This window comes from Eleginops maclovinus, chromosome 18 (assembly GCF_036324505.1).
Source record: "Eleginops maclovinus isolate JMC-PN-2008 ecotype Puerto Natales chromosome 18, JC_Emac_rtc_rv5, whole genome shotgun sequence".
Taxonomy (NCBI): domain Eukaryota; kingdom Metazoa; phylum Chordata; class Actinopteri; order Perciformes; family Eleginopidae; genus Eleginops; species Eleginops maclovinus.
This window is the reverse complement of record NC_086366.1, coordinates 8,587,423-8,872,006: the sequence shown is the minus strand read 5'-3', so window position 1 is coordinate 8,872,006 and position 284,584 is coordinate 8,587,423. Positions and strand designations below refer to the sequence as shown.

At 39.5% G+C, this 284,584-nt stretch overlaps 7 protein-coding genes across 7 annotated transcripts; 5 read left to right on the top strand and 2 right to left on the bottom strand.

Moving 5' to 3' along the window:
* The first annotated feature begins 1,565 nt into the window (after positions 1–1,565).
* Positions 1,566–7,413, top strand: LOC134880544 (transmembrane protein 25). The gene is made up of 9 exons (XM_063907510.1): positions 1,566–1,757; positions 2,481–2,592; positions 3,563–3,907; positions 3,987–4,277; positions 4,442–4,573; positions 4,675–4,708; positions 5,256–5,365; positions 6,420–6,521; positions 6,666–7,413. The coding sequence occupies exons 2-9, from the start codon at positions 2,520–2,522 to the stop codon at positions 6,737–6,739; spliced, it is 1,161 nt and encodes a 386-aa protein (XP_063763580.1). The 5' UTR covers positions 1,566–1,757; positions 2,481–2,519; the 3' UTR covers positions 6,740–7,413.
* Positions 7,414–8,818: 1,405 nt separating this feature from the next.
* Positions 8,819–11,490, top strand: LOC134880840 (T-cell surface glycoprotein CD3 delta chain-like). Its single transcript, XM_063907941.1, has 7 exons — positions 8,819–8,970; positions 9,294–9,370; positions 9,495–9,515; positions 9,589–9,753; positions 9,889–10,032; positions 10,942–11,006; positions 11,127–11,490. Exons 2-7 carry the CDS (start codon positions 9,316–9,318, stop codon positions 11,199–11,201), a joined length of 525 nt encoding a protein of 174 aa, XP_063764011.1. The 5' UTR covers positions 8,819–8,970; positions 9,294–9,315; the 3' UTR covers positions 11,202–11,490.
* Positions 11,491–16,403: 4,913 nt separating this feature from the next.
* LOC134880663 (T-cell surface glycoprotein CD3 epsilon chain-like) lies at positions 16,404–19,999 on the bottom strand. Its single transcript, XM_063907674.1, has 5 exons — positions 19,745–19,999; positions 19,094–19,279; positions 18,868–19,011; positions 18,477–18,514; positions 16,404–17,820 (listed from the first exon to the last, which is right to left on the bottom strand). The coding sequence occupies exons 1-5, from the start codon at positions 19,815–19,817 to the stop codon at positions 17,761–17,763; spliced, it is 501 nt and encodes a 166-aa protein (XP_063763744.1). The 5' UTR covers positions 19,818–19,999; the 3' UTR covers positions 16,404–17,760.
* A 1,377-nt stretch (positions 20,000–21,376) lies between these two features.
* Positions 21,377–37,242, top strand: LOC134880531 (myelin protein zero-like protein 2). The gene is made up of 5 exons (XM_063907493.1): positions 21,377–21,636; positions 32,725–32,894; positions 33,138–33,348; positions 34,142–34,313; positions 35,796–37,242. Exons 1-5 carry the CDS (start codon positions 21,582–21,584, stop codon positions 35,950–35,952), a joined length of 765 nt encoding a protein of 254 aa, XP_063763563.1. The 5' UTR covers positions 21,377–21,581; the 3' UTR covers positions 35,953–37,242.
* Positions 37,243–41,353: 4,111 nt separating this feature from the next.
* On the top strand, positions 41,354–54,184 carry mpzl3 (myelin protein zero-like 3). Its single transcript, XM_063907324.1, has 6 exons — positions 41,354–41,622; positions 44,581–44,747; positions 49,457–49,670; positions 51,065–51,221; positions 52,963–53,029; positions 53,251–54,184. Exons 1-6 carry the CDS (start codon positions 41,523–41,525, stop codon positions 53,329–53,331), a joined length of 786 nt encoding a protein of 261 aa, XP_063763394.1. The 5' UTR covers positions 41,354–41,522; the 3' UTR covers positions 53,332–54,184.
* Positions 54,185–59,470: 5,286 nt separating this feature from the next.
* gap43 (growth associated protein 43) lies at positions 59,471–71,932 on the top strand. Its single transcript, XM_063906266.1, has 3 exons — positions 59,471–59,748; positions 66,536–67,184; positions 70,666–71,932. The coding sequence occupies exons 1-3, from the start codon at positions 59,719–59,721 to the stop codon at positions 70,743–70,745; spliced, it is 759 nt and encodes a 252-aa protein (XP_063762336.1). The 5' UTR covers positions 59,471–59,718; the 3' UTR covers positions 70,746–71,932.
* Positions 71,933–74,059: 2,127 nt separating this feature from the next.
* On the bottom strand, positions 74,060–240,466 carry lsamp (limbic system associated membrane protein). The gene is made up of 8 exons (XM_063907389.1): positions 240,078–240,466; positions 131,363–131,507; positions 130,536–130,616; positions 105,082–105,118; positions 89,024–89,155; positions 86,982–87,102; positions 80,205–80,353; positions 74,060–77,703 (listed from the first exon to the last, which is right to left on the bottom strand). The coding sequence occupies exons 1-8, from the start codon at positions 240,230–240,232 to the stop codon at positions 77,606–77,608; spliced, it is 918 nt and encodes a 305-aa protein (XP_063763459.1). The 5' UTR covers positions 240,233–240,466; the 3' UTR covers positions 74,060–77,605.
* Between the last annotated feature and the right edge of the window lie 44,118 nt (positions 240,467–284,584).

Sequence of the window (284,584 nt, the reverse complement as noted above, 5' to 3'; positions counted from 1 at the left end):
ATGCCAACTCCTATTGGGGTCCTACTATTTTCCATCATCGCAGCATGTTTATTATTTACTGAACTGAATGGAAACGGCTAAAATAATAGGTGATGATAATGCAAAAAGAGCCCCTTAAACATGAATGTATATCATGTGTTTTTCTTTGCTGTGACTCTGCTCCTCTGAAGTGTGAGTACATTCTTTGTAGCACATATTTTGAGTTGTATCCTTGGTGTAACTTAAAGGTTGTAAAATGGTTCCTGCTGCATGCAGCAGGAGTAACCTGTTTGTGTTAGGCACCGACCAGACCTGTCAGCATTTTATCTGTATCTGTTAACAGTGTGCGTTTAGTCTCAAATGTGCCGCTGCTTCTTCAATCAATGATTGAAATCATAGAACAATTATATAAACTACTTGCTAGATGCAAAGCCTTTTCTTCCATCCTTACTTTCAAACCACTTAAAGCAATAATTTACTCACAAAATGCTCCTTTATAAATCAGTTACCCCGTTTTCTTGAATTCTTGAGGAAAATCCAGTTTTTGTTGCATGCCTCAAAGGTAGCTAACCTGTGTGAAGTGTGAATCTCTTTATGCAAATTATGGAAATGTTTTATTGAAAATGCATGCGTTTGAAAGTAATGAGTATATGACTGGAAACATAGGACTTGAATTCATCTGCAGAGTAGTGTGACAGTTTACCAACTGATCTTTTGATATACTTTGTTTTTGCTCCCCAATTGCTTCATGTCATCAAGACTTTTTGGATTCTCATTCACTGTGGAGGCATGCAAGAAAAACAATGAAGAATTCAAGGTAACACTGGGTGAGTAATTTAAAACGAATGGTTCTATTGTGGGTTAAGTGTTGCTTTAAGAACAGAGTTTCCTCATCAGTTTTTTGTCGAGGGATTTGGATAACACTAAAATTTGTATTTTCTGAAGAGAAACCTATTCTTAAATGTTGGCATACAGGACAGCTTTTTTCTTTGTCTGGTGTTTGGCTGCAGTGCTCTGCATGCTGCTGCTCATGTCTGTGCAGCTGCACTGCAGAGGGCTTTCAGTCTGAAGTAATGGATCTCAGACACTGTGTCTGTGTTTGGATATCAGGGGTGACTCTTGAACATGCCTGATGACACGGACATATGCTTATCCCTTTAAACTGACAGTTAACTGTCCTCAATCCACCACAATTATGTGTAGACAATCGTTTAAGATTGATGTTTTGGACAGAGCTTCTCCTCTTGTCTTCTAGCTTGTACATCTTCTCCTCTCCTCTCCCACATTGGCTCTTTTCCCCTCACGACTCAGTGCCCACTCTCTTCTTTCTCTCTCTCTCTCTCTCTCTCTCTCTCTCTCTCTCTCTCTCTCTCTCTCTCTCTCTCTCTCTTTCCATCCTCTGCTTTTTTCCCTGTCTTCCTGCCTTCATTCCCTCCCTCCTTCTCTCCATCTCCTAAGTTCCTGCTCCTTCTCTCTCCTCCCCTCCTCCCTTCCCACTTTCTCTTCCTGACTGCTTACGTCAGAAAGCTTCGGCCGGAATGCTGCTACTGGAGCTGTTGTGCCCTGCATAGAGCCGTGTGTGTGTGTGTGTGTGTGTGTGTGTGTGTGTGTGGGTGTAAGTGTAATAGTGTACGCAGATGGGAAAGCAACTGAGTCAGGAAGGACTGCCTCTCATCTCCTCGCTGTTATTACCATCCTTCCCTCTCCCTCCTCTCCTCCTCCGCTGACATGGAGCTCCAGCAGGCTGAATCACAACAGCGTCTGCACAAAGGGCTGAGGTAATACTGTGTGTGTTTGTGTTGTAAAGGGCATTCTTTCTGCATCCAAGTGTACACATCTGCATGAGATGCCTGCATGCAGCCTTACAAGTGCAGTATCTAGAAATCTACTATGCAATGTTTAGCCCCCTGCAGTTATTGTCGGTGCAATCTCAGCTCCCTTAACCTGAGGATAAAGACCTCTATCACCTTGAATAATCATAAAGAATATTCTTGGTAGTCTCCATACGTGAAGGATTATTTGTGTTTTTCTTAATGGCTCAGTTCCTACTTTCGTCTGAGGTGCACATATCACATGACCCAGATTGCAAGCAAGCACATTACTCATTCCCTGCACTTATTGCAATCAATGTCGATCCAAGCAGGTCTGTGGATGTTTTGTTTTGTAGTGATGATGAGGCCAGCCTGCAAAACAGAGCTAACCAGGCAGTAAATTATTGAAAAGTGAGAGGCATATCACAGGTGTTTATGCGAAAGGTCTTGTGTAATGTGTTTTTGTCTTTATTGCATTGCATTAAAAGACATATGACCAACTTATTTGTCTTTGAAGGGTATTCACATGAATCACAAACCACCACCTTTGTCCTCATGTACCTTCAGAGGAACTGCGGAACGTAGATCGTTTTTATGTTTTGAGATATTTGTCTTTGAGTGGTAATTTATAATCAATGGAACCCCATTATGGAAAAGTAATGGCCCACATGTTACTTCTCCCCCTTGCAGGTAGTTGTATATGCGTGTGTGCTGCTCCGTTGGGCCAGTATGGAGTGTGTGAGAAGGTGGGCATCAGGCTCTGCTGTTGTGTTCCTTCACACACTGGCCTTATCATGGACAGGTAAGGCACATCATTTCTGTTACTGACATGATGACATGTTTACTTTATTGGAATTCAACCAACAATGAGTTAAGGATTAGTGCACTGCACATATTTTAGTAGTGATGGTGTTTGGTCAATGTGGTCGATTCTCCCTGTTGCCCATGAATAGCCAAGCATGTAACCCACGAGTGTCCAAGCCTTTTTCACTGAGGGCCACATACAGAAAAATATCCACAGGGCTGGGCCACTTACCCAACGTGATATATGTTAAGGTAAGTTAAGTTATAGGTCAGCAAAATCAATCAATTGTAAGTTATCTATGCTTGAAACTTGAATATGCTTTAAGAAAAAACACAACCTACATCCCTGCTCTCCATGGGGTTTCATTCATTCTGTTACAAAAAGTGCTGCAGCTCTTCCTTCAAAACAGAAGCCTCAGAGGGCTAATTAACACATGTATAATATGTTTACATAGATTTTTAAGAACTACAATATAAGAAAAGCACAACAACTTCAAATCATTTTGGAATTTGCTGAGGGCTAATTCAAAATTGACGGGCCGCATTTGGCCCCCTGGGCTGTAGTTTGGACACCCCTGATGTAACCCCACTGTAAATGCTTTTCTGTTTTATTTTTTGTTTAGATGAAAAGTGAAATAACATGTTATCTAGTTAACTTGAAAGATGCTGGTACAAAGGATTAGGCCATTTAGGCATACCCATGTCAGCTGTTGACCCATACTTCAAGACTTTGAGCTAAGCTAAGCTAACTCTGGTTTTGGCTCAATATTCAACCTTCAGATCTGGGTGTGGTATTAATATGTTCATGTTGCACTTTTCGAGTAAGAGGTAATAACATTTGAACCTGTTCCTTGAACTTGTACTATTTGTCGGAGCAACAACAAAAGTTAAAATGTGTAAATGTGTCATGTTTTTCCCACACAGTCCTATTATATCCATAATTTCCAATGCTTATCCTGTTCTCGCAGGTAAAATTGAGCCTGCCCCCAAAATTGACGGGCAGCACCAGGCGGCTGTGACCCTGCAGGAAAACATGACTCACTGGTTCAACTGCCAATCAGACGGCTGGGATCCCCGAGCCCCTCCTCTGCTCACATGGTACCTGAACGGGGAGCAGCGGAAAGAGCGACCTCCCAACCATAGGCGCCTGGTAATGAAGCTGCAGGAGAATTCTGAGGTCATGAGACCGCGGTCCCATCACAACAGCACCTTCTCTCTGCGGGCCAGGAAGTGGGACAGGGAGCTGGTGTGTGTCGCATCGAACCCCAGGACAGGAGAGACCTACAACGCCACGGTCACACTTAATGTGCAGTGTGAGTCTGTGTGAAATATTTTTGTCAGATATTTTCTGTTGATGCACTGAATAAAGTCTTACTCTCCATCATCACTCAGTCCAGCCAGAGATCCTCAGACTGAACGCCCACTACAGTGAAAACTCAGACCCCGGGCTCTCCCTGGTCCTCTTCGCCTTGGTACGGTCCAACCCGCCTGCCACCATCACCTTCATGGACCAGTCAGGCCAACTGGTGGCCAACACATCCGACTTCCTCATCCTGGACTCAAGAAACTACCCCTGGCTGACCAATCACACAATGAAGATCACACTTGGGAGCCTATCAGGGAATATCTCACTGAACGTCAGCAACAGTGTAGGAACAGTGCAGAGCAACCTCACCCTGGCAGGTCAGTGAGGAAAGGGAAAGGAAACCAATGTCTTATGCTAAGCTAACTGTTTCCTATCTGTAGCTTCATCACACGTATTATTTATATTCTTTGTAAGAGAACAAATAATCCTAGGCCCCAAAATGTCAAAATATTCCATTCCCGCTCCTTCCTTTTTACTCCAGAGTTCCTGCAGTCTCGTGTGGAGGTGCCCATGCTGGGAATAGTGACGGGGGGAGCAATGGCCTTCATGGCCCTCCTCATCCTCAGTCTGATTGTTCTCTGCCTTATGCAAAAAAACAAGAGCAAGTCCTTTGGTAAGACTAGACTTTTTTTTGTTTTTGTAGTGGCTGAAAAATGTGTGACTGTAGCCTTGTCCATCTCATGTGATGATGCGTTTCCTTGTATTGTGTTACAGACGAGCCAGTGGAGATTTTGATGACAAAGAAAAGGTGAATAAAGGAATCAGACGCCTATCATTGGATATGTGTGCAAACAACCTTAAAAGAATAAGAGTGTAGAGCAAAGCAGGAAAACAAATTGGATGGAAAGTAAATAGATATGTTATTGTTGACGGTGTCTCTTTTTGACCACCATTTTAAGTCAACTGAAATTGTAATTTTAACAAAATATGTGGACTGACATTTGGCTTTTCTTCCATAAAGAAAAAGATGAAATAAGTGGCAGGATGTGTCTCTAAAATGATCAATTCAAGGGGGAAGTGCCTTGACTTGGGACCTGCTTTTGATCAATGACTTTGAGTCCCATGTCTAGTGTATGGTCTGAGCGCTAAATATGAAGCTGCAGCCAGTGACAGGTTAGCATAGTTTAGCATAAGTTACACACCTATCCTCCCATCTCATTTTACAATTTCCTTGTCAGCATTATCAGTGTGTTCGGAATGAAAACACTCATGACAGCACATTCGTGTCCTAATAAATATTTGATGTCCAACCCGTAGACCAATATCACGTCTAATCCTTCATATTTCCTGCACAGTGACTCTGCCAATCTGAAGGTAGAGAAAGATGTTAAGGCCTACATCCCCAGAGACAACATGTCCCTGCCTTCCAACATGCAGCTCAACGACCTCAACACTTTGAGAAAAGGTAAACATTTACAGCTTTTGTAAGGGCAACACTTCATCTCACAGGCAGGAGCAATTAGATAAGAAATTTAATCGGATGAAATATTTTTTATCACACATGCACACTGCACACACAGTACAATTTTGACCTCTGCATTTAACCCATCCTAGTACTAGGAGCAGTGGGCAGCTATTGTACAGCGCCCGGGGAGCAATGGGGGGGGGGGGTGTACTATGGCAGGAGGTTAACTGGGACCTTTCCAGGTACCAGTCCACAGTCCACATACTCTCATGAACCGACTACCCTGCGTGATTCCGGGTCCAAGCGCCTAAAGATATTTTAGTATCTGTATATGTAGAAATACAAAATACATTGATATGGATTATGTGACAATACCTATTTAGAACGAATAACATAGTTTAACTGTTCAAATTATAACAATCAGTGAACTCATGAGATGGTATGCTATCTTTTTTGAAAGTCAGGGTCAAAAGTCTGAAAGTTAACTCAATTAAAACACAAGTCAATCAATTGACACTGTCAATCATTGCCTGGGTCTACATTCTTTTACAATGCATGCAAAATATAAAGAAAACGTTCAGAAAAACCCGTTGGTGTGAGTTGCGACCAATGGCTGACACAATTCTTTTTATGAGGTATGTGGCAACATTGATCTTACTTATAGGGGAAATTACTGTCATAGCTCATAGAGTTTTTTAGTAATTGCATCTGACGTGAGCTAAACATGCAAAATCAAAAAGTTCCACAGGGTTATGCTATGCATCTGATTGTGACCTGGAACAACAAATGAGATTTAATGTTCAAAGGATGCAATAAGTGCAAACAACATTGTCTATTCTAAAAATGACCATAAAAGGATTACATGGATGTTGGAAATGACGCTTACTTGCCAAGAGTTAGATTAAGATATCGATGACAATCTCAAGAAGAGAGTAGTACTAAAACTCTTATCAATCCTGCAGCAACAAAAATAAAGTATTTCCCTAAAACTATCCTAACAAACAAAGCCATGCATCTCTTTTGCATTCTGATGTGTCTTCCATCCTACTTGCAGCACTTCTGGAAGCCCGAGAGGCCGCCCAGCAGAACAGTGTGGGAGGGAAGAAGAAAGAGGAAGAGGAGGAGGAAGATCTGTCTTTAGCCTATGCTGCCAGAGGTCAGGGAAATACAGCTCAATACTGCTGTTGCATTTCTCAACATTAATACTCGACATACAGCGTGGAGGGACAGCTGTGAGTGTTTTTATTTTTATTTGGTGTGCACTCTAAATGCTTCCCCCCTTTTTCTCCATGAATTTTAGGTTTTGCCAGATATCCGATGGTGGGCTACATCTATAAGGTGAACAGCACAAGCAGTGAGGAGATCTGGCTCTGACTGTCCTCAAACACACACACACACACACACACACACACACACACACACACACACACACACACACACACACACACACACACACACACACACACACACACACACACACACACACACTTTACATGCATGCATAACTTTGTCTAACAATGCAGCTGTCCAAGAGGAGACCCAAAGCAACTGCCAATCATTCAGCCAACCGTCAAACCCAGAAAACTATCTTCTTGTATCATAAACCGTATCAACACTGTAACTCAAGTTTATCCAGTAACTTCAATGTGTGGTTCACAAAACAAAACTCTGGACGTCGTTTTAATCTCTCTGAATCAATTGCTCTGCTCCATACACTCCTGATGTGTCGTCCCAACATTGCAAAGTTTAGAATCTACATAAAAATGTGCATGTCCTGTATGTTTGGACATGATTTCCTCCTGTAACCACATGCCTATGATGTCCTCCTCTTCCCCTCTGAATGCATTAACTGTTCTATGCTAACACCAGAATGTCCTGAGATAATGTATTGTATGTGAGATTTTACAAACTGACCAATAATCTCTAAATAAGATGGAACATATTTAGAGAATGTATTTGTATATGGACATGTAACATGTCATGTACTGTACTGTATATTTGTATGCATATGTATATGTGTATAAAAGAGGACGTCTAATAAAGATAATATTGTATGAAGTAAATACTTGGCTTGCTGTGGTTTTATTGAGACTCACTAGGGGGCGCACTAAGGTGCTTTATTACAGGAAATCATGGAGGACTTATCATGAGGGTAAATTGTGTTTTTGATATGGTGCTAGAAATGAGTGTGTGTTGTGTGATAATGAAAGCATGGTTGAATTCTGCTAACAAAAGAGTTGACACGATGCCTTTCTTTTTCTTTACAATAGCAGGTGCAAGAGAAAGACTTTGTGTGTGTGTGTGTGTGTGTGTGTGTGTGTGTGTGTGTGTGTGTGTGTGTGTGTGTGTGTGTGTGTGTGTGTGTGTGTGTGTGTGTGTGTGTGTGTGTGTGTGTGTGTGTGTGTGTGTGTGTGTGTGTGTGTGTGTATGTGCGCACACCAGGTGTTGGCTCTAGGTCAGGTTGCTGTGGCTTTTTCTTCTGACAGGAAGTAGGGTTGTGTTGTGGGAGCATCTCTTCGCTCTCTCTGCTGCTTCTTCTATGCTGAACAGGGAATGTAGTCTGTCCCACGCAGCGGTACAAATAGGGATTTCAAATATTAATCTGAACACACATCTTTGTTTTACCAGATCCAGCTGCTCCACACACCTTCAAAAGCCAGTAGCAGGCAGGGTTCAACACTGATCGGTTATTTCAACTTTATTTTCCTTACTCTGGGTTTCTTGTCGAAGCCGCTTTGAAAAAATGCATACATATTTTAATCAATCACACGATTTTATAATTTTGATACCTTTTCATTTCTAAACTTGTATGAAATGAGTATTCAGATACATGTTTTTGGCTGAAAGTTGCTGTAGAAATACTCCATTACAAGTAAAAGTCTAGTACAATTATACTTTTCTAAGTGTTAGCAAAGGACAACACATAAGTAATAAATGTCTCATGTCCCATCACTGTGTATTCAATTATGAGATTCTTTATGCTGTTGCTATATTGTATTGGTAGCACCTTCACTGTTGCAGTTCAATTGGGAGCTTCTTTTAAGCTTGTCATACATTGTTTTTGGAGTAGTTTAATCGATGATATTATTCATTTTATTATGGTAAAAACTCATCACATTTTTTATTGTAAAATTCAAATTTCCCTCTGATTCTGGTGGAGTAGAAGAAATGCGGGGCAATAAATGAAAATACCCACGTAAAGGCACGGTTGAAAACATTTTTTTCCACCTGCTACACAAAATAGATTATACACAGTTTTTAAGCTGGTGAGTGAAGCATTACTTGCTGTCACATGCTCATTTCCAACTCTGGTATAAGTATTTGAGTAAATGTATTTTATATTATTATTTGTACTATAGTTGCATATGCTGGAACTCATAGAGACTCGGAGTCCTACATATAGAAGTCAACAAAGTCTGAAACGGAAAAATAAACCAATCAAACTCACTTCCTACACACACACACACACACACACACACACACACACACACACACACACACACACACACACACACACACACACACACACACACACACACACACACACACACACTTCAACAGACAGAGACTGGATGCTTTGGCAGCAGGGACCTCTTTATTTCAAGGTCTGTACATTTCTTTTTCAAATGTCTTGTATTTGCTTTCTAATATTTGTAATAATTTATATTCAACTCATTTTAGATGATGTTGTGCAGAAGTGATTTTTATCTTATAGAGAACACATTTTATGGACTAAATGGATTTAGGTAATATCAATTTAACCCAAAGTCAACATTTGTATCTTAGATTAGCAGCCTATATGTTATCATCAGTTATTTGTTACAATAAGTTGAATAAAATGGATGACCGAAATCTGAAAATGGCGCAGTTCCTGTTTTCTGTTGCATGCTCTCTCTTACATCTAACTATTTCCTTTTGTCATCAACAGAACTCGGAGGAGTAAACACACAATGAAAAGTAATTTAGTCTTACCTGCATGTTTGCTGGTTCTTTGGACACTGGCAGGTAGGCAACTTTTCTGATTTTGTTTTTTTGATTTCATTAAAAAGTACCATTTTATGATTTTAAATAGTTTGCCAGTTTCATTAAAGTAAATGACTTCATGTTTCTTTCCAAATGTCTCCCACAGCCCATGTCAAATGTAAGGAAGGTAAGAAAAACTGCTTAAATAAGGTTGCATCTCAATGTGTGAATTTATATTAAAATAATTTTTCCCTAAACAGAAACTGCGATAGAAGTCGAAACTGTCTCTAACGGGATTAAGGTGACCTGTGCTTTAAATTTGACAAAGGATGGCATCGTTGTACCTGATAATACTTTGACATACAATGATGAGCACACCGGAGAGTATTTATGTTCTGCGACACACATCTATGTGAAATTTCGGAGTAAGTACTGACGCACCTTTTGTATGTTTTCTGTCCACTTTTCTACTTGCACTTCAGCTGTATTTCTACAGTATGACTTGACAGTAATCACACTTCAAAAATATGTTTTGTTTTTGTTTATGTGTATTTTTCCAGGCTGTGACAACTGTGTGGAGTTCGACACAGCTACAATAGTGGGATTAGCTGTGGGAGATGTGGTGGCTACGATTGTGATAGGAGTGGCAGTCTATGTCGTAGCGTCTCAGACTCAGATTGGTCCAACTACCTCTGTCAAGAAAAGTAAACTGTCTGTCTGTCTGTCTGTCTGTCTGTCTGTCTGTCTGTCTGTCTGTCTGTCTGTCTGTCTGTCTGTCTGTCTGTCTGTCTGTCCGTCCGTCCGTCCGTCCGTCCGTCCGGTTCATGTTAGTTTTAGGCCCTTGTTGTACTCAGATCTTTTACTTGAGTATAAGTTGAAGTACCCGAGTGTAGGAATACTATGTTACAAGTAAAAGTCCTTCATTCAAAATGTTACTAATGTGAAAGTACCAAAGTATTTGCATCAAACTATACTTAAAGTAACAAAAGTGAAAGTATTCATTCTCCAGATATGTTATTATAATTATTGATACATTAAAGTGTTATCAAAGCTAAAAGGGGTAAAGGGGGGGCAGCTAGTTTTAATGACTTTGCATAGTGCAGGGTAGATTGTGAATTTAATGGAGGTGTAACTACAGTCTTATTTAAGTGTTGATAATATTTCACATCTTTAATCCAAATCTGCAAAGTAATTTAAGGTGTTAAAAAGATTTGGTGGGGTAAAAGTACACCATTTACCTCTGAATTATAGTGGAGTAGAAGTACAAAGAAGCATATAATAGAAATACACAAGTAAAGTAAACTTAAGTACTGTACCTGAGTAAATGTACTTCCCATCTCTGCTGAAAAAAACTAATCCTTCTGAACATCTTGAGCCATTAACGCTGGGCACAATAAGTATAGTTCAGCTGTCATCAAACTCATGACTCACTCACTCAAAATATATCATAAATTCAAAAGATTAACTTCATAACGGTATATGAAAAGAATGTCAGTTTTATTGTTAAATTACACAAATACACCTTATAACAAAACTTGGATCTGATTTAGATTACCATCTGTTTGTCACTTGCTCATTTGTTGTATTAATAGTATTGATACATTCATCCTCAGGGTCCAACAGACAGAATCGAGTTCCAAATGCTGTCAGACCGGGGGTAGTCAATGATCCTTACCAGGTAATCTGAAATGTACACGGATGTCAATTAACATGTGATTATCACATTATTGAACAGAATGATAAAAGACACTATCCTCTTCATCCCTTCTCTTTCTTTACTCTGCCGTTTCTTCATCAGCCTTTGAAATTTCGTCAGAGAGATGTCTATGATCAACTGAACAATGGGGCTGTCCACTCCTACCCCCACCATTAAAAGCTTACATCTGCAGAAGGGAAAACTTATGTCCCTAATGTAATTTGCTCTGAATTATGCTGTTAAAACTTTTCACTTATCATTTATTTGGACCACGCCTGTAAGATAATGCTCTTAATAGAACTGAATGACTGTTTGTCATAGTAAGGTGTTTATCAGACTCTCTTGTTCTTATTTTGATAACATTTTAATTGAAATACCTTGTCATTGCTTATGTATCCACTCTGTAAATGCAGCTTGCTTCATTTTAACAAGTAACATTGCAAAATAAAATGGTTTTAAAAGGAAAGTGCTGTCTTGTCATGCTTGCAGTCAAAAGTGTTAGAAAGTAAAGTACATTAAAGAGGCCCTATTATGCTTTTTGAGTTTTTCCTTTTCCTGTACTGTGATATAGGTATGTGTGCATGTAAGGGTCCTCAAAGGCTAAAATCCCTCAAAGTTCTGCCCAGAGGCAATTTCTCTCCCACACACTCCCACACCCCCTGCCTGTAACACTTCGATTGGACTCTGTAGTGGCCAAAATCATAGAATATATAAAAGAAAATTAACTTAAAAGTAAACTGCCACTGAGGCACCAGATAGCGAATCTTACGCAGGTAAGAATGATCCAAGTCAGGCAAGTCACCGTTTGTGCGTTTATTTGTATTATCCAATATCAACAAAGAACACAGTTTCCAATTCCTGTTCTTGAGCCTTTCCTATGGCTCTCCTGCTAGCGGCTTTCCTGGTAGAGGCTCTCCTGCTAGTGGCTCTCCTGGTAGTTTGAATCAATCCAACTGGTAAAAAACTATTGTGCCTTCTGGTGCTCTGCTCCCACCACCACCTGTCTCCAATATATACACCATTACACCAGGTGCCTTAATCACCCAGTGCCCAAAACATGCCTTCAAAATAAAAGCATAAAAACAAATTGAACTCACTTAACATTAATAATAACAATAATAATAATAATAATAATAATAATAATAATAATAATAATAATAATATATTCATTATAAATAAATGATTAACAATTAAATAATATAAGGCACTTTTAGCTCCAACAGACTCCTTTGTTTACTTATGTGACATATAGACATCACTAATTTTAACCAATCAGAGCAGACTGGGTTCTGGTTACAGACAAAGGTTGAAAAGAGGTGCTGCAGCACAGGCAGTATGAGAAAAAACATAGAGCCTTTTGATCATTTAAGCATGGAAACATGTCACAGTAGAGGTGCAAAATACAAAAATGAAACTGAAAATGCATAAAATAGGCCTCCTTTAACTCAGGTAATCTCATGTACCATGATACAGGTACAGACATTAACACTGTGATTTTTAATGCCCTATATTTATTTGTCAAGTGTGACTTGTCGCTTTAGATGAAATTTCACTTTAAAGAAACATTGCCCTCCAGAATTATTGGCACCGTTTAGTAAAAATAAACAAAACAAGATGCAAAATCTAACCTAGTAAGCAGAACTGAACTCTTGTAGCTGATCAAGGCAGAGTCCGTTTACACTATTCTGTACTGTAATACTGTAATAGGTAGTTTGGTGTTGCAGTCTAATATCTTTCAAAAACATTTCTCCAGAACTTTTAATTTGTGAAACGTTGGATGATTAGACATTTTCCAGCTGTGTAGAATATTAAATAAGAAACCGTCCGAGTGGTTTGAGAGGGGAACATTTTTTTTTTTGTGGAGGTGTGAACAGCTCTCTTGACACCAGAAACGTGACAAGGTGTTACAAGTAGAACTTTTTTATAAGAGGCCCACAAACAAAATATGGTGGGAGCCATTGTGTTAAATTTAAAAAGTGTGGAATGGTTTCCAAGCTTGCCATGTACAGTGCCCTCCAGAATGATTGGCACCCCTTTGGTAAAATTGAGCAAAAAAAGTTGAAAAAAATGTCTTTATTGTTTTCCTCATTATATTTAATTCAAATAATATTAACAAAAATCTAACCTTTTTACTGAAGTAAAATTATTAAAATAAAATAAAATGTTGACTTAATAAATATTTCTCTCCAAAACATGTGTGTCACAATTATTGGCACCCCTAGAAAATCATTTGATTAAGATCTAATTGAAGTACATTTCCAGTCATAACTTACATTTTTAGGTTCACCTGCTGATTAGGAACTCGTAAGAGGTCAACCATGACTTCCTGTTTCACTGGGGTATAAATATGAGGTGACACAGGCCAAAATTCCCTTTGTCATTCATCACTATGGGAAAGACCAGAGAACACAGTGATGATCTACGAAAAAAAAGTTGTTGAGCTGCACAAATTAGGAAACGGATATAAGAAAATCTCAAAACAGTTGAAAATGCCCATTTCCAATATCAGGGCAATAATTAAAAAGCATCAAGCAACAGGAGATGTTAAGAATCAGCCTGGAAGAGGACGTGTGTGTACGTTGACACCACACACCATGAGGAGGATGGTTTGACTGGCAAAAGTATCTCCAAGGATCACAACTGGAGAATTGCAGAGGTCAGTTGAGTCTTGGGGTCAGAAAGTCTCCAAAACGACCATCAGACGCCACCTACATCACCACAAGTTGTTTGGGAGGGTTGCCAGGGAGACACCATTGCTTTCAAGTATCAACAAACTAAAGCATCTACAGTTTGCCAAACATAACTGGGACTTTGAATGGGACAGGGTTATGGTCAGATGAGACCAAAATAGAGCTTTTTGACCACAAACGTCAAAGGTGGGTTTGGCGTAGACAGAAAGATAGCCATACAGGAAAGCACCTCGTACCCACTGTGAAGTATGGTGGTGGATCTTTGATGTTGTGGGGCTGTTTTTCTTCCAAATGCCCTGGACATCTTGTTAGGATACATAGTATCATGGACTCTATCAAATACCAGCAGATATTAAATGAAAACACAATAGCCTCTGCTCGGAAGCTTAAGATGGGCCATGGTTGAACCTTCCAGTAGGACAACGATCCAAATCGTACCTCAAAATCTATTCAAAAATGGTTTACTGACCACAGAATAAAGACTTTGCCATGGCCATCACAGTCCCCAGAACACATAAATCCCATTGAAAATGTGTGGGAGGAGTTGAAGAGGAGAGTCCAAAAGCATCAACCTCGGAACTGAAGGATCTGGAGACATTCTGTATGGAAGAATGGTCTCAGATCCCGTGCCATGTGTTCACCAACCTCAACAGGCATTACAGGAGGAGACTCAGAGCTGTAATCCTGGCTAAAGGAGGCTGCACAAAATATTAAATAAAGGGGTGCTAATAATTGTGGCACACATGTTTTGGAGAAAATATTTATTTAAGTCCTTTTTTTTTTTTTACTTGAGTAAAAAGGTTAGATTTTAGATAATTATTTGAATTAAATATAATGAGGAAAACAATAAAGACATTTTTTTCAACTTTTTTGCTCATTTTTACCAAAGAGGTGCCAATTATTCTGGAGGGCACTGTACATGGCAAGCTTGGAAACCATTCCACACTTTTTAAATTTAACACAATGGCTCCCACCATATTTTGTTTGTGGGCCTCTTATAAAAAAGTTCTACTTGTAACACCTTGTCACGTTTCTGGTGTCAAGAGAGCTGTTCACACCTCCACAAAAAAAAATGTTCCCCTCTCAAACCACTCGGACGGTTTCTTATTTAATATTCTACACAGCTCGAATATGCCTAATCATCCAACGTTTCACAAATTAAAAGATCTGGAGAAATGTTTTTGAAAGATACTAGACTGCAACACCAAACTACCTATTACAGTATTACAGTACAGAATAGTGTAAACGGACTCTGCCTTGATCAGCTACAAGAGTTCAGTTCTGCTTACTAGGTTAGATTAATCCATCAAAATGAAATGTAATAAATATTTTCCAAAAATGTTTTGATACTTTAAATAACACTCCTCAAGATTTCCAAGAAGTCTAACCCAGTTTTTGAAACCATTTTTGATTGCTGCTTTTTTAGTGGTGGAGTCCGCCATTTTCCTGCAGTATCACTGTTACCGGCAGTAACCAAAGGTGTCACCAAATCAAAAATCAGATGGATTACTGAGTGATAGCTTCAAGTAAATATTGACGATAATGCTGTACTTTTAAATAAGAATCACCTTTAATTTGTGGCTTTGTTAATTCGAACGTTTGTGTGTTTATTTGGTACTTTTACTTCAAGACAGGAAAACTTCATGCACCACTTGCTATTGATGTTGTGTTTCACCCTGTAAAGGTGAGAGTCTTTAGAGGTCTATTTCTGTCTGTCGTACAAACTATATGAAAAGGACAATATATAGTGTGACATTGAGAGATGGAAAAAATTACATAACAAGAGAGGAGAGGATAAAAAGGTTAAAGAGGAAGAGGAGCAGAGACCATGTGATCAAGAGGAAGCTCCCCTCCATGTCAGATAGTCTTATAGCTTAAACTCTTTGATCGCTGCTCCGAGTATTCTGCCTTGTTCTTGACACTGCTGTAACAAAGCTACATACTGCAGTTTTCTTTTTACCTTAGGAAGAGAAACAAGATCAAACAACGAAGCTTAGACAGATCTGCTCAGAACCCCCCCCCCCCCCACACACACACACACACAACGTCAGACTCAATGCATGTGTACACACTTTCAAATACACGTGCACAATTGTGTATGTTCGTGCATGGCTGTGGAGCAGATGTTGTCTGTGTGTGGGAGCGGTTTGACTTAACTATAGAGAGCACCATTGAGGTTCACAGACAACCCCCACTTCTTTGTTTCTCTCTCACACAAACACACAGCTGATGTTGAATTGATGATAACTGAGCAGTAAGTGTGGGAGTGTTTCCACTAAACACCATACCTCAGAGCTGCATGAATTATAAAAAGCTTACCTAATCATTATTCCTCTGCATTAATAAGAAATGATACTTCATCCGAGTTTCATTTGCTCAGTCAATGCCAGGAAAAACACACACAGAAGGGCAAAACATGACACAACATTTCCATTATGCGCACAAGAGGTGTACAAAAATGTTTTATGCATTCTTTCAGACATTTGTCTGATGTTTCCAAAGACAGTATGGCATGTCACTCACATGAGAGACTCTAGCCTTGAACATATTAGTGGTGATGGTGTGCCTGTGGGTGGGCTACGGATATGAGCTGCGGTTTTTAGATCGCTTCGTGAATCGGATACAGTTATTTCTATAGAAGCATCTGAGAAGTTCTGAAACTTGTACAAAGAAGAACATCAGGACATAGTTGGGTGTGAATTATTTATTAGTGACACATTACAGTGTAATTACAGTAGAAGGGATATCAAAATACAGGAAATTAAATTTTAAAAAAGCAGAAAAGATGAGCAAAATGACATTGTGCACCAACATTTGACATGTATGACAAACATAACTTGCGAATCAGAACCTAGAATTGCATAAACATACATTATATACAAGGACATCGATATTACTATCTCTGTAAAGGAAATGACAACATGATTTTTTTTATTTTACAGTTGTAAATAAGATGTTTTATATTAAGGATAAGTGGGACTACACTATAAAGATATATATTTACTCTTAGGGGCTTCTTCATGACGTACAATCTGATGCAACCCAGTACACAGACTCTGCCATCTATATTGAGCTGATAACATCACAGTTTCTATCATGTGTTTATTTTAGAAATGATGGTTTGGATTTTGTTTGTATTCTTTTGTCCTTCCTGTGAAAAACATGAGGGGTCAGAATATTAGAAACATCTCTGAATACAGAGCAGTCCAGTGCAACTGTACCAACGACCTCAATGCTTAGACCAATCATTTCATTAACATACATACATTCAGAAAAAGCATAAACACTAGGTACATTATGTATATTTAAAAATAAAATCTGTTTACACGCTAACCTCTAAAGCTCGCTAACCAACCAAATAGTTCTGGTTTTATTTTTTCTTTTGATTTCTGCTTCCACACATTAGACGTGATTGGAAATGTTTTTGCTCGGTTTCTTAAAAGATAACATTTATAATTAGAAAATCCAAAACACTTTCTCAAGTGACCCTTAATTGAACTGCTTTCCTTCGATGGCGATATACGTGAAAGCCTTTAAGTAGTATTATGTTTAATTAATGTAGGAGTATCTACACAGAGTACAAGGTTGATGCTTAAGTTTTTTGCCTTTTTTTGTCGTTCAGTAGTCAGTCAAGTCTGCATTCAAACCGTCGTTTAAACCACTTTTATGTTACTTTAAGCTTTTGTTTGGCTTTTTTGCTGTCCAGTTTTTATGCGCTCTCGGTGTCGGTGCATTAGCCCAAGACAGTTGGAAGAGTTCATAGATTATAATGACAATAAATACATGGATGAGTAGCATTACACATTTTTTTTACACTCTTTTTGTGTTTACTTTTCCTATTATTATTTCATCAATTCAATTTTATTTTACAGGTTTCGTTGGTAATTACTTAAATAAGACGAACCTGGATGTATTTTTCTGCTTAACCTTTTACATACTATGAACAAAACAAATTAAACTCTTTTCATCTATCCTTTCATCCGAATGTCTGCCTCCGTCTGTGCAGCAGGTAAACCAGCGACCTGCCGCAGTCGGGTAACTTGTCTCTATCCCATCCGGTTCACCGTAGAGTAAGGATCCTGGGAGCGAGTGTGTTGGTTAAGAGGCTGCAAAACAAAACATAACAAGCGTTAGGTCAATTTCAGAGTCATGATATTCCTGAAAACCCTTTGTTTTAGGATGGTAGGATCACAATGCAGAAAGAAACTGATAGCCATAGTCACACGTGACTTCCAGGGACAATAGTGAACAAAAAATAAATACATTTACAAAAGTGTTCAGTATATTCACTTACGATGTTACGATGGGTTACCTTCTGGACTATTTCTTGGCATGAATTGTGATTTACTGGACTCTTAAAAGGCCACATTGTTTCATTCTAGAATTCCTTTTGTACAGATTAAACAAAGGAAATAACCTTTTAGCTTTGTAGGTGCTGGTATGGCTAGCTGATTTCCTGCTCTGGCTCTTTATGCTAAACTACGCTAACCACCCTCTCAGCCTATCTAACTATTCTATCATATGTTTAAAATGAAAGGATTAACAATAATCCTCTGTTACTATAGCTCTAATTACTGTATTTTGCAATGAAACTGGACAATGTCTGACCTTATATTTGTATCTGTTTAGTTTAGTTTAGTCTAGTTTAGGTGAACCATTGAAGACCTTGGCTATGATAATGTCATGTCCCTCTAGAGAAGACGCAAATGTTGAATGCAAAAGTGAAATTAATCTAAAAATCGAGTGCAAGTACAAAACGTACCTCATAGTCAGGATTTGGGACAGGTGGAGCCGGGACTCCTGTACGGGCAGAAGAGGAGGACAGACATAGGAATGTTTAAAATCACTTGTGCTATCAGACTCAGTTCCTAAAAGGACTTCTTTATAGTTGATTGTGCATGCTTACAGATGAAGTATGCGTTACTTTATGTGTAAGTGAGGGAAACCCAAACCAGATTTTACACTGTGCTTATAATAACTGAAAAAACATTTGCATTGTAGCTGCATGGATAGTCACTAATCCTATTTCTCAAGTGCAGATCTGAAAAATCTGCTTTTATCAACACTAAAAGATACATGATTAAAGTTTAACTCCAAGACCCATCAGCTAGCTATTAACTTAAATACTGAAACATGCTTGAGTGAATTCTTACCTTTAGAAGTTTGAGTGGGTACAGCTGAGCTCTTCTTTTTGGTGCACCTGTAGATAATGATCATCACAATTGCTGTCCCTATCACGTCCACAGCAATGGCCAGCCCAAACAGAGTTGCGTCCACCTCAAAGCAGTTCTCACAGACTTGAGGACAAAACACAGCATTAAGGAAACTAACACAGACGGCACATCATAAGAAATGTTGATTTGTTTTTTATTCACTCACCCTTTCCTTTCACGTAGAAATAATATTTTTTTTCATTGTATTTACAGAAGTATAGGCCTTTAGTTATCTCATTATACGTGACAGTATACGCAGTTTCTTTAAATGTAGTATCTTTTTCTTTGAAGAACCAGCCCCCGTATTCTGGACAGGTCATTGTGAAGTTTTTTCTCCAGAATGTTACTCCTCCTTAAAACACAGATACAGATATTAAGTTGACTTCAGTGCACTTGCTTTATTTGATTTTTTAATTTCATCTGGACCCTTCTCCTTAATTTATTTTTAGGGTGAAAGGATTATGATCAGAGAGATGAGGTGGGTTTGACTCAACTCATATTATATAAATATATTTTTATATAAGGAAAAGGACAAACTAAACTTGTAATCAAAACAAAAACAGGTAACTAGGTAGCATAATACATAACAAAAAAAGTAAATCAAATGATCAGAATGAAAGAAGTATGGAGGATGTAAAACAAAGAAAAGTACACTGTAGCAGTTAAGGAAATACAGGAAATTGTTTTAAGTTGCTCTTAAATGTCATATCTACTGTCATAAAGTCAGTTGTTCCAAATGCAGACCATATATTGAAAATGTATAACTTTAAAATATTAAGTGAAATAAAATAAAATATAATTAACAACTGATATTTACCTTCACCAGCATCAACGGTAGCTATGAACAGGAGGAGGACTGCAAGCGCGGCCCGAACACACATGCTGCTCATTTTCTTCACACAACGTCTGTTTTTTTTGAGTTTGTACTTTACAGGTCAGATTTGTTAATGTATCCGCTACAATATATATGAAACATCAAGATTCTTGTGCAATAAGACAAAAAAAGATTTCAAAGAAAACACTTGGTTGTTCACCTCCGTCTTCTACTTGTTCTGTCTATGCTCTGTTTCTCTCTCTCTCTCTCTCTCTCTCTCTCTCTCTCTCTCTCTCTCTCTCTCTCTCTCTCTCTCTCTCACACACACACACACACACACACACACACACACACACACACACACACACACACACACACACACACACACACACACACTGCCCCCCACAGGAAGTGTTTGTTTTTTTTAAAGATGAATTCATGTTGAGACTTCAAAATGACAAAGTGAAGTCAAACTTGAGCATGTTGTATAACCTATATTTGAGATTTCTGACTGGTTCTTAATTGTAAGATTTACTCAGGAATGTGTAACTGTAAGACTTTTATTTGTATTGCCAACTACTGACTGTTATATAATATACAATACCCTCTGTTTTATCTCTGATCATCATTTTAATTTCATAGCAAACTTCATGACCCTATTTTCTTAGCAAATTATAAAGTTGATATGTTGCAGTTAAAACATGTCAAATATCTGCAGGTCACAATTATGGTATTACAAATGTCAACATTTTTAAATTGACTTTTAAAAACTTGTGGTGTTAGAACTTAACAATAAATATACCTTATTGCAATTTGATGCACTTTTATGCTCCCAGTCACACGCAGTTAAGACCTGAGTACCTGGGTTTTGGTAAAGTCACAGACATCAAGGTGCAGCTCTGCCCCCATGTGGTTAAAACAAGCCAGTTGGTATTACAACTTCTGTCCAACTTCTGGCTAGTTTCCATTAGAGCGAAGAACTTCTGAAATGAAGTTATCACTGTTTGTTTCACAGTGAAGGCAGTCCGATCAATATCTGCTTTCTTGTGTTTTATCTTTTTTTAACTGCTTAAATGGAATCATCTTGTATCTCTGACAAATTCAGTTGATTTAATTACCTGATTTTAAAATAGAATTTGAGGATTGAAGAATCATTTTAATGAATTCAGTGTGATCCTGGAGGTCAGGAGATATGTTAATAACGTCACAATCATCCTACAAATTTAAGTCATAATCCCATCATAAAGAGAAATTAAATGCCTGAAATGTCACACTGACAGCACTTAGATGATTCATTAGATGACATACAATGTCTTTTACGGCTGTGTTAACGCAACAGCTTTGGTATGGAAAGTTCCGTCTGTTACACAGCAGCAGAACAGGTATAGTGGCCGTCAAGAATGTGCGGGTCTTTAGTTTAACACCTGTGTATGTGTGTATGTGTGTGTGTGTGTGTGTGTGTGTGTGTGTGTGTGTGTGTGTGTGTGTGTGTGTGTGTGTGTGTGTGTGTGTGTGTGTGTGTGTGTGAGAGAGAGAGAGAGAGACATAGAGATAGAGAGAGATAAGATGGCAGAGAGGAAAGTGAATGACTGTTACTCCGCCCGAAAATGTGGTGGGAGGGTGCTGAAATGAGATGTATGAGCGCAGCGGCGAGTTGGGACGCGTCTTAAGACAGAAAAGGTGGAGGAGAGGACTCTGCGTAACTTCATGTTTATATCCCTCTCTTAAGGGTATCCACAGACTTATCGGCGGGTTTTCCTGGCAGTGAGTCGGCGGAAGAGTCTCAGTGGGTTAGTTGACTTGCGGTCTCGTGGTTATCGGACAGTCTGCCGTCCCTCCAATGTGCGTAAAAGGGCTTTGTTTGCTCACCGTCCTGTCTGGACTCGCAGCTTCAGGTGAGAACCCGGTTCAGTGTGAGTGTGTTAACCGAGGAGTTATTGTTCAATACTCTAATTGTATTGAACATTCTAGTGTGATTTATCTAAGTAGTTATTTTTTGCAGTTTTTAAATTTAAATTATTATTTTTTTTACCAATAACACATTGTTTCGATGCCTTTTTCCTGCTGGGGTGAATAGGTCTACACAAATATATCAACGGATTAGATGAAACAAAATGTCTTCTATCAAACGAATGTGTCTGCTTGGCTTGTTTTTGGTTTGTTTTTGCATCAGGGTTTTCCAAAAGTTTGCTTGTGTTTTTTTCACATCCCAAGGGTGATGTTTACACGTGACTGGATGGCCGTTTAGAGACTCACTGGACAATCAATTTTCAAAGTAAAAGAGAAAATCCTGATTGTCTGTCCATTAGTGAAAGCTCCGCGGGGACCCTTTACCTCCATCTCTGCGCGCCCGTCGTGCGTCATTGGGAAGTGGAAAGTTTGGCACAGTGGCACCGTGTAGTGGGTCTTTGAAGAATTCCTGTTAAAGATATAAAACAGCAATCAGCAGGGGACTGTTTCTATTTTTTCTAGCGACATAATGACTCTACAGTAGGCATCAAATCCTGGCTGCATTGTGTTTTGGTTTTCTGCAAACTCCTTTCCTGCTTTTTAATGTACATCCGCGTTCACAGAGACTGTGAGGTGGCCCGCTGGCGCAGATAAGTCAACCTGCTTCCCGCACAAGGGGGTACAGGATACGCCATTTAAATCATCATTTACAAGACACACAACCATGGAAACACACACTAAGATGCCCGATTGGTACACAGCTCACATCTAAACGCTCTAATGGCACTGCTAATGGAAACTGTTTTAATATAACCAATGGCTTATCAGTGGCAATTCATTCAGCAGGTCTGGTTGTTTAACCTTGAAGTAATCTGCGTCCATCTAGGTTAAGTGGATTATATTGATTGATCATGTCCATCTACTGCCAAAGCACCATGTAGGGATTTACTATAGTAGCCAGCTGCTTATGTTTACAAGGATCATGTGCCCGCATATCAGTCAAAACAGGCCCAGGCTGACAGACAGAGCAGGAAGATATCTGAATATACTGTGTGAATGAGAGGGATACATAATCCAATACAGCATGTAGGAAAAGCATGTTGAAACTGATTAGAGCTCAGCAGCATCTCACTTCTCAAATCTGTTATGCTGCAATCTCTTCTATTGCTTTTTCGCTTTATTGTATTTGCAAAACGAGACGGCATGATGAACAAGCTAGCAGACATACTCATCTAATTTTCCTGAGAAATCTAAGGTTCCCCTTCAGGTACACAGATCAACATGTTTACACATCGGCATGCCACTGTTTTTACACGATTTGCACTTCAAAGACAGTTTGTGTCCATTTACTTTTTCAATTTCAAGGAGATAATGACCAAACAGAATAATATCTATCTCATCCTGCTGCTTCAAATATACTCACAGCAAGTGTTGCAGTGCACCCTTCATTGCCATAAAAGTTCAACACACAACTCCTTTGTGTATTTTGTGTTTTGGCATGAGTTTAGAAAAATCCTTTTGTCTATAACTTGTGTCAAGTTGCTTTTGGAAACAATGTATTTGCTTCTCACAACACCGGAATCAAATTTCTTTCTAGAGCAGATATGATCATTGCCAGATTTGGACTTTTTATATTTATTAGGTGTGCAAGATGAAATGTAAACTGAGGATCAGTGTAAAGTGTGTGTGTCTTGTGAGTCTCATGGAGGTGGAGGAAATCACAGTCGAACACCCCAATATTTTGAATAGAAACAGGACAGCTAATCCCACTAAAAAGTACTGAAACAGGATTTCCAAGTTGAAAATCTTTAGGTATGGGACCCAAAGAAAACACTGGTTTCTGCTTTGTGTGGTCTCAACTGAGTTGTGCAATGTAGTCTGTGCCGTTTTTTTAACTTCACCTTGACCTGTAAGCAGAAGCCTTCAACAGCCATACTTCCTTTGCAAAATCCCAGGAAAATGCCACTACCAAATGAATCTGTATGTTGTAGTATTTCAGCACTGGCTCTTTTTCATATGTTTAATGCAAAAGCAAGTTCAGTAGCATCTTATATTTGGCTGGCTAATTAGAAAACTTGGCATAAACTCAACATTTTTTCATCCCCATTGTTGATGATAAATCCGTCCTTTTTGTCTCAGTACTTTTATTCAATACCTTTTGTTCTCCTTTAAGATTTCCTCCTTCAACAATAACTCTGAAAAGCTCACTGGCTGACATGTGCAAACCTGTCCTGATTTACAGGTTCAGCAAACACACATGTACACACACATGTACACACACATGTACACACACACACACACACACACACACACACACACACACACACACACACACACACACACACACACACACACACACACACACACACACACACACACACACACACACACACACACACACACACACACACACACACACACACACATTAGTTATTTAGGCTTTGCTTTAGCTCTGTGGGTTTACAGTAGATGAGCAGCCTCTTGTGTCTGTTTAGTGGGATATAACAATTAGATCTCTGCCACAGTGTCTTTAATCTCGACCACCGTTACAGATCAGCTCTACAAAGCATGTTTGAGGTTTTTGACAAGCTGTGCTGTGTTGACACACCTTGGAGGACGTCTGGCCTTTGTGTGGGTAAAGATGGGATTGCCTTGGGGTGTGTAGAGGTGACAATGACACGTTCATAAGCAAACATGTGCAATGCCTGACACAGCAGGCTTAGGGTGCATCTGTGAAGTGTTTGACAGTGAAGGCAAGGCTCTCCCTGTATAATGAATAAACCATTCAACTGTGCTCAGCTTTGAGTGTAAACAGGGATTGAAACAGGGATTGAAACACATTTCTCCATGAATGGCAAGTGTTTGCAGGTTCACCCAAGGTTTTAGTGCGCACATCTTCATCTGAATTTGTGCAAATGCAAAAACTAGGCGCCTAATTGTGAGCACGGCGTTCTGTTTAGTCACATTCTTACAGACTCTGTTGGTTTGGCAACTGCTCTCAAGATTGTTTAAAGCTACCGTAAACAAGGAGATCTTCCAGCTAAAGGAATACCTCCATTAAGTTTACGCAACATGTAATAAATCAACAGTTTCAAGGGAATACCAGCTGTTTTTTCTGAGTTGCACTGCAGAAAGTGAGGGCTTCTCGAAACATTTGCCATCAGTCAATTCATTTTGATTGAATACAGAGATGGCAAGATACAACCTTTTTTTTCAGTCCCAGAGCGTAGTCAATCCACCCTTTGACAGTGGTGGTTGTCGTCTTGATAAAGTCGCACAAGGCACCCTTTAGTATCTGTATGAGATGAACCAGGGTTTTCAAGTTAACTCCTATATGTACATGTAAACACATCAGTGTCATTATTAGATCAAAACAACAGATGTATTAACATATTGAAAGTCTGCTACAGGTAAAGGTGGCTGGATCATGCAAAACCCAAGCTGTTCAATGGGGGGCCGGCGTCTATGTCTAATTTAAAATCAAAAGATAAATAATTATTACCAATGGCGGTGCATCCATAGCTAATTTGAGCCCAAGGCATGATTTTACTTTTCTAAACCTAACCTGGTGACTGGTTAAGGTGTTGTCCTTCAAGATTAATTGTAAAAGACTGGTTTGGCAGAACCCACAAGCTTCATTATAATAACACAGGGGCTTCTGCCAAAGCGGCCAAATGTCACGAGTAGGGATGAGATCATGTTGCATAATGATAGAATTTCCTTACTTTGTTAATACATATCTTGTTTAGAATCTGACTTTCGTACTTACATCAGAGTATCCAGTAAATGTTTTTTATAACCCTGACTATTACATAATGGCTCGTTATTGAAAGGATAGCAGAGGCAGCTACTTATCCGGTTTGCTCACTAATTATCTGACACTGTATTCAGCAATTTAAATGAATGAGAGTGTAGGTCAAGAAGAGACGGGGTGGGGCAAATGGAAAATAGGATGGAAGTGTTTGGTGACATTTGTACTCTTGAATATTCTTTTCACTTATCATACATTTCTATTTAAAGAATGTGAGATGAACGCATACAAGAGTTTTTAATTGGTTTCGGTCAGAGTTCAGGCTTTGCATATTTACAAAAACAGTACAGCATGTCCGGTCAGTTTCTGTCTTTGCCTATACACAGAGTAATATGTGATATGAGAAGGAGACTGACCCTTTTTTGTAAAGTTAATGGTTTGCCCCTTTAAAGCTGAAAGCAAGGAGTAGGCCTGTAAACTCCTCCACAGTGTAGTTTCTGATGTGTATATACTGTATATTATCTTTTGCTAATTTATTCATGTTCTCAGGGGCAGAGATGGAAGTCACAGTGGGACTGGATTTAGTCTGACTCATACCACTGCAGGATACTAAACACATGGCTAGACTAGATTGGTAGTAAATATGTGAAATAAAGTTGTCTTTTGAGGGTTGGACTCGTCCTTCCGTCACGAGCCTGTGGGTGTGTTGAATCGAAAAACGTACACGTCGGACCCCCCCACAGGAGTTTGTAATCCCAGGGAAAAGTTGTTGAGTCAGCTGTAAGGTGGGAGTGGAAGGGGTTTGATGGATTAAACTCTTATCCTCACTCACCCGCTACACATTTCCTCTGAATGCCACCGCCTGATGAATTACAATTGACCTGGAGGCAGCAGGAGGGGGGAAAAGGAAAAGGAAGAAACAGTTTGAAAAGAGATTGATGTTTGGTCTTTGTTTGGACTGACCTTTAGAGTGTATTCAGACAAATTTGTGTAGTTTCCTAAAGTATGGCACAGTTTATAATATATATATGCATGAGCTGTGCACATTTTTGACATTTTCATACAAAGAAATGCCAGTATTTCTGAATTCATGAGCAAAGAGTTATACCCCTTAATGAAAGCTTTTAGATTTGTTGTTATGTCTGATACATCTTTCTGGTAGTGATACTTTTCATACTGCCATGGAAATGGTCACCATCTGTGAAAGAAAGTAGCAGCAGCTGCGGAAAGTCAAACTCCTTCTTCAAAGAAAGTCTGTTCAGACTGATCTGTTGGGTAGAAAAGAAAATTGTGAATTGAAAAACCTGACCTTACAGATTTGGACTGACAAATATTTTTAAAGGAAAGGTCGTACTCGTGCTCTGGAATGTGTAGGTGTTTGCTCTCATCATACATAACAAGATCTGGAATGTAGATGCCTGAATATTACACCTGTATGTGATAATTGCATGTATCAGTCTGAAAAAAACATGGTCATAAATATACTGCTTTGACAACCATTGATGTTGGCCTTGACATGGCTGCCAGTCTGTGGTCATTTTCATCCCAAAGGCATGTGGTTGAGGATCCAGACCAGGCAAGTCAATTTCTTCTAGTGGAAATCATTTCAGTATGAACCTGGCTTTGAGCACTTATACATCGTCATTCTCAAACAGGAAAAGACCCTGCCCTAAACTGTTGACACAAGCACATTATTGTACAAATACGTTTCTATGCTGTAACAAAACCATTTCCTCTAAAACCATGAAAACAGCCCCGGAGCAAAAGCAAAAAAAAGTATACGATAACACCCCGTGCCATACATTGTATTTGCTTGTGTTGGCATAACTGCATGTTTATGATTCAAAAATGTGAAAACCGCCTAGAGAAAATGTACAGTACAGTATGTTACACACAGTGTTTATGTCAGGGGTTCCCTCTTATTACAACACTCAACACTTGCACTCTACCTCGACTTTGTATCGTTATCCTCTGCGAACACACGGTTACCTGAACCCGCTATTCCCAACCCTCAGACTAGCCCTGCATGAAAGACAGGCCTTGTGAATAAACAAAGAAACTAACCTGGGCTTGTGAAACCTCTCACAAAGGAGAGAAGAGGTTCTTTGTAATCCACTGAGATCTCTGTGTGTTTGCTCCTGTCCTAAGTGTTTCCTCCAAAACCGGCGTAACAGAGAATCAGGTTTCCTCCGGTGGTCCCTTTCTTTCTGAGCCATAATGAGGAGAGGAAAGGCACAAACACACACGGTCTAGGAAATAATGTAATGAAACCAATTTCCTGATTCAGAGAGTCGTGCCAACTGCTTAAAGTTTCCAGTCATTCCTACCTTCTCTTAAAGCCCAAGAAGACTCAACATCCTCTGTGCCAATGGAAATACCTGGCCTACAGTGCACAAAGAAAGAAAACAATTCTTAAACAGTAATTGTAACAGTTTGTTATCTCCAAGGTATCTGGAAATCATTATGTAGGCCACTGTTCAATCAGGGATATTTATAAACCGTTGACTAAAAACAGCTTGGTTCCCTTTGCTTTCCCTTTGCTGTTTATAAATCTGTATGCGTATGAGAAAACTGAATCAAGAAGCCCGCAAGATATAAGACAAAAAAGTTGACACAGATTTGGATTGTGCAATAAGGCAACGATGTTTTTTCCAATCTTCAGATTTAAAAAAAAAGATATTCAAAGAACATATTTAGAATACCAGAGAATGTTTGCTGAGCAGTTCAATATCCTGAGCATGACTCTCTGAAGTGTGAAACTCACCCAGACCAAACTGAAAATGCTACATTTCTTGAAAAGCCCCTTATGGCAACAGTTCACAGTTCTGTTTGTCTGTTATCAAGTCAAAAAGCTAAATAAAAAACATGAATGAAACTGTAAAGATTGCTTTAGTGCATTTATCTGGTCTAACATCTGCGGCTAACTGGCTAACTAGCTTACTATAGCATCACTTCTAAGGCCAAACACTGTTTAAAGATCATGAGACACCTGAGATATGGTGAGCCAAAGTATTTTCTTTTAAAATTAGAAGTTTTATTTCCTTTGATTTGCATTTTTCCATATGATGCTGAGGTCCTTCTAAAACAATTGGTCGTTAGCAGTGTAGGATGACGACTGTTTACCTGGGTCCAGTTAGCTTAGCAAAAGCCTTTTTGCATGTTATCATTTATCAGATCCCATGATTAAGATATTTGTTCAGGGATTTGGTTTTAATACATAGAGAAAGTAGCTGACAGTGATGTACTAATCTTTTGGAGCTTACTCTAGCTTAATAACATTTGCTAGTGACAGTGGTCGTTTTAGCAAAGCATGCTTTTGTCTACCTCTACTTTTTAAACAAGATTCAAAGCCACCATTATCTTAATTATAGGCATAGTGACAGAAAAAGCGTTGAAGGTCTTTTTTCACAGTTAATTCTGATTAATATTACATCACTATTCATGCATTTAGTAGAGTCTATCCCACTATAACTAGCACAGTGAGTCTAAAGACACCATAAAGCATGGTAGAGGTTATGCAGTTGTAAACCTGCCTACACTCTTTGACATTGGATGAAATATTATATGGTCAGGTCAAACACTACTTGATATTTCTTTCTTATGAAAGCTTTTTTACAATCTTGGGATGACTGCCAAACCAAGCAAACCTAATCTCACTAAAGTGGGCCTGTTTGATTATATACAGTAGATGAAAGTATTAGCCCTCTTTGGCTTCAGACGTCCACTGGACCCGTGCAGATTGTACCAAGTAGTGTTGACAGGCGGGATCAAGTGCATTAAAGGTTCGGCAAATTCATTTTATTGTGATATATTGGACATATTGACAGATATTATGGACTAATGCCAACACCGGTAAATCTAGTGGAGAATTTTTGTGTGGACTTGTGCCAACAGCAGAGAGATCCATGAGACAAGCCAAACACCAGACATACAAACACACACCTATACACACAATACACACTTGCATAACAATGGAATGTAATATTACGACATGTTCCTTATAATATATTACGACATTTTCCTTATAATTAGGATTACACACCATAATTAGGATACATGTATATATTTGCCTGCACTTTGGCCCTTCCGTCCTACATAGCTCCATCTTAATATGCCGTGAAGGTCCTCTCTCTGTGTCTCTGGATGCTGGGTGTGGTCAGCATTGGCTATGCAGGATGTTCAGATATAAACAAGGGAGCAACTTTGACTTTGCAGAGAAACATGCTGGAATAGAATAATGGACAGACAAACAAGCAACAACAACTGTTATCTTATCTCCTTCTGGCAGACTGCAATTATGTAGAAAATGCATTTTCCATCATGCTGTTATCCTCTTGCTCCGTCCATAAAGCACTTACTCTTTCATCTACTCAATCACTCTGCTCTTGTTCATCACTTAGGCTCACTCTTTCATTTCTGCGTGTTCATTTCTCTTCTATACTTCTCTAAATGAGTAAAAGTGCGCACTTCACTCATGTAAATGCATGCATCTTCCTCGGCAATTAGAGCTCGCTAATGAACAGTTAAACAGCGATCATGTACTTTTGGCCTTGGGGAGAAATTAGTACTGTAATTGAGGCACTGTACATACCCCTAAGTGTTCTGTCATTCTGTTAATATGCATCCTGCCTTTAAAAAAACCTAATTAACCTTAATTCTTAATCAGCTCAGCTCGCATCAAAGGACTTCGTAGTCGAAAGCGTTTTACTCCTTTGTTGTTGAAAGGAGATTAGCAACGCTTATTTAAATTCATGTACTGTAAATAGATTGGTTAAAAGAGGAAATTTGAAAATGAGGTGTTGGCCTGGAGGACCTGCTTCCTCTCCTGATATGTGAAGCATGATGAATCATTTCAGCTTTAATTATTTTATTGCTCAGCTAATCTTCTGTGTGCACTATACCCACTGAAATAGGGTGGTAGAAATAGAGGGATTTGATGGTGGATACCTATTTGACGAATAATAACGTTTTTTTAAAGAGGTTTCCTCCCCTCTACTCTAACCCGCTAGCTTGTGGCTCTTTGATCGGCAAAATGCTCATGTCAACATGTAGTTGTTTTTGTAGGTACATTTACAATGTGCCCTGTCTTAGTTTAGCATGCTAGGAGGCTACTTTTAGCTATTTAACACTAACACAATAAGAGAAGAGGATGATGGAAATTTCATTGGTTTTTGGTCATTAAGTTCAGTATGTCAACCTCGTGGTTCTAAATTAAAAGTCAGAAGATTACCAAAGTCAGTATACTATCTAGAGTTGTAACTGGCTGTACTAATGCAGTCAGCATTGGTGTTATCTGCCTAATGATTATTCTAAACACAGGCATTTTAACCACTCGCTGCAGTATTTCCATACACTCTGCCATGTACAGCTTAGGAAGAAAGAGAAAGGTTCAGAGAAAGCTTGTTCCCTTTAAAGTCTAAACGTCGAAGCATTATGCATTTAAACCTGTTATTAATTGATGTCTGTGCTTTCTTTTATAAATCCTTTCTATATTATTATTTGTCTTTCTATTTCAATAAAAACACAATTCCATGTCTGGTAAACACCACACCACACCGTGTACAAAGACAGACATTCCTTACAGTGTGTACGCTGACTGTATTGTTCACTCCTCCCAGGTTTCATCGAGCTCATTTAAAACACATTAGGCTGTTACAGCGCTGGCCTGGCGATGAGAGAGAAGCCTGTCTGTTATTAATGCTGTGCGGGGGCTGTCTGGTCGCCACACTCTCTCATCCCAGGCATCAGGAAACTCTCTCCAGCCTGATAAGCAACAGAACATGCCTGCTCAATGTGTAAAGCTCCTGCTGACATTTTCCCAGCTTGCTCCATCGTAAACGCTCCTTGTGATTTTAATGCAAGCTACATGTCTCAATTTAGCTTCCTTCTTATTTCTATGCCTTGAGACTTATGGTACCATTCAACAAATGGCAAACCCAGCTAAAATCACATTTTAAGCTTAATCCTGTCTTAAATGTTGAAAATATTTTAAATCCTAAAATGTAACTAAATCAAATACATCACTGTGAAGTGGTGCAGAGTATGCTAGACAGCTACAGGTCACATCTGCCCTATTTTACATCAGACTACATAGTAACCCTGTATGATGTTGCTGATTGCATCTGCAAAAAATGAATTATCTTGCATATAAAACGGAGGTCTGGGATGCTGTTTGCACTGAGATGATACATCGAGCCACAGACAGCTTTTCTGTCAGATTGAAGAGTCTCGGATGGAGTTTGGCTCGTTTTGCAGGGCCCTGGAGTGTGCTAATGACGTTAGGACAGGTCTTGGCTACCCTGTTTTCTGCAGACGGATAGTCTGCTGTGTGCGTGGGCATAGACTTGAATATGGCTAGACATGGATCCTCATATTATTAAGGGTATATGGAGCTCTCTCTATAAATAGACCAGGTGACTTTGGACTAAATAGCCTGCACATATGCTTCCACAGGGACCCATACTCACAGGGTTGCCTTAGAAAAAGGTTATATTTACCTGGAAATAAACAAGACCCTGCAATATCCTTGAGATGGACGCATGAGCGACTGGTTCTTGATGTAACCAGTTCCCAGACAGGAACTCAGCATTAAGTATGTCTCTTTCCTAGACAGTGCATGTGTATACCGGTGCAGTGTATGTGTGTGTCAGCACTAACTCCATCCTACGGAGCTCCATCCATCATTATGTGGAAGAGCCAAATCGTTGCCAATAGGTCTCTCCACTCTTCCAGTCCATTCATTTTCCATCTAATAGGTCCACTGTAAAGATTGATATAGTTCATATCTATATAACTTACAGCAGACCTTCAATTTCAGCCCTGTCTCAGCTGATGTAGTGTAGTTAAAGTGGCTTTATTCATTAAATGTCACAGATTTGGTCTACTGATATGAAATCATTTTGGATTTTCAGGATGCAATGAAGCAGGTGTTTGAAAGGAGATCTCTTACTGAACCACCCCAGGAACTAATTTTGTATTTTCAACATTCGGACCATTCTGTGGGATTTCAGTATACTGTGTCTTCAAATCTATGTACTGATAACTTAGAGTCAGTGATTTTCCTGCAGCAGCACTGCGTAGGCAGAGGTAGGGTCACTGGGTACATTGTATGCAGGAACTTTCTGATGACAGTGAATATATTCTCAGTCTGTTTAGGTTTTTTTTGTATATTTATGTGTTTCTTTCACAAAGCATTTATCCATGTATTGATTTTCCTCTGTGTGCGCTGCATTCTGCTTCTGAAGTTAACTCTGCTGCTGTGCCATATGTGTGTGTGTTGCAGGCGTGCTGCAGGTCAGCGGGATACATATATACACATCCGGGGATGTGGAGGCAGTTAATGGGACGGATGTCCGTCTGAAATGCACATTCCAGAGTAGCACCTCCATCAACCCCAATTTGGTTGTCATCTCCTGGAGTTTCAGACCCCTGAAACCAGGCAGAGAAGAGTCGGTGAGTGTATATGTGCTTGTGTTAATGTGAAAAAGTCAGATCAAACTTTCGTTGTTGTGTCAGGGAACATCCACCCCTCAGCTAACTGAAAGAGGAGTCGGTGAGTCATCGGACTCTCTAGAGAGTCCAAGCCAGCCTGTGTGTGTCTATGTGTGTATATTGAGAAAAGAGAAAAGAGATGCAGCAGGTCTGGGTTTACATCATTCTCCCTCCGTCTCTTTACCCATCCATTTCCATTTTTAGGTGTTCCACTACCAGCAGAAACCATATCCTCCTTTAGAGGGCATTTTCAGGAAGCGTGTTGCCTGGGCCGGTGATGTCATGGGCCGTGACGCCTCCATCATACTTCAACAGGTCAAGTTCACCTACAACGGTACTTACATCTGCCAGGTTAAGAATCCGCCGGATGTCCACGGCACCGTTGGAGAGATTCGACTCCGCGTCGTCACCACAGGTCAGCACTTCGATTTTCAGAAAAAAACGTTTTTACATAAAACCATAAACTCAGCTCTCACTGACATAAACCACATAAGGGACTACTGCATAATACACAAGTCTACGGTCTGCTAATCGCTCTGTGAGGCTGGTCTGATGTGTAGGCAGAATGATGCTGTAAAGTAAATGAAAATACTAAAATTGACCTTGTAACATGCTCAACATGTCAATGCTATCATGCTAATGTTTAGCAGTTACTGTATATCATGTTCAACAATGATCAGAGTTTTAAAATGCTATGTTTCCAAATTAGGGCTAAGGCCAATGTCCAGCTGAGGCCAAAGGGAATGTAATTAGTTCTGCTAATAGTTAGTGATGAAACAAATAATTCAAGGAATGGTCATTTTGACCTGATGATGGCACTACAGGAAAAGATAGAGTGTTGTTGCAAATAATCCTCTAGGGGGACATGACTCTTTTTACCGTCATCGTACAGTTGATGAGTCATTTTAATTCATCATCTCAGTCCTCATATGGTAGGATAGATACTTTGACAAACAATAATATTTAGTAGCAAAATGTAGACCTGTTGCCGGCCCTTAAGGAATTTTAAGGGGATCAACTCATCGCTACGATTCATCTTCTGGGGACCCTCAGTGTTTGTGCCAAATGTATTGGCAACCCCTTTAGTTGTTTTTTATATTTTACCATAATATATCCCATGGTGGCACTAAAGCTGCAGTGTTGTTGTTTCTGCCTTATCAAACAAGAAAGACTCAGTTTGTACTTTTGTTCTTTCTTTTCACCCCCAGCTTCTTTTTCCGAACTTCTCCTTCTGGCGTTAGCCATCGGGGGCGGTATCGCGGCTGTGGTCATCATCCTCATCATCATTTTGTCCTGCAGGCGGTGCAAGAAGAAAACACAGAGGCAGCTGGAAGGGAATGAGGAGGCTCCTCGCAAAGAGAGAAAAGACCCCACTGCGTGGTAAGACCAAGAGAAAGACAGAGGGAGAGGATGAGGGGATAGAGAGAGGAACAGAAGAATCATACACTTCCTCTCTCGCTCTCAATCTAAATCTGGGGATCAGGTTGTGTGGCGCTCCTTCTTGGGGCCTGGGGATCTTTTTCTACTGGACGTTTCACTTCCTTCTTCCTCTGCAACCCCAGTCTTTGGATCCCAAACCTGGACTCGGTTATGAACAGCTTTCAAAAACCGAGATAAATTGAGAATGTGCCTTGTGTAGGAAGCACTAGATACAGAGCTTTAGCCAGACCTGTGTAGCTTTTATGATATCACCTTGTGCCTTTCATTTCTGGAAAGAAACACATTTTTTATCATTTTTTTCTGCTCAGCTAAATGGGCTTCCAAACACATTTCCTGTTTAGAGTAAATGTTTTGATGATGTAGAGGTAGAACAATGGCCTATTCCCGCTGTCTACTTCCCTACTAATACATTCCAAACCCCAACATATTATGCCTTACAAGCTGCACGTTTGATATATTGTTTCAAGAAACAATAGAAACTGTGGAACAATGAATGAGCAGCTTTCTTACCTCAAGTGAAATTTTATTTTTATTACAAGATTTTGAGAAACCTTTTGAAACGCCATACATTTCTGAGATATTTATCAGTTAATCTGATCCGCTTGACTGCGGTTTTCTGAATCAAAAGCAAGATGAAGGTATACATTTGTGTTCGGTTTCACTGTAGTTACATGGGTCTGTTTTCTGTGGTGATTTTGGCCTGATGTTTAGACAGGAATGATCATGGTGCTATCAAATAATCAAAAGCTGATGGAAAGCAATTGTTGGAAACAGACCTTGCCTTTATAACAAATTCTACCAGAACATACTTAAATCCAATATACATTTTAAATGTCGTTGTCAAAGTCAAGTGGCAACTGTTTTTTTATTGGGCATAACCCTCTCTTATGGCCAATTGTCTGTTTTAAACATGAGCTGATTTAAGTCTTTGTGTCAAACTTTTATTTTTTCTGGGCATGTGGGACTTATCTTTCTCTCTTGGGTTTTCAGATCTCTCTGTAATAGCCATCCTAACTGGTCACTATCAAAACTGTGTTACTATTTTGAAACTCACTGGATTCAACCGGACTTTAAATGCCAAGTTCCTCAAAGAAACATTTTCAAACATAGTTTTCTATTGAAAAACTTGGCAAAGGAAGGAAATAGTTTTACCCCAATCAGATGCAGATGGGTAAACAAAAATTTGGATCCAGACTTTTCTCCCAAATGAGAACTAAACCTTGTGTGACACTTAACCCATTGTCGCTGGTGCTGTGTTTGTCCTGTCCCCGTTCTGTGACTTATGCACATGCATTGCCATAAATAATTAATGGATGTGTCATGCATGAATTAATACCCTGCTCTGTGTATGTGTGTGTCTGCTCTGTTGCTCCCCCTGGTGCATGTCTCCCTCTTTCCGCTGTATCTGCGTACGTGCGCCAGCCATCCAGCGAGGGCCATCCACCTCTACCTATCACAGACGTCCATAGAGATTGACAGTTCAGATGGCATGATTTCAGAAGCCAGCACCAAAGACCCCAGCTCCTCAGAGAGCGAAGGCCCAAGCTCAGACGACGAGGAAGATGATGACTCTGACTAAGGATGTGAGGACAAACAGTGCTACAGATACACTTACACTATCCAGGAAGCTCGCTGGAGGGATGCCCAGATGGCACCCATGGATTACGTACCATGGTTCTGCTGATAGGAGAATAGATGGAGAGAGTGCTTCTGCTGAGCCGAAAATGAGCCAATTGTTCAAGAATGGAAGGAAAACGGAAAGAAAGTTCTGTTTGAAAGTTTCTGAATAAAAACAAAGAGACTAGAGCGATAAAGATCAAAGCTTTGAAAGAGGATCAAAATACAGTAGCTTCGCTTTTAACAGAGCCGAGAAATCATGAAGCTGGCTTGGCTACTGTCCTGAAGGGAAAACAAGAAGACTCCCTGTTGTTTCAGACATGGCTCAGGCCAAGTTTGAGAAGTCAGTAGCAAAATAAGCCACAGCATGTAACTGGAAGAAGTAAGAATTACGTTTTTGTGCAACAATGAACCACTTAAGACCTTTTTTGCCATACTTCGCACACCATTTTTTCGGATTGGCTTTTAATTCTCTTAAAACCAGTGTGAACGATTCAGTGCCATCTAGTGGTCAGGTTGTAGATTGCGTCAAACTGATACCCCTTTGCTCACAAATCCTTTTCCAAGCCTTTCAGAAAAACAACGTTCTCGTAAGGTAAAGTAAAAAAGCAAAAGGCCCTCTCCAGAATCAATGTTTGGTTGGATGAAACATGGCGGAGCAACATATGAAACACCCATTCTAATTATACACCATCGAAATCATGTTATAAATACTTAATAAATCACATCCTACACATTGGACCTTTAAAAGGACCATATCATTTAAAATCTTCCAAAGTTACATGGCATAAAAGGTCTTGCATTTTAGTCCGTTATGCACAACCATCCTCATAGCTGCCAGTTACAGAGAACTTGTTAAAAGTAGTTTTATCTGCCAACAGTAGGCTGTTTCGACTACTTGGATAAAAGAGAAAAACTGTGATGTTGCTTTCAGGTTTGAAGGCCAAATACCACATTTAAGCACCTGTTCTTAGTGTTTATGGGAGTGCACAGTCAGATCTGAAAACCCTTTGATTGTAAAGTGTCCTTGAGAGCCTGTTTTTTCTCCTTACATCTGTGAATGCATCACAACTACTAACACATTAAAGTAACACTAGTCTTTCTTTCTTTTTATGACAAAATGTTGTATTGTTATACTGAGCAATGTTTTCTATTTTTTTTAGATATGCCATAAGTATTTTATAACGTTGTTTAAATGTCACTGTATGTTTGTTATAGAGCTTTTATATATAAAAAGATGTTTTAATGAAAATGCCTTTACATCTTTTATTGGGTCAAGTAAAAGGTTTCCACTCATAGGTGATCTGTGCAGACTCTAGCTGGCTCATGGGACAAATGATCGCACATAACGTGGATAGATTTGATATAACTCATCCATTATGTAAGAAATGAATCTTGTTATCCGTCATTTATTATGCATCATTATCTTTGATGCACTGTATTCAGTTGTATGTGTTTTACAGTTGGTCTTTCTGCAGAGCCCTTCTCTTGTTTACCTTTAGGCATTACTGCAGTGAATCATTTAATTTGTTGCAGGTCCAAAATGATTCTGTGACTGCAGTCTGCGTTTGCTTGTTTGTTGATTGAGATTGTTCATGACTATGAATATGTTACCCTATGTCTTTGTGTGAGTGTGATTGTGGGCCTATTTGTGTGCATTGATCAAAGTCTATTCCTGTGGGTGCAGCTTTAGTTACTGACTGACAGACCTAACGTGTGTGTGTGTGTGTGTGTGTGTGTGTGTGTGTGTGTGTGTGTGTGTGTGTGTGTGTGTGTGTGTGTGTGTGTGTGTGTGTGTGTGTGTGTGTGTGTGGTGTGTGTGTGTGAGAGAGAGAGAGAGCGAGAGAGCAGGGGGCAGAGCATGGTTGACTAACGTTTGAAAAAAAGAGGGACAGGGTGGGCGGAAAACCGAGTCTGTTTATCCAAGCTAAATAATTACATTTTGTTGTAGAGAAAGGCCACTAATGCTGAACAGATAAAACAACAGTAGGGTCTCGAGATAATCTTGTCTGTATCAACAAAGTGGCTGTTAATTACTCTAGCAGAGCCTAGATATTGGCCTCAAATTAATGTGGCACCTCAGTAATCAATTTGGGGTGTGGACATTAATATGTGAAAGGCTTATTTTGGGAGGGATTAATAAAGTTTCTTTAGCTTAAAAACATTATATTAGCAATACCTGGAACACCAGGCAGATATTACCTCTCTTGTGCCCAACACATCAAATTCCTTCTGCTTATATTATGGCCTGATTGAATACTTTTCTGGCAGGTTTTGTATCAATATCCATTTATCTAGCTGCTGCATCTACAGAACAATACCAAGCTTTATGAACCATGGTCCTGGGAAAGGTGTTCTCAACCATTCCTTGTGCATGGCTCACTTAATAAGCCATTATCTACAACAAACAAATGTATTACTGTAACTCACATGAGTCACATGTCGTTATTAATAGACTAATATTGGGTTTGTGTTATGCAAGTAAGGCTTGTGAGCAGTCTTTACAAATGAGGAACTTAAGTCAGTCTTTCTGACTCCCTCTGAGACTCGGTTTCTGTCTTGCTTTATCTCTCTTTCTCTCTTTTCCGTCTGCATTCCACACCTTAGGATGGGTTGTACCTGGCACAGGGTTAAGGAGAGGCACTAAATTCCTTTACACATACTAACACACACTCGTTTGCTCACACACAAACACACAGGCTTAGCATGACAGGTCACCAAAAAATGACCTTAGTATAAGTAAAGGAAGGAATGCCCCACACACACACACACACACACACACACACACACACACACACACACACACACACACACACACACACACACACACACACACACACACACACACACACACACACACACACACACACACACACACACACACATGCATAATCCATAACATCTAAAGAGATTTGCTTTAGTGTATTGAATAGAGTAGGGCCCTCCTATAGATAGTGGCTTGAGTGTCAGGCTGTTTTACTTGTGTGTGACAGCCATGAGAACAATATATTTGATGCGAAACCTTTTGAAATACACCATGTGTATTGGAGTATAGCAGATACTACTGGTCCTGCAAAGAGTGCATATAAATGAATGAAGAGACATCAAGAATTTCAAACTGTATTTTTTGGCTGAAGGATAATGGTAACATACACCTTCTGGCTCCAACAATTTAAATCACCTTTATTAGTCCCCCAAAGTGTTGACAACAGAAGAACAGGGCTCTTGTTGACCAGATGAAGTGGGGTGAGCCCCTCATTGTGACTCAGAAGATTTCAGCTGAAACTGATACCTTTCTACTGTAACCAGACAGAGAGACCCTGTATTCACACACAATACATAACACAATGTGTGTGGGCTTGTGAAAGTAGCCAGGTAAGAGGCATTAGATGTTATCTTCCAGTATGGGAAGGAGAGTCTCTATTAAACTCCAGAAGATTATATAGTATAGTTACACACAATACAACACTGCCAAATGCAGAATTATTGAACACTCCCTGTGTAAGGAAAGTCCTTTGACACAGCATCTTTTCAAAAATGGAAGCGGTATCCCTTCGTGAATGTGTGGGAACTGTTACATAATATTGTTAACAGATACATTACAATCCCTGCTGTGATAATGTATGCAGGGAGGAGCAAGTTTGTGCCAGCTCTCTTTAAAGTCACAGCATCTACAGAGATCTGCAATAAATGTTGCCGAACCTCAACACAAAGTACAGCCAGGTAAGAGCATGAAGCAAAAAAAGCTTTGCACATTACTTCACCTGTCTATTTAGAAATTGCTGAATGTCTGTAAGAGGTAGTAAAACGTTGATTTGACCATCATTTCTATCTCTACTATGCCTGTTTCCATCTGTTTGTGCCCTTTCTCCCAGTAATCATGTACATGGTCTGCACTAAATTAGAAGTCAGTTACGCAGTTATTCACATAAAGTTATTAATATCCATTTCATGACAGCCCCATTTTCCCATTCCCTTGTTGGAGAGCCTTTAGGGACATGTTTGTCTTCAAGTTCTGAGACTACTGTATTATTTGCTGACAAAACATTTTTGTTATGTTGCCATGGCGTTGCGTATTCAACTTGCTATTGTTTTAATTCTGTTAAATGCTGAATCAGATTGTGACACATATCTGCTGCACAGTGCATACGAGGGCGCAGAGTAACTGATGATTCTTACCCTATATCCTCTGATGTGCCCTGCAATTAAATTAGGTAATACAAGACAACTACAGCTTCTTTTTTTTTTCTGGATAGAGGAAACGCTCCTGGCAGACCAGATGGAAATAAAGATGATCACATCCAGACCAAAAAAAGGCAAATTAGACTTCAAAAGGACTCTGTATAAACATGAAGTGGAGAGATTAAGGATTACACCAGAGTAAAACTGAACCGGCAAGGGCTAGAAAAACAAATAACTTCTCCCATTAGAGATAATCACAACAGTAAAGACAGGAGACAGGGGACTGGGATAGAGGAGTAACGCTTAAAAATAGCAGGGGAGTCCCACAAGAGCATCAGTGGTTTTATGCAGAAGCTGGCCTGGGAGATAAGGGAAATACTGGGCCTCATCTCACGGGGCTTATAAGAGAGAACTGAGATGTGAACAGAGAAAATGGTTCAGGTTTTAATGTAATTTAAGTTTTGGTTTGACAGTATACATTTAAAATATGTGATTCATCTAGGGTACCATGCTAATGCTCTCATTCTCAAGGTCCTCATTTTGTTAGGCAAACTGACCAACTCACAAATACAGCTGAGGAAAAAATTAAGAGACCACTCCAAGCTTTTCTTAAATCTTTATCTCTACATGTGTAGCAGCCATTCCAGTGTCTGTTGAATTCCAAGACAGAGTAAAAATGTCAGTGGTTTAGAGAATACAATTGGAAAAAATAATAAAAAATAAAATGTTAACTCAAAAGACGTAAGAGAAACTGATAATGCTGAAGTGGTCTCTTAATTTTTCCCGGGGTTATATTATCTTAATATTACTATTATTTGTATTGCATTGAATACCCCCAACCCCAATTGTAATCAAATATAGCCTACAGTTCCTCAAAATTCCAAATACATGAAGTGACTTTAAATAACCTGAAACGCTTAGTTACTACTTTTTGTATTTCTATTTTTTTTAATTATTTACCTCTGGCTCCTTTGGGGTTTAATATTTGTTAAGTGAAAAAGGGTTGAGAGGTTGTTTGTTTTTTTTTCTTCAAAAAGGAAGCGTGTTTTTACACCAGTTTGACCCCATTTATGGCTGTTAACTTTAAGCGTGGTGTATTGTTCAGTCATTTCGAAAATGGTCTTAAGACAGGTTCACTTTTATCCTCCCTTAGTTTAAGCTTTAACTGGCTTGGTGTTGTGTTACTCCCTATGATCCATTTCCTGATACACCTGTTTGTCAGGTAGGCTACATTAGGCTCGCCAGCACGCAGTGAGCAGGCGCAACGGAGACACTGAGTCATGACAAGATAGATAATGGACGGAATTTTTTCGAGGGTTTGACGCAACTTGGCCTTTTTTTTTCATCGTCATGCGAGTGAACCCGTTTTCACATATTAAAATGCATCGACCTCGCCAAGGGAATACCGCTCTGAACGTAGTTTTGCTGCTGTATTTGGTCGGGTTTTTCGGTGAGTAAACAGGCCGGAGCTTCGCTTTCATATCGCTAAGTTTCAACACAAGTTTAACATAGAGAAACTCTTGTCTTTAAGTCTACGTCTGGTTTGATGTTTGTTCCGCTAGTAAGCCGGTATATTAGTCGAAATAAGGCATGTATACTATTTGAATTCCCCGTAACATTAACACACTAAATAGTTAAAGGTTTCATTTGAAGGCCTACACATTAATACAGCTTTACAGCTACGTAAACAATCAAATGACACAAAGCCTGCCAATGCTTAATTTGTGGGTGGTTACAATACAATTGTGCTGCTTGAGTCATGAATACATAAGACACAGTTATTTTAATGCTGAATAATGTTAATTTAAAATCGAAACATAGCCGGTGGACTTACCATGATAGTTAATATTAGCCTATCATGAAGTTGTACTACCTTTTCCTCAAATTACAAGTCATACACGTTTGTCAGTTTTTCTGTGGGAAATAAATCAACAATTGGCCATTTCAATCTTAATTTTAAATGTTAGGATAGCTTCCACTATAAATATAGAAACAGTGCATTGTAAAATTCTGACAACTGGTATACAGTAAGTTAAGAGCACTGTCTGTGTGCCAATTATATTACAAACATGGTTCTAAACTCTGGGTGGTTGTATGCTCACTCTTCATTTATCTCAAATGTTTTTTAAAGAATACAAATGGAAGAAATACTGCAAAAGATTTTGATGTAACCTAATCAGAATACAGGCTACATGAACGTGTTGCAGTTTGGTATGTTATAGTTTGTCTTTATTTGATTACACTTGTATTGTTGGCTACTTTTGTGTCCCAGAGCACAGTGTCTGCCAGCGACAGGAAATACTCATGTGGCCAGTTCTTCCTGCAGGGCCACAACTAGGGATGTATCACAACAGTATCGCTTCCTGTTTTGCGTTTTTTCTCTATTAAATGTCCACACCTATTGCAGAAACTAGGTGCCATTAAGACAAATACTGGTGAGCTACCACCTTTCTATCCCATCACTGATTTCTAGATTAACGCTATCTCGTCTTTGATATCAGAGTGGTTCGGCTTTCAATGATAATCTGCTTGATTTTCACTTTTATGAAGAGATAGCTTTGTTCATGTGGCCCACCCCGAGGTCTTTGTAGATAAAGCGGGCTGAAAACCTGATGTCTTGCAGATTATTTAGTATAAAATGAACTTTGTCCCTATCAAGGCGTTTGCAGTGTCAGATGTAAACAGTGGTGTCAGTCTGAGATCAGATACATCAGCTGATAGATACTCAATCCTGGGAGAAATAGCAATTTGAAACCTTCACATTAAAATGTAGCCCTGTTTTATTATGTCCATCTTGAAACGGTGTATTAAAGTCACAAATGGGGTGCTGTCATGCAAATATAGCCAGGTTTTCCATGATAGGTTCACAATAAACGCCAAAGGGACAGTGATGGTTTATAATGGTTACTTTGTTTTAGCCTCACTATCTAAACAACTACTGGATGGATTGCTGTAAAAATGGCTAATATTGGAAGAGAGAATACATTTGAGTGACTTTTTTGATTCTCCAACTACAACAGCAAGTTGGCTTTCATTGATTCAGTGAAAAACGTATATCTACTAGGTTTGTTGGCACTCTATTTTGTACAGACCTTCCTTGACTTCAGAGGGGAATGGGCATGATGTATAAGTTCTCCCCTGGCTTGGGCTTTAATGGAGCTATATGGGTGGCAACTTTTGGGTTTGAGAAATATTGTGGTTTTGGATGAATTGCAGTGAAATTAAGTACAGATTGGGAAGTTCCCACGAGGATACATGTAATAATAATAATTATCAATAATTGATGATCCCTGATTATTTATAGTGCTAACATGGGTGTAACTTGGGTTAATGGCAAATACCTTGGACTGACACATTCCAATCTTCCCTTTCCTTTGTCATTATCACACATTAGCAAATGTTCTCATGGTGTCATTTGAAGAAAAATGTGAACCTGTCAAACGTTATCTGCTAAAAATTTGCATGTCAGCATTGTCAATGTTATATGTCAATATGCTGACATTTAGCATTTAGCTCGAGCACAGCTGTGCAGACACGGACATATCCGCTTCCAAGTGTTTCCAAATGTTTAACTGGACTAAGTGATCATGGCATAAATAACTAATATGTATTCAACATGTGCACTTCGGCAGTAAATTCTGCAGTTTATGAAGGGGGGGGGGAGGGATTTCATTTCTTTGTCAATTTTTGGGGAATTTGTACTAGACCAGCTAGCCTAGCATGTTCAGATTCAACATCACATTAGAGCTGTAATGCAGTATCAAATTACCCAACACCTAACCATGAAAACAACTTATTAACGCCTCAATATCGCAAAACATTTCAAGGTTGCTCTGAAAAGTATAGCTGTCAGTATTCAGCTTTTGTTCATGGGGAAAGTTGAGAAAGTATAATTTGTTGCAGACATTGCTTTGAGTGCAGTCGACTGCAACTGCTTTTTGTTATTTATTATATTTCTTTGATGTTGGCATTCCAACTCTGGAACTGTTGCATGTCTATTTTCAACCATTGCATGAAGTGATAACAATAAAATATCTACAGACACAGGGATATAGCTTTATTTACACATTGTAGACAGATGTGTAGCAAATCTGACAGATACAACAAGAGAGGCTGGTGAGAATGTGTTTCAGTTGAGTGTCTATCACGAGGAATTTGCTGTGCTGACATTTTTATGCCACCACAATTTCTGTATAGTTGTAGCTGCTGTCAGGTTTTTATTTGCTATTTAGCCTATGGTAAGCGAGTTAAATGTCAAACACTGTTTCCTCTTTCTGGCTTCCAATACCCGTTTCTCACAGTTTTGAACACCTTAACGTAAATCTACTTATATATGACATAGTTCCTTTTTATTTAGAAATGTTTGTCCTCTGTATCACTCTAACATCATGTTTTTCTTCCCCTCCAGCCCCTTCCCTAGTCTCCTCCATCTCAGTGAGTACACCAGCAGAGCTCCATGCATCTAAAGGGGATTCCGTCACATTGTCCTGCACTTTCAAATCCACCAGTAGGCCAACCAGTAAGATGACTGTGGACTGGTCTTATAGGCCCCAGAGTGGAGGGCCGCCACTGACAGTGAGTGTATTTTTATTTTATAAACACTGTATGGCTAACCTGAAAAAGGGCTGAAACATTAATCATTTATTTTTCTTTTAATCATTTCTTAAATATTTTTGGGTCATTTTTAAGCAATAAATAAATAAATAAACTTCTCTTCCAGGCTGTTTATATTGCAAAGCAGAAAAGAAAAGGCAGCAAATTACACTAGATGAATTAAATACATATAGAGAAACTGATCTTTGACCGTTTTTAAGCACCTTAACTTGGGGCACAAAGGAACATTTCATTAAAAATACAACCAAATATACCACTGTCTTCCCCCAAAAAATTGATAAATAGACTTTCTCTTTTTAATAATAATACTTTAATACATTAATACTAATAATATTTATACTTTAGTACTTTTTTAATACTTTCATTGTGTCGCATTTTTGTTTTATCTCTACATTTAATGTTACATTAACCATATTGTTGGTATGGCTAGTTTTAACTTGTAACAGTGAACAACAAATTATATTTACTATATAAAGATTCAATTAATCAAGATAAGAGACACATGGCAGATTGTCCAACAATAAAAACAATCTTTGGGTTCAGCCCTTGACTGATATGTGTTTAGTTTTTCATGCTAGGGTATACTATTCAAACATCACTGACCATGTTCATTGTGCTTGTACGTGTCTTCCAAATGCACACTCTGTACAAGCATGCCTTGTTTGAATATCTGACTGCTTAATTTGCATTGTTGACCAGCTGTGTTTGAGTGACCATTGATTTGCGAACCTTCATGTTCACCTGCATCCTGCAGCAAACTCCGGTAAGTCTCGGTTTCTATGTAAATAAATACAGTGTGTACCGATTTGTTTGATCTATCAACGTCACTGTGGAGGTAATGTCCAAGACTTGCCCATCCAAACATATGCACAGCCTCTTTTTTGAACTGCCTCTCCGTGAAAACACAGCTGGTCAGCTACCATAATACCTTTAACTTCCTATGTGTTGGTCTCGTGGTCTTGTTCGAAATGCTTTCAGATGCATCCATCTCAACCCATAATTGCACTCAGTCCTCTAACCCTGCACACTCCAGGTTCAATTTGAGTGACCAATCCACTAAAAATCCACCACATAATTTAAGCAGTTCCATTGTAACTTGAAGATTGCCATCCAATGTGGTTCTATGTAATTGCATTCAGACCATGGGAATCCATAGTGTGGTAGCTGCAACCCTATATGCCATCATTTCCTATAGGAGCACTCAAGAGTTAAGTGGAGGCTAATGTTTTGTGGCTCCGCTGATATGGAGTGCTGTTGGTTTAGTCATTAGGATGCTGTTGTCTGGTCTAAAAGTGTGTAGGAGGGGAGCTGAAGAAAAAGTACATTTTTGAGAGGTTACTGTAGTGTGTTTGGCACTCAGCACACTGCACAGGTAGTAGTATATAGCTGTGCCAACTAATACAAGCCCATATTTTCTTGGACCCAGCCCAACAAGTTTGTTTTCTTCATCACAGATAAATATTGAGTGGCAGTTTTTTGACATGGCCCATAGATGGAACCAAGTCTGGAAGTTTTTCATTTCTATTCCTTGGCCTTCATTTACTTTCCATCCAATTTCATTAGGCTTTTTGGCTGCTTGATTGGCCTGTGTGTCCGCAGTCGTATATCACACTGGGAAAGACCATGAATAAGCATGCAAAAGGCGCCATCAGAAAATATAATTTTGCTGCTAAAGCTTTAGTGTCAATCTGAAGTGCTGCAGTGCTTCAGTGACTTGCATAATTACCTCAGTCCTGATGAGAATTCATTTTGTAGATTGGAGAGGAGAGGTTGAATGTTCAGTCAAATAATTGTGAGAGCTTATGGTAATTGGAGGAGCTGGCAATTGAATTCTGCTGAATAATGCTAAAAATATATCAATTAAGATGATCTAAAACTTAACGCAGGAAATGTTTCTTAATCTGTCAGGTAAGTGGAACCTTCTCTCTTAATCATCATATAGATTTGTAGGATAATTGGCCCCAGTTAAATCGTCCAATATCCTTGGCTGTGTTGCCACACCTGTCAATGGGTTTAAAAGGATCTTTGTTTCCAGACAGAGCTTACTGTTGTGAAATAGGTGACTTCAATCTGCTTTTGTGTAGACCGAGCGCTGCCAAGTCATCAGATGATCAGCCAGGCTTACGATCAGTCTGCCTGAGAAACGCAGCTCACAAACACACTGTCGTAAAACAATAAAACTATCAGTGATCGTAAACGTGATTCTGTGTTTGCTTTTTTTTTTTTTTGCCTCAGTTTATTAAAAGGCCATACTCAGATATCCATGTTGACATTGTTCCCAGATAGTAGGCAGTAAAATACTCTCTTCAAACTAGACATACTTCATTGTATAATCCTGATTTAGGGCTGCACCATTACATGGTAAATAGTTGTAAAACATTTTAACGCTAAGATCGTTTACACCTGTATTCCTATGTGGAGACCTGATAACGCAGGTTATACAGGATTTCAATACTTCTTTCCATCGTGCTTCCATATTTTATTATACAGATATTTTTTAAATAACCAGTGTATAAGAAACAATCTTAGATGTCTACATTATCTTACATTTAATTGTTTATTTTCTTTGTCTCATTTTGCTCTGCTTTGGTTTTTAGTACACTATGTATAACACATATTTATAGACTAGTATTCCAGCCACCTATACAAGAGGGAACTTTCTGTCAAATTAGGGATTTTTTGAACAGTTTATATGGTTGATCTCATTCTTGATATTTAGAAATACTTGCCAATATTGAGCAGATTTTGCTATTTGATATTGGCTGCGGTTAATAGCACGAGACCTGGAAAGCTTTTTTTATAGGGGGTACAAAAATGTGATTAACTTGGCAATTGCTGAGGAAGAGTCGATCACTCGGAATGTTGTTGACATAGATATTCATCCGGTGAGTGCCATGTAATATTAAATTATGAAATACTAAATAACATCGTGTCCATAGCAAAATGTCCCAGGATTTAAAAAAAAGAGTTGGGCAGAAACAAATGTTTATAATACTTATAATAATATCGCAAAAAGGACTTTATATTCAGATATAAAATAAACATCCTCATGTGGCATATCTTACGTTAATTGATGTGGAAACATGGCACATTTTGCAAAAGCCTGTTGATTCTGTTGGTAGAATGTGAAATTAAGTACAGATCGGGAAGTTCCCATGAGGATACATTTAAAAATAATAATTATTATTATCAATGATTGATGATTTCCTGATTATAGTGCTTCCATGCCAAAAAACGTCGGTTAATGACAAAGTGAATGTGAAGATAGTCGCAGTGTGGCGAACTCAATGGCATTGGCTTTTTCCCTGCTACCCACAATTCAACATCCAGGAACTACCATGTATAGATGTGAATGTTGAAGCAGTTGAGAAAAGGATAAAAGGCCAATCATCTGACCTTCATTGTGCATTTAAAGCATACTTTTTATCTAACAGAAAGATGCCCAATTGAATGTTTTTCTGTGTCTGAAGCCCCTAATATGAACGGAGCTGCATGAAATGACTGGATGCAAAAACGTCTGCAGTGTTTCCACAGGAATTCAATAACTCCCTCTCTGCTGGGCTTTGAGAACACAGATGAAGGCCATGTAGCTCTGATCGTATCCTGCAAATAATCTGAAAGCCTCTTAAAGTCTTCATGTTCTTTATCAGAGTCAACCAGCTCGCTACAGGACAAAGTAGGTAGAGTAATGACTGCCCACTCACATGATACTACTGTCCTTCATCATAATGGAAGAGTGTATTTTCTTGCCATTCATAAAGGTGGGACCTGCTCAGAGTAACTAACGCATCTCGCCAAAGGACACATCAACACGTTCACTGCAACAGCTTGGTTCAAAATGCAAATGATGAATGTATTCCCCATCAACCCCCCTGTCTCCTTGCACCTACACCATTTCAGTTTCCTGTCTGTGCCAATCGTTTTCACTTCGGGATTTTTGTCTGTCCAAGTTTCTGGTTACTGGTGACTAACTTTGTCAGTTAATGTATTGCACACAAGCTATTCTCTCTTAGTTTACTTTGTGACAAACACAAACTGCAGCAACTCCACATGTTCAATCCCCCCTTTCTCCACCCACACACTCAACACGCTCACTCTCCGGATGTCATATTGTGGAGAGGTCTGGGTCAGCTTCATGTGGGAGTAGCAACACGATGGATTTTTCAGTTGAAAACAGAATAGGTGGTAAATGTTAAACCAAAAGCTAAACTCAGTTTTGGAGACGCCACTCAGATTTTCTCTCTCAACGAGACTCATACATTATTTGCTCGGCATGGTGCTTGATGGGATTATTATTTTCATTTTTAAGGCTGATCACTCTGCTATCAACAATATTGCCGGAAGAAAATGTCCCACCACCATCTGTCCCACCACCTGCTGCTGCAGACGCTTTCCCTGAGGAAGTAAAATGATAAGTTAGATTGATGAGTGATGATCCTTATTAGATGTGCTGGAGAAAATAAGTGATCTTTGAGTAACGCTTTATGAGCCATTCAGGTGAGGCTGCATGAGACGAGACTGTGGCTAAAATATGCATGGTACTTATCCAAACACCTTTTTTTCCTCTCTTTATTTTTACCCAGCACAATATAGACTTAGATTTAACTCCATTCCCCCGGCACACTGTATTTGACCACACAATAAAATACTCTTTCTTTGTCCCTCCCTAGTTTTTCCACTTCTCCTCCCGGGCGTTTCTTCCGGTTGATGGTCAGTTTGCCGGTCGTGTCCAGTGGGAGGGAATCCCAGCGCGCGGGGAAGCCTCCATCATTCTGATCAACGCTACGTTAAATGATAATGGGACCTACACATGCTCCGTTAGAAACCCTCCTGATGTCCACGGCTCTCCAACTTCATACACTGTACTCACTGTCACACCGAAAGGTAAGAGTGTGCATATACACAAAAAGACAACAGAACCATTTCTTCACACGATGTCAGAATTCTTTAACTGCATATTAAGCCTTGTACAGTTAGAATTCCTCCAGTTATTATATGCTGGTGTGGTGGGTATTTATTCATCAAATGTGGATAAAGAATCAAACCATTCAGCTGTCTTTGCGGTATTTCATTGATAAAGACGCAGAATAGAGTTTGTGCTGCATATTTACAAACAGAGAGGAGAAATGGGGGGTCGAGCTTGCCGATAATGAAAGGAGCATTCTGGAAGTTTAGGGAGGCAGTATCAGGACGTTCTTGGTTCAAGAGTAGTTGAAGGTCAGACTGTTGTTGCACAAAGTGTATAACAACATCTTAATAAGGATTTTTCCCAAGCTTAGCAAAGACATGAAAGCTAGTTAATAGAGATAAACATTAGAAAGGGAGAATCACACAATGATATTATTAAAGTAAATACTTTTCTTTTACACTGATTAAATCCATATAGCATATCATTAAGAAAATATGGACTCTAACGACTCCGTCATGATGGATTTTCGCACGAGTAATCCATTTTTATCTTCTCAGATATATTATTTTTCCTACCTGTCCTTACTTCACCTCAGGCATCTGGATATGACTTTTCTCACATAAATCATATACTGTGTATATGCAGAGTCCGGGCTGAGAAGAGGATGTTTAATTTTCCACTGCCCAGCACATATTTTTTAGATAGCAGCCTCATCCAAACATCTCTTTGGTGTTTGTGTTAGCTGTCATGATGTTAGCTATATTGGCTCAAGCATGTTAGCCTCTGCTGTCAACAGGCTGGAGGTTGTGAGAGTCAGGGATGTTATAGTAGAGGGACTGTTTCAACAGTTCCTGACTGTTACACACATGTTTTGTAGCTATAGTTATACTCGGAACCATTAAACTAATCTAGGAAACATGACCACAGGGATTGTTTGGAGCAATTGTTTGTTGTTTGTTCAGGATAAAGCCCAGTAATGAATGGGCTTTAGAGGTGCCCTCTGGTTTCAGTGTTTATGCTAAGCTATGCTAATCAGCTGCTGGCTTCAGCTACCATTAACTGACGTGAGAGTGGTATCAATAGTTTCATCAAACTCCCTCCAAAAACGGGAAAACCCATTTGCCCCCAAATGCTGACCTTTTCCTATCAGGAGAATTTTAGAAGAACTGACGATAGTTTTGGTTGGACGCGATTATTTCCAACTTGCAGAGTGACACGTGTAGAACTACTGCATTCTGGGTGTTATCTATGCTGTACATGGGCATGTCTGTACAATACTGCTTGTGTAAGGTGGTTTTGCATGACGTCACGTGTATCATGCAAACAGCTTGTTAATGCGTTTCTAAAGACCTCCCCTCCTCCTCCACAGTGGCCAGCATTCACTTCACCGATGTTGCGGTCCTCCTCGCTTTTGTCCTCCTCCCCTCCACCATCATCACCCTCATTCTGATTGCTCGGATACTGTGTCCCAAGAAGCAGCGCGACCAATCGAAGGCCTACAGATCGCCCATAGAGGTCACAGAGGGGTGAGTGGATTTATTTAACCAATCACTGCAGTGGGTCTCCTGGGGGTAATGATAGTTATTGCAGGCTTGGATGGTTATAAATAAGCTGCTCGATTTTTTTATTTGATGAAGGTTAAATAATAATTAGATTTTGAAGATTTCGGTTGATATTCTGTTTGTAGAAAACTGATTTTATTGTGTGTAGATGTGCTGGTTGCAGTCTGATTGGAGCTGCTATATTCTATTTAAACTGAGGGAAGACAGCAAGATAAATGCCTGTGCTATTCTGTAATACATGTTTCACAGATGATGTAAACTCAGCAACAACTCCACTTTCTTGTTATTGATAATAATAAAAAGACTGTATCATTTATTTTTTTGCCCATCCTGCAGCCCATTCTTAAAATAAATGATTAAGTGTGTATTGATTATGGAGCATGGGAGTGTTCATAGAGACAGAAAAAAAGCCACAATTTACTGAACTCATTTGTGCGCAGGATATATCATTTCTTCCCTCAACTGAATTAAATAATATCTATATTTTTAATTAACATGTGCATCCAAGATAGCAATTTGTGGCTTTGCAATAATTAAATCGTTCCCATGTTTTGTTTAATTTGTGCGCACACCATTCGTGTTAATAAAGAAAGATGGCACAGCACACTCCGACCAATTAGACACAGCAGATAAATTAGATGCAGAGCAAACGGCTTTAGAGTATTGTATAATAACTCCTAAGCTTATAAGAGTGCTGTTTTGATTAATAATTGGAAATGCATATACATGCATAAACCCCTAACTCTTCCTCCTCCATCCTAAATACCGGTTTGTGAGGACACACTCACACTTTGGGAAATCTGTGTACAGTTTTCCTCTGAGATAACCTACTGTTGTCTGGGATTTGGTGCGATCAACCACGTCCTTTTGCTCATTTCAGCCACACATCTACCTGTATTAAAATGCAAAATGTGGAGCTCCAGGGAACATTTTAGCCAGCATTGTTTTAAAAAAAAAATGACTCGCGCACACATCTGTAATCGCAGCTACCTGGTGTTTAAGGTGGAAACGCTCAGTAAAAGAATGGCACGTATAGATGGTCCCGAGGGAGTAGTAGATAGGCCGAGATGTGTTATTGATGTCACGCCTGTTGATGTGCAGAAGCCATAAAGGCATGACGCGTTTGCTGTGATGCAAGCGCGGGGCGATTCTGTAGTTATTTTACATTGGGCAGGTTGCACACTATTTAACCAGCAGATCTGCCATGGGTAATTGCCTTGACAGCGCACTCCTGGTTCACTGCACTTAGAGACTGCAGCAGGGTGAGCTCTCTGCATATACACTCATCTTGTGCAAACAAATGAACCATGGGAATCATTTTTTAATCGATTGAGGATAGTAGTTCAATCAAAGGTGTGCAAATGTGTACATTGTGCCCTCGCTATATGTATTACCAGAATAAGTTTTTCCTTACCACTGTTCTCCTTACTTGGGAGTTCCCAAATGAACAATAAGAGGACCCTCTTTGCAGTGAAGTGTCCTAAAGTGCTGCAGGGACATTTTTATTAGCTGTCCTGTCAAGAGTTAGATGACACAATTCCTTTAATATTTAGATACAACTATTTGAATCATATTTGTTTGTGTTAATCAGTCAAAACGATGAGCAGTATCTGATACGTTTGAGCATATGTACAGTTCAATCTAAAAAGTATGTGATAATTGTAGTGACTAACCCTCTTTGCTGTCCTTTTTTTGCATTCATCAGAGAGGAGTATGGCATCCATCCAATTCCCAAAGAAAAGAAGGCCTCATGCTGTGACCTATATATGATGGTACAGTAGAAAACATTGCACTATACGACACTCTTACAACCCATAAATAACTCAATGAGACATGTCTGCCAGATCCATTTCACGTTTAATTTTACATGCCCTCCATGTCTGTCTACGGGACTTGAGGGTTTATAAAATATTGATCTTTCCAATGGGGTTGTTTTCTGTCTGGCTCTGTGTGAGGCTTCATCTGACTGTCTGGTTGTTTCTGTTTTGTCCAGGACTCGGAGGATGAAGAACACTATTACGAACAAAAAAAGAGGCCTCCTACGGATGAAGGCTATGCTGAGTCTCAGTGCTAGAGACCCCTTGCAGGGTGGAAGATGTTACTGTAACATCTAAACGTTCTGGTGCCTTGCATATGGGAAATACTGAAAAGATGCTGGATTTCTTTTGCCACGGTTAAACCCTTACCCAGTTTGGTGACTTTTTGTGCTGACCCCTTTGGAATAATACTTGTATTTTTGTCTTAATGTTGTGTGTCCAGCATTACATTAAGACTAAAGATGATGCCACTAATTTGATTTACCTGTTTCCTACAGGTTTCTAAATTTACAAGGCCATGCCAGAGGTCTTACTTCCTCATTTTTAGGGCTTGTAGTCTTGATGATATCTTATTTGTTTATTATAGCAATACCGACTGACCCTGTCTATGCAAACACAAACACAAACACACAGGGGATCACTATTTGTATATCTTTAATATTAGTCACTTTCTTATTGTGAAGAAGATAGATGCATTATTTTTGTAATTTATTGTCCGTGTCTGAGCAGCTGCATGAAATCTGTCAATATCTTTGTTGAGCTTTTGTGGAACATTTCTGTCATAGCTTTAATATTCGGACATAAAATAAATCGTTTGATTTGTGTAAACAACCACCTAATAATATTTATGCAGTATATTGTGTATACAGTATATTTTCTATATTGTCAGTTTACATTACTGTCAAATATTATTATTTCAACATCAGCAGTTAATGTGTGTGTCATTGTACTGCTCGGCATATTTTACAGGACGTCCTAGAGTGGATGTGGTCTTTAATGGATGTGGTCACTTCCTGTGATGTAACAGTCTTTGTTTTGGATGCACCGCTTTGCTTCGTTTATTCATTTTTTTGCAACAGTTTTTGCTTAAATAAATATTTCAGGAGCTGGTTCATTTGGCTTTGTGAGTGGATGAACATGACTTAAAGAAATGAAAGGTTTTTTTCAACGAGTCAATAATAATGATAATAATTTGTTTATTCAGTAGCTGCATCGCCGTTTGCCAACATACTTTTTAAGTAAAGCTTAACACATACGGCCATTGTGTTTTTCTCTGCTCTCTTTGTTTTGTCTGTTGCAGTATTCATGAATGTTCTTGAATATTCCTTCAAAAACTCTTAAGGACAGACTGGAGTGTCAGAGCTTCACTCCCAAATTGCGGCAGCATCTGTTTCATCTACAAAGTCGTTGGACTCTAGGGTTATAAAAGGACCTAATAAAAACAAGCCAATGAAAAACACCGAAAACAATAAGTCCTCATTCTGTCTCTTCTTTTTTCTATTTCTCATTCAGCTCCATTCATGCCCTCTAGGTTTCAATAATTCACACACTGCTGTGGCGAAACAATTATCATTCCTGCTTCATCTGAACTACCATGGCAACAGCTTACTCATGTCAGCAAACGGGAAAAAAAAGATTTAAACATTGAAGAAAGAAAATATGAAGCTGACTGCCTGCACTCAAATTTCTAGAGACATGTTTGTGAGGTAGACATTCAGATTTCCTAATCCCCAGGTGGATGGGATAGCCTCAAATCCTCACTGCCAAATAGCATGAGTCACATTTACAGATTTACTATTCCAACTGAAAACTACTTAACATTCTTAGCATTTTATTAGGCCATTGTTTTTGTGAAACATTTCTTTTATCAACCTAAGATACAGTATTTCTGTTTAGCAGAGAGGACGATCAGATGCTCCCATTGGGGAACTGCTGCAGAGTTGCCTTATTTATCCAAATTTATTTCAGCTGTCTGGATTTGTTATGGGGGTGGAAGTCTTTGTTTACAGGAAATGTTGGCGCACTCTCCTCTCAAACTCTATTACACAGCCGCATCCAGAGGAGTCCAGAACCATCAATAATGACTGAACCCTTACCGGCTCCTCCTCTGCCATTGAAGTTGTGCTGATGATGTCAATGTGTGCATAATACCTAAGTTATTATACATTGAGATTAAAGCACATCACGTTTCACAAATTGACGTTTGCTTTTTTTTCTTCAAGGCAACACATCAGTGGTTGCCAGTATGGATCAATGTGTTCTTTATTTCCCAACCTAAGGGATTAGTTCCCCATTAAGGATTAGCAAATTATAAAAAAAAACCCACATATGACCTTTAGTTTATTTTGTGAAATACTCCTTACTACGCCACAATCCTTGAAATAAAACAATTTGAGACTAAAATCATTCATTCTTGGTTGAATTTTTTTTTTTACAGCAATCCTGAGTTGTTTTTTTAAGGGACTCGAGCCAAAAACGATGGGGACCACTGCCTTAACCGAACAAAATCCCTAGGTATAACAACATACACTACTTGAGAATAATGAAATATTAATCACAACACAATCTACCACAATTCTTACCCCTTTATACCATAATGTTCTTTCAAAAAAAGATGTAAGAAGAAAGTTCTTAGTCAGAATACTTTACTCCGAGTCAGTGTATTGCGTCATAGAAGAACACCTGTGTGACACTTTGTGAGTGCAGCTGTGTCAGATCTAGAACTTGCATCCCAGTGCAGGTTCGGACACCTGGTGCACTTTTGTTTCATTGCAGCAGGTGGGAAAACCTTTGATTTTTATCCCATAGGTCATTGTCCACTGCTGTATCAGATCACACAGAGGGGAGAGAGGGAGGATGAATGGTGAGTAACTAAAGGGATTTTTAAAGTTGTTGATGGCTATACAAAATCCTCAAAACTTAGTAGACACATGGAAAAAATAATCGTAATTGTAAGGTTAAACATTTTTGGAAATCTTGTAACATTATGTAATAAATGTTATCACTTCAATGCATTTGCAAAAAAAGAAGAAAAAAAAAACCAGTAGTCGAGGCAGTGAACATTGGGGATCTGACTGTCCGTAAACAATAACAACTTTCTATTGTTTCAAAAGTTTTTTAAGCAGGCATACATGCTTGAATACATTTATGAATATTTTATAAGATGGTTTTGTAGGGAGGCTTTTTAAGGGTGAGATGTTATTGAAATATGCATGCAATGCCACTATGTTTGAGTATGGATATAGACTGAAGTTATTAAACCTTTTCCAGTTCTAAAGCATGTTGTTTTTACCGGCAATCTAATTATCATAAAATGATGATGGCAAATTTTGTAGTTAGCTTTTCCCTTAATATTTCAAGATAATTTGCTGTTTGTAGATTGCATGTTAATCTCTTTGTTTTTCATAGATACAGTGACCTTTCACGGTCCAAATGAGGAGCTTAATCACTGTCATCTAAAAGGACAGGCCTTATGTTGATGTACAATGCAGCTAACAATAGCATGATACAAAGAGTTGCTTATATGCATTAGCACTTAGTTTAACTTTAAATGCATAGAACCAAATGAGCAATGTGAGTGTCATCGATTAATCTTAAAGGCTAGTCTTTTGCCAACTTTGAGGAGGCACAGTTGTGTTGGATATGCAACACCAACAGTATGCTTTTTAAATAATTTACATAAAGTAGGACAATTAACACTTCTCCAAAGGGATGAACACAAAAAATCCTGAGAAACAAAAACCCTGGCCTTACCTGATGACATGACAAAGACTTGTGGATAGAACACCTTTTGAACTGGGTGTCCCGTTCTTGAGAACCCATGTTTATGAATACACTTTAATCACATACACAAATTTGTAACCACAGTATCGCGTTGCCAGAACATACCTCTTGACTGCTTCTTGATAATGGCAAGACAGTGTGACATTATTGATCATTGCGGTCAGTGCTGCAGCAGATTCAGCTGCTTAACACAGCAATCACATAACTGAACATAGATTAGCATATTAAGACGGCGATGAGGAGCAGCTCTTTTAGCCTGGGTCAGGTTGCTGGCCAACCTGCTGCATTTGCAGATGAATTGTTTTCAAAGACCATCCCACGCACTCTCGCTCTGTTTCTTTAGCTACCACCGCCAAGGCTTCAGCTTGATTTTACCCTGGGGGATTTGTGTGTTTGCTTTATTTTTCATTTGGACAACCCCAATCATTTGTTATACACACCTTGTTGTATTTCTCTCTCAAAAGACTTTTTGGCCTCAGTGTGGGGATTTGATTTGAAGTGATTTGTCCCCTGATGTTAATGACAAGAACCTTTTTCATCGATGTGCAGCAAACAGAATTTGTTGAAATTTGAAAAGAATAGGTACAACACAGTACATAATCAACTAAAAATACTGTAGGACACAAACTGTAAAGGAATGTTTTGGGGAAAACATGACTCACAAAAGCAGCTAATGCTCCTCTAGTATGGATGATCCTAATTCTCTATAAGCAGAACAGAAAATAATGAGTCACGCCATACGTCACTTATTTCCTGTTTTGTCTGTTGAGTAAAATTAATGACAACATGAAAAAGAGCAAATATTCAAACTTGAGAAGGAACAAAAAGTAAATTGTTGGCTTCTATTTCGCAAGACAAACAACCATCGGATTATTAAAACGGTTGCCATTATCTCTTATTCTGCTAATCAGCAATTTACTTAATTACAGCTCTTATCTGGTGACTACGCCATACCATATGATTCACAAAATGTTCATACTCATCATTGTGTTGTCCAATAATTTATTCAGCTTTTACCATTAATTCTTCACCTATCTGTAATTTGGAGTTGGGAAAAAGTCAGGTGGTTCTCTTAACCGTGACACTTATCTCTAATAGTGATTCCAGTAAGGGTGATCGGGTGGGGGACAGTGAGCTGGCAGCTGTATGAATGTGCATAGCTGAAGTAAAGCGGGGCAGTGCCGAGAAAGACTATGCATACTCAGCAGAAACCTTTATTATTACAGCCTCTGTGTCATACAGTCTGCTATTGAACATGATGACATATAGTGATGATGTCGCACAGCCGTAATTCTGCTAGATGTTCCTGTGCGGCAGCAGCGACCACCGAGAAGGCTGGGGCTCAGCGGTGCAGGTTAATGATTTCTCCCTCAGTGAACCTGATGTGGAATAATCCTGTAAGAGAGAAGAAAAGCAGAGCACAACCCCTCAGGACGCTGCCCCCATCATTCTCCCCTCCATCCATCCCTCTCTCTGTCTGTGCTCCTGCGCTCCATCCCTCCCTCCATCCTCATTGTGTCTGTATCTCGCCGGTGTCAGAGCGGGGGTGGGGACTTTTCTGTCACCACAATGAGTGTGTGAGTGTGTATTATGAAAGACAAATACAGCGTGTGGGTGTTTGCATGAGCATGCGCCTGCAAGCCTCACTGTAAAGTAATGGTTTTAAATGTTGCTGTGCGGATTATGCATGCCCTCTCATTAAATTACACTCTGTGCAAATGTGGGCATAGAGGGAGAAAAAGAGGAAGAGGGAAACAGAGGCAGTTTGCTTGGCCTGCCACACCCGGCCCTCATGCTTTCTCCTCCTACCTTCATCCCTTCCTCTCCCCTCTATAACTCGCTCCCTCACACACTCCTCTGCTCTTCTAGTCTATCTGCTGGTGTTTCCATGAGAACAGAGCGCGCTGGGTATGAGGGGGGTTGCGGGTGACGTGTCCTAAGAGCACAGAGTGAGTGTTTGTGTATGTGTGTGCATGCATTCGACTTGCAATCATCACTGCTCTCTTTCACACGTATCTCCTGGCTAGTGATGCTGCCGGCTGAGCCAGAAAACATGCTTTTGGCATGTTTGTGGCAATTTGGGCTCAGAGCACACAGACTCATCTCACTGAACTGAGATCCAGAGAATGTATAACACACTAGTCTAGAGAGAGAGCCTCAGCAATAAGAGGATGCGAATTCTTGTTCTTTTTTTTTTGTTTTATGAAAAAGACACCTCTTTATGTATGAGAAAGGGGAGGGGATGAAACAAAGTCATAGTGCTGGGAGAAACAAAAATAAAGCCATTAAAAAAAGGATGCATCATAGCAGAAATTGGAGGTATCCAGTCAGTCATTGAGCGAGAGCCTTTTTAGGGTGGGGCCGCAGCTTTTGCTAGATGCAGGCTGAGAGAGAAGAGGAGGAGGAGGAGGAGGAGGAGGATGAGGAGGGCGAGAAGATGTAGAAGAGAGGAGTGCTGATCTAAAAGAGGTGGGGGGGTTCATCACTGTGCAAGAAGAGGAGGAGGAGGAGAAAAAGGAAGAGGAGGGGGAGAGTGTGAAGGGAAGAGGGGAGGAGAGAGGGATGGAGGGAGAGGGGAAGGGAGGGGTTTAAAGGGTGGGCTTGTAGTCATTGTCAGGCTGCGAGTAAGAGAGAGAGAGAGAGAGAGAAAGAGAGGTGCGCCCAGGCAGACCGACTGAAGAGCGTGTGTGTGCAAACTGGGATGTGTAAATGCACTCGGCGACTTAGCTGTTAATACAGCCAGAAAGAGAGAGAGAGAGTGTGTGTGTGTGCACGAAAGCGAGAGAGAGGGTGAGAGAGAAGAAGTGAAAAAGGAAGAAAGAAGCAGAGAAGAAAAAAGGGAGGATACAACAACTACAACTATGCTGTGCTGCATAAGAAGAACCAAACCGGTAAACTGCTCTGAATTGCTTTTTTCTATATTTTCCATCTGTTTCTTAATGACAAAATGATGAATTTCAACTCTGAACTTTGTGACTGTTGGCTTGTAGTCAGATCACTGTGCTTGAGGAGGGATTAGAGGAAATGTTGGTGTAATTTACTTTGGCCTAGCTTGTCTTCATAGAAGTCTATCCACAGAGCCCAGACACGCCTAGTTAATGTGATTATCCTGCATGAATGGATGTTGCTACAATGCCTTTCAGACCTCACACTGTACTTGAAGAGAGAGGCACAAGACTGTAACTCGATCTTGGGCAGAGCGGCATTCCCTTGTATTGATCATGCACTTGAACAAAAAGTGAAAGATTATTGAAAAGCACTTGATAGATTCTGTATTGTCTCTGAAATGCTCCCTTATATCTTCAGGAGCTGTACAGGAACTCTAACTAATCCACCTTTCTTAGTGATGATTCATATTAATTAGAGCAACCTGTACTCTTAATTGATGCCTTAAATGTGTCTTTTGTACTTCTGTTATTTTGAGCAGAAATGGGTGACACAGGAAAGTACATTTCCATAGAGAGGAAAAAAAGGGTGGGGTACAGATTGAGTGAGCAGCACCATCATGTCAGTGGCCTCAGGGGGATACAATGGGAATAAATGAGTCTAAATGGATTATCAAAGCCCTCCAGCTGTATAAGTGGATGTTGTCAATTGAGGGTACTATGAAGTGGGCTCTCATTTAAAGGGTGTGAAAGGCTGCTGTTTGGGAGTTTATAATAACCCATGGCTCTTCTCAGTGGAAGAGGGGAATATCAAAAAATGAAGGTGTTGCATGAAAGCAGGTGAGTCTGGTAAATGGAGAAGAAGGTGGCACTCTCCTGTGTTTCACTCTGTAATTCAGTAGCAATCATTAATATGGTTTTGTGTGCGTTCAGCGCCGGTTTCCTGACACTATCTCAAACTGATTTAGATTTTTATCGGACTCATATCACATTGTATTCTGATGCCACTTGATTGCTTCTTAAATGTTAGCTGGGATGAGTCATATAAGCTTTGGCACCGAGGAGAGAGAGAGAGAGAGAGAGAGAGAGAGAGAGAGAGAGAGAGAGAGAGAGAGAGAGAGAGAGAGAGAGAAAGGAAGGCTTGCCAGTTAAAAGACATGCAGGAGGAGCGGGATGCAGAGAGGCAGGCTGGCAGGGAGAGAACGAGCGGCAGGGTGGAGTGTAGCTGATGCACATGGAGGTATGGGGTGGGGGTGCAAGAGGAGGTGGTGAGCGATGGGAACCTGGTGGATGTAGAAACAGAGGTGGAAAAAAAAAAGTAGAATCAGGGAGGGAGGTTGCAAGGTATGGGGGAAGGTAGGGAGAGGCAGGCATGCAGCAAATCAGAAAGGCATGGAGGGAACTGGATAGTAGCTATAAATGTGGTGGTGACAGAGCAGGGGATGATGTTTGAGAAGGTGAGCAGGAGCAAAAGTGGGAAAGATCAAAAGAAAGGAAGCCGGCATGCTGCAGCCATGTGGGTGAGGCACCGGCTTTCCCACAGAGCAATGTCGCTGCATCGAGCGTGCGCCTCTCACGAAAGGAAAAAATATCCTCCCGGCCTACAAGCACTTATTCTCCTGCCTTTTGCTTTTGAGGAATAAATTAATCCAGACACACTCATGGATGGATGAGCAAAAGAGCATGGTTCAGTGTTTTAAATGAGGCAGTATTGCTGTGGGTCCTGCCATTGTGGAGTGTTAAGTGCTGTTGTAACATCTTCACCATGGGAGTGGCTACTAGCGCTTGATTTAGTAGCCCTTGCTGCTAGCTTTGTCTTTAGTTTCATGCCGTTTTAGAGCAGACTTCACCCACCACAGAAGAGGCTCCCCTCTCCTCTCCCCAGGGAAGATCAAGGATCAAGTTCTTCGAGGCCTATCTTTGCTCAGATCTTACTACCTACCCAAAACTGTCATTCCCAATGTAATGCACTACTTCAAATCCCACCCAGATCTTCTTTCTCCAACTCCGCCCCAAATCCATCACTAGTCCTCTTTTCTAGCACTAGGACCATGCCCTGCCCTGCTTCTTGTGACCCTTCTTTTGGCTTAAGCTTAAATAATTCTAGACCATAATAAAGACCCAGTCTGTTATCTCAAATAGGATTCTCTCCGCTTATTCTGTTTCTCCCCATGCACTCCAATCCCTTTCTCTCAGAGCCTAGCTTCAGCCGTGGTAGCAGCCACAGCCCATATTTTAATATTCCCCCAGCGCTGTGTCCAACCCTTACTCCCACTTGCCCACTATTTCTCCTCAGCCCCGCTGCCCCATCCCCTATGAAATCAGAGGCAAATGTGAAACCTTTGTTCAGGCAAAGAATCATTGTAATTGAATTAAAGGCTGCTCCAGAGGATGTAATGCTGCCGGCATATGGCCGCTTATTAGTTGCCATGGAGCCTCTTTTGACGGTCTATCGTAAAAGATTGTAACAGCGCTCATCAAGTCACCGTCAAGGAAGAGAGAGAGAGGGAGAGAGAGATGGTGAGCGGGGGCTCTGGCAGTCACCACCTGAGCCCCCCTCTCCTCATCTGCAGGAGATAGCCGGCTAAAAGGGTGTGGTGCTATGCTGAGTCTGTGTGTGTGTGTGCGTGTCGATATGTGAGAGAATGAGTGGGTAGCAGTTTGCTCAGTGAGAGAGAGTGAAAGACGGCAGCAAGAGAAAGAGGGGAGAGGGAGATATTCAGCAGTTGCAGACAGCAGCTAGTCTAAGCTCTTTGGTGTCTGGAGTGTTCCTGCAGAAAAGCAGACATCCATTGAAATCAGGCTGGGATTTTCAGGATAGAGTTGTCATTGCAGGAACTCGAGTGCCACCAGCTAGGAAGCTAATGTCACTGGCTGCTTCGAAATATGGTGTTAGGACACATTTTCTGGGAATTTTAAATTGTATTAAAATCAGCCAATTTTACATGTCTACTATAACTTAAAATATTAATGTACATAAATCTTCAATAATTACATTCAGAAGCTGCACCTGTTGGATTTGTGATAAAATGGCCTTTGCAAAGCTTCACCATTATAAATTCAAATATTAGCTTTAATATTTCTCTACCCTCTTGCTGCCTGCATTCAATACCAGGTAGGGCGGAGCAGTGAGGTGAAAAGCAAGTCTCCTGCTTGAATGGATAATAGAACAAACAAGAAATAACATGAATATATATATGCCTGGTGTGGCGTGAGATGTAGTTCTGAGGGAATTCAACCAACATAAACCACACCACTCCACCGTGTCTTCCCCCCCATTTCTCCTCCCTTCGCCTCCTCCCCCCTCTTGAAAATAAGTCCCTAATGACACTGGCAATGAGGCATTGGGAAGGTGGCGGAATTTTACTGTGTGTCACCATTGGGGGATGGTGTGTATGTGTGGTTATGGATTTGTCGGTAAGGCCATTGACTCGGGTGTGGTTCTCACGACAGCCAGTGCCCACCCAAGGACAGAGACAGACAGAGCGAGCGCACACACTGCAGCTGATAGACAAAGCTAAAATTAACACATCCAGCCGTCAGATCAGATTGAATTAATCATATTGATGAAACTGAATGTTTTACCTTTAAAGACAGAGGAGTTCTCTTGTATTCAGTGAAATAAATATCCTATCTTAGACCTATGTACATTTCAATTCTGAACATGAAGGATCAACTCATTATTTGTCACCTACAAACTGTCCTACAGCAAGCTTTTAATGTTGCTACATTACACTGTAGCTCTTATAATTGCTGTATTGCATAATCATGCAAAAAAAAAAAAACGGTTTTGAGTGGTTAATGAAGTGTATCTATGGCAACCAGAAAGACCATATTCCAAGAGAAACCTCTGCAGGCTAATTGTAATAATTTATTTGATTAACCTGATAATGCAAATATGTTTCCTCACTGCAAGTTGTTCAAGGTAGAGTTGAAACGGTCGGGGAGTCTTACTGTGAAGCCTTAAAGGAGTGTACCTTTTGGTGTGCAGCACCTTTGGGAGGTGCCGCTGTATTTATGAATGAAAATGTGTGCCGCACAGACACCAAGTGGAAAAGAGCCTGCAGGAGGGTACGTGATCAGGGTTCAGAGAACAGTTAATGAGGAATTCTTCAATAATGTTCTGTTTAGATGATACAAGATTTTAATGTAACTCGATCATTAAACACTTGTACATTATATATCACAACATAATAAGTGTGATACCACATGTCAAAGTACTAAATCTTATGCTTCACGACTAAAGCAGTCAGAAAATCACGCCCCAACTCTTTTGAGGGTAATGCAAAGACAAATATCAAAAATGAAAATGACCATGCTAAGATCGTGGTCAGACCATGATGGTGGTCTTTCTTCCCCGTGATCTTACACTGATATGAGATCACCTGGCACTCTGCTGATATTTTATTACATTTAAACTCGTACACACCCAGATCTCTAAAGTGGATGACATACCCTCTGTTCCAACAGTGATGTCATATCCCATATTCCCAAACACTCTCATCCATCACTTTCACTCTCTGTCTGACTCACTGTATGAAACCAGTAAGTAATTCTATTTAAAATTAAGTGCCTGGGTCAATCTTTTGGCAATTGTAAGCACCCATTACATCAGACATGGTCAAAGCCCACTGAGTTACAACAGACCTGCATGCATAATATCAAGAGCAAAGGGTGTGCCGGTGGTGACTTGTCTCCATATTGTCTGTTCTAATAGCAGGACACATGCAAACATTTATTTCCACACATAGTAGGTAATTGTAAGGTAAACAGCTTTAGTTCATCTTTTAAACATAAATCAAAATTTTGAGGGCGCAGTTATAGCCTCTGCTATCCCTCTCACAGGCAGCAATCCCAAGCTGTTTTTTTAATACTACATTGCACAAAATTGCTTCAGGAAGAGGTCATATATTAAGACTTGTAGGAAGGCCTAAGGCTGGATTTACGTCAAGAACCCTGGGGATAAGGGTGGAGGAGGTGGATGTACCAACACAGCTGTACCTTGGCCTCTCTGTTCCAATATTGGACTGAAATACTGACCCTGAAGAAGACATGTTGGTAGAGGGCCCCTGGCTCTTAAATCATGTCACACAGATGTGATTGCTCACCCAGGCAGCTGTCCAAGTCCAACCTCATATCCAATATAATCACGCTATTAGAGACAGTAGGCACCGGGAGATAGACTGATGGATATAGCCACTGAGTCACATCTTGAAAACCATTTCTGTTTACATTCACTAACCTTAAAGAAGATGCAACAGTGACATAGACCGCCAGCATTGACACAACCCCTTTAACCCCACCCCAACCCCCACCGGCACGCACCACACCCTGCTGCTGCATCACACACTGCCCCTCCTTAGCCATGCTGATTGCTCCGCCTGATTTACGAGTTCCTATTGGCACGCTCCCCTGAGGGGTCAGGTGCACTGCCAATCAGGCTGACATATAGTCTTTCATAGCACCAACCAGCAGACAGCGTCGTGATGAGTTAGCACTCTGGTTGTCAAGGTAACCTTTGATGGTTGGGAGGGGTATGGCAGTGAATGCTGAGGAGTTTCTCGCAGGCAGCTCGTTCCCTAGCAGCCGGAGATGGAGCTGCAGAAAGCTACTGTACCTAGAGAATAGAGATTGGCTCATTATTTTGGAGAAAGAGCATCAATTTGGAATGTTCACATATTTCTGGTGACAATTTTGAAGGTATCATTAGCAGCAAAACCAGGGGATATTAATGAATGCCATGGAAAGGGTTTTGCATTTAAGTTTATTTATTCACTAAATCCATTTCAGCACCATTATCAAGAGGACAATATCAACCTCATGCCTGGATTGAATAACCACAATAAATGCCTGGAGTCATTTGTCATGCTCCAAATCCCAGTGTATCCAATTTATTACGTACAATCGATCCACACACACATTACTCCAATGATTCACAATGGCACTAAATCTCATCTTTACAGTATATGAGATGATAAAGTTCTGTAGATCCATTCTAATGTCAAATAAATCACTTGATCCTGACAAAGACTTGATAACTGGGAGGACAAAAAGACTGATTTCACATCTTTATCATTTGGCTGACTGATGCTGCACTGCTTGCATGATCTTTGAAAGTTTGATTTTGCTTCATGTTGCTTAATCACATTCATTTAAATTGCACCTTTTAAACGTTTGATTGGTTGAACTTCTGCTAAAGGATATTTTACTTTGATTTGTTTTTCTTATTCATTTTGAATGTACTGATTCATTTTGTTTACCACTTTCAGTGCTCATCATTCATTCCTTTATTTGATTTGATTTCTTTTCATTAGATTTATATGACTCATAGCACAACCAACTATTTGATGGACAGCTATGGATCCAGTAACAGAAGGTAATATCATGGAACACCTTTCAATATTACATTGTGTACGTCCTATTCCCAACCCTGTTCCTCATCCAGTCCTACACATTTAATTCTAAACCAGTCCTAAAACCCTACCCCAACTTCTCCAAGTCTAAATTTCTCCAGTAATGGCTTTAAATACAACACTTGTACATTAACTAATAAACCCTCTCTTAGCATATACTTTGTCCTTATCTGACGCCTGACCCTTCAACTCATGCCATGTCATACCTTTCTTTGCCAGCATGATATTTAAGGATGATCATCTCAAGATAAAACCCCATCCCGTAGATTGATTCTTTGCAAATCTTTAGTGTTACAACCAGTACATTTTCTTCCTGGTTTCCAGTGGACTTGCCTGATGCCTTACAGTAGATGTTAACTGTTTTTTCTCTTGGCTACCAGGTGGAGAAGAATGAGGATGCGGACCAGAAGATTGAACAGGATGGCACCACCAACAAACCCGAGGACAAGGCCCACAAGGCTGCCACCAAAATACAGGCTAGCTTCCGCGGACACATAACTCGGAAAAAGATGAAAGACGGAGAGGAAGAGAAGGACGAAGACAGTCCTGCAGCTGCAGAGGAGGCGACAGAGGGAGGAGAGGAGGAAAAGAAAGTGGAGGGAGAGGAGGCACCTGCTAAGGAGGAGGAAGCTGCAGGAGAGGAGGCCAAGAAAGAGGAGGAGACGAGCCAAGCCAAAAGCCCAGTGGCAGAGAAGCCAGCTAACTCTCCTGGAGCTGCTGCTGCTTCTCCTGTAGGCGCAGCGACGTCTCCTGTAGCGGCGGTACCAGCTGCTCCCTCTCCTACGGCTGCCACAGCGCCCTCTGAGCCCCAGAAAGAGGAGCCAAAGGCGGAAGAGAAAGCCGCGGAGAAGCCCAAAGAGGTGGAGGCCCCAGTGGTGGCAGCCAAGAGTCCCACCACAACCACAGCTGAGGAGAAGAAGGAGGAGAAGCCGAGTGAAGAGAAAAAGGAGGAGGCCAGACAAGCCGATGTGCCTGCTGCTGTCAGCCCTATCGCTGAGAAGGAGGAGCCTAACCAAACAAACGATAAAGGTATGCCGATACAGTAGGATGTGTTATAAAAAATAAAAATAAATGCATCACTAACAGTAGACCTACAAGAATGTTCTCACAAACTCTGAATCAAACACTTAAGTGTGTACATGTTAAGAGGTCACCGAGTTCAGAGACTAAAATAATTCCAGACACAATCACCAATCAAGAAGTAATTAGTTACTGTAAAAAAAAATCCAACGACGGGGTAAGCTTTTCCGTAGTCTGCTTGGCAGGCACTGCAGGAAATAACTGTTTGTTGAGTCTTTGCAATTTAAAGATCTTTGGCAGTGACCCAACATTCACTGGTTAACACAGAGACAGCTCAATATTAGATTAGGCAGCCTTGTATCTCAGCCTTTGCAAGATGGAAACCACATACTGATGAGGTGAAAAATTGGGATAGAAATGCAGGGTTGGAAAATATTAAGTGCTGGCTAAGAATGAGGCAATGGGCTTATGTTTTCTTGTGATTGATCAGAATTATTTTTTCAGAAGCAACGTTGTGTTGTTTGCTTCTTGAGAAAGCATCATGGATTTATAAAGTCATATAAATGAAGATCAACCCACTAGGTTACTGTGAATTTCATTCAAGACCAACATATTGATGTGACTGCTACAGTCATTTATTACATGTAGAACATAAATAGTGGTGAAAAAGGATAACCCAATTAAAGCCTCTTTACTCCATCAGCTCAACATTTTTTTTATAACATCCGTGCTGTATGGACCTCCAACACCAGTTTAGAGAACCAGCATTTGACATCGAATCATAGCGGAAATGTAAACCTGAAAGGAAACTTGAAGACCATGAAATGAGATGATGACATTGATAACAACAACTTCTTGACATGAACTCATATTTCTGGTCCAAGGACTCTCAGACTGGGTCAGACAGGTAGTTAATGGAGCATGCTCAGTCTGGAGTAGATGGGGATGTGAGGCGGGACACGCACACACACACACACACACACACACACACACACACACACACACACACACACACACACACACACACACACACACACACACACACACACACACACACACACAGCAACTGGAGAACTACACGGAAACTAGGTCACCTAGGCAGCACTGTCTCCTGGTTGTCATAGTTACTACCTCGATGGGATAGCTGCCCTGCATGGAGCAGAGCGGGGATAACAGGTGCTCTGATTTCAATGAATGATTAATGAAGCCTACTGGTCACGATCCACACTGGGGAAACCTGTCATAAACAAACACTACATGACAAAGAAGTGCTAATTAAGAATCCACTGCTGGCCACAATCTACTTTACGAAATCTATAAAAAATATAAAATATTTAAGTCACGTTTTTGGAGCGATGACGCCAGGTACTCTGATCTGACTGAATTATTTTTGAGGGCATATCCAGATTCTTCACCTGGGATAGTCTGTGTGACTACCTTTATTTAGTTACATCCGACCAAGTTGTTAACTGTCATAGCATGTCATGGTGCCATAGCGCACTGCATATTATATCACCTTCATACAGGATATACAGATAAAAATGCAAGCAATAAAAATAGTATTATGAAATCAGGAACATAAAGTAATAAATACCAAGGACATGAAAAACACCAATGAAGATTTCCATGACCACTTCCACCAACATCTTCTCAACAATTTTAATCGTGTATGATTGAGCTGTAGTATAATTATTCAATAAATAAAAATGGCAGAGTCAATACGTTTGTGTTAAAGCTTCAAAGGCAAGTCTTCAACAATCGCTCAAATGATCCAAAAACACAGGAGGCAGGTTTCCAATATGTCTTTGTCTTTGGTAGACTGAGCGAGCAGCAAAAAGACTGTTAATCAGAAGGATTTAAGTGGGACTAGGTGCAGAAACAGTGGTGGTGGGATATATTTGTTACACAGTTAAACCTTAATAAAACACATCAATCAATAATTTACAGGCTTCTGTGTTTGAAATGATTATGCTGCAGTAAAGTTAGGTTAGAATTGCCGATAATGATCAAATCTTTTGTCAGTGACATCTTTTCTTCTTTGCTCTTTTGTATTACATTTAAGGACCTCTGTTTTTGTAATACATTACTTTGAGGGAAGAGTTAAATTTCATCTGCATAGAAGTGTACGTTTTACATTTTAGCTGTAACAAAGACAAAGAAAATGACCCAGGATAAAGCCCTGCAGTACTTCATATTGAATAGCTTTTCTTTATATTGATAAAAACAAGTTGAAACATGAATATTGTTCAAAACAATGCAAGCGCAAATTGAAATTGGAAGTGAGGTGACACTGCTGTCAGAATATCAAAACTGATGTGCTTTGCCTCTCTGAATTGTGTGAAATTGCATTTGCATCATGCAGTTCAGTGACTGTAAAAAAAACACACTTAAGACTGTCATACTAACAAGATAATCACCTCTTTCCTGAATGATCATACTGTCTTGAGTCACACACACACTCGCACATTAGTGAGTGCTAACACAGAGACGATTGCCTCACTCCTTTCTCTCCGCATTGCCCTCACACACATTCACTTCCACACCCACACGCATGCACTCCATCACCCAAATCTCCCATGCAATGATGTCATTCTTTGATTTCTCCTCATTCTATTAAAAGAGAATGAGATCATCACTGTATGAGATCACTGCTCTCCGGGCACTAGTCCAACACAATAAAATACAGATACTAAAACCTTTGAAACCGATGTGTTTTATGACAATTTCTTTATTATTTTTTGATTTTGTACACAGTTGACATACAATAAGAACAATTATTTTAGCTACTAATTATCATTCAGTACAGGAGCATTAGGCCAATAGTAGTCACAACACTCTAATACTTATGGCTTGGTAATGTATCATACAACCTTATTCAGCAGTACCCTCCTCTTACGAAGCCACCAATGGATTTTGTTAGAAAAAACACCATGTGCATCACACAGTATTCGATGTGACAGCCAAAGATGCTGCTGTTAGCATTGTGATGTCAGTTCAAATGCTTCATGGGTCCATTAGGAGCACTCTCTTCCTTTAGTATTTACTAAGCCAATGTGGGATTTCAGACATTAGGGTGCATATTTCTGACAAACATGCTCTCAGTTTTAGTAGTGTCGACATTTTGTGTACCACATTGAATTACTTCTTTGTATTTTTTGACCACATTTTCGTGATGGATTTATGTTAGCGTATGCTCTTTTATACAGAGTTCCTTTTAAGGTGAAATATTTAAAACATCAAACATAGTGGCTGGTACTGTATGTGAAATATTAATCTCAGAATACCTACATAGAGCTTTATTATTCCAACCCTTTAAATCTAAAACAATGTGTAATGTAAAACCTCCTCTCCACAAGCTAATCTGTCCTTCTCTCTCTTCTCCCCCAACCACCTTTTTATCTATTGTCCTCTTCTCTCCACCCTAAAATCTCACTTTACTCTTGCTTCACCTTTTTCTGTCTTTGCCCTCTCCTTCCCTTCCTCCAACCAGATGCTGCAGAGGAGTCTAAAGCAGAGGAGGCCACCCCAGCAGATGCAGTGGCGGAGGGCACCGAGTCCAAGGATGACTAAGGCAAAGTCTAACCTTTAGAAAGCAGAATTAAGAATATCAAGAATAACACAAAAAACAAAATCTAAAAAGGTTGCTCTTTGCCTTCCCAATGTGAAGGCAGTCCGTTTCTATTTGTTTGTCATTTTTTGTGTGGCAATGATTTTCTCATGTTGGGGGAGTTTCCAGCGTTACGTTTTTTGGCTCAAGCTAATATTATGAGGAAGTGGTGATGAGGATGATGATGTTGTTGATTATGAAATATGATTGTTAACTTGATGATGATGTTGAGGAGGAGGAGGAGTATCAGATTTGATTTTCACTATCTAATGTAAGTGAATCAATGGTAGAATGATTGCTCTCAACTGGATATTTACACATTTAAAATGCATTGTGAATGCACCATACTTTATTTGCATTGCAATGCACTTTCTTTAAACACACTTCAAAAAAGATCTGTAATTCTGCAAATGCACGCACAAAAACAAGCCGGTATAAAATGCAACCCTAGTTTTCAAGACAGTACAAGTGAATTGAGAACACAGCAAATAGGTAATGTACTGAAAACATCAAATGGAGAATAGAATGTATAATTAAATCTGTGACATTTCCAGTTGGGCAGCTGTATCCTTTTTCCAAAAACCACATATAGGACAAGAATATTACTCACTCTCTATACTGCTTGAGTCAATCAAGCTTGGTTTACACCCCTTTTACAAACTCCCTTTCTACTCACATTTACAGTAAAGGACCTGTTGCCATTTAAATGATATAAGCATATAATAAAATATAGGAGTCAGCTATAGTACTGGTGTAACTGACTTTTACATGACGACTTGTGTTCTGCCAACCAAAAGTAAGAACAGTAGCATGAACCATCGAACCAGATGCATGATGGGAACTCTCCCTCTGAGAGGAACTTTTTCGCAGTCACAGAAACTTAAGAGGTGTGGCAGCTTCTTTTTGATGTCTTTGGTGTTGTTATGACAGTTTATATGAATTGGAAAAATACTCTTGCACTGATGTTACGCAAAAAAACGTAAAAAGAAAAATCAAACAAACGAGCAAACAAACATACTTTTCCCATGTTCCAGTGAGTGCAATGTCCAGTTTCAACCTTATCAAGGAGTTCAAACTTGTGAGAAAAATAATGAAAAAATAAAAATGGTTTCAATGTCTGTTTTCAAAATAAAGCAAATGTGCCAATTACCATCATAAACTGTGGAGTTTGTTTAAAGCCATGTTCGAATGTTGTGTCACTTCAGAGGGTGGAATTTATCAGGAGGCATGACTGACTCACTATCTGGCAGTATTCTAATCCTTTTTCTTGCCAAGAGTTAGATGAGAACATCTGCAATAAACTTTCCAGAGTTTAAATCTTCTCAAATCTTCGCTTGGTAAGAAGGGGAATATTTGTATCTCCAAAGTATGTAAAAGTATTTGTATAACATCAGATATTTCTTTATCCAACACACTTTCTTTAAGGCTCGAGACTTTAGCTGCAGTCGAGGATCCGAGCAAATATTTGGCTATACATTAGTTACCACTATTGTAGAAATATATAATTAGCAGAGGCAACACCTGACATGCATGGGATGCAATGAGCACCGTACTATTTTACTTCTGAGTCTTATCCTGGGTGTAAGCTTCTTAGGGAAAATACATCTACAATCACGTGACAAACTATCCTCAGATCATAATCCAGATTTCTGATCATGTGTTTTCAGGTGTGTCTTGCTTCTGCCAAAATATAAGTCATACCAGAGAGCAGAATACCTGATTTCTAGCAGAATACTTAAGGCTGTTATAAGTTCCAATACAAGTATTTTGAAATGGTTTACATGCAATATTTCAAATACGGGACCAAAACCAGAATGTTAATGCACTTTCATTTTTAGATATGACTCAAATAGTTCATCTTATTATCAGAGAGATGTAATTTTGCAAATGTTTATGCAAGAGCACATGCAGACTGATGACCTTTCAGCTAAAACTACCATCTTGATTTGTATTTTTACATTATCATAGCACCAGATGCAGTAGAGGGGACTTATTGCTGAAGTCTGTCTGTATTTAGATTTTTGCTTCTTAATTTACTGGAATTTCAAATAGAATCAGTGTGACTCGTGATAGCATTGTTCAGTAAAAGGTCAACATAAATACAAACCTTTGTCTCACAAGTACTTGTGCGACATTTACGCTAATGAAGCTGGTTTGCTGAACAAGGAATAATGATATCTTATCTCAAAGGTTTTTGCAATCACCCTCAACAGGCTGTGTCTTTTATGCTCAGCACTGCACAACGTTAACAGCCATGAGAAGAAGCTTAAAGAACTTTATGGAGGTGTAAAAAACTTCTTATGGTTGTCAGTGTGTTGTATCTTTGAGAGATACGTACCTGGCTGCCATTGCAATATCATAAACAATTAAAGTATTTCTTTAAAAAGTGATGTAGTGACAGTACAGTAAGTAATAACAAATTCAGTGTCAAAGTAAGTGTCATTAAAATGATAAATGTCACATTAAAAAGTAATTAACAAGTCATTCTTCTAATTTCTTAAAACACAGATTAAGTATGAAAAGTCCTTTAAGAAGTTCTGGCATTTTACAGTATGTCACATAAAGTCTTCATGCATGTTGTAGAAATGCTGCTTTAAAAGGATTCATAGTTCATAATGCCAGAAAAATAGTCTTTTTTTGCATGTAGTATTTATGGCCTAAAACGTGATATTTATGAAAGATTTGTTCAGCGTCTTCACAGCCCCATTGACCTAATGACTGTTTCTCATTTGCTTTCTTTGTCTCAGCTGGTGTGGGGATTAGAGCTAAAAAAAAAAAAAGTTCAATTTCTGGTTCATCTCTAAACTCAGGGAAGAGGATAATGATGATGCATTCTCATTTTTTATTTTACCTCATTCTGCCAAATCCCAAAAGACAGCAATGGCATAATTTGGTTTGTCCTGACATCTAGTGGTGATACATTTTGCTGCAGCAGCTCCCATGAAAGACCACTGCACAGTGATGTACAGTGCCATGTTGTTATGACTTAAAGTCCATTATTTTTTGGACAGCATATCTCTTACCTTTCATCTATCGCACAGAAAACTGAAAGGGGAAAGCCTCTTGCTCACGAGCTGAGTCTCAGTTGTATTTATCAGATTTTTTCTGAGGACAAAATGTCTTCCAGAGAGAATACCATAATACATATATTATTTTATTTGCATGTTACATGGTGATAAACACAATTGTACCGTTAGGATTCTGGGTGTCTCAAGCTATCTCCCCCCAAAAAACGTTACTCGCCCCGACATGTCAAGTCACATTCAAATACAGAACATTAAATTCAAACAACTTTATTTTGTGTTATGAACATTTTCTCATAATTATACCTTTTACTACATGTCTTTTTTTTTAAGAAACTCACTGCAATCACCTTATGCCATAAGAGAGTAAAGTAAAACTGAAACAACAAAATAAATGGGACATTGCTGTGTCATAATCCATGATTGAACCTTCATTTCCCACGACAGAGGGATGGGAGGTACACATGTGATAGTGACATTGGCTTTTTAAATCTTCAAATGTTAGGTTGTATAAACACAATCTGATGGATTTGCTGATTTTACAACATTCTGGTGTAGAAACATCACACTGTATATAAACACAGAGGAGGATAATAAAATCTGAAATTATAATAGAAGGTCACTACTGTAACCATAGCTCAACGGAAAGTAGAGAGTTAGCTGGTAGCACACTCGTCATGTATCTCATGCCTCATTTAACTTAGATAAGTTTATAATAATAACCAGAATCAGAATCTGAGCACACACACGCACAAACACAAGCCAGTTTTGTACAGTGAAGCGAAGGCGATGTTTAGAGGCAATGCTCAATAGCAAAGTATAGCTGTATCTTCAGTAGGTTGGTGCTGTGTCCTTAGGCCGGCTGTTGTTCTATAAGCAATGGAAGATACCTATTACCTTTCCTTTCTACTTTATGGATAAGACAGAGCTCCATGGCTTTTACATACATATTATTAGCATCAGTAAGTGCTTATTGGCTGGATTCAACCTGCATTGGACACACTTGAAAATCACCTGAATGGGGAGAAAGCTTAACAAATGACAGTTAATAAACTGTATCCTCCTTTAAAATAAGATGTATCTTCCCATCATGCATTCAAAGCAGGTAAAAGCATGATTTAAAGGAACTTGACCTTGCTCTGGTAGTCTGTCAGGCTCTCATCCAGCAAAAATAATCACATTTTCAGTTTGTCTGATCCTTGCTCTGCCCTGAGGTTTTTCTTTATATGTCACATAGCAAGACAGATATAGACATGTAGCACAGACCGCTCTCATGCAAACTGATCATGACAATCTACTTTCACCACAGCTTCCAGATCATCCACTTCTTGCTTCAGTTAAGAAGAAGCCGTTGCTGACAAAGTTGCCAGAGGCAACAAGTAGGAATAGTCTGCAGAAATACCACTGTAGTAGAAAAGATTCTAGAAGTAAAGTTAATCCACGTCAAAGTGGAAACACCAGAGTTGTTCAGTCGTAGAAAATCAATAAAAAAACGTGAAGGATGATGACAGAAAAAAACTTCTTTCTTATCCCTTCCTAGACTGACAAATTTGATTGTTTGTGTTCTGACTGATAGAGGTAAAGAAATGTTGTTATACCTGTTTAAATGCTTCAACTTTTATTGGAGTTGTGGCCTTCATTTTCAGTTCTACTTCTACCATTTGGCCCACATGAATTAGACTGGATCAGATGGCATTACCAACACTACGCACTCACACAGCCATGGCCTCAGAAGCATTTACAATCAAAACACTGGGGATAATTTCTTTAATGTATGACAAGGATGACATTAATTACATGTGTGTTTTACAGTACTAGTGCTATCTCGGCTTGGTTGTTAGAAGAGCGGAGAGGTGAACGACCATCCAGTAGAGGAGCTGAGCTGGAGATCATAAGCTTTTAGTCACCTCGCTGTAGGTGAAAAATAAATGGCAAAAAGAAGGTAGCAAATAGTGCGCCATTTTCAGCTTTTTCTCGTCTCGATAGGTTCCTGAAAGGATCACACTGCTTGAAAGGTCTTCTTGTTTTATAAAATATTGATACATTTATCAATTTTTTCATAAAGAAATAAAGTCAGTGATTGGCGAGGTGTGATGACAGAACGTATAGTAGGACATGTGATATAATGCTGTTCTTTTGTTAAAGATGCTCATCATCACAGTGACCTTGGTGGTCATTGAGCTTGATGAGCATTCGTTTGTTTGATGATTCTCAATACTTGGTGGTAAAGCCAAGCTAATCATAGTATTCCATTTCCTACGAGCCAGCACTTGAATCATCTCAAGGGTAGGTACAATAACAATCGCACAATACTATCTTCTTTTTATGCTTTTTTAAAAACTGTATTTTTTTCTAATTGGCTTCGGTTCACATGAAAGAGCAGGGTTGCCAGTCCAAGTAACCTAAAAGTTATTTAACCTCAACAAATTGCTACCCTATTCAGAAACATGGACACATAGAATTTGCCTCTTCATATAATATAAGGACATTGGATTCAAGTATATATATATACACAACTAAAATGAATGAGGTAAAGACAGAAAAAAATAACCTCAATATCAACATATTATGCATTTTTTCTGTATCATTTCATATTAAAACACGCATACTTCTTTGAAAGAGAAAAACTAAAAAGTAAGTCATTCATTGGTGTCATACATTTTTATCCAAATCTCAGCAGTATAGAAGAATGATCCTGGTGGTACAGCATGCAGCCTGCTGAGGAGCAGAGACAAACTGCAGAGAATGGTTGGTTGGCGGTCAAAAAACAATGTTGTTTGTTTCCTATTGTTACAGTGGTTGAATAAGTTGTGTTATCATAGAGAAATACAAAATTTTACTATGTACAGTACGCATCATTATAACCTACTGTGTTTCTTTTCTTGCTGCAAAAGACAAGAGAAATACTTTTGGAATAAAGGCGAGGAGTTGCAAAAAACACAGAATGAAGATGTAGGCTATTATTACCAGATAAACTAATTTCCTCAGTTTTGTACTCCACATTGTTTAGCTCTGTAGGATCAAGTCGATTCTATTCACTGCATCCTCGATTTCTGGGCTTGACAGCAACGACCCAAGTGACTGCTGCATCTAGAAACAATGTCATTAGAGAGACATCAGGCTAATGCTCTGTCTATGTTTCACGCATACAGACTTTAATATCAAGCTCTAATGCCAGAACAGAATCAGCCGCCGTATTTTCCTTTTGATTCTGTTTGTGTTAGTTTCAAATCTATATAGTTTATGGATATTTGGCAGGTACTTTGCATGTTGCTCGTTAATGCACTGGTTAAACACTTGGTTAAATCTACAATTTAAGTTAACATAATTCATCTATGGGACTAAGGAGGAATATACCTTTTGTCTTCAGTACTTCTCGAGACAAATGATTGTTAGCATCACTGTGAGCGGGTGCCTCTGCGTTCCCATGAAAACAAAAAAAAACAATTCTCAAACCTGACCAGACCCCAAAGACAAGATATAGCAGAACAAAAAAAGAATACATACTAATTGAAACAACAATGCAATTATTCAAAAGAGCACTGTTTGCTTGTTCTGTCCTTCATTTCATTGTTTTTTTTTTGTTGTTCTAACATTTTATTCATGACCCATTGTTTTTCGTTATATCTGTAAGCAGTGCTCGGGAGCACATAAGGTTTTTGTATCATGATGCAAACAGTCTGGGGGGCGTAAAAGTTGGTAATAAGGTAGCAATAAGGATGTCGGTGAGTTGGAGACGAGGAGGAAGAGGACGAAGGAAGGCCAGGAGGGGGCACAAGAGGAAGAGGATGGCAGCGGTATTAACACTTGAACAAAAGGCAGGCGAAGCAGGCCAACAGGAGCCACAGTGATTGAGATACAGAGGCAGAGCCGTTGATATCACGACCTGTCCCGGGTCCTGCAAAAAGAGAGAGAGAGAGAGAGAGAGAGAGAGAGAGAGAGAGAGAGAGAGAGAGAGAGAGCGAGAGAGAGAGAGAGAGAGAGAGAGAGAGAGAGAGAGAGAGAGACATTTAACGTACAAACATCCTGTTATGTTCATCACATTGATCTTGTTTCTTTTGCCATCATAACTTCTGTTTGGTCGATAATATCCATCAGGTATGTTCAGCTTCTTTTCTTCATTTAGAATTACATAGTGTAGTTAACTTGATTGTTTAGTCTTTTACTACCTTGTTGAATGTGCTTTGGCAATACTGTGTTTGTGAAATGGGTATGCCAATAAAGCTTATTTAAATGTATATTCACCAAGTATTTACATAGATAATTTTGATATTTTCAAGGGCACTGTATAGGAAACTCCGATAAACAACTTTTTGAGTTAGACAAATGAGTAATAGCACACACACATAAATTATTCTTGGGCTTTAAAGTACACACATATGTATCAAAATGTGCACTTCTTCCGACCCAGGGACTACTGAGTTGCTCTCACTGCTAGGAGAGGTGTTTGGTGACATCTGGTGGTCATTGTTTGCTATTGTTTCCTTTGCTCTAATGAATGCTAAAGCCCAATTCACAGTATGCTTCAGACAGCAGAACAGAGGCTGGGGTAAAGTTTAAGGTGGCCATAGAAGCTCAACACGCTCCAGCTTACAAAGACACAAGCAAGGAGACAGAACAAGGAAGCATGCTCCAAAAACACAAAGCACATAAAGTATGTGTGTGCTTTGGTTCTGATCTGTTCTTTATTTGCAGTGCTCCCTTTTTTTCCCAAGGATGCGTATTGTCAATTATATCAAATTGTATGTTTAGTCTTTTTTTATGTCTTTCTTTGAAAGTAATATTTAAAATTGCATTGTAGAAAAGAAAACGATGTGTGCACTGATCTTCAAACCCAGCATGTTGCACAAAAGCCAATCAGTTATGCCACAGCAGAAGTTTTGAATTAAAAAGTTCTGCATCGTTTGGCCTGCCTCTGTGGGCTGGGAAACACCGGCTTAGCAGAGTGCAGTAGCTATCAGATGATTATCAGACTGCAGCAGGTAGTGCAAATGCTGCAGTATAACGTACATTTAATCTTTTCTCTGCTTTAAGCCACAAGCCATGTCAAATATATAGTGATTTTTCGCGAATGTTTATGCCTCTGCTGTTACTGTGCCAAATTGAGAGGAAACCATGTCCAACTAACTCAAACCAGCGCTGTTCTGGTGAAACAACTGCTGCAACAGCCCTTACTGGGCAATGGAGCCAGAACTCCAACATGCCTCAAAGCTTGATCCTGTGGAGTAAAAACCTGAAATATGTGTTCAAGGTGTGTTGAATAAAATCCTTCTGCATTTCAAATCACAGCAAAGAAAAGACCTCCTTAAAATGGTCAGGTCTTACTCTTGACTCTGTAGCCCTATTGAGCTTTTTTGGCTTCAATGGAAAGTTTGAGCTACTCTAATCAACATTCATTTAGTAATCATTTCCATCAGAATAGCTCGGATAAATCCCCAGCAACAAATACAACTACTGGCTGGATGATGCACATCACATTACAATATGCAGCAGAGTCCTCAAAAGGGCAAAAACTGATCATGCTAATCGCGACGCTAACAGTTAGCAAGAGGCTAGTTAAGTTGCTATGGCTAATTTAGTTAATTGTTGAGCTTCATTTGTGGTGAATGAGTGTATTTCATGTATCTGTGTTGCAGTTTTATGGAGCATTTATGCAATGCTCCATAAATATCTAAAAAATTAACCTGATTAGGAATTTGCTGAAGTTAAATCTGCATTTACTTGTTCTCCTAGCTATTGAAATGTTGATTTGATCTTATACTATAGTACTCTAAGAGGGGTATATTACCTACGATGGAACAATATACAGACCCTCTATTTGTACGTTTTTTCAACGCAAAGCAACGGCTCATTTTGAGTTATTTTCTACCAAGCTGAACCAACAGTTATAAAGATATACAATAACTTTGTGAGCCATTTTGGAACCTTTTGGTGAACATAGATTTGGTTTATCTGAGTATCCTTCGAGTTTGCTTTCAAATCTTTGGACGTTACCTGAATTTGACCCAAAGTAGATGTCACATTCCCTCTCAGCCCTTAATCATAGATTTAGATGAGGGTTCAGTTAAATTATCAACACAGAGTTGAGTAGCCTAAACTGTTTGCCAAGGGCCTATACAGATAAACTTGAATAAAAGCACAAGGTGAGTTTTTTTCACCTTTTTTTCCTGCTGATTTTCATAAATTTAATGGTGAAGTAGGTTAATAGAAATAACATCTTTTAGCAATTCAATCTCACCTTGAAACTCACAAACTGTAGATGTGTTTATTTCTGCTCAATGGGCTAATTATAACATTCCGAGGTGTGGCATGAGTGATTTAATTTCTAATGAAACAAGAATCTTCTGTTTTTTATTCAGATGATGGGCTTTTGCAGTTCACATTAGTGTTTATACTCACTGTAGAGGAAAAGACTGGCATTCTGGACGCCCAGTCGATTCGAGGCCACACAGGTATAGTTCCCATAATCTTCTTCGGTGACGTTGGCAATCATGAGAATAGTTGTCGTGCCAAGAATCTGGATATTGATGCCTTGGGCATTGGACAGCCTGAAGGGGAGAGACAGACAGCAGTGAGGACATTTCAAGTAAATTGCAAATTAATGAAAATCAGAGGACTTTAGGCCAGATGGGAGTTGCTGACATTTTGGACAAAACATTAGAGTCTGCCGTGTCTGTGCAAAGGAAGGAGTCGTGAGACTTCATTAGAGCTTAATTAACCAATATAATATGCAGATCTTTTTTCTACTATGAAAACACACTTTGAACTAAGAACAAAAATCCTGCTGGCTTAAAAATAAACTGGATGTCACAGCCACAGTGTCGGTCCCTTGTGTTTCCCTCAAAGCAGCAAACTCCTGGTCTAAAAAGTTAAGCCAAAAACAGGATCATTGTTATCCTGTATGAAGGATTATTAAGCTGCTGTAGCCTTTTCATGTTCTTTTAGGAGCCTTAATTTCCTTAATTCCTTAAGCCTTAATTTAGGAGCCAAACTTCTGTCAACGCTTCTAACCTGAACCGAGCCTACCAACACACCTTGCTACGATCAGCTGAAAAACCCACGTCATAACCTTTCTAACCTTACTTGCAGAATTGTGTGTTTTTGTTACCCCACATAATGCTTGCTTGTTCCTTTGCTTCAGGAATCCTGTTCTATTGCCTGCCTGCATGCCAGCTTGTTCCCTCTGCTTCCTCTTCTGCCGCCCTGACCTGCCTCTCTCCACTGCCCCCGCTGCTTCCTGCCGTTCTGCAGCCATTCACTCACCTAATTCATCTATTGCTTCAGTAACTCCTTCAAAGAAACTTTACCGACATCCTGCTCTGTGTTCTGCGTTTGGGTCCACCTAACACTGGGCAACAAGGCACTTTGTAGGACCTTGCTGACATGATTCAGCTGTGACTGTGGTCTGTTGACAAATTCCATTAAGACACCTTCATTGTGTCAACACTTAACATTTATTTTTTATTGTAAACATGATGTAGTTTATTACATTTGAATTTCACAGTTTCTGACAATATTGTGAAGTAGACATTTGAAAAAGCTACGTCTATGCCCACACATAAATGAAAGAACCTTTAAAACAACTTCAGAATAAATGACAATATTTAATGTACTGTATAGAAAAATATAATTATCTAACAATATTATATAATGCTATTAAGGTTGGTTATACTTTAGTGCTAGCAATCACTTTGCAATTGCAGTGTCAGTGTGATGTCAGTGAACTATCTTGGAGTAGGCGTTGAGATTGCGAGAGAAACCTCTTTCATTAAAATGTTGAAACAGTGTTTGATCAACAACTAATCCTCAACCTTTGGAATATTTGTTTATCAGTGGTGTCTTCTTTATGTTAATTTTGCAAAAATTTAATGACTTGCAAACATGACAAAACTGAGGAAATGTGTGGATATTAACTGTTTTATTTAATGAATGTCTATTGTTGTCTATTGATCACTGTTTGATGAACGATTAGTATGCCGCTGAATTCTTCTCATGCACTTTTAGGAGTCTTTATGACCACAAAACTTCTGCCAATCAATTATGTCAACCTTGAACCCCTTTCAGCACAAATGAATCAATAGAATGTGCTGACTCAGACGGTTTACCTCATTGATGAACTGCTCCTTACACCATCATGGGCAAATACAACTCTTTTAATAAGACGGTGCAAATAATGGATTCTGCTTGTACTCGGCTGATTGAGGCCTTTCGTATCATGAATGAGGTGAAGTTCGTTTAAGGCGCCTTAACTTAATCCTGCTTAAGTCTGGATAATGTAGTTATCGGAATTGGAGCGGTGGAGCTGGAAGTTTGTGCTGACACACATTTCTGATAGGAAGTATTAACATAAACAGCAAAATGCACATCATGGCACAGCATAATTTGGCTCAGTGGGGAGTGTGGACTTGATAAATGTGCTGAGGTCCTTTCCATAGGGACATCTTGGGACGGTGTGTATGTGTGTGTGTGTGTGAGAGAGAGAGAGCAAGAAAGCGAGAGCTAAGGAAGGGCAAGTGCACCAGCAGTGTCTCCACTTCATCTTAAGGCAAACGCCCCTTCCACGATAAGGCCAGGAGCAGATATATTCTCCAGCCTGTCTTCATGAGAGGGGACTGAACTATTAAAAAGGTCTGCCTGCCCGCAGAGCACGCTGAAAGATCCAAATTTTACACAGCACTCTTGGAGCTGAAAGCAAACACCTATTTTTACTAAAGATTACAGCGAATCATTGTAATGCAGCAGCTGGGGAATAAACTGCCCCGAACAGGTCAAACCAGATAGAACTCTCCTCTGTTTTCACAGTGAAGGTTGCAGGCTCGTTTTCTTTTCTTTGCACACATGCTGCGAGCTCAAACACCCAGGAGCAGAAAAGTGCATTGGAAATAACAGGAAAAATGGATCACTGGCCCCAAAAGTGTGTCTCTTTTTCTATTCTATTTTTTGCAGTCATCCTTCCTGAGGCCCAATTCAACTTTTAACGCATTTGGCACACACATATCTGCAGGCGGCAACTTCTCTCACACTTTGATTTCATGTTTATCCTCAAATATGCCTGTGTCTCTGCCAGCTTCACCTGGCATAATAGACTGGAATACATTATCCAAGAAAGTTGGCAGAAATTGTGCATTTCCAACTTTTTGGGGGGGATGTTTTCATCATAACTGCATCCATTTTGATGTTTTTCCTCACAGGCAGATGGCAGCAGTGCTCTAGTGGATATCTCCAGTGATCACTTCTTGATGCACGGAGTCACTCTCTTACATGAAACCCTAGATTGAAATGATTTGACCTCTCTATTTGACAGAGGGCAGGCACTGTATGCGCTGTTGTTGCAGGGGTGGTAAAGATGAGAGACCAGAGCAAATCATCAGATGGACAGATTTGATTCTGTAGCGTGTGGGAGCATCTAAAGTAGGTTATCACTGCCAGAGAAAGTGACAGGCCTGTTATGATTCAAGGCCGATGATAAATGAAATCAAGTAGAAACTCCTGCTGAGACTTGTAACCCACAGATGATTGAACGTGGTTTGGTGTCTGTGACAGCTATGTATCAGCTGACAAAACAACACACATATCTGTCCATCATGTGAGCTAACAATTCACGTAGGACTTTCTCATGTTATAAACATGGGTGGAGTGATTGACTGCACCAAGAGCAGGGGCAGCCTACATTCAAAGATGCTAAGGTAGATTAAAAAAAGCAAGATTCTGCAAACACAATTCTTAAGATTTAGGAAGGAGCTAGTGCATGAAATGGGACACTATTTTCTCTGTGCTCCATCAGACTTCTAGCTTCTCCTTTAGGTTTACCAGTACAGAATCATTTGAACGAAGATTGAACAGTGAGGCAATTTACAGTTTGATCTAAATTCCATGATAGACTACTGTAGCAGTGAGAAGAGACAAATTGAGCAGGGAGGGTCATGACAGCCAGGTATTAATACTTTTCATTTATAAACTTTTGGCCAGCTTCTTTCAGATTATGATGTATCAGTTTCCACTGCGGCTAACTGGGTGTCTAGCGCCGTGGAGACTCTCAGATTAAGGTGAAGCCGGAGATGTTGTGAAGCAATGATTCATTTATTTTTAAGTGGATGAGTTACGTTTCCTCAGCTGAGGAGGTCGATGTTTTCACATGGAAATTACGACTGACAGAGGATGGATATTGAAACATTTGGTGAATCAACACTTGTCATAGACGGAGGGAGAAGCAAGCTGTACACAGCCCAGGATGTGTTCGATTGCTGCCAAGCATTTTGTTTGAGCTCTAGACTGTTTGCTCCTTCAGTTTGGTTTGTTTGGGCAGGTGACAGCAATGCCTTTCAAACTTGGCACTAGATTACTAGAGCAAAAAATGTGTGCTACACTCCAAGAGAGCTGATGTGTAAATTGTTTGGGGTTCCAAGAGGAAAAATGTGAAGTAGGGTTTAATGTCAAATTTTTAAGGTTATCAATATAACAGTTTTAATACTAATTTACTTGCCAACGTAAAAAACAGACACAAATAATGTAAAAAATATATAATGGGGGATTCAGGAAAACAATAAATCAATGTCAAACACAATGCCACTTTGAAGAGGGGAATCCTGCATCCAAAGGGTGTGGGTAATTAAATGCAACATGGCAGTTAAGTTGTTTTTCAAAATACTTCTATTAAAGAAAGGGATTAAAAATAATTAATTCAAGAAGGAACCAAAGCTAATCAGGAAGCCTGTAGAAAAAAATAGAAATCATCAAAGTACAATGTGTGCTGAAATAATAAGAGGTGAACATCCAAATACATCAACTCTTTCCTGTGTCCTCACTTCTCATGAGTGAGTACGGCGAGAAGAAAACTGCCAATTGTTACTGCAGCACACATGTGGCTTTTGCTGTTTTTTGTGGAAAAGGGGTTTGTTTAGATTCCTTCAATGCCTACATTATAACCCATGCAGATGTCAGGGTGTCCATTGATAACCTGTGTGTTAATGAGGTTACACTGATTAAAAGAGAACAAATCGCAGGAGCAAAACCTTAACAGTCAGGTAAATAAGATACAACACACTTCAATGCATTAGCTTCGATTCTTGGGAAGAGACTATGAAATCAACTAGCCAAGCAAGGATAAATTATATTATTATGGTGCATTAACATCATCATCCAAGGAGAAAGTGCAATAACACTTTCCACTGGAACAGCAGAAGAAGGGTGAGCTGTGAATAGGCATGTAGCCAAAATCCTCAAGGGGAAAAAACAACTGAGATAGATGGCAGTTGGAAACAACAGATAATGCAAAAATAATTCTACGACAATAAATCTTTCTTTTCAAGCAGTGGTGTGATAGGCCCATTACTTTAGAGACCTTATCTGTGATAACACTGCTGACACTCCTCCAATATTTCCCCCCTGATCTTCAGAAAACTTTAACTGCTGTAGTTAGTTTAGAAGTGAAATTACAGATCATGATGCTCTCATGGGCAATTTCCTTATCATTGGCTGTTATTTCCCATTCATGCCCTTTCTGTTCATACCTGACTTTGGGGGTGAGTTTGCCGCAGAGCAAATGGACTAAATGGAGGGACTGGGTAGTCACTGCCTTTACATCTCATTACACTTTGATAACCCTCAAGAGTGTTCCAGACACATTCATGACACTTAAATTGTTAAATTTCCAATGAACACCTGTGTCTAGAAACACCATTTGTGATATGACAGGATGAGTGCAACGTGGGAAAGCTGATTTCCATTTCAGTTGAATAACTTGTCATATGAGAAAAGGGTTATAGTGATTTTCAGTGACTACTGTGTATAAATTGCTTGAAGGAGTTCACCCAACCTGTTGTACTTGTACTGTTCTCAAAAAATAACAACAGACTGCTGTCTCACACAGTTATGTTTAATTAACAACGTGATAACAGCCTAGCGAGTGATTAAGTGGGTGATTAGTAATAATCAAACCACACAGATGATGTCATCAAATGATCATGGGCATGTGACAATGGGACCATTGTGAGGGCAGATTTGACAAAGGAATCAGAGAGATCTATTAAAAACAACAGAGCAAAATGACACGTAAGCATGCCTGGCACAGAGGATAAGGTGCTGATGTATTTGGGAAATGATGAGAAAACTACTCTGGAGTTAACATGTAGAAAGTTTCTGACTCAGGCCATGTCATGTTTATATTATACAATACATTAATGACAAAATACTTCCATATGAAACACAGTTCAATATAATTTAGAAAGCAATGCTTGTCATTAATTTCTGATGAATTGTGCCCACAATTACAAGTAAATCAAAGATGCACATCATTTGGCCTCTTTTTTTCAGATCTGCAATGACAGCCTAAAAGTTGGCGTCATGCCTTAAGGAGTCAGTTGATGTAATCTCAAGCATATTTTTTGCAACCTATTGTCACATGCCTGTCAGCAGCAGGAATCTAGAGTTTGAATGTTTTATCTAAAGACATGAGAATATTTTAACACGGAATGCATCTAAATAAAACATGGGGAGAATAAAAAAAAGGTGTGGTAATAAAAACCATTGAAACAAACCTTCCCAAAAGCTTTAAATTCTTATGCCAGTAACACTTTTGTCTTCAAAACTTTCCTCAAAGACTCTGTTTCCAGTAATCAGACATGTTTCCATCCTGAAAACATGTCAAAGGAGATAATAAAGAAGCCTCAGAGCATGGGAAGAGGGTCGGTTTCGGTGGTTTGGACTTAACGTTGATATGGTTGTTTGTGACAAAGGAGACAAATAGCTTGTGATATATTTAGAGTCCCTATAGAAAGCTGTTTTGCTTGAACTTATCTTTTTCTCAGGTAAATGTTCATCACCTAATGTAATGGCCATAGAATGACGTTGACATTTGGATTGGTTCACTATAAGCTTCACTTTCACTAAGCAATTCTGTAAGCCACCGAGCCTAATCTCCCGGGATTTGTGGCACAAAGGAAGTGCGTCTACCATTGCCAAACTGAAGAGGACATCACTTTTTCCCCTCCGGTAGTGATCAGTATCTATCAGGGGAAACATCATCTTGAATCAGAGCGATAGTTAGATTTGATCTGAAATAACTATTCACTTCCAAGTGTTTTTGTTTTTTTATGGTAATCAGATCTTGAGAAGTCCCACAGCGGTACTAAATAATGACATGACATTGATATGGGGTGTGAGAGTGTCAAGTTTTACCTTTTTTCGTCTCTGTACCATTCAAATTCTGGCGTGGGCACAGCCGTGGCGTCACATTGCAGTGTCCCCAGGCGACCCACTGAAGTCTCTGAGTTCTGGGTTTTCTTTATTGTTGGAGGATCTGCAGAGTCACACAAAGTTAGGTTACATTTTTAACCCAATAACAACATCATGTTCACACTTCACATTCACATGAAACTCATGAGCACATTACCAGTAAATACGCTGACGCAACATAAAACACTGTTCTTTAACTGTTAATGATCTGTTCAGTTTTCTTGCCAGTGGGTCACGTTTTATTGAGGACCTATAGAGACAACAAGCTCAATAGCAACTCACTATGACCTCACCTTGGCTTCACGTCATCAGGGAGTTTCAACTTTAATTAAAAGCATCACACCAGTGAAATGCATTAAGTTATTCACAGCTCTTAGTAAGGTAATATATTCCCTCGTAAAACCCAAAATTATTCAAAGATCAAAGACGATTCCTTTTCTAATACGCATTTCAATGAGACGTGATTACAGCATTTTCTGTTTCCTCCAATTCCTGCAGATTTAATTAAAAGTCGCAGTTATATATTTGTAATGGCAAATTTTGTCATTTCTTTCTTTTCTCTCTGCATCAGAGCCCAGACAAAAGCTGGAAAACAAAGTTCAATATGCGTGCAAACTTTAATTTTGTCATACATCCTAAAATCATGATAAAAAAAGACCTGACATCTCCTGTGTTCATACATGTTAATGACAACCTGTTACAGTTGAAGATTGTTTAAAATGATTAGGGCTGTGGTGGCAAAGTCCATAAGAACCCATAGGGACTTGGATTGGGAACTGTAAGGTCCCCAGTTCAAGTCCCTGCAATCCAAGTACTACCGAGGTGTCCCTGGGCAAGGCACTGTTCACTACACTGATCCCTTGGCGCCGTGCATAATGATAGCTCCTTCTTCTCTTCTATAATTTTGCAGTTCTTGAATGTGGAATAACCATTTTACAACAATCAGTCAGAATTTTGGAGTGTTCAATTACAATTCTTGAATTTTAATTTACAATTCCACAGTGTTACCATTTTAGAATGTTAACATTTTAGACTTTAACATTATTGTTACGTTTTAAAATTCTAGAATGTTAGGATTATAACCATACAACGTTAAAATTCTGAGAGTTTTAGAGTTCTAACTTAAAAAGTATCCATTCTAGAAGATTAAGTTCCATTTCTAGAATGTTGAGGTACCATTTATAACATCGAGTTACAATTCTATAAATTGGAGTTACACTTCTAGAATGTTAAGTCACAATTGAATAATATTACGATTCTAGAACAAATCATTTTCTTTATGTAGTTGTAGAAGTTACACATTTTATAATGTAAGGTTCCATTTCTAGACTATAGAGTTAGTAATTGATATGAAACTAGAAAAACAACCAGAAATAAGTCTGATTAATGTCTGTTTTACATTTAGGATGAAATACTAAGAAATGGTTTCATATATACATCATCATCATCATTATTTTTTCAGGCGCTTAGACTTCGCAAAAGAAGAAATTGAGAAACAAGGCGCAAGTGATTTGTTCGGATCAAAGAGAATTCTATAGCTCCTCTTGGGAGTGTTGGTTTGTAATATCTCATAAGGTATTCATCAATCCCACACATGCATTACACTCGTCAGATCTAACATGGACCCCTGACAAGATGTAATTAGGTGATCTTGTATTGAAATGCTAAGTGTCTCTTAAATGATGATGGTATGTGAGAATCACCGTGATAACAGCAGTTGCAATCAAAGCTAGAGATCTTTCCCCTCCCACCTAAGTTCATCTCGAGAAGAGTGAAGTGTGCTCCAAAACTTTCAAGATAGAGCCATCACCTCTCTGCAACACTGTATTCCCCATTTTTTCATTTAATAATTCCAGTCTTGACTTCAATATGGTTTTATCTGTTAAGTTTATCATCTCAAGAAATGTCAGACATGAAACGTGGTGAGCATAATAATAAATGTTCAGTATTGAATACAGAAATCGATGCAGTGTGTGGTTACTTACAGCTGACAACCACATTGACGTATTTGACATCAGGTGTGGCAACGTCATTGCTGGCCTTGCATTCATAACGACCCGCTTGGTTTCGCATGATACCTATAATGTCCAGGTATTCCTCTCCGTCCAATGGCTCTGCTGCAGAGGGTTGGAAAGAGAAGAGAAGAAAGGTTTGAGAGAGACAAAAGAAAGAGGAAAACCGTTAGTAAAAATGAGAGGAAGTGGGATAAAGGCAAAGGTAATGTTAGACAAAATGTCCTTATATATATCCCACAGACTCTTAACCAACATAATCTATTACTTGCGAATAGCTGCGCACGGCAACATTTCCTTTGATTCTAATCACTAAGCAGTATACATGTTTTATTGTGCTGTTTGTTAAGATGTATACGGGAAGCATGTTCTCATCTATCTTCACATATCGGATGTTTTATATTTTGACTGATGTATGTTTAATATTACTACTTTTGTTATTGAAACTGATCATTAATTTTAATTGTATTGAGGAAATGACAAATAAGAAGTTATGCTTTTATATTTGTAGCCCTTGTGAGCTTGGCATGGCCACCATTAGATGCTGTTCGACCCTCAAACAAGCATTCAGTTTGAAATTTTCTGAAGCTTTTAAGCCCACTGAGTCTTCCTTTTAATTAAGGGCCAATATAAGAAAAAAGGAAGCAATCTGAACTACAGCGTCCTTCCATACTCATATTCCACAAATTAATTCAAACTCACAGTCAGGTCACACTGGGACTGAGACTAAAACTGAGGGCACATTTAATATTCAACAACTTCGTAAGCTGACTTTCAATAGTTGTTTGTCTGAGAGTTTCAATTAGCAGAGGTATCTGCAAATGTCAGACAAATCATCTGAACTGAATGGAAAAAAATCACAGAGAATATCAAACTAACTGTTTAATGAACAATCCAGCTTATTAGCCACGTAAAGAACACAACGTCTTGGTGTCTCATTAGGAAATACCTGCAACGATTATTCAATATATATTAATTTTTTTTTCTACTTGCTGCCATATTTATTGCACAAATGAAAGCCATGGTGTGAAGACCCAGAGATATAATTAATTATAATATGACAAATCATCTATTGGGTAGATGTGTGACATTAATATAATTAATGCTGCATATGATGAAGCCACACAATGGTAAACAATACAATGAAGCAGTTTGTTTGTTTCAATCAAACATCTATTCTATTTACATTTTGACCTGATGGGAAATACAACTATTGAACATTCAATTACATTATATGCAATCATACAACAGAGCAGATCTCATGATATTTCTCTGAGAGATACATCTATCTGCCCTGAATGTGGGAGGGAGTCCCCTAGGACAAAGCAAATAATTGTAAGTTATTAAACTTACAATAAAATAAACTGTTTTTTCCCTTAATTAAAAAAATTATGGAACCCTGGCAGTGAAAGCAAATTGCATAGAGGAGATCTCTGGGCTGAATTGGGAAAATGCAGCATTAGACACATTAAATATCAGTAGTCTCAATTATGGGCAAATTCATGCTCATGTTATGAGAGACGGGCTACAAGCTTTAAAAAAAAAACTTTAGAAACTCTGATATTGAAGGTGAGTTCTGCTGTTATGAACACCAAACGAGTAAAAGCTGTGCTGTTCCAACCCATAAAGCTCATACAAGTGGCAGGTACCAAACAAAACATCATGGCTTTCATACAGGCCTGAAGCTCAAACGCAAACTATCCACAGACATGACTCCGGGGTTTCAAAAAGAAAGAGAAATACTTAATGATCCAAATCAAGTGCATGATGGAGATGGAGGTCAGCTCATACAATATTATTTCACATTGATTGGAAGATCAGTGGGATCATGATCAAAGTCTGAAGCAGATCATATCCAGCGCTCCCTGGACGAACTGCCAGAGTAAAGTGATTGGAGGTATGATTGAAAATCTGTTGCCATGGAAATTCTACTGAAGCTCAATCTCTTCTTCCCTGTTTTTTTTCGCTGGATACATAGAGAGAAAATCAGGTGACTGTAAAGATCAAAGAATAGAGAAGAGATGAGAATTCAAATGAGAGATGAGAGGAAGCTCCAACTATTTTATAAAGCAAAGCAATTAACGGTCAGTAATCTCACCTGGTGTGTTTAGAGAGCAGCTCAATCATGGAGGATGAATGGAGTATAATGTATTGTCTAAAGAAACAATTAATTATATTTCATGCTCTTTTGTCTGTGCCCACAGGAGAATACAACTTTCTGCACATGAAGTGTGTGCTTCGCGTTATCTGTTAAACGTAGCGTAATGACCATAGATTGGTTAATCTTGTCTAGAGGGAATTTATTAGAGTGTTCACGTTGTTATGTGTGAGGAGACACAATGTCTTTATGGTGAGTATGACGCGCGCATGAATGAGCAGGATGAAGACACATTTCTTTAAAGGTTTTCAGGGAGCACTGAAAGCAGGGTGACAAATTCAAAATGTGTTAGAGAAGCTCCATGAATCATGACATTACAGCTCACTATATCACATTATGACAATTTGGAAAGAGAGGGAGAGTGGGTTACGGAAAGGAAAAATAGTAGATTAAGAAAGGAAAGGACAAAGAGTGAGTGAGGTTTCTTTAACAATATTTCATGTCTAAGTTAAAGATGTTGAGCAGATATCATTTGTCATATCAAGCTTTCTCAGGATTCGTGGTTAACATTAACCATGGAAACCTGTTTGTTGTTAACCAATCTTAAACAAATTAAAGGTTCATCCACTTCATTTTCACAGAAATCCAAGCACGAATACACACCCTCTTTTATCTGTACATCTGTAGATGCAGGTCAGAGTTCAAGTCCCTGCCGACCAGCAGTATGTTTGTTTCACCCTTTTTTGATTATATGTTGCAAGCATTTTTTGTTTCTCCTTCTACACTTGGAGTTTTGGGAGAGGGGCAAGTGTCAGGAGCGACAATGGGTTTCCCAATGAGGTACACAGAGGGAAGTGTTGGCAAAACGTGTATTTTCTACTCTAAAAGAAAAACATTTACTGGAATAGAAAGAAATTTGTGGCAGCAGAATTGTTCTGGAACTCTGTGGGGTTTTATTAGACAAGGCACCCCACTGGATGTAAGCTCTGCTCTCTGAGTAGGACTACTTCACTGTGTGCCACCACTGGGATGCAGCTATCATTATGAAATGAAGTGTCATAATTTGTTCCAATTTTGTGCTTTTGATATTTTTTTTCAAGAGGTATCCCATTTTAGCGGCTGAATATCTCATGTTTAGAATGAAAAATGTTTACCAAGACTACACAAAAGCAGAAATGAAATAACCTTTGCTGTGATGATGGGGGATTTTTGTTTATAAAGAATACATTGTTGAAGGGATCTGTTATGAACGTTATACCACAAATGTGTGTTATTGAAATGCTGTCAATGGAAAAATAAATGGAAAAATCCCTATGATGCAAAAGGAAACTGTAATTTGCAACCATTTAATAAGTATGGCTTACAGGAAAACATTTGCGAATAATGAAGTTGCTTTTAGCTAAATGGAGCATTCCAGCCAGCTTGTCTCTGTTTCTATTAGCATTTGAAAGGTTGTAAAATTAGTTGCAAAACAAGATCAAAAAGTCTATAAAAGAAATATAGTGAATGGCACATGAGCATTGGCAGTATGTCAAGTAAAAATTAAACATATACAAAAATTCCCTTTCAACGCACCTTTCTCCCCTTCTTGGACCCAGCACCAAAGTGCCATTCACTAATTGCCAAGCAGCCTGGCACTTTCCATGATGAATAGACGTGCATATAATTGCACTGTTTTCCAACAGATGATACTGTTGAAAGCCCTGCGGCCTTTGGGATATGCATGAGCAAGCTTTTGTAAGCAAGTTGGGAAAAGTTGAGGGGCCTGGAAGAAGTACACTTCTACAAATGCCTTCTGGATACTGATTTGCATTGCACTGGCAATTTTACGATTATGTGAACAACAAGTTTTCCATGTCAATTAAAAATACTCTGTAGGAGTGAGGGACACAAATGGGATGGAAGCACTGACCAACATTGTTTGGGTCCAAGCATGCACAAACGCCCCCAACCCCTAGAGAAAAAGCATTCGAGAGAGAGAGAGGGAGGTGCTGAGGGATGTGAATCTAAAACCAGCAACTTCAGCTGCCAACTGAATGGCGCTCATTTGCATATCCTCATGCATCATTCATCAGCATCACTTTTTTTCACAGTGCAAAACATTACATTTATTTTGCAAATGTTAATTTATGTTAAGCAGTTGATTTGAGAAACTTCAGAGTCGAGTAGCATAAAAGACCCTGCAACATTTATTTTCTTTTGTCTGTAGGAGTGTGACAGTATGTGCACCGGTGTCTGTAAATGTGGACACACCCAGCACACCCATCACCTTTGACTCTGTGTGTATCCATGTGTGTGTGTGTGTGTGTGTGTGTGTGTGTGTGTGTGTGTGTGTGTGCCTGTATGTACCTGTTTTGACACTTGGTCCTGGCTTAATCTACCTGTCAGGAGTTGGTGAGATTTAAATGATGGGTCAACACGTAATCACAGAGTAACTACCCTCATCAACAAATTCCTCCCGGGAGAGATATGAAGAGAATGGAAAGATGGCTGAGCTTAGAAACTCAGTTCATATTCTATGCTCACTCATGAATCTATTGACTGTATGTTCCCACACCCAAACATATCTACAGGGCTCAATTTACAGTAGCTATGTTAAAGGTAATATATAATGAAAATCTTACTTTTCCAATGCTTCGGGAGATACTTTTGCAAATCAGAATACAAGAAGCAATTCCAATTTGGCTCCCATTCTTACAGTCTGGCACATGTATTACACTGCCTCGGGAATCTCAACTAAAGTCTTGAAAACTACCAAGCCAATTAGAACAGACTGGGCTTTTTCAGAAAGAAAGTATGAAAAAAGTATGGACCTGAAAATGAGCATAACATGTCCCCTTTAAAGAGGACCTATTACGCCAATTTTCAAGTTCATATTTGTCTTTTGTGCCTTCACTAATATTTCATGCTTTAATGTTCAAAAAGGTCTTTATCTTTCTCATACTGCCTGTGCTGCAGCATCTCTTTTCTCCCTCTGTCTGAAACCAGAGCCCAGTCTGCTCTGATTGGTTAGCTGGAAGGCTCTGTTATGATTGGTCAACCGCTTAGAGATGTATAGCCTATCATGTACTATGTGTTGGAGCACAAGTTACGTAGTGATGTTGCTATGTTAGGGAAGTAAACAAAGGGCTCCAGTTGAGGCTTTTCAGGCAGGGGGGGAGTTAATGGGAGGGAAACTCCGCCTGGAGTGAACATTGGGATGCAGACCATTAACATCCACAATAACCTATATTATACACTACGGGAAAGGGAAAACCCCAAAATGAATAACAGGACCTCTTTAAAGGAATACGACTCAAAGTTAAAATGCATGTTATTACAATGTGTCAGGAATTTATTTTAAATGACATATTTATTTTACAACAATAAACATTAAATCCTTTACAACCTGAAATGTCATAAATACTGTGTTATGAAAGCAACAACAGTATCCTTGTGAGACTTCTCATGTTAATGTGCTCTTTTATTGGCTCCACTCTATAGTCTTATTACACTTGGCAGCAATTCTGTTTATCTGAAAAGAAATCCCACAGTCTGAGGACAAAAGGAAAACTTCCACTTCTATTCACAAGTCATTTGCCGCTACTGCTACTGGTGGTGCAGAAATAACACAGGTGTTGGAGCCAAAAACAAGACGGCTGTTTATTTGTCGCTTCTTGAGCCGAAGAAATGATACGCACAATAGAGCGGTGCAGCCGTCTGTTTTTCTCAATGCTGTCAGTCCTCTCTCTATCTCATTTTCCCACTCTGTACTTTTTCTTGTTCGACTCCACACATGCCTTTGTTGTTTTTTGAGGCAGTTCTGTGTGGTTTCTCCCAGTGTGGGCAGTCATTGTATGGCGCTGTATATCGTTGTTTGTCCAATCTGTGTCTTAGGCCTTCAAAGAAGATTAATTGTCGATAAAAACAGAATGGGGTTTAATGATTGAATTCCCATGAAGGGTAGTTTGGTTGTCTGCTTGTTTTTGCACTTGCCTGATAAACTGATCCAGCCTACTGTTGTGGAAAGAATCCTCATTACTGTCTGGATTGATTCAATGGGCTTGTGTTTGCCATGGGAGAAGAGACTTTGTGTTAAGCAATGACAGCAAGGTCAGTCATAGACTATCCCTGTTTACCTTTCAATCCCTGTTTTTCTCACACACCAACATATGTGTGCATGCAAAGACAAACTAATAGCATGCAATACTCATGGGATAAACAAATAACTACTTTGCATCTCTGCAAGTAGGCCTTGAAATTAAGCATTCGGGATAAATATTTTCAGACGTGCATACCGATAGAACATCTTAGCACGTCTATATGTGGGTATGTGTATGTGTGTGTGTGTTTGTGTGTGTGTGAAAATGATTAAAGAAATGTGATGCCAGTAGGGCCAAGGCTCGACGCTCATCATGTGCAGTCATCAATTCACACGACCATGAGAATGATGACTTTAATTTAGTTGCTGAACGTATCACCTGCATAATCACCTCTACATCGCTTACTACTTGTAAAAAGATATCTCCATTTTTCGGCACTCTAACTGACGGATGAGACATTACCCTTAACAAGAACCTCTTGTTAAACTGCATCGGTTAAAGCTCCCACACATGTTTAAAATGAAACAGCGTAGAAAGCCAAATGTCATAGCAATTAGCAATCATGTGGTTTAAATATTATTCTAATTAGATCTGTCAAAGCATTTTAATCAGGAGCTTTCAGAACAGCTTAAGATATGCATTCTTTGTGTAGATTGTACAACACTGCTGGAAGATGCCATCTACTGTATTTGCTGTCTAACACATCAATCCCATGCTGCTCTCTTAGGTTAAGCTGGTGAGACCATAGTATTTTTACAATATGTTTTTTAAGCTTTTGTTAAATGTATTTAGTCATTTATTCTCTGTCACCTGTCAGTACACTGGGGTTGCTCAGTATGAACACATTATTAAATCACTTCAATATATAAACCTTCAAATCAAGAATTGACTTCTCCTTGAGGCTACTGCCTCCCTGAAGGGCTGTGACTCGGGGCCCAGAAAAAGTGCTTACAGACTGGAAAAAAAAGTGCTGAGTTTCTGTGCAGTTCTGACTTTAAACCAGTGTGAGCTCCAGCATTCAGCCAGCCCAGCGGTGGCTGCACCTAATGAGTCTGGGCAGACACAGGGCAAGCTGTGCTCATGATGTTCTGTGCACGGTGTGACAGTGGACTGATTTCAGAGCAGCTGCTGATGATGCTGATTGCAAACAAACAAGGGAACAGTGACAGTCAGCAGATCTGAGACCTGCTGAGAGACGGATGAGCAGCTGTCTTCTCCTGCTTCCCAATGTGCTGGTAATCAAGTGGTTGTGAATACACACCCACACACACATGCACACACTGCTGACATGGAGGTTGACCCGTGCTGCTCTGACAAGGCCCTGTCACCACCTTACACTCCACTCACATAATCAGCAGGCTTGTCAGCTACTCGCTGTAAGAGACAAGCTTGGCTCACAATGATTTGTGTATGTGTGTGTGTGTACATGTGTGTGATAGCTCCGGCCTAATCTTCTCACACATTGTTACTGCACTTGAGTTACACTACTGAAGTACCTATGTATCTGCACTCTTGCAGGCTCCACTACCTCCTGGGGGTCAGAAATATATGCGTGTGTGCGTATTGAGCTTTCTAGCTATGCCTGCGTCTCCCCAGACAGTGAGATGAGGTGCAGAAGGACAATTGAAGTGACTGTCATACTCTGCCGAAGGAAAGGATGGGAGGATGATGGAAAGAGGAGGAGACAATGAGAGTGAAAATGAGGGAGAGGAAGAAGGAAAGTGACAGCTGAAGATGGATAGACAAAGAGTGGCAGAGAGGAACAGTGAGAGAGTTTTCCAGACAGTCCTGGGGAGACTTTCTCGAGCTCGGACTTGGAGCAAGGGACGTCACAGAGTCGAAGAATTATGTCAAGGGCACTCGGCATCAAACCTCTTGATGGCTGCCCTGCCAAGCACAGTGATAAAAGGGTTATGACTTCAATATTCAGCCGGATCATATAGCATAAGAGTGTCGGCTGCGGTCCAAATCAATTCATTTGGACAGATGTCTTTGTTACAATGAAGCCGTTGTGATGGATTCATAGCATACCATTTACAGTTGGCTGAAGCTATTATTCAGAACACCTTCAGGGTTTACTATATTGCTTAAGGGCACTGTGACAGTAAACATGACTCCTGCTCTTATAGGTAATAAGTGTTGAGAAAATTGAAATTTTGGATACAAGAAACTATTTGCAGGCGTACCTCCATTCAGCCACCAGTGTATGGCGTCATAAATACAAGGACTGAAATTTAAAATATTAGATTCTTACTAATTTTATAGTAGGCTGCTCAGATGTCCAGATGTGCCTGCCTCTTTGCTTGAGTGGATCTCGGGTTCGCTACTATTGTCCTCACTGCAATGCTAAAGAACTGCCAAAGCCTATTACACCAGAGAGGAGAAAGGATCTTGAATGCATAATTGAACATTAATTAACTGCTGGAGTTTCAAAAACTAATGATAAGAATGATTGAACATCCAATGAAACTGGCTATTAGCATACTAAAACACTGTTCTGTTCTTCGTCTCCTGTCGGCCTCTACTGTCGTTTAACTTCTTTCTTTTCCTCTCTTTCCCTGAGGGTAATTCCTCCCCTGTTTTTAGCCTTGCTTGGCTTCTCAATGTGTCATAAAAAACCGGAGGCAGCCATGTATTTTTCATACTTGTCTGAACGCTATTTTGGTGGTGTGACAGTGAGGGATCCCTTGCTTGACCAGCAGCTCTATTTCCCCCCTCATCATTCACTATGGGGCTCTGCAATTTTCCCGACCTCCCAACACCTAGAAGCTCCACCCCAAAAAAACAGAAGTGGACTCAAACTGCGAATCAGCCAGCTAAAGAGATCAACATCAACACGCATGCAGTTTGCACATGCATGTCGCACAGTCATTCAATGCCTTGTGCACATGTACTGCACATGTATTTTCTTTCACGCTCACAAACTGTACTTTTTTTTCCAGTTCTATTTGATCTTTTTCTTCTCTCCATCCCGCTGAATATTCCCTCACCTCTGCCCTCCTCTCTGTTTAAATTGTCTTACTGCACAGGGGGTGTACACAACATCATCATCTCCTGTAAAATATTAATCACTGTAGTAGTCATGCAGCATGCGGCATGCTCTATTGATAATTTGCCTCATAAATCCAAGCAATATGAACTATACAGTCAATATTAACACAGCAGTGGCCATAAAAAAAGTGAGCACAAAGTGTTTTGATTAAAAGTACACCAGATAACATGCTACAACTCTCTCACCCAGGTAAAACAGGTCTCCCACTGCCTCTGCGAACACAATCTGTAATAACTGTCTCAGCTGCCTCACATCTTCAAAGTCTCCCTTGCTACTTTCAAGAGTGGTCAAAGGATACTTTTTAATGAGGCAGCCATTTAATGAAACCTGAATGTGGTGATTTTGTTTGTTCTCATTTTCACTGGTAATTGAATCGGGCAGACATCAGTAGACATATTTACACATGCTATGTATACGGTGAAAATGTGAGGTTAATAGCAACATGTATTCTCTTGATGAATTACACTGATAAGGGGAATCCAGATTAAAACCATAATGCTTATTGATTGGTGCTATGGGAATGCCACAAATCCCGCTTTTCCACCATGGCATGACATGGGTGCTCGGCCTTCTCTGTGAGTGCTTCCGGGCCCAAGCACCCACGGAATCGGCGCCTATGACAAGCAGTATTGCTGAGCAAAGTGACTAGAACGCGAACACACATAAAAAACATACTGAAAAGGATTAGAGATATTAGTGTTTTCTGAAGTGATGCCCCTATTGGCGGGGTGAAATTATTTGTCTCACAGTCAAAGAGATTCATTGACATGCTCAAATAAAAAGTTTGAGTAGGCATTTTTGTTTAAAAGGAAACACCATTGGTTAAAAACGGGGGAGAACACATTTTGTGAACCATCCATCCACCTTAACTTCCCCACTATACAGACTTTTTGGTTTGATAATAATGTTACCTCTTTTCCTTATTTGCTGTGTAATATTTACCACCACCACTAGATGGCTTTGGCACTTCCATGTGAACAAACAGCACCTGCTTAAACAACTGCTTTGGTTGTTTATTTTTGGAGAGGACAGTTCAAAAAAAAAAGAAGCTCCAATTCGAAATATTGCCGGTTTTTATTTTTCACATCGAGGGCCGTGATCACAAAAAAGCATAGCAAAGCTTTTACTTTTTGTTTGGCGCAAAGGCGACATTTTCACTTTGCTGCAAGGAAGGGGGGAAATTGCACTCAGCTGCCAAACTGTATGGGCCTGTTTGTGCTTTATATGTATTAACACACAATCAATAGCATTTTGTGAACAGGACTTTGAGATGGGAAAAAATAAATAATGTTCAATTCATGGTTGCTGTCATGTTTTGTCAATTGGCTTGCGAGTGTATGAAAAAAAATCACAGTTTCATTCGGACTGTTTGTGATTGTGGTAATTGTTACTCTTTGCTTGTTATCTGCTGAGGCAATGTAAGCCAAACAACAAATAATACCCTTCGGGGTAACTGGTGCATGTACCACTTTAATGAGCACCTTGTTTGCTTTGCCTGCAGGAGTCCACAGTGTAACTCATAATGAAGTATCTCCTGGCTCAATGTCATCTTTTATCATGCTCAAAGGGTTGTAATATTTACCAAGTCTTAGTATTAGGCAATTTCATCTGATTGTTCTCTGCAGTATTGACACAGCAGTTCCAAACATCTCTGCCTCAGACCTTCTCTGGCAATTTATTATGAGACCTTGGGACAATGAATTCAATTCAGTAGCAGAATCCCTTAATTACATATGTAGCTCAGTGATGTGAAGCAATAACCTGACGACCTCGTGTCTCAATGACACTAAACAGTATCTTTGCTGCAGTCTTATTATAAATAATACACATATCCCCTGCACTGCAAATGCTATGCTATTTCTGTATCTCTTTCAATCCAACATGTCATTTTGTCATTAAAAATCCCAACACGTCAGTTATAATCTAATTAGCGTTATGATAACCGAGGGATGGAAGCAACAATAGCAGAGAAATAAGATTGCGCTGGGCTGAGAGGGAGCCGGTTCGGCTTGGATGGCCCCGTAGGAACAGATGACAGCTGTAATCAATGTGGACACCCAGAGAAACCCTGCTATTAACTATCTCATGAACAAATCCTAGGATGGAATACAGATCTAGACAAATCGCTGAAAACTTTAATTTAAGCATCGGGGTATATTTGTCACATATAAATTGTATAAGATTGCTTCAGTTTTTACTTGTGAGCCCCTAGGAAAATATGAATTACAGGCAAACAATTTCAAAATACTTGTTCAAAATCTGACTCTCACAGTTTGAAGACTCTCTTGGTTGTTATTGTCAGTTTGATAAGCAGGTTATTTGTTAAGTTTTAAGGTTTGCCTGTTTATTTTAAAACAAACTTCCATTGATTTTGTCTTTAGCAAATTAGCAGCAACTTCTTTTTTAGTTTTACAACATTTTAAACATCTCTGAGAGCCTTTCTTTAAATGAAAAAAAACCCCTAAATATTCAGTATTACCATAAAAGACTAGAAAATCCAGAAAACATTCACATTTAAGAAGCTGGAAGCACATTTTGGTGAAAACAATGAATTGGTTATTGAGAAAGTTCATGTTCTATTTCTGTCAATCAAATACTCAATTGCTTCTACTACTCTAAATTAAGGCAACTGACTATAAACAGTGTAATAGATATCACATTTTATTATCAAGCAATTCGCTATTTTATTCCATTTAAAAAGGTTGGTCTTGCTCTTCTTAAAAGTGAATGTCCACAACAGCAGCTCGGAGACAGGTTTTCATAGCTGCTACTGGAATAAATAACCTTTCCTATGGGGTTTTCCAAATGTGAAAAGTGTCAACATGTCTTTATACTACAAACAATAACGTTGTAGAAAAGGCTATGGACTTTTAGGTTTACAAGTGGTTTTCCCTGTTTATTTAATGCACTTCCTGAGTTCAGCCTTATGACTCTTATTTTGACATGGTAGTTTCAGGATGTGACATCACGTATTCCTCCATCATTGTTAGTTCAGATGCCATGATTCAGTTACCTGACTTCAGAAAGTTTGCTTCATCCAAAGTAATCCTGGTGTTTGTGTGCATAAATGACCAACGTAAGTGACCAAATAGTGCAGTTTTGGTTGAGTCAAGTGAATATTGATGCATATTTTGGTGTATTTTGTATTATCCTGTAGTTATTTGGTAGATTGTGTCAAACCTGCCTAGCTCACATGCTGCCAATGTAATGCTAGTTTAACTACCTCAGATGTGTATAAGTGATTAGTATAGTGCTCAGTGTGGTGTGAATTTAGTAGTAATGCCACAGACAGCAGTTGATTTACTGTATTTTATTTCCTTTGTTTAGAATCACGCAAACATGCGAACAAACCTGTACCTATGTATATACTGAAGTTTAATAGAAGAAAGTCAAGTTTAATCCACCCGTCTGGCGTCATCCTTTCCAACCAAACCCCCCCCCATTCAACATCTTCGGGTCTTAAGTAGTGCTCTGGCCGGCACTCGTTGATTGTGTTCGATGGAAACTGAACGGCGCAACCTATCAGTTTAATATACAGTCCAACCACCTGCTATCTCCCCTACAAAAGTGTTTATCCTTCTATGAAGGTGATGACATTTTCTTTACTTTTAATTCTTTATTTTTATTAAAGCTAAATCGACAAACCGTGTATCGCCTGTGTGACCTGTGGGGTTGTCTTTAGGGCCGGACTGGGATTTTGAATCAGACCAGGAGCCTCATAATAGAATCATTTTCTAACTTGTTGTCAGATCTTTCCTAAAGAGTTTAGGAAGCTACTGTCAAATCTAATGAAAAATTAATCATCTTTGCAGTACATGGTCTGCGAAATGCAAAGTTTCATTATACAATTTGAGTAGACCTTGAAATACTTTTTGTACTGTAACTGTTGATGTCCTTTACCGTTTTTGCAAAAAAAAAAAAAAAAAACAGCAGAGCTGCCTTCATTATGTAACAAAGCAAGAGATAAGATGAGATATTTGCTGTTAATGAAACCAGAATTAATAAGCAATGACATTTTTGGAAATAGCCAAACTGTTAGTTTGAACCTTTAATGAGACTTCAGTTTGATCAAACTGTAGAAATACCTTCACTCTGAATAAAAGAGTGACATTTTTAAATGGACCATCCTTTAGCTACTACTGGACTGGTCAGACAACTCTGCTGCTCTCTACAAGAAGGGACAGAGCAGACTCTTTCTACTGAGGAGACTGAGGTCTTTTGGGGTGCAGGGGGCACTCCTTTAGACCTTCTATGACTCTATGGTGGCATCAGCCATCCTTCATGGTGTGGCCTGCTGGGGCAGTAGCATCATGGCTGCTGACAGGCAGCGACTGAACAGACTAATAAAGAAGGCCAGCTCTGTCCTGGGGAGTCCTCTGGACACTGTGGAGGTGGTGGGAGACAGGAGAATGGCAGCCAAGCTGTCCTCCCTGCTGGACAATGTGCCCCCCCCCCAGGACACCCTGTCCACACTGTGCAGCTCCTTGAGTGACAGGCTGCTACACCCGCGGTGTCTCACGGAGAGATACTGCAGGTCCTTCCTTCCTACAGCCATCAGACTTTACAACCATGGCCCCTAGTAGACCCCTCATACATACAATTTTCACTAGTTGTGGAATAACAATTTATGTGCAATATATAAACATAAATATGCCATTATCAATAACTGTGCAATATTACCTGGCTGCTATATCTCCTTCAGGATGTGTATTTTGTAAATTGTGTGTTTTTATCTTGATTTTTTTTTTTTAAATGCATATTTTCTTTTGTAAAGTTGTATTTGGCTTTGTTGCTGGTGTAGCAAATTTAAATTTCCCCTCTGTGGGACGTATTCTGGGATTCTGATTCTGATTCTGATTCTTAATAGACTTCCTAGCTCAGCAAAGCAGCGTTACCGCCCAGGCCCGCGAAGGAGTTAGACCAGAGGTTGCCAGACATTATTATCTCTCTCAGCAGTCCCTTACACACACCCAAACTGGGTTAGATTTATGGATTATTTGTTGAAAGATACTTGAAAAACAAAAACAAAAAACAACAGTACTAGAATTTGCAAATGGTGTGGGACCCCCAGTCTATGTGCCTTTGTAGATTTACAGGATCCTATCCTGCCAGGATGCTGACGGGATATTCCTTATGCCACACTGTTTCTGTAAATAACAAAAACATGTCGATGCTAGTCTGCCCACTACGTCCTCAACAAAACATAGGGAAGGGAGTATTGAAAAGAAAATTACCTTATAGAGGAAATTGTATATAAGTTGATCTGTAGTTGTTAAGGCCCAGTCCATTGCAGCTTGAACAATCTAATATTGGATATTGCTTTTTCCTTCCCTCTCTATCCACCCTCAATCCATATTTTTGGAACAAAAGCTGTTTTAACCCTGCAAAGGAGCTTTACCTAAAGTGAGGCATCTGAACTTTGGGTGTTCGATTTCAGCTTCACTGGAAGACAATGATGGTGAGCTTTTACTTTTCACCACATAATGCAACCAGTCTGATCTATATGGCTCCCAGGATTAAGCTGAAAAGAACACTCTCCTTAATGCAAACAGACAAAAGAAGCAAATACACCCATCCGAGTTATTCAGCTTCCAGGTGCAGGTAACGGATTTGATGAAAGATGTCTGGAGGGTTGACAAATCAATGCAGTAATTCATAAAGACATACGAATAGAATGGTTCTCAATCGGCGCAAAACTGATATCAAATGGAGACGTTGTTGACATGAGCATCTCCATCCATCATACTACAGTGGGAGGCTTATTCTTTCCTCTGAAATTGGATTAAATCCCAAAGCAACAGTATCACTTTTATCTGAACACACATATACAGATAGATGTACCGACCGACATGCAGCCTACACACTTTGATAGCCTGTACAAACAGCAACATGGTTATCATATGAAGACCTATAATGTAAGCGACTCACCCCATGGTTGGATAAAAACAGCTTTGCTAATGCAAAGTTAGTTACAGTATTGTAAAGATGGTAACAAATAAGAAACCAGCAGATAAATTAATACAAAAGGCATGCTTTGGAAGGAGTCTGTTTCCAATATTTAGAAAACTTTTGGCAAAATCAGAAAAGCTCTCTACTATCTTGAATGCACTAGAGAAATGTCTGCTTATTTTTTCTTGTACGATTCTATCTGCTGTCAAGTGGCAAACACTCTGCGAGGTTTCAATATCAGATCGGAAGGTCAAAATAATATTTACAGATAGAAACATCGGTCAATTGTGCATTGCCCAACAAATCTGATGAAAAGTCACGGAACGACCCTCACTGAGTGTTTTTGTGCTGAATTTAAACTGTGCCTTTTGACAATATGTCTATATTTTCGCACCTCTGCTTCAGGGAAATGCACATTGTTTTGTTTTAACTGTACAGACAACACTACTGACCAATTTTGATGTTTGTTTCAAGCTATGCAGTTCTTAAGCGTGCCACATTTTGAAGTTAATCATTAATGGCTATTGGATATCCTGCAACCACTGTTTGGCAGTGGGAAAATGTTGTGAGATGTTTGGGGCAAATTGTGTCTAATATCACTGTTAGTATATTGTTTGTATCAGTTCCAATTTCATTACATGTTCATATCAGAATCTAATAGTTGTTTGCCTCTTTAGCAGCAACCACCACAGCTAATGTTTCGAAGAGCGAGTACATACTGTAAGGGGTGCTTGGAAAAAAAAACGAATAAACAACAAACATGGACTTACAGTACATGATTCAAAAATCTGTCATAACCATTACCAAGACGTCAAGGCTGACAAAAATGAAAGAAAGTAACAATTCTCACCTGAGGGGTTGAGCAGTCGCCGGCCCTGATGGTGCCCCTGGCCGCGTGGGGCGTGTGTATTTGGATGTTACTGCATTTTGCTAATGCATGGGCACACACGAGAAAAGCAGGAGGCCACGCAGATTTTATTAATATAAAACGTAGATTTATCAATTAACATTTGTCTATCAATGATTATTTTGAAAGAGATAGAATAAAGATTTTTATAAGGTTTTTTTTGCAATTTTTATTGGGATACTGTAATTCTAAAAATGGTATTTGCTGCCCAGAGTCAGTCTATAGTGTTGGATCAAAACAACAACGGAGTACAATTTCTTCCAACAAACCGGTATAACTAAACCAATAAATTAGACCAAGAACAGGGCCCCAAATCTGGTGTCAGGGTCTTTTTAAAAACCAACCAGTGACCATCCTGTTCACAGAATCACCCCTGCTGTCGAGACATTATAGTGATTCACAGCAAAGCAAAGAGATAATGAGAAAGCAGGGATTAGAGAAGGTTTTATAAAAGGGGGGGACCTTTTTTTCCTGCTTTGCCAGGGTCGTAACAGTAAAACATGGGAGAATTTAGGCCTACCTGCTCAGTGTTGATATCTGGCGTGGGTGAAGCCCACAGCCTGGTCTATTCTGGCGAATAATTGGTTTTTTGGACAGGAGGCAGTCATCCTGTAATTCTCTGGATGTGACCTTTGCCCAGGGCTTTTCTTTAAGCGCGGATGTTTTTGAAAAAACCCCTATCACACAGTCATAGTGGGTTGAAAACGGAAAACAACCATACCTTAGAGAGCAAGGGGGGGAAATTCCCGTGGCAAACACCCAGAATTTAAGAAGGGGTTTGTGTGTCACACATATGCCTCATGCAGGGGTGGCTGTGGCATCTCATCAGTTTCCTCCTTTCGAAGGGTTTGTAACTTTCACCCTAGATAAGCATCGTCACTGAATGATTAGGTCTCGACTTGCTGTCACGAGCATCCACTTTGCGAACAAAATTAAGTACTTTGTAATTGAAGCAAAACTTTTTCTCATAGGTCTCACATTTAAGGAATACTCGTGATGTCGTGTTTCATGTAATTCCTCACTGAAGGAATACATCCCCAAGTTAATTTTGTTACTCGTTAGATCCACCTTTGACATCATTTTTTCCAAATGCGTCGAGTTCTCGTTAGAGCGCATGGGCAGCGTTTGCCCCTCCCTTGCCATCAGAGATATTCAACTTGTTTTAGTTTTTTTGCAAAAAACTTTGATACACCAGTTAGTTCCAGTCTATGTTGCTTGAAGCCTGTCATTGCTTTCCACCCAAAACTCCATGCTTAATATTTAGTTCAAACACAGGCGGAGCACACGACGAAAACACAAGACTTTATTGATACAATAGTATTTACTGGATTTCACTTCCAAATCCATACATGGGTGAAAAAAAGGGTGTTTATGCTTATTCTTTTTAAAAGAAGTTAGAGCTTCTTTGAAACACATCAAACACACCCTCTGAGCTCTTCTGGCTCTCTTGTCAGGCGGAGAGGCCTTTTTCTATGATATTATGAGTGTGTTCCAATTACCTCTGGAACCTTTACATGCGTGAAAACAGTTAATGTCTTGCTGCCACTCGTGGCTTTGGACCCATCCATGCTATGCATTAACCTCTTGCCAAAATTGTGTCCGTGTAAATATCTGCCAGTGCTTTATATTATTTTCCACCATCGGTATTCGCCCTGGGGGAGTGGTTTGCCAAAAAACGCAATTCCCGCACATGAGTGCACTGTCTCTTATCGCACAACTGATCAAACGTTGGTTTAAATTTAAGTAAACATCTTACGTCTCGTCGATTTGAAGGTATACAGAAACTGTCTGAAGTTTTGCCGTCAGCTGGTCTTTGACATATTAGCCATTTCTATGAAAATTGGTTTTCGATTGTTGTTGTCCTGACAACGGAAAGTTTTTAATTTATTACATTCTTAGCTTACCGAGCAACTGCACAATTTAGGCTATCTGGCAAAAACTCTTGCATTGTTATGGGGCTTTTTACTTTTTTGTGATACTAAATGCGACAATACCCATTTCCTTCACCATAGTCTTTTTCTTGCATGGGGACTTCTTGTGGGCCTGCATGTCCTTTAAATCTACGCAATTTATGAAGCATATACTCAAAGGTTTTGGTTCAAGTGGAAAGTGAATCTACCCTAAACCGATGTAAAGTTCACCTTAATGCTTTTAAGAGAAAGTTGAACATTTGAGACGGCTAGTGGGTTAACCTCCTCTCAACTGCTCTGTCTGCCGTACTGAATTGAATGCCCCCTATTTACTATATCCCATGTTTTTCATTTTCAGTGTTGTTTTGCGATTGTTACGCTCCGCAAGGTCTTGACCCTATCGTGCTCCTCTCTCCCTCTCCTCTGGCCCTGACCCCTCTGTCTGCCCCTCTCCTCTCCCTTTCCCCACTCTAAAACGAATCCATTGGTCTTTGATATATAGCTAGACTAGACTTTCACAAATGTGCTAAACAGCCATCTTAAATAATCTCTCGGAGTTATTGTGTGTCAATTTGCCGGCAAAAAAGATGTAGTAAGAAAATAAGTGAGGGTTAGGGCGTGGCGCAAATCGATTACCGATTGACAGAATCAAGGCTTTTTTCCATAAAAAACCTGGATGGGGCGCAAGGCATATTTTGGGCAGTTAGAAATTTGCTAATATTAAATTCCCAATTAAAAATATACAAAGACATTTTGTAACGGTATTCTAGAATATGTGTGGGAGAAGACAAGCGGAAGGGAAGGGAAAAAAAAAAGGTGAACTGAAATTTAACCATAAGGCCTTGTCACGGATCAATGTGCGGGGGCGGGAACAGGGTGATTGCGGATATTACCGGTTTTAAAACCCCTTTTTAAGGTCCCTTTGTGAAAAATCACCCGAATACAATATGAACAAGAGACATGCACTTACCCGGTTACCATGATGTCTAAAATTGTCGATAGCTACAGACGTCAAGGCTGAAAAAAATGAAATCAAGTAACAATACTCCACCCTTATGTGCTTGAGCTTTAGTGCCATTATTCATTTTGATTTTATCACCAACGCTGGAAATCAGTGAAGCTCAATATGCAGCCTTGTATACGGTGATTTCTTCATCACGTTTTTGGAGTGGTAATTTGACCACACGAAAATTCATCAATGGTTTAATTTGTTGTTTTTTTATTTAATATAAAATATCCTGATGGAATGTTATAAACCTGACCTTGCTTGTCAATGCAATTTTGATATCATCAAAGGAAAAAAATGTAGCCGAATGAAGGACAGAGAGCAGTGTTTGTTGTGGGGTTTTTTTGTCTATTTTTTTTATCCATGTGGATCTTTGTATTTTCAATTTAAATCAAAGTTTTTATTTACCTGCCCTGATTTGAATATTGCCAATCTTTTCAAGACGATTGGAAAATAATATTTACAACATTTAAAATGTATTAATATCCCTTTCTCCTTAAAAGGGCCCAAAAGTTGGATTTAATTTACTAGACCAATAAATAGCCAACATAAAAACCTCAAGTTTGTCTAGTGGTAATTCTCTCACATTTCACTTGAAAAATCCAGTGTTTTTTATCATCTTATTTTAAAAACATTTCAGATTAAACCAAGCCAGGGCCCGCTTTTTTTGGTCGGGGAACACTTTTACTGCTATTAACAATACTTGGCTTAACAGAGACAAAAAACAAACGCAATGAACCTGGGTGGTTAGATCTTAGAAAAGGAGTTTATGAAAGCGTTTGCAGAATAGCCTATGTTCCATTGCTCTATACGCCAGTGGTATTAACAACATGCTAACACAGCTGTCCAAAATAAGTAATTTCAACTGCTCCTCAAACCCGCTCATGCAAAACAGATTCGTTACTTCTTGCAATGGGTAGCCACAATCGGCTTGATTCAAGAGTTAGACCAACATTTAACTTTTTTGAACAAGCTTAATATAAGGACAAAAATTTGAGAGGCCTAAATGAAACAAGCGTTTAATGTTTGGATGTTCACACTTTTGTCCAAATTTCAAGGTCTTTTTATCTGGCAGGGTTTAAATTAATCCTGCCGTGTTACCCCTAATCAAAACACAATCTACTGAAATTCACTCCCCGAAAAAAACACAAACCTGATAGTGGAGAGAGTGAGGGGGAAACTTCAAATGTTTGGCGAAAAGAGACCAGATAAATTAAGGAAGGTAATGGTTTTAGCAGCGACGGATAGCAGTAAAGGGGTGCAATCATCCTTGATATTTATATCTAATGTAGAGGGCTCTCACTGTTTTTCCACATACCTGTTTCATTTGTTTAATAGACATTTTTCAGATCAAAGATCAGAGTCAAATTTAGTTTCTCAAAACAATTAATGTCTTTCGAATATGATCAATGTCTGAGCATCCATAATGCGAGCAAATGTTCAAGACCAATGTTTTTTACTTTGATAAGCAGTTTTTTATCAGGTCTACATTTCTCTGGAAAGGAAATACTAACGGTTGTGTTGTTTCTTTTAATTTAACCCCATCACTCCCAGCAGAATATCATCCAATGTTTAATTTAAATAGTTATACAGTTAGAACCAATATCTCTTTCTGATCGTCAGGGTCATTTTTTCCATTTATATTGTCGCATGTGGCTACCTTGAGAAGAAGCACTGCGACCAGCGTCCTTGCTCTAACCACCTTTTTGTAGGGCCACTCAGAGATATTCCAGCTTGTTTGTTTTTTTGTTTCAGAGGTCAAATACTTTTTACAACATTCAGTTATTTCCACTCTCTGTCTCCTTGTCCCTGTCATTGTCTTAAACCAACCCAAAACTAACCATGCTTCATTTATTTATTTGTTTAATGCTTGTATATCTTGCACAGGAGGAGGTCCAACGATAAACACAGACTTTATTTACAATAGTATTTACTGGACCTTTACCTCTACAAATCCATACATTTGTTGTGTGAACATAGATATTGTGTTTGGGTCGTTTGTTTGTTATTCTAATTGTGATACAATAGATAATTTAGAAGTCTTTCTTAAAAAATGAAAGCACATCAAACAACTCCTCTCCAGAGCATGCTGTTTCTGGCTCTCTTGCCTTTTTCAGTTCGGTGCCCGAGGCTGTTTCCAGTGCATGTATACTTTATATTGTATGTGTGTTTCAATTGAGTTGTGAAATTAAGAGGTGAAAATATTTGTTAAATGTCAATGTTTGAATAACACAATTGCCTCAGAGTCTGTGGCTTTGACCTGCACTACCAAGCTAGTGCATTAAACCTCAATTGCCATGATTAAAATAACAGTGTACACTCTCTGCACATCGCATTTATATTTATTTATCCATCCAAATAATTCTGGTATTAAAAGCACAGTTTGGGGGGTAAGCAATTACAGCCTAAAGACTACCTGCTTTCAAGTGTCAACAACAGCACAATGAGATGCAAAAAGCTAGTGTTTAAATGGACAGATTCTGCCAACCCTCAACAACTGTTGTCAATTTGGACATAAACAGGGCACTTAAACGCCAACTGCTCCATTAAAAGTTACTCAATGGCTGTTCAATTGAGACTGCACTGTAGCGTTGGGTGTGTATGGGCAAGAATTAGACCGAGAGTAATATAAACTATGAAAATCTGATTTTTGGAAAACGTTCATTGTAAAATGCAACAATATGCATAAACACATTAAACGAGCCACAAGTCCCTTTTATTTATACAGTCCCTTAGCAACCGACAACTAAGCACAAGTTTTGAGCCACTATCTGCCTGAAACTCAATTGTTTTTTTGAGAACAGCTCAGTATCACAAACTTAATTTTGTGATACTCAAATATATCAATCCACCCCCTTTCCTTACAACCATAGTCTTTTTCCTTGCAGTGAGGCACATTCGATTGTTGGGCCTTGATACATCTGCTTTAAAGTCTTATCTTGATTTAATGAAAGAAAAAAACATATATTAAGGTTATTGTGTTACGGCAAGCTGACTGTGAAACTAACAAAAACAGATGGAAAATTCATACTGAATGCCTTTAAGAGTTCCCAAGTTGTAAACACATTTGTGAGAGCGGCATCATGTGGGAATTCATATGCTATCAAAATCTGATCTGAGTTGCCGTGCTGAATTGAAATAAAGCAGCCCCATTTCTCTATATCGACCATGTTTTCTAAGAAACAATATATCAGTGTTTGTCTCTTTCAGATTGTTTCTCCAGCAAGGTTATTATCTCTCTCTCCCTCTCCTCTCTCCCTCTCCTCTCTCCCTCTCCCCTCTCTCCCTCTCCCTCTCCCTCTCTCTCTCCCTCCCTCTCTCCCTCTAAACACAGTAACCCATCTCTCTAATACTATCTGACAAGACTTTCACAATCGTGCCAAACAGCATTTTAAATGAAGTCATACAGAGTTATTGCTGTAGTCAAATGACCGAGCCAAAAATGAAGATGTGTTTTCAAGATATGGGAAGATGGAGCGGGAGGGGCGTGGGCACTCGATTGAGGTGACAAAGAATCCAATTGGCTTTTTTTTCACCTGAAAAACAACCAAAGTGGCATGGGGAAGGATAGGAAAGTTGATTGGTTAGTTAAGATATGTGACTGGAGAATTAATCCTCCCAAGCATATAAAAATGGATCGGGGAAGAAACAACTGCTCACATTCTGATAACCGTGTCACCTTTATAAATAGGATGTGAGGGGAGAAGAAAGATGGAGAGGGAAGGGGAAAAAGAGAGAAGCTGAAAAAAAGCTCTCAGAGCCATATAAGTGCCTGATGTCCAGCTGTTAGGAATGTAGGGGGGGGGAGAAGAAAAGAGTGAATTGTGATATTAGTCATAGGTCAACCTTCAAGAACAATGTTGGAAAGGTCATCTTCTTGAAAAGCACTTCACCTCTGCAACTACAGGATGGATGAATTCAATGGAGATTCACTGCATTCTTCACACATGTGTTTTCCTATAGCTGGGCTTTTGTGAATTATCGATAGCTACAGGCGTGGGCTGAAAACACACATATTGAACATCACATTCTGTACAATACAAAGCTGCACACTCACTTTCATATGTACTCTCTGGCTTTAAGTATTTATTTCCTTATTTATTCTATTTTGATTTCATACACACCCAACAGTGAAATTACTTTCCATGTGAAGCTAAATATAAGCAGCTATTGTATACAGGTGCATTTATTCATCCACAGTTTGGCAGTATTCACCACCCAACCAGAAAACTTCATTTCCTTTCTAATGATCTTTTATTTTGTTTGTTTTTCTTATTTTCAAAAATAATACATCCCTGATGGAAATGTTATAAAAGACACTGACCTTGCTTTCAACTGTAATTTTAAACATCAAAGGAAAAAAATGAGCAAAAGACAGAATGAGAGCGCACAGAGAGCAAGTGCAATAATGTGGGGTGGGGGTGGGGGGGGGGTTGTTTGTGTAGCTTTGCATCCACATTGAGAGGGGAAAGAGAAGAAGACAGTGCACCTCCTAATCCATGAAGGAGTATTCTTTGCGATATTAATTGCTAATTAATATCAATACTGTTTTTATATACACATGCACCTGTTATTGCAACTATTGCCAACTACTTTTATCAAGACGATATTGTGAAAAAAATATTTGACAACATTAAACTTGCTAAATTAATGGATCTGTATAGGGCTGCAATTAAGGGCCACACATGTTAGGATTTACAATTATCAATGCAAGTACTCCACATACATGATAAGCAGGAATTAAACATCAATAACACCGACAGTGAGTATCCCCCGATGCTACTGTGTGTAATGTCTCTGCAGCATTACACTTTGAATTGGAGGATCTGTCCTGTGACCTTAAGGTTGCTTGAGTGATTCATATATTTAAAGTGACAGGCTTTCATGCAGTTTAAACTCAACTGTAGATGACACATAATGGCGTAACACTCTTCTTTGTTCAGGGAGGTACAGAGTGTCATACACTTTTCTAGCTATAATAACAATAACTTTGCTCACGCCTACATTCATGTGAAAAAAACACATAGCAAGCAAATGTAATCCTGGGTTGTCTAGAATCTTCCAAATCATAATCGTGATGTTTATGTCTGGAAAGCGTAAAGTATGCACGGATCAATTAGCAAATATGTGCTGCCAGTATGAACAATATAATGGTATTAATCACACATGCATAAACATGACTGTCTTTGATGAACAATAGTAAATTCCACCTGCTCCACATCTGCTGATGCACAAACATGTTCAGTTAAAGTTCCCCGTTCCGCAATGTGTAGTCACAATAGGCTTATAAAACACAAGAGTAGCCTAAATTTAGGACTCTATTTCCTGTGGTAAAAGGAAGCAATTATCTCAAGGACAAAAATATTGAGATTCTCCTAAATGTGATTTAGCAAAACAAGACGTTTAATTTGGCACTTTCACCACTGTCTTGTCCAATTTAGCAAAAGTCACCTTATATGGAAGGGTAATTAATGCTGAAAACAACGTGTACTCACAATAAAAAATGCATAAAAACATGATTTGAACTGAAAGTTACAGCTAGGGGGAAAAAAACAAAGGCATCATCCCTGATTTGTGGTACAGAGAGTGCTACTCTGTCTTAAACAAAGGAGACCGGACCAATACTTGCAATATAACAAGGAAATTGCTTAGCCCATAGACCAAAGAGACTGATAAAGCGCATTTTAAGAGAAGGAAATAATGTTGTGTAGCAGCGCCGCTTGCATATGACAGTAAACCAGGGCCCTGCACCTCCCCTTTAGATATTTTTATATATAAATGTGATAGCTCTGTCCGCTCTCCCACTCTGTATTTCCTACCCCCTCCCCTGTTCTCCATTTGTTATAATCCCAGACATTCTATTCTCTCATGTATCCAAAACATGTATGCCAACATTTTAGTTTCATCCAAATCAAACACATGCATGTTGAGCGTGAAATTAGCCCTCGAACAGAAGCAGAGAAAGCAGCAGGTAATTCAGGAAGCAACCGTGCCAACTGGTCTCTGTCAGATATCTTTATATTCAAGCTAAACTGTTCTTTACAGATCAGGGATAACTGCGCCAAACACTTTTACACTCTTTAAAAAACATAAACAACTTAACAGCTTTGGAATTTGAGTGTGCAATTCTCTAATCTCTTACCTCGCCTCAACAAAGAATGTTGTGTTGAAATAAAACAACATTTTCGAGTTAAAGAGAAGTATAGGTTTTACAAAGCAAAGGCACGGTTAAAGTTTCTTCAAAGACAAAGTAGTCTACAGCAATACATCATCTATACTGTTATCTCTTTGGTGAATACCATTTTATGTTTCACCACCACCTTTTTTCCCCCATAGGCACATTTTGCTCCCTCCTACATTCACCCCCTGCTGGCTCTCAACGTGACATTTGGAGGAGTGATGTGGTGCAGAGTGTAGAAGAGGCGTGCAATTATGCTCAGCTAATTTGAAACCATTTAAAGAAAAGCACTTGCAGCTCTATAGCTTTTTGGTGTGTGAATGCTTTGCTGCGTGCTTTGTACAACACAAAAGGTCAGCTTTAAACCTACCAAGGTTCCAAAAAAAAAGAGCTGTGCAGAGTTGCACTCCCTAACTCAGTTCAGCCAATTAGAAAGTCTGAGGGAAAAATACTTAACAAACACAATATAAAGATTCTGAGAGTTCCTCTATCTCTATCCAAGCAACATTCTTTCTTTGTGTTGAACCAGAGAGAGGTGTGCTGTAGACTGGCTGCAAGGTATAGCCATTGGAGGTCAAATAAAGAGCAGTAGCACTTAAATGGAAGTGTTTCATACATTTGAACCCCTTTGACTTAACAAAGGCCAAAGGTAAAAGGAGACAAAAATGGAGCAAGTATAATCACCATGAAAAATCTCCAAATGCCTGCAATGTGCGTGTGTCGATAAATAATATCTCTTTAGATTAACACTAATCCTTGTGGCTGAGCCCTCAGTTGTAGTTTTACCACTGATTCACACACACACACACACACACACACACACACACACACACACACACACACACACACACACACACACACACACACACACACACACACACACACACACACACACACACACACACACACACACACACACACACACACACACAACACACCTATATGCAAGTTTAATCGCAAACACACATGTTGTTGACTGTAGCTTAGACTGTGCGTCCCCATACTGTGTGACTCACTGTCAATATCAACTGTTAATCCCTTCAGTTACTCATGATGACAGTGATACCTGATGTAAAGACAAGATACATCTGCATTGCAAGAGCTGCACACACACACTTGAACACACATTTACCCTGAGTTATCATGTCACCGCATGCAAAATGTGGAGGAGCACCGATCTCACTTGATCTGAGGCCTTTGGGATAGTGTTTTCTGTAGTGAGATACACTAATTCCTCTCTGCCTGGCACAGCAGGATCGAAAGGAAAGAGAATGCATAGTTTTGAGGAGCGGGCTGACACTGCTGTAGCTGCGGCGGCAGAACAAGCTTGAGTGGCCTGGCAATGCCAAAAGGCACCCCTCCCCTCCCTTTCTCCCCTGTGTACTCTTAGCTGACAGGAAAAAAGGTTGATGAGGGAGGTGATGGCAGAGAAGAAGACACCACCTCCTCCCGATCTCAACTGTAGCTGTCAGCAGTGGCAGTGCTTTAAAAACCCAAAACTACCGACTTTCAAATGAGATACCGGATAGAAGACAGATGCAATGGCCTGCTGGAGGCGCAGATAGAAGCAAGGATGGAAAAAAAAAACTTACTCTGTGTTTTTTCCTGAGGAGGATTTTTCTACATTTGAGACCCGTTTCGATATGTAGTCCTCACTACACTGAGGTGATTAATTAAGGAAATCGTTTTTCAGTCTTTCTTCAAAGGTGTTCCTTCAATTAGGGCCTCGGAAAGGCAGCAACTCGTTAATCACATGAGTATTTAATTAAAAACAAATGGGACAGAAATGCATCGCAGAAGTTTGTGCTAACAAGATCAACACATGGCAGACAGTAAGGGTGAAAGAGGAGAAAATGCTACAGATTTTTTTTTTTCATAAAACCAACTAATGGTTGCTCCTATGAAAAATGACTGTGTTTATATATTCTGTATAAACTGTGATTCTTATCTTGACCCAACGGAGTCATATCGCTTGCATCCTCAGGAGCAATAGCTTTGTACTTTAGGCTTGGCATCCACAAAGTGTGACGAGCTTGCCAAGAAAAGATGAAGCAGATTTTGCATTCAAGTCATCAGATGATTTAGAGGCTTCAAGATATCTGCGAAAGCCAATACTATTTATAAAGCATAATATCACAAATTTGCCTCAGGGGGCTTTATAAACTGTACAGTGTAGGTCACCCTCTGTCTTTTTTGTCTCGCTTATGAAAAAGTAAAACTCCCTAATCCCCCCAACAACCCTATATGCCGCTCATGATAATGAGAAAAACAAAGATGGCCAGACGAGCTACAACCCAAGGTTTTAAAATATTGGCTGCGATGGCTGCCTTTTCCACTACATGTTTTATTGTTCTCACAATACTAATTACTGCCCTTTCCTCTTCCACTTACAAACACCATTCGTCTTTATGTCACTTTGTCCAGACAAGGGTTATTAGGGATCATAAGCCCTCCCATAAGCAATATACCTAAGCACAGCTGAGATGCATTTTACGCCCCACCACCTTCCATTTTCTCGATGTGAAACCACCCTCATCTTGTTTTTTTCCTATTTCAAAACCATTTCCAGGCACATCTAGTACAGCTGGTTCAGCAAAACCTGGGTTCATGATAGGCAGTCAAAGATGTTGAGCGAAAATGTGTCAACAGCAAAGTTATTATTAATGTTACATTTTTCAAATCATTCACAAGTTATACATAATTAGGGAAATTACATTGCTAATAAAAATGTTACTTGATGAATGAAACGGATTAACGTGTAATTATATAGAATATCAAATAAAAATGTAAATCTTTTATGTTAATTAGAGCTGTGGTGGTTTCATTGAACAAATTAATATTTTACCGCTGATCATTTTTTACTGGAGTTATTAAAACACTAACTCAATTTGTTCAGTACGAGAACAGACTAAAGTAGCTTTATCTTTCTAATTCTAATTCTAAGTACTCTATTTCAAAGTAAAAATAGAAGTAGTTTAAACAAACAAAATATAGTCTCATTGCTCACTTAGGCCTATTACAGGTCTATTCAATTATAGCTTGATTTAATTCAGAAGGCCTTTCAGCGTAATTCCCTTCACACATGAAGATGCTCAAGGACGTTCTGTGGAAGTCAAACCAGCAATCAGGACTAATCATAGTAGCTGATGTGCCCCCATTTACTACAATACAGGTGATTAAAGTGCAACCATAATGGCTAGAGTTTAAGAGTGTATATCTCTGAGTGTGTATTGGTGTGTGTGTGCTTGATTGTGACCATTAACAATCAAGACCCCTTTACAGACTAGTGGCCTCCAGCCTCCTTGGTTTGCAGCCATAACTTTAAGCATGAGATTGGGTCTAAAGGTTCTTTATTTGAGTCTGCAGCTCTCATGCTAATGGCAAAGCAGTAATTGAATCGATTTACAAAAGCAACCTCACCCATAATGATACACTCTGTATATGAAATAAAAACACATACCCAAATGCTGGATGTAAGATTGTACTATAGGCAAGCATACATTTGAACCTTTTAACACATATGAACAATGTATATTTAGGTATTTTCACCTACTGTAGGTTTTAACTATCAGTTTCCCAGTCCAGTTTATATTTCAATGTTTACAGTTTTGTGTTACTACAAAGAATTACCTGTTTAAATCCTGTCTAGGATTTTGAAGGAAAATAATCAAATTCATCATTTTGTTAGATGATTCACTTCCACATTAACACATTCACGTGATACAACTCTTGAATAAAGATGGGGTAATCAAAATAGATATGAATTAAAAAAGACATGAGAAAAAAATAACAGAAGCACCAGGGACTGAAGCTAATTTCCATAATTTAGCATATCATTTGAAATCAGTGGCATCATCTTTTATCACGAGTTGTAAAAACATTGAATATCTAAAACAAAATCCCTATATAGATACTTGAAAAGCAACACATGATACATTACATTTTATTTTGAAGAGAATCTATCAAAAACATTCATGCCTCCCATGATATAACATTGCCCCTCTCTCCCTATCATCTATTGTTATCTTTCAAAAACACAATAAATGCAAGCAGGATGATCTCCATGTGCTAATGGGTTATGAATATAGTTGTACCTACCAAATATGTCACATAACTATTTTACCAGACTGTGTAATCCACATGTCAGTCACCGTTTAGCCTCCAGTATTCTCCCAATGAGAAACAGGACTTAAAAGGTTGCCAATCCCACAGTTCGTTTTATGGCTGTACCTGCAGCCCCTTTTGATGTGATACTGCAATAACCAGCTTACAGCATTTCTTATTTCTGATCCACACAACACAGTAAGCACTTCAACAGTTTAGTGCTTATGTGAGCACTAAACTACAGTGCATTCAGAACACAGCACAAGCCTAACTCAGGCTGGCACAGGGACTTTCAAGAGCTGCTTATTTTCCTTCCTCAAGCACTAAGGGCCAAATGGTCGATGATGATTACTTTCACAGCCAGGAAAAAGGATACAGACGAGGGCAAAATTCATCTAATCAGAATTTGATCAGGTTTACACTTCTGTTTTTATCAACCATGACAGAAAAAAAGCATAGAGAAGTTGGAGCTTTCTCAAGGTAAAAATAAGAGAGAAGGGCAGGAGGTGTCTTTTATTTAATTGAGTAGTAAATGTTAATTGTTTTAACGTGGCCCCAAAAAGCTATGGTTAGATAATTGTACGATTATTTGATGAATTTATTATATAATTGCAGTTTAATTTATTCCTGTTTTAGTTTCTCAAGGAACTTAGAACTATTGAAGATAAATAAAAGGATCAATATTGATTAAGATACTTTACAGCAGACAGAGTTTGCACACATTTTTTCCAGTGTGTCGTTGACAAGAAAAGTGGAAATGAAGCACTGTCATAATGTAAATGTTGATTAGGTTCAATTTCTCTAGACCAGGGGTGCCCAACCAGTCGATCGTGGTCTATCAGTCCATCGCGGGCTGAGTTCCAGTCGATTGCGAGAAAATGTTGTGTGTAGGCTATCCTCCTACTGTTGTGTAAAATAGGCCTACATTAAAACTTCCAACTTAAAACATCGTAAATAGGCACAATGAACTGCTGATCACAGGAAGCAGTGTGTAAATGTGTACAGCTATAGAAAGGTAGATCAGGCATAATCAAAGAAAAAATCTCACGCGCTGCTTTCTATCTGCGCGCGCAGGGTATGGTTGCTAGGTTCTAACTAAGGACTCGGAAGGGCGCGAGAAGCTTGACTAGAGCGAGTGGATACTACCATGGCGGCAGAAGCTAAAACATCTAAAACTTATCATTTTCATTCAGAGTGGGAGGAGGATTATTTTTTCGTGTATTCGAATGCCAAGTCCATCTGTCTTATCTGCAATGCAAATGTGGTAAAGCCACATTGCAGTCAGAATTTGACAGGTGCTTTACTGACTTTGCATCCATTGAGCCTGTTGTTAGTTTTCTCAGTTTTCCATTTGGGGAAAATATAGATGTGGATTGTATAACGTCCAAAGTGGCAACCCCGCTCAAGACTTTCAACCAGCTTGTTGGTTCTCACTGTGTGAAGAGCCGTGAACAGTTGGTAGACTGCATAGCACCTGACACATTCAGCTGGAGATCCCCCCCACCCCCCACACATAGACACACTGATCTCACAGCTGCAATTACAGACGGGATAGGTCTGTTTGTCACCATGCTTTCTCACCTGTGTCACCGTGGGTATCACTCGCTGGCTTTCAACTTTCTCTTTTATCAACTCCTTTTGTCTTTCATGCAAAACTTGCACACTTGGATACACATTTTAATGCACATTTTAATGTTGTGCAGATAAGTTACATACACACAAACTATGTCCTCTTTTATCTCTGTCTCCCTCCCATCCTGCCATGCATTTATTTTGGTCAGTCCTTTTTGTCTGCAGCCATTCTGTCTCCTCGACTCTTGCCTCATCACTGTCACTCTTTTGCTGTCTCTTCCCTCACTCAATCTTTCTTTCTCTCTCCTCTTTGCCTTGAGCTGAAGTCTAATGAGCAAGTAGCTGGTGCTGGCAGAGTGTTTTCCAGCTCGGAGGAGAAATAACTAGCCCATATGTTACTTACCACAGCGGCCACTGCAGCAGCCGACCAGTGCCAAGTTTCAAAGACCCTCGGAGGGAAAAGTATCTCCCATTAAATCTGTGGCAGTGCCATCAAAGTGCTTGGAAGAAGTGCACTCGACAACACTCTACTCCTGTAGCTGTGAGACACCTATGCTACAGAGAGTGCCATATTATAATGAAGAGTCATAAATATTTTCCCTCCATAAGTGATAAGCATTTTTTTCTCATTAGTGAGATGTATTTTTAGTTTCTCCGGGGGCTTCCATTTTGATTAAAGTGCATGAGTGTGCTTTAAAAGATTTAAACTACGTGTGGAATAGGGTTATATACACAGCAATATCAAGATACATTTTTATTTCATTAGAAAGGTAATTTATTCTGATGTCATATCGTTGCCTATTACAACACAAAGTAAATTCAGACAGGAACCTTTCTGACAAAGCTTTCTCACAAAATGTGTGATCAAATAAATGGCATCCGAGTATAAGCCAAATATTGGTAAACCAGTCAGCATCAGTATACAATCTTCAAAACTTGTCAAAATCCCAGCGCTTTGATAAGCAGCTCTAGATCAAAAACACATCCAACAAGACAGATGCTACATCACAAGAAGTGTTTAGCGCTACCCTGCCACACAGAAGATTTGGTATGTAAGGCTACCATATGGTCCAACTAAATAACATGCTAGACATCTGCTGGGGCAATGGGCACTGGGAGGACGAGCAGCCAAGCACACTCACTAGAAAACAAAAGGATGTGTACAAGTCTATCCACATGACACAAGTCGGCCAATGCGTATCTTTACACTCCTGACATAAACAACGGCTTATAAGTCTTCTCTGGATAAATATCATTTTAGTTTAAACTGGACATTAAACATGACTAAGACTCTTATAGTCTAGCCAGTCTATTGGCTCTGTGAGGCTTAACTCTGGCATAGCGTCTGGCCTGCTTTTACATACGCACATGCTGATGTTTTGGAAATTGAAGAGGTTTGCCTCTTACATTTGCTAATTGTCACTTAACATAAAGAATAGCTGAGGCTAATGGGAAGGTTATACGTTTACACATTTCAAAATATGATGTCAAAGAGGAATAGTCATAGGTTCATCAAAGTCAGTAGGCAATGTCCTGTCAGAAGCATCCATGTCTGTAAACAGTGTCAAGGCAATCCATCTTCTTGTTGTTGAGATATTTCAGTCTGGACTAGGAGCCAATATAGCCTTTCCTAAAGCTGTCCCACTAGGGTGACTGAAAAGCAATTGGTATGGTACACACCACTATTTTCGCCACCACAAAAAGTCAGTACTCCTATTTTTTTCTGGCTGCTGACAGTAGAGAGATAGAGGAAGGATCAGGAAGTATTTTGAATCCACATGGGCCTGACTAGTGCTGAGCTTGGTGCAACTGAGCTGTCAGGAAGCTTCTGAAATCAGATATCTCTCAGTGTGTGTCTGAAGTGCAGGTCTTTGCTACTCACTCACACCAAGTGTGCAGAACAAAGATGACTCTTCCTCATGCTGTTCTATCCCTTTCACGTTCTGGATCCAGGTGAAAGGCATTCATGAACCACAGCAGTCTCCCACTGATCTCACCAGATCAAAATGAGCAAGGTTTACTAATATTTGGCATGCACTTTCAGTATTGTTGTCACGTCCCACACATGTTTGCCTCTCTGCTCTTATCCAGCCCCTGGTGATAAAAGTGGGATCAAGGCCTAGCAGTGGGATTGCTGCGAACACCAGTGGGGCTGAGTGGCAGGAAGTTCGCACAAAGAACAACGCACAACATACACACAACCACATAGCAGGTGACCTTGTCATAATGGAGGGCAAAGGCATGAAGAACAGGTGACAGCATTCTATTAAGTCACAGTGAGGTGAAATGTTAAAATGCACACAGAAGGGCATTCTCATGAAGCCCATAGATTTATACAAGACCTTAAACTCAGTACAACATGTTGTGACACACAAGACACACACTATGACACGTCCTCTACACATATCCAACCTAATATATTCCCTTCAAAGAAAGCAGGTAAGGTCAGATTTAACTTTGCCACTCAATCTCACTTCCAGGGGCATTCACGAGCGTAAGCAGCACTGTGCCAAAGGGCTGTCCATCTATGTGACAGGCCCCGGTCACATAGTGGATGGAAAATATGGAGGGAAAGGATACTGGCACTACGAGTGATGGGTATGTGTGTGGGGAATGAAGGCAATGTGGAAAGAAATAATGCTCCTCCATATCAGAGCTAAGACCGAAAAGACACTGTCCAGAAACGATGGCCAGTGGCTTGTCTGGTTAGTCTGTGAAATATGGCCCCAGTGGCTCACCTGCAGCCCCTGTCAATGCCCTGCTGTCATGTGTTGCGAAGGGATGGCCCCATTTAAATGCATGAAAGCATCTCTCACATGCAGCATAAAGAAGATTAAAGGAGATGCCATTTTTTTGTTCTTTTTAGAGATTCTGTGTAAGCAACTTAAGCTCAGCAGCCCAGGAAGAAAAAGGGAATGGTAAATTGTTGCTTTCATTAAAACTTCAAGGAGTCAGTTTCATTATGAGGGTTCAAAGCATTGGCAAATGTGTGTGGCTGCTTTCTCCCACTCTTTCTCTCTCTGCCTGTCTTTCCTCCTCTTCATCCAACTGGGTAGCAACATGGAATAATGGGTGATGTGACGACTGCGTGTAATCTTGTCCCTGGAGGGCTGGTGTATATGGATATATGTCTTGTCTCTGGCCTGCCGTCATGCTCACAGCAGGAATAATGAGGCATGGCGAGGCTTGCTGCTGGCCTTCGCAAAAGCCAGTGCTTCTGCAGGGTTTACTGTGGATTGTTTTTAAATGCTCGAACATATCCTGAATATTTAAAGGATAAAAGTAATGCACTGGGTCTTTTCAGAGATGGGTAAATCAACTGTATAGTAATGCTTTAAAAGCCGCACTGATCAATATTTCTATATCAAGCTCTACAGATATTTATCACCCTACTCTGCAGTTCCCCGGCTCCCAACTGTACGGTTTTGGTTTGGTCGATGTGTTCATGAAGTTGTTTCATGATAAAACAGGTGGCTGGTTTCAGTGCAATAGCTATAAAAACCTAATACCCTACCTGCCAGGCACATGCAGAAGATGTTAGTGGGGAGGGGGCTCAAATTCATAAAAGGGCACACTGGCAGAGCAGAGCTTCTCACACACACACACGTCTGCAACCTTAGAACAAAGTCTCCAAACTGTCACCATTTTGATTTGACAACATTATATAGAGTTGTTTTGTTTTTATTTTTCTCTTATTAGTCTCTCACTGTCACCTGGAGTCTGACGAGCAGATGCAGTATAGCCCACCTAGGGTGCTGCGGGACCCTCATTCTGATTTGCTGAGGCACTTCTGCGTTGAAAACTCTGTGTAATAATTGGCTTAGAACTTCTGTGTTGTTAACCCTTTGTGAAATGGGTTATATGTGCGCAAAAAAATGACATAAATCACATTTCACAGAAAGGGCACTTCTCTTATAGGTGGGCAAAATAGCAGGTGCTCAAGCCCCCTTTGGAGTCTATCTGTGCACGCGCCTGCTACCAGCACACTACTTAAGATCAAGTAAGCGACTGGCTGACATAAACATAACTAAAAGAGAGTCAATTTATTAAGAGTCCAAACAAAGAACTCCAGAAAACTTTTTGGGGCCTTTAACATATTGAACAGCTGTAGAGATACAGAGTGAGAAAGTGGAGGAGAGTGGTCCAATACTTACCCGGGCTTCTGTCTTCCAACAACAGGTGCCCGCTGGAACGAATGAGAAACCATACTGCCACAAAAAAAGGTGTTTACTGCAATTGCAACTATTAGAAAAGACAGAAAAAGTGCTCTCTTTGCCATAAAAAGCCCAAAATGTGCTTTTCAAATGAGGACTTAAATAGCCTGTATAGTGTAGGCCCCAGTGTCATGTCTCCCACAGGAACACAACAATGAATTGTCTATATTTGAAAAAATGCAATACTTGTGGGATGTAGGGTGGTGTAAGCAGTAAACACTTGGACACTGGACAGAACATACTTTATGTCTGAGAATTCAAGTGTTATGCTCCATGTGGTCCTTGAATGCTAGAAAACCTTTGACAAGCAATAGCCTTGCCTTCAAGAGAGAGACTGCTGCATAGTGAGGAAGGAACTTTTTTGACATGTTTACTTATTCGGTGAATGGAAGTTTTATTGATCGCTCATAACCTGCTTTTTTTTCAGACGAGTAAGGAAGGATCATCTTGCGAAAAGAATGTAGTCTGAACTCCATTGCTGGCGGCAATACAAGCAATAATGTGTATGTGGGTATGATTACGGTGCTGTAGCAGAAGAGCCAGACAGACTGCCGATATCTAGAATTAATGATGGCCATTGCTAATCTGCACTTCCCTGTGCATGGCTTTCAATCCTCTGCATTAATCTTTCTATCTTCCTCTCCAAATAGCTCCATGGTTACTATGAGAGGAAGAAACAAAATACCTCAGCAACAGCACGGATAAGAGGTGGTCCAAGATGCTAAAGTGTGAAGGGTGTGCAGGTGTAGAAGACAGGAGAAAAGGATTGTGGAGATGGGAAGAGGCGGTGAAGAGCAAAGTAGATGGTTTCACAGGCACAGCTGAAAGGTTCTGATTGTCCCATGATAATTGTTAAAAGGTCAGTCCGCCCAGACTTTAGAGGAGAAGGTATGCGCACATACAGACACGCACATGTGGGTGCACACAGTAATGCCCCCCTCCTGCTAGGTTGCTCTTTAGAGTGACACGGCTGCCTTTAGAGAGTTCTGGGGATTAGCTCCTTAAATACCACAGCATTGTGATACAAGCCAGGGATGAAATGAAAGGGGAAAAAAAAAGACCGAAGAGGACTTATATCTTTTGTCTAAAATTAAACAATTCCTATGAAAAAGATTGTTGCCTTCGGCGGAGATAAGGTCAATAACTGGGTTTGAACTCATACTGATAAAAACAATCATAAAAGTACTTGGCAGAAACAACAAGAGGGTATGGGATTAAACAAAGCTATAACATTGCTCCAGGTTATAATTGTCTTTCTCTGATTCTGTGCCTGTTGTTGCTTTCATTATGTCAGTTCTACATGTTGCGATAAAGCAGTACATTAATAAGTGTCACTTCTCAATGGACAACAAATATTGGAATGGGGTCACAGAACAGCTGCTTACGGGACTATTCACTTTTCACTGCTACTTTACAGTCACTCTTTTTCTGTGACATTTATGAATGAATAATGCCATCTGTCTTGGAGGCAAATCGGCTTGTAAGGAAAGGTTTGGGTGATAACTTGTTGATTTAAAAGCTAATCCAGATTGCATAGCCAGACTGGTCCTGGTCATAAACCCAACAGGAATAAGAATTATGATGCTGTATTGAACAATATGCAAGAGCATAAAGTTCAATGGATACAACTTACTGTTTGATGTTATATATTGTATTCTAAAACCTAAGCACTGTTAAACAGAAATTGACACGTTGCAATTTTATTATATTATCATTGGATATACAATTGCTGACTTTAATTCAATAGCATTAGATCAATGCTGATTTGAATCAGCTGATCAAGCATCACTGGCAAGAAAAGGAAGTAGAGGAAAATTCAAAGACAAGGAACCAAGACAGCAGTGTTTAGCAAATGCAAACCAACAAGAGATCACTATTATTGACAGACTTTAAGAACTTGTGGCATCTGGCAAGCAAACAACACACACTGTTGTAGTAGTGGATGCACAGTTAAGTACATAGAGTGAGACATGCATGTATGGATACACACAACATATTTATATATACTATGATAAAAGATAACCACTAGCAAAAGGGTGAGTACGTTTCAAAATCCATTCAGCTGTTTATGCTTCATCGACCCGAAAGGCTAATTATCCGTAAACCCGGCACACTAAAAGCAAAATCACTCACTGGCTGTGGTTACTTATATTTTCCTAACTGGGGAACTAAAAAACGTCAAATGAGCACTGAGTGTTAGATACACTGGTGGGAATCAGAGATCAACAAGCTGCAGTATTTCTGATTGGGGTCAGCATTCTGCAGGCAGATACAGTTAGGGAAAAATGAAATAAAAGAGTGCCCCAAGAGTTCCACTGCAATGCCTTGAGTAGGACCTCATGAGATAAATGAATCACTCCCTGGCCACTGCATTTTAGAAACACATTTGCAAAGCATGTTGAAACTTGCTGAATTTGCTTAAACACTTCTGCTGTGGATATGATTTCAATAGGACTGTAATAAAAGTGATTACGGCAATAAAGCTTATTTATTATATTATTTTAAGCGAGGCCCTTCCCAACAATACTCTCATTAACATCACTTCCCCACCCAAATTTCTCAAAATAATGTAGTGGTGGGATTTGAACAAGAGGGTCTACAGTCATGAGAGCACTTCTTAATAAGGCACAGCAGTGCATTGAGCAATATCCAATGGTGGCTGAGTCATTTCACTAAATGTTGATAATGCCCACCTCAAAGTGCCTTTAGAAATCAAGGGAACACCAAATGCGATGGACTTCACATTTGGTGTTCCCAAACGTATATTATATGTCGCTGTGGACTTCATCCTTTTGTGGCCATGAATATCTGAACCAACTTTTTAACTAATCAAACTAATAGATTTTCAAATTTTTGCAGACTGACCAAGAAGCTTACATTTAAATCCATCATTTTAATATAGTAGGTCTACGATCCAAACATTTTTGTCAAAGATCTGATTGTGGATGTTGAGGCTTAACATCTTTTCCAATTTATATTTAGATGACAAAACACTCCAGACATTTTTCTCAGGAAGAAAGATATCTCAGCAAGAATATTTGATATATTTAAAATCTGATTACATGTTGACAGGCCGCGCATGTAAGTAAGAAGATGTTTTTTAATTGACTGGTCTGATAATGTAAAAAAATGGGCTACAGACATGATTTAATAATGTGAAAGCACAGACTGTCCCCCTCTCTCTGGGATTGGTGTCAGATGCAGCAGCGTCTACATTAAACACCTGTTCCATCTTGATCAAATGGTGTGTTGAAAGAAGTTCCATAAAGTGCATATTATTCTATAATACTTCTCTGTAGGCTTTTTGAAAAGTGAAGTGAGCAGGTTTACAAATGTAATGATTTGAACTGAACCCCTACTAAAACAACCCAGAGAGAACACACACATTGTGCATACTAACACATACTACTTACTTTTATACAGGCACAAAACTGACCAAACTAGCTAATAGACAAAATCAAAGTGAAACCTTCAAACCATCACAAAACTTGCCTGGGCTTTGGTCAAAGTTCTACAGTATGTCTGTGTTTAACCACAATTAAATTGGATTGGGGTGGAAAGCCTGCTATTATATTTGGATTCTTGTCATGTGCAGTGACCCTGCTTCTTGGTACCACTTGTCTGAGCCCAGCGACTTCGCCACTTTTTCATCGACCGCAAATTTACTTTGTCTGATCATTTGTTTTCCAATTATGTTCCTGTCCCTGCTAGCAGAAAATTGTCAGCTTTGGTTATGTGAACCCACTCTTGGTTCTGTAACCAGGGGCAATGTTTGATGCTTGGAACATTTTCATACCCATTAAAAGATGAAGACAGGGTGAATTATTATCCTGCAGAGTTGATTGGGTTTTGCAAGGTTGGTTCAGGTTCTTGGCTGCATGTGATGGTATGCAGCCACACACAAAGACACATTTTTATCTTCCCCAAAAAGTCTTACACCTACATAAAGGATAGAAAAGTTATTGGATAAAACTATCCACTGTAAGTAGAAGTTCAATAAGAAGGGGATTGTTCATGAAGAAGGATTTTACTTCCTACCCTTTGCATTTAATCAGTATTTTGGACTCAGTAGTTCTCTCACATCTTTCTTCAATGTTTGACTAACATTTAAAAGTAAATAAGAACTTCACAGTGCAAGCGCGCAGTATCACCTGCATGGTAACTGCAAGAAATGTCCGCCTTCATGACTGCACAACAATTTAGATAGAAAGATGCTGAACTGATCGTCAAAGAGAAGATTACACCCACGGAGCGGGTAAATACAACAGATGAGCTAACAATGGCAGCAACATTGAATGGGACTGAGAGGGAGAGCAGAGGACAAAGTAGCAGGGAAAGAAAGCAACAGAATCAATGTTTGGCTATAGCTGTCGCATTAGTCCTGATAAACGAGGCAGCCGACAGAAACTCTGGAAGTCGGCGCAGGACATTCCAATGATCAAGCTCTAAATAATCGGACACAATGGATTCTGGGAAAGAGAGGCAATTTGCTGCCATGGATCCAAGAAGAGGAGTGTCAATTCACATATTGACCTTTAAAATGTTATAAATGGATGGTCTTAAGTTCACAGCAGGATAGGAAGTCGCTGGTAGCTACTATGAGCGGTGAAATTACACTGTGGTGCATTTCCCCTAATGACAGCTGGTAGAATTTATATGGGGTCAGGTTTCACGTCAGGCAGGCAGTGGTTTTAAAATGGAAAGGGCAGTCAAAACAAATTCTGATCGATCTAAGAATGAAAGGTGGTGTAATGTTTTGAGCTGAAACATGTGTTACTGTACATATACAGCACATTTCTATCCTCAGCATTTCTTTTTGGGGTAATGGACAGATGAAAGTTTAAGTATCTGTCGCTAAAAACAAAACACATAAAGAAATACATTCCCAGACATGCAAAAAAACAACCTACAAGTGATCAAACTATTGAGTGCTCAGGTATTGCACCCGTGTCAATCAGGCAGCCTTTTTCTGACAGGGTAAGAGCACAATCTTTCAACTAACAGTGACTTTGAAAAACAAGACTACAGAGACTTGGCAGTGGCATTCTGATGGATAATGTTCCCTTTTTTTTTGGCCTTGATGCACAGCTCAATGTTTTTATTGCTCTTAAGCTTTCATGGTCCCGAGAGCTTACCGGCACTTCAGAAATGTTTCAAAGGTTTAAAGTAAAACTAAAAAGGCCAAGTATTCTGTCAGTTTAAAAATAAATAAACCGTCAAAAGCCTGCAGTTGCTATAAATATGATCTTATATAAATATTGGCTTTAATGAGGTTGCTACAGCCAAGCTTGTTTGTTTGCAATTTCTCTCTTCCTTTAAGACTAGTTAAAATTCAGCTATACACGTTTGATGGATGAAGTGTACATTTACAGTAAGCTTACACACAGACTGAAAAAGGAATAAACAGCTAGCCTGGCTCAACAAGCAAAGATAAAACTTAGTTAATAACTTGTTATGTCTTGTTCTTTAGTCCGTAAAAAAATCAATGTGTAAACAAGTTTAGTTTTGGTTGAACTTAATAAAGCTAAGAAACTGCTGGCTCCAGGAACATATAAACCCTGCAGGCATTTGTTATTTGTTATCAACCATTAAAAGCTTTGATTTGAAAACAAAGTTAGTTAATTTGGAAAATGCCTTTATGGGAAAGGGTTAGGGTTAGGGTTACTTGTTTTATAATATTCTCAATAATTTTTTTTATTTTAAACTAAGTCATGGCACAGGGAACAACATGTAGAATAACAAACATTGATGCATAAACCTTTTCATCAGACACAAAAGGTACTCTTCAGGTACAAGAACTGGAACAGCATTGATTTCTTTTCAACCTCCGTAAGTACAACCATAGAACTCAAAAGATAACTTTTGGAAGGCATTTTGGTGACACATATATAGTAAATATATATATGTATATTCAACCCTCCAAGCCGATCAAACCCTGCAGCACCTTATCTCTCTTGCTCTCAACTTTCTTGCTGTCTCCGTTCAGGAGAAATAACTTTTCTTTTCTTTGAAATGGAAAACTAATGCTCAAGGCTTTTGAAATGTACTCAAGATTAATTTGAACTGGAACAAGGAATTATATTGCTGTAGGCGGGGGTTGGTGACATGGAGCAGTTTTTCCCTGACAATAAATATTCAGATATTTTCCTTACAGACACCTTAGAGGGACACATTTCAACATTTAATAACAGAGTTTGGTGACACTGTAGTTTGATGCTTGTGTGCTGTTGGACAATGATGTGATTGACTCTCAAGTCATCTAACATAATTATTTAAAACGTGTTCTAGTTTCTGTTTGGAATATACTATATTGAGACAATTTCCAAGTGTAAATCGGTCCCGCTGGCATGGATATGTTGTGTGTTGTGTGCTGCTTGTGTCTACTGTATGGGTAGGTGCCACTTACCTTGTACAATGAGGTAGACCTGTGAGGTCTTGGGCTGCTGCTTTGTCTGTATGGAGCAGGTGTATGACCCCTCATCATACACATCCACCTATACACAATACATGGAATATTGTGATTTCATTAGTTTGAAGATATCTTATAGTATGCCTGGCAGAGCATCACATCTTCTTCCATGTTACTTTTTCCAGACTTCCTGCTTTATCATTTTCATTTTCACTATAATATACATCCTCACAATTTTCCAAATACACTTTTATGATTCTTCACTGAAAAGCATAATTCATTGATTAGTTGAATCGACTAAATCAACTTTACAAGGTAATAAACATTTTTTGATTTATAATTCATGCAACTTTTATGAAGTCAAAACGTATACACAAGTTGATCTGACTTGAAATGGTGTTGAATGGCTGAATGAAGGAAATGATCAGTATTTCAGCAGACCTCCCTGCATTGACATTTTAGAAACGTTATTTATCTTTTATGAGAAAAATATATTATTTTTAGAAAGACTTGCTGAACTGATAATACATGTCAATTATAACTTTAACATTTTGGGGGGATAATCTCATTTGTCTAGCAGAGGGTGAATATACTGATACCACTCTCACATTAGTCCAGTTCAAAATGATTATCCGTGGTTGTTAATGCACAAAAAAGGGTTTAAAGGAATAGACAAAAACAGCATTGCATATCAAGGTTATGTTTCTTGTCATGTTATCCTAAGGAAAAAAAAAGTGTAATCCCATCTCTTAATGCAGCTGTTATTAAAACAGACGATGAAATCAAAGAATAAAAAATAACATTCTGGTGCGGTTTCTAAGTCAGTGTTACCTTCTGTATGCGCAGGCTGTACTCAAGCTGTCCTTTAGTGACCAGATCTACTCTGGGGTCCAGAGACCACTTGTCCTGGCCGGCAAAGATGATGTTGGATCGATTGAGCCAGGCCACTTTGGACACTTTGTCATCCACATAACACCTGCAGGAACAAGAAGAACAAGTAATGTTAAGGGAAGTTAAGAGAAACAAAAGGGTTTACTTCAAATTAAATGACGTGACATCCTTCATTTCATAATATGTAAACTTATAATGAAAGATGAAATGTGGATTTTTGTAGATATTTGTAGGAACTTTTCTCACAGTTAAGGTTAGTTAAGGTTAACATACAACTTGGCACATCTCTCATTCAGGTCTTTAAAAACAGCTACGTCTTTACCCCCGTCTCTCTTCCTTCCTTCACTCTCTGATAAATACATCTACTTTAACAGTCAGCCTATTTCTATGGATGAGGAAAGACACTGGTATCCTGTTGTTTACTCCTTGTTGCAGACAGTCAGAACATTACTCCGAGTAAGCGTGAGCTAAGACAACTCGCACAAGAGGGATGGTAGCCGGGCGTCTGCCTAATGAATAAATGTAAATGTGAGAGGACGTCGGAATCAATGAGAATGGATATCAGCCGTAATGCTAGCCGACACTCGATGCTCCCCACATGCAAATTCTGGCGACTCCAGGCGACTAGGCTGTGCACATGGCTGTGGAGTGTGTTGGGCTACAATGAAGCAGATTAGGGAGGCAGTGGAGTGAGGCTGTCTTTGGCAGGTGACCCCGGGTGATGAACACAAGTGGTGGTGCAGTCACCCCTGCCTATTACCCAGTGGGAGCTGGATGTCAGATTTGTTGAAGGCTTGTACTCGCAGCTTGAATCCCTGTTGATGTTCCTTCCCTTTGTGTCGAGCCCAGATAACTCACTGTATTTATTGACTCGCTTTGACATCTACCCTCTACTTTCCTCCCTCTGAAGTGAACAGCTTTAAAAGTGAATTCCCTTTTGTTTCAGATGTCTTCAAAGGTTTAATTAAAATACTTTATAATTAACTTCATCCTAATCTTATTCAGACACATTTTCCTGTATTGATGGAGAGCTAGGCTTTATGAACAACAACTAAAAAACTATAAAAGTGCAGACTTTGTGAATCCAGAGGAAACATCTGAAAGAGTAAAATGGAGCTTTACTTACATACTTTAAATCCATAAACAGTATTTCATTTAAAAGTCTGGAGATTCAACCTCTGCAAATCACCCATGAAGGGTAGGCCCTTTTGGTGTAATTCTAAATTTGTCCTTGTATTCAAGTCAAAACAGCTCTGCTTTTAAAGAACAAACAACATATTTTCTATATATATATTCATAAATATACCCAGAACATGATGCTAAGATTGTCCTGCTAGATTCAAAGTGACCTGGAGGAGAGCGGAACTTTGCCAGACTTCCATTTGTAAATATTTATTTTGGATTTAACACCATGTAGCCTGTCATCCTCACGTAGAAACTGGTGACTCACACTGAAAACCAACACAAGTGCACTACACGGGTGTGTTCCTATCCCTCCTCGTGTTCAGTTTCTACACTGACTGTGAAAGCATCCATCCGAACTGCCACCTCTTTGCATGCGCTGACTACACAGTCCTCCACTCAGGCTCTGACCAAGAACATGGCTCCCCTCTATTTAATTTAAAGTGGTGGGACAATACAATGCTGGATTTCAACTTCACTCAGAGGTGGTTGGTGCTTGCTTTCAGAAGGCAGTCCAGAAAAGGAGTTGGATGAGTGAACCATTATAAATATCTTGGAATCATCTTTGAAATTTGAGCAAAACACAGAAGCCTTATCAAGAAAGCACACCTGCGTCAATATGTTTTCAAGAACCCTTCTAAAGTTTTTCAAGTGAATTCCGTGTTTCTCATTCATATATTGGTTGCCATCCATCACTGTCAAAGCTGGAAACCATCTCCATACCACAATTAACACCTGTTCCCAAAAAATCACTGGAGTGCACATTCCCAAAGCCTTGCCTCATTAACAGCTGCCACAGCGTGTGGCTGGCATGTTTTCCTTTTGTGAGGCTATGTATGTCATCACAGTTTTAATTTGTCTGTCTGGTGACAGATGCTGTTACCTCGACAGCACTATAACTGCGCAAGATTCACAGCCATGAAACTTTACTTAGGTTTGTAGTTGAGATCAAAATCCAGTGCGCAGGGCAGTGGTGCATATAAATCAACAGAAAGGTAGTAAGGAAGGGACCTGCAATTTTTGTCTTTGGCCTGATTTGGTATTGCGGCTGGTCTCTAGGTCTGTGAGCAGCACGGAAAAGCCAATGTAGGTTAATACCCATGCACTCCAAACACAGATCAAGAGGCGTGGTGTAGCCTACGCGGGTTCTTTACAAATGGGCACAGAGAGGGATGGGCACGAAAAGAAAAAAAAATCCCATCTGCCATGCCATTATATTTGTTATTTAATCTATTATTATTATTTTTAATAACGACCTGATCACTAAAATGCAACTGCACTACCAGCTCAACACAGTTCCATACAGCTATTTGCATATAATTGTCTGTCTGTGCATGTCTGTTTCCTGTCTGTTTGTACTCATGCCAAAAATCTGGTTGCTTTCTTGCATTTATGAAGTTTTACTGAATAAGGTTAATTGAAGAAGCCAGATGACCAACATTTATTCAGTCCAGTCTATAACTCTGTCCTGCAGTGTGGAAGAGAGTGGTCAATATTGCATTGGTTAAACCAGTATTTGCATATTTGCTTTATCTCAAGAGCCATCTTATACATAAACATTACCAGATTCTTTGTGACATACAACCCGATGAGTTTGTTTTTATTAGATTCCTAAAAAATTAATTGCTCACTTTGTGTAAACGTTTTAATGCTGGGATTGATCATTCCTTAACTCATTAGCGACAAAGCTTTACATTTGTGAAAAATAAAGTGACACGTTTAACAGCTTTTAGGGGATGTCAGTGAATCTCTAAACTCTCCATGCTGACTGTACGGCTGCATCTTGTTTGTTTTCAATGAGCTTGCTTCCTCTCTCCCCTTGTTATCTCTTGTCTCGCACCGTGAAGTAAATGGGAGCAGGTGAAAAAACAAAAGCATGTAATGAAGGACAGAGAGCGGAGACGTGAATAGAATCATGACGCCAGTTTCTTTATGTTGTCTCTTTCACAAACATACATTATACTTAACAGCATGCTGTTACCAATCCTGAATCCTGATCTTGTAAGCATTAATACAACTGTCTACTGCACACAGAGTTTAGGAATAGTCTTGCAACACGTGTCATGTGTCACAAACAATGTATCCTTGAAAAGTAATAGTAACATTTCCAACTTATGATCGATTTGCCTTTAAGTTTGTGATTTTCTTTTAGCAACTATCTCACCCTGTCTGATCCCAGGAACCTTTCCTCAATCGATAATTACTGATGACAAATAGGTAACTTTTAAAGTCTAGACAAAGACTACAGATGAACTACACAGTGCTGCCCTGGCAAGATAATGTTGTATTACTGCAGCTTTAATTGTTAAAAAAGTGGTCCTGCATTACAGAAAAAAACTAAATGAATGCCATTTCGTACAAAAACATTTTCTATAAAAAAATGCTTTTACTCTGAGAAAGAAAACAACCTTTATTTCTGTATAAGACTATGCTAATGTGATTTACATGAAAGCTGCTTTATCCCTACATTATAACATCAGATTCTGCATTTCACACTACAGACCATTTAAAAAAGAATGCACACCCACACGATTTATTTTTTAAAGAAATCGATGGTCCTCTCGGAGCAGATAACTGTGGCTGTTTATTGTCAATACATTGTTAGGCAAACTACCTACTAATATCTCCAGCCTTTTATCCTTTCAGACCAGCAACTGCAGTACTTGATCTTTTCATTGAATTATTTGAAATGTCCCCAAGGGTGTGCTTTGAGCTCGGTAAGACTACTTTGTATGTTCATGCTCCCTGGGCATGGAATGAGTTGCAAAATATCATTACCTTAAGAGCAGTGCCTTCTTTAAATACCTCTAAAAGTATTTTACAAAATGCCTTAAAGGAAACATGTTGCTGTTTTATACCCCTATGATGTTGCTGGTATGGCCTTAATGTCCCTCCTTTTGTACTATTTCCCTCGTTTTGCTTTAATGTAAAGTGTTATACCATGTGAAACTGCTTGTGCTGCCATCTTGATTCCCTGGAAGACCATACTGCAATTCTCTGGCAAAAAAATAATACTTTAGATTGATGTGGAGGAACAAATATTCCTTGGAGTTTTTTATTTGAAAAGAGAACCCTAGTCTACCACAACATTAAAAAAAGTCCTACCCTGACTTGGCAAGCTGTAGATTTCTGCTATATGAAGGGCAAATAGCCTGACTAATGCTTTCTGATTGTTACAAACACAATTTAGATATGCCTGTTAGTTACTCAGCAAGTTTTAATATATTCATCATGCAACTAATATGTTAACAGAAACAAAAAGTGTGAGGAACTGTCCTGTGGCAGCTGATTTATGGACAAACAACAATTTCCAGGTCATGAAAGAAGGATTTAATGTATAAGGAAATGAAAGAGATGAAGCAGGATGCACCCGACTAAAACTATGTTTTAGTGAGACAAGCAGTTCCAACTGTGTTTCACTCAAACTGTGAGTGTGACTCCAAATCTATTGCAGGCGCTTGGATAAATACAGGCAAATGGGATTATTATCATCCATATGTCCCTAATTGTCTTACCTCCTTTCAGTTAGCGGTAACCATATGCTGCTCCATATGGGTCAAAGAAATAGATAAATAAGTACACAACACATGGTGCTGTACATGCCACCACCCTCCTCGACATCAATCACAGCCGTGTTCTGATGCTTCAAACGCTCGTCACCCGTTGCTTTACTGTATGTCTTTCCATCTCATCTCTTTACACCTCTGCCTTCTCACCACTCCTCCTCTCATCTTTCTCATGCTATCCTAGTTTTCTCACCCCATCTGCCACTCTTCCTGGTTATCCGTCCCCTTCTCTTTAAGTTCTGTCTTCCCCTCTCATCTCTCCAGCAACAATTTTATCCAGAAGTGGACAGCATGAAATAAAATGAAAGGATATATTCTTTGATCTGCACTACATTATTTTCTCTGCTACCTCTTGCGCTCCGATTTTGTCTGTCTTCCCTCGATCTTTTCAAGCCCCCAGAGGGTCCCCACAATCTTTGGTGCAAAGGGAAGAGCATGCTCAGTAGTAACTATTTCCTGTGGTCGCTAATGAGCAACTGCCCTCAAAGCAGATACCTCCCCATTACTTGTCAGGGCAGTTGTCTGCCTGTAGTTCTCGCTTTTTTTCTAACAGAGAAGGCTGTCAAGACGCGAAGAGGCAGAGCCTGGGTCTTTGGGTTGTGCCAAGGCTCAGTTGCACCAGCATGACTTATAAAATCTCGGCTCTCCCTGGCACATTCAACAAGTCCCTTGCAGGGAACGCGACTTGATTGGAATAGCGAGCAACGGTTGAACGATTTGTAATGAAAATCCATCCCATTAACTGGCTACTGCCATCACAATGATGCAGTATTTCAGCTGTGTTATTTAGCCAAAGTGACTTTATTTATTTGAATATTTGGCAACAGAATCAGCCCAACGACATCTACATGTTTGCAGCCCTTTGCAGAATCCTCTCCAATCCCATAATCCTCTGCAGAATACACAGTCTCTGCTAACATAAAAAAAGCTTGTAAATGCTAGCAAATATTTGCTGATGCTTGTTAACATAAAAACCTTATTAAATGTTCATTTTTTTTAACTGTGTTTTACAAAGTATCGTCGTTGTTTATCAGTCCCTTCAGAGACCGGGGATTGGGTTTGCACAGGGTCTGCTTATTATGGATGCCTACGTTGCTGTCCTGCGCTGTGTTACCATGAGCTTTGTTGATGGATGCTTTGCTGTGCTATATTATACTCTTTTCTGCCCGCTGTGCCGTGCCAATATGGACTAGCGAATAGGCTATGGCTGACAGGGGACTGTGTGGGCTGACAGATGCCTCGGCCAGAGCTGCTGAGCTGGGCCTGTGTTGACAGGAGGGTTGGGCTGGATGGATCCCTGCTCCAGGGCTAGCCGTGGGGGAGGACCAAAGAGCAGGCTAGAGCCAGTGAGTGAAACCGTAATGAGAGCGGCGATGTGCCAAGACTGACAGAACAGCACCACCACCCGATATCCCCATCAGCACTTAGTTTTCTTTTCTATATTTTTTTGCACTTCTGAAATGTAATTCTGTATTTACTCTTTGAAATACTGCTGTCTTGTGTTGCCCACCCATTCTCAAAATTCTACTTCCATCTCTGTCCCCTCCCACATTTTGCAACATATTTACTGATCCAACTGTGTCACAAAAGTGTATCAGTGTTAATTCACGTAAAACTGCAAATATCTATATATTTTACATCAAATACCCTACCTGCCCTAACCCTAAACCTAATCTGCCATACAGAGAGCATCTGAAGTATTCTCTTAATATTCTCCAAACAACCAACTTGATTCTTGCAATCAACAAAGATTAAAGGCAAGATTGCACTACAGATCAAAAACTGCCTGAATCCAAACTGGTGGTCAAGGGCCGCTGAAGCTTGATGGTCATTTCTATGTCTTTGTTGTTTAGATGTATGTGGCAGTGGTAACAGAGGGTAGTAGGCAGATGGATTGCCAATTAGATCAACAAACAGACAGCCACAGAAAGAAAAAGAAAGACAGGCCACAGAAAGAAGCGACACAAAGAAAAGAGGGAGAGTAAGCCATGGCACAGAAGCAAAGCTAAACCTGCATACTAAATCAAAGCCAGGTCATTCCTTTATAGTTCTCAAAGGAGTTTCTTGCCCCAGATTTTCTCTGTGCAGCATTAAAGTACAGTATTTCCGGTAAGGTCTAAGTTTATCCTCTTGGATCGAGCTTAGCAAAACAAAGCATTTATTTAAATACCTGATGCAGCTCAAAATAATTTCCCTTTCACCTTCTTATATTTAACATGAAAGGGAAACAAGATCCAATGTATCCACCTGCCAATTAAAAAAAAAGGCTGTTAAACCATGTGCTGATTAACAATCACCAGGTCAAATCTTTGTTAGGCCTTTTAGCACAAGTGTCAAACAGTTCTAATTAATTATTGTGTTTTCAGAAGGCAGGTGCAAATTGTTTCAAGCTTGTCTGTGAAATTCCGTTTGCAGGATTACTGAAGCATTTACAGAGAGGAAAGATGAGGGTGATATGTTGAGGGTGATAACGTGAAACCTCTTAATAATAATTTTTTTAAACAAAGCTGTTCGCTGGGCCAGGCAGACACCAAAGAAACGTGTCTCAAAAGCTGGTAAAATGTTCTTTGTATTTACCTATGCCTTTGATACGTAAACAAATAGGACACATATAGACAACCAGGGTGCGATTTGTAGGGGGGGATGGTGAGGATTTCCCCCCCTCTGGTTTTCCTATCCCTACCTCTGCTAAATTATTTTTATCTCCGGTGGGGACAAGGATTTCCCCCCCTTGATAGCGATGAATGCAACTTAACTGCTAGACTACTTAAACTCTTGAAATCTAACGATCTTCAGTGTCAGAGTAGGCTATTCAGCAGCCTTCTGGCAGACTGCGCATATTTCGGAACGTCATCGAAAACAAAAACATTGTAACATTTTAGTGCGGGAACTTTGCAGGAAAAACAGCACTGATGCAAACATGAAACGCGTTCAGAGCAGCATATCGTCCTACTTTACGGGACCAAATAATAAAACAACGAAATTAACACCTGAGAGTGATAGCGCAAGAAATTCGCTGGAGGTTGGCGTTCATGTAGGCCTGCAGGACGATTCCCAGCCACTTGATGAAAGAAACGCCGATGTTGCTAGCGACTCTGAAACGCATGTGGTAGGAGGGTGCATTGAGCCGGGGCGCTTTGCTAAATGGAGAGAGGGTCGTGAGTGGCTAGCTGTCAGCACAGACGGGTCAGTCAAGTGCCAAGCTTGTTCCGACTCCCTGTACGCCATCTTCTCTCAAAGTCCAAAGAACATGCGAGAGCTAGAGCTTGTCGCTTCCAATTTGGAGATGCAAGCTCGCAGGATAGGAAGGGTGTTTGACGTGCGCTGGCTATCCTCGTCTTGCACATCTGTGACGGCTCTTTGGCAAAGCTATCCAGCCCTGGTCAAACTCTTCGCGTCACTGGCCGAAGACACATCACGATCAACCAAAGACAGGGCCAAATGTAAGGGAATGCAAGCTAAGATGACTCAGTGGCTTTTCGTGGTGGAGATGGCATTCGTAAAAGACGCGCTCGAAACGATGCAGGCCCTGTCCCTCTTTCTTCAGAGACGAGATGCCACAGCAATCACCGCTACTGCTGAGGTGGGCGTTGCCGTGCGGACACTGAGGGCTATGAGGAATGCCGATGGAGTGAACATACGATGTCTGAAGGAGGAATTGGGCAGTAAGCAAACATTTAAGGGGGTTAATGTGTCTCAGCCGAGTGACGGAGAACAGCGGAAGGCAGAGACCTTTCGTGAGCGTTTTTTCATCTCCTTGCGCTGAACCCCTCAAATTGGCCCTCCGATGAAGATGAACGGTTGCTTTATGGGGATGACAAACTTCTGACCATTCATAAAAGCCTTGCTATAGCAGACTAGGGCTGTTGGAACGAATTTCGGTATTCGAATGTAATTCGAATTTGTAAAAAATGAATACTAATCGAATGTAAAAATTAGAATTCGAATGGGTTTTTTTTTTTAATTGTTGACTATCTTTAGCGAAGGTGTGATAGGCCTAACAAATCGCTTGTCACTCTTAATGCACAATCTAAAAATGGCGGCCAGCGGTGCGGAGACGGAGATCACCACTCCTGCCAATTTTAGAAGTAATGTGTGTGCACTTAAACAGCGCACTTACTGTTATTCTGTTTCATACGAGAAGAGAACTGTTGACAATGTTCATTAAAGTTGACAACTTTATTCATTTTGTGTCTAAGCTTTATCCTTATTTACTTAGCAAGACAGCTATCACCTGGTAATTACATGTTTATTAGTAATACTGAAATGCCCTCTAGTGGACATAATGTAAAACAAGTCAACTACGATGTCATAGTGGCAGTGGCAATTCATAAGCCCGTTTTTACAGTGTGTGTAGATAGATAAATAGTACATATTAATAAGTCAAAATTGACCATTAAATATTCGAATATAATTCGAATTTAAAAAAATAATAATGAATGAAATTCGAATGGGATAATAGAGGAAATTGACAGCCCTATAGCAGACACAAATATGCCCACACTCCTCAAAGAATTTCATGAACTGAAATGCAATGGTGTCACTGGGGAGACTTTGAAAAAAGTGCTCATCGCTGTCTCCACGCTCCCTGTGTCAACGGCTGAGTGCGAGCGTGGCTTTAGTGCGATGAACCACATCCTCACGGAAGAACGAAACAGAATGCACGTCTCCACTTTGAATGGCCTACTGTTCATTGGTGTCAATGGTCCAGAGGTGGCATCCTTTCCTGCGCACACATTTGCAGAATTGTGGATAAAAGAGGGCCGAAATGCTGCAGACAATGCCCCGACAGGAAAACCGAAAAAGCCACCACAAATTCGTCACCAGAGCCGACTGTTTACCTAGTCTAGTTTTCCAGACCTGTCCCTGAATTGTTGACAGCACGTTTTGCTATTTTAGTGAATTATTTAGTGAACAGGTGTATATATATAGCCTACCTTTTGCGTTTTTTTCTCCCTATGCAAGTTAAAAGTCCAATGTTCTTGTCTATGAATAAAAAATAAAAAACATCCCCCCCTTTGTTTTTTTGTCAAATCGCACCCTGTAGACAACAATGCTGTTTAACCCTTTAACTTCTACAAGGCCTGCCTTCAGTCGCTATAATCACTTCAGTCAGTGAAACTCATCCCACCCTCCCCTAACGCTGGAGGGAAATCCCTGGTGACGCAATAGCATCAGAATAGACTTTAGTAACCTTTATTGCTCAGTCGATTTATCCTCCCCGCTTCAAAGCCCCCAGCTAGCCACAAATCCTCATATAATTCTCCCACCATGAAACCCCTCCATCTTTCTTGGCATGCATCAGTGCTTAGAGCAAGCCATTAATCAGGCAGGAATGATTGTTCTGAGACTTGGCCAGGAGACCAAGGGTGAAATTATTCCTCATAAATGGTAACAAACAACTGAGTAATTTGGATTGTTTGATGCGAAAATGCTTGGAACACGTGTCATTTCACTGCTGATGTTTTGCCAGTAGGCAGAACCATTTCTCAGAGTTTCATGTTTAAGAAGCCACTTGAATCAGAAGTGTGCTTCGGGTTGCTGTGAAGTGAAGGGTTTAGAATTTCTTCTGTCGTCCGGCCAGTATAGGAGAGCGAAAGCAGAAAGTAAACACCAACATCTAACTGCTGATCACAGTTGATACTGCACAGGTCAGCAGCACAGGAGCCCTGACTCTTCAGCTGTCAGTCTTCACTTTAACCCATCCTCAGTTGAAAGCCAATGCCACAACTCCTGCAAAATTTCCTCTTCCCCTCTTCTGTGTTGTTTTTAAGCAGGGTTACAGTGGAAGGAGGGGTGGTTGCATGTGACAGGCTTTGGACAGATGGTGCCTCATTGAGTCATAGGCAGGAGGATCTATGGCAAGGGCAGGATGCTGCTATTAAATCTTAGGAGATGTACTTTGCCTTCTCCCTTTACCATAACTTCCCTTTTGTCGCTCTCATTCTCTTTTCCATCTCTTTGTATGCAGCTTTTTACCTTTTTGTCTTTTCCCTTCCCTTTCTGTCTTCTCCATTCATTCTTGGTCTATCCATCTTCTTTCGTTACCTCTTCTTCACCCAATCTTTGCTCATTCTCCTTTTCGTCTGCCTTTTAGTATTCCCCTTAACGCAGCGTCCACACTGTTCCGTTGACGCTTGCCGGAGGGTGTATCTGGTGCTTGGGGTTAACGCGACCGACAACCAATCATATTAATCTCTCACCTCCGGAAACTCAAAGCAAAAAAGGCCGCTTTCTAGAGTTCGCTGTCCATTCAATGTTAAAACGAAGTACACTGGATATAAATTCCCCAAACAGGCGAATACATAACAGTTTCACCCACTGTCTCTGCCACCTCTCTCCATGCCTGGTTCCTCCTGTTTGTTTCCCTGTATGTATACAGGAACTGGTCGTACAAGACCGGGTGATTCCCTACAGTTATTATAACTTTTTCGTCCATTTTTGGGGAAAACGAGGAAATGAGCTGCGTTATGGCTTTCCCAGCATATTTACATACACGCGGTTTGATTGGCTAGCACTGTACTGGCATATTTGAATAAGGCGGGATTTGATTGGGTGGCGCTTCTGTCGACGCTCGAAAAGTTGAACTTTTCTCAACTTTCACCGCTGGCAACGGAGCCGATGCGACACAACGGAACCACAATGCAGTTCCGCAACTCTTGACGTCAACCCAACAGAATCGTGTGTACGGGCCGTAAGACTGTGGTCTGACTGTATAGCATAATTGTCGTACAATTGTAGCTGTGTTATCATTACGAATAATTTCTCCCCATATGTTTTTGACATAAGAATTATACTTTGCTGATTAAGTCAGCAAAAGGAGTATCTCCCAGATGATGGGTGGGTCAAACAAAAATGAGTTTTCTCCCCAGGAGACCAGTGTATGTGACCCGTGAAAGATGACTTATTAAAATATGTCCATACCTTTAATGACATTACAGATTTCTCAATTTGAAGCAAAAACCATGATGTTTTATTAAATATATACACCTTTTTAGTTGCATTTTTGCACAAAAACTGCTCCCATAATCCGTTTTATTACATTTTATTATATGGTAATTTTATTGAAATACAGCGTAGCAGTCTGTCATACAATATAGGCTATAGTAGCTATACATATAGGCCTACTGCCAATTTAGCTGTCTTGTGCTGACTATGAGTAAGTAAGTTTCGGTAGAGCTATATTATTTCTAATGTAAGCTACCTGCCACTTACAGATGAAAATGATTCTCATTGCTCCACAATTACGGCTTCGAAGTTTCGACCTTTACCACCCATTAATGTCTTAAAGTTACGTTGTTGTCAACACAACCTGTTACGACATGGTGTTACACAAGGTCTGGTCTCTAAATGTTACACTGTGGAATTACTACATAATTTCTCCACAGCGCACATTTACCTGTGATGAGATCCATCACTGTGTTCTGCTTTAGTGCATTACAGGAGGTGAATCAGTTGATGATGAGGGCCACTGAAGTAAAGCAGAGGCAAAATAGAAAAAATATATATATACAAGTGCTAAATGTGCTAAATACTTCAGACCAGACTGCAAGTTTTTGGGCTGCAAAACCAAATGCAGCATTCCGTCTGAAATGAAAGGGGCTTATTTGAAGTGGTTGTTGTTGTGTTTCTGGGAAGCGACTGATAATGTGTTGCGGAAGCTATGATATTGTACAAAGTAAAACTACTGAGACCTGCACAACAGTATATCTCAACAACATAGATTCCACTTGCATCCAGTAAAGCTTTAGCAAAGCCGTAAAATCACATAAATGTAAGCCAATAGCTTTACCTTTTTCTCCCTCACACTATTATTTTTTATCTCAAAGATAACACTTTGAAATGAAGATGTGTTGTACATAAATTTAGTGCAAATCAGAGCTTCGGGTGCAGGCTGTTCCATCATCATTTCCCGTTTCAGAATATGCTTTTATACCCTCTTCGACTAATTAGAATCTCTCCCTCCCAGACTCACACACAGCGTTATGAGTGGGGTTTTGAGGGATCTGGTTTGACAACTATACAGCGTTCAGTCTTGTGGGACGACTTAAAAGGTTGGCCAGCTGCAGTACAGGGGACGGCATATCAAATACAGGACTGACAGCTGTCATGTTAAATGAGAAGGCCGGAAAGGTCTTCTGTTCTTTTTTGCCAGGGAAGGAATAGCAAATTCTCCTTCCTCCGCAGCGGAAGACACTTAAAGGTTGACAGCTACTGTATGTGAAATCTTACATAAAGTAAGGAAAACAGTCTCTGTCATTTAAATGTCAACATTTTGAGTCTAATGCAAATTTAATACAGGGGCTTGTCTCAAAGGCAAGAGACTGCCAGTTAAAGTAATGGTGTATCTTACTCTAAAGCTTTTATCTATCAATTTGAGGCTTAAGAATAGAGAAAATAAATACATATCTTTATTAATTGAGAGTTTAAAACTCACAAATGTTGCTGAATACAATTCCAATCAGCGTTAAGAGCACCGATAAAAACAACAACAAAAAAAAAACACGGAAAAGTGAAATAACTACAACTGTGTCAAAGCAAGACCTCAATGATGAAAAATAATGCATGTTTACTATTAAATTAACAGAAATATGAATACAATATCTTAACACAATTCCTTGGATTCTAATGGGTTGCTTTGCAGCTGGTTTGCACTTTCTTGCTGTCAAGTGAACACACTGTCCACGCCACAGGGGACGACAGTGGAGCTTTGAGTGCGATCTTTTCACTGCATTCTGAAGAGAGATTTGTCAGGCCATACAAGCCTTAACAACTCCAGTATTCACAAACAAAGCACAGCCACATATTCACTTAGTTTATTTTGGTGCATCCTTTAAACAAAATTGCCTGTGTGGAAGAATAAAATACTGACCTCCTGTTGTTAAGACTGCAATATCAATTGATGGAGTAGCCATAGCAACAATAGAACACGTCAAAATTCCAACGTTACAACATCTACTTTTACTAAAGGGGTTTAACACTGTACTACTTTACATAGCCTTTTTAAATCGCGCTATGAACTCATGAATCCCCCTGCGGTTTTTGAAAAGCACTTAGCCCCAAGGATAACTCATCGCTTCAAGTGTTCCCTTGAGCCTACAAGGCTAACCAATGATAACAACCACTGCATGCCACACAAGGCTTCAGTGTAAAAGGATTTGACTCGGTCAGTTCCATGTGATGCTCCTTAAATGATCTTTAATAACTGACTTTATGCTGAGTTTGCATCTCTCGACTGATCAAAGGACAAGGAAACCATAAGCCTAATGGACGTTGTCATGTACAGTAGATGTTGATCTCAGTCTCCACAGTGCCCTAACACGATCGCTCATAACAGGAGAGGTGTTGCAGAACATTTCAGGCTTTTAGAGTGCGATCTCATCAAGATCACAATACATGGTGATAATGACGGGCAAATCCATTGATTCATTCATTCATTAACTTATTCATGCGGCAAGGCACAGCCCTAAAAGTGCTATTAAATTCTGCAGTAAAACTCCTTGCCGCGAAGTAATGATCATTTTAAGACCATCAATTAGTCTTAGCAGAGTGCTCATGAATGAATCCACATAAATTATTATCTTATCTTTGACCTAAATAACTGTTTAATAGCACACCCTAAGAAAAAAAAAAGGAGGCTTGTCTTTTTAGCACCTTGCCACTTTACTGTTAGGACACTAATGCAACAGATCAGACAAACAGAAAAGTAAAATTATGTATAATTACTATCAGACTGATAAAAATAATTCACTCATCAATTGTAAATTACTATAATAAAATGTGGATCTATAATCACGCTATCACTTCAATAAAATAGTCAAATGGTCATACTTATTGAGCATTATTTTCACAGCAACAGATGGTAATGGGCTAATTTAATTTGCATCATTTGCAGTTAATAATTAGCAATTTGGCTCGATAATCTATTCCTGTTCATAAACATGCAATTTAACAGTATGTCGATACATTACTTTTCAACACTCATAATTAATTAATAATAGTTTTCCCTTGAGTGCCTACAATTGAAGCCTTTTGTCGAAACTTGGCAGTAACACATGCTTAGAAAAGGAGGGCAGGAATTGAGAGAGGAAGAGACAAAGGCAAGAAACAAAAGGAAAGACAGCACAGATTTATAACTAGCACAATAACAGCGGTCTAGAGGATCTAGCCCTGTCATGTGTGGCAGAACATTTGCCACCGCTCAGAAGACCTCGTCTGCACAATGAGAGATATGCACGGGTAAGATTCCGGGTAATGATCCAGCAATGCGTTATTATCATAAAACCCGGGCAACCTTTGTCGAGATTGTATAAACACAGACAATCTAGCATATTCCCTTTTAATTGCCTTGCCTTATGTGCAGAGCAGTCAGAAAGGGTGAATAGTGGCAGGGATGAAAAAGCAGGTGGTGGAAGAGAGAGAGGCAGATTTTGTTTCCCTCCAGAGCTACTCTTCAACTGCAGATAATGCCAAGCAAACCTGATGGGGATGAGAGGGAGCTAGAGGAAACAGGAGGCAAAACTTAGTTTTTCTGAAATGGTATCCCTACTTTTCCCTTATTCAACCAATATCTATAGAGACAGAGAGAACGAGAGAGGGATGGAGAGAGGGAGAGAGAAAAGCTAATAAAACTTATGATGCTAAAATAATCAACTGCCATGAGAATATAAAGAAGCAGGAGACTGAATTTCACCACAGCTGTGGTTTAATACAGAAAGAAACCACGCCATTATAGTAAGTCTAACACCAAGCAGAAGAACATTAGCCTCTAGCAAAAAACAAGGATTAGGAGCGTTTTAAGAAACCCGTTAACCGTTTGTCTTTATAGAACAACTTAATGCCACTGCTTGGCTTTTTGAAATGACCCATAAACACAATCTGTTGTTGCTATTGACCCACGGTCAGGGCATGGTTTACCAAACCTGTAAACAACGTTGAATAGGCTCTTAGAGCGAACATCATATGTCTTAGTTACTGCCAATTGCATTACTTTGCACCATTATTTTCTTATTGAGCTGCGTTTTTGATAGTGCATTACTTCAAACTTGCCAAAACACAATACTAAACTTTTAATTGATCATATTTTTTAATCAAATACCCCATAGAGATCAGGAGCCATTCTGAAGCCTGTTTTGACATGGTTGCAGCAGCTTTAAAACAGCTTACCATATCCTAATAATGACAATGTAAGAACAATTTACACATTTAAACGTAACCAATTGAGAATTGTGTTATTAATACCATTCATTACATAAAACCTAGATATTTCCCTCATGAGTTGGTAAAGACAAAAAACAGAGATGGAAGAAAGTAAATAAATTCACTAAATACACTTTAAATGCAAGGGTGTAATGTTCCTTGCTCCCATCTGGTCCCCCCAAACAGGTTAAAACATCAGAAACACTAAAATAAAAGTGATGATAGTCAAGGAACTGATGTCTGCTTTTTTATTTTATTTTGAGCTGCAAAGACATTTAATGGTTTCCTGCAACCATCTGTCAAGTCTCTGGAAAATCTCGTAAATCTCCAAAGTTTTTCTTAACAGTCCCTTATCATTATTATATTCCTCTAATTCAGAGCAGTTTCTACTCCAAAACTGCATTCCTATCTGATGATCACACAAAATACACAAGCAACCAAAACACACAACCAATACCCAAAGCACCTACAACCTCTCCAATTTTCCTTCTCTACCAGGGTCAAACTCTAAACACACAGTTTGCCTGTAGGATGTAAGAGGTTATCATGGACAACCAGGAGATAATGAATGTATCTTTCCCAGTTTGTAACATCACCCGCACACGCAGATAGCATCTCTACACTCTCTGTACCAGCAAACCACCGGACCACCATTACTGTTTGGAGCAATCTAAACTCCAACAGATTTTGATTTCTCTCCAAGTGACTTGCTGTGTTGTGCTCTCTCGCTCACATCAACTGGAAAACCCATTTTGCAGGGCCTCAGCCTGGCCAATTTCTATCTGTCACAGGTAGCGGGGAATTGACTCTGCGACATGTAGCATATCACTTTAAAGCGACAGTAAAACGGGAAATCACTTTGTGCCAGCCACATGCTCTTGTCACCTTCCATAAGAACTTTGTTCAGTCAGAGGGAAAAGTCCTTAAAGCTAAACGGTTTGTTGGGGAAAGATAGCAAATCAGTGCCGAGTCCTGTCTCCTTGCACCCACTCAGGACACAGAGCAAGGAGCGAGTGAGTCTCAGATTAGGCTACTTCAAATTGACAAACATATTCGATACGTGAACTGACAAATGCAGATGCACTCTTATTCATGCTGGCATTAACCTAATGTTTAACTGAAACTTATATCACAAAAAAGTCAAAACATGTACATTCACACAGCACACAAACATCCTTGTACACACACTAACAAAGGTGTTTAGCAGCTGCATGGCCGCCCTCAAACCTACACACACACTGAGAATAAACAACTCACACGTACAGGGAAACTCACACTCATACAGTCACACACACATATAGAAGAATTGCATCTACTGTAATAAGCTGAGCCATCAGGTCAGACTGGGGAGTTTGACTGTTCGGATTCATGTTTACTCATCTAAGATAACCGGAGATGCACTTTAAAGTTTCTATAGCTACACAACCAATGACAGATGATCCAATTTGAACTTGAGAAATGACACGGACAAGACGGTGGATTTTTTAAAGCCAAAAGCAACGACAGCCTTTCAAGCATGACCTAAAGCTGGCGAGGTGATTTTGATTATTGGCTTGTCAAAGTAGATTTGAAGACGAATGAAGTTTCAAATGTGACTGCACAAAGGTGGAAACCAAACTGTAAACCCTGAAGTATTGTAAAGCATAAGCTCAGTTGTTTTTTGTTTTTGACAGTTTCAAAAATGCAAAAATTGACATGTTTGCTTCTGTTATCTTCAGTTGCTATGACTACACAGTTTAAAGATCTAAAACAAACAAACAATCCCAACATGAACTGGTACATTATTTCCGACACACAGTTTAGGTCCATTAATGTATCTATGTGCTAGTTATGATTGCATAGGCATGCTGTTTTAAAATTAATGTTGGGAAAAGAAATTAAAGTGCAATAAAAACTCAGTGATAAAGAGCTGAATTTACAGCGTGCTGTTGATGGATTATGAAAGGACTGTTCATTTTGTTGTGTAAACTCGTAAGTTTATGCATTGGATGTTTTATAGGCCTTAATTACAGCCAGGGACAGAAATGTGTTGGTGTGAGAATGTGTGTGCATGAGGGACAGAGAGACAGAAACAAATGGTAAAGGGGAGGAAGCCGGATTACAGAGGCGGTGCTAAAGTGGGACATGATGAGTGTTTATACATTTTATTAGCATGTAAAATGTGACCTGCATATGTTTCAGTAGCTCTTATGTTTGGGTTTATTGGTACGTTTATGCGCAAATTGTGATAACTCTGCAGTGCTGGATGCTAATCTGCATTGAAGTGAAGGGACCGAGAGATTTAAGATATCCTCGTAATTTAAAATGTCTGTGATGTATCTGATACGTAGAGGTTCTAACTCTTTCTCTAAGTGTTTCTGTAAGTTTGTGTGTGTGTCTTTGTGTGTGTGTAAGTCGTTAATCATGAGGACAGTGCTCTGCTTCAACTTCAGCTCAAACTGACTGGAACAAAGACTTGACTCCAGAAATAAAACACTGTTACTTTTATCATGAGCACTACGAGCTGTTACATTATAGATCTTTACGCATGCAATTATTCTGAGAGGATTGGAGAGCGATGAAAGCAGAGCGCGCCATAGGTGAGGTGTATCGTTTTAAAGAAAAACACCTTGAAGATCAAGTGGATCTCTCTTAGAAGTCACTTCACTTAACCCTTTTGATTTATGAGGCTTGTTCTTGAGTCAGTTTTCTGGTAATTCCGTAAAAGGGATGGAACACGTCTTTTTTATGCCCTAAACTCATTTTGTTAGCTTGTGTTTTGTTAGAATCAAATCTCAAGATAGATAGAATGGGAGGATGAAACCCTCTTTATTAGTCACATACATGCACACAGCAGAGCACACACAGTGAAATTGGTCCTCTGCATTTAACCCATCCTAGTACTAGGAGCAGTGGGCAGCTATCGTGCAGCGCCCGGGGAGCAATGGGGAGGGGGAGGTGTCCGGTGCCTTGCTCAAGGGCACCACAGCAGGGCCTAGGAGGTGAACTGGGACCTCTCCAAGTAGCAGTCCACCTTCCATATTTCAAGTCTGTTTGGGGACTTGAACCGGCAACCCTACGATTCCCAGTCCAAGCCCCTACTGACTGAGCCACTGCTGGACAGGTCTCTGCATTTGACCCATCCTAGTGTTAGGAGCAGTGGGCTGCCATTATGTACGGCGCCCAGGGAGCAGTGTAGAGAACGGTGCCTTGCTCAGGGACACCACGGTAACAACTTGGTCTTTCGGGGACTTGAACTTGTGACCTTCCAGTTCCCAGGCCAAGCCCCTATGGACTTTGCCACCACCGCCCTAAACAGTTAAATATAATCAACTTGGGTACCACCAATTTTTCAGTTAAATCTTTCTTACAGTTGTTTAAGCTAATACTATATACTAACATGTTGCTTTGGGTAGAGACGTACTTTGACTTTTCAAAGAGTGCATGCATTATGAAAGTATACACCTTTTCGAGTAGTTTAAAAATCCTCAATGGCTTTCTTCTGTTTCCCAGTAAGTCATGTGACAGTGAGGCAGTATGCACAATACCATGAACCTGACACTGTAGCAGCTAAATTGAATTTGGCCACCATTCAAGTAAATACACTTCTCTTCCACTCTGCCATGTCAATGTATTCTGTGACTAAAGACTTTGTCTCTGCTGATCTGCTTATCACCACCCAATGATATCCTATTTGCTCAGTGCTTGATACATTTTTTCATGTGCTTCAGTTCAGAGTGTTTACATCACATCCATCCAACACAGAAGAACCCGCCGCAGATGAATACAACATACAAGCTTGTAGCATAAAGACCACAAACAAGCTGCGTTGCTGTGTTTATAAAGAGGTTACCAGGGGTTCTGCCACTGGCTGACTTGATGTTGCATCTGACTGCCTCGTTGAAAAGTATTTTTTTCCGAATAGAAACAGGACCTAAGATACAAGGTCAGAACATCAATCCCTTTATCTGGCAGAGCTTGTAGTTTTGGACTCAATAAACGGTTTACACAGATCAACTCAAACACTCTCGGAAAATAAATCCAAAGGGAATTCTCTGCAGTGGTTGTTGGCAGAAAGCTAATGGCCAGAATCAGATCGCTCAGGTCAGAAATACATCCAACACTGTAGGAAATAGTTGACGACAGACAGCAAAGAGGGCACATTCTTTGACCTGGTCTGGCAGCTTAGCAACTTAATAAATGAAACAGCATAAGTACATAAAAAAATGTAAGCCATGTTTCATGTATCACTCTGACTTTCAGTCTAATAAATGTTAGAATCATAAAGCAGAGCTTTATTGATGTATATATATATATATATATATACATATATATTTTATTGTATTTCATTTATTTTTCCAAATGAACCTGGGGGGAGAGCATACTGCAGCCAAAGACATAGCACTTAAACAAATACGTCATCAAAGTATTGGCTTCTCAAAACAGCTGGACTCTATGCTATCAGGAAATGCCTTGGGCTGTTGGACTCCTTTCCCTGTCCTCTCTGGCAGCGAAGAGAATGGCATCCAGGCTTGCTTTATTTTTTTTGTTCAGGATATCTATTTTTCTCTTTCCTACAGTACATGAAGCACCTGAGCACTTCAAAGTGAGCAACGGTCAACCTCTACTGTTTCCCTCTTCACTGTTACAAAAATACACAAAGCCCACAGAACAGAAAGCAAGTTCAAGTTACTCCCTGCCAATGATAACACATATATTGTTGATTTATATAAGAACATGTACTTAACTTGTAACTCACAATGTTTAAATTGAATATAAGGAAACAATTGAGATTGGCATTTTTTTGCAAATTGCAGTGAATTGTTAATGCTTATTTTCAAAATAACCAATACACTTTTCAATATCACAATAACATGTTGTTCCACTGCTAGCATTTCCTACAGTTATTCTGCCCTAACTTCATCAAGACCGACTTACAGAGACATACAGCAGTACATTAGAAGTCACTTTAGGTAACAAGGGGTCAAAAAACAATAGGATATGTGTTTGGATCACAAAGAGACACAAGAACAGGACAGGAAAGCTGTGCGAGCCACAATATAATCTAAGCTGGCAAAGCCTTTTTGCATAAAACCACATGTTACATATGTTTAACGTATTGTACACACATAGTTGGCTGCATTTAAGATTATTTATGATAGCACCATAATTCTAACTGGATGTTATCTTTGATTAAGGAAAAATCTGTCATGAATGCATTGAAACATCACTAGAACAACCAAGGTGGATCAGTACTGATTTATTTTTTATATTAAGGAATAAATACATTTTATTTGCCTGCCCATATGCTTCACAAGACAAAGTGACACAAGAACAGAGGAGAGACAGTATGTTTTGACATGATATCTAAACTCAGACTGACAGAATAGGGGTAACCTCTTTCCTGTAAACTCTCTGTACTTCATCTGACTTTGAATAACACCTCCTACCATCAATGACAAAACAGTACTGGCACCAAAAACACAAGTTTCTCTTTTTATAAGATGTATGAAATGAGGCAAAATTAGTTGAGAAATCAAATGGTGCATCCAGTTGTGTCTTGCTATCACCAATAGAGTGGGCTAGTTGAGATGACATCTTTAGTGCTCATGCCGCTTTGCTGCTACATATGCATCTTTCACCGTGCGCAGATTATGGCTGTGATTCATCTTTTGCATCAATTTTGGCTGCCATTAAAACATGCTGTTCTTGGTCTTGGCAGTAAAATCAAATGTTTTTGTCCTTAAGTTTGAAGTGTATCTGACTTATTCATTCAATTTCTCTCTGACCGTAATGCTAACAGACTTTATTCAGACATGTCTTTTTCTTATAAAAGTAAGCTTTGATCGTGAGGTCACTGTTTAAAAAAACAACAACTGCTAAATGGTGAACTTTTGAAGTGAAAACAAACTCCTCTCTATAAACAACTGTCATCACCTAGCGGGAAATCCACTTTTTAAAGCTCAGAGTCCTGGTTTTATCTTGCCATGAAGAAAGAGGAAGGTTTCAGATGCAACGAGATATTTATGAACTTTTCTTTGCTTACTGATTTATTTATATCTGAATCTGTCCTCTAGATCATCCTTTTTTTTGTCTTTATAATCCTTGATTGTTCCCATATCTTACATTTTGATTTAGCCAGTTCACCAACATGGTCAACAACCTCAGCAGCAACAGTGACTGTGTTATTCTTATTAAACCGTTATACCTAAATTTGCTTCAAAAAAAGTCATAGAAAAACACATGCCTTTTATTACGAGTTTTCCTCAGTCCTCAGTAATGTCAACACCAACAAAGGATGGTATGCTTCCTGCCTTTTTTTTCTATCAAACGTCATTGTAATTGCACCAGATAGTCTGGAAGTGACATCATTTTTGTTCAGATATCCATGGGAATAAGAATAATTGAGTATAGTGGGGACTTTCCCTGTAAAAACTGGAGTCAAAGAAAGATCTTCAAACTAACAGCTGCTCAAATAAATTCCACTAACATCAAGACAAGCCAAAGAGTGAGTATGAGCAACTTGAAGACTTTCATTTTAAGCGTTGATCCTCAATCAATATAGTGCTCAAGATGTCCTCTGATGTGACACTGGATGTGTAGGTTGAGCTTTGATGTTGTCTGCCAGCCTGGGTTTTGGCTGTGTGACACCCTGCCAGGGCTCACTGGGGGGTCTGAAACATGGTTATGTCTGTCTTGGACACCGACTGATAGATGTAATCTCTTATCAAGCACACTGTCAGTTGGTTTCCTCATTAAAAGAAAATTCATCTAAAGTCAATCTGGACAGGTTTTGTCTCCTCAAAAAGGGTCAGTTGTAAAAAAAAAGATATATCTTGGAGACTACAATCACCAGTTCTGGCACACTCTCTCATAATGATATTTGATAGAGAAAGGTCTTCAGCACGGTTTATAGAGATGTGTGATGTGACTAGTAATACATGTATTTCACAAATGGACTTTAAACCATTTTTTTTCAGCTCAACCTAAAATTACTGAATGGAATAAAATAGTGATAGAAACCACCCGTGCTGCGTGTAATGTGAAGAGTACGGGAGTGGATATCAGAAGGGTGGATAGGCACATCAAATGTTTGTCACTCACACTAACAGTTATCACTGACATTTTATACCATCTAAACATGACCATCATGTTCTCCTTCCTTAAAACAAGTGGTTTATAACCTTAAAGACAATCCACATTCTCTATTAACAATGGATCCAATGACTGTGTAGACTCTGAAGGACGTTGTGTGTTGTTTGACCAAAAGTCACCAAACCACTGTTTTCAGCAGCTCTATTGAGGCATTGTTTTGGTTGCAGGGCTCATGACTTTAGTTAGCATCTGGTTACCATAATTGAGCATTTAGCCACTAAGGTCCAAAATACAGTCTTTTTCTCAGGAGTTAGAGATCAAACCAAAGCTAAGGAAGTGAATACTGAACTTGCATTCACAAAAAGGCAAGAAACTAGGCTTCAAACTAATGCTAAAGTTGTCTGCCGGATATAAAGTGATAACATTGATAACAGTCACTGTAGTGTTTACAAGTTAGGTCACTAAATAAATATTTGACTTAATTGTTGCAGCCACCTGCTGATAATTTAGGAATATTTGTAAAACATTATTGAAATTAATGTGATGTTCTGCTTAAAACAGATATGAGCTTTAAAGATCAATTTTATCTAACTCACAATGACATTAATTCATACAAAATCCCCCCCAAAAAAACAGTTGCTGCAGGAAATTATGCACCCTACACTATCAATTAAGAAGACATTTTGGTGGCTTTGTCCTCAATATAAATAGTCCATATAACTGCTTCCTCTTCTTTACTCTTGGATCTTTAAAACTGTGTCTTTCAAAATGGTCATTTGGATTTGAACTGTTTACTAGTTCCTGCAGTGCAGCTTTCTCTGTGATAAGCCAACGCTTGTTGTGCTGTGGTGAATTCAGGTACTGTTTATACCTCAAAGTTGCTGCCTGCCTAATGTTAGTTTTATAAGTTTGATTATCTGACAGCATACAGTGTAGCTCATGAATACAATTTTCCACACACACACAGCTGCGTTTCAACAGAGAGCAAGAGTAACCCATGTTCAGACTTTTAGCTTAATCACAAGCAGATACAATATTTGCCTTGGGACAAGGATCCAAATCAAAACTGCTAAATTCTGACCACAGTTAAAATGTGCTGTTGCTCACGAAATAATTGAGCAATAAAGTAGAGGTCATCACCTCACCAAAAGGCACACTTCATAGACTTTAATGAACCAATAACATTCAATTTATGTGCTGTTACAAAAGCCACCGTAAAATGAATTGATACACTGAGTCACATCCTAATCCGGCATATTAAATAATTCAATATAAATTAACCCCAAACCTGGCAAAAATGTCTCAGTAAGTTAGAGGAAATCTTTGATCAAACCCATTCCTGTGACCAACAGACTTTAGCTCATAGGATAGTATTCTTGAGTTTGTGTTCTTTCATTTGTGGGAGAACGGAGGATAAAGGGGCATAGAAAGGCAGCACATGTCTTTACATCGACTTGCAGCCCGACAATGTAATTACAAAGCACAATGTTCTTCCATGGAGAGGAAGTGGTGGAAAGGGAGACAGGTGTTAGCAGCATGGCAATTATCCCTCAGCTACCTCTCTAAGGTAAGTGACACGGACGGCATTTCTCAGTACTCGGGGGCCATTCCCTGACGTTTGAACTAGTTTGAGTTCTGATGCCGCTGTCAGCTCTCCATACAGGGATTCTACCCTCCGTTCACAAACTGAATTGCTAATATCAGTGCGGTAGGTGTGTCTGCATATCTATGAGCGTTAGTGTACGAGCAGCATCTTTGGAGTCAAGGAAAGGAGGGCTTTTGTCCACAGCTTGTTACCCAGAGTGCACAGCAGCTAGACATATCTGGCATTCAGGTACTCGACTAATGAAGTGTGTGTGTGTGTGAGCTGGTGTGCAGAGTGTGCCGCTGAGGTATCACATTTAATAGCACTTTCACAAACCACTGGATTGGAAAGTATTTACAGACACTCAGGCACACAAGTCTGTTCAAATGCTCATAAATTAAGGCCAGTCATAGTAATGTAAGGGCTGCATAATAAAAGTACTTTTCCAGAGTTTATTGTCACTTAATTCTCAATGTAATTATATCAATGTGTTCCCCCAAAAAATGTTTTCATGTTTTATTAGTCGCATCTGTCTAACGATAACAAAGATGTTGACAAATGACTGTTATTGCAAATGCCATATTACCCTACAAAACACCCACATCATTTCAAAGGACACTCAATTATTGGAGCTGCTTCCTGGAATAGATGACAGCAAAATTTTCATGCGGTATTATGATTGCACCATAGTTACCTCACCACATTATTTTTATATCATATTTATTCTCTCGTCAAACCCACACTAGACAGCCTATTCTCAGTTGCCAATGGTAAGGTAGAAACCTGTTTATCCAATACCGGGAAAAATGCAGCTTTTGGCCAAAAAAAGGAAATGAAAACGTTTTATTTTTCCTTAAAGTAGCTTCCGGACAGAAATTACATCTCTTAATGCCTTAGAAGGAGACTTCCAGGGGCTATGAGAGGCGTGCGGCCTCACCTGTAATAAACTTAATTGGCACAAAGTGATGTTTACGTTTTCCTGTCAGGTTTCACACGTGGGAAGGAAGTTAGGTTCAGTGGTCTCCAAAATGAATGAGTCGCCCAAGGCCTGCTCCTGGATAGCGGTGATCTCGCGCTCACTGGCCCCACCGAGACAAATCTGAGTAGTTGTGCACACCGGTGTGTCTGCGTGTTGCTGTGATGTGTTTTAGCGCTCCAGGGCTTGTTATTTTTTCAGCGCAAACAGGTACTTGAGAAAGTCAGGATGTTTCCCAAAAGCACTCCGAATATAAATGCATGTCGGGAAATCATTAAAAAGGAAGTGTTGACAAGTATACCATATGCCTTATGGGGCGGCAGGGGGCTTGTTTGTACAAGGAAGACGAGCTCTAATTTGATGGAACACTTTTAATGAAAATCTCGCTGCTGGATGTTGACGAGGGAAGTGATCAGAGGTCTCTAAGAATGGATTGATCCTTCTATGTATCGATGGATGAACAAATAGATTGGTAGAGTAACATGTGTCTGAGTGAATGACGGACAGACACATACTCCAGGGGATGATGATTGATGGATATTTTTCCTACGTTATATTTGTTGTGTTATATCTGGAGGTGTACTGACAGGCTGTGCTGCATCTTTGCGTCTGTACACCTGGCATACGTGCTGCGCCGACAGCTGTTCATTCACCCATCATCTGCATCTGACAAAAGATATACGAGCAAAAGCTAACCCCACAAATGACTATAAATTAAACTGAGTTACAAGCCAGTTAAGATGAACGTTTTTGCTTGGCTCATATCTATTGTGGCAGATTATGTTGCTGACAACACAGACGCAACAGGTGTTTCGGAAAAAATGAGGTTTATGTGTATTTGTTCGTCTGATATTTTAACGCCTCCACAGTGCTTGATCGTAATGCCCAATTGAGTGTGAATGTCAAAGATTTGAGTCCAAATAGAGACAGCACTGAGCACATCATAATATAAACACAGTACATAAATATGCATACATTTCTTATTTATTGACACAACAGCTGGAAGGATATTGGCACTAAAAACAGGCAAGCAGTGCAAAGCCATAGGCATACCCGCAGGATGCTTAGCTCTGCAAAAGTCTACTAACTAGACTATATAGGTAGCAGGATGTGTGTGTGTGTGTGTGTGTGTGTGTGTGTGTGTGTGTGTGTGTGTGTGTGTGTGTGTGTGTGTGTGTGTGTGTGTGTGTGTGTGTGTGTGTGTGTGTGTGTGTGTTCTCTTCTGATGAGTGTTTCCCCACAGGACTTGTTAGGGATTGCTTTCTTATCCTGGCATCTGGGAGCACCCGGCCAGTCTCCCTGTGGCCTTTAAAGCCAGCCATCTCTTTCTCTCTCCCATTGGACCGGCACCTTGTTTGTTTACTTGGTTCCGGCCATGCTCTTATTATAATTTCTACATCTTATAACATTCTCAACTCATTACAGTGACACACATCGATCAGCTGAAATACTGACGATACTGGTAAACACCTCCTTATATTAAAGTATGTTTTAAGTAATGTAAAATCTGTAATAATAAAATGGCACCATTGTAATGTAATCCTGTCCATCCCTCATTTTATGTTTCGGTTCATGAACCAGGTCATATCCCTATATCATTCAACACATTCTTATTCCTTTTCCAAACCTGTTTGTAAATGGAGAGCACTTAAGTAGTGTTCTTCTATGTTGAAAAGCTTCTTTGTTTTGTCCAAGGACACTTGTGTGCACAAGAGGAACCTGGTGTGTGAAATGGAGTTCCTATTTAGGTCCTGTTCACATAACCAACTGCATGGAAATTGATGAAAAGTGAGGGAGTTACGGCTATCAAACAAATTGTCTTACTTTGTACAGGGTTTAAAGATTAGTGTTGTTCCAATAGATTGAAGTAAACTCTGAACAAAGATAATTAAAATGAAAGGGGAAATCCAGTTTGTTAACAAGACAGCAACAACAACAAAAAAAACACCATAAACTATAATAGGTTGAGTTTAGTGTTGTGCCGGTAATTTGTAGAGCTGTTAAGTATCCATTAATGCCCGTACAAATCATATTTAAAAGTAATTTCATTGCACATAAGCCTGGATATAAAAAATAAATAAATAAATAAAAGAGAGGAGAGGAGTAAAGCAAAGGCGAACCACCATCATTTTATAGCTTTTAAAACCACCTCTCCAAAGGTACAGCTAACTACTGTGTATGCTGGCAGTTTTTCATTATGAGGGGCTGTGCGAATTGCCGATTGTGTAAAGCTCTCCCAATATTAAAATGACTATAAACAAACAGTTTCTCGAGTTTATGGTCCTGGGTATTCAGCACAATACCATATACTTACAAATATACTGTTGTGATTTGGCAGGAAATCTAAGAAACTACTCCCTGTTGATGGCTGAAATGCACTTTTGCCGCCAATTCATATCAATTAAAGATAATTGCAGTAAAAAGGAAGGAGTAAGTACTCTCTTTTGGTCCTACACGATTCCTCCTTACAAGACTCACTATCACTAGTCATCTTGACTGCTGTCTTGATTGCTGTCTTCGCTTAAGTATCTGAATTGCGTCAATTGCTCTTTTCATTTTTACATCCAGTTCAAATGTTCATGATATTCTGGCACGTAATAATAAAAAAGTATTGATACTTTGAACATGTGGATGTGTGGTTACAGCTTTGCTTTCATCAAAAATAAAACCGAGTAAGCGATGCTGACTGGTACAGATTAAATGTCAACTGTGGATAGCACGGCTTCAAGTATGCATATGAGGATGTTTTAACAATGTTAAAACTCTCTGACAGAGTGTAAATCTCTCTATCGTTCCCCATTGCCGTCTTTATCATGGCTTTCCCCCCACTCGTCCCTCTCCTCCCAATAATCCCCCTTCTCTTTCTCTTCCTATCACTCCTCTTTTTTGTCTTAATCATCCCTCTTCTCTGGTGAATTACTCATTCCTTCCCTTTCCTCCGGCTCCCTCCTCCCCTCGTTGTGATGTTGGGGCTGTAGCCTGTGGACCCATCGGAATAAACACAACACCCTTCTATCTATCTTGCCACAGGCCATCCCTTATCCCCATTAGACAGGACTTATGTGAAAGATGCTGCCAACAAACTAATGTTCCGCCCGCCTACGGACACAAAAACACATTTGCATGGACATATGTGCATGCATTCACAGAAAAATGATAATAAAAGCACAAGTGAATATTTAACTTTTTCACAACCTGACTAAGGACAAGCTAAATAATTTAAATAATTTATGAACTAATTTTATAAACATGATTCAGCCGATAATCTAGCTGTGCTCTAATTTAGTTTTCCTAATATGGTTTTTGCATTGTGCGTTGGTCTTTAATGAGCCAGGAGTATTAGTTATAATTTTGAATTCAATTTGAGGGTTCAATGAGCCGTGGTTAAATCCAAAGAGAGGAAATTTTAATGAGTGTTTGTATTGTTATGAAAATACTATTATCAAGTTTAACTCTGATACTGGTCTGCTGAGCATGCATTTAAAGAGCAAATAGTCCCATTATTATTGTTTTTGCTGACTTCCAACTTGCTGGTACCTTAATAAAAAAAGTACTGGACAAATATAGTCGTTATTTCTCACAGAGCAAGCTTGGAAGGACTGGCACATGAACTGGCCTAGACAATCAAGCATCTAACATGAGTCTCTCATATTGTATTGTTTGCCATTGGCTCTGAATTTGAAATCAATCACACTTTATTCTTAGCAGGCTATTTTTGAACAAACAGTGTTGGGGACTTTCTTTGGAGGGGGAAAATGTCTCTCTTCCTCTCTCTCACCCTCACAAACACACAGAAACTGACAAGAGATTAAAGTATTAAGGGTTTTCATTGTCGAGTGCCAGGCTTAGAACATGATGACCCCGTTTGTTCTCAAAATACGCCAACGAAAACGTAGATGAATAGGAATAGAATAACCACCCTTGTTTGCGTCCGCTTCTGATGCCCTAACACTTATTTGTCTCTCCACACCACCCAGCTACACAGCAACCCCAACGCCAGGCCAGAATGTCTATATTGGAGAATAGATTTGTAACAGTTAGGTAAAAGACAAAGTAACGACATATAAACTGCTTGATGTGAGATAAGGGTTAGACAACTCCAGATCTGGTCCCGGCATTAAGGTCTGATATGATACAGCACATCCTTATTCTGCCTCATTCTGCCTCATTCTGCCCATGTTATCCCTGATGCATTTAAATCAATTTGTTGCAAGGAGATGAGAGATTTCTTTCATCCACTGGCCTCTCTCCTCTGCCCAGTGCTCAATTAAACCAAAGGTGTGAGGTGCATGCTCTTTTTGCTTCAGAGAACAATTCATGTGCATCATAAAGAAAAGGAAGCCCTCCTCAGGGGTGACTGGAGCCTGTGAGGACAAGAGGAGGAAGTGATGGGGGGGGGTGAAGAAGTGACTGTTTCAATGTCAATCTGTCACTCAGCCTTCAGGCAGGGTAAACGGTGGAGGATAAAGGGAGATAGAAAGGTGTAACAGTCAAGAAAAAGTACAAAGCAAAGTGCTAGCAGATCAAACTTTAAAGGAAGGAGAGGTAGATGAATAAAGACTGTGGACAAGAAATAAGTTTAATGAAAGGCAACAAACAAGGCAACTAACAATGGAAGGCTTTGATTACAAAAGATTGTATGTAGGGGTTCAAATATTTATGACACAAATCAGCACAGATGGAAGGAAGCAGAGAACAGATCTCCTGTTGTTGGTGATCAAGTGAAAACGCCCAGAAACAGTGGTGGGCTAAATGCTGGACAGATCTGTGCATGGGCTGATTGTGCAACTTCCAAGCAATCATTTTACTTTTCTATGAGGGCCAAATGTCCATCGCCCCTTTGCAGGCATTAGTGTACCAACAGTGCTACGGTATGATTACATACACAATCAAAAGTTTTTCCCAAACACTTTTTAAATAGACGTTTTGAATAAATAAACTGTTCGCCATTTAGAACATTGCAGTATATTTTCAGCAAAGAGATGGAAACTGTGTTCTGGTAAAAGGCATTATGAGATGGCCACTTGCCACAATAGATACACATAACCCCCATGCGTTGATTACTGAGCAGATCTAATAAGTCAGCGAAAAGCTAGGGCAGGAAGCAATTAGGCTTAATGCTCTAAATGTTGACTATTGATAAAGTAGTTTCACGAAACAGACATTTCTAATGATGCGGAGAGAGAGAAGGTAAGAGGACTGAATGCAGTGACCTCCTCTCTCCCCCTCTGTCATTTCAGAGGTCTGCTATGCCAATACTTGAATAAATATGAGTTTATTTTCTATTTAATATCAAATTCCATCTGGTGTCACTATATTATTCTAACTCACAAACCCCAAAAAACTCATATTCAACAAACATATACATTTGACACCAAAGGCAAGAACTGGAATAGATTGTTCTCATTAATATATCTACATATCTTGAAACAATGTGGGTGATGCACATTTTCACTGGATTGAGTTAGGTAAACAATTCTCTATTCCATATATATATTCCAGACGCAAACATGAATATAAAACTAATACTTTCCTCTGCATTTCACACTCTTTCTAAACCCGAGCCTTTGTTTAGTGAGTTGATTTTGAGTCAAATTACTGAGAAAGGCATAAAGGACTGGGGGCAAGCGGTGAAACAAAGTTGTCCACATTTGGGACAATCATGTTTCCATTTTCTTTTGATATGCTAAGTCTATTATGGCAAAATGCTTTTGGGGACTTAGCTCTATTTGACTTTTGATTTGGCATTTAATACATCTGATAGAGGAAAATGTATTTCAGCTTCTCTGGACTACCTGACATGCCCTCTTTTATTCAGCTAATTCCGGGTCATTTTCTTTTAATATTCTTTGAATGAATTTGAATTTACATTATTATTATTCATACAAACCATGACTAACTGTGTTTTTCAAGCCTCCTTCTTACAAAAAAAAAATTACTCTTTGTTTGGTAGTGGTAATTCCCTTGCCATGATCATTGATTTTAGGCTTCCACGTAAGTGCCCTTTGTGACACAGGCTGGACCAGAGTGCTTAACATTAAATGCCACAAATTCAAGGATTAGTGTGTAGGGCGAGGACTGAGACGGGTTGGGACCTGCAGTTCAGGATCATATTGAGTACAGCTGTTTGAATGAAATATTAAATAGCTAAACAGGCAAGCCTCAGTTGGAAAAACTTAATGTCAGACCACCTTGCACCAATCAAGTTACAGCAAAACTCGTTTCAAAGTATTTTAAATAGGTAGTATCTTACATAACATTCGTTGTTAAATATTTAAAGATGTTCAGAGAAAAGCCATGGATTAGACGCAAAGTTTTCATACCATTATGAAGGAAAACATATCAAGTAAATGAGTTTATGATTGGCCTGAGGTTGTAAATTGAAAGGGTCTGATGCGTAATTCCTTTTGCTTTCGTTACTTCACAGATAATTTGGATTTTTTGAGACACAGTTACAAATATATCTCACATCCCAATAAACCATCAATGATGCTTCAATCCTTCCATTTTATCGGCCTAAATGATCAAACGTGTACCATGATATTTGTAGGATAAATGACTGCTTCATGTTGGGTGGTTCTTTGATCTAAATAAAACTGGATTTGCCTCAAGGATAATATACAGCCGTATAATAATAAAGATGTTGGCAGCAAACTAATTCACATTGACTTATTTTCGAAATACTGTTTGAAATAATTGTTCACTACTTTATGTATAGGCCAATTCCATTTTCACATGGCAGGCAAACTGAGTAAGAGTAGGCTATGGTCCTTGGTATTGTGCAGCTACTAAAACTCCCAACGATGTCGGTTTGTTTACCCCCACAATGAAACCATATTCTTAGCTGCAGCGCTTTCTGCTTTATATTCACAACCCAATGCAGGCTCAAGGCGCTTTTAAAGGTGACATCTTCAAAGAGAAAATCTCTCACACATATTCCAGCACCGCTAAATGGCACAGAAAACGTGCCTTCTCCTTTGCATACCTTATGACACTGAATGGCAGGAGTAAGTTTTCATTTAACTTTAAGGTTGTTGTTTCAAAAGAAATGTTACAATGGCAAGTTGACTGGAAATAAAGAAAACATTTTGGGAAAGAAATAAAATTAGTGTGATTCCATCAAATTGACAGTTTTGTCAAAACACTAAAGAATAAAAGTTTGTTTATTTCTTTGTTATTATGCCTTTGAGGTTATACATCCATTGAGTGCCTGGAAACTGGTACCTGTTTGCTCTACAGTGTTCAAATCAAAGCATGAGGATCAGGGTGCCCTGCGGTAAATGTGCATCCAATGACAAGCATCAAGCCTCCGTGCATTGCTGAGTTAATTGAAGACATAAATTAAGTCGTGAAAATCACAGCACAGGTTTCCAGCAGATGCAAACTTCCTTCCTTTCTCTACCGCTCAACCCAGCGGCATGTTTTTGTGTGTGTGTGTGTGTTTGTCAGCACTCGCAGCAAGCTCACATTATTAAGTGATGGTGGGATGGAGGGCACGTCAGCTAGGCGATGGAAAACAGCTGTTCAATTTCACACTTCCTCTCTCACCGTCTCTCTATCTACACTCCCTTTACGTCCCTGCTCCCTGGCAACTGCCCTCCAACGCCATATCTGTCCAAACCTTATGCCCTCTCAGCCTCTCCCCCCGGTGAATATACAATGACACACTCTCACACGGCAGCCTCTTAGGTCTCTCAAACAGACTAGGGAGACACACAAACACTATGCACACACACACACACACACACACAAACGGACAAATACAGCTTGTTCTGACCCGGACCACTGGGCTGAGTCAACATTTCAATTATTTATCACAACTCTCCAACAACACACAGGGGCTGTCCAGCAGAGGGATTGAGAGAGTGTTAGCCACAATAACAACAGTGATGAGTTCTTGTTACCTGGTTCAGCGTTTTTCAGCTAATACAACAAATTGCCCATCCAATACCATAGGGCTGAAAACCATTGCTGGTACTCATTCAGCAGAGCTCTTTCCCCTCCTTTTCCATGTTCCTTGTCTCCTTCTATTTTTTTCTATCACACACACACACACACACACACACACACACACACACACACACACACACACACACACACACACACACACACACACACACACACACACACACACACACACACACACACACACACACACACACACACACACACACACACAGGCACTGCACGATAGCTGCCCACTGCTCCTAGTACTAGGATGGGTTAAATGCAGAGGACCAATTTCACTGTGTTTGCTCTGCTGTGTGCATGTATGTGACTAATAAAGAGGGTTTCATCCTCCGAATCTATCTACACACACACACACACACACACACACACACACACACACACACACACACACTGAGTTTATCCTAAGCACACCTATTCTGCAGACACAAAAAGGAATATCGCTAAATCAAGTTCGGGTGAGGAACACAGGCCACATATGCTTCCACGGGAAACACTTGTTTGACCTAAATTCACATTACCTCATATTTAATAAAGAAATGAACAAATATAATATCTATGTGACAAAACAAAAAAGTAATGTTCAGTTGATAACTGTTCACAATGTCATTAACAACTTACCCAGATCAGTGGCTGTTAGAAAATGCTATCAAGTTTACCTGTCCCTCCACCTGTAGGTATGTTGACATCTATGTGACACATTCCCACATTGACTGCCCTGATACGAATCATTAATATGTTTTGAGAACCATACTTCATGTTAAAGCACTGTCCTCAGGTGGTGGTATTCATCAGGTGCAAAATCGTGATTTATGACAAATCGTGGAGTGAGGAAGCTTCGCTGAACACAACTTGGAACCCTAAAGTAAACCTTAAAGAAAAAAAGATTAAGGATATTATTACAAAAAGTTATCAAAAAAGCCCAAAATCAACTCTTCGCTTACTCTTGAACACAAATACACTCTCACTAAACCTAACTGCTGTTTCCTGTGCCTAGATCATGGTATTTTCTTATCTTAAGATGCACAAAAAAGCAGAGCAACACACACAGCGGCTGTTACCAGGAACCTCATTTACCTCCACTTGACCTGCCTTCAATTGATACTCTGTGCGACTGATGCAACAGATAAGCAACATCACAAGCACATTGACACCCAGGCCTCAGCTAAATTGTCTCCATTTAAATGGATTAAAAAAGGTTTTTGCCCCAGAGGCAGCACATCTAACCTGCTTTGAGGAAAGGCAGTGTGAGGGAAAGAAAGGAAAAAAGGGAGGTAGAGATATATAGAAAGACTAACTGACGTGTATTGCTCATCTCTAACATCATAATGTATTCATTTTAGCTGTGAGAAAAAAGCCTGGCTCCAAGAAATGAGCTCAGATTCCATGTCCAATTTCCAGCTTGCCTTTAGAAAAATGAGGAGTGCATGGCTGTTGAGAGTGATCAGACGCCCTGCTCGCGCCCGACAGACCAACTGAATGAGGCTCCATTCAGTCTTGGCTGAAAAATCTCATTATGCATTACACATCATGAAGAGTTTGAGGTTATTGATTGGACTATTACAGAGGCACCAGCTTTGTCCATTAGGCAGTCCCAAAGAAAAACATCCAAGGATTTCAAGTTTACTTTACAGCAATAATAAGGTCTGATAATGTCAGAATCATAATAGAGATTTAGAGTTTGTCGTCAAAAGCAGGAAGTGAGTTTCCGTCCCCATATTTCACACAAATGCTATTTTTCCCAAAAAGGTTTGTTTTAATTAAATAAGGCCAGTGGTTTATACATGGCTGAAAGGTTTACCCTTCTGAAATAAATGATGTTATCACATAAAGTGAATTTGTGATTATTGCCTTCCAACATAAAACAGTTGGCAAGCATGCTTTCAGTATCCAAAGGACTGATTATTCCACCCATACCATCTGTCCTTTGTGACATTGCTCCTCCAGGACACATTCGGGGTTTCCGCTGAACCAGACTGAACTCTTGTCAAGTAGCAGCAGGGAGTGAACTACTTTTGCAAAGAAAGAGAGGTTGATTTGATTGGAAAACATTGCCAATAGCCCCTTAATGATGATGATTTTCTGCATATCCCACCAAGTTCTCGAAGGTTTCACTGGACTTTGACTTTGACTCATGCACCAGTAATTTACAAAATGTGTGGAACATAGAGGTCTTTCTATATATGGATAAAGAACAAAAGAAGACCCTGTACTGACCTTCTTGTTGTTCATTTTGACCAAGAAGTTTTCACAAACTGTTTCTGTCATGCCTACCAGACAGTGTGGTCACACATTAAGTCATTTTTAAAGATAGACTTTGAGACGCTATGTCACACCCAGAATTCAACCAAACTCTCCCCAAAGAGACGTTAAAAATATGCCATCCATGACAGCAGACTTACATCAGCTGAGGATCTCTTTGTAATGTCTCTAGTAGAGAGTCTGGCTGCTCCCTTTTCCATTTGATTTATTCACTTTTATCTTTTTTGAGGCAGCCGCAGAATCTATAGCACTGAATGCACTAGAGATATGAAAGTAACCATGTCTTTGCAGGAGAAACAAAAGGAGGACTAATCCAAGAGCATGATTTCAAAGAGTTCTTTTGTGTTTTCAAAAAATAGTTCAAACATCCCCCTCTGCAAAGCTTGACCTCTTAACCAACATCTGCTGCCAAAGCCACAACTCTTTGCTCAACATTGTTTGCTTCGTGGGCTCCTACAACTTCTGCTGGAAAAAGCAAAACATTTTCGAAGAACATTTACAGATTGAACAAAATATTTTCAAGCAAATGCACTAGAGCAAGAAATGGAAAGCCACATTTGAATGTTTTCTGTTTCTAAATGTGCGCGGTCATATGCTTCACTGCTGATGCTGCTATTAAAATGGCTGCTATTAATTTTCTGATGCAAATGCCAGTTTGTCATTTACAGCAATGCACCAGCTTCACTGAGTTAAACATCTATTTGAGTTGTTTCTATCCAATTTGACTTTTTAAACTAGGATTCGAAAAGCTGCTAAAAAAATGCATTTGCATATAATAAACAAGCAATTATTAAACAAAACAAAAAAAACTGTATTTGAGGTTGTACTGTTTACATACCTTGATTAGTGACAATACACATTATAGAGATTAATGCATTATTTACTACAACAAATTGACTAATTGCCACATTTCAGTAAAACTGATAAGCATACTAGACAGAATTTCAATAGTAATTGCACAACCAAATATGTCTGGATAGATGGCCTATTGTACTGAGGGAATTGAACAGTTCTGCTGTTGGAGCTTATCCTTTAATACCATTGAGATAACATTTAGGTAAAACCCATATGGAAGCTTATCATTGCGTAATTAGATTCAATTTCTTCACTGAAGAAATCAAATACTCCTATACAGATTCGACAAATACCAAGCACCAGCATGAGTCACTGTCTTGTGCTCAGAGAGCTAATTAGTCTTTACTGGTATCGGTTATAAAACCTGGCATTATGCACAACCAAGCATATGCAGTGGGAACACTCCTTTCAAATATATACAGCATTACAGCTTGAATCTTGGAGAGTTTTTAAGTACAAAACTAAAATATTCATTTCACATCACAAACTCCATGTGGATTTTCATGCGATAAAACCATGATTTTCCAATATTGCCAGTCAACATATGGTAAATCACTCAGATTGAACACATTTTCACTTACTATTTTTTCGAGTTTTAGAACCTATAAACCGAGAATAGAAGAGAGAATGACTTAAATAATTTACTATGAAAAACACTAAATTGTGTCACATAAAGGACATGGTGACATCAAAGAGAAGGAACATCAAAGAAAGGGATTCATATATTCCTGCAGGCGTATCGCATCTAACTGAAAAACAAAGATAACATATTATTGCTGGAGGATGCTGAACTGTGGCTGTGGTACAAAAATGGCTCAATGTAAAACAGCTACAACAATCTTTAAAGTCCTTATGGTTACTGACATCAGCCTTCTTTGTGAATGCATCAATTTCAACACAGGCTCCCAGAATATATTGTTAAACCCTCCATGCTAGGAGCTTTGAAGAATCAGAATGAACATATGCAAATATCATGCATATATGTAACGACATCTGTAATATTACTAAAACCAGGAATCTGAATGTTTTTGGCTGCCTAGTGTATGCAGAAATTACACTAGCTTATCAAAAACAAATATCTGGTTTCTGGCTTTGAGCACAAACAAAACAAAAAAAAAGATTTTCTCTGCCATCTCTTTCTTCCCTGAACACAAGGTAAATGTGATTTTGTCATTTTTCCAGCTTGACAGCGCTCTGCACAACCCAGTGGAAAAGAACATCTCCAAATGTGTTGAGAAATGTATGGGTGGCATGTAATTCACTATGGTAATTTACATTTTTGAGACACCGCACAGCTCCAAACAGCTAAGCTCCCTCTAGCAAGTGACAGCGAGAATTCAGTGTTTGTCACTGCGACTGCGTTTGTACTCCACAGACTAAATTAAACTTAAGTAAGGCAGGCATCCAGGATGTGAATGAGCCCCATTGTACAGAGGGTCATTATCACTAAGGCCCTGCAGGCACATCACTCGGCTGGCACGGGGATCAAGTAATGCCATTAGTTGTGCAGAAGAACGTAGCAGACACATCCTTGCACACATGCATACTTTTTGGCTCAATGTGCAGCAGTGGACAACAGTTTAAAATATTTAGACTGTCCTAAGCTGCTTTCACCAGCTCTCTCAGTCACTCACGCACATTTGTGTCAAGTCTGTGACATCCACACTGTGCTGATGCTCTCTTTATAATTGCAGTCAGCTGTAGCAGACGGGTTTTCTTTTGCTGTCCACTGATGTCAAAACATGTCAGGGAGAGTTTGGCTGAGATGCTTCTTTGTTTTTCCTTGTATGCCTCTAGAGAAGCATCATACCCTTCAGTAAACAGTTGGACGGACGAAATAGCGTCCCAATATATAGTCAGTGAACACGCTGTGCATTATTTCACATTTTACCGTCAGAGTTGTGGGCTACCAGCAGTGTAAACAACCTGAACACCAGGGTTGGGCAAGTTACTTCCAAAATGTAATACAGTACATATGACTTATTGCTGTCTTTTTAAAGGTATAAGTTACATTACATCATTACTGTCTCTGAACTGTAATGCGTTACACTACTTTTACATTACTTTGAGTTACTTTCACCAAAATAACCTCAAAAGTAGGGCTTGTAATGCTAAAATGTAGTTTATTGCAGCTCATTAATTAAATCTATCTATCTATCTGGCAACAAATGCTGAACATTAGGAAAAGAGCTAGAAATTAAACTGATGCTGCGTATAAGTGGGCTGAATAATATTTGATACCGGTAACATGACGTCGCTGTTTGTTATTAATAACATGTTAGTGGAGCCTCTGCACGGCCCAGTAACCTGCTGTATATGAACAAGTCTCTGGGCAACGTTAGCTCACCTAATCATTGGTGTGTTAATGGGGATTTCGCTGACAAGCTTTCTAAAAGCCGGCGATTCCACAGCAGACAGAGGCTGCATATCTTCAACACTCTGCCACGAGTCTCTGAGCTTCTCGGGGTTCAAGCAGCAGACCCAGAGAAAGTAACCCTCTGTTGCCTCGGCCTGCGCGCACTCCTGTGTTTTTCCTTTCTTTTCTCCGAGCAACTATTCTACCTGCACAATTATTTCTCTGGTGTCGGAATGTCTCGCGATGATGGTGAATTATTAGAAACAAAAAAACACATCATTTTGGGTTAAAATGATTTGTTACTGCATTACAGAGAATAGTAACGGGTATTATATTACCCAATTTTCAAAAGTAATGCGTTATATTGCTGCATTACAGCAAAAAGTAGTACATTAACTCTGTTACTTTTGTAACGCGTTACACCCAAACCTGCTGACCATTGCATTTGATTACTTTTGGTATATTTGATTTAGGCAGTGGCTTTACTTATCTTTACATAAATCCAAGCTAAATGATGTGAGATGTTCAACTATTCATATATGCAGTACTGCACAATGATTCAGTACAATACACTGACAGATAAGCTTAACGGAAGCACAACCAGAGCAGCCGAGTGAAAGAAGGCCTTCAGTGCTCACTTTATGAACTAACAGAAATAATTATTTGACTCTAAAAGCTGCATCATAAAATCTTAGAATCCATTCAAGATGGCAGAAAAAAGGAAACGTAAAACATTATGATAACAATATAATGAAAACAGTATTGCCTGCACGCTGATGGCTCCACACTGTACTGTATAATAACTTGCCAGCCTTTGAAGATATCTTGAAATTGTCAACACATTGTGTGACCGCCTTTTCAAAGTGTTCATACTGTGCAAAAAGTATTCTTTTGATCAACTAGGAAGAAAGTCAGTAACATGGCCTCTGGTTGCATTCATGTCAGGGTCTATACAGAGAACTGTTTGCTAGAATTTTCTTTCCATACATTTTTTTTTATTTTCGCTGTGAGTTTTTCCTGTTCCGAACTGTGGGTCGAAGTATAGAGGGTGTCAAATGCTGTACAGATTTGAAAAAGTCCCCTTAGGGCAAACTTCTGGTTTATAATATTCTGTTATATAAATAAAATGGACTCGCCTGAGTGGGATGACTCAAGCTCAGAAAGAGTGTTGTCACTCTTGGCATAAGCAGTTGAAAGTCCCATTAGAAATGTGTTTGGTTCCTTTATGGAAGCTGTATATATTTGACCAAATGCTCCTTCCATAACAGATCAATAAATGTACAGACAAAGTAAAGCACAACATAAATATCTTACAAACTGTTGGGACTTCATGTGAATGTAGAAAGCTTAGCTCCCTCTGGTCCGTCACAGTGAGTATTCAATGTATGCCGCTGTGACTACAATTGTTCTCCACCCACTAAACTAAAGTTCAGTACAGCAGGCCGCAAGGATTGGAATAAGCCACTTTGTGCAGAGGGTCATTATCACTATGGCCATGCAGGCACATAACAAGGCTGACACAGACATGAAGTAATGCCATTAGCTTTGCAGAAAGACATGTCAAATACCTGCACACAAGCATACTTTCTGGCTCAAAGCACAATTGGACAACAGTTTCAATTATTTAGACTGATCAAAGCAGCTTCCACCCACTCTCTCACTCACTCATGGGTATGCAAATACACAAAGCCACATGTACATCTTTACACTCATCACTTCAGTCACTGTGCCTCTCTTCTCCTCATCCTTCGAACATGTTGAGCTGCCTTAATATCATTTCCTAATTTCGCAGGCAACTGTATTGCTAGCATCTTCTTAATAGAGGCCATATTGACATGAGGGCCGGGAGGGCTTTGCCAGCAGTGAGGCCTCACAGCTGTCCTCTGGCAGTGTCAACCCCCCTGCTGGTAGACCACCATCATTAACAGGCGAAGTGGATGAAGAGGATGATCTTTCCAACCCCCGGGTGAGCAATCTATAATATTCAAGAACTGACAGTAAGATCACATTCAGGCGTGCATGAAGAGCAGAGAGAAATGCAGAGGCAGACACCCATAAATACATACTGTGGAGAGAAGTGTGAAAATCACATCTTTTATGTATTTATTTGTGAGCAAACACACATGCGCTCACACACAAACACACATGCACTTACACACATGTGCGCTCACACACACACACACACACACACACACACACACACACACACACACACACACACAGACACAGACACAGACACATACACATACACATACACATACACACACACACACACACACACACACACACACACACACACACACACACACACACACACACACACACAGTTATTGTTATGAGATAAAAAACATTCTTTTTCATTTCATGCTGCTTTATTCTTCTACTCCACAAAATAAGGGAGGAAAAGGTAAAACGTATTATTTATTATTGTAGGTTAAACTAACCAGCAGTAAACACATTTGTCAAAACTAACTCACTTTACCAGCTGCAACATTAAAGTGTGCACTTTCATCATAACCATAATCCAGCATTGTAACGCACACTGTAATGCGTACTCACAGTATATATGATTCTAAAATAGGCCACTCTGCCTAATGAGTACTTTTACTTTCGGTACATGGAGCATATTTTGATGCTAATACTATTGGACTTTTTTCCATTTTTCTAAATGAAGTGTGTTTGCTTGAAACAGTAATTCTTAAACTTTATTACTGACACTTTAACTTGAGTGTCTTCTTCTACCACTGATAGAAGCTGTGTATTTAGAAAAAAAGCTAACATTTAATACTCTTTTCACGGATGAATTTGTTGCCATGTAAACTGCAATTACCTTTCCAAACTTGTTTTTGTGTGTCATTATAAACACTATTAGCAGACCCAGGTACTGAAGCATGCACTGCGTTTACGCCCAAATTAGTTCCATGTTTTTGGTTCTGACAAAAAATACAAGCAGTAATTACTGAAGATCTATTTGAAGCCAATCATGAGGCTCTTAAATGATTCTGGATATACCCTATGTAGTAAACTCACATCCCAGCATAAAACAAAGAGCAATCATGACAGTTAAGATAAAAGGGATCACAACAACAGCAAAACCATGTCATCCGTGAGAAAAAAAGGTCAACACTGTTAGTATTATCCTTTCAAAAAAACACAATCCTTTGAGGCCGTAAGAAGAGATTAATACAACATGACTGGAGCCACACATAACTACATCATACTGGTTTCCGGTGGATTTACTACACTGCCCTGAAAAACGAAAGGAGACACAAGTTACAAGCAACCAGCTGGGGCCTGAACCTGAGAGGAGCAGTGCTCCGACTGTCAACATTGTTTCCATGAAATAGTCATGGGGTTGTCATGTCTATAACATCAGAAAGGTTTGCTGATACTCTCTTTATAACTGCAGTCAGCTGTAGCAGCCTGTCTTACTCTTGCCATCCACTGATGCCGCAACACATCAGATATGTTTTTGTTTTTGCTTCTCTGCATCCAGGGAAGGATCATACGCTTCAGTTATCAGTTGGATTTGAGAACACATTTTGGACAGACTAAACAGCTTCCCAAAATATACTAACACAGAGTACATTTTTCATTACTGTATATTTCATGGCAGGCTGTCAGAGTCGAAGGCTATCAGTGAGGTAAACAGCCTTCGCACCTGCTGACCATTACATTATGATTTTATATGTTCAGGTAGTGGCTTTGCTCATCTTTAAATACTACTAGCTAAAAATGACTTGGATGCTATTTAACCATGTATTTTATTTGATGCACTATAGTTCAATGACTATGTACAATACACTGAAAGATAAGCCTTTTAGAAAGCCACATACAGCAGCCAACTCTCATAGGGCCTTCAGGGCTGTCTTATGAAAACAGATATATCCTATTTGACTTTTCACATTCAAAAGCTGCAATATCAAAGTTTAACAATCCATTGAAAATGGTTAAGATAGAAACAGCGTGTAGAGCTGTACAAAATAAAAGTAATACGAGTAATGCAAGCAAACTGTGGGCTCTGCTTTTTACTGTGTATCGTGAAAAGCTTGGCTTCCCTTTAAGATATCAAAAATTGTTAACACAATGCATGACTGTCTTTTAAGAGAAGAGTCCACTTAACTATAGCTCTCTATTTTCTTATCTGAATCGAATCTCCAAGGACAGATGGTGTCGTATACTGAACCGATTTCAAAGTCCCTTGAAGCGAAATTGGGATATTTTATATCCGGTTTGATGAATAAAATTGACTTCACTTGACTTGACTTGTCTGTCATAACTAAAGTGCAGAAGGAGAGCGGTCCCTTATGACAGAAACAAACATTTTAAGTGCTGCTGCTGTTTGATAAAAGTAACATTTTAATTTCTTTGTATATTCTGAAGCTGGGTAAATGTAGTCCAACATTTCTGACACAACAGATCAGTTAAACAAGATTTTGCAGGATTTGTATTACAGCATGCCCTGGCAGCAAAGATAGTTTGGATCAAATCAAAACTTGACTTAAATATTTAAAAGAAAACAAAATGACAATGTCAAACATGTCTTTTAATTTCACATGTTAGCCTTTAATTATAAGCCATTTTATAGTTTGTACTTGTTTGGCAGAGTATAAGGATACATCATCAGATTTTTCTTCAGACAATTGCTGCTTCAAAAGTGGTGAGTCACAAGACAGACATACTGTAGTGGGAAAGAGGCAGGGATACGGAAAGGAAACATACAAATATGTCCATCCTCCATAATGAATTTGAAGAATTCACAGGCACATTTAATCCCCCAGCTACTAACACACACACACGTGTCAAACTCCACAAAGTAAATCCAAGTTTCTTCCACACCTGTTAGAGGTCATGTAGCCTTCAGTTTTGCATCATCAAGAGTGCATTATCACTGTTACCACTGTTGTTTCTTCCAGTTGCGTATGCCCACAATTTTAGATTGGTAACGAATATGCTGTGTTTTGTCACTTTTTTTTAGAAATCGGACAAAATTCAGTGGAAAAAACAATGTAATTACAGTGATAGGGCAGAACCAAGTTATTAGGGATTGTTTTGTGTGTGTGTGTGTGTGCGTGCGTGCGTGCGTGCGTGCGTGCGTGCGTGCGTGAGCGTTGTAGGGGGCAACAGGTGCCTGTAATGTAACAAAAGCATAATGACTTCAAGGTGGCAGTATTTCAGTGTTGCTCCCTTATTTCCGCCTGTCTGTCCCGTATAATTTGTTTGCAGTGAGGTTAAAATCAAAACAGCTTCAACCTAATTATAACTGCAAATCAGATGCTGTTTGGAGATAGTCCCAACTGGTGCTAATCCTGCGTCTATTTACTGTGCTGACAGATGTGGCTCCGACAGGGTCAGCCATCTTCCCTCAGGCTAATTTAAATGTGAAAACGCAACAGGTAAGTGTGGGCGTCCGTAGAACACTAATGCATCAGATTGTGAGAATATGTGTTCAAATGAACGTACGAGTTTCTAACAGTTTTATATGCTGGCAAAATTATGTGTTTTTATATGTAAATTAGCAAAACAGCAGTTATCAATATTTTACTCAAACTAATGGTGTCGTACCACAGAGCCATGCACACCGCAATGCCTCATTAGATAACATATTACATTTAGATAATGCCAAAAGCTTTTTTACCCAAAGCTGCTGTCTAGTTGCCATCTTTGCTGTGATGATGGTATTTTCCATGGCTATTATGAAAAAATCAGTACCAATTAGGAATTATCATGTCCATAGAAGAAACGTCCTACATTAGCATAGTTCCTGTAACCGCGGTGCTGCGTAGGTCAAAGCCATGCAGATGACTGTATGCATGTTTGACTGACAGGGGGCCTCAATGACAAACTGTCTGTTTGATTGACTGACGGGAAGACCGTCCAACTGGAAAGCAAGCAGACTCGCTTCTGACTGACAGATTAACTGACGGATATGCTGAATTGACTGACCGACTAACCAGTTGCTGACACGCAGCTGAATGGCAGATGTCACTTCAGGCGATGGGTGGCCAGAGAGGGATGCTGGGAGGTGGGTGTTGATGTGCTGAAGGCAGCAGGAAAGAGAGAATAGTGGGAGGAGGAGGAGGTGGAAAGGCTGGTGTCAGAGAAAGACCGAGCACCATGTTTTCCTGTGGTGCAAAAACACCCCCTGAATGTGTGTGTGTGTGTGTGTGTGTGTGTGTGTGTGTGTTTGTTTGTCATGGGCCCAGGCGTCCCGGGCAAGCAGTCAGCTATAATAACCTCTGGCTGCCAGTGTGACACTGTCAAAAGAAAACCAGCAGTCACAAGTGGACATGTGCAAGTAGAAATTTATTTACTTGTATGCATGCACACACCGATGCCTGGGTGTGTGAGTGTATGTTTGTCCGAGAACCCTGTTTTTTAAAAGGTCGTACCTGCCCGAGCAGATCCATTTAAACAGCCAAAGCTTTGCAGTTCACAAAAGCAGCAGCTTCACTGTGAACCAAATAGTTGTTGGTATTTGTGACACAAGCAACCTGGGTTCCCCTCACCCTAACTGGCATTTTGACGGCAAGACCTTAAAACTGAATACAATTGCACCAGTTTGGCATGTGTGAAAATAGCACCTTCTTTTTTCTGTGACACCTTTGCAGCCCGTGCCCGGCAAGCTAAATCTCTGCAAGCTCACCTCCTGTGTATAGGGATTTGAAATTATGGTCAGTTTTACTGCCAGCTCTGGGAAGATGTGTCAACGAAACTCATCTCGAGAAAATTGGAGAAAGAGTGCATGTCAAACTATTTTAACCCAGTGTTGGCATGCAAAGTGACATTCAGGGGCATTTCGTTCAGGGTGGCATATCTGCAACATTGAAATCATGAATGATAGATTTGAAGAAAAAAAAGAGATGCATGTGACCTGCAAATGTCAAGATCATTAACACATTAAGAAATATAACCAGACTTATTTGAAGGTTATGACAGCAGTACTATATGGAGGACATACAACTGCAAGGCAATTTAAGCAAAACACTAAAATAAAATGCAATACACAGCACAATGTCTTTTCTTTTTAGATATCCATTTAGTGGGCTATAATTACATTAACATGTTTTAAAAGGACAATTACTAGATTCTTGAATTTACTTTATTGAATGGGTTGGTTTTCCTTGTCACATATAAAGGGGTTTCGCAATATTGTCCATGACAGCCCCTCAACGGTTGTTTTTATTTGATAAAAGATAACGGTAACATTACTATGTGTCTCTGTCCAATTCTTAAATACAGTCTATCATAGTAACTGTGCGTTAGAAGATTGACGGTCAACAGATTTAAAGGTTAGATGGTGCCAAATACAGCTTAAAGGGTATTTAAAACCCATTCTGGTAGGATTAACACAACAGCAGGAGTTGGGGAATAAAACATTCACTGTGTACTCTGTAATTTAACTCTTTGCTCCACATTAAATGTGAATATTACCAGATTGTTCTGCCGCTTTCATTTCAAAGTCACATCTCACGCTAAGCTGATAAAAAAAGTAAAGGGAAAATCAGCAATTACAGAGAATAAAGCTCAGAGAAATAGAATGATGTAATACTGTGTTGGGGCAATTATGGGCAGAACGGGATTCAAATCACTGACCAGGTTACATTTTCCAGACTTCCCTCAAAAAATAAATCCTGTCTGAATAGGGCTTGTATGATTTCTTTAAACACACTTATTTGGAAGTCTATCAAAGGATTGGCTAATACTGACATATTTCAGGTACACAAGGTATTCAATACTTTGACTGGCTGATTGGAGGTTATTGGACGGACACATTTCACATCGCATAACAAAATAGACAAAAACATTCTTAACGATATTTTACTTACGTTTTGGTTATCACACTTAAATCATCCAATTGATTTGTATAAAGAGTATTTTCACATTGCATTAAAGTATTAGTGGTGAAAAGCAGTCTTAATTAATGTTTATCCCTGTAGCTCATTTCTTTTTATGCCCAGAAATAGCCAATAAAGGACACCAAAGAGTTACTAAGAAGATTTGAGATTCACGTAACAGCACAGAACATGCAGAAGAGAGAAGCACTTCACATTTAGTGATACATTCACTTAACTTCAACTAGCAATATTGGCTGCAATTTGTTTCCATTCTGTTCATTGTGAAAACGTAATGGAAACAATCCATCTCCTAAGAAGCACTTGCCTGGTCTCAGTGGCAGACTGCAGATCCCTGTGGCAGCTAATTTCAGAGGTTCCTTGCCTTAAAATAGTGAAAATGTTCAACATGAAGGCATGAAAAAGGTTTGACCATATTTTATCCAGAATATATATAGTATTGCCTTTGAGGAAGGAGAACTTTGGGAAGACAGTTACGGTAAGTAAAGGCTGATGGGTGTTTATAAAGTTAATGTCACTGAGGCTATCAAGACTTTTCTCTTCACATCCTTTAGGCTGCCTCCATATGGTACTGGAATGACTTTCACAATTCATACTTCACACATCTTACTTCATCTTCCTGTAATGGCTCTCCGGGAGCAAAGCTGCGCTGATGATAATCTTGCCAGATGGTGGAAGCAGTAAAGCAGTAGAAGCAGCTTCTTTTTCTTCATTTAAATATCAATTTCTCAACAGGGAGTGTAGCATTGGGCTGGGGAATCTGCACAAAATGTACAGGGCAAATGATAACCTCGGCTTGTGTCATTTCTTCCTGTCGTGTGAATGCTGCTTTACAATTTCAGCAAATGAAAAGAAAAGCAAATGCTTGGATGTAACCTGTTTTTAATGTTTTATGTAATTTAACTGGCATGTCTCACACTATTGAATAATAAGTAAGAAGGAAGAAACATGTGTGGCATAAATGTTTTAAACATAGACCATATGTCATCCTTAAGTGAGACTTTCAGACTGAAGGTCTGATCCATGTCTAGTAACACGCATAAAATGAACATGTTATGTCTCAGGGATGAAAACCTTGGATGAGCCTATTATTCATGAGGGCATGTTTTAATAAATGATGCCCTCACATTTACATTAATAAGAAGCATGCGAGTGGCACAGAGAGAGAGATGTCCAATGCTGTGTTCAATATCAATCAGAAGGACACTTGAGGAAGAACTTGATGAAAATGCATATCAGAACAGCTTAATATACAACATTCTGCAAGTGGGAATATTCAAGAGCTACTTGTGTTGCTTTATCTTTATTTTGAATTTGCACTTGTCCTACTTGCATGAAGAACATTTATAAGTATTCTCTAAGAATTGTGCAGCATACAGGTATGTATCAAGCTTGTGTGAACATCTATTCATAATAGCAATATCAAGAGGTCGGACGCTAACAACACTCCGGCATTAAATTATTCCTGTGCATGAACGGCAATCACTTGGTTTGTTGCCATGGAAATGCGGCATGTCGTGGCAACTCGTATTGCTCAGGATGGGAAAAGAAACGTTACCTTTTGCTCGCTGTCTATGACAATAGCGATTTTAAGGACACCCTATTGTGTCCTGTGCACAAAGAAAGAGATTAAATTCTGCTCTAACTCATCATAAATGTGACAAGGAAAGTTTTTCTATACACAACCAAGGAACGGAATAATATGTTTTATAAGTACATATAAGTCATTGGCATATTCACTGTGTCTCTTCCTGGAGGAAAATAAATCTCACTGTGGAAATAACCATGAAACCACAAACACAGCCAATTTCCCCCATTTCTCCACAACACCTCTCTTTTGCTTTAAAACCCTGTTCCCTAATCGAAACCAGTCACTAAGCTTCCCAGGGACAACCTCATTAGAAGAGAGGAGCAGACTTCCATCTGTCTTCCAGTCTACTAGTTTAATGAGCTTTTACTATGTGTGCTTCACCAATCGCAAGACATGACTATATTTTTTAATACAGAGCAACATCATCCCCTGGGGGGCAATCTAATCTACAAAGGATGTGTGGTCTTCAACAGTGGAAAGTTTTTGTGTTCCAACATGCCATTTATTATCAGCATACGACACATCACTGTACTTACCCAAAGGTGTATTTGAGAACAATCCTGGTGTCATTGGTCAAGGACATCTTTTGAGTCCATTCATCTCAGCCTCTCAGTGAAAAATAGTTGTTGACTAGGGCTAACAGATTTCACTTGACACCTTTTTTTTTCTTCTTATGATTGATATCAATGTTTTGATCGCCCACAAGAAGAGGTACTGAATTCAAAGGCACTGAATCAGAGACAGCCTGCACCTCTCAGGCCTGCCTTTAGCTGCATAGATGACAATCGGTAAAATGGCTCTGCACTAACGTTGCTGTTTTGTTTCTATGAAGAGAGAGGTGTCACTCGACTATACGGAAATAGCCACCATAGAAAACTTAAAAACATAACTTTACTGGATGTTTTCACCAATACAATCTATGTTTGAACTGCAAGGGTCTGCGCCAAACCTCTTGGTGAGCAAAGAGCAAACGTTTTTCCAAATCAGACCCTAATAACATGTCCTCTGTCTCTGATACCTGACAAGATGCAAGTTACATCCGAAAGTATAGTATATTTTCTGCAAAGCTATGAGTAAAATGGTTGTACTGTAAATGATAGATGAACACACATTTTGAAAACAGTTCCCTATTCATTGTGCAGGCAAAAAGTAGTGTTTATTTGAAGTTGTGTCTCTGACCATCTGGCAAATATAAGATATCACACTCCTTTTAGTTCTGTTTGGATTCCAACCAAATCCAACAGAAAACATCTGTCTACAAACACTCCAATTTAATTTAGAAGCTATTCACTTCATTCCACTGTACAGTGGATTTATAAGAGCTGCTCCTAGAACAGGGTTAATAAGAGCAGCTTGAACCAAAACAATGAATGTGTCGAACTTATCCCAAATACAAGCTGCAGGTGCAAAATATTGTTTAAAAGTATATACTTTAGAATTATGAGGTAATTCTCTGTGGGTTTGTAACTTCAAGATACAGTACACATTTCACATAGCAGCTAACAAAAGGAACTAAAGACATCATCTTTAAATATATATATTTGTATTCTTAACCAAGGCTGTTTAGCCCCACTTTCCCATGATGCACCATCATCCGGCTATTTACAATTGCTGCCAGTCCTTTTCTTGACCAAATCAAAATCCAAGCCTGCCAGAATAGGGAATAAACCCACAAAGTCAAGTTAATTTAAAAAATCAATCAGGTCATCAACGCAGCAACTTCCTCACTGCACCTCTCTCCACCTCCCTTTGGGTCTCTCTCTCACGCTCCACTACGTCCCTGTTTGCCGCAAATGATCATAACCACTGAGCCATGTGAGCGTTAAAGTGAAATTTTGTGAGGAATGCATGAAATAAGGAAACCTATGAACATTTTTCAGGTGTTTATGTTTCACTGAGCAAACGAGATGGGGCCAAGACATGAGGCATGGGTGTCATTTCCTTCATATCTGGCGGTGGAAATGATTTAAAATACAGTCTATTTCACAGGCCGCTGGGTGAAGTGGGGCCAAAACGGCACATACCTAAGCTTTATTCATTCTCAATCAAACACTTCATTTTGCAATGATGCACTAGAAGATGAACCCACACTAAATATCACCACCCTGTGGAATAGGTGCATCTATCAAGGGTCGGTGCTGTGGGTTTGGTGTATTTTCGATGATTAAATTATTTGCTTGTGTGTGTATATGAGGGGTTACTGCTGCTGTTGATGTGTGTGCGTGAGAACAATGTGTGTGCAATTGCATGTGCAAGCAAGTGTGTATGAGTATGTGGGCTATCACAGATGGTTGGTCTTATTTTGCTGAGTTTGAAATACTTTAAACAAGCCGAAACTTATCTTACAGGTAAAAAAATGCCGCTGAAGCAACCAGCAAAATCATACCAGAGTTTTTTGTATCAGTACTGCACAGTGCTTTATCCAACACCATATGCACTGAAGCGTGGTGCCTGAAAACACTTTAAGTATTTGCTCCAGCTTCACTCGGACAGGCCTTTATCACTCATTACACCGAATAAATACAGAGGAAACGCATACATTGTCCATGCCATTTAACAATAAAGTTGACACAAATGGGCATAAATGAAATCAGGATGTGATTATTTTAACACTTATTAGTTTAATCTTCAAATTAACACACTTTAATCAACCATGAAGCTGGAAAATTAGAATTGAGACCAACTATAATTGCTTTAAAATGTTGCAGATGTTATGCTTTGTTTCAATTATTTATTATACATTCTCAAGCTTCTACTATGTATGGATTATTTTGTTCATCTTTTGCACATTATTTAAAGGTCCCATATTTTGGCCATTTTTACTGATCATAATTCCATTGTTGAGGTAGATTTGCATTGTTCAATGTTCCAAAATCACATTGGTTTTCTCATACAGTATCTCTATTCACTCTCTGTCCTAAGGCCTTGTCGAAGCTCCTGCCCCCTCCCCTCCCTATGAGCCCAGTGTGCTCTGATTGGTCAGCTCGCCCATTCTGTTCTGATTGGTCAATAACCACAGAGGCTCCGCCCCTGTCTAATAGAGCGCTTTCCCAGCCTTTTTTGAAGCTGTCATCCTTGAAATGCCGGGCACACAAAACAGTATTTCGAACTGTTGAGGGAACAGTGTTAAAAATAAATTTCAACCTCTGACCTTTTTCGTGGTACTGCCTTCGGTAAGGCAAACAGATGACATTTCCCCTCACATTTCAGGGCACTATACTTTTTTGACATTTCAGCCTTCCAACAGTAAACAGTCGGTTGGCAGAGGGTATGCCTATTGGTCTATAGCTATGGGTGTGCCAACTTGCCTATAGGTCTCCAGATTTTGTGACGTCAATAGCCCCTGGAAGAAAACAATGGAAAAAGACAAATCTACAACGAGGCGTGGGAGGGCAGCATAGACACGTCCTTTCTGCTTTAGAGTTTTAGAGGGTGTACTTTGAGGGTTTGTGACTCTGCAGACCGTTTACATGCAGAAAAAGCTACATAACACACGAAAGGACGGGTTATAATCGGAAAAGCATAATAGGGGACCTTTAAGGACTTACTGATCTGAGGGTTGATTTAAAGTCACTAAAGACTGTAGATCAACGATTCCTAGGTGGGACACAAATATCCTGTGTCAATAGAAAAATGTCTGATTTGATGGATGCTGAGTGGACCACATTTAAAAAGCTATTTTCCATTCTTTGTAACCTTTCAAACCTCTTTTCAATATAAAAGTCAGCATGCACAAATAAACTTAAATTCCCACCACATTTGGTGAGCCAAAGGCAGTTTCTCCACTCTGGTGCACTATACAGTTGTTATTTACTGTTGTTAAAGTAGAAGTCAGATGATTATGAATGAGAAATATACGTTTTTTTGAAAACATAGTCACATCATTGTGAATACAAACACCCTCTCAGCATTGAGTAGTCTCTTCTACCCGCATGTAACTTTTTTCTTGATTAAGTACTGTAACAGCCATTGGACCAGTATGTCAGCTACAGGGTCTTCTAATCAGCATTATTTCCTCAGTTTCGGTTGTGGAAATATGCCATATCGGCACACAGGGTAGAAATACAGAAGCTAACAATTTCCTCCTTTCTTTAGTAACAAATCAAATACGGTTTGAATAAAATCAGGATCCAGGTGAGGGAATTCATTGGTTTGCAAATTACTTTCACGACATGTGCGCTTGCTAGCACACCCTTGCTCTCAAACAAACAGCACACACCTACACATGTGAAAACATGGGCAAAACAAAACAATCCAATTTAAATAATCATAGTTACAAGAGGGAACTTAGTTGGAAGACACAGACAAAATAACCCGCCCTCCCTGCAGTCTAACAGCAGTGTCCTAGGTTTTTCACTTAGTATGTTTCATGATCTATAGGATAATATAGCATTCCTTTGCATCTGACATTGTGTCTCTGTGACTGTCATTTGTAGTGAGAGGAAGACACCCAATTGTCAGGCCAGATCAGGTACATCAGCCCAAAAGCACTTGACACCTTCAAAACAGAGGGAGGTATAGCATACCAAAGCCAAGCCGAACCGCTCCCTCCATCTGGGCTTAATGTACACTTAAGTAATACTCTCACATTCAACTCATGGAAAAAGAATTGTTGAGCAGCAGCAAAGGGATTACATGAATGATGTTAAAATCAAAGGGACCTCATGAATATGACTCTGAACATTAGTATTGACAATGAACCAGATTCGGGTCAGCTCCATTACTGACTTCTGATCAGAAACATGGTAAAACAGAAGATTAATCAACCAGATCTTATTCATGTCATTGTGCCACATATAATAGAAAATGACATAAAATATAGATGAATCATCATTTACTTAATGATGACTAATGATGGTTGATGCATGAAGCCGGTGCATAACACATCATGCACTAGGAAACTTTTTATATTCAGGAAATAAGAAAATTCACTGAGATGGATACCAGCTTAAGGATCAAATACACTTATATTACAACCATTTTGAAAATGACTTATGAACAAACAACACATGCAAAAGATATTTTAGAAACAGTGTATTGATCTGCAACAGTGTTAAGGAAAAAGAGCCTCCCACACATTTCTGGCTGTAATGCGTACTTCAACATTCAGATGAAATGTGATTATCGACAAATGCAACCAGTTCAGGACAGGTTCATGCTGGCAATCTAAAATAAGGAGGGGTGGGGTGGGTGGGTGGGTTGGTGGGGGGGGGGGGATGTCATGTTCATGGCAAGCTTCTGTCAAATCAAGCCAATCTCAAGTCTCTATAACCACAGTGTGAAATATGCAGTGAGACATGCTGTCTGTACACCCATCAGTTGCAGAAGGAGAAACCACACTTTTCAGGGCTAGTTTCTATCAAATCAAATGCAGCTCCAGACTCTGCATATTACAACTATTTTAAATATGCCTTCAGCCACGGTTAGGTGATCTCTTAAAGCATTCCTCCGCCTCCTCTTTCTGGGGTGCATTAGTCCAATCCTATTTACTCTACAGCGCCCAAGAGACTGTGATAAAAGATATCTAGCCAAGCGCTGAAGTGCCTGGAGGGTTGAAAACCCTGTTTTCTATAGATGTATCAAGTCAGTAAGTGTGTCTGTGCATGTGTTTACCTGACTCTCCGTGTGCATGTACTAACGGCCCATGCTAAGGCGTTGCGTTGAGTGAACATCAGGTTGTCTACAATTCCATTTCCAACTGATAACTCCTTCAACACCTTTTACTCTCCTCTTCCATCCTTACCACCTCATCCATAATACATGGAGCATACAACCGAATGGACCAAGATGTAAAATTCAAGGCTTGTGACTCAGAAGGAATAGGTGCATAGACGGCTCTTTCTGTCTTTTCTCATGATGTTAAAATCATTTCTTCTCCAGAGAGCAGGACCACTGCCTTGTAACATATTCTTGCAAGTGCAAGAGTGAATAAGTTTGATGTAAAGCTAGTGCATGGCAGAGTGGAGGTTGAGCCTTATCATGACACTTTATTAGTTTCTTTGCATAGCTTGGCATGACTTTTCAAAAGTGTGTTGGTTAAAAAAAAAATTGTTTTGTTCTACTTTTGTTTTAGCTATGGCATCAGGACTTAATTGGACAGAAATTCAGGAAGGATGAAGAATTTCATGTTTATGCCTCGTGCAGGTGTGTGAAATACCAAAAACATTGTGAATTTTCGATTGTCACACTTGAACATTTACAATGGCATCTGCAATCAGCTTTTCAAGGTTTGCGAAATAGCTTTTAAAATAAGACAATGAGAAAAAACTTTTCTTGCATATTCACTTTTGACAAATATCCATGTGGACATGATTCCACAGTCAGAGGATCACAGTCAGAGCAGCGGGGCAGGCAACAGAGCTTTGGACAGAAGCCTGTGGAGCAGTAAAATGCCTTCCCTAAGGCCGCATCAGACTGGGTGGACATTGACAGTGACCCTCTTACCTTCAAGGCAATGCAGTCTACTGCCCCAGCCTCACCACAGGTATCTCATCTTCTCCCAATTTATAACAGAAAACCCTTTTTTGCGAAGTGCTGTAATCAGCGGTCTGTTTGGTAATTGAAAATCATATACCATTATCTCGCAAAACAATAAATTCTTGCACTTACAATCTGATACGTCTTTACAAGAGCTACGAAGGAAAAGCTTGAAATTGACTTTAAAACGCGCCTTCTGTTGACGATTAAAGGACATGACAACACACTGAGGATAACAGCTTTTCACAACGGTTTGCAGTCTTCTTTCCTTTATCCTGCCTGATGTAAAGACAGAGAACACTGCAACATTAATGTCAAAAATAATTGCTCACACTAACTTTCATGTAGCCTCATCAGTCAACTGGCAGGAAATAATTAATTCCATCTGTCGGCTATCCAAAGTGGTTTACATATTTGATATGCGGGCTACAGGAGTGGATCCGAGGCCCAGGAGAGTGTCAGGCTTGACAAGCTCCAGCTCCACATGACTGCATTTAATTAGGAGGGATGCTGGAGAGGATGTGGGGGCGGTGCTTATGTTAACTGATTTCCCACTCTAATCAGTGCTAATCTCCAGTCATTTTCACAGCACAATGCCGGCTCATTCATGAACTTAAATGAATAAGTGAGAAAAAGTCTGGCATTATATGATTTTTGAGTCATATCTCTTCCTGTCTCTCTTACCTCAATTATTTCATCTGCACTTCTGGAGGGTGGACAATTATGCCCAAATTGTATAGAAAACACTATAACACAGGTGTGTATAGAAAGTTAGTGGAAAAAGTTCATTACATTTGCTGGTATTGGATATTGCATTGTAGGAGTACAATTATTTATGTACTGGATGTCCTGTCTCTTGTCTGTCGGGGATTGAAGCTAATATGAGGTTCGGTTTAGAGGGCAATAATGTTTCCTGATGCATCTTGAATTTTAAAGCAGGCTGGCAGTGCAAGTGTGAGATAGGGATGGAGAGAAGAGGCCTCTTTGAAATTTGAGGGTTTTTTTTACAGTAAGTAAGACTACTATCATTAAGGCAAGTGATGACTCGACTGTAATCATCTGAAAGCTCTCCGTATCCTGTGGCCTGGAATTCAGCTGAATTAGACAGAGGAAGGGGATGAAGTGAAATACAGCAGGAAAGGCTGCAGCTGTTCAAATAAGACAGCAATTGGTTTGGCTACATTTTAGACTCTGGCCAAGGCTGGCTAGATTTGATCCAGGCTTGTTTGATGGGCTCACAAAATATTCCTGCAGCGTGTTTGTACCTCTGTGGTTGTAAAATGAGAACAGGTTTTCTGGGGCCTTGAGATGTTGCAAAAGAGAATGTATAAAACTATTGTTGATGAAGGTCAGGGAACCAACAAAGACCATACTGAAAGTAATGCAAGGCAGAGAAAGAGAGGCTCTCATGTGAAGCCAGATTTGGATGTAGGCGGCAGAGAAAAAATGGCAGTGGAAGTGAGTGGAACGAGAGAGAGAAAGACAGAACGAGAGAGAGACGGATAAAGTACGGCCATCTGCAGCGTTAGTGAGGGGTGCTCTGCCAGGTGAAATGAGCCAGGAGGCAGGGAATTTGGCGACACATCATAGGTATCATCCTGCACATGTGTGCGTGTCCCTGCATGTGCAAGCATGCAAGTGCACACACTCGATAATGTTAACATCGAGGTTGTAATAAAAAAAAGGTACTCTGTCAAAGTCATTTTCTCTGGACTATGACCTTTCTCTTGGTTCCATGTCACAAACCTATGCTATTTAAACCGTTCTGTTAAAAGATGAAGGATCTAAAATGCCTTGTTGTTCACAGTAAGTGTGTCCTGTACATTGTGCTCCACTTTAAATGCTATTGTAGCGTTTCTTTGCTGATGACACAAACAAAAGACCAACATTTACTTTTGCTAAGTTAAAGCTGTATTAGGAGTACTGCTTTTTATATCCTATTTATCTTAACCATTAGATATGATCAAAGGAAGTTTGCTTTCTATAGTTCTTTAGACATTGGTGTCCTGGGGTAGTTTCAAGTAACTCATTAAAAGAATATTGGTCTTAATTGAACTCTTGTATTTTGCCGAACGAGTAATGTCAGATAACTTATCATGTCCTTCTCTACAGTTCTTAGCATGTGTGTCTTTTAGTGTTGCCACAATGATTAAGATTGCAGGTAGCTGGAGTGCAATAACAACCCATGAAAATGATTGGCAAATATCTATACAAATAAGACCCAGGTTGAAGAGAAAAAACAACCTTGAAATTGTCTGGAATAACTCATACACGGCAAATGTTGAGAGCTTTCTTTTTAAAGCTATCTGTTTTTTTTGCAAAATGGAAAAGACAGGACACAACAGGTGTGAAGGTGAATGAGCTGCTGACTCAAAGAAGCAACGGGGAGTGACTTTGTATTGTATGCCACATACTCCCTCTCATCTCAATTGGCATTCTCTGAATGAATGAATAAGCATGTAATACAATATCCACACATGGTATAAGCCTGTGTGTGAGCCTGTGTATTTGGGTGTTTACTGAAGGTCAGTCATGCTCTCCCACCCTCGCAAATCCCCCAAGCACTTCTCACTACTCTCCCCAAAACACCATTACGCACACAGACGTTTGGAGCGCAGCACACATCACAACCTCCTTAATGCCAAGACTGTGTCTATGTTGACAACACAACAGTCCTTAATCCTTCTACCTGTGACTTTTTACAAACAGGATTATACCCAGTTTCCCCACTAAATTCCCCCTGACATACCGGTAAATCCGGGGCTGCTGGCTGATCTACGGGCCATGGCACTCACCCTCTGTTTCATGTCCTGAATACACTGCTGCTCTTATCTAAATGAACAGCTCTGCTGTGGATGTGAAGCACCTCTACGGTATTTCTCAACTGAGCGCTTTTCAGCATGCCGCCGTTTGAACAGAAAAGCAAGAGTTGAATACATGCATAACCAGGAAGCACACACCAGTGAAAGTCCATCAGTGAGAGAAGCATGTTAATCTATGAGGGGCCGTGGAGGCCAAATTTCTAACTCACCTCGCACACACACTTCTGAAAACTCTGGCCTTGCAAACACATTTCTAAAATACTCTCACATTCACTACTGAACACCTCGCACACACACAACTGCAAATTAAACCTCACACACACTACGAAAATACTCTCACATTCACTACTGAACACCTCGCACACACACAACTGCAAATTAAACCTCACACACACTATGAAAATACTCTCACATTCACTACTGAACAACTGAAAATGAAACCTCAAACACTACAAAAATGAACCTCACACACACGCATCTGAACATTTACCTCACACACACACTACTGAAATATTCTCACATTCACTACTGAACACCTCACACACACACACACACACAATTAAAAATGAAAACTCACACACACACACTACTGAAAATTAACCTCACACACATACTACTAAAAGTGTACTTCCCACACACACACAAACACACACACACACACACACACACACACACACACACACACACACACACACACACACACACACACACACACACACACACACACACACACACACACACACACACACACACACACACACACACACACACACACACACACACACACACACACACACACACACACACTCCTGAAAACATTTTACTGCAAGGTTCTCAGTAGTGAATGTGAGAGTATTTCAGTAGTGTGTGTGCAAGGCCAGATGTTTTCAGTATGTGTGCGCGAGGTGAGTTTGAATGTTGGCCTACATGGCCCTTGATATTAATCTGATCACTTTCCACATACACACAAATACATTCACATTATAATAGGAAGACTGCAGGTGAAACATGGCATCTATAATGCAGCAATACCGTGGGCAAAGTGGGGGCATACAGCAGTATACATCGACTACACTTGTTGAACATTAATAATGTGGTTTAATGTGGGAGAGAGAGGGATAAGGAGTGGAGGAACATCACTGATGATTTACTGACACATCTTAACACTGTGAAGCAGCACAATATGAGCAGGATGGTTAGCAATGCCAGGCATGTTAATAACACCAGGAAACTTTGAAGGGATATATGAGCTTTGAGGTTTAAATTAAAATAGTATGGTACAGACTTGCAAGGATATTCTCAGGTATCCATCCTATATGTGACCGATGCAAACAGGCCCCTGCGACCATCGGTCATATGTTGTGGTCTTGTTCAAAGCTTACTGAGTTCTGGAACTCTTTTTGATACAATTTCCCAGACGTATAATTACAATATCTAGCCTTCCCCTTTAACGGCCATCTTTGGTATTACTCCTTGCCTAGATGACACAGATCCACCAGCATACCTGAAGCGGGTCATCACTTTCTCCTCTTTGTTGGCTAGGCGTGCCATTCTTTTTAAATGGAAGGATTAAACACCTCCAACATACAGTCAATGGATCAGAGATATGATGCAAAATATAAAACTGGAGAAGATTAGATGTACCCTGAATGGCTCTATCAGTAAATTTCATAAAACATGGGATCAACATACTCAATATGTGAGTATGTTGCCTGGCCTGGAACTGTAGTTATATGCTGTCATTGTCCATGTGCTGATGATCCGTCCTATTCATGTTGGAATATGAGATGCCCTTTTATTTTTATTTTTGTTTGGTTTTGTCTTGTGTTTTTATCAGTGTTTATTTATTTATTTGATTATTGTTTCCCTTATGTCTGTCTAGTAGCGTGTCGTGAGAGATGTCTGTTTTTACTGTTATACATAACTATACGTTATACAACTGTGAAAATGTGATCTGATATCTGTTTAAAATCACCATAAATAAAGTGGGGAGAAAAAGAATATATATAGTATGGTACTGTAGGGAAGACACGGGTCTAAAGCGTTACCAAGCTGACATATTTTGTCTTTAAGTAAATATGATGTGCGAGTTTTCCTTTCTATGCCCTGACCATGTTATATGATAAAGACATCAAAGTAGTGGCTCATATCTTAACAACCACTAATCAGAGTTATTTGTATTATTAGTCACACAAGGTTAGTCATAACTGCAGGTATCGAGAAAAGGTTTGGATTAAGCTGTAAAATCTTGAATATTATTTGAAATAAACAAAATAAAACACGTGACCCTGAAACAGCCATACCAGTAGCTCTATGGTGCTTTGGGATAAATGCTTGAATATGTATGGCGGGAACAATGAAACAAAGCTAACATACTGATGTTTAGCAGGTATAATGTTCACCATATTAGTTTAGTGTATTAGCATTTGGTAGCTTTTTTTTACATCAAAGTAACCTGGTGAGGGTGGGTACCGGGCCCGACCAACTATTGCCATTCCAACAGCACAACCAGCAGCGTGGCTTAACAAACCCCAAGTTATGAAATGACTTAAAATGAAGCCAATATTTACTTTTTATTGGTTAATATGTTAATATGTATGTGAAGCAAAACTCTTCAGGTGGGGAACACTTATGAAGAGCATACAGATACAAGTTGTTTGGCTGTATTGTTATTGTTCTAAAATAAAAATAGCTAAAGCAATGGCTGTTACACAAGTGTACACATGTAAGAAATGGCAGGTAAGACAACATGATGTTTTATTTATTCCTCTTTTTACTCAGTAGCATGACTTTTAGTTGTTTCTACTTTTGTCACAATCAGAATGAGTAACTTTTTTTCCCTTGCTCAGCGAGATGAAATGAAAAAGAACCATTAGGTGACAGGCTATTATTTTTGGTAGAACTACATTGTTTAAAACAAAATGTATTGTTTTCTTCTTGTCCTATCGTCGTTTTTTTTACTCCCTCGCTATTTCCTCCACACATTTATTCAAACCATTTTCTTTTGGACCACTGATTTCCTCTGGCCTTTTGTACTTTTGTCACAGAACAATGCAGAACAAATTGTTCTTTCTTGTGCCCTCAAAAGGTCATGATCATTTTGTTCCTTTAACAATAAGTGACACTTCTGCAAACTCAACCTGAGTGAGAAACAGCTTCTAATTGTTCCCTCTTTTCTAAAGTTTTGAACTAGCTATGGGTTTTGGGGGGATAAGCACTCCCAATACTTTTAAGAGTCACTTCATCACATCTAAGAGTGATTTGAGTGGACTCTTCCACTGGATGAGTATGACACTCCAAGCTTGTAGCTTTCCACCAGGTTTATTAGGTCCCACCTCAGTGGAAGCATCTCAAGTGATATTGTGACAAGCTACAAACTCTTCACTGGGCTTTTCGTAAAGCTGTCCACTGGTGTAAAGAAGACATCAGCTATATTTAGTGGATATATGTCCCCATGCATGTGTGTGTGGGTGTTCATAAGGGATGACAGCAGGCAACATTGATTACAGTGCTGTCATGATCTAAAATTGCACCGTGATTCACTGGCTGTGACAGCAATCTCTATTTCAAACTCTTTTCAGCAGCATATGAATATTCAATGAGATCAAGGAGAGTGTAATGACAATGCAAATATACATATACAGTCATTCTTTGTTTATGTTCATGTAAATGATTCAGACTTTGTTTCACAATAGTGATTATCACTACTAAAGGGTCCTGTAGGGTACACTTTCATTGGGGGAAAACAAAGGTGTTTTTCTAGGATGAAGTGTTTTCTTACCTGTAGTGAGATGTGCGTATGGGACACAGATCAATTCAGAAGAAGACAGATTCCCACACATCCCCAAGAGACCGTAGAAAAAAAACAGAGACAAAAGCGTTGTTAGCTACAGTGGGATCATCATTTAGTATGTGTGGCAATTCTATAGATGCAATTAAGTCTATCAGTGTCTCTTGAATACGAAGACAAAATGTGGTATCACATGGTTTACACAATATAAGACTGTCATTAACACTGTTGAATTAGTTCAAATATGCTTCCCATTCAGAATTTGTTATTGATCTCTTAAAATCATTTCTGTTGTATTCCATTCCAGTCACACGTGTTTGAATAACGGCAATGATATAATGGAAAGGAAATACTTTAGCTCAGGAAGCCCCTTTATCATCCTCATTGTCACGATAGCAGAAGCAAAATCAGAACCACGGCTGACTCCATCATCAACAACACAGCTAACATTACAGACAACATTATGAATATAATTAGAACTGTAATCATCATTAGCGTCACATTCTTGCAACCCTTGCAGAAGAAAGAACAAAAAGAAGAGAAAGATATAAAGTACCCATTTGATCAGCCAAGTGTGAAAGACTCATTTTAGATTTAGCTGAGATACTGCTTCATGTACTTTACAGTTGTATCCAAGACTTTCAAGGTACTTTTACATTCTCAAGAAGAATCAGAAGGACATGCTAAAAACTGCTTGTTTGGAATCTACTGTATTTTTGCAAGGACTCTACAAAGAATGTATGGGGTTGAATTCACTTTCTTACAGACAATTCTTCCATGCACTAGGTCTAGTTCTGGTTTTAAGCTGCGAGAGACATTTCATTTGTGAGTAATTTAAAGAAATGTCCATTATCTTACATTTCTCCTTATGATGTAACACCGGCCAGATGCCCGAATCCCTGTCGAGTCAGGTCTACTTTCTTGATGGTTGTAACCTTTCTACCTTCCCCAGTTCTCTTTGCATCTTCCCATGGGGGTGTTACTATGATATGGACAATTGTTCTGATTTCCAGTTTCAGAGAGCAAGGTCTATAATATATCTTTGCCATTTCAGGGACAAGTGTTGAGTTGTGGGCGGGCCCAGCCTCGGTGAAAAGGAGTAAAATGGCAGCGTATTGATTGGGAAGATAGAACACTTTAAAGACTGAGCATTAATGTCCATGGGCAAGGTCATGCACCCTTCATTCAACCATTATGATCAACACCCACTGCAAAACAAGCCCACACACAATTCACACATGTACACATGTAGACATGTGCGTATGAACACAAGCAAATGCATATAAGGACTCACTGGTGAGCATCTGCCCAAGGCTTTTGTCCAATAATAACAATCTCTTTAAATAATAACCACATAAAATGGCAAGATGAGATTCTGCACGATGACACGTAATCTGTTTGGTTCCCCTGAGTTATAAATGTAATTGGAAAATCGCTCGGAGTTCACAAGTAAAATTGATTGTTGATTTGATCATAAAGGGCCTGCAGTTGCCTTTCAGATATTAATTCATAAAGTGTTACTAATAGTCTTGGCAAGAATTCAGCAAGCACAGGTAGGAGTTACGGTAAAACGTAACACATCTTAATACAACATTGGTCAGTCAAATTAGGTTAAGAAATAAGTATTGCATAACTTCAATGCATTAATATTTCAATAAGCTGACATGTCCAAACAGAAGCTAATAGGCCAGTGTGTGTTATGAAGCAAGCCTTGCCACGGAGATCGAACCAAATAATTAACTACTTTAACATCAGGGCATGATAAAACGACACATTCCATAACAACAAAAGAATAATACATGTGTTGGGGAAAGTCCCTTACATTATTCATTTCAGTAAACATGAGCTCAAGGCTGTGAGTGAGTGGTGAAAAGGTTACATCTCTGACATATAGAATGGGGAAGGTTAATGAGTAGGTTAGAGAGAAGCTGTGCCACATAGCTGGCATTTAATTAACTGTGCATTTATATTGAGAGGTTATTGACACCTAAGTCTTTCTGTAAAGCCAAAGGTCCCTTACTATAATATATGCTGATAGGTTTGATGGTGAGCAACACTTTTCAGTAGCCTTATAACTGCTGACAAACCTTTTGTATGTTTTATTTTGGCACGCAGTAAAGACAAAACTTCAGATGTCATAAAGAAAACAGGTAATTCTCAATTTCAAAAAGAATACTATAGTTTGTTTAGCGGTTATTGGTAAAAGCCACAACATTTTATTTTAGATCAGTTCAATATTTAAAAAAAATTCCAAACTTTTTCAAACCATGACCAGATGGAAATATGAGTTGAATGCCAGGTCACTTTTAAAAGTACTGTACGTACAGCACTGCTTTAACCGCAATGTAGGATGCACTCATGTTCCATTTTGGTTAGGAAAATCATGAACTCGGTGACCTATCAACTTTTAAAAATATCAAACTAACAGCTTTCTCTCACTGTACTTTCCAGAGTTGAAAATGACTTGACAGAATTTCTTGATTTCTTTTTGCATTGGCTTTGACATGCACATGCAGGTTAGTCCCAGGAGGGAACAAATGCCATTCCATTTAAAATCACTTTATAAGATCTGCTTCAACTGGTTATGTCTTCTTGCAGACCGCCTGGCTAACCTTCATCTCAGAATCGTAGCATTTCAATTTGGTCCCGGGGTTTGAAGAGGTTTTTTCATCTGCAGGCAGTCTGAGATGGTCCTCTCTAAAATAAGTTTAGATCAAGGTCTAGGTAGAAATGAGTCCAGAATTAGACAATGTTGGAGAAAGCCTGAGGTGGTTCGAGGATTGTTGGACTTAATATTCGAATGACACCGACTTGTGGGATTTCAGGATGTCTTTTCACCAAAAGTCTGCCAGCAGTAAAAAGTGATACATTTCTATCATATGGGATTGCTTTAGATTGCCTTCCAAACTACATTATACCATTTCACCTAAGTCGCCCACCACTCAGCAGCAGCATGACCTACAGTATTTCATGTAAGACAGGCCCTGTCCTATCTCTCCATTTGTGCCTTTGAACACCATGTTTGATTTCTATCAGAGAATGTCCCTCCTGGGTGAAAGCTGGCCAACAGTATTGTGTTTACAGTTTGATTCAGCCATTGATTGTCTGCTGCGTTTTGTTCAACAGGGGGACGACGAGTGTTCAAATTGCACATTTCATTCAACATAAAACGATGATGCAGAGTGATTTGCGGCTAACACAAGCATAATAGCACAAAAGCACAGAAAAGCATACCAACACACACTTTCCCAATCAATCTGTCGGACAACCTCTACTGGGCATTATTGGAGAGAAAAATCAATAGGCCAGCGGCCACCCTGAAATCGCTGCTGCTGCACCATCACATGTTGTTTCCACGCGTGCACTACTCCAGTCTTGGAGAGAGAAGGTGAGAAGGATTGGCACGAATTACAAGGACATGTGTTGAAAGATAGGAAAAATAATCAGAACAAAAACCTTAAAATACTCATTTTTACCACAGAAGTAAAACAAAAACAACCATGTGAGTAAAATGTATCCAAATGTTGTTTTTGACATAAGCTAAGTCAGATAGAAGAAAGAAAGGAAGTCAGGTGTTGAGATTCTTTAACAAACAAAAAAACAGTATACTGCCATGATTTTAAAATGTATGAATTAGAGATACAATGAAAATAGTAGAACAATGAGAATCTATTATTTTTTTTCTTGAAGCTCTGTTTTTTATTAAGTCTCAACAGAAAATCTGTCAGAATTATAGAGAGGAAAAGGGAATGAAGTAGGCAGGAAATGGTGAAAACAGGAGTAAGGTTTGAGTGTCAAGCCTGGATGAGCCTGACAAGAGGCTTTATTTCAAAGGTCAGGACTGGACCTGTTGATTGGCTCTCCCACATGTCACCTCTTTTCACCTCTCTTCCTTTCCTATCTCCTTCTCAGAGTGTGTCACAGAAGCCCTCCAGATCCGCTCTGCACTGACCTTCTGTGGCCAAGATTGGAAGATAGAGGGAACAGAAGAAACACATAGTGTGTGGGAAAGAATGAAGATGGTGTTTGAGACACACACACACACACACGAGAGACACACTGTCTTACACATGCACACAATACTTGGTACAATATGGTTATTGGTTGTTAAATTGTGACAGTAAGCAGCGAACAACCTTTACGATAATTCGGGTGGATACTGCTGCTGGTTCACTACACAGATACTCTCAAGTGGTTGTACTGTGTGTGTGTGTGTGTGTGTGTGTGTGTGTGTGTGTGTGTGTGTGTGTGTGTGTGTGTGTGTGTGTGTGTGTGTGTGTGTGTGTGTGTGTGTGTGTGTGTGTGTGTGTGTGTGTGTGTTTCCCCTGGGAGAGAAAGGTCTGTGGGTGAGACAGCATAAAGAAAGTGAAGAGAGGAAAAAGTTCATGGACTTATGCAGTGTTATCTTCCCGCACTGGGGAAAAGAAAAAGCGGAGAGGTGGAAGATGAGGAAAGGTGGATGGAGAGACACAGGGGATTCTTAGATCAAGTCCACAGTGGTCTGCATCCTGAGAGACTGGGTGAAATGAAGGGAAGAAAGACAGCATGAAGGCATGTCCTTTCAAACTGGCTTATCAGACACAGCTTTCCCCAAGAGAGGCAGTGAAGGAGGAGGATGAGGGCACCGGCAAAAGAAAAAGAGAGTCTGAAAGAAAGTAAGATTGAAGATGAGTTAAGAGGCAGGAAGGAGTCGGAAAATTGCAACACGAATGAGTGAAGCAAAAGTGAAAAGATGGATGAGACTGAAATGAGAATGTAGAGGAAATGGAAGAGAAGAGCATGGGGACCACATGTGAGATAATTACTTGGAAAAGAGTCAGATAAGAGGGAACAGTGTGGAACTCATGGCAATGATGAAAAAAAGACTAAAAGAAATGTGGCAGAAAAGCTAGGAGTTGGATTCAGAGAGTGTGAAATAGTAAGTTTAAATGCAAGAAATGAGAGGGCAATGAGCTGTAATTAAAAAGAGGACAATGGCAAAAAGAAAGTAGAATAGGAGTTGGAGATCATAGCAATGGCAAAGAAGCAACACAAAGCTAACTGAGGGTTTACCAATAGTCAGGGACCTCAGCCTGCCTGACACTCGTATCTTTGTTCTCACCTCTGTTAAATAAAACATCACCATACTGATCGATACACCCAGACACTTAGACACACTGCACACATAGGTATGCACACACATGCACACACTGCTTTACATTCAGTACTATCACCGCACTGAAAGCCTGAGGAAGAATGGGAGACATATGTTTTCTATCCATCCATTCATCCACTCCTTTCTCCCGGCCTTTTATCTTTCATTATTAAAAATCAATCTTTCAGTCTAAATGCACATGCGCTGTAGCGATCCCACACATACTGTTTTGAAGAGTTTCAGGGACCATTTTACACACTCTAGCTGGATTTGTCTTAAAGCATGCACGCTCGCATTTTTCCTCCCACACACAAGGAGGTCAGATGGGAAGCAAATTGAAATTTTAGTTGTACAAACATTTCTAGGAGGCAAAGCTTACATATTTTTGAAATCAGAATGTATTTTAATGGATAGAACCTTGAACAACAGATTCTATTATTTTGTATTTTTTGGATACACAATGTAAGAATGATGAAAGACCTATGGGTTATTTCACGTTAGAAGAAGGATAATAGGGAGCTGCAATACAGAATAATCTAATTTAAAGTCAATTCCAACACACACCCTGTGACAGTCATACAAACACAATCATTTCCAATTTGAATCCATTTGTCACAACAAATCTATCCCAACCAATGTTAAGGGACAGAACAAGAACTATAGAAAAGCTAGAGACAAATCCCAGGTATCATTATGTGGTTCGGCAAGAATCAGAACAAAATAACTGCAAACTTTATTGAGAGCTTGTTAATGGTGCACTGTCTCGATCTAACAGAGACGTTTGTCAGGCATCATAAAATCGAAACTGCAAACTTGGTGAAACACCCCCCTGAGAGTCATTAAAACTGTAGAAAAGATCATTGTCTCATGTCTCCAGACTGAAGAGTCCCTGTAGGTTGGCTGAAGCCGGGGACAAGGTACATTATCTGTACATGGTCCAAACACCATTGACATTCTCCATGCAGAGTACACTTGAAGGTGTACAATACTGCAATATATTGGCCACTGCACGGAATGTGGAATGACCATCTAATAAATATATATTTATGTATCATTGATGGTTGCTTCTTCTCCCTAATCAGTATCAGAACACTTTTATTCGTCCCACAGAGAGGAATTTTTTACCGTGAGACACCGCGGGTGCAGCAGCCTGTCGCTGACGGAGCTGCACAGTGCGGACAGGGAGTCCTGGAGGGGGTGGGACATATTGTCCAGCAGGGATATCATAGACTTGCTTAAAAGCAACATCATTTAGATACTAGTGATTTCTCCATTTTCAGTTCTAACCTACGCTGCTCCTGCAATATACAATAAACTGTAGAAGTCCCTCTGCCAGTCTCAGGCTGATCACTGAATTTATGTTACTACACAACATTGTTAATCGCGTGTAATTAAAAGTGTTACTGCAACCCTAAATTAGCTTAAAACGGTCACACCCTGAGCGTCCATTTGTATTAGTTAGGACACTTAGTCAAGTCTAAATGTTCTCCACATTGAACTTGTACTTGAATAGATTCACAGCCCAAGTCATTTACACAATTCTCTGTAGAGATAACCCCAATTACTGCTTCATAAGACTTACACACCACACTGCTCCAATATAATGTGTGATGTACTCAGAAATTGAGAGCTGGGACTCAGCGAGAAGATAAAGACAGACAGGGACACAGAGGCTAGCAGAGAGAGAGCAAGGAGTTGTACGTTTGAATTAATTGAGGTCGAAGTTCAGAATACAGGTCAGAGCTGATGGTGGCATTGGAGACATGAACTCAACACAACTCTGTCCTCTGCACTACCCTCTCTCATTCCCTCACCTTCATTTTTGTGTGTTGGTGTCAAGACCAAGTTCAAACTGTAGTCCCCTCTCTTTCTCTCTTGCTTTATTCAATATGATGTCATGCCCTGTATTCATAATATTCTGCCGTCTAATATTGTTCATATTTAAACAATAATCGAATGTTGACATTGGCACCAACTTTTGGCACAGCAAAGGTACACCTGTGTGTTCTGGCCCCAGTTTTTTTGTCAAAGTTCGGCTGTGATAAAATAATACTTCAGTCCAGCTACACACCAGGCACAAGTCATCAGGATTTAATGGGATTTCTGTTTTCTTTCTGGAGGGTTTAACCCTCCAGGGGTTAACTGTACAGTAAGTCGTGGAATGACTTCACCCTGCTGATTTTGTGTTTGTGTGTATGGATGTGTGTTTTGAAGGGAATTGCTCACAACAGGCTAAAGCTTAGCTGTAGTTAACAACACCTACGTTGTGCAGTGTTAACACATTTAAATTGTAAAGTGGTACAGATGAGGTCCCATAAGTAACATCAATTATAAAATCATGCTTGTATTTTAAGTATTTCAACAACAATTGAATGGATTTTTAGATTTTGTGTAGAACCATGGTGGAAAAATCCTACTAACTGTGATGATCTCGACTTAATCTCTGGTGCTACAATGAGGTTGACATTTTAGTGAACTGACCTGACAATTATAGGATGGATTGCCGTTCGATTTGGCATAGATATTTTTTCCCCCAGGAAAAGGACTAATAATGTTGGTGATCCCCAGACTTTTCTTTTAATACCATTATAAGGTTAAAACATGTTGGTGCCAATATCTAAAGAAAAGGTCATTCCCATGTACATCAGTTATACTGATTATAGCTAATTATCAAATGTTAGCATGAAAAAACCCTAAACTACGATGGTGAGCACTGTAAACATTACACCTGCATCTGCGTGTTAGCATTGTAATTGTGAGGTGATGTAAGCATCCAGCTCAAAGCACTGCTGTGCTCAAGTATTGCCTTGCAAAGCTGCTATTGCTGTCAATATGCTGCATGTCTATTCATTTATACTGGTGATAATTATATTTCTGTATTTAGTTTAATAAACTGATGAACATTAACATTAAAATGTATGTTTTATATGGCTATATTGTTGTTTATGTAGATATATGTGTCCACCAGCATACTGGGGGAATCTAGGACACACTTGTATTTGACCTGCAGCCTAACGTGTGTTTGTGTTGATCGGGGAAATTATTGCCTCCTGTTTTACGAAGAGGAAACAATTTCAACAGCTGTTACTATCAGCTCTCCTCCAGAACAGAGACAATGTTAGTTTTAATGGTACAGTAGAAGCAGAGAACACTGCTTTCACGAACGCACCTCACTGTCTAAAGGTCACACTGTCTGTTTTCTAAAGCACAATGGCCCTTCTGGTAATGGCTACAATCATTTCAGTACAGTACAAAGGTTGCCACAAGGCAGGTATGGAACTGCGCTTTGATTCAGAAACAATTAAAGGCTGTGTCTGTGAGTGTGTGTCATGTCTCGAAAAATAATGTTGTTTTATTTATATTAGTTTCCGTCCTGTCGCTTTGTTGTCTTGTGCTTCCCTGTTTTATGTTAGAGATTAATTCCCCCTCTCGTTTCAGGTCTCTGTGCTCCCCGCCGACATGTGTCTCCCATCTTCGTGATTGTCTATCACGCCCTGATTGTTTCCATCTGTGTCTCCTCACCTTGTGTATATATTGTCCTCGTCTCCCCTGTTCCAGTGCCAGTTCGTTATACGTGAACGTCAGACAACTAGCTCCAGGCTCATGTGTACTCCTAGTACCTTGTCTCAGTTACGTTTTTTCCCTCATACGAGTGGTTTTTGTGTTCGTAGTATTTAGTTCAGAGTGTTTTTTTGTTTGTGAAACCCATTGTACTGTGATCACTCCAGTAAAAGGACTTTTCCTGAAACCCCTTTGTTTGTTCGCCCCTTGACAGTGTGTGCTAATTCCTATAGATAAATCTTACATGATTATCTCATACCTGGAAACACAGTTCTGTAACAGTAAACATGTTTAATGTTATTAAGTAGTGGGATGTTATGTCACAGGTTGCCCCTTTTACTCCGCATTAATGTTGCAGCAACAGAACATCTAATTATCATTATTGATTTCCTTCCGTTAAAAATGCATTCTGTTAAGTAAACATAAAAAAATTACCCCCTTTAAGTGAGTACAAATTCTAATTTGGTTTAAACCGTATAGCTTTGACAATAACAGTTACTGGAAAAAGTACTGGAAAAATGGATGTGGACCAATCAATAGCCTTCCAACCAGTATGGAGCAGCAATCATTCTGTGAATAGAAATCAGTTTTCGGACCAAACTGTAATGCTGTGCTGACCCATCACATTGTATGTGAACGCTAAATCCACCACAGAGACCTCTAAACAGCCTGGAAAAGACTGGCTTGTATGATTTGTATGATGGTGCTGTGGGAGTAGGAGTTTGTTAACCAAATGTATAAAGCATATATTATTGTGGTTCTTAATTAAAAAAAAGGCATTGATCTTTCAAGAAATACGTAGTGTAAATTGCATAACAGCATTAAATGCAGAAAGTGTTTCTGAGGTGCAGCTTGTGGCAAAAGATCCTCCTCGGTCAGGAACCTCCTCTGCCCCCCCCGCTAAAAGACCCAGAGGCTTGTGGGTGCTTCCTGACAAACTGGCGCGTCTTTATTGATGACACAGATTGATCACGGCCTCCGGGGAGATATGAGCAATAAACCCATTCCTAATTGAAACCTCACACACACACACACACACACACACACACACACACACACACACACACACACACACACACATACACATACACATACACATACAGACACACACACACACACACACACACACACACACACACACACACACACACACACACACACACACACACACACACACACACACACACACAGCAGGCACCAACGTCTAAAGGTATTCTTAATGGACAAGAGTTTTGATCCAGAGATATATAGTTCATGGAGACTGCAGACAAAAGAAGAGGGGTGGATTTATTTCCACTTACAAAGGAATCAGTACAGTTCTGTACGTGCTTTACAGTATGTGTGTTAGCGTCCTTATTATCTGCAATTATGCTGTTTATCTATCTCAGCACACACACATAGACAGACACATATTAGTTGCTCTCTTGTGAATACATGTTTTCACCGTCCACTTCCCTGCCTCTAAAGGCCTTTTTATTCACAACGCCTATAGCCCATTGGGGCTCACACACTCTGGGATTAATTAATAGTTTAGCTAGGCCAACCCTCTTGCAAACATCTATTCAGCATGGAGGGAGGGATACAAAGCAGGTGGGATATTCGGGCAGAAGGCAGGGGTAGCCTCCAAGAGACAGAGATAAACCAAGTAGTCTGCAGAGGACAGAAAATACGTGTTTTGATATTTTTGGTTGGAAACCAAATCGAGAGGAATGTCCCAGCTGCTGGGATAACAGAGGAAGCAACACTGAAAAATAATTAAAGGAATAGAGCAGGGGTGCTTGGTGGTTTGCGAACAGATTATATCTGGTATGTTGGTCATGCCACATGAGGGAGGGCTGGCTAGACAAAGCTTTGCATGCACTATGACTCTCCTGCACTCCTTATCGATTATTTCAGCCAAGCTCTTCCTAGACAGTTGACATAAAGTTCTGTGTGTGTGTGTGTGTGTGTGTGTGTGTGTGTGTGTGTGTGTGTGTGTGTGTGTGTGTGTGTGTGTGTGTGTGTGTGTGTGTATGTGATGTATAGCTCAATATTTGCAAATATTGGCAATTGTAATATGAGTATCATTCCCTTTTGCGCCTCTAAAACCGCTACGGGTGACTATGAGAGCGTGTGCGTGTGTGTGTGTGAGTGTGTGTGTGTGTATGTGGTGTAAAAAAGATAGAATTGGGGAGAGGGACAAACAGAGACAGAGACATAGAGGAGAGAGAAAGAGAGAGCGAGAGATAGAGACAGAGAGAGAGAGAGGGAGAGAGAGAGAGAGAGAGAGAGAGAGAGAGAGTGAGAGAGCTCTTGGTGCACCCCACAGCCAACTCAGTCTAAATAGCTCCTTAGGGAATCACCAAGGCGGAACAATCGATTTCAACAATGGATGGCTTGAAGAACGAGAAAAAAAAAGGCTGTCGTGTCATTTCCTCTAATTCCAGCCATTTCCTTATCAAGTATTAACCTAATTTACCTCACTTTAAACAGATTTATTTACAAAAAGCGAGGTACATGTAATGACAGAGGTGTTTCTGGAGCTCCAATGACAACTTCCAAAAACCTGAATATACTCCAAGGTGTTCACCTCTCTCGATTTGGTCAGCTGTGAGTTTAATGATGTGATTGGGTTATCCCTTAAAACCCAATTAAAGTCACAATAAGTGGATCGTATCTATAGCTGCTTACATGTAATCATTTAATTGGAGTATTATCTGCTTTCTCTAATCTTTAGATAGGCCTCTTGTTTGTAAGGATAATTGTTGGGCTTACCAGTAGTAAAGTTGAATTTGGTGTGCACAGCGACGGGGTGGGGGTTCATTTCCACTTACAAATGTAGCAGACTCCAAACGCCCTGTAAGTCTACTATTTACTTGATACTCCAAGAAGAAGAATCCTTGAATTCCCCAGCAATTAAGTAAAGTGTCATATAGTTGGAAAAAAACATGACTTTTTAATAACCTGGTTCATCTGTTTACAGGCACTTTTACATGTCAAAATAAATGTTGAGCATATATGTATTTGTAATAACTGGATGGTGCTGTATATCTAAGTGGCCTTAGCTGCTATTAAGACAATTAGATAATGAAGTTTATGTGTCTTGTTAAATAACTGCATTATTGTAATTAGTTATGAGTGGCAGTTGAATCTAGTTGTTTGATTTGTAACCTGCCATAGATCAGCTAAATGGTTGCTTATTTTCCACAAATGATAACTGGAAATACAAATACTCTGACATTAGTTTGACCTGAAATTGACCAAAACAATAATTTCCTCCATCAGCCAACAGAGATGTCAGCCACATGTGTGTACCGCTAAGACGCTTTGAATCGTACTCATGCGTTTTTGTTTGATCAAGCAATTTGAATGTTAATCTGATGGCTGTTATCTTAAAATCCACTTTATGAAGTATGAAGCTAGCCAGCCGGCTGAGCGCACGTTTGGCCCTCTCTGCAGATGTTCTCAAGGTAAACGAGAAAGAACGACCTCACAGACAATCACTACGATGTGTCAGGGGAAAGCAGCAGATCCTGTAATAATGGTGCATAATAATAACAATAAAAAAGAAAATAAATACAAACAAAAAAGTGTTATAATTTCATCATTCAACTCTCTGTCTCTCCCTCCCTCCTCTCCTCCTCTCTCCTCTCTCTGCCACAGGGCTCATTATAGAGTGCTTTGGAGATCGGCTAAGATGCCGCCCTAAAGATGAGAGAACAATTACTGTCAGAAGGCTTCACTCTCTGCGTTTTCTGACACTCCTCAAGGGCCATTATCTCACATCAGCTTAGTGCATACAGATGAACACAGAAGATTCAGAGCTGCAAACAAAGCTGTTCGGGCGAACAAAAGAAACATGCCTTCAAGACTGGGAAATACTCAACAATTGGTTTTACTGCCACTCTCCGTGCCTTTTTAATATTCCTCATAAGGACTGGATTGATGTGCATGTCAATATTTGCTTTTTGTCCCTAAAGAAATGTATTGTTATTTGGTGGCCATCAAAGGAAAAGGGATATGCCATTGCTCTATTGCTGGCTCAAAATCAAGTGTGGATGTATGTGCGTCCTTGAAGATAATTTACGACACAAAGTAGCATACTGGACAAAACTTCTTACTTTATGACATGCTCGAAATACAAAGCAGCATGTAAATATGGAAGGCATTGAACAGAAGAAACCTTGCTAACACTAACGGTGCAATTAACTATTGATAATGTTTGAATCAATTTGGAAAGATACTGTCCGACTCTCAAGGGGACTCTAGAGGGTAAGGAATTCAAAGACTACTATTGGTAAGAGTGATCATTAGCTCTAATATGCTGGAGCCAGCATAACTTGTGGAGTTCACAGTTTATTTCATAGTTCTTTTTTGAAGATTCATTCACTTCAACCCGGCCTGCTAGCCAGCAGAAGATTAATGGGTTTAGTTCACTGAGAATAATCTTCTTTTTTATCAGTTCATTTTCAGTAGTAAAAAATGATAAATTATACAAAAAATAGTGAGGGTTTTCTTTCTATCTTGACAACCATTTGGAATTCTATGTATTCACGTTCTGCTTTGACCATGCTTAACTCTCCATTCATTACAGATAACAACTGAATACAGGTTTTCTTACTCAAAGGCAACTGCAAAATTGTGGTGTTAAAGGATGTATAGCCAAAGCCTTAATGTCATATCTTCCTCGGGATGAAATCCTACAGATATAATAATGTATGTGTGTATTTCTGTAGGCAATTATTACCAGTAATGAGAATACAACCTGACAAAGTGTTTGTCTGTCGCCACTATTTTTAACATGTATCAAAGAGTGAAATTGCACATTTTATTTAGACTCCACTTATATTCTCGCTGCGTTTCATCAAGTTCTTTTTTAATGTAATTAACAGTTTATCATGCCTTATTTTTTTTGCCATGTATTCTTCTCGCAAATTATAAATTCCAATTCCCTTTACACTTAATTTCTTGTCACTGCAACCTAAGCTTTTCCCCTGATTTGTATCAGGGGAAGGGAATTGTTTTCTTCTGGTACACAACATACTGAGGATATGTACAGTGTCACAAACAGATGCCACACTACTACTCACAGGCCATGATCCCCTATCTGCTTAACAGCTGTTAACAAGTGTTGGATGCTCTTTACACCTCAGCTGCCATCTATTTTTTTTAATTCTAGACGCAATTAACATGTGGTATTATGCATCCTACTACCAGTTGAAGGTGTGTTTCTAGATGTATACACATTTGCTATGGTTCTGAAGTGGCCACTTTGTTCTGTGGAGGACGGCAATAAAGATTTTAAAGAAAGACTTTGGCCTGTGAGAAAGACTTTGATGCCAGCAACCTGCAGCGCAAACATGTGACAAGATGTTTTAGCACAAAACCTGAACATGAATAGTCACACTGCTGCCAGGAAAAGTACTTTTGGATGTGAATGTTTGCATAGCTGACAGGCAATGAAATAATCATTCTAGTTTATATACGAGGTCATAAAACTCTGATGTTTTTCTCCTCCTTTCGGCACTAATTATCTCTGAATGAATCTCTGGCTTTGCAATGTTTTTTGTATGGATTCACGATGGAGCCGTGGGCATTTTATTGACGTAAGAGTCTCTAATTTAGTAAAGTCAGATGCCAAAAAAGAGAGTCAAACAGTGCAGGGGCCCGTCTGACACTGTTTATTTGTTATTACTGTTAGCCTGTCGTAAAAAAGCCTATTTTTCAACTGACTTCAGTTTAATTTGATGTGTCAATAGCTGAAAGCTGAAGTGGCACTTCCCTCCTGCTGATTCGGTAGTGCCAGTATATCGAAATGGATTCACACACTGTGTCTAAGGTATTCAAATGTACAGCAGCGAGCAGGATAAAAGCTTCTTTCAGAGTGACTGCATTTGTTTGATAAAGAGACGACTTTACTGATTTGGTCTAGCAGCAAAAAGATTGACAGTGTTAAAATGACTGTCCCTTCTTCCCATCCTCCCAGACAAAAAAAGTAGAAAACACTTCAGCTGTGTGTGAACAGCGGTGTATGTATATAAAAGGGAGTACAACAAGTGTGCATGCAAATTCTTCTGTGTCTAAGTTTCGGTCTTTGTATAGATGTGTTTTAAAGCTAGAGGAAATTAGAAAGAAACAATATAACTTATAAACAGACTGCTGACTAGTTTCTGATTCCTGTCCACACTCTTCCATTTTACTGCACAGTATTTTCTCTTGCAGGAAAGACAATATCTTGCATATAACAAATTAGATGATTTACATCAAGAGAACAATGTCCAACAGAGGACCAAATGGATCTGGTTATTCATGTCCACAGTCTATCCTTGATTTGATTTCACATTCATTCCAAATAATGAATAGATGATAGATCTGAGATCAACATAATGGTCCCTCATTTGTTACAGAGTAATTATGAAAGAGTAAAGGAAGCTTTATGCAGTGGATGATGGACAGCACATGTTGGGTGTCCTGTTAACCTTCTGGGCAAACTGACTAAACTAATGATGCTCAAACTGCATGCACAAGTATTTGAGGACAATTGCCAAACCACTCAAAGCCCATGACAAAGTCAACCTCCAACTCCAATGCTCATTATATTCCCATCCCAATTTGCACCAGATAGTTTAGCCCTGAAGAGAGCTTTTCAGTTCTCTGTTGTTGTTGTGAGTCAGTGTACACTCCTCTCTAGCTACTACAGAGGCAGTCTTTGTGTCTCCAAGGCCCTTTGCTGTCTTCTATTCTCTGGCCCCTCTTCAATGCGCACACACGCACACGCACACGCACACACACACACACACACACACACACACACACACACACACACACACACACACACACACACACACACACACACACACACACACACATTCCCATCCCCAGCAAATGAGCCTCTACTATTCCTTCCTAGCTTTGCGCAGGGAGGACATTCCATTCCTTGCATATTAAACACCACATGCATCCACCGACGCAGCATCCACACTCTGGCCAACAATTAGTCCCTTCCTTCCCCTGCTCCTCCTCCTTCTGTTCCCAGAGGAAAGGAACTATATAGCCCGGGTCAAGCAGCCTATAATCAGCTGGCCACTAATGATGGAGCAGACTCACTATGCTGAGGGCCGCGACCAAACCCTGAAACCTGAAGCACTTATTTTTGTGGGTGCGTAAAGTTAGAGAGATAATTCTTCAAGAGCAACACTGATAAGCCACAATTCCTTTCTGTTTTCCTTGTATTTAAACCTGCTACCTCCAAGGCTGAGTAGGAGATTCACTTCAATACGGAGAATCAGACACTAGACTGAGATTGAAGCCATCATTCAAGATTAACAGGGTAGATGAAACTTGGTGGAGAGGTGCAAGTTCATGCATCAGATGGTTGAATGTTTTCAAAAGTAGAGGATGTGTTGTTGTTGTTTTTCTTGGTTGGCATTCTCATAATCCTCTCAGCTGTGAGCCAAGGCAAGAACAACGCCTCAGTGATAGAGCTGCAATACATGTGATTGAGCACGGACCCAAATTGTCCCTTAGTGATATGGCCTTTTATTTTGCAGCTGGGACAAGGAAATTTAATGACTTAGGTGGAGGCCAGCAAGGTGCTTAGATGGTCAGACTCTGGGACAGCGTGGCACCACTTAGCCCCTGTCTGTAATGGCCTGGACACCTCCATCCCTCTCCTACGCCATAGTGGTCTGGCTCTGTCGTCCTTCATTCCTTCCCTCTCCCACACATATCACTTAGACACAAGCGAAGTGGATGGACTAAAAGGGCGGGTGATGAGCGAAGGAGAGAGATAATAGGGTGAAAGGGTAAATGGATAGAAAAGAAAGAGGGGACAGTTAATGGAGAGGGAGGACAGTGAAGGCGCCATCAATGGAGGGGGAGGTTCTTGTGAAAATGGCAGAGAGACAAAGAAAAAAAGGAGATAGACAGAACACAAATAAATTGAGACACTCCTATCTCCCTTTGTTCTGACTGAGAAAAGGGCCAAGTCCTTATTGCTGCCTATCTTTCAAAAAACAGAGTTGTCTCTTTTCATATGAGCCTTTCAATTTTCCTAATAACATAAGTAATTGATCCACAGGAAGTATATTTTTTTTGCTACCAAGGCCCCTGTTTTCCACACAGCTTCTTTCATCTAATTGTTTAATATTCACACAAAATAAAGATTCTTAGTCTAAAAATGCCATTCTGTACAAAAACTGTCTGCTAGGCCCAGCATTGTGCAGAAGAGACTCCTGCAGGTTTGGAAGTAAACATTGTCACTTTGAAGGACACATTTTATTCTGCACTGTTGTCATTTTCAAAACTCGTGTTTTCATTCATTATTGCACTCACTATTTATCTGCCTCTTTCATATTTCCCTTTCACTTTTAAAACAGTTTTTAAGTTGGGATCAAAGACTGGCTGAGAATAAAGGTTGACATGAGAGCTGTACTTGTCTCCACTTTTGTTAAATCAAATAAAACAAAAAAAAAACATAATTGGTCGACCATATCCAAAATGTCAGGGGCAGAGCAAATTGAAGGACAGAAAAGGAGAAGGGATTATGTAAAAGAGAGAAATGGGGAAGTTATAGGAAGGAAAAGGCTCAGGCAACAAAATGCACCATTGCATATACTTTAAGGTTCTGCTTGGCAGTTCTTAAGAAACAGTTTCCTTTGGATGCTTTTTGCGTAACCTAACATTGTGTATTATTTTAAGTGCAACGATGACCTCAATTGACCTCACTTTTATACAGCGTACTTGATGCTGCAATATCTTGCAATACAAAAATAAAAGCAAAAGTTTGATGGTGATGTCTTTTGTTCCTTCAATTAAACTTTAAAAGGTCCTTTTTGGCTGTTAAATATAACGCTGGTTCTGTACTGGTTACAGTCATTCAATCCTAATGTGCTAATTAGGTCAGGTTGTGAATTGACCCAGTGCACTAGCCAACCATATGCCCCAGCATGCCAGCCTTTGGTCTGCTTCAGCTAATGATAGAACTGAGTAATCAATAACAGCCTCATCGAGTGTCACTGAACTCCTCACATGCCCACGCATGCACCAACACAATACATAGCTCCCTCTTTCTCTCTCTCTCTCTCTCTCTCTCTCTGTCTCTCTCTCCTTCTCTCTTCCTCACTGTGTCCTAATTTGATAATCCACCCTGCCTGCGGGTCAGCAATCTGTCTAGCTCTCATTAGAGATCTGTCGTATTAATAAAAAAAAAAAAACATTTTTTGGCAACACAGTAGGAAATCCATGCTCCGTGCCACATTTTATACCTTTAATTGAGGGATGAAGGAGGCTGCACTTCTAATAGCTTCTTATTTAGCAAACGTAAACACTCCTTTACACACAACGGAAGTTCATTTAGTGGTATTTATTCTTCTTTATTGGACCGGTGACAAAACCCTACAGCAGGACTTACAGGGATTCAGCCAATTTAATTCCTGGCCAATAAACTGTTACCTTGGCTTATTACCTGTCAAAGTGCTTCAGTAATCATGCATGTGTTCAATTAATTCAACCTCATCCATGTGGAAAGCAAACAAAAACGAACATGTGCAGTGATTGTGTTGTTTATCCAAACCTCTCTAGTTTTGCATGCTCAAAAAGGGCATGGTAGTTATTAATTTGTGCCTGGAGGTTGGGAGACCTGAGCCAATCACATGAAGTCAATACGGCGGGGAAGACCACGCCTGCCCTGTAATAAGCTGACATAGTCACAGCAGTAATTGGCTGGCACAGTCAAGCGACAAGGGCAGGCCGGATGGAAGCACTGACCGTGGAAAATTAGAGAGGATGTTTTAAGATTGATCACTGAAAACCTCTCCACTGGGCTCCTTCGCTCATAATAACCCACAAGGATTACAGAATGGCAGGCTGACTAATCTGAGGGAAAGGAGTATAATTGCAGAGGCCATATCTCTCAGAGCGTTAGCTTTTTAAGCCTAGTCATCCATTCGTAAAAGATGATGCCTTGTAGAAAGAAAAGAAAAAAGCAGTAGACAGAACAAAGAAAAGTTCATCTTGGAGAACTGCAAAATGACCCCCCCATCTAATATTCTCTTTTTTTACTAACTGGATGTTACCTGACACACTGTCATTGATAAGACAGTTACCAGTACCTTCACTCACTCCATTCTTAACACGCGCCACAAAAAAAAGACGTCGGGAGCCATGGTGAAAGCGGCAAATGAAGACATAATGCTAAGCCGGATTCACCAAAGGACTCAGGTGGGACGCCAGTATTGACAGGAATGGTTGTTTACCGTTTAGCCTAATTAGAATAGTGATTTCCATATAAACGAGCAACAAATTGTTACAAATAAGGTGTTGAGTGGGAGCTTTATTCAAAGTGGAGGACGGGCACAAAGCAAATTTGGAGCCAGAACTTGGGCTTGAATAAAGACTGTAGTGCTCTCAGCGTACCGGGAGAGGAGTGGGTGCAGGAATTTCCCAATTAGGCCGAAAGGAGGAAACCGGATAGAATCAAGGGATGGGGAAATTACTGGAATATGGCATGGCTGTGAAAAGTTGAGGAGAGAGCGAAGGGAAAGATGAGGGCGATTGGTCACACCTCTGTGTCCTGTTTTTCCTATAGCATCTAAGCCCAGGAAGGATTGGCTTTGACATGCATGAACACATGCACAGCCCCGTGCCTATGTAAAAAAGCCATCCTGCTGCTTCCATCCCCTTGATAATTGGAACTCCACTCATCTCAACAGCTGCCAAAACGCATCTATTCAAGTAAACTCTCCCCCCAATGTGTAAAATTAATTAGTAAGGCTTTTAAATCCAAGTAATAGGCCATCCTGTCATGTTTACTTGCAGTACAGTATATGCAGTAAACACCATGATACAGTTTGTGGTCCAAAGCCGGGTTCCTACGACCCTCTGTGGTCATACATCATCATCTGGATGGGTGACATACATGTCCGGGCTCTGGTTACTATGTAAAATTAACGATTCAAACATAAATAGACTCTGTAACAGGGCTACATATTGGGATGACAATTCCTTTATTAATAAACAGCATACTGGCAACAGTCAATGTATATTACAGCTTGACAAAAAGATGGGATCCATATGATATCCAGGGGGCAGCGTATATTTTTCAATGTAAGGAAAAAAATACATTGATATTTGCTGCTGACATCCAGACAGGCTGCTGGAACAGTAAGATAGAGTGAGTCCTCAGACACTTACACTGTGTTTTTGTTTTCCCACTAATGTCTCTAGTTTTCTCTTACCATATATCAAATTAATGTAGTGCCTGATATGCAGTTCTGGGCTATTCTGATTTAAATAACTAATGAAGCGCTTCTTGATGCCAAGAAAGAGCATCTGCTCAAAGAGACGTGGAGTCAATTTTCATAAATTTGAAACACCCTCTGTGGAATCGTGGAAAGATGGAGAGGGAGGGGGAGGATGGATGAGGAGGAGGAGGGTAGGAGGAGAAAGGGTGGGATAAACAAGGTTAAATATGTCCGTTAATTTGATGAAGTTTAAGACATTCTATATAGAGTGCTTACATGTCTTGTTTCATTCATTTCTGTGAAAAAAGCTAAGTTTCCATTTCCTAAATTATTGCTTTTTATCTAAGATATAGACTTCGCAAATCCAAATTGCTAATTTAAAGAAAGGTTACTGCATTAAAAGTGGAGCTTATCAGTTGTGGTGCACTGTTATTGTTATGCATTAAATGATCCGTAAAATATGACATTTAACATTAGTCAGGGTTTGTCAGTTTACTCAATTATAAGAAAGGACTCTGTTAAGGACAGGTGTTTGCAATATGAAAATATATCATTCAATCTCAGAGGGCAGCATAACTATGCCTTACAGTCAGATGTATAGATACCACAATGTATTGTATGGAGGGGGCATTCATAAAGCACAGGGCACATTTTAACGTTAATCATTATCGAGCTATAAAATGCGGATCAATAACTTAACTTAATAAAATGTTCCCACTATATGTGTGAAGGTAGACCAAGATAAAATGCAAGGTAGATGCACTGGTTGTAACTGCTGGATACAATTGCAAAATTTACTTTGTGCATGTCAACAAAGGTAAACCAATTCAGTTTGATTCAACACAACAGGGAAGTTTCATATTGAGGCGAGAAAATCCAAATCTATCTTTCTCAATGTTTGGACAAGATCAGCAGCAATCGATACTAATAGTGTGAAAGTGATGATAAGAAAAGCATCCTCTCCACAATCCGAAACTATAATGCTTAAAGCTTCTGTGATAAATAACGAAAGCTGCATTGGCCGACGTCAGGAAAGCCTAATACTTCATCTCAAGTTGATCCTATTAGTTGGACTCAGATAAGTGTTAAGCCCAGTGGCTCCTTAATGCTCTCCATCAACTATCCAATCAGCTAATTATGTTGGTAGAAATGTAAACAGACTTTGAGTGCTTCTTGCAGCTTAATACAGCTATTATCTGTAATGTCAGATAGATTTGTAAAAATTACAATGCTTGAGAAAGTAAAGTGCTAAGTAAAGTGGAAAAGATTTGAGTTCAAATCAGTGGGCTGTCCAAGTTAAAGACCACAACGTTTTTCCCAAATCTGCTTAGGGGTGTCCTAGATATTTTTCCGTGTTGGATGGTCAAATTGGTTTTACAGTATGTGAAGGAATTCCAAACTACAGTACATCCATGAATGCAAAATCCACTCCAATCCATTTAAGTAAATGATGGAAAATGTTTTCAAAGCTGAGCAGTGTGTGTGTGTGTGTGTGTGTGTGTGTGTGTGTGTGTGTGTGTGTGTGTGTGTGTGTGTGTGTGTGTGTGTGTGTGTGTGTGTGTGTGTGTGTGTGTGTGACTTAGGGATACTGAGTGTGTGCATGTAGCTAATCACTGGGATTGTCTGAAGTTCTTCAATGACATCATTAGATTTGTCACCATTTATCTTCTATTCCCTAAATTACATTTCATCACTACATCGAGCTTAAAACTTGAACACAATCACACAATTACTTACGTATCCATTGATGAGATTGATGAGAGAGTGTTTCATTTCTAGCAGTGAATAATTTTCTTTGCTTCAAGATAAAATTAGTGTATGAAACACTGAGTAGCAATAGATACCTTCGAGGCACTCTTGACAAATAGGATGAGCAATTGTGTGTATAGCATACTGTATATGATACTGTATGCAGGATACACGGGATACAGTGATGAGTTTATGCATGCTGAAAACTATGAAGAATATCCATTGTTTATCAATATCCTTATGAACATGTGATGGATGGGTAATTGATAAAGTTGCATGTGTTTGTACTACACAAAAGCCAATATGACAAATGTATTACATACTGACTGAGACACAAATATTCAACAAACTATCTCTGCCTTAGGAACGCCATTTTCCATGTTTTCTTTCTCTGCAGAACTTAATCCACCAGAGATAGGATTTGCAGTAGTTCAGTGAAGCAGGACATATCAGGTTAGACAGCAAAACTTAGCAGGCACTTAAACACCTGCGCATTTGCTGAGTAGAAGGGAAGGAGCATAATACTGATGCTACTTTTTGAAAATCTCTAGGTTTTCTTCCTTTTATGAGGATTCTTTGAAGCAGTGAACTCTGTCTCGGCAAGATGTTCGATATTGTTTTTCCCCACGATCAACCTGAGCCACATCACACGGTGCCACAGTCAAAGAAGAGCTGGGTAAGGCACGGCTGGCATAAAAAGGAGCGGAGCACATTTACAACAGCCGCTAATTAGGATTCCTCTTGGAAGCACGTAGCACATTCCCACCCAGTGAGAGACCCACATTTACAGATGTTGAGAGAAAAATGTCAGTGAAAAGAGAATCTAAAGCAACTCTATTAACGGGTCGTAATATATTGAAGTTCAAGAAATCATACATTTATCATTAACACTTTGATATTGCTGTTTAAGTAATTTGAATGTAATGAAGCGATACCTGTTTCTCCTTTTTACTCGACTGGTGTGAGAAACAGTTTGGAGAGATCCGCTCTGTTGACTCTGTAGAAGAGTTCTTGCAGTAATTACTCAAGGTGGGTGGTAAAAGTTTCAGTATGCCAGGCTTATGTGCATAGTTGTTTTATGGCACTCCAGGCTAAGCACAACACACATGTGTGTGTGAATGCGTTTTGAATCAGTACCTGTGAAGATGTATCTATAGTGTTACATTCCCATGTTTCCTGTAACTGTGGTTTATTTATAACTTGAATTAATAAAAACCCATTTCCTCCGAGGAATCACTGCACTTTGGATAAAACAATTAAAAATCAGGAAAACAACAAGAAGAAGAAAGTGAAGTTAACAGCCATATGTGCTCTGCACTGATTTGCTTGTTTGTGTCTCAAACTTAAATACAGCAGCATCTGACTAATGAGCTCATTAGCAAATACTTCTCCACCATAATTTTCCCTCGGTTAAACTGTGTTTTTGTGTCTGGAGTCTGTTTAAATGTATGCTTAAAAAATACAAAATAACATTGAGAAATCATAAAACAACATTCTCATATCCTATGAACATTAAATCGATGATTGTGTCTTCGTGTGATTGCAGACCTTTCTTTGACCTATAGTATTGCCATTGTGCATTTTCTCATAGACATGAGAATGCCTCCTAGGTAACTAATCCTCCTATGAAGTCAAACTTTTCCATGACACTAATCAGTTGCTAGGGGAGATATAAGAGTAAAGCTGAACCCTTCATTCTCTTTTTAGCCACAGCACATCGTAATAAATGTAAGACCCACAGACAGTAAGTTTGTACAAACATTAATTGATGAGAATAACAATGCAGGAATTGAATAACACATATTTTGACAAGCCTTGAACTGTTTGTTGTATATGACTTTGTATATGGCATTACATATTAAAATCAGTGTTCATTGGATCCACATTTGGATCCAATCTCAGGTAATCTACTATGTCCTTTTCACATTCTCATTTACATTTGTATTGCCTGTCATGACCTGTATTAGCTTAATCAATGGTGCTTGAGCCAGTTGTGCTCTGTCCAAAAACAATTTCAAAGAGGGTACTTTCTTTTAAATATAGTACAATACCTATAACCATTCTCATAATAGTGTACGACAAAGGATCTAAATCCAGATGAACCCAGTGTTTTTATTCCATACATTTTCTTCTTTACTGAAACCTACATGACTCACTATGAAATGTAAATAGTATTTTTTCACTAACTTCTTGATTTCAACAACATCGGTTTAGTTGGATTTACTGTACACAACTACACGTTAGCAGTTTGTCCTCAACTGTATTTCTAAAAAAGTACCTGCTGAACAGGTGCTTGTTTACTTTAGCATTAAAACACACCAAAATCTTAAGGTTCACAACTTTAACATTTAATGGAAAACAACTGCTGTGACATCATTGAGTGGACGTGGACACTTTTGTTAGACTCTTCAACATTCAAATCCATGACGAGTGCATAAGCAGCTGCTCCTTATTGGTGATTAATCCATTTCACATTTCCATAGGCAGTGTTTACTGAGAGAATGATTCAGAACATTGGAATGAGAATGAATCACCCACCCACCAACCCCCACCCCCCTACAAACAGACGGTATAAACACCCTCTTCACTCATCCATAATTTGTTAGTAATTTAAGTTTGGAATAAATTAGCTCCCTTAAAGAACCTTAACAATCAAATCAGAAGAAATGAGGAAACCCTAATGAAGGAGACTGATGATATTTGACTATTGCTCCCTCAAAGTCAAAATCCCACCAGCAGTGGCTCAGTAAGTAGGGGCTTGGACTGGGAATCGTAGGGTCGCCGGTTCAAGTCCCCGAACAGACTTGAAAAATATGGAAAGTGGACTGCTACTTGGAGAGGTCCCAGTCCACCTCCTAGGCCCTGCTGTGGTGCCCTTGAGCAAGGCACCGGACACCTCCAATCCCCCCTCCCCATTGCTCCCCGGGCGCTGCACGATAGCTGCCCACTGCTCCTAGTACTAGGATGGGTTAAATGCAGAGGACTAATTTCACTGTGTGTGCTCTGCTGTGTGCATGCATGTGACAAATAAAGAGGGTTTCATCCTCCGATTCTAATCACCACTGAGGCAAGGTTTGACAGCACACAATTTCTGTCATACATTCTATCTATATTACTTTATCTACAAGCGGCACGTTCCATCCCTCTGCAATATTTTTCGATGCATTTCAATTTATCAAACCGGCATGCTGACAACTACTCTGTCACATAACTGCAACGTCTAAGCAATTACAGCTCATGAAAAACAGGATTCAGAGTGTGAGGAGGCTCTGCGATCCACTCAAGCTGCAGCAGACCATTAGCCTTTCATCAGTGCTGTTTCAAAACAGCTCAGAGTTGGAGGAAATGTGCGTTTAATTCTATTGTACTATGACGGATGGAGTTAAATTGGGTGTAGTGTTGTTATTCGTGTGTAATTGGTGACTGTGAAAGAGCTAATTGATATCTTTCTGACGACAAACATACAATTTGGGCATGAACTGTATATGTATTTAGATGCATTTTGAGATTAGGTCCATGAGTGTAAATGTATGTCTACTGTACAGTATGTGTGGATATCTAGGCCAATAGTAATGAGTTTGCAGTCACTGCTACACCAGCTACACTGTGATCTACTTCTGCACTGCCCATGGAGCTTTCCTGATTCTTACCATACAACATACTCTGTGAATGTATGAGGATATATATGTGTTTTAAAGTCAATGCAAAGGTAGGAGTGCTGACTATATGGCCAGCATCCAGATAATTTTAATGTGTAGAGAAGCCAGCCAACAGTTTATTGTTTTAATCTTGCTGAGCGGATGGCATTTGCTGAAAGCTTGTGTCAGTCGTATATTTTTTACAATCACACTCATTACACACAGCTACTTTAATAGTGCATTACAATGACACTGCTCTGGTGATTTAACAGGAAAACACACCCACAAGCTGATCAACCAATATGTACCAAATCAATCTTTATCTGTTCTGCTCATGTGTACACACACACACACACACACACACACACACACACACACACACACACACACACACACACACACACACACACACACACACACACACACACACACACACACACACACACACACAATGCGTATGCTTATGGGCATGCAGTTGATTAGCAGTAACCTAGTTCAATAATATCCAACACATGTAGGTCACTATAATCTAGGACCTGGTTTGTGTGTGCATCTGTGTGTGTGTGTGTGTGTGTGTGTGTGTGTGTGTGTGTGTGTGTGTGTGTGTGTGTGTGTGCGTTTGTGTGTGTGTGTGTGTGTGTGTGTGTGTGTGTGTGTGTGTGTGTGTGTGTGTGTGTGTGTGTGTGTGTGTGTGTGTGTGTAACAGTAGCAGGTCTCCAGCCCCCTATAACAGGGGCTCAGCTTGTAGGGGTCAAATGCCATCGTTACTGACACAATGGACACCTTGACATGTACTATATATACTTATGCAGTATACTGAATATCTAGAAACATTTGTATCCATATGCATTCTACATGCAATATCACATTCCAGCATATATATTGTTGAACATATGAGCAAGTGGCTGCGAAGGAGTGGGGTCGTCTTTCAACCAGAAGGTTTTTTGGGTTGATCCCAGAATGTGCGGTCAACAATTCGATGTACCCTTGGGCAAAATTCATAACCAGGAGTTGCTCCAGATTGCATGGCCAACGGTGTATGAAGGTGAATTAATTGTTGTTCCCTAGAGCAAGTGGTACTGCTCGGTATGAATGAAGTGTGAACGAGGGAATGACTCGTAGTATGTAAAGCGCTTTGAGGAGTCGAAAAAAGTGGTAAAGTGCTGTATAAGTACAGTCCCTTTACCATTTGAACCAAGATAAGTTTGCTGGTTGAAAGAGTGATTCTCAGATAAAAGCACAAAGACAACCATTAGTACGATACAGGATGTATGCTATCTGTCAATTCATATTATATCCAGTTCATTTAGAGAAACTGCCTTTTTAGCAGTAATCTCAAACCACATACACTTCTAACTGCCACAGAGTAAATATCAGCCCAGCCATGTGCAGTTTTGCAATATGGCCAGTACACAGTTTTTATGGATCAAAAAACTCCATTAGTCTATTTGAAGTTACGGGCCAGCTGGATGTTGACTTTTGTTGGCAACAAGATGTTAAAAGAGCGAGAAATTTGATGTTGGGGACAGAGGAACTGGGTCTAATTTGTGCCTAAATAATGAATAATAAAGGCAGGCTTCAGTTGGCACTGAAGTGAACATGAATGGTACATGCCAGATTTAAATAAAGTTTAGCTACGGGTTTTTGGCACAATCGTGACAAAGACTTTAATTTCCTTAAAACTCTATGTCCCTGTGGTTGCAGGGTAGATTGTCCACTCAATTTGTTTCTGCTGTATCCTGAGCTGGCCTCAGTTAACTCAGGCAGCAGCACTCAATTAAGAAGTGATGTTGAGGGAATAGATAAGAAACTTTGATGAATTTGTGAACTTTCCACTCCCCTTACGGTGGTAACCGTTAGCTGAGCAGCACGGGAAAAGATGAAAGGACAATTTGTACCCAGACCTAGGCTTGGTTAGAAATATGAGCTAGTATAATGAGATTGTCCAGAAATGATCTCCCAGGGCTGAGTAAAAATGAAGAACAGCTCTCTTATTGGAATCAATTAGACCAAAAAGATATCTGCTCCAAAATGGTGTTTGATTGTGATGCTCAGATCATTTCTTTTTTCTTTTTACATCAAATTTGTGTCTAAGGGATAGTAGTAAAGGGATAAGTAAAACAATGTAAGGGTTGAGGTTATACCGAGGGATGCAATCCTGTATAAATACAAAAAAAGCTCTCACATTAATCCTTCCAACCTACTTCACAGTGTGACATCACCTTTATATTTATAACTCACTATTGTAATTCATCCACCTGCTGTACATTGCATGTCAAAAACGTCCTTACACATGTATGATTTCACTATATTTACAGTGTTTAATGGGTTCCGTGTATTAATGGGAAACTAGAGGTCAATCACAAAACCCAGTCAGCATGCAAAACTGCACAGAACAAGCCACTGCCTTGTCCTCCCCCCCTCTCACACCACAGGGACACATACAAACACACACACACATGCACAGTACCACCCATAAACACAGCTTGCAGCAAAGAAAGAGGCAACCTTTTCCCATTCTGTTTTGAGAAAAATAATAATGACAAAATCAATAAGCCCACTCGGGGGGGCAAACACAAAAAGCACTAGAATAGTGAATGGGCAAACACATGACATTTTATTTTCACTCTGAGAAATCCATAAAAGCTGCATCTTTGGGAATACCTTCACCACTGTCAGCTAATCGCTAAGAACCAAGCATGGGTTTGCAGCAAACTTTTTCGTATTATCCAAGACACATCATTGAGGGTAAGGTACGTCCTTGTACGCCTACATGCAACACTTACACATTCACCCACACATGATTAAAAGACCTGCACACACTTCCATACAGGGATTTGTATGACACACATTTACTAATATACCCTTGATCGTGCATAAACATGCATGCTCCCACATTTAAATGCTACAAATCCTACTTAACCAATCTCTCCATCCAATCAATAGGGGTCACAGTCTGAACCCACACATACTAGCAAGAAATATCTCTGCACAAATATAGTACATATGATGTGGGGTGTGGATATAGATTTATCAGATTAGGGAGATTGTCATAGGGGCCAGTGCATCTGGCACTAAGCTTGGCCCGCAGGCACGCACTGATCCCACTGTAGAAAATGCATAAGTAGGTTTTGTCTGCAACCTGCCAGCTCTGTAATCAAAGTGGAGAAGAAATCTTCCGCATGAGTATGCTCTTATTGAGTTCTATTTATAAGGCCATAACAAGGGATGATGCAAGAAACTCTTGCAAAATAGCTTTGTTTCTTTTAAACAAATATCCAGGCCTCTCATTTGAAAAGATGAGGAAATAGGGCGTGATTTTTTATTATATTACATGGCAAAACTAAGGCTGAGGTATAATAGTGTCTGTGAAGAAAACAAAACAAAAAAAGCCAGGCACTGCGTGAATATCAAACAAAACTCCATTCTGTGTCAGGTAGATGGGTAATGACCGACATGGTATACATTGGGTTTTACTTATATATCACACACACCATCAAAGAAGCCACGTCAAATATCCTGTCAACAAACAAGCCCGAGCAGAGAATAAACATCATGATTCCTGCTGTGTTTGCTGCACGCTCTATATGTGTACATGTTGTGTGATTGTTGGCTGAAGCACAACATACAGTATGCCCTCCTCTACAATGTGACTGAGCCGAGAATATAGTACTGAGCTGAGGGGTCCTAACTGGTGGGCTCACATGTTACTCAGCAGTGGGGCATTGGAGGCTGAAACTCATGCATGTCTCAGAAGTGCCTTTGCCATATGATTGATTATAATTATGGACCTCTCTGCAAATCCTGGCTTTCCTGGGTGGGCGAGCAAACGCGCCTGGCGGAGGCCTAGATGAAGGGGTAAAGCACAGTAATATGCTGTGAGTGCACACAAACATAATTGCACACAGACATACAAAAGGAGAACTCAAAAATAAACACACTAAGCCGTTTGCACACTCATATTTCTTCTCCCAGTGCCGTCCTTGAACAGTGGATATGGAAGTTTGACAAAATCAGTCAATTAAGGAGAGGCGCTGGCTTCCTCTGGAGGAAGCAGAGAGGAGAAATTGGAAAGGTGCAGAGGGACCAAAGTAAGGAGAGGTACAGAAATTAATGCAATGACTATGATGGTTATGATGAAAGAAAGGCGCAAGCATTACCAAATACCACTACTGTAGAGGATAATGCACCTTTTAGATGTGTATTAGCCTAGACATGTCCTTAAAAACCAAAGGAAAATGTAATTATCATGGGAATATTGTCCAGTACATATACTATGTGACTGATAAAAAAAGGAAGAATGAGAGACTTTAGTGGTGCTTGTGAGGTAAAGTCTGAGAGAGCATTAGACATCAGTGTGAAAAAGAGCACAAATGGCAGCTTCCACATGTGGAAAATGCATAGCCTGGAGCACACTGACATTTCCACCCACTCAGTGATCAATCTCTTCCTTCTCAAGCTCTCTCACCCTCCCTGCGTCATCCTCACACTGCCTCTCATCCCTCTCTCTTTGCCAAATCAAATGAGGTGGCTTTCCTTGGTGCCAGCGTGTGTGTCATAGACAATACTGGCATCATGTCTCTTTGTTTTTCCAAAATGAGGTGAAAAAAAGGTTAAGTGTATACATCATGCTGTTTTTTCAGTGTTATTTTTAAAGCACTGCATTTGGCGTGTGAGTGGGGTCTTGATTTCTACATTAAGCAACCAAACTAAACACCTGGCAGATTTTGGCTATTCTGGTGCATTAAATTAGCCTCAGCTCACTTGTTAGCTTGATGTATATCTTGTAGTGATGTTTGTGAAGATCATGAAGAGGTCTCCGGAAACTAGGGGCCCCCTGACGTATGCCAGATGTTGTTTTTTCCCAACATTCCTCTTACCTAACCTATGACCTCAGAGAGTATCTACCTTTGTATATCACCAGATTTAATACACCACAAGCTCTTTTCCATATAGCTAATGTGATTGTCATTTGTGTTTCACTGTTTATGACAGTGAAACACACTAAAGCCCTGCACATCATGTAAATGTAAAGTCAGAAGTCGAGTAGACCCCCTCCAGATTTGGTCCGTCTGATTTAAAAACCCACTAACGCGACTTCTCCTGGTCACGTTAGCAAAACATAAACATTGGTGACTGCCATCGGTGATGTCACCTTATTTACCGATGTGCCGATGGTGGTAAATAGGGCTAACATCGGCTGATGCCGATGTCTCATAGATGTACCGTTGCATCCCTGATAATAACACATGCACTTGACAAAACTATACATGTCAAAATGTTTTGCTATCAGTTAAAACAGACATGAGTGCGCAAACCCAAACAAACTCACACTAACATCAGCTTGGAAAGCAGAGCTTGTTAAATCCACTTCCACACTCTTCTCGAAGGTACCGTCAGCAGCAGTTGGCATGCACTTTGAAAAAGGTCCCTTAGGTTCTGCCTTTTTTGTCTCGGATGTGATAGTGTGTCTTGTTTTCTTGTATCCTGTGATCTCTCCTTCAGTTTCTCTTCACAGCATACAAACACAACATTTATCACTCCTTCACTGTGCTCCATATGCTGGATTAACCAGCTCTGAATCAGATATAAGTCAGGCAGGATGGAGCTGTTGATCTTGAACCGTGTCAAACTGCTTTTTTACACTCATGCAATCAATATACTTCTCTTAGATAGAGGAGTTTGCTCAAAGTATATTTTTTTCCCACCAGCCTGGATGAAAAAACTGATAAATTCTTGTTTTGTCACACGCAATTGCATTAAATAATAAAACATCTCTGCTGTGAGTCTAGTCTTAAGTATTGTCAAGGCACAGTGTGGAGCATTCATCCCCTTCCATTGTTCATTAACTATTAAAAAAACAACACTGCATTGTGACATTATCAAAGAAAGACAAACTGAGGCTTACAATTTAACTAGATTGAAGAAACTTCAAGCAGTTTTTATCCAAACTGTCACTGACTGACATATTATTAGTTAAATTAAGTTGTTTAGAGACAATTCTGACTGAACGTATTGTTCTTACAGGCGAGAAACTGTAAGGACAAGGCAACACAAGTTGTTCGTTCCTTTTGCTTTGTACCCTGGTTGCCAAAAAGTGCTGACTTGTTTCTTTACACCATTTCTGGCTGTGCAATTTTAGAGCTGGCTGCCAAGGTAATTACACTCCAGGTGACTCCTGCAATAGGTACTGACCCCAGGACAGAGGTAGACCAGGCTAAAAACAACAACCCAAATGTTAATCTAAATGCACAGAGAGAAAGAGATCTCAAAATGAATAAAAAGGAACAATACATATCCTACTGCATGTGCCTTTTTCAGTTTTTCACATGTCCTGAAAAAATATTCATGGATATATTAATTGTTAATGACTACATTATGTCCAGTAGTTAATTAAGGTTTTGGATGACACCCCTGAATTGTGAATTTGTTTCTGTCTTTCTGCTCTTCATTGCTGCTGAGATAGATTTCTTTGTAAATCCTCATGTGATGAATGGTGGAAAAAATATTTTCAGCAAGTCAGGGAGCCCACAAACAATATGTAAATACAGCACATCCAATCAAAAATGATGTTAATGACAGCATCCCACTGCTAATGATAATGGAAAAAGTTAATACAATTGTAATATTCTCAATAATGAATTTACAGTTATTGCACCGCCACCAGTCTTCTTGCTCGTTCATTTAATTATTTTCATTATTGTCTTCTCCACTGCTGCTGTCATGATTATCACCATTGCCAGTACCGGCCAGTGTTTTTTGCTATTCCACTCAGGGACAAAACCTAGGGAGCAAAACAGTTTCAACCTTCCCAAATGCAGCAGAGAACCGAGTGGATTATGGGAAAGTCTACCATATGTCCTCAGGCTAACTAGTGTGATGTCTCCATTATTCTCAAGCCTTTTCTGAGGGGTATTTTCAGTGTCTTGGCATGAGGAGAACATTTCTAAACTTTCCATCAGAAGTAGCTTATGACAAATGCATTACAGAACATATCTTGAGAGAAAGACGCAGGAACTCCGGGAACTTAAGGACTGCATTTCAAACTTTTCATCAGTCAAACTTTGTCTTTGTAACACCGCTGTATGACATAGTTCTGAAAAGCCCCAATCTTTATACAGATATGGTGCAATGGGCCAACACTGCTACTGCAAGTCTAGGACAAAGAGCAAATAGAGGCTACCAGGGGTAAAGCACTTTGTTCACTTAGAAAGAAAGAGGATAAAATACGTAGCTGGAGCATGTATCTGTAGCTTGGCTCTATGAAACATCCCTGGAGAAAGGCAGCTCAGTCTCTGGTCAAAAACGTATACTTCACAGAGCGGTTCAAACTGGTTCATAAAGGTAAAAGTGCTTTATATGAAAATACATTTGGAGAGAAAATTATATAGAACATTTACGATTATCCAAAAGCCATCAGAATATAATGGTTTTCATGGTGCTTTTTTGCAATACAACGAGAAACGTAGGTTTATTAAGATAACAACGTTTGGGACAGCTGAGATGAGAGTAGAGTAAATGGAATGGCAGTCAAGATACATTATGGACAAGGAAAGAGTAGGATGTGCATCAAGCTGAGATCACAGTGGGGTACTCAAGTGCCACTGTGAAGGGGCTGAATATCAAACAGCACAGTTTAAAATGTTGGTGTAAAAACACCTACAGCTGCTGGAAAACTAATAACATTTCACCAAATAACTTTAGGAGCAACTTCCCCAAGACGGCGCAACAAGGGAGCTCTTTTTATATATTTTGCATGAAGTAAGGTTGCAAATTACTAGTCTTATTTATTACAAAATGTCTGTATCCACTGAGGCTGTATAAAGCCTTGTGCCAGCAATTTGAATTACGTAGTTATATGATTAAAAGCACTTTCTTTACTTCCCTGACATTAGCCGTTCTAAAGTATCTCTCATCGCCATTGATAACATTTTACTGAAAGCTCTGCCCTAATTCAAACTTTAGGACGATAATAATAGGTGCATGGTAGATCATTTTGAGAGACATTTTCCCACACATTATGTGTAAAGCATACCTTTTGTATGTTGTCTCTTTGGTCGTGTTTTGTGAGTGTAGGCTACGGTCTGAACTAGTGTTTTATGATTAAGACTTGGAAAGTTAATTTAGTTCATAGTTCATTTGTACAATATAAATATTAATTATTTCATTTTGATAAGCCTTTGCAAATGGAAGATATGCCAATTATTGGTAAAAATACACTTCAAATAGGGTTTGTTGGGTGTTTTTCAAAAACATAAGGTGTGTTATCGTTTAATTATGTAAGGGTTTCAGCAAATAATTCCAACACTCAATGTTATGTCAAGATTTATAATTTCATCGTCATTTCCTGCATGTGATTTATTTTGACAGTCACTGTTGCAGAGATATAAACAGTGAATGAAATGCCCTCAAAACACATTTTTGAGTGATGACTCGAAAGACTGTAAACCTAACCATGGTCAAACAGGCTGAGTGGTTTCCTTTCTTTGTTTCCTTCTGTTTGAAGACACAAAGAAGACTGTTACTGCCATATCTCGCAGTCTTTCTCAAAGAGTGGTCCGCGGACCACTGGTGGTCCGTGAGCGATCCCTAGTGGTCCGTGAGTATTTTGGTAAAATGTCACATTTGACATTAATATATTATAAGTTTAAAGTGTTTCTCAAACTGTCTTAAAATGACTAGTATAGAGAGTAGCATAGATGTAGCGTAGTTACGTAGGTTCGTAGCTACGTAGCTACGTAGGTTACGATCTTACGTCATAAATGATTTGCGCGGTCAATTTGAGCTGTCAACTGACAAGATGGATCGATGGCTAAAGACAGGGTCAGTTAAAAGAAAATTAAATGACAAATCTGACGTGACAGTCAAGGTGCATCGTCCTGATGCAGGAGATCCAGCAACTACAAGTGGTTCAGCCGCAGCGACAAGTGATTTTGTGTGCGTTACTGAGTCCCAGGAGAGTGGTTCGCCGTCTAACCACCACCCGGCTGAAAGCTGTGAAACTCGGCTTGATCGCGGAAAGTCCAGCGCTAAAGTGAAGAGAAAATATCACAGCGACTACATAAAATTCGGATTTTTCTGGACTGGAGATGAAGAGGATCCCAATCCACACTGTGTTTTGTGCTACGAGTCGTTGGCTAACGAGGCTATGAAACCCGCCAAGCTCAAGCGTCATTTTGAGAGCACACACAAGGATTACATCGGGAAACCTTTAGCATTGTTTGAGAGAAAACGTGATGAACTTAAAAAACACATGACGAAGGCGCCCTCACATTTTTTTGCGACGGGGGAAAATGCGAAGGCTACAGAGGCATCTTACAGGGTATCCCTTCTCATCGCAAAAACAGGGAAACCTCATTCGATAGGTGAGAATTTAGTCAAACCAGCTGCCAAGGTTATGGCTAATGTATTGTTTGGGGAGAAAGCAAACGACGAAATTAACAGGGTCCCCCTCTCCAATGATACTGTCCAGCGGCGAATAACAGCCATGGCCGGAAATGTGAAAGATCAGCTGATCACACGTTTACGCCAAAGCCAGTTTTTCACACTGCAACTGGACGAGTCAACTGATATTGTGAATGAGGCAAACCTGCTGTGTTTTGTAAGGTACATTTATGATGGCGGTGTGCAGGATGAATTTCTGTTTTGTCGTTCCCTGCCGACCAACACCACAGGGGAAGCCATTTTTGACTCGGTCAACGATTTCATCCTGCAGAATAATATCGACTGGACACGATGTGTTGGTATTTGCACAGATGGTGCAACTGCAATGACTGGGAAACACAAGGGACTGGCAGCGCGCATACGCGCAGTTGCACCTTGCGCCACAGCAACACACTGTTGCATTCACCGAGAACAGCTGGCTGTGAAAAAAATGCCACCATGCCTCAAATCAGTACTGGACGAGTCTGTGAAAATTGTTAATACAACAAAACCAAAGCACTGAACACACGTCTTTTTAAAGCTCTGTGTGATGAAATGGGAAGTGAACACACAAAACTGCTTTTCCATACTGAAGTTCGCTGGCTGTCGCGTGGGAAAGTTCTCACCCGTCTATTTGAACTGCGCGATGAGGTGATGTTATTCTTGCATCATACTGATGAACTGTATGACAGACTGCATGATTTCCAGTGGCTCTCAAAATTGGCATACCTGGCCGATGTCTTTAGCGCACTCAATGCTTTGAACTTAGCGCTGCAGGGAAAAGCCGTCCCCGCCTTCAATGTGCAGGACCAAATTAAAGCCGCACGCCTCAAAATGGAATTGTGGTGTGTCCGTCTGGATCGCCAGGAGTTTGACTGTTTTCCGACGCTTGTGGATTTTCTCCTCGCTGCAGATGAAGAGCTGGACGGCAGCACAGTTGCAGCCTTCAAGGTACATCTGCAAGGCCTTCACTTTCAGCTGGGAAGATATTTCCCAGAACTAGATGCAGGCTATGAGTGGATCAGGAATCCATTTGGGGACAAAATGCACATCGAGCAGGTCAGTTCCAAGCTCCCATTAAGACAGGTTGACAGCCTTGTGGACATCGCATCTGATGGGACACTGAGGACGACTTTCAGAGAGAAAAGCTTGACGGACTGTTGGGTCCACGTCCAGCCTGAGCACCCAGAGCTGGCTGACGCTGCTCTGAAACTGTTGATGCCGTTTCCAACCACCTACAACTGTGAAGTTGGTTTTTCTACACTTGTTGGTCTGAAAACAAAGCAGCGTAACAGGATCAATGTGGACTGTGATATGAGACTAAAACTCTCCAGTTTGGATCCAGACATTGTTTCACTGATGTCTCAGCACAAGCAGCACCATTCCTCCCATTAGGTAGCAACAGAGACACGCAGTGTATGAGTGAGTAAACAATGCTATTTGTAAATGTAACAGTGTAAATAATTACCTTGTGTTTATTGTTAAATTCTTGTTAAACTTGGGCCTGCAACCATAGTTTTACTGTATTTTATTTTTGAAAATACACAGCAGAAGTTTGTGTCGTACTAAATGCGATGCATTTTGCGTATCTCTCTGTTCGCTCGGACATAAACTCAGTAATAAATGTAGTCTATGTTTCATATGATGTGTAAAATCTATCAGCATTTACCGTTTAAATCGCATGTGAACGAAATGCTTGTAGAATCCGTAGTTGTATTTGTATTGTTGATTTAATGTGTGAACGAGCGATATAGAGAAGGTCACATAAAGCTGTTATTATTAGGCTGTAATTTGTAATATACTGTTGGAGTGGTAAGCAGGCCTATTGTATTTATTCTAGTTTATATTTAGTTATATTTGGTGTATATTTAGTTATATTTAGTGTATATGTATCCTTCCTTCTTTGTATTGAACTGTTGCACCTCAATTTCCCTCGGGATTAATAAAGCTTCTTGAATCTTGAATCTTGTTTTGGGATATTGGGGGAGTTAGGTGGTCCGTGAGTATTTTTTTATTGGTTAAGTGGTCCTTGGTCTGAAAAAGTTTGAGAAACACTGCTCTAAGGGACTGTGTATTTGTACTTGGCCACCGGTTACTAGTCTTTGGGTACAGGCATATGGCATTGAATTTCTCCTCCAGCAGCCTAAATCGAAGATATATAAAAAGGCAAATGTTTGCACACTGCAATTCAGAGGCAGTAGAAATCAAGCAAAAAATAAAACAACTTTAATGAACTTGTCAGACATATAAATGCTATTTTTGCACATAAAACATACTGCACAGGTCCAAATGTGGGTTTGTAAGCTTTGTGGGAAGTCTTTTAGGAAGTAACTTCAATTACTGAAAGTCTCAGAAAAAAACAATTAAAGATATTATGGATTCATTCAAGAGACTTTAATAATATGAAATCACTCTGTAAAATGTACACCAGATTTTAGTAATACATGAGTTTTCTGCATCTACTGGAGAAAACCTGAAGTGGTGTTATGAACAGGATCACTTAAACCAGAGCCTTTAATCAGCCCGTACATGTAGGTGTCTAACAATGTTATAACATCTTACCTTATATAATTATACTGTAAATATGCAGTGTTTGATAAGCTGTTCATTTATGAAAAAAAGGTTGCATTTGCATAAGTCTACCTCTCACACTACCACAGACTAACCTGTGAAGCCTATTGATCAAAAAGAAGTCATACATTTCCCACCTCGCTGTCAGAATAAAATATGGTGTAACATGGCCATCTAAAATGATGTTTGACACAAACTGACAGAAAAATACACATGATATGATTGAAAAGAAGCAGTGACTTCGGACAATACATTCCTTTTAAGAGCACATTTGCAAGAAAGCGTGATTCCCTCTTTTTTATTGAGTAGAAAATCTTAATAGGCAGCATACAAATGTTACAAACCACTATTTTACTCTCAGGGTCTATTTGTTTGAACTCTGTCCTTGATTTGCTGCCAGACAAACGCTGGCAAAGGCCACCCCTTGTCCCTGTGATGCGAGAGCCTTTTAACAAGCTTTAGCTAATGTAGTTGAAGTGCTGAACATCAGGTAATGAATTAGTCAAATCCGCAATATACTCCTAGGTCGTACCAAGCTCGCTTAAAGCCCAAAGGTGGCAGCTGACAGAGGCCTTTGTTGAGGGTAAATGGAACATTTAAACAAAAGTGATATAAAAAAAGGAGAGGAAGGTTTATAATGGGGGCTAGCAGTAATCAATACCCTAGCTACTCAATGGGGGACGCATATAATTGGAGGTAATCACAAACCATGCAGAGACACAAGTGAGATTCTAGTCATTGAAAACAATGTTGTTCCATTTGGTAGAGGATTAAATATAATTGAATGGGAAAAAAAATAATATTCTAATGGCAAATAAGACAAGCAAGTGTTTTATGTGTTTAGGCTAAAACTGAAAATATAAACCCAATGAAGCAAGGCTGTACACATTAAAAAGATATCTTAACTTTTTTACATCTGACACATTTATGCCTCACAAATCAGAAGGGAACGCAGAGCAAGTAGGCCAAGGAGTCATCCCCATTTCCTCAAATGCCAAATGCTCAAGAGAGACAATCTAATTAATCTCCCATACCTCTACCACTGTGGCCTTTTCATATTCATTTTGTTTTTACGTAAAGCTCAGTAGGATAGCACAGATAAAAACCTGTTTAAGGGATAATTACAACATGTCTTTGAAAGTTTTCCTAGGAGTGAACATCTGAAACATATGTGTACCAATGCAACAAATAACTAAGCACCTGATAAAAAAGCAACACTGATGCTAAACAATACAGATATTTCGATTCAAATCCATTTCAGGTCTATTTTGCCATCATTTGAACACAAACATATCTATTAATTTTCCGTCAACATAAGCAAATGGAGAATGCATCAAATACAACCTCACCCCTTCTGAGTCATACTAACTCATATATAGGCCTACTGTGCAAAATACTAGGACAAAATATAGCACATTTTTAGCAGCAACGGTCTTGACACATGCCCCACATCTCCCCCGCACAACTTCTTTTTTGGGAGGAATTGCATAAGATATAGTTTTCACCGTTAAACCAATACACGTCAATTGCAATCTAAACATATCAATTGTTCAGTTGTGTAACTTGTGATACCTTTCATGAATTAAAGGAAGAACTTATCCAAAGGTCACAAACACAATTATACATGTGGCCTAAGAAGCACGCACACTCAATTTGGAAACGTTTCGATGAAACATGTAGAAGTTGTTTGAATATTAAACAGTTGGTCATCATTTTGTTTTAGAAGAATACAAAAAAACACACAATGCGGGACACAGCCCTGGCTGAGATGGCATTTGTTAATAGCTGCTTTGTCAGCAAAGAATACAAAAACCGCTGACTGCCTTGTGTTCTATGTCTTAACCCCTCAAGCTCAATAATTGAGGGTTGTATATGAGCAGTTATGTAACTGGTTATTTAGCAGATTTGCCAAAGTATGCACCATCATCCGACTCTGGAACAACATCTGTCATCACAGCATGACGCCATCTTGAACCGTACGTGTCAGTGGGTCAGTAAGCTGATTTTTGTTATATTTGGACAATATGGGAGGTAGAAAATGAGTGTGGTAATGCAGAGCTAGACTTACCGCAGGTCAAATCTGCTTTTAAACCATGGGGATTTACAGCCGCAGAGAAGGGAGTCATCACAGCTAAATCCTACATGTCTCAGCTTTACTTTAAATTCATCCTGACTGACTGATTTTTTAAATGTGTTTATCCTGATTTTACATATTCAACTGACTTTATTAATTTGTCCCACTTTATGTCAGGGGTGACACAGGAGTACTTGATATTTTATTATTTAATTCAAAAGTTTTACATAACAGCTAAATTACTGAAAATGGGTTGGTAACGGCAGTTGAAGTGAAGCACTGATTCTGTAATTAATCATGATCTCTGAAAGATGGCAGGTCTATTAAAGTGACAAATCCTACATGAAAAAAAGACATGTAATCATGCAGTACACAAAGAAGGACATGTCCATGTGTTGCTCCATACCAAACAGCACAGTTCATTATGGTATGGAAATCAATGATTAAAATTTACCCTTTGAGACTTTATTATCTTTATATATAGTCTACTGCAGCTCGGAAACCCTCTTACGTATTGAGGTTTTCTGAGAAGAATAAGAACACTCTTCCATTCGCCTACAGGTAGCCAGAGGCTGTAAGAAAATGCTGAGTAGTTTAAATATGCACTTAGAGACAGTCTTGCCTGCCCAACAAAAGCCTAGGTAAAGGGGTAAATGGAGTGGAATTGCTTTTAGGGAGAAGCACTGCTTTAATATTCAGTTGTATCAAACAACATTTCAGCACTGCATACCTTGGTTGAAGACACATAATGAAGGGCCCAAAGTGTCCTGCTATGTTTTCTGTGGATGAACCAGAAAACATCAAACTACGGGATAAAAGCATATCTGGTTGGAAGTCTTTGAAAGACTTCCCACTGAACTCTACTGGATGGTGTGCTTCAGATGAGAGCTTCAGAACTCTGTTCATCTGCCCTGTCAAAAGACTTCACACTGTCTCTGCAGGCCATTATTCAGATCTTACTGACCAACATGAAAGCCTCTGGAACTTGTGATGACTCAGTAAGCCTTCAGAAACTTTGCAGATTTGGCAAAAAATCAACCAAAAACCCATATCCCAAAGCTTTCCACTACACCTCTGCTCCGTCCCATGCCAAATCGGGGACAAGACGACAATGACCCAACTGGCAGCCACTCAGCTCTCCCACTGTAGCATCATGAGTGAAAATGAAATTGATTTGAAAATCCTTCGCCGGCCCTGGCTGGAACAGAAGGGATTATTGTGCTGATTGTACTAATACTGTGTCCCTGCCCTCCCCCCTCTCTCCCACTTTAATTCCATCGTACTCTTCTCTCTCTCTGTCTCTCTCTCTGACTGTGGTTACTCCTACTCTTCCCTCTTAAAATGTTTCTCTTTATCATCCTCATAAAAGCGTCCTCTTTTTCTACCCCCTTGTCCCCTCGTCTGAATTCATGCTCACTCTGTGAATCAGGTTAAGACAGCACAGCTGGAAGATTCAATGCTGGCAGTGAGCAAAGAGTGATGAAGAGATAGAGCCACGGCGAAATGCCTGGGGAGGCTCTAAGCCATTAAAGAAAGGCAGCTATGGAGGCCCCCTGGGGTCTGGACATCCCAAATTATGTTGCACTCTTGCCCTCTGCCCGGAAATCCAGAAATTGATCTGTTTTCCCTCTGCACTTGGAATAAAGCCTATACTGTATTGCCTACAGTATCAACTTACACAATCTTTGCATTATCTGTGAAAATGAATATTCTCCCTCACTGTGTCTCCATCATAACTTAATTTGACAGCAAGAAAAGTTGATGCAGGTCAGTTTTCCGGAATGGGTATAAACACTATACAAGTATGTATGTTTAACCGTGTTTACATTTGATATCTAATATAATGTATCTACAGTATAGCCTCAGAAACTCAGATCAGAACATGGTGTTGCTGAACTATCTTTGATGAAACACGTGTTAAATACATTTAATTAAATTCATATTAAGCCTGTGCTAGACACAATGTTAACGTTGGCTGATTAGGAAATTACCCAAATTATATGAGAAGGCCTTTTTTAATAACTTTTAAAACTACCTTTTTTTAATTGACTTTGGCAGTATTCTATCCTGGCAACTAAATTGAGGTATGGTTATTACTAGAAGATCAATATTGTTCCAGTTAAAGGGGTATTGAGTGATCCGTGGAGATAGCAACATGAAGACACACTTGCCCGTCTATAGCCTTAATTATACTATAACAAGCCAACAACTCTGTGCATTGTTACTGAATGTTGCACATGCCTTTAATTGTGCCCTGCCAATCTGTCAATAAACAGATTCCTGGAAGCAGCATTGTTCTAGATTGTAAATGTAAATGTAACATATAATGGCCCAAAAATAATATGGCCCTCAATAGCAGAAACCTTTTGGGGATAGAAATTATGTAAGATAATCAGAAACTGGTGCAAGCTGGTCAAGGTTTGCTTTTACACATCACCATATAATGTTTTTTCTGTGTGTGATTGTAATAGAACATTATAGAACAAAATAGAACAGAATAGAATATAATGGAAATGTGTAAAATGTTTATTATGAAATATATTGGAGATTAAGAGATTCGGTACTACATTGGTAACTGTGCTTTTTACTACAAACTGTAAGTAACTGCATGCCTACCATTCAGGTGCAGTATGGTTGGCACCAGGTGGAAACATAAAATACAATCAGATTTCACACAGCGGGGCATAGGCTGATTTCCAAGATCTGGAAAGTCTTTGTTCCTTGTTCCAAAAAAAGAACATCTCTTCCAAGTGTTCCAGATGCACCCTGCTGCACTCTAAAGCACCTCAGCCATCGGAGTTCAACAGTTGAGGGTTTAATAATGCAGATGAAAAAAACACAAGGTATTGTGAATCCTATCGGAACTTGGATAAGATTAATTTCATGTGTTATGTAGTGTCTAAGCCTCCAGCATATTTTACATGCGTAATATCTGGCTGACTGACTCAAATTAAAGGCATTTTTCTGGTTTTGATGAATATCCACAAAGGCAAAGCAGAAGCGCAGCATAATCTTCCCTGAAAGTAACAAGCAATGCAAAGTGTATTGTCAAAGTGCAGATAATTGACCCAGAGGACAGCAATCCCAGAGTCTGTGCCATTAATGCTTTAATAAGCTTTGTCAATTATCAGGGCTTTGCCTGACATTGCAACCTTCTCCTTAAGGCAACTACATATTGAGGGACTCAAGAAAAGCAATTAAAAAGTAAACTAATGTGACACAGAAATGGCTTGAAGAAGTGTTGGGAAACTTTTCATTTCTTCTTCCAGGATTCATATTGTGACGAGAAGAGTGTGTTCTCACTTTTTGTCATCATCCTTGTAAAAACAGAAAGCCTAAATCAACATGGAAAGGCAGCTCTGAAAAATGTGTCTCAGTGTCTTTTGTATTATTATTACTTATAGGTCTGAGACACGATTGGTGGGATACAGGCCTAGATTTATAACGCTTGGGTTTATGTTCACAATGTCAATGGGCTAAAAAATACATTCATATTCATCGCACAAACACAGCCTCGGGACAAATGCCAACCCCAGACAGACCAGATCATTAAAATGTCAGAGAACTTAGGATGCAGCATGGTTACGTGGTCACTTCTGGGAAAAGCATGTTACACAAGACCTTCTGGAGATCCAGAGAAACTATTACAAAATCCTACCACCGATAAAGGGTTACTAGAGTTTAATCCCACAGCCTACTGTAGATCAGATGAGCTCTTATTCAGTCCACACTACATATACTGGTGTTAAAATGTTTATCTAAAGCAGTCTTACATAGGGACTGTCTTCAGCAATAATAATCTCGTACAGATTAACCCCTTCATGACCGGTTTAGGCAACATGGTTCAAAGGTTAAGAGTAGCTAAATCTATACATCTGACTGTAACGTAAAGGGGAACATGCTAACACTGCATCTCAGCCTGTAAGAAAGGAGACTAGCTAGTGAAAATCAATGTACATTCAATGCTGCTCTATATAGGCACAACACTTAGCTGGGGTTATTTGTCCATCTTTATTTTATGTTCACTTTAGATAGAGTGGAAATTAGATTCTGTGAACAAAGCAGTGTCACAACATGCTGAAAAAAAACAACAAAGGTAGATCATTTGAATATAGTGCATGATTAGGAAATTCTGCCAGATCTAAATCTATACTCTATACTGCAATTATGCTTATAAATCAAGCTACGTGATCAACCACATCAAAGATTAACAATTAAAAAAAAAAAACGTCTGTTGTCATTATGAAATCCGTTAATTGTGCCTTTTATGTCATTTATATTAACACAAGGACACTTTGGATTATTTTGTTTGTTATACAATATTAATACATTACATTACATGTTATATTCTTTTATACAAAACAGCTGACATACTCAATACTGCGGACAATCCCCCCAGGAGCAATTTGGGGTGAAGTGTCTTGCCCAAGGACACAATGACATTCTGACTTCAGTGGGGGTTGAACCTGTGCTCCCCTGATCCGAAGACAAACGCACTACTCCACTGCCCAACAGCTAGTAAATATAAGTATATAAATATTAATAATAATCAAAACTGGACTAAAAGCAAGACTTCAAATGTAAGTGATCACATTATTTCGTCTTTCGAAGCTCTCACTTTGCAATAAAATGCACTAATCTTACAACTGGGTATTTTATGAAGGATTGCCATGTTTGCAATCAAGCTGTCAAAATGACATTTTATGCGAACTCCAGTAGTTATGGAAGTCTGGTTCTTACATTGTTTAATACATATCTTTGACACACAGCTTTCAAAGTGAGTCACACTCTGCCTTTTAGATTCACATGCTGGCTTTTTAAGTCTTAAGAATGATGAGGAAAATACTGAATGCATTTATTATTTCATAATAACACAGTTCTAGTCCCCTGGAAAACGTACAGCTCCGGGAACAAAATAAGAGAGCACTCCATTTTTTCTTTAAATATTTATCTCTACATGTATGGCAGCAATTCCAGTGTCTGTTGAATTTCAACACAGACAAACATTGTCAGTAGTTTATAGAATACAATAAAAAAAACAAATCTTTTAACTCAAAGACATACTGTACCTATAAATAATAAAACAAGAGAAACTGATGATGCTGAAGTGGTTTCTTAATTTTTTCCGGGGCTGTACATGTATTTTTTCTTTTCATTAGCGAAGCCTGCTGCTGTGTGTTCTGTCACAGCGGTTGTTTGGCCACACACTGTTTCTCTACTACAGCATCCCTCCTTGTGTGCCATGACTGTCATGACTGCAGCCACAGGCTCCTCTAAAGTAGCATGGGCCTTATTATGCCCCCAGGTCACCATATCTCCTCAGCCTTCACAAAACCAAGCTTATGGAATCAGATACACTATGTAGCTCGACAAATTACCAGCCGGCGGCCTCCCACCCCTGCTCAAAGTTCTCCCATTTCAGCCCTCTTGTTCTTTTTCCCCCTCTCCACCATTTTCGTCAGGTGGAAACTGGGTGTGAAAAATGGCTGTTTTTTTCAATGCAGCCACAGGGGTCTGAGTTGCAGTTTATCGTTCCCTGACTGACAATAAATAAAGCTGATCAATAACGCACAGCAAGAAACATTAGAAACGTCAAATTAATTATGACGCACCTTGAATACCACAGATGATTATTCAAGGATCATTTATCAGAGAAAATGGTAAGTAAGCTAATTTAGGATAGTTTTTTCTTGGAATATTATTTGGCTCTGACTGAGAGCAAAGCTTTCCAGCACGTCTAAAGAAGCAGCATGGGTGTCTGAAAGGCTGAATATAGCTAAGACACAGTCAATTGGATTTGAAAAGTGAAATAAATAGCTGTGACCCCTGGTGAGTTCAACAGTAACTGAGTAAATTGACTAATGTGATCAGCAGGTACCTGAATGGATGATGGCACCTGGTTGCAAGACGGAATCCATTAAAGAGATTTTCTGAGTGTGCGTGTGTGTGTGTGTGTGTGTGTGTGTGTGTGTGTGTCTATTTGTGTCTGCAGGCTTATCACCACGATAAAGGTCTATGCCATAACGGCTGTCTATGTTCTCCCACTCATTAGGCACGAAGGTTGGGTGGTACAGTAAATAAAACTCTGAAGGGAGAGAGAACAAAATAAGTGTGAGGGAGAGGGAAAATCAATGTGGGATGAGTGTCCTGTGTATAGCAGCCTATTATACCACTGGACTTCCCTACAGTGCATCCCATTTTGAGAGTGGGGGAGAGAGGAGGAGCAGGGCTGGGGCTGGGGGAGGCAAAGCGCCTTGTTTACAAAAAAAACCGAACCAAATCTAAATCCCCTTGCCTTTAGAGCCTCCAGCGAACACATGGCCCGGATCACGTGGTCACTGACATCTGCCCAGCAGCCCCACAATACCAGAGAGTTCACAGCTTGCATTGTATAGGAAGTGGAATGCGCTATTATGTACTGCACAAAACGGACTCCACGGAACAAACACAACTTGATTCAGAGACCGGAGCTAGGCATTAAACAGGGTGTGGTGTATTAAATCTGGAGATATATCAGGGCAGATACTCCCTGAGGTCAGAGGAAGGTTGGGTGGAAGAAGAGTGAAAAACATCTGAAATACGTTAAAGATGCCCTAGGTCACCGAGTGGGGCATACAAAGTTATGGCCTACGTGGTATAGTAAATCAGTTCATATGCAGTTGTTTACTCCCTGAGGTCATAGAGAGTGCAGAGAGTGATGTGGTACGACAGGAGGTTGTAGAACAAACCTCTGGACTACGTCAGAAGACCTCCAGGGATGAGTAAGACAAAGACTAACGTATATCTCACCTTATTTGGGTCCACATCCTCATAGAAGATCGCATTTTGACACACACCCACATTTCTCCTATAAAGTGTATGCACAAAGACTGTTCGGGGAACTTCCACAATTGGCTCTGGGAACCCCGCATCGCCCGTGTTGGTGTCTGATACTATGCTGTTGTGATAAACCTTAGTATATACAAGCTGGTGTCTCCGGAGACTTCTTCATCATCTTCACAAACATCACTACAAGATATACTTCAAGGGATAAACAGCAATGGAGTTCAATTCTTTCAGACACTGATCATTTACCAACTTGTCCCCCTGCGGGCTGCAGTTCATCTTTTCTTAGCCTCCCACGGCATTTCGTAAAATCAAAACAGGACTAAACCGATCTCTCCCATGATCCTGTTATCTGTGTCTACGATCCCTGCTTCTGCCATTTATCTATTCACAAACAGCATCTCCGGACACTATGACGCATTTCGCTTATCAAGCTCTTCTAGAATTAAGTAGAATACAAAAAGAGAGCACGGGCGACCACAGTATCGGTGCTCAGTGCGTCACATCAGCGAGGGCGTTTGAGCTCCTGGCTTCAATCATTATAACCCCCTAACCGCGCCAAAAAAAAAAAAAAAAGGATGGCATGTCACTTGCGTTATAGTTTGTATGTTAAAAGAATATTACAGTTTTGTTGTCAGTAGCCTACTGGTTAATGACATAAAAGTCGGACATGCAATCAAATCAATTCTCATCTGATCCTCAGTTGACTTATTTCTAATCTTGCATAAAAACAAAAGTTTTTAGCAAAAACAGAGAAACAATCTCCTCCAAAAATAAACTTAGTCAATACTATGATCTCATTCAGTACGCGATCTGCACCATGTCTCTGCATGCTCGCGGGGAGGATGCTGCTGTGCATCCGGAGAGAGGCTCGAGGAGAGAAAAGTTGGAACTCCTACCTTATTATCGCTGTGTCGCCTTGGCGGATTGTGATGTTGTCGGTGGCCCGCTGCATATCCACACTCCGGACGGGGAATCCTGTGGGGATAAGACAAAGCAGTCTGAAAAACGAAGCCTGCAATTGCCTCCAACACGATTTGCGTCCGACTTGCATGTTAAAGAGTGCGCTTTTCGGGAGCTTTAAATCCAAGGGTAGAAAACGAGGATGAGAAGTAGTTGTCCACACTTCTCGGAAAACGAGAATGTCTTAAGATCCAAAGCAGTGCAGTTGATGAAGGCTACAACACTTTTTGGACGGAAACGTGCCGTGATGTGCGGCGTCCTCGCTCTATAGTCCACTGATGCGTAATGCTTTCTGCGTAAAGGGACGGCACAGACAGCAACTGCGATGTAGAGAGGCAGGCTTCTTTTCAGAGTCCCCCCACCACATCTCTCTCTCTCTCTCTCTCTCTCTCTCTCTCTCTCTCTCTCTCTCTCTCTCTCTCTCTCTCTCTCTCTCTCTCTCTCTCTCTCTCTCTCTCTCCCTCTCTCTCTCTCATCCAGTCGTCTGGCTGTGATTCTCCCCTTATTGGTTGTCAGGACAACAGCACCACCTGAGGTCCCTTTCAGTGAGACACAGCTGAGTGAAGACTGAACATACTGACTTAAGAAGTAAAAAAGTGAAGTGATTTTGAAAATGTTTACGAAGGAAACGGTGTTGAGCAAGGATATTCTGAGGAGCAGTCTTCCTCTTTGGACAGAAGTACCATGTTGCCCAGGTAAATGTTAATGATGAAAACAAAAAAACCAGACTAGGTCCATAGATGATAATCCATGAGCTATATACTCCCTGGAGGTTTAGCTAAGCAGAAAGTCAGTTTCTAAGTTCGGAGCTCAGCTTTTCTTTACCAGACATGCACACCTCACGTCTAGACTGCCTGCTCTGCCACAAGGCTTAAGCTTGGTAAGCAATTACATCCACATTAAACCTGAGCAAGGACACACATTTTGAAAATGTGCACCTTCATATTTCAACAAAAATGAGAATGCAGAATGAGGTTCTAATTTCACCACTTGCCAATCAAGCACTGGCTTAATAGGCTGTGATCTAATGCTCATTCGCGATGTGCTTAATGAACTGCAGAGTAACAATTAAGTCAGTGCACTTTGCATTTTATTTGATTCAGAAATACATTAATACTAATGTGAATCGTTGTCATTCATCGCACGGTACCATTTTTTGTTTTGTCTCTGGAGGCGTGTGGTTAATAATTTTGGATCAGGCACATGACGTTTTAATTCTAGCATTCATACGCTGCATATGGATACTGCACTTGAATGTAGAATGATACAATATGAATATAACATTGCACTAAGTTGAGTGATCATCTCCTCGCATCTCTTAATTTAATGCAATTGTTCTGGTTCACATATAACAATGAGTAATCCTCTTCACAGAACTAGAAGCCTGATTGAACCAGTGCAGGGTGGTGTGCTTATACCATTTCCAGCAACAGCAGAATTTAAGCACCAGATCAGAGGTAAATGGCACTTTTAGAGCCAGGTCTCCAGCAGTTGCAGCCTACTGTGAAATGTAGGCTGTACAGCTAGATTAGAGACAATTGCAGTGTGAAAGACGTGAGCTGAAAAGGAATTACATAGAGATAATTGATATTTGGGATATTTTGAGGTGCTAATGTTGCATTAATTAAGGAGTACTAAAATGTTTTCAGGGGGGGGGTGCTCACGATGCTGATCCTTACTTGGCCCATAATAACCAGTGCTGGTTAACAACTCTACAAAGCTTCTGGAGGTTTAGCTATCTTGAAGAATGCACAGTTTATGAAAGAGCATATACATTAAGACTACTTAAAAAGAGACTACGGGTGCCCATGAGAGGAGGGAAGTGGTGCTTTACTGCATACAGATTTATTCAGGAATGGCTCCCATGTGGCTTTTAGCTTCACTTTTAGTTAAAAATGATTAGAAGTCCGTCAATGATTTGATAAATTGATGGTAATCGTTCTCATATGCAGAGAGATAAAGGAGGGAAAGCCATGGAAAAAAAGCAGCTTTAACCAGCTCCTATCAAAAGGTGATCCCTTGCTCACACACCCACACGGGTTATTAAAATGCAGGTGGAATGGTTGGTGTTGTGGTTTCAGGACTGGTCATAAACACATACAGTACATGTGATATAAAATGTGTGATTCGTGTCCCGTTTAGGTAGCTGTGATCAGAATCAATCAATGCTGACAATTTTCAACAGTTACCTAATCAGAAGATGACTCGATCTACAATAAGCACTGAGGTGAAATTACATACGTATTGAATTTGGTGCTATGCTCAAATACAGCTTTTTAGTTGATATGATTCAGGAATGACAAAAGTTGCATTCTAAAAGAATACGTATCACATACAGAAGCTGTATCTTCTATGGAAAGTAGTGCAGTTTGTGAATAATTAATTAAGAAACAACACTATTAAGTACATTAACTTCTTCCTATTTTTAAACACTGGGTAGTTTAACCTAAGAAAGTGAAAGCAAGAAATGCCCAAGGTAGTGATATTATTGAAAAACACTATAGAGCAATTTCATATAACTATAACTATGCCTCTGCTGCTTCACACTCACAGTATCTACGTGGCAATCACACCATATTGTAGATCACACTGAGAATTTTTATACTGGATTCAGATCTGTAAATGTTTTCAATATTCTTTAGCAAACGTACCATTTGTAAAAAAAAATTGACCCAAGGTTTGCGTCACAGGGCAGCTTCTATAGTGATTGTATTATTAAATATTATGAGGTGCCCTGACATTCTCCCCACCTCATTAGTCATAATAACTCCCGCAGAGCAACTCTGCATGGCCCCCGCCGATCAAAGAGAAAGAACTCAGAAGAAATAAATGAATATGTATGACTCTGGTGAATGAAAATCCACTCTTTAAAGTGAAATCACACATACCATTTCTGAGATGTTAGTCCATTTAACATTTGCAAATGTTAAATAAAGGGATCAGAGAATCAAGCCTGGAATCTGCGGCATGAAAACCACTTGGCACACACTCTGTTGACTCAGAGCTTGACTGACAAATATAGAGCAAATATAGTTTGTGCTATTCTGAGCAAACTTGGATGAGCAGTAACATGATGTTGTATATACGTATGTACGTCTTTGGTTGTAGTAACCAACAAAAGGTAGACGGTCCAAAAAAGCCTTCCTTCTGGGGAAATTGTTTCGCTAATAAGTATTACTAATGATCTCATAATAGAACTGCAGTTTCATGCTGTGTGAATATGCATGCTCTTTGATGTGATTACAGTGTAAGAATAGACCATAGCATTTGGTTACAATAATTTGTTCTGCAGTCTACTTCAAGTGATCTACAGCCAGCATGTGATGGATGATTTATAATGGCTGTTCTGCATACTTTATCAGACTACACAATTAGTTTGTGCTGCCGTTTGTCTCACAAAGCCAGCCCTTTTCAATTCAAAACAACGTGATGTGGTAGAAAAACATCAGGAAGGTTTACTGTTATCTTGCCTCCCTTCATATGACTTTATTACACCACAAAATGAACTGGATTTCATCAGTTTAACATGGATTCAACAATACTGCATAGTTTCCATGATTTGTGATCACTCTCTGTAAAAATGCATTCATTTGGGATATGTACTTTTATCAAAAAATGTACAGTGTGCTTGTGTCAATATTTCTTGTCCATTTAATGAAGCACTTCATTAGTTTTTTCCCCCCGGGCACTGCACAATAGCTGCCCACTGCTATTACTGTTAGGATGGGTTAAATGCAAAGGACAAATTTCAATGTGTGTGCTCTGCTGTGTGCATGTGTGTGTCCAATAAAGAGGGTTTCATCCTCCAATTCTAATTTCAGATATTACAATTGCCAACCAATTTATAACAAGCTCGCTTTACAACCTGGGCACTTGGTTTTTGTAAGACATGTTTTTTACAAGGCAGCAAGCGTCTAAGACACTATTTGATTAGATTATGGGAAGCATTGGATTCATTATTTTGGGAGCTTCACCTATACAAACAACTAAGAAACAAGATATCTCTGCTTCTTTTGACTCCATTTGGACCATCCTTGCAACTCCGACTTCAAGTAGGGCAATACTAACATTCATAAAGTTTTCCGTTAAACAATAAATGAACAATGGCACATTTATAGTGACTGATAGGCTACATTATTTTATTCGTTTTTCTCACATATTGTGCCGTTATAGTTCAATACGAAACATTGCACATTAAGGTGCACTGTATAAGTTACCCCTCTATGTCAAGCATTACTGCTTGTTTGACTCGTGTATAAACAAGATATATGTCATTGCATTAACAAAGAAAACAACACACGTAAAAACACCTGCTACTCCTGTGCAGTTGGATACAAGGATGAGACAGGAAATTGCTACTTGTCAGTAGTTTAGCAGATATTACAACAGAAAATTATATAGTAATCTAATGGACTTGGAGAGTTTTAGGAATGTTTCCACAAACACCATTAGGACCTGCGCACAGAAGCAGACATTGCAATTCACAAAAAAAAATGGGTTGATAGCTAATATAAGAAATTTCACAGGCTGTTAAACTGGTGTCACTTATCACACTGAGTGCAAATTGCAGTGTCTCAAAGTCTGTTCTCTAAATAATGTCCACAGATGGAAGTCACAGTAGGAAGACCGACGTGGAGGTGAAGAAAGACTTAAATATTATCACACATTATCACCTTAGACAAACGTCCTTCAGTTTGGTTGCAGACCCAACATTTTGCAAACATGCAGCCCATTGAGCCAATTGAAAGTTCAACAGCAAACTTCACACTACCAAATGGAAAGTGGAGCACAATCGTCCAGCTGCATGGCCGCAGCAGAATTTCTCAGCATCTAACCCTAACCTTATAAGTACGTCCAGATGGACGCACAGATTTCCAGAGAGCCCACATGCAGAACGCAAAACAAATTTAATATTACATGAATGAGGGTTTGTTGTTTTGTGTTTTTGTTCTAGATATTGGGAATCACTCTGGATTGTGCAGTCCCCGTCCTTTGGTTCAAATCAATAATGGCCTATAAAGCTCTAGAGTTCTAAAGTTTCTAGAAGAGGATCTATAATGAGATTCTGATTCTTCTCCCACCTCCATTGTGCACTATCTATCCTCTGCATGAAAACAAATAACCCTTACTGTTGTCCTTACTATAGGTGAGCAATGAGCCAGGTTCGCCCTTTGGATCTTGTTTTGTTTTTTTCCCAGGCCAAATACGTTCTGTGTCAAGCTAGGTAGGTTGCATTAGCCAATCATCCTGCCCACACAAACCCACACACGTAAAGTGTGTAGATGTTGGTGTGTGTGCGGGACAAAAACACTGAGATAAGAGATTAAAAGAAAATGAGTTTTCTTCTCTTCATAAAAAAAGGAGTGAATGCATAATTTGCCCTGGCATTCCTATCAAAAACTGAGTCTTGGCAGTAAAATGCATGATACGCAGGAAAGAGAATACCCAGCAACAAACTCAGCAGTATACAGTATCACCACCAATACACACTCACACACACGGACACACCTTGGCCTGAAGCCTCTTGCACTCTGTCTTTCCTCTGTCAGCAGAAAATAAAACAAGTAAGTGGTTACATTGTAGACCACATGCTAAAATGATATTTATTTTAAAGTTGATACAGAAAAAAATTTCAAAACCTCCATCATTTTCTAATCTAATTGACGTGCACAATATGACACACTGTTTGGTGAGTGTAGTGAATGACCAATTTCTCTCAGAAAATGTATTCTATGCGAGATGAATACTGCCTTTTTATAACTTGCTGGCAAAAGATGAAAGTGACAAATCATCACCTATGGGTTTTTTAAAGTTGTTTTTTTCTCTTTCGGTTGGATTAACATCAATGTGATCTGCATTCCCAGAGAGCTTCAGTATGTTTAACACCTCCCTGCAAAAAACAGCCACCACCAAACTGCATTACACTAAAAAAACAAACTTCAAAGAATATATTATGCACAAAAAAACACTCTAAATTCCACCTGTAGGAGCTCCTTTGCATAAAAGCCTGACCTTGACAACGTTTAAGCTGGCCTGTGAGTGGTTTCATGTTTGAGCAGATGTCTAATTGAACTGCAGATCTGATGTAGTTTTCTTTGTGCAGGCCGGTTGATATGTAGTGATTTCCTACCCCAGATGCCGATGTGTTCAGGTGCATTCCCGAGATGTATGGGCTGACTTGTACAGTAATTGTGCCTCATAACGTGATAAAGTCTAAATGGTTGTGTTCTCCGATGACTGTATGTTCTGTGATTAAAAAAACACATAGTAAGTATCTGCTTGTCAAAAACAGCAACGTGTTTTCCTTCTAGTTTCCTTCTCTCTCTGTGAGTTTCCATTAATATGTGCTTTACCAAAAGCTGTTATGGGCCCACGCCACACTTAAAGTATGTCATACTGCCTCACAATAGCAAAGACCACACTCTTAGATCTGCAGAGGCAGCACACAATATTCCCTTAATGAACATGAGGAACGCTTTCTTCTTGTAATGGGATTTTTTTTTTTTTTTTGTGGGTGTTTTTAAGAAGAGCATTCAATAACATGTGCTTAGCCCATAGGTGACCCGGCCAAGGTGTAATTGCACATCGCTCTCTGAGCAACACTGTTACCCTGAGTTATTCACCAGTTGAGTGCATAAGGCAAGTTTGTTTCAGGCTTCTTTAAACCTATGGAGATAGCTTCTGAGCTTTAGATGGAGTTGAAACTCCAAAATGCTATGGTCAGCTATACTAACTTAGATAACTTTCCTACACGAGGTAGCAATACACTTGGTTATATTTCGTGAAGTAGATTTACAGCGCACAAGCAAGTCAAAAGGGATTAGCAGAAATAAAGCATCATCATTAAATGTATGTACTATCTGAGCCTCTGACTGCCGTTACTTATTTGTTCTCATAATATATGCCATGATATAAGGCAGAGCAATTACATTAAAGGGGTAAACGCCAACGCATATGCCATTGTGTGCGAATTGTCAGGGAAGCCAAACATGCTGTGACACCATGTATATGTAAATTGCCAAATGTTGAACATTAGCTTTCCAGGACTGTGCACATTTCATCTCCTGCACTGCCTCTACAACCCTCCACATACACACAAACAACAGCTCCCCAATCTTCTTGCAGAGGAATGCTTTGCGTTGGCCCCTGAGGGTCACCCCTCCTTTTTCTATTCAGTTCTGTTAGAGAGTTCAGGCATTGAGAGGCCATGCTGAGGAGGATTGGTTTAGCTGCAGCAGTGATGTTCAAGGTGAAATCTACGGTGTGATGAAATGAAATATTTCTAAAAGTTCAAGGAAGTGCACTCTGTTAAATCGAAGGAGCTTATCCTTGCGAACACAAGACAACTGTATAAGTCACTGCACAATTATGTCCATGCTAACAGTCACGTTACCACTCTTCACTTAACTTGTTGTTTGTTTTTATAAATCATCTGCTAAATTATGGGATGCCTTTCAAGATGTGAAGGATGACTAATTAGGAGAGTTTTTCACAGATACCACATGACTCTGAGGGACTGCCTCATTTATGCCCAAATGTATTCTTCTTTAATTACATTTTGCAAACTTCAACAGATATTTCAGAGATTTTGACACAAGATAGTCTGAGATACTTGATTAGAGTGATACTGATACTTAAAGTACACATTGTGTGGACAGATTGTTGGATAGAAATGAACAGGAATAGTTGTGGCAAATGAACACCAAAACATTAACACACAGCCAAACGGACTCGGCAAAACTGCATCAAAGCTGCACACTCCTTCAATGTGTATCTGTTGCTTTTCAAGATCATCTAAGGTAAGGTTTGAACATGTTTTTATTTCCGGGATATTGGTTTCAATATGTACACCAAAGTTGAGAGTGAGCCTAATAGAACAAATTAATAGGATAAAAGGTACAAGCTGGTGGTTAAAAAAGGTACAGACTCAAATGCTTGTAATAGTGGAAGAGAAGGGAATGTTTAATGAAATGGTGGAAAACACATATTGAAGTTGCCATGCCTTACCTTGAAACAAAAGGCTGCATTGAATCCCAATACAACACATCCCTAATGTCCACTTAATATATTCCTGGGCAGCATGTACAGTAAACCCTAAAATCTACCTTTGGAACATCATGTGAACAAATCTCAACAATTTATATTCCCCTCTTACAGGAACCCCCTGCTGGGACTGTATTGTATTGATCCCACAGCAGCCAGAGGCACAGTTGTTTTTTTAAATGCAACTGATATGATTCTTAGTTTCTCGGCTCCTGGAACATCTAACAGCAAGGACAAGTCTCTTCCGGACTTAAACACGTCTTTATCTAGCCTTCACACTACAGTAATTCAGTGAACACCATTTACTGACATAAAGTTATTTGAGGATTACATTTATTTATTCCAAGTCAAGAAAAATGTGTTGAAGAAAAATGTCTTGTGTGAGTAATCCAAATGCTATTATTAACAACAGCTAAACATGTAACACCTTCTGGAAGCAAACATAATCTTCTTGCATCAGTATTTATTTTTGGTGCCAAGCTCGCAGCACCATTACAGCTAACTAAAATCATGTGATTGGCAGGAAGAAAGGCTGTGAATGTGTGCTGAAAAAGGATTTAAGCGAGGTGTGAGTGGGTAAAATTGCTGAAAACCCACATGATAATTTCTCAATCAGCTTTACCAAATCCCAAAATGTAGAAGGGCCCTTAGGACGAGAGTAAAGGCACACACAGGCATGCACAAATCTAAATTGTTCTTTTGCTAAGCAGTCGTGTGTGCATCCAAATCTTATCTCTCCACCCCCACTCAAGTTCTTCTATATCCCTTTTCTCCCACCGCCTCGTGTTGCTCTCTCCCTGAGATGAATAATGTACACCCCCTCATTGTTTTGTATGAACAGAGAGCAATTCTCTGGATGAAATTCTCTCTAAGGGCTGGAGAGCCACAGGCCTATCTCCAGGCCCTCCTAACTAATCTGCATTCTCCCTCTGTTCTCTTAATTGGGAAGCCATGGACAAGAAGGCACAGTAATTGCAGGCAGTTGTTGCAGATTTCTCATTTTATTCCTCCCTTGTGGCTCATCCTTATGTTCGTCTCCCCAACAATTTTCCTCCCTAAGTCATATTTCTTTTTATCTTTTCCTCATATTTTTTCTTTACAGGCTCATCATCTTCTTCATCATCATACTGTAAACACGTTTTTATCTTCATAGATTACCGTCAGAAACAGAGGCATTGAAGGGAGGCTAAAGGACTGAGTAAATAATTATGCGAGGAGAAATAACCACAAGCCACAACAGTCAATAACAACCCAACATTGCTTATTAGATGTTTAAGGGACACTGCAGTGGCTTCATTGCTTGAGATAATAGCCACAGTTCACGTAACATCATCGTCTAAACTGGAAATGCTCCCTAAACCTTGCGTGACATAAATTAATATCTCTCTCTGGTGAATTACAGGCTAAATGTGTACAGCAAAGGAATGACAAGCCTGTGGCCTCTGGGTGCAAAGCACTATACTGCACCTAAGGGATCTTCACCTCCTTCAAATAGCAGCTACAACACTGCTTTATAATCCAAGGAGCTCAACAGTATTGTGAAGTGTGTTCACATCCAGGCCACAGGCAACATTAGGGTAATACTCCCACAGAAATGTACCATCTTATAATCCTTGTAGCCCTTTGGCTGTGTTCAGACATATAACTACACTGCATAAAAAAAGTGCAGTGGCCCCCTCATTCACTTCAAAGAGATTACTTCATTGGCTTTAAATCTCATTCCTGTTCAAATAATGTGTAACTTTACAGAAATCTGGCAAACAACGATAATGAGTTGGTGGAAACATATTGGAAAAATTGCATTTATGACAGTTGTATATAAAACGACACATGTGATGTTTTTGATTTCTCTGCCACCATTTCTTGTCTCTTCAGGGGAGCAGAAACTGCAATAGAAGTTTAGGATGCTTCATGTACAGTACATCATGGTTACCATGGTTTTCAAGCAGTGGTTCAGTCAGTAGGGGCTTGGACTGGGAATCGTAGGGTCACCGGTTCAAGTCCCCGAACAGACTTGAAAAAATGGAAGGTGGACTGCTACTTGGAGAGGTCCCAGTTCACTTCCTAGGCCCTGCTGTGGTGTCCTTGAGCAAGGCACCGGAACCCTCCAATCCCCCCTCCCCATTGCTCCCCGGGTGCTGCACAATAGCTGCCCACTGCTACTAGTACTAGGATGGGTGAAATGCAGAGGACAAATTTCACTGTGTGTGCTCTGCTGTGTGCATGTATGTGACAATAAAGAGGGTTTCATCCTCCGATTCTATCTATTCTATCTTCTGTCTACTTCCTTTACTCCGAGTCAGGTTTTTTAAGTATAACTTTCATTCTGAATGACTGGTAAAGTTGAATTAAGAGTGAAGTTAACAAGTGTAAAAAGGTGATTTAGCTCTGCAGGACTGAGCAGGATGTTGAAAAGAGAGAATTAGTACTACTGTTAATATGCAATCAGTGTATAGCTAATCAAGATCCAACTCTGATCAAAAGGCTCTTTAGTAAGGGTGTAAGTGGAAGGTCTACTATTGTTAATACCCGTAATAAACCAACATTTCTATTGTTAATCTCACAATTATTGACCAGCGATTTAAGCGTGGTGTGAGTGGGTAAAATTGCTGAAAACCCACATGATAATTTCTCATTCAGCTTTACCAAATCCCAAAATGTAGAAGGGCCCTAAGGACGAGAGTAAAGGCACACACAGGCATGCACAAATCTAAATTGTTCTTTTGCTAAGCAGTCGTGTGTGCATCCACATCTTATCTCTCCACCCCCACTCAAGTTCTTCTATATCCCTTTTCTCCCAACCAACATTTCTATAGTTAATCTCACAATTATTGACCAGCGATTTAAGCGAGGTGTGAGTGGGTAAAATTGCTGAAAACCCACATGATAATTTCTCAATCAGCTTTACCATTTCTATTGTTAATCTCACAATTATTGACCAGCATGCATTTAGCCAGGATGAAGTGACTGGTGGGACAGGTACATTTAAAAAAAAAAAAAACACATCTATTTACCGTACCAACAACCTCAGAATCGTTAAATAACAATAGAAGAATGCTGCTGTTTTTTAAACATCAAAGAGCACATTTATTTATAAGACAACACACATTATCGTAGCACCGTTAGAGCCTGAATATATTTTGAATTAAAGAGTGATTCTCTTACAGCAGTTTGCAGCACATTCTTCTCCCTCTTTCTCTTAAATGTGTTTTATCTACCTTCTGTATTTAGACCAAGCAGGCTCAGAAAGCAAAGTGAAGTGCTCTGTCTGTTGATCAATCCCTCCTTGCAGCACTCAGTATACATGACGTCAACAAGAAACAATACAAATAGACACATAACGCTTAAATAGGGTGGGGGGATATAACTGGGGGTGGGGGGCTAAGCTCCCTTAAGCCCCCTCGTGGCAGTAAATCTTCTCTGTTGGTCTTGAGATGGTGTAAACTCTCATGTTTCTCCTGCAATAGATTCAGAGTCTGCATTCATCTCTGCTGACATTTCAATACAATATACATCTTATCGGATGGAAAAGGCAGTTTAACCACGCCCCGAACAACCACATATATATATATATATATATATATATATATATACTGTATATACAGCCGCAGAAAAAAAATAAGAGACCACACTTCAGCATTATCATTTTCTCTTGTTCAATTTTTCTCTGTGTTGGAATTCAACAGACACCGGACTGGCTGCCGTACATGTAGAGATAAAGATTTAAGAACAATTTGGAGTGGTCCCTTATTGTTTTCCGCGGCTGTACAGTATCTGTATATGCAAACACAACTGTTTTGGTGGAATTTTTTATTTTAACTTTAAAATCCAAACATATTGAACTGTTTGTATGTGTGGTCAATTTGAAAGTCTGATTCTCCAGCAAGAGCCTTAAAGGCAGCGCAATACTAGCTTTTTCCTAGTTTCACATATTTATACAGAATGTCAGCTCAGGATTCAATGTGAAAAGTGAGATGTACCAAAGTAAAAACTGGTGAGTTGAGATGAGGGAAAGGATGTCACAAAGTTATGACCACAAGCATATGAGCAAGCAAACGCACGCACGCACGCACGCGCGCACGCACACACGCACACAAACACACACACACACACACACACACACACACACACACACACACACACACACACACACACACACACACACACACACACACACACACACACACACAACCAGTCAAGAATGCAAAATCGCATGCAGATTTATTTTTTGTTTTACTTTTCACATCAGTGCTGAGCAGCCCACCATGCAGCTCCCCATTGGTCCAGTTGGTCAATATTCCCCTGGTGGCTGATTTAGCCATGCTTACAATACTGAAGTTGTGGTCTTAAATATAGATGATAAAAATAACGCTACACTGCATTCTTATACAGTATGTGTTTTCTCAACTCTGAATATTTGTCACCGATAATGCATTTCTGAGGTGGCCTATTCAACCGAGACACCCCACAGCCCTCCGCTCAGTACTGACTTGATAAAGTCAGGCTAGCTCATGATAAACATCCCACCGGCCTGACTACGCTTAACCAGATAACAACAAGGGAAAATATGTCTCCCACCAAGAGGTGGAAATAAAATAAGTACATTAGCTTATGTATGTATAAGTACAGCCATATTCCACTGCATTTCAGTGGGAAATACATGTTTCAATCTGACCGACTTTGGTTAGTATTATCTTCCCAACGAAATTTGCACAAAACTAAAATAGGTTTTCAAAATATACTTCATTGGTGTGTGACCCCTTGTAGTTCATATCCTTTGACAAGTTTCAGATAAGTCTTTAGTAGTTCTATAGGCATTTGCCCTCAAAACTTCTCACAGTGGTCTATTTAAATAACAATGTGAGTTAACAGCTGAGTGGGAAAACAAGAACAAAAGAAAGGAGACAAGCATACAAATAAAAGGAAATAATAATAAAAACATAATCCTGTTATCCAAATTGCACAAAGACAACAAACACAACATGCTTCAGAAGAAATATTTGCAGCTAAGGAGCGAGTAAAGGAAGGTGTGAATGGAAAAAACGGGGTCCCCTTTTGACAGTGTTAAAACCTTTGCTGCATTCATTTTTAACTACTCGGATATGGACTGAATAGTACTGAGAAATGGCTGAAACATAGAGAGCTGCATTATTTAATTAATACTCCAGGTCAGAGGTACAGATAATTGATTGGAATTTGGAAAGACAATGATCAAATATGACTTCATGATCTTTTGAATCACAAAAACAGGACCATTCATGAAGATGAAAAGTTAGAGGGAGGACTGATGTCAAAATAATATGATTTATTGTCATCGTGTTGGAGAGAGTTTCCAGGCACTAATGATTACATGTCATAAAGACAGATATTGAGGTGAGTTATCTTGTTGCAACATCTTGCCCTGGGATGCGGGATTCGTTCCCTTAATTTTTCAATCCTATTTTTGTCCCAATAACTTATATAGTTTCAGTTTGATGTATTCACTAAAATACCACTTAACCACATCCTCTATTGTCCAACCACCAAGATCCAATTAGGAGAATCTCAGAGTTGATTGAAATGTTAATTTTTGTGATGCAGTCACAACTTTTAAGCTTGACTAGAATTATCTAGGCAGACTCTATCCTGTGTTTTGCCCTTTAGGCATCATGCAGGTTGGCTTTTTCTTGGGTGAGGTTGTTTTTATTCTATAAAGACATTTCAAAGGGCTGAAAGAAGTGAATTCTTCTACATTGAATATTACATACAGGTAGGAAAGTATTGGACCAAGTATAGAACACTGGGAGTACTCACATGGCAGGCATTTTTTACTTTTCTTACTATTGTTTATATATGCAGTATATATGGATTTTTTATTTAATCCCTCAAAAAAATGATGTAAGAAACATACATTGAATACAATAACATGATCCAAAGTCATCAAAGCTGTCGCCTGCTCAAAGATTGCCCTCAGATCAACTAACTCTGACACAAGTGACCCCCTGAACTGCTTAGATTTCCACTATCAGATGGAAACAAAAAGCAGATTTCGATCAGTAGTGTGAAAAATAAATTCAGTAGAGACTGCTTATCAGTGAGGACAAAACAATGAATGAAAAAGATAACAGCAGAATGCAGTGTAGCTACTGTGTGTTATCACAAAGCACAATGGTTTTGTCAGGTGCACTGTAGACAAAGTAAATGACACAGTGTAGTCCTAGGCTCTCTGGAGGTATCTTTCAAATGTATCCGTGTATTATCTACCAAAAGGTAACCGGGCACAAGTTGGCTAGATACGGAAACCTGTTTAATGTTCTACACTAGGTCAACACAAACGTTTGTATGTGCTGTGTGCGTTTCCTGACTTTAAAAGGCTTGTCTCTTCTCTCGCTGTGATAATAACCTTTGCAGGGAGCTGCTGCTGGGAAGGAGGAAAGGATGGATACACAGGAGAGAGGTGTAGAGGAAACTAGGGAGGGTCAGGCGGGAGTGGAGGTGACCTGATTCGCAAAACCACACACACACACACACACACACACACACACACACACACACACATACACATACACAGACACACACACACACACACACACACACACACACACACACACACACACACACACACACACACACACACACACACACACACACACACACACACACACACACACACACACACACACACACACACACACACCAACTATAATCCATCACTGCATTACTCGTCATTCCTGGACCTGCCTTAATGACCCAGAGCCGTCTGTTACTGTAGGAGCCAGAGGTGATTCCTGGAGTTGTAACACACAGGAACATGCACGTACACACACTCCCACACATACACAACCATCTTTGTGGTGCAACACAACATTGCAGGTCCATCTGCTGCTACCAGCTCATGGTGGAAAGGGCATGGACACATGCTGATGATAATGGGGTTTATACTCTTTCCTGACACTTCTCCATTGTATTTGCAACCATGACCCCTGTATTTTAAGCAGTTGTAGGCTAAGAAGACAAGCAGAAAAGGCATAACATGAAAGAATGAATAAACTTAAGATGAAAAAAAGATATATTAATTCGCTAAATTAGTATAACAATGCTAGAGAACTGTGACTGAGTGCAATGTTAATATGTGAGCTAGTTTTTTAAACTGTCTCAGCTTATTACCAATGATCCCTATTGTGCTTGACAGTGTCTGTCGATGTCAATTCCAGGAACAAACTTGGACTTCTTACAAGTGATAGCTACTCCAGCAAAAAAAGTTCCAAAAAAAGAGCCCTTTTGGGTTAAATCCAATTGCTGTGTCAGGTGAAATTTACTGGCAGGAAATGCAAAGCTCATACTGTATACACAAGCCAACCAATACTCAGTCGGGAGAAGGTTGATCCTATTAACCCTTTAAGCCTTGACCAAGACAAGAACCTTTATCTACAATCCAACATACGATGGAATATGGAAAGGAAAATAACGGTAAATTGCCTTTTATGTGTTTTTTTTTATGTGTATGAAGAAGAAAAAACACGTTTCATCTCTGCAGTTCCAGCAGACATCTTTTCCTTGTTTAAAAAAAAAGGAAAGACACATACTGCAACTGGGCCTTTGTCTGTCTGAGAATAATGCTATTAATGTTTCATGGCTCAATCAGGGTTACCTAGAATTCAAGCAAACAGAACGCTCACACTTCTAGTGACAAAAATAAATGTCTGATGAGAAAATGTTCATTTAGTATGAAACATCTCATTTGTTGGCAGAAAACGTAAGCAACAGCAAAGTTGGACGGTGCATTACAACTACATCTCAGCAACAACAACGCTCAAATGTTGTATTTTTTAAAATGGTTTAAATCAAAAAAACACTTTCACAAATTTAGTGTGAGAAGCTGTTCCAAGAAAAAAACAACCTAAACTAATTTCAGCGCCATCTTTCGTGCCTTCAGTCAATGGGTATTTGTTACTGAAATGTTTTTTATTGTTATATTATTTTTATACAACACATTCCATCTTACCAGTTTTTTCACATAACATGTTAAGTTTTTGATTGGAATGAAAAGTGCCAACAACAAAATATCTAATAATATACTGGCACGACTTACATAACTACCACAGTTTCATCTGGTTGCAAATAGTGCAGATAGTCATTTCAATTCTAAGCTATCTGGAGAAAAGATGTTCAGCATAAGTGTAGGTTACCTCTCAGACATGTCAGCATCTTATGTGCCCCGCTGTTTGACAGACTGAGGACAACATTGAGGTCGCACTGAGAGGGAATGGCGAGAGGCGGAACTGTGGTTCTTTGGTGTAGCATGTGTTGCTGCTGAGCATTGCCCAAAGGGCTACACACTCAGTGGAAGGAGGTTCACAGTACAGCGGGTGGACTGTAACTACTTTAGAATAAATAAAATATAAGAAGTGCTCTGCCGCCCCTCACAAGCTGCCAAACTACAGGAAGCAGCGACCCATCATTTTCCGTAAGTCACTGACTTGAATGTTTGCAAAGAGAGGTTAAACTGAATTATAGTAATTGTTCCAGGACAATAGGAATTCTACCTTACCTGACACCACTGATATTTCACAGTGTTTCAGGATTAACGGGGTATCAGGAGATAACAAGTGTGAAATTGAGCAACACCTGTTCACAGATTTATTCAGAGACTCAAAGCTAACTGCTTTCTATGAATGTGTAAATGTCAGTTTTTGCTGTGTGTCTTTACAACCTCCTATTATAACTCAGAAAGCTGCACAGTTTTGCCCAAATTTCCAGGCCAGATTTCAAATGTGCAAAGTGTTAATCTGTCCTAAGAGGTAGTGATTTCACGTTTCGACCCTATTCATGGAGGACTAATTATAAAGTTGGTGGAAAAAACTGAGTTCATTTTTTAAGTGCTGACTGTCTGTCTGTGTCAGAGGGACAGACACAGTTGGCAGGTTTAATAAACAAACCTTTTTTGTTGGACAGAAGGAGTAGATCAAACAAAGCCAGCAATGTCTCAAATTCATCCAGATTCCACATTCCATCATGCACCATTGGATGTGTAAAAAATTAGACCTAAAAGTCTGCAACATTTTGAACTGAAATGCATAAAACCTCCCACTCACTAAGAGCTGGAGAGGATTACGTTAATATCACAATGTGAAACAAGAAAAGAAGACAAAGGTTAAGTATGCCATAGTATATTTCCTTTTCAAAGCCAATCATTTTATTAAGTAAATATTCAATGTCCCTAGGATATCCACTCCTACGGTTTCTTGCATATATGCTATGGTTCAGAAGCAAATTTTAGCTTCCATAATAACTGATTCAGTCTGTTGTGGCAATGTCTCGTTTTGGTTCCAGAAAAGAGACAATCTAACACTCAAACAACAGAGTTATTTATGGTACAATAATTGTTCCCAAAATTTAAACTGTTGAATATTTTGCCTGTTTTAGAAGAAGTGATGCATTTTGTAGGGATAAAGCTCTGAGATAGCGGTTCACACTGCGGTATCTAACGCGAATACACATCATTCCATATTGGTCCCATTTCACTAAAGATGTTACTGTGTTTTTATCATTCAACTTGTTCTTTTTCATCCGTTTTCTTATCATTTCAATATTGCTCTGGCTGTCTCTGTTGAATAACACATGAACATTTCAAGCTTCTACCTTGTTTTAAAACAATAAAACAGACTGTCCTACATGTGAACAAATGGAAAAACACTTTGATATTTGTAATATTTTAGTCGCAAAATGGACAAAACAACTAAAAAACAATCCAAATCGTCTATTATTATATCAATGGCATTCAAAAAACTATGTCCTATTTAGTTTGTTGTGTTATTTTTGGGATAGGGGGCTGGAAGTCTTGTGAAGCATATTCTTTCTTCAGATAAGACAAAATATGACAACTTCTTAAACAGAGAGAACTCTTAAAAGTGTGACACAGAACTGTCAAGCTCTCAAGTCAAAACAAGGTCTTGAGTTAAAAAATTCAAATAAATAAGTATCCATCAACCACAACGTGGGTTTTGACTGAAACGTAGTAATGATCCTTATGTTAATGCTGTACAGTAATAGTAACAGTTTCATACTGAAGCTTCAATGCCACTCCGCATGGCTCCGTTCCAGAAATAACTGATGTTTTAATTCAATTTGAGATGAATTGACTGACTGCAAATCCAAAACAATCCTGAGTTTAGCCATCTATCATAACTGCATTGTGTACTCTGCTACACTGCGATTAGAAAGTCTTCCAGTGTGGTGATTCATTAGATGCTCCGTATGTGGTCTTTTGATGGCTGCTTGATTGATTGCTTTTCTTCCACAGAGCTGTAACTTGTCTAACTTCCCAAGCATCTGTGTTTGGATGGAATTGGCTCATAGTGAAAAAAAGAAAAGGTTTGTGCAACAGTTCCACATTATTAGGCAATTTCTGGTAATAATCACTCTGGAGAAAAACTCTAAAATAACTAATTTCTTCCCACATAGCACAGCGACGCCTTTGCAAATATGGAGTAACTGAGTCAAGTGTGCATTCAGCAGCAAACCTTTCTAGCTCTGAGAAGTTCATTTAATGGCTCACAAATAAAGTCCATTTAATAGTTAAATACTAAAGACTGAATCTCAATTGGGACAAACAAAACCACAATAGGCACAGCTGTGTTAAAAATGAAGCCTCAACCTGCATATTTTAAGTTTAGAGACACAAAATAATATGAATATTTCAAAACACTGGAAAACAGGCTTCCAGGAAATGGGCATTGAAGAAAATGCTTGTTGTGTACAAACGCAGTACTTGCACTACTCTTACATTCTAGTCTATGATGTAATTTGGGCTTAAAAAAATGTTTTCCCATTGACTTACATTGGGAAAGGAATCAGCGTATATATACTTTTTTAGCTTAATAAAAAACTGAGTCAAATCAGAGTTATAATCCCTCTCCATTCAAGAGCCGATAGCAGGGAGATTAGAGGCAGGGTAAAACCTAAGTGCTCGTGCTCTATGGGCCCTCATTCAGGTACTTTTTCAATCTACAGTCGCTTTTTAGCTTCATGCACCACTGACTAACTTTCATAGGAAAAGATGGGGCTCTGTCTCCAACTCCGTATCCACTTCTCTTTATACATCCATGCTTGGAACACCATAACACTTTTGGGTAAATTATTTATACAATTCCTATGTCTGAGTTTGTGGCTAAAGCCAGCATGGTAAGCTTAGCCTAACACAGTGGTTTCAATCTGTGGTACGCATACCAATGGTGGTAACTAACTCTAACCCTAACCCTAATCTCAGGCTCGCTAATCAAGTCAGGGACAACATTGCTGAGCACCTGAACTCTCTCCGACAATAGTTTGCTGAATATTTCCCAGCGATGGAGCAGGGGAATACCTGGAGGCAAGATCTGTTTCTCATTAAGGCTTCTGACGTCCTGGAGGAGGACTTATCGGCTCTTGAGCAGGAAGTTTTAGTTGAACTGTCCTGTGACGAAACATTGAAATCTGCCTTCAGAGGCCAGACATTGCTGGAATTTTGGATGCATCGACGCAACAAATATCCAGTGCTTTCGGACAAGGCAGTGCGTTTTGTCATTCCACTTGCGACCACGTATTTGTGTGAGAAATGCTTCTCTTCCCTCGCCTTCATTAAGACAAAATGTAGAAGCAGGTTGGATGCTGAACCAAGTCTGAGGCTAAAGCTAACCTCAATCGACCCAGACATTTCAGAACTCTGTTCACAGAGCCACGCACACCCTTCTCACTAAACATGATAGGCCCAAAGTCGCCATTACCAATTAACTTTTTTATTATTATTCTTAAGGGTACATTCCCTTTGAATGCATTACTTGAGAAGGTCACAGTATGCCTACTATTCTTAATTCTCAATGTGTAGAATGAGTAGCCCACATTTTCCTTCAAACCTTAACATAGTTACTACTCTGACCTTATGGCTCTTACTGCAGTACTTTTAATACTGAAGATTACATATTTCCTTTGTTTTTCTATAGTACACTTGATCTTATTCATGATTGTTTGATTACAGTGTTTTTGGTGTACACATTATCTCTCTCTTTGCTGTGAATGATTAATGCACTGCAATTGCTTATAACAGGATTGGTTGACTCCAGTTTTTGAATATCCATGTTCAATTCTTTGAATGTTTTTTTTTTTTGCAGTATAATTTGCCTCACATGATTGGTTGACTCCAGTTTTTGAAATGAATATGCAGTGCTGTGAATGTATATGCAAGATGATATCCCCATTTGCTGGGTAGGCCTATGTTTTGATGTAGTAGTTGTTATATTGTCACTTGTTAGTGTTTAAATACAATACATGAGTTTACATAGGCACTTGGTTGCTTCAGTCAAGTAAAGTTATGTGAATAATACATAATATTCTTAATATTATTGCCTTCTGTGTAAACTCTTAAAGGCCTACACTACTTTATTTTATTTCCGGTGGTATTTGGAGAGCCAAATCATTTCTAAGGTGGTACACATGGTAAACAGTGGCCTAACACAAGACCTCGCAAAACAGCAAGCCTAGTTCAGAACAAATGTTACAAATTCCTCCAAAAACAACTCTTACACTCCCTGTTGACACGCATGTTGTTTATTTAATCTGTAGAAAACCAAAGTATGAGAAGAGAAGTATGTCACAAACTGTGACAGCCAAGCAGCAGTTGCCAGGCAACTGGTGGACATTCCAGGAAGTTGCGCTAAATGAGTTTTTAACATTTTGGACCGTTGTTGTACGGATTAAACACATGTTAATACTTATTAGCATACACATTTATACATATAGGTGGATTTTGTTGCTGTCGGACTGAGTCAAGCTAATTGATTTCCTCAGATTTTTTTGCTAAGCTAATAAACTAACCGGCTACTGGTGGTAGCTTCATTATAACCATAACATGTCCTCCTGGTTCTCTGTAACAACACTAAGTTTGTTTCCTAATTCACTGACATATCTCTTTGATTTGCATGCTGTGGAAGGCAGTATTACAACAGTATTTCTTTTTAAATCAAGCATTAGTTTAATAAAAACGTTTCAGAATAATGTTTTTTGCTTCTGTTCTCATACCAGAAAGAGACATGAGGATAGGACACCTCAAGGAGAGAGACAGAATGAAGTCAAGTGTTTGAAATTGTTCGTTAACGTTATAAAGCCAAGCTAGTTCCTCCGCAAGCTTGACTTCCTCCCCATATTGCCAATCTACTCAGAGCAAAAGCAACTTAATCCCCTCACAAGTTAATACATCCACCTTTGAAGCAGAGTGAACACACTTTCAGTAAAACCCATAGCAAACATTGTTACATATGCCCAAATTTAGGTACTAAAATATATTTTTCTTTTAGTTCTTATCCCCTCTAAAATAGACATGATTGATTAAACAAAGAGAGCTTAATTATTAAAGTAATACAACAAAATATAGAATAGAAATTTTGAAAACTTAAAACAGTATGAGTCACAAACACTAGTGGTGATTACATGAATTGTAATTTGCCCCACTTTGTTCTCTTTATATTTGGCCAACATGTTTTATTCTCTTTGTCACAGCAATCGTAACTACTCTTGAGAAAAAATGGGAAAGGGAACACAACAGAACAAAGGCTTTAGCTGGTCCAAAAATAACATTATTTTACTTGGCTGCTCCTTGAACAATTAGCTCTGCATGAAGCTGAAGTTCCCTGTGTGTACGGCTGATATCATAGTTGTGCCAACTAAAAGGGAACATTTTTTTCTTGGATATTTGTAATTATTTAGCTACAACAACCAACTGTGTTGGTATGTTGGGAGCTATTGATATTACAGTTGAGCAGCAACAAATCACTGATTTATGTTTCACTTTCAAACTGCAGAGCTTGGATGAACATTTGACAATTGATTATGTTTATGTTTTTAACAATGCTATTTTCAACATACAGCTTGTCTCTATGCAAGCACATATAGGTACATATGTGTGCATCACTTCATTAAAACGTTATATAAAGATATGTTTTTGCAATTATTTTAATCACCAGAAGCAAAAAATAGCCAGTTTTGAAATCTTTGTGGTGCTCTATATGTGCAGCTCTAGTGATAGTGATTACACACTGTATAGAAAAGAAAGACCATTATATCTGGTTTCAAATGTAGATGGCCGTGTTCTCTCAAGGCTATGGGCCTTGCTTTGTGCTATTTCTGGTTCCCTTTATGTTTTCCTTCAGCATGTGAGTCTTTCCTTTTTCCATTTATTTAGAGATTGGTTATGTTGTTTATACAATGTTGAGGATACAATCTCAAATGAAGGACAGGAAAAAATAAACAGAATGCAACAAACATAGCACAGAATGACCACTTGTAAACTGCATGTCCTACTTTGTGAATGCTCATATGTTCGGTATGAACCAAGGTTGTAACTGTTTCGTAAGAAAAATATACTACTCGTGTCAAACTGCTGAGGTAGTGTGCATATTTGAAAATAAGGCATTTGTTAGATTTGTACCTGCATCATTTCTCAATAAAATTATAATTATACGTTTGACGAAACAAATTGCATTTTATTATCCGTGAAATAGTGATTCAAAGAAGCAATTAACGTTTTTTGTGTCAAGTCAGTCCCAATATGACTGAGTGCTGAAATGGAGTAATGTGATTTAACAATACATTTTGTTTGAAGGCGCCTTTCTCGGCACTCAAGGACACCGTACATGATACAAACACAAAGACAATTAAAGCTGCAAGCAGCGATGAGCGGGTCTGAGACGCTGGCAGGATGTTGTCACATAGTCGACATGTGTTGCGCAGGTGTTTTCCAGAGTCACTCGTTAGAAAAAGCGGGAAGTTTCAGGCCGATCGGACGACATTCATGGGAGTTACAGCATTAACACAAACATGATCTGTCGCCATGGCAACGGCATATGATGACATCCCATAATACTCCTAGATGTGTTCAGGGCTGCATCAATATCAAACATGTTATGTTTTAGGTCATTTGGAGCATGTTAACTGGAGTTAAGAGAAAAACTTGTTGCCATGGCAACGGCATACGATGACATCCCATAATTAACATAGAGCTGGTCAGCGTGTGGCCAGTAACCATTATCTGCAGTCTGGTGCGATTTGGTTGAATTTCCATTGACTTATGATGACAACGTGTTTTATGGCGAGCATTGACTTTCCATGGCAATGGCATATGGTAACATCCCATAATTAACATAAAGCTGTTCAGGGCCGGACCAGTCACCATCATCTACAGTCTCTTGCCTTTAACACGATTTTCCATTGACTTATAATGACAACGTGTTTTATGGCGAGCATTGCGTTTCCATGGCAACCACATATGGTGACACACCATAATTAACATAGAGCTGTTCAGGGCCGGACCATTAACCATTATCTGAGGTCTGATGGTGTTCGTACGATTTTCCATTGACTTACAATGACAACGTGTTTTATGGCGAGCATTGCGTTCCCATGGCAACGGCCGACCGTGAGATCGCAGATTCTGCTTAGAGCTGTCGAGGCATGGACCAGTGACACATAGGCGAAGATTGGAGATCGATCTGATCGTGTCCATTGGAGTTACAGCGACATCGTGTTTTATGGCGAGGGATGCGTTGCCATGGCAATGCCACATTTTGTAATGTACATTTTGACGTAGAGCTGTTCAGGGCAGCAGTGTTAACCATCATGTGGCATTTGGTGACTTTCTGAGCATTTCAGTTGGAGTTATGACATCATCGTATTCCATGGCGAGGGGTCGCCGAAAATCGTACGAACGCGAACATTGGTGCTAAATAACGGCTACGCCGTGCAAAAAAAAGTTAGATTTCGTGATATCTTTTTGTCGCCCATGTCTCCAAGACGCTACCCGACGATTTTCGAGCCGATCGGACAAGGCCCCTCGGAGGAGTTCGTTCAAGTACGAGGGCTGAATTTGGCGTCGGAAAAACGCGATAAATCGCCAAATTCAAAATGGCCGACTTCCTGTACGTTTTTTCATACAGGCCCAAAAGGCTTTTTTGTGCGTCTCCGGATCCTGGATATGCGTAGCGATTTTCGTTTGTTTCCGAGAAAGTTAAAGTTGGGGGAGTTAACGTTAAAAACGGAAGTGGGCGTGGCCTACGCAATTTTTAGCGGAAAGTTCCAAAACCAATTTCAGACGTCTATTTTCAACGGGGGACGGAGGAATTGGCATCAAGTGGAATAAGCAGTTTTGAACAGATGTGTTTTGAGTTGTGTTTTGAAATGGGGGAATGAATCCATGTTTCTGAGTTGGAGTGGTAATGAGTTCCAGAGACGGGGAGCAGAGTGGCTGAATGCTCTGCTCCCCATGGTGATAAGACGGGCGGAGGGGACGGACAGGTGTATGGAGGAAGAAGATCTGAGGGAGCTGGAGGGAGTGGGAACATGGAAGAGGTTTGAATTTGAGTTGAACAATCTGGGCAAATGTAGCGGTCCAGCACAGTCATCGGTTAAAAATGTATTTCCTATTGAAGCTGGTCTTAACAGAAATGGAACTTTAATTTGGTAATGGTCTCTCTAAAAAAGACTAAATACAATTGTCATCTCCACTTCTTCAATGAAAGTGATCAGCGATCTGCTGGGAGTCGAGCTCAATCGTTGCCACACATCATACACGTCTGGGAACCGCAGGACAGACATTCGCTGTCTTATACATTTATATATATATAAAGATCACAAAGTCAATTTCCTAAGACCGTTATTTCAAAAGCAACCTTTGACTGTCATGATGCTTACGGTTAATGCATAATCGTATCTGGATGTATGCAATTAGTTTATTGCAGCACCATGGATGATGCCACCAACAAGTATGTGAGAGGAGGCCCTGAGTTTAAACTTGAAGAATAAGTAACATAATGCATGTGTTGTGAAAACACATTGGTGAAATAGCTGGGGGCTATTCAGGGCTATTCAGAGCAGACATTTAATTTACTTAAGTGCAGTGTTGCACAGCTAACGCAACGGATGTGGAAAAAGCAGTAAATAATCTGTGTGCTAGTATGTGTGCCACCTCTAAACATTGTATACGTTATGGAATTGTTTTGAATCGTCAGGCTCAATCTGATTCAAAGCCTCCTTGTAGCAGACAATAATTCAGTTCAGTAAGGTCAGTGCAGGATATCGAAGATGTTACCGGTCCAAGATGGATGCTTGGTGGAATTGATTCCTGTTTCATAACTTGAATGGAAATGTACATCAAATTAGATAAAAGCCATGTGCAGTGCAATTTATTTATGTTAAAAAATTGTTGGAGGAGAGGCAAATTGAGGGTTGTGAAGTTGTAGAGAATCCAATAAGGTATCAGAAGATTTATAGTGTTTATACCAAAGGTAAAGTGATGATGTATGTTGCACATTAAGGGCCAAATTACAACAAAAAAAAGACATCATCCAACAAAATCCCAGGCTAACAATTTAGGCTGTTTGACTTTTCTTGGTGTGATGGTGTTTGAGCAAGAGCGACATTGCAAGGGGGAAAAATAAAGAATAAAGAGGGAGACAATGCCCTTAAATCATCTTTCCAACATTGACACTTTTACAACTCCACAATGTTGAATATAAAAAAAATCACTGTGACTACGAGTTTGAAGAGGAGATTTGTTGCTGTGGCAACATATGTAAAAACACAAGGTGTGCAGGTGCCCCAGCCAGTTGCACCACGGCCGGGGGCCATCATTGTTAACATTTGACTACAATATCAGTAAGTCATATTTTCTTTAACAGTATCATATTTGGCACATGACTTATTTTATTCACTATTTGTTGTCGCTAGCACAATTGCAAAGGGATTGGTTTGAGAGGTGTGTGACAGTCAAGAGAAGCGATTGGAAGCTGGATGTGTGGGCGCTTTGTAATACAATGTAATGAACGTCAACGTCAGACAAACCCCTTTTTGTCAGCACAAAAAGTACTGTTGTTTTCTACACTGTTGCTTTCTTATTCAATGTTTTATTTCTTTGTCCTATTTAGTTTCAAGAAAAAAAATAACATTTGTCTGCTGGGTTCCTTCAGAGTAAATAAGAAATTGTATAAAAAAACCCACCATAATTAGCTCATTGGGGGAGCTGCGTGCATGCATTCAGGGGATCATTCTGATTTCAAATGGGTTTATCGTCCATGAAATTGCATATAATGGAAATTTGTCAATGGCTTATGCTCTGATTGTATTTCCCTGAGCAGAAGCGGGGACAGGCGGAATTAGAGTCAGAGCAATAGTTGGGTGTCGGGGGGGGGGGGAGCATCAGAGTTGAGGGGGGCATAGATGGGTACATTTGAACACCATTTCTGTCCGCCATGCTATTATGTCCCCATTAGACTCCTAATCACATTGGGATAGAGAGGAAGTTGAGAGGCAGGCATGTTGCTTTGTTTACAAACCAATTCTATGTTCTCCCAGAGCTAGACACACCATTAGCAGTGTGCACATGAGATCATACTGATTTGAACATTAAAGCAACAATCAATGCTTCCATTCAACCATACATACCGAATAGCCTAGCGAATCAGTTGGAATAAGAAACTGCACCATCCAAAAAGGCCACTGATAGAGTTTACCATACTTCAACTAACACACATCATAAATGTTCCTTTTGTTGTATTTCTTGTCAGCTTAAGAGTTGTTTAGTTTTACAGCTACTCCACAGCAACCCTTTCAACTTCTCCCTCAGTGTGGCCAAAGAAGCCAGACTTCAGCTGGTGGAGTTGTCCAGCTCCATTTATTTATGGTTCGCCCTCGAGAACCTCTCTGGTCTGATACCAACTGCTTACCACCTCCCTTCTTTCCTCGACCGTCTGTACTCAGCCATTTCCCTAGCTCTTTAAAAGTTCACTCTGAGACAGCATCAACCCTGACTTAAGCCATAGCCCTTGCTGATGCTTTCTGCATTTCAAAGTGTTTGGTTGGGCTGCAATGCAGAGAGTGGAGAATGAAATGATAAGGTGGCGGGGATATTCTTCTTCACAAACTGCTGCGATACATACACACAGAGTATATACTTTTAAACACATATGTAGTCACACGGGGTGTAATAGTTCACAAAAAAACGTACTTCTTTAATTAGAAATAATATAGTTTAACACAAAACATGCACCTGCTGTTTAATCAAACACACTAGCATGCTAGAGCTGGCAGCAACTGTTGCACTTCCAAAACTTCCAGGGGAATATAAACCAGAATTTAGAAGTAGTAGACATAGACAGTTAAAAGATTCCAAACTGAACCAGAGGTCCAGAATCAAACATTTTGAAACAATTACACATACTGCTACGTCTCTAAAATACTTAGGGAGGAAGCACTTTTGCTTTGTACACCTGGTGTTCTAATAATGTCAAAGTCAGACACAGGGAATCCATTTTTCACAGTAAGCAGGGAGAAGTGTATGTGTGTGTGTGTGTGTGTGTGTGTGTGTGTGTGTGTGTGTGTGTGTGTGTGTGTGTGTGTGTGTGTGTGTGTGTGTGTGTGTGTGTGTGTGTGTGTGTATGTGTGTGTGTGCCTTTCATCCGCGAAAATAATTGCATGCATTTGACAAAGCTTTTACAGGTCTCATATCAGTGAAACTGTGCATAATTTCAAAAGAACTCCAAGACGCTGGTGCCAAAAACTGTGTTGTCTTCTAAGTCATCTCTTTGGCAGATTTTAAAGGAAGCGTTTGCTTTTCTCAGAACAATGGTTTGACTTTAGTTTATTAGTCACCACCGATGTGTGATCTTCAGGTAGTAATTACACAATAAATATGTTATTTCAAAACACTTATAAAAAGGCCTTGGCATTTCCCTGTCCAGCCATAAAAGAACACACATGTCCTGTTTTCATTTTTTGTCATTCAAACTTTTTTGATATTTACAGAAGTAGATTTTAAAATGCTGCATATTTTTCACCAAACATGGACAACTTTGCACTCAGGTGAACGTATAGAACTGTACCTATATATATATATATATATATATGTATGTATAGCACTGTGACATCAAAGTTATTCCTGCAAGTGATGCAGTATTTAATAATTGGTCTTCTGCATTAAGACAACAAATTAAATAATTATAGTATGTTATGAAGGCCTCAATATTTCAGTGACAGCGCAAATTACAGATGGGCAAAGCAAACACTACATGTTTTTCTTAAATGCTGCTACACAGTAAACTTGCTATTATATGCAAAAGTGTATCAGAACATTTGAATTACTTTGCTATATGCCACCACACTGTGGACTGCCATTACACAAACAAAGACAGCAATACTTATTATATCTTAATGATTACAAAGACACACAGATATACTGTATTGTGGTGATGTGAATTAGGACTGGTCTCACAGGCTAAAGTAATGAGTAAGCGTAAAGGCATCTTTAGATCTGTGTGGATGAATTGGTGAATAAATCGTGTCACATGGGACACAGGAAACCTCAGTATGTACCTCTAAGCTGAGAGGAACATGTATTTATTTTTTCTGTCTGTCAGCTGTGTAAACGTTACTAAGGCTCAAACATCTGGGTTGTGGAACTGCTAACATTTATACAAAAGCAAACTAATTTACTGTTGTAAATAACTGCATAGAATAGGGCTAACATCAAGTAATATCAGAGTGAAATGTGAAAATGACGTATGGATGATTAAGTATTTAAAAACTGGATAAACGCCGCTCTTAAACAAGTTCTCCAAAAAGATTGATGGATCAGAACACGACCAAAAAACAAGACCAGGACAAGCATTGTCCTCTATAAGATAGCGATGTTGGATTAGGCATGTTTTGTCAAAAACAAACTTCTATCACTTATATAAGACTTGTCGTCCACACAGCCATCATTATCAAAATGGCCACTCTGAATAGAATTTTCAAAACCATTTACATTGTTGGAAACACGGGTGAGTGTTGGTAGAAGGCCAAAACAGAGATAAAGATATTTGCTCCAAAAGCATCTGCAATGACTGTGGACTAAATGTCTCATTAAATGTCGTCAATGTAACAAGCCACATAATACGACAAGCTAATAGCATGACAACGGTCTGTCAACAGGGTAAAAAAACAACAGCAAAACAAGCAAAGTGGAGAGTATTTCCACATTGCAAAAGCATTTTTCTGCTTCCTTGGTTTATTGGCATCATGTTGTGCTTAGTAATGAGAAACAGTGGAAAAAGAAAGTTGAATTGCGTGAAACATTATGATGTTGACAAATTGTGAGTACATTCTGTGCACACCAATGTCTGCTACTTAGTAGAAAGTGCCTGACCCCAACTTTTACAGGAAATCTCATTCAGTGCATTCATTTTCTTATAGGTGCAATGGGGAAATAACATGGAATCTAATTGAATACTTGAGTGCTTTTTGGTATCCAAGCATGAATAGCTCTCCAGTGTAAGCTTGCATCCTCAAGGACTCAAGGATTTCTTCTGGCAATTTAATATTATAGTGCCTTTGATTTATAATTTCCCATCAATTTGAAAATTAAGTGAGCCTAGTTTGAAAATGCTACAGCCGATTAGAATAGCCATCAACCTGACAGACCTCCATAGCAAATTAAATGAAAAAGAGGGATATTGAATCACAGGTAGAAAGTTGCTTCAAAGCGAGCTACAGAGCTGCATTGATGATAAAATGATGGATAATGGCAGTGAGGTGTAGAAGAGATACGTAAATGTAGTGGAGGTGGTAAGAGGAGGTGCAGCACAGGCCTAATGAAGAAAGATAACAGGGTGCAAAGTGATGTAAAAAAGGGTGAGATCTAGTAAACATGGAGGGGAAAGACAGCAAAAGACCAGAGAACAAGGGGGAAGAGAAAGATAGACAGTGGGAGATAGCAAGAAAAAGAGAAGAGTGATTTGGTCTGACACAAGCTAACCCTCTGGATCCAATCCCACACCCATAAGTAAGAAAAAGCAGAGTGCTCTTCTTTGATCCTGAACACTTTGAACATCCTGTCAGCCTTGTACTTTTCCACCAATGAAGAAGAACGAAAGGCAAAAGAAAATAAATAAAAAAAACTCTGGGAGATGAGTTGCATGTAAGCCACTCAACCAACACTCCTCCCTTTACCTTCTTTCTACAAGTTTAGATTTTCTGCATATGACGTAAGGAAGGGAACATGTGAGGAAAAAGACACTGGGGTGAAAGAAGGGGGAGGCAGGGTAAGTGCAAGATGGAGAGTATATGCGTCATTGTATGACATACTTGGACAAGAAAATCAAAAACAAATAATCATGTTTTTCTCCCACAAAACTGAGGAATCATGGAGAACAAGGGTCCCATTCAGCATCCCTGTTTAACTGTCTCTCTGTTTCTCTCTCTGTATGCCTGTATCTATCTTCTTAGTTTTATCATTTCTCTTAGCAACAAAAGAAGTGGGTCTTTAAAGAGAGGCAACAATAAGGAGCTGGTGATTACACGACTGCTAGCAGCCACCACGGCATAATCGCAGCCTGCCAGACGTTCCCCTGCCTGCAGAGACGGACAGACACACAGATGCTCTTACGCAGAAAAACATATAATTATGAGCCTGAACACACCAGGCGCTATTGACTCATCATTAGGGCAATTCTTGGTGATAGAGAAGGACACTGTAGCCTGTTGCTGCAGCCTCAAACATGACAGAGAAGAACACAAGGCATTAAACTATTGTAAAGCAGACAATTCAAAATGCTAATGGGAAGGTGTTGTTTGAAGGATAACTGAGGTGAAGGCTTGAAGAGAGTGACTCCAATAAACTTCCGGATAACAAGGGGTAATTAGAAAATGCTTAGCCTTGACTGTTTTGTCAAACACATTAGGCTGTGTTGGAATGATGGCTGACATCAAAGGAAGATGACACTGTAAGCGCATTATCATGGTGGTTATAAATCTGCCGTGAGTCACTTTATTTACTGCACAGGAATAAAATGAGAACGCTTTTAAATCAGAGCCGTTTCCCTGGGAATTCTAAAGTTATATCAGTGTCATATTAGGCAGTTTGTATATCATCAATACCATGCTTTGTATTTAGAACACGCTATATGGGAGAGCACTGATTAATGCAACCTTTAAAATATAAATATTTGCAGGAGAACAAGGTCGCTGTTCAAATCTCACGTTGCGTGTCCCACGGGATAGGTTCATTGCACACCGACTCTGAAGCCTGCAAGTATAATAATATTAAAAAGGCATACATATGATTTATTTACAATAGCAAATAAACTGCAGCAAAGATCGTGAAGAAACGACAGTGAAGGTGTGTGTTTGCATGTGTCTAGAGGAGATGTGGAGGTAGCACAACCCGCTAAAACCAACTTGCCAGCTGCAAGCAGGTCCTATGGGAAATCCTCATTCTGCAGTTTATAAAGACATCTTTGTGTTTTGTTGTAGAGAGGACACACTAACACATAGACATTACAAAAGAAAACGAAGCCACCATAGACAATTACACATACTAAGACAGTTATTTCTCCTTTAGCGGCGCTGTCACCAGTGGACATAGGTCTGACAATGGAAGTGTGTGTTTTTGGATACTTGCGCGTGTCAGTAACTGAGCTACCCAGAATGTCTTTGGAGACTGCAGTGGATAGTGTTCAGATGCGGGCACACAAAGCAGCAGTATGCAGCAACTGCATGTAAAGCATATCCTCATTGTTTTCTTCACAAAGAAACAGTGTGGACGCAGAGGCAAGTCAATGGTCACAGTTGTTTCACCGACAAATACTGAAAATAAAGACATCTGTCTCTTCACTGCAGCTGGAGAGCGTAATGGACACTGTGAGAAATTACACACATTTTTCTTACATCAGCAAACTACCACAGAGCGGAAGTGGAGAGAGGAGAATGCACTGTACACAAGAAAGCTATTGTACAGCTTTTAACAGCTAGTGGAAATGTAAAGTTAAACAGATTTGTTAACTTTTTTAAAGCGTATGATCACAGTTGCAAAACATTTAATTCAGGTAGCCTGTATTAGATGCAATTTTGATACGTTTTGAAAAGGCCCACCAGATTCCTCAAATTAGAGATGGAACACACTGAGCAGACCTTTTGTCTTCACGTGGCTGCAGTGATTTAATCAACCATACAGCCTTTGGGCAATAATGGATCACTGATAACTGAATCTCAATGAGGTTATTGTCTTAAGACAATAAAATGTAATTTCATGTGTATCTTAACATAATATCTAGCCCAGTCTCCTTCCCACGGCATCTAATACCGACCTTTTGTAACAAGCATATTATAGTAACGCACAAGGCTACCTCAATTAAGCATTTGTATAAAACACAGCAGGCTTTCAAATAACTACAAAGGACTTTCACACAATAAGAGGCTGTTTGTGTCCCATGAAAAAGCAAAAGGCAATGTGGAGTTACGTTTCAATTCATCTTAACTCAAACCATAATATTTTCCTAAACCACACTAAGAAGTTTGTATTAGATAAATATAATCATGTATCTGAATTCACAAAGTTAAAAATACTGCCACTATAGAGAAGTGGCAAGATCTTACACAAGGGGTGCAGACCCTGTGTCTGTAGAGTTGATAAAGACAACAGACGGATCTACAGCATATAAAGATATATTAAGCCAGTATACCATTTCAGCAGAAGTCTGTTTTGTGTCTTGGAAGGGGGTGAATACTTGAGTGTTTATACACTTACATTATTTCAACAGTTTGTATCCTCATTAGTTGTGCCATGAAGCCATTTTAGCAGCAAATATGTCACATACTTACACAACAGATGCAGGTGAGAAACATCTGCTCGCCAGCAACACATTGGCTCGGTTATTGCTGCAAGGTCAGTGTTGTTTGTCAGAGCACATAAGGCTCAGTGTGTACAAGTAGATAATATTGTGAAAAATACTATGATTTAGTATATGGTATGGGTTTATCCGATAAAGGGTCATTGTAGCTAAGACATAGAGAAGTAAAGTGATTCGTTTTTTTGCAACAATGTTGGATTATATTATGCATTTTGTAAGGATCTTTGAGCTGAATTCAATGCTGTAAAATATTTATTCTGGGTTTGTATGTTTAAGATAGCTGCTGCTGTTACAGAAATTTTCATCATCCTCTAACTCAGCAATCTGACAAAAAAGGATGCATTACTTTTCACAGCTCAAAAGTTTCAATGACGCAAAAGGCATCCCATCATTCTTAAAAATATAAACTGGCTAACTATGTGCAACCTGTTCCAAATTATCCTAGGATAATTTGATCGTCAATGGCAAAGAAATGATGGTTCATTTGCTCATTTGGCTGCGACATCGCCTCTCTGGTGAATTGAGTATGCACAGCATGTTGTGGAACGAGCAACTGCTAACATCAATCATTATTTGGCCTTGTTGGAAAGCTATGGCCCATCCATATGCTGGTGTGTCCATGGTCACTGTCTCCCAACGGAGAGGATTTGGCTTTCTGTTCTCCGCAGATGTTCTCTGCTTGTGTTTGCTGCTCCTGCTGATTGTATTACACCAAGTGTATGTCTCTGTTTGAGAGTGTAAGTCTTTCTGAGATAGAGATAGTAAAAGAGTGACACAGTAGTGAGAGAGACTGTCTTTGTCCTGGAAACATACACACACATACACACGTCTAATGCATTATAAGCCCATCTGTTGAGCTCTGTGCCACCAATAGAGCTGTGAGGCTTCGTTTAACACCTTGCCTGTGATGTGAGACTAAGAAAAATTACATAACTGCTGTGTTAAGCCACTTCAGTCATTTCATCACTGCTGTGATCAAGGTCTTTAAAAAGAATCACCTTTAATACGTAGCAAAAAGTGCCCAGATGACTTGCTGGAAAGCTGTGAATAAAACCACAAGTTAATTAACGGTTTCAATATGGTGTAATTTGCTTGGACGGTCGCTGATGGGAAGCTGCTAACTAGGTGCAATGTGCAAAAGTAATGTTGTTGTCCTGGAACCACTATCAGGAGGCTGTACTGGGCATTTTTGCCTTTTGTCATTTTACATTACATTATTCTATGCTGGATTTAGCTTCACAAGAACAAGGATTCATTCAAGAATGCTTGAATAATGCGAAACATTTTGAATCATCACCCTGGGCCCTGGTAAACTGTGCTGGGGATCTTTTATGATTTCTGACTTCTTCTGGGTTATTTAATAAATAAAAAACCTGAAAACCCGTTATGAGACGGTAAAGCCTACCGTGTGCGAAATCTATATCTCAATGTTTACGTATAAGTAGAAAGACCAACAGTTATATAATAATAAGTGTGTCTGGACATGTCATATTAATGTACGTGCATGTTACAGGTGTGAAGCTTTTCTAAACTACTGAGGGGAGTGGCAAACAATCTACAATCTGAAAATGATTTGGGGGAGAATGTATTACAAACATAATGGAGGGTTTGGAGCGGCCTCAGTAGGGTCACTCAGCTGCATACATGATCAAGCATTTGTAAAGCAAGTCCAACTTTCCTTGAGGAACCACACAGTAGCAATCAGTTCCTTTCTGCTCCTGGGAGTGGGCCTCACCGGTGGACTTCACACTTTATTATGCTGGCCAGCTATACTGTAGTTCCTCAAACAAAGACCTAATGTTGGATGGACATTTGCATGTACGTACGTATGTGTCTGTGCGCATTTGTTTGCTCTGATTTGGAGGGATGAAAGACAAAAGAAGGCACAGGAAGAGGGAAGAGGGAAAAGGGTCCAGGAGAAGATGAAAGAGAAAGAGCCTGAAAAGAAAAACAAGAGGGAAGCAAAGCAAGAGTGCACAGAAGAACACACGCACGGAGCTTTATCCTCCAGGCAGCAAAGAGAAAGTGCAGAGGGAAGGAAAAGGAAGGAAGAGAAAAACTTGAACTCTAGGCCCCCCCTCTCGACTCAACATACACTGACTCATGAAAACAGCTGCTCCTTTTTCTCCCAAATTTCCATTGTGTTAGGCATACCCTGACATTTGTATGTCTTTAGCGTTGATGAGATATGATTTAAAGGCATTACTTGTAATTAAGATATTCCTCAAGGGAAAGCTTGTCTTGTCTAGCCTTCACCATTTAGATGACTCGAAGAATGACTCCCTCTCTCCTCAACTCTATAAAGGTTTCCATTAAGCTTTTGACATTTTCCCATCTCAGTATTTGGTCTTTTGCAAAGGGAATACAAAAGAGGAATGGCTGCTGCTCTAGGCACTAATACCTATTTAGGGGAATGTTTTCTTCTTCTAGATGAAAAACATTTCAAAGACCAAAACAGCCTTCTGAATACAACATTTCAAATGGTTACTCTATCAAACCTCAATCCCACATGAGTCTGTGAAAAGGTATTCATAGTTATTGTTCTGAGATCTCAGAGGTTTTCTGCCAGTCTGGCTTATAATTCACCTGACATATTGTATTCAGGAACAGTTTATTATTGCTCTGCCAGTGGGACAAAGTGCTTGTCCTAAAGCACCTTTTGTGATTTGACTTTTTTCCGTTGCCTGAATATGCAATTCAGGCAGAAGACGCTGAGCCACTTATGATATCTTTCAATATATCAAATAGAGACCGTTTCAAATTAATTTCAATGAACATTGTCTCAGGCAGCTTGATGCTTGGATGGACACATACATACTCTTGCACTTGTCACATAAGTCTCAGCCGTTAGAACCAAAATGCATGCTGTAAGCCCAACAGAGGTCCCAATAGAATAAGCCAAATAAAACAGGGGGCGGGGGGGGATAGTGCCTACTTCGATCCTGATGTTGGTGCTAGAAAGTTAGAGCAATTTGATGCCAGTGGGTGTAAATCTTTTATTTTTGTTCATTCTATCAGGAAGGCAGTGCCTGACAAAGCAGAAAGTTGCCCCTACGAGGCGAAGCTGCTGAGCTCACACTTGCACGGATAAGAGCACACACGCATTTGTGTTAATAGCTTTAGGAGAACTTTACTGATTGGCATTATTCCATAACCCTGAAAGGAATAGTTCGAAATCCAAAATGTGCTTTCTTGTCAAGGATAGCAAAGATCGGTATGACTGACATTTTAGAGTTGTATTGATCTTCCCATCTTACTCTCTGCGAGAATGTCAAAAGTCTCAAAATGATTCCTTTAACGTAAGCCATGAGCATTTAATGCCTACTTTAAGATGCTCCCCTTCAACACATAAACATGACATTAAATAATCTCAAATCTACCCTCAATATATCAAAGTCCCTAATATAGTCACAGCAAACACAACTGACTTTGGGAGAAGTGTAGTTCCTTGTCATTGAAATCTATACTTTTGAGAAAAATATCATGTCTGGCATTGTTTTTCTCCTAATAAGCAATGCAACAAGATTTCTACAGCATAATTTACAACCATATCTTAACCTTTAATAAGAACAATACATAGTATCAAAACTTGGCATATGAGAGTGCAGAACGTCATCACATTTACATGAAGCTCCATCCCTGCTCTGCATTACTTTAGTGCATAAAAATAGGAACATTCACACACACTACTGCTCTGATACAAGGAAACACACACACACACACACACACACACACACACACACACACACACACACACACACACACACACACACACACACACACACACACACACACACACACACACACACACACACACACACACACACACACACACACACACACACACACACACACACACGTTCCAAAGTTCCAGCTCTTTAATTCCTAAGTTTTCTACTCAGGCTGGCACATGTGGGGGAGACGGATGCTTCAGTATCAGAGACTTGCAGACTAGCACTCAAACTGACTAATCACACAGCCAGAGAGAAAAGCTCGGTCGAGAAGGAGTACTCATGCTGCTGCCAAAGGGGGAGGAAAAAACAAAAAAGAGTATAGTTTAGGGGGGTCATGAGCGGGGAGGCAATCAGAATGAGTTTGACAACAGAATAAAGACTACAAGAGAGGAGATAATAAAAGTGATGGTGAAGGAGAAATAAAAACAAACTGAAAAACTACTGTTTCTTTAGAACACTGTGGTAAATTGGATTTATTGAAGTCTGGGGGAAAGTAAGAAACTGGAAGGATCTTGAGTCAGCGAGGCATGTCGGTGGTGGGTGCTGGTGGGTGACACATGAGGAGGGTAATCCATTTAGATGCTGCAGAGCATGTCATCGGATTCATAAGGTCTCATTGTGCTTCACAAATATCCGGCAGTAATAAAGACTCCTTCAGAATGTTTACTTCTTCTCTTTCCAGGTAGCTCTTATTCAGAGGATTAAAATGCTGCTAATGACACCTATTAACGTTCAATCTGTGTTCGGCTTTCTTAAGGGTTTGCCTTTTTTTAGGGTGGTGTGTGGAAGAACGACCCCTTAAGACTTAAGAAAATACAGACATTATTGACAAAAGGAAAAAGCGATTGCTACAACTTTACAACATGAAAGATGTATACATAATTCACCGTTTTCCTTTTTGCTCATGATCTCTGCTGTGACTATGCTCTGTTTTGTTTTGTATGGAAAATGTCACCTGAATGTTTTAGTGTCCATTACTACGGAGATCATAATAATCCTCGAATATAAAACACAACATCTTGTGAAATCAAGAGCTATGAATAAATTAAAACATACTGCGACCTTTACCTGGGTTTCAACTCTGTCTCACTATTTCATATTTTTTTTGTGAAAAGATTGGGTTCAGTCTCTATGACCGCTTCTAATTGTCAAGGAGGTTATTATGCCATCAAACCCAAAACCAGGATGCATCCAAATTTAATATCCTATCACTTGATTAATCTGATAGAAGCATTAGTTTATCATGAATCTTTAATCTTGAAATTCGCAGTGAATGTCTATCTGGATTAATTTATTCTCAATTAAGATGGCTGCTGCAAGTCCTATGTAAGGATTCCCAAATTGCATCATACAATTTTAAAAAGCAAATCAAAGCTTTTTGCTCGCCATATTACCTTCTCTGGCCCTTTGAGATTTGGTTACAGCGATGACCTTGAGAGAGGAGGGGTTGTTGATTGGTGAGGGTAAAAGGAGATTCCCAAATCATGTTTTTCCTGTTACACAGCGGGGTCAACTTCTTTTGACACTGCACAGTATTTTTCAAATTGCATAAAATAGTATGTAGAGATTAAATTTGCTTTAAACAGTCTGTGCAAGCTCAATTATTCCATTTCCGTGCATGAGCAAATCCCGGCTCTTCACATTAACCATGGCCACCTTTAATCTCCATTCAGTTCCTGTATTGACCTTTAAAAGACACTGGTTTTGTTCTTATCGTCTAATGAGAGTAGTTCTTATTGTGAGGCCAAGAGCTGCAATTGATTATGGATGTAGGCGCACTATAATGGGGGTTTAACTGATTCATTGATATTTGAGGCTAATTTGCTTAATGCTTAAACATTATAGTTTTGATTCAGTAAAACTTTGTTTCAGCATTATACATGACTCCTCTTCTGGTGCTAAAGCATAATGCATACCCAAATAAACATACACAACACAGAGATAATTCAATTAAGGATAGAAAAGCAAACGTCGTCAAAACCCGAGCAATAAATAAACTAAAAACCCAAATCTTTACGTTCCCCAATTAAAATAAAGTGTTGCAGTACAATGCACTTACAAAGTAATCATGGGGGAATACTGATTAACTAGCCTTGACACCTCCTACTCTGCACAAAGATCAGGGCACATCAATAAGGTTGCACACATCCATACGTAAAGAAAAGGATCATGCACTCACACAGATAGACACAGATACAGAACACACAATCAGAGCCTCTTTATCTTGATTTATGTAAGTACATGACCTTTATTGGCACAGCAGTCAGCAGGATGCTCTCCTGTGTCAATAGATCAGTGGGCCCTACACTCCTCCAGCCAAGCCAGCCTGGGTGGAAAGGGGCACCTATATCTCGATAAACACAGGTGATATGTGAACCAACCTAATTTAACCATCACAATAATAATGGTTTAACTCAATGAAAGACACACACAACAAATACATACAGATTTCACATGTAATCAAACCTGTCTAGCCATTTGTTAGTAAAAGCATCCCAAAACCCCAGTTTAAATAGACACGAGAAAAAAAGAAAAAAAATCATCACATTTCTGAATGTGAGCAAGCAAAACCGTAACATCTGTTTGATTAAATGACTAAAATAATGAATCTATGATCAACATTCAGTTTATGAACTATTCAGTCATTTATGTATTTTTGTTTTGTATATGCATCTCAACACACCCAATACATGATACGAAGTATACACATTCATTCAATGTGGGCCACTTCCCGTTTTCCCAAAGAAACATTCCCGTTGCTGTTTTTACCCTAGCTATGTAGGCCATCTTTTGTTTTGATCTTCTGAGTTCATAATAAGGAATAAATGATCAAAACACCAAGTGGACATGTACTATATATCATCTGCCTACATGTACACACAAAAATACCCACATACACAATGGTACTCTACATCACCACCAGATTTTCTATTCATAGTAATGGGTGAGGCTGGAACCCAATGGAGAGGAACAAAGAGATTTCTGAATACAACTAAAATGGGGACGTTTTCAGAGCTCATTTCATATGGATGTTTCCACGGTGCTGCTGAAGGGGAATTAACTGTACTGTCTTACAGAAACATGTTACTTAACATTACTTTGCTGCCAAAGATGTGCCTTTTTTCATCAATTCTAAATGAATAGAAAGTCATATCGAAATGTATCGTAAGTTTTATTTAATTATATATAATTAGGTCAAGTAATTACTTCCCTTGTTTGATTTTCCCAGTATATGGCTGTCTTTCCCAGGCTTTTGTAACACCTTTAATACAAAAGACTGGCAACGTTATGTCTTCTCTAGCATTCGTCAGACAGGATGTTACCACTGGACCATTGTTCTTGTACTACTTTGGTTGTGAAGGTTATCTGGCCTCCAGCTGGAACTTGATTCTGTTAAATGCTTTACTTTTATTAAATAACACAATTTTGATTTTAACTCCTTTAGCTGTTCATTTCTTACCAAAGAGGTTGCTTTGTGTGGAATTTCTTCTACAAGTTACACATGGCCTTATGGGAAACCAACAGTATTCAGCACCTACACTATATAACAATCAATTCATAGAAAAAGAAAACCAGTCAGCGGTTGTCCCAGGTGGGTGTGATTCTCCTCCATAAACTGTAATGCATGTTCTCTCTTCCCCAATCTCACCTGCCACTGCTCCTATAGGATAAGTTGAAGACAGTCTGTGTGGTGATAAAACAAATTCCCATGTTCCCATGTTCAATTTACTACTAGAAAAAGCAAAGGTACCTTAAAGATTTGCTTCTAAAAGTAGTGAAAAGTTTACCTTCAACACTGAAGTGGCAATCAAATATTTCTTGTCATACACCAACAACATGGTGTATGGTAATTGCAGGGTCTAATTATATTATGTATGTCACTTGGCTTTGATAAACTGAACAAACAGAACTTGTCATCACACCAAGACATTATTCTTTCTGGAGCAATTAAAGTGTCTGTATCAACAGACAAAATATTCCACGAAAGGAGATTTTTTTTAAACAGATCATTCCAAAAACAAATGTAACACTTATTATGTATAGTGTAACTTTAGTGATAGGAACCATCATTTGAAAACATTATCACATTTCAGTCCTCTGCCCCCCCCAGACACACACACACACACACACACACACAGACAGACACACACCCACCCTTATTAAAAAATACTAAGCCATAACTACTTTTCAAAATAACCTGTTATTTTTCATACCAAATTATTTTAACATTATGATGGCATTGCTGCGAGACAAAAATAAAGTGTAACCATTTAAACCGTGATAATTTCAAACGGCATGGTTTCCCAGCTGAGTGGATGAAATGTTCGACTGCAGAGGTGGAAAATTGAAGGAACAATATGCAGTCAGGCACCCACCTGAGCACACTTATTCAAGCGTTCAGATTTAGTTGCAAGACTGTAAGCATCTTCATACAAAAGATTCAACAGAATAAACACAAAAGCAATTACAGAGATCTTTGAGTAGAAAGAAAGAAAGAGAGAGAGAGACAGAAAGAAAAAAAACAAACAAAAGAAAGACAGAAAGATAAATGTGTTATGCACCTGGGAGACCGATGAGTGATTCACTGTTAAGATAAACAGTCAATCAACATGTCAATGACGTGTCAGGGACATTATCATTTTTACAAAAGCAATGCTGATTATCTGACAATCTGGCAAAAAAATGGAATGTAAAAAACATGACAAAGCTGAATATAACTGACTTGAGTCAATACAAAGTGGAAAATGCTAACCTGAGCTGATGAATCACAAGACATAATCAATCTCAACGCCTTTCAGAAACTTTCCTCTTCACATCTTTGTGCTGTTAAGACTCTGCTGTGTGTTTCCTGTTGTAATATGTGGACTTGTTTCCATAGTTACTGGTAATTGGATCTTCATTTATTTCACTAACAAGAGCTAACCCCTGGTTAGAACAGTTCTGCTGGAATCTTCAATAGGAGGCACATTAACATAGAGATTGAAAGCAGACATGTGCAGAGTAGCTATAGGCTCAAATATTCTCATTTCCTCTTAACTTGCGGTGTTGCCATGTTCCATTGACAAAGGTGTTTAATTCCAAACTGTTTGCTCTGACCAGGGAAACGAAGATTGGTGAGAAAATGCAGTGAAGAAAAGTAAAGAACTACTGAACCTCTCATGCCCCTTGAGTATACTGTAACATTTTTACTTTGTAAGACTTTCACTTTTCAATGAAATTAAAAAAAAAAGGCCCAAGCCTCTTTGCTCCTAAATTACTCGGAAAGTGATAGACAGATTGTCATTTCAATAAGTAAAGCTCATCATAACAAATGTAGGAAGCTCATGTAGCTGTTAAACATTCTCTTTTTCATGAATAAAGACTTACAATGCATTAAGTATGTTATGTCACGATGAATCATCAAAAGACGGTTGAGCTGCATCTTGCACGAGGCCATGAGTGTGATGTGTTCAGCATCCTTCTACCTGCGTTCTTCAAAATGTTTTGTTCTCTCTGTTTGTTTTAACGCTCCTGTGAAGTCTTACTCCCTGTCTGAAATGCCTGGCTAACAAAAAATGAATGGAAATTACTTTTCATAAAATGCCATCGAGAAGATAAGAAAAAAAAGCCCTGAACCATCTCTATAATGTTGATCAAAAGTGACAGCTCTATATTGCGCTTGTCTATACTCAGACAGCCCCACCGGCAGCTGAATAGAAATAGGGAATATCACTCTTCAGCTTCAATCCCTCAATAAAGACAATAGTACAGGATGAGATAAAGGGTAAGAGTGATACGATGTGGCGTTAATTTTCCCTAGCGGCTACGTTTAACACATTTCATTCAATAATGCTAAGTCTTTCAGCCATTTAGAAAAGAACATAAGGGATTATCAAGGCCCAGAAAAGGCACTGTTTATGCGAGGCATGGGCAGGGACTGAGGAGAGGAGGTGAGTGGAGAATGAGTGATGGCTGCAACAGGGTAGATAGAGAGATATGGAGGATGGTCGAGTGAACGGATGGATGAGACATGATCAGCGGATAGTGACAGAGATAGGGGGGAAGTGAAGAGCAGGGTAGTGATGGGAAGGAGAAGGTGAATTTATTAAGGTGTTTGCTATGCGAGCAAGAGCTGCATCCTACGCCAGAGTTGTGTTTCTTACTAGATGATGAATGTAAGTCCAATATTTACCTGTTTATGGTCTACATAGGAATAATGTTGTACTGTATATGCGCTGGCAGGTAAAGGACAGTGTGTTTACAAAAGTGTGTGTATTTGCTGCTGTCGGAAATAATGTTAATGAGAGCTGTGAATAAAACCATAAACAACGGGCAGGAAAAAATCATACCCTATGCTTTGCTTTCTTCAGCTACATACATGACGTATTGTTGAGTGTAAACAAGTGGCCAATGATGTAAAATTTAAATAAAACATGGGAAGCAAGTGAATATATGAGTAGGTAGTTTCTCCTCCAGACTGTTTCTGCATCTCTCTGCCCCCACAGTCGTGTAATAGGAGCACAGTGTAATGCCACCTTTAAATCATAATGGAATTTGATACATCAAAAAAATACAAAATAGTATAAGACTATATAATGGTGTTATTGCTTCAAGCTATTTCAAATTAAGATTTTAACAATGTAAAACCAAGAGGGAATCGACACGGCTTTATCTTGAGATGATACTTCTAATTATGTTATGGCCATAAAAAGTGATGGTTTTATGTAGGAATAATTTCAAATTCAGTTTTTGTTGAGTCTGTTCTATACTCAACATCATGTGAGGCTGTAGTTAGTGTTTGTTTTGAAGTTTTGAGGATACTACATGGGGTTGATATGTGTGCTGTTTTCAGTTACTGTGCATAATTATATATCCGTCAGGCATGTATCTGGATGAAATGCTGGGAAACGTGAGTTCAGCAAAGTCCATGTTGTAATGGTGTGTAAATTATGTAAATAATTACAGCGCAAGTTGTTCTGCAATAAAAAAGGAAAGCGCTAACAGCAAGGATAATGATATGTCAATCAAGCAAAATCTACACACCCACACAACCCTGGAAAAAGGCTCTGGCAACGTTACTGGAAACATTATCGGTGCATTGACAGACCATTCATTCTGTAAGGTATCTAAATCTTATCTGGCTATCTTGGCTAGCTAAGCTTGGTATGTGATACTTAAAGTCTAAGTTCACTGTACCTGGGCAGAATCCTAACATGCATCATCTTATGACGGGAGGTAAACCTTGATCTGCGGCTCTCTGTTGGCTCATTAAGCTGAGCAGGGCCATAAAGGAGCCAAGTCAGGCGAATAAATACAAAACGACCCCAGCAGGGCATTGGGGAGACAATGTGGTTCCCGATGCTGTCCTTTATACATCAATTACCCAACGCTGGACATTTGTCAGTTAAATGGGTTTCCATAATGGCTGGCTATTGGTAAAGCTATTAGGCCAGTAATCACAGGTTAAGCGGCATCTGCATCGGACATTTCAGAGATGCTTTATAGGGAACTGTAACAAAACACATTTATTTTTCTAATGATCCAAATTGATGGATGTTTTTCAGTGAGGATTTAAATGAACATGGGTGTTTTTCTGCCTGTGTCGTTTGTGATATAAGAACGGTCAGTAATATGGACGTTTTCATGTTCATACCCAGGGGGAAAAACTGAGAAACACTGTATTTCCAAGGATCGGTGATAGAAAAACCTTTGAAAATCTGAAATTGAAGGCAAAGAAGCATAACAAAATGTTTTATTATTAAAATAATAATATTTAATTCAAGCATTTAGGATTCTCAATGACCCATCCATGTAAAACACTTCAGTTAATGTTAGCATACAACCACAAACTAAGGCAGGGCTTTGGAGCTCACAATCAGGCCACACTATCCATGGGAATAGCGTAGGCTTAGAGCAACTGGAACATAGAACACCTGATAACAGTTGAATGCACCATCTGCACAGAGGCTGGGTACACTCATGACTTAAAACTTGCACAGCTGCTGTGCTTACAAAAAA

Coding starts and splice junctions, on each gene's coding strand:
- LOC134880531 (XM_063907493.1), top strand. CDS start 21,582: ATGTGCGTAAAAGGGCTTTGTTTGCTCACCGTCCTGTCTGGACTCGCA. Junction 21,637..32,724: donor GTCTGGACTCGCAGCTTCAG/GTGAGAACCCGG, acceptor TGTGTGTTGCAG/GCGTGCTGCAGGTCAGCGGG. Junction 32,895..33,137: donor AACCAGGCAGAGAAGAGTCG/GTGAGTGTATAT, acceptor TTCCATTTTTAG/GTGTTCCACTACCAGCAGAA.
- LOC134880544 (XM_063907510.1), top strand. CDS start 2,520: ATGGAGTGTGTGAGAAGGTGGGCATCAGGCTCTGCTGTTGTGTTCCTT. Junction 2,593..3,562: donor ACTGGCCTTATCATGGACAG/GTAAGGCACATC, acceptor CTGTTCTCGCAG/GTAAAATTGAGCCTGCCCCC. Junction 4,709..5,255: donor ATTTTGATGACAAAGAAAAG/GTGAATAAAGGA, acceptor TTTCCTGCACAG/TGACTCTGCCAATCTGAAGG.
- gap43 (XM_063906266.1), top strand. CDS start 59,719: ATGCTGTGCTGCATAAGAAGAACCAAACCG. Junction 59,749..66,535: donor GCATAAGAAGAACCAAACCG/GTAAACTGCTCT, acceptor CTTGGCTACCAG/GTGGAGAAGAATGAGGATGC. Junction 67,185..70,665: donor TAACCAAACAAACGATAAAG/GTATGCCGATAC, acceptor TCCTCCAACCAG/ATGCTGCAGAGGAGTCTAAA.
- LOC134880840 (XM_063907941.1), top strand. CDS start 9,316: ATGAAAAGTAATTTAGTCTTACCTGCATGTTTGCTGGTTCTTTGGACA. Junction 9,754..9,888: donor CATCTATGTGAAATTTCGGA/GTAAGTACTGAC, acceptor GTATTTTTCCAG/GCTGTGACAACTGTGTGGAG. Junction 10,033..10,941: donor AACTACCTCTGTCAAGAAAA/GTAAACTGTCTG, acceptor ATTCATCCTCAG/GGTCCAACAGACAGAATCGA.
- lsamp (XM_063907389.1), bottom strand. CDS start 240,232: ATGCAAGTCGGACGCAAATCGTGTTGGAGGCAATTGCAGGCTTCGTTT. Junction 105,119..130,535: donor CCTCACAGGTCTACCTCATT/GTACAAGGTAAG, acceptor CCACGCGGCCAG/GGGCACCATCAGGGCCGGCG. Junction 77,704..80,204: donor TGCCAGTCTTTTCCTCTACA/GTGAGTATAAAC, acceptor CTCTTTTTGCAG/GACCCGGGACAGGTCGTGAT.
- mpzl3 (XM_063907324.1), top strand. CDS start 41,523: ATGCGAGTGAACCCGTTTTCACATATTAAAATGCATCGACCTCGCCAA. Junction 44,748..49,456: donor GTGGAGGGCCGCCACTGACA/GTGAGTGTATTT, acceptor GTCCCTCCCTAG/TTTTTCCACTTCTCCTCCCG. Junction 51,222..52,962: donor CCCATAGAGGTCACAGAGGG/GTGAGTGGATTT, acceptor TGCATTCATCAG/AGAGGAGTATGGCATCCATC.
- LOC134880663 (XM_063907674.1), bottom strand. CDS start 19,817: ATGAGCAGCATGTGTGTTCGGGCCGCGCTTGCAGTCCTCCTCCTGTTC. Junction 18,515..18,867: donor ACCCACTCAAACTTCTAAAG/GTAAGAATTCAC, acceptor CTGCCCGTACAG/GAGTCCCGGCTCCACCTGTC. Junction 17,821..18,476: donor TCCCAAATCCTGACTATGAG/GTACGTTTTGTA, acceptor TTTGTTTTGCAG/CCTCTTAACCAACACACTCG.